Below are 212,476 nucleotides of genomic sequence, written 5' to 3' on the forward strand. Positions count from 1 at the left end.
TTCATAGTAGATAACAGTTGATGTCAGATGTTGCTTAATGGCTCGGTAATTGCAGATTGCATGTATGCAAGAACTGCCCCATGTTAAAGGGACAGATGGAATCAGGTTGGAGAAGACGGCAGCTATCCAGCGAGTCCGGGTGGTTACTTATGCTGTAGTATGGGGGTGCTAGCGTAACCCACCTTTGTCTTGAGTGTGAATGCAGAGGGGACGCACTCTTCATGTTCTTGCCATGCTTACCCTCTTCTTGCTCTGCAGGGATGCGGCAAGAAATTGTTCCTGAGCCTTCTCATTCCTTCGACCCGTCAAGATCTGCTAGCCCTAAAAATAAAGGCGACTAAAGGGATCGGGTGGTCAGGCAAATGACATGGTTGATGCAATGTCATCATATCCCAATTGCGTAGATTGGTGCTCACGATGTCAATCACTGGATTGTCTGGTACAGACTGATTATTTGCAGACCGCCGTCGTGTAGCTGGAGTATTGCTTTAAACAACAAACAAACAAAACAACATTTGTATCAAAATAGATAACAATAAAAAGTAGGGCTGGGATGGGTACTCGGGTCGGGTGGGTACTGAGTAGGACCCGGTACCCGCAGGACTACCCGTGGTTAGTCTTGTGATTAAATTGTTTTTAATGGCAAAAAATATTTAGAACTCTATGGTTACACTATAAGTGACAAATTTCTTTCTGACTATACACACATTCCTTCTGACTTTATATGTTTGCATAATGATATAACGTCAGTGTATGCATGACCTTGTTTTTCTATCCGATTGTTTGAAGGTAATGGCTTCTCATTTTGACAATATCCACTCCCTTGTAACCTTATAGGTTTCCCCATCATAAGCAGACCCAGAGAAGGGGGCCAGGGGGACACCACAACCCTGTGACAACCAAATGTATGTTGTTGGTAGTAAAATTATCTGAGAGGACTTTGATATTTTGACCTATACGAATCACTTTGAAATTATTTTTGCAATATTCTTTAAGATAAAAACTTGTTGTTTAAGTAGGACTTCCTTGTCTCATTATGTATGAGATTTCTTTGAAAGTTTTGTGACTTTTAGTGATTTTCATTTGATCCCGACCCTTCCTTGCTGCTCATTCTTTGCCCTGTTTCACACATTTAATCACTGATTGGTCTCTGTTGAATGAAATGGTCTACCTCCATCACATTCTGCAACTATCATACACCTTGTACATGAGCACTTTCACGTCAGCTGTGTACTTGAATTGCCAGGGACAATGCAGGGTACTGACTTTGGTTCAACATCACTAAATACTAGTACCGGTATATCAATTTGTTTACTGTGCAGATCATATAAGAGTTCTGACCTGCTTCTGTACACCTCATTCTGCACTGTATATATACCCTGTGTGTGTGTGTGTGTGTGTGTGTGTGTGTGTGTGAGAGAGTGAGTGAAGGAGAAGGAAGATGGACAGACAGATGATGGGCAACTTACATACAGCAAGGTCCAGAACAATGCATAAAGTAAACAGCAACGACATGGACATTGGTTGAAGAGTGCATTTATTGAGATTCAGTGAATTATCACAGTACTTGCTGTAAACATATAACAATATTACAATTTGAGATATATAGATCTCTTGAAGTAGAAATATAACAATATGTGTATCTACAGAAATATAGTTTCATAAACAAGTAAATAAAATTGACAGATCAACAACTCATATAGTTTCTTATACAAAATTATTGTAAATAGCATAAAAATAAATATTTCAAATGTCATCAACAACAAAGACTGGCACAGGTAATATCACAGAAAAACACATCTAAAATTAATACTATATAAATGTATGAGAGGAATCCCATAGGGACTACAAGAAGTAGCTGCCATCAATCTCAAGGGATGTTCCAATCAGGACGAGGTTGTGTCTCAGTTTGTACAGGCAGCCATGGCAAAGAGAACCTTGGCAACATAATGCATATATCATGTATATATGTGGCCACCGAGATGTTCAAATCAGGTGGAGGTTGTGTCTCACAGTTTGTACAGACAGCCATGGCAAGGAGAACCTTGGCAACATAATGCCTATATCATGTATATATGTGGCCACCAAGATGTTCCAATCTGGAGGAGGTTGTTTCTCACAGTTTGTACAGGCAGCCATTCTCTTCATCTGTTCCCAAACTTGACGAAATCTCTACCTGGAACCCACATTTTGACTCGAACGATGATGTCTCAGCAGCTGTGGAGAATTTTTTGAACAGCAAATAGAAGAACTTCTATGACACTGGGACAAAATCCTTCCAACACCATTGGAAAAAGTGTATCAGTGTGGAGTTTAATTATGTTGAAAAAAGACAACATTTTATTTAAATGTGTAAGGTAAAGTCTTTCTATGTGAAGCTCAGAATATGTGAATCCACCTCATATGTATAACATGTACAATCTATCACACATGACTACTTTGGTACAGCCAATGAAATATTTATCAAATTAGAAACCACAAAAGCCTGGGGTGTTTACAAATATTAACACAGCGTGTCATTCAACCAGGCAAATTGACTACAGAGTATTTATTTACAAATACTTCAGGTGTTTTATGATAGCAAAAACATCTTGTCCATATACACTGTACATTGCCTGAAAGTGTATTGTTGTTTCCAGGCACTGACTTTGCATAAGCTGAGAATGGACAGTTGTAAATGTTAATAGTGATCATATTGACCACTGTCTACTAGTGTGCTCTGTGCCGGGTTATATATTGTAAATCTTGAAATTAACGCGAATGTGAAATAAATGCGAAAATTGCGAGTGGTCTTTGTTCATATTAATGAACTTCGCATTTATGTCTCTAAATGACCGGACAGCGGACATACCAAGTTGAATATAAACGCATACACGGTTTATTGAGCAGCAGTTGTAACAAGTATATGCCAATGTCATTCAAAGAATAGGAATTACCTACAATAGGAATCGGGAGAGTTATCACTGCTGGGATCAAAAGATCTACGCACTCGTGTCAAGCTTGTTGACGCCTACTCCTCATACCAATCAGTGAACTGTTGTTGGTTGAATTATTATATTGCCTATGAACTTAATGCCAGTCAACAGATTAACATATAAACTGTGTGTTGTTTTTAAGAATACACTGTTTATAGTTTTTATGGATGTGCTCTACTCTGCGCTAAAAAGCGGTGCTATTTGCTGTTTGATTAGATTACACTAAGGATATGGGGGGGGGGGGGGGGGGGGGTATGAGTATGTACAAGGCAATGGGGTACATATTGGGGTAGCCCTCAACAGTGTGAGGTGAAGGTGTTTAAGATGTCCCTAGATACATAACAGTGGGACTTGTACACCATTTGTATTGTGCCATACATGAACAAAACAATTCATCTCACTGATGCAGAGCAAATGCAATATACATGCATCTCCAAAAGCAGAATGTATCTTTCATTTTCAAATTTGCAAAACACCTCGAAAGACCAAATCCTCCCTGAATTTCAACCATGATGGGCAGACATAAACAGTCTACTCTTGTTCAGGTCAAGAAGACAAGAATATCCAATAAACAGGATCCTAATGTTAACAATCTGTAGAAAAAAGTCAAGCAAGTAAACATAACTTTCGCATGTCTTTGCTTACAGTCATGAAATAGACTTAAAGTTGAGAGGCAATGGACAACATGAACATTCCGCTTTACCCGCAACTGTATCACACAGTGACTACCGATACTCAAAGAAACACAAAACTGTTCAGATCATTCTAAACTCCACCCATGACCTCCCCATTATAAAGGCACAAAATATATATATCCACATAAATATGTCATTATGATACTGACAGAAGAATAGAGTTACTAGGTTCTACAGCTCTACAGCACACCTAATTTTGTCTTGAATATTATTAGATGTAAGGAGTCTTACAAAGAAAGAAACGGGTTCTTACACGACAGATATCCTCCCTGTATATTGCCTATAATTAGATTTCACATTGATATCTGAGGCCTCACTTTTTTATTTTTATGTTTATCAGATTTATTCTATAAAATAAAAATAAAAATAGCTGGCTATGTGGTTAAGTTAGTTAGTATTTATTTATATGAAAATTATTCTGCTGTGGATTAAAAACTGCAGCTGTCTTCTTGAATCACTGAAAGTGATGAAGACATGGAATTAATATATAACTGATTTTATTGTCTATATGACTAGCGGGTGACATCATAAAAATAATTTTTTGTATGTCTAATTTATTTCTTGGATCGGCAGCTTTTCAGTAGGGAGGGTGTGAAACAAAATATATATAATGTGTGGCCTGAGTAATTGGCTGAGCAGTGGGCCAAAATGTGGTCGGAGTTTGAAGATGGCCAGATATTACAATGCACAAAAGCTGAAAGCCACAGCAGGGTAAACACTCAGCATAAGGCAGTATCATATTGTGTTATTTCCAATACCATATTATTCATTGGATATCATTTTTTAATAATTACATACCGTATGCAGACATGGGCAAAATATAACAGATATGGAGGTCAGGTTAAAATATGATACAAGTTATATGACCATAGCTCAGGTCATCCATGCAAAGTTTCAGTTTTCAAGATCATGGAGATGTAAGACAATTAACAGTAGTGCAATTACCTTCACATCTTCCCAAGACAAAAAATAAATCAGTTGTCACCTGAAGAATATTTTTGATTATCACAAAATAAAAAATAACACAAGCATTAGAAGTCACCCCCAAAGTCACCACCACCAAAATCATCCCCACCAAAATCACCTCCACCAAAATCATCTCCGCCCCCATAGTCGTCATATCCCCCATCATATCCTCCATCATCATACCCACCCTGATCATACCCACCCTGATCATAACCCCCTTGATCATAACCCCCCTGATCATAACCACCCTGGTCATAACCCCCCTGGTCATAACCCCCTTCTTGCCCTTGTTCACCATAGTTATTCTCAGTGTTATTCTCCGTGATGTTGGTGTTTTCAATGTTTGTATTGTCAATATCATAATGGTTGTTAATGTTGATATTGTCACCTCCATGGTAGCCCCCATACCCACCCCAGCCTCCATACCCTCCATATCCTCCATACCCCCACCCATAGCCAAAGCCCATAGGTCGACTCAAGCCATAGCCAAGAGCAGCACCCATCAGCATGCCTGCAACAGAGCAAAAGCATTCATGAGCAAATGAGGCATAGGATTGCATATGAATGTGATCCTGAAAATCAGGACCCTTTTATGCAAGCTTGAGTGCTATGAGTGTACAAGTTTTTGAAAACATAATTTTACCCACAATTTAACCTTCATCGAAAAAAGATAAGAAACAAAGGTGTGGAAAAGCCACTATGGGGACACCTCCTTCAACATACCTGTAGCAAGCCCATCCCCTGACCCCCTCCTCCCTCGGTCCTGCACAACAACAGTTGTGTTCCCGCCACTGTTTCCTCCACGCTGCTGGGGGTAGTGTCCCCCTCGCTGCTGAGGGTAGGACACGTTACCTTGCCTTGGCTGCTGACCCTGATAGTAAGGGGGTGGGGCTTGACTGCCCTGGGGTGGTGGGTAATGAGGAGGAGCACCTGTATTAATCAAATGTCGTCACACAATTTACTCATGCTAAACCTGAACCATGTGCATTACGAGGATAAAGAAAGCATGACACACTGAGGATAAAGAAAGCATGACACACTGAAGATAAAGAAAGCATGACACACTGGTGACAAAGAAAGCATGACACACTGGAGATAAAGAAAGCATGACACACTGGTGACAAAGAGAGCATGGCACACTGAGGATAAAGAAAGCATGACACACTGGAGATAAAGAAAGCATGACACACCGGTGACAAAGAAAGCATGACACACCGGTGACAAAGAAAGCATGACACACCGGTGACAAAGAAAGCATGACACACTGGAGATAAAGAAAGCATGACATACCGGTGACAAAGAAAGCATGACATACCGGTGACAAAGAAAGCATGACACACTGGTGACAAAGAAAGCATGTCACACCGGTGACAAAGAAAGCATGACATACTGGTGACAAAGAAAGCATGACACACTGGAGATAAAGAAAGCATGACACACTGGTGATAAAGAAAGCATGACATACCGGTGACAAAGAAAGCATGACACACTGGTGACAAAGAAAGCATGTCACACTGGTGACAAAGAAAGCATGACAAACCGGTGACAAAGAAAGCATGACACACCGGTGACAAAGAAACCATGTCACACTGGTGACAAAGAAAGCATGACACACTGGAGATAAAGAAAGCATGACACACTGGTGACAAGGAAAGCATGACACACTGGTGACAAAGAAAGCATGACACACTGGTGACAAAGAAAGCATGACACACCGGTGACAAAGAAAGCATGACACACTGGAGATAAAGAAAGCATGACATACCGGTGACAAAGAAAGCATGACATACCGGTGACAAAGAAAGCATGACATACCGGTGACAAAGAAAGCATGACATACCGGTGACAAAGAAAGCATGACACACTGGTGACAAAGAAAGCATGACACACTGGAGATAAAGAAAGCATGACACACTGGTGACAAAGAAAGCATGACACACTGGTGATAAAGAAAGCATGACACACTTGTGACAAAGAAAGCATGACACACTGGAGATAAAGAAAGCATGACACACCGGTGACAAAGAAAGCATGACACACTGGAGATAAAGAAAGCATGACACACTGGTGACAAAGAAAGCATGACATACCGGTGACAAAGAAAGCATGACACACCGGTGACAAAGAAAGCATGACACACTGGTGATAAAGAAAGCATGACATACCGGTGACAAAGAAAGCATGACACACTGGAGATAAAGAAAGCATGACATACCAGTGACAAAGAAAGCATGACATACCGGTGACAAAGAAAGCATGACACACCGGTGACAAAGAAAGCATGACACACCGGTGACAAAGAAAGCATGACACACCGGTGACAAAGCATGACACACTGGTGACAAAGAAAGCATGACACACTGGAGATAAAGAAAGCATGACACACTGGAGATAAAGAAAGCATGACACACTGGTGACAAAGAAAGCATGACACACTGGAGATAAAGAAAGCATGACACACTGGTGACAAAGAAAGCATGACACACTGGAGATAAAGAAAGCATGACACACTGGTGATAAAGAAAGCATGACATACCGGTGACAAAGAAAGCATGACACACTGGTGACAAAGAAAGCATGACAAACCGGTGACAAAGAAAGCATGACACACCGGTGACAAAGAAAGCATGTCACACTGGTGACAAAGAAAGCATGACACACTGGAGATAAAGAAAGCATGACACACTGGTGACAAGGAAAGCATGACACACTGGTGACAAAGAAAGCATGACACACTGGTGACAAAGAAAGCATGACACACCGGTGACAAAGAAAGCATGACACACTGGAGATAAAGAAAGCATGACATACCGGTGACAAAGAAAGCATGACATACCGGTGACAAAGAAAGCATGACATACCGGTGACAAAGAAAGCATGACACACTGGTGACAAAGAAAGCATGACACACTGGAGATAAAGAAAGCATGACACACTGGTGACAAAGAAAGCATGACACACTGGAGATAAAGAAAGCATGACATACCGGTGACAAAGAAAGCATGACATACCGGTGACAAAGAAAGCATGACACACCGGTGACAAAGAAAGCATGACACACTGGTGATAAAGAAAGCATGACATACCGGTGACAAAGAAAGCATGACACACTGGAGATAAAGAAAGCATGACATACCAGTGACAAAGAAAGCATGACATACCGGTGACAAAGAAAGCATGACACACCGGTGACAAAGAAAGCATGACACACCGGTGACAAAGAAAGCATGACACACCGGTGACAAAGAAAGCATGACACACCGGTGACAAAGCATGACACACTGGTGACAAAGAAAGCATGACACACTGGAGATAAAGAAAGCATGACACACTGGAGATAAAGAAAGCATGACACACTGGAGATAAACAAAGCATGACACACTGAGGACAAGAGAAGAATGGCACACCCTAGGACAAAGAAATCACGACACATTGTAGGTAAAGAATAATGGCACACTGACATATAATCATTTTGTATGGCTGCATGTAATCAACAGCTAATCTTATGAAAAGGTCAATGTAAACAAGATACAATTTTACAACAGTTACAATTTGTAGGAGGCAAATCCTATTTTAAACACATTTTTCGACAGACTGCAACACATATTTGTTCTACAAAGAAACAATGTGTAGGTAAGGGCATACCTGTTACTCCAGGGTTGAAGCCTGGGGGTGGGGGCCCTCCTGGAGGAGGGGCACTCGGTGTACCCTGGGGAGGACCTTGAGCCTGGGGTGGCTGTGGGGGTGGGGGTAGCTGAAAGATATAGTGCTTTCATATTGAACTGCCTCAATAGAATAATATTCAAATAATTGATTACTCTTGTTGCGGTCAATATGCGAAAACAAGGACCTGAGATCGAGGTCCTTGATTTTGCATATTGACCTTGTCACGTGTAGTCATTTGTTTCGTTAAACTGAAATTCAGCCTATAAACTGTCCTCTGTTTCACTACAGTGCCGTAGCTGTGAACTGTGAAATGTTGGTACCAGAGGCCATCTTGTTTTACAGCAGACCAGTCAATATTCATCAAAACAGGTCAATATTGATGACTGGAAGAGACAATATTCATCACAACAGGTCAATATTGATCATTGGAAGAGACAACATTCATCAAAACAGGTCAATATTGATGATTGGAAGAGACAATATTCATCACAACAGGTCAATATTGATCATTGGAAGAGACAACATTCATCAAAACAGGTCAATATTGATGATTGGAAGAGACAACATTCATCAAAACAGGTCAATATTGATGATTGGAAGAGACAACATTCATCAAAACAGGTCAATATTGATGATTGGAAGAGACAATATTCATCAAAACAGGTCAATATTGATCATTGGAAGAGACAATATTCATCACAACAGGTCAATACTGATCATTGGAAGAGACAATATTCATCACAATAGGTCAATATTGATCATTGGAAGGGACAATTTTCATCACAACAGGTCAATACTGATCATTGGAAGAGACAATATTCGAGGTTAGAGTCAGTCATGTGACTTGGGGGTGTACATTGAAATGTATTGTTTTGTCATGGGGTAGAGGTAGAGGTAAATCAATAATAAATGGTTGTACTAGATCATACGCTACTATTACATGACTGAATAAATGAATGTTGTTAAGGCTACAGTCAGCAATATTCCATCTATATCATTGCCACTTGTAAACAATCAAATCTGTATCAGGCAAACCAGTGACTGAATGCATAAGCATTTGGGATGCGAGTCTCCAAGTGAGATTCCCCAATCCTGGTGAGTCAGCTCAGACATTTGGTGAAAAAATACTATCATATAGGTCAACCATACGCAGTTATTGTCAAATGTTATGAAAAAAGGTAATTATAAGGATATGAATAATGAACCTTAAAATACAAAACAAACCTCAAAGAACAACCCTGACATCGTATAAGTAGCAAAGAAAAGAATAAAAACTGTGGGTACAAAAGGACATCAGTGTACACCAAACACTAAAGGGCAACATTCACAACAAACAGCACCAGAGGGCACTGCAATTTGTACAACATTCCGAGTGATATCGGCTTGTTCTGCTGTGTAGGATATGTGCGTGCATTGGGCAACACAACACCATGGAGCACAACACAGTTGGCGTTGCTTATTGTGAATCCTTATTGTGTTCAGTGTCTTTTCGTGTGCACTGACATTCTTTTGCACATATTGTTCTTTGTTTCATATGGCATCTTATGTTTGTCAGGGTTGTTCATTGGTATTTGTTTAGTATTTTGAGTTTCAATATATTCATATGCAAATGACCTTTCATTATATTAACATTTAACCTATTTGTCGCTCATACCATTTGACCACAGACTCTCCCATGGGATGTAATAATAGTTATATCAAGTATATGTAAGTATTCAAAGATCAATGTAAACTCTCGATAGTTGCGTATGGTACATACCGTTTTCACAATTTCCGTCATCCAAGAACTAGAACGAAAAGTATTATATAAATTAAACCAGCATGTGAGAGGTTGAGTGGAGGGGATGTATTTACCTAATTTATCCTAAAAACACACTAAAAACTTGTGATAGATTACAATGAGTTTTCGTTGATATTTTTCAAGTACAACGATGATCCTGAAAAGTGGGTACCCGGTAGCCTAGGACGAAGGGGTCAAACAGGCTAAATGAGCCTGAATAGTGAAGATCTGCCAGTTCTGATACAGACACTTCCACCAGAGGCCCTGTTTTGATGGAAAACTAGCATGTATAGGACAAGCGGCTTCCAACATGTGCGCTCCTTCAGCCTCATCCAAGGAGTGAACCTGCAGGTCATCTCTCCTAAAGCATGGAGCTTTAAACGAGGGGGCTAAGGAGAACATCACAAAACAAAACGTCATCCAGATAACCAGTGGCCAAGATGAATCAGACCAAGGCGTAGTTTCACCTCGTATCTCTGTTGTGATGATCTATGAGAGTCAGTAATAGAAGGTGATGCCAGTGAAACAATCGCCGACTGGGTATATAAAACTGTCACAACATAATGCACAATGACTGATGTGGTAGTAGAAGTTGTATTTCTTCCAAGCTCCAGGGACACCAGATATGCATACCATGGAGGTTGTAAATACACCGTAAACAACAAGAAACATGAACATCTCTACTGGAGAGAGAGATATAGACCCGTGTGTGGGACTAAACTCTATGTATGAAGTCTATGAACTTTTAGGTGCTAAACTATTCACTTGCCATGAATAAAACAGTACTGACATCCAAACACTATCTGGTTTTACACCCCTACTTGATAAATATTGGAATGCTCTGTTTTGAGATGGTTAGTCTCAGGTACTGATCCCTTGAATAAGCCTGAATATTTACCTCAATTATTTACCCGGTACTTATTCTTAACTACATATTTGACCAATCAGGATGACACCACAGACGCAGAGGATGACAGACACTTCAGAAGCAGGTCATGACATAAGCCCACTTAACCTTCAGTCAGGTGAGGTAAATACATGCATACATCAATCAGTGTAGCTTGGTAAAAAAAAATAAATATGTTAAAAACAAGTTGTATGTTATTCCAAATACATTCCACTGAGAAATACATGAGTAATGGGCAAACATGACATAGTCAATATGGCTGCCATTAAAATAGCATACTGTGAGCACTTTCTCCAGAGACTATACATGCCATAGCTGGAATCATGTCTGCAAAGTTTCAGCTTCATAGACCCTCTGCTTTTAGAAGTGTCAAAAAGGTAAAAGCTTACAATGGATGGATGGATGGGCCATGGACAATGTGCCACAACATTTTACAGTCAGGTATAACAAAAAGGCATTTAATGGTCATTCAACAAATTAACTTTTTTTGCCTGCAAAATGAAAGCAGTAATTAAAAACTGTATTTTTTTGGTTGGTGGCCATGAATTTATGTTTGTCAAGTATGTTTTACAATTGGATTCCTTCAAGCATTCAGAAGAAAAGCAGATTATTTCCTTCTAATTTTAGCATAAGTATTGATATAAAAATGATGTTTTTGCCCTCACTTTACAAAAGCTGGAGCTCTGTTGTTGTACCATTTAATTTTGTAAGCTCTGTTATCAAACTCACTTCAGTTCATTCTGATCAGAGAATAGAATCCACACCATGTCAGCCTGTTTGCTGTTTTTTCTGGGTATGGCCATCATGTCGGAAACTTTTCCACCAGGAGGCGGGTCTGGCCTGTTGGGGACCTGTTGACATACTGGCCCAACTGCCAGATACTGACATGTGTCCTGGAGATCAACATAAGAAACTGACATGTATCCTGGAGAACAACATAGAAACTGAAATGTGTCCTGGAGAACATATATACTGACATGTGTCCTGGAGAACATATATACTGACATGTGTTCTGCAGAACAACACAGATACTGACATGTGTCCTGGAGAACAACATAGAAACTGAAATGTGTCCTGGAGAACATATATACTGACATGTGTCCTGGAGAACATATATACTGACATGTGTCGTGCAAAACACACATACTGGCATATGTCCTGCAGAACACAGATACTGACATGTGTCCTTAGAGAACAACATAGGTACCAGAGGCTTGTACTTTGTAATGTCCTTCTAGAGGCTAGTACTTTGTAATGTCCCTGTAGTGGCTAGTACTTTGTAATGTCCCTGTCTGCCTGTAGTGGCTAGTACTTTGTAATGTCCCTGTAGAGGCTAGTACTTTGTAATGTCCCTGTCTGCCTGTAGTGGCTAGTACTTTGTAATGTCCCTGTAGTGGCTAGTACTTTGTAATGTCCCTGTAGTGGCTAGTACTTTGTAATGTCCCTGTAGTGGCTAGTACTTTGTAATGTCCCTGTAGTGGCTAGTACTTTGTAATGTCCCTGTAGTGTTTGTACTTTGTAATGTCCCTGTAGTGTTTGTACTTTGTAATGTACCTGTAGTGGCTAGTACTTTGTAATGTCCCTGTAGTGGCTAGTACTTTGTAATGTCCCTGTAGTGGCTAGTACTTTGTAATGTCCCTGTAGTGTTTGTACTTTGTAATGTCCCTGTAGTGTTTGTACTTTGTAATGTACCTGTAGTGGCTAGTACTTTGTAATGTCCCTGTCTGCCTGTAGTGGCTAGTACTTTGTAATGTCCCTGTCTGCCTGTAGTGGCTAGTACTTTGTAATGTCCCTGTCTGCCTGTAGTGTTTGTACTTTGTAATGTCCCTGTAGAGGCTAGTACTTTGTAATGTCCCTGTCTGCCTGTAGAGGCTAGTACTTTGTAATGTCCCTGTCTGCCTGTAGAGGCTAGTACTTTGTAATGTCCCTGTCTGCCTGTAGAGGCTAGTACTTTGTAATGTCCCTGTCTGCCTGTAGTGGCTAGTACTTTGTAATGTCCCTGTAGAGGCTAGTACTTTGAAATGTCCCTGTCTGCCTGTAGTGGCTAGTACTTTGTAATTTTCCTGTAGTGGCTAGTACTTTGTAATGTCCCTGTAGTGGCTAGTACTTTGTAATGTCCCTGTAGTGGCTAGTACTTTGTAATGTCCCTGTAGTGGCTAGTACTTTGTAATGTCCCTGTAGTGGCTAGTACTTTGTAATGTCCCTGTAGTGTTTGTACTTTGTAATGTCCCTGTAGTGTTTGTACTTTGTAATGTACCTGTAGTGGCTAGTACTTTGTAATGTCCCTGTAGTGGCTAGTGCTTTGTAATGTCCCTGTAGTGGCTAGTACTTTGTAATGTCCCTGTAGTGTTTGTACTTTGTAATGTCCCTGTAGTGTTTGTACTTTGTAATGTCCCTGTAGTGGCTAGTACTTTGTAATGTCCCTGTAGTGGCTAGTACTTTGTAATGTCCCTGTAGTGGCTAGTACTTTGTAATGTCCCTGTAGTGTTTGTACTTTGTAATGTCCCTGTAGTGTTTGTACTTTGTAATGTCCCTGTAGTGGCTAGTACTTTGTAATGTCCCTGTAGTGGCTAGTACTTTGTAATGTCCCTGTAGGGGCTAGTACTTTGTAATGTCCCTGTCTGCCTGTAGTGGCTAGTACTTTGTAATGTCCCTGTCTGCCTGTAGAGGCTAGTACTTTGTAATGTCCCTGTCTGCCTGTAGTGGCTAGTACTTTGTAATGTCCCTGTAGAGGCTAGTACTTTGTAATGTCCCTGTCTGCCTGTAGTGGCTAGTACTTTGTAATGTCCCTGTAGTGGCTAGTTCTTTGTAATGTCCCTGTAGTGGCTAGTACTTTGTAATGTCCCTGTAGTGGCTAGTACTTTGTAATGTCCCTGTAGTGGCTAGTACTTTGTAATGTCCCTGTAGTGGCTAGTACTTTGTAATGTCCCTGTAGTGTTTGTACTTTGTAATGTCCCTGTAGTGTTTGTACTTTGTAATGTACCTGTAGTGGCTAGTACTTTGTAATGTCCCTGTAGTGGCTAGTACTTTATAATGTCCCTGTAGTGGCTAGTACTTTGTAATGTCCCTGTAGTGTTTGTACTTTGAAATGTCCCTGTAGTGTTTGTACTTTGTAATGTACCTGTAGTGGCTAGTACTTTGTAATGTCCCTGTCTGCCTGTAGTGGCTAGTACTTTGTAATGTCCCTGTCTGCCTGTAGTGGCTAGTACTTTGTAATGTCCCTGTCTGCCTGTAGTGTTTGTACTTTGTAATGTCCCTGTAGAGGCTAGTACTTTGTAATGTCCCTGTCTGCCTGTAGAGGCTAGTACTTTGTAATGTCCCTGTCTGCCTGTAGAGGCTAGTACTTTGTAATGTCCCTGTCTGCCTGTAGAGGCTAGTACTTTGTAATGTCCCTGTCTGCCTGTAGTGGCTAGTACTTTGTAATGTCCCTGTAGAGGCTAGTACTTTGTAATGTCCCTGTCTGCCTGTAGTGGCTAGTACTTTGTAATGTTCCTGTAGTGGCTAGTACTTTGTAATGTCCCTGTAGTGGCTAGTACTTTGTAATGTCCCTGTAGTGGCTAGTACTTTGTAATGTCCCTGTAGTGTTTGTACTTTGTAATGTCCCTGTAGTGTTTGTACTTTGTAATGTACCTGTAGTGGCTAGTACTTTGTAATGTCCCTGTAGTGGCTAGTGCTTTGTAATGTCCCTGTAGTGGCTAGTACTTTGTAATGTCCCTGTAGTGTTTGTACTTTGTAATGTCCCTGTAGTGTTTGTACTTTGTAATGTCCCTGTAGTGGCTAGTACTTTGTAATGTCCCTGTAGTGGCTAGTACTTTGTAATGTCCCTGTAGTGGCTAGTACTTTGTAATGTCCCTGTAGTGTTTGTACTTTGTAATGTCCCTGTAGTGTTTGTACTTTGTAATGTCCCTGTAGTGGCTAGTACTTTGTAATGTCCCTGTAGTGGCTAGTACTTTGTAATGTCCCTGTAGGGGCTAGTACTTTGTAATGTCCCTGTCTGCCTGTAGTGGCTAGTACTTTGTAATGTCCCTGTCTGCCTGTAGAGGCTAGTACTTTGTAATGTCCCTGTCTGCCTGTAGTGGCTAGTACTTTGTAATGTCCCTGTAGAGACTAGTACTTTGTAATGTCCCTGTCTGCCTGTAGTGGCTAGTACTTTGTAATGTCCCTGTAGTGGCTAGTTCTTTGTAATGTCCCTGTAGTGGCTAGTACTTTGTAATGTCCCTGTAGTGGCTAGTACTTTGTAATGTCCCTGTAGTGGCTAGTACTTTGTAATGTCCCTGTAGTGGCTAGTACTTTGTAATGTCCCTGTAGTGTTTGTACTTTGTAATGTCCCTGTAGTGTTTGTACTTTGTAATGTACCTGTAGTGGCTAGTACTTTGTAATGTCCCTGTAGTGGCTAGTACTTTATAATGTCCCTGTAGTGGCTAGTACTTTGTAATGTCCCTGTAGTGTTTGTACTTTGAAATGTCCCTGTAGTGTTTGTACTTTGTAATGTACCTGTAGTGGCTAGTACTTTGTAATGTCCCTGTCTGCCTGTAGTGGCTAGTACTTTGTAATGTCCCTGTCTGCCTGTAGTGGCTAGTACTTTGTAATGTCCCTGTCTGCCTGTAGTGTTTGTACTTTGTAATGTCCCTGTAGAGGCTAGTACTTTGTAATGTCCCTGTCTGCCTGTAGAGGCTAGTACTTTGTAATGTCCCTGTCTGCCTGTAGAGGCTAGTACTTTGTAATGTCCCTGTCTGCCTGTAGAGGCTAGTACTTTGTAATGTCCCTGTCTGCCTGTAGTGGCTAGTACTTTGTAATGTCCCTGTAGAGGCTAGTACTTTGTAATGTCCCTGTCTGCCTGTAGTGGCTAGTACTTTGTAATGTTCCTGTAGTGGCTAGTACTTTGTAATGTCCCTGTAGTGGCTAGTACTTTGTAATGTCCCTGTAGTGGCTAGTACTTTGTAATGTCCCTGTAGTGGCTAGTACTTTGTAATGTCCCTGTAGTGTTTGTACTTTGTAATGTCCCTGTAGTGTTTGTACTTTGTAATGTACCTGTAGTGGCTAGTACTTTGTAATGTCCCTGTAGTGGCTAGTGCTTTGTAATGTCCCTGTAGTGGCTAGTACTTTGTAATGTCCCTGTAGTGTTTGTACTTTGTAATGTCCCTGTAGTGTTTGTACTTTGTAATGTCCCTGTAGTGGCTAGTACTTTGTAATGTCCCTGTAGTGGCTAGTACTTTGTAATGTCCCTGTAGTGGCTAGTACTTTGTAATGTCCCTGTAGTGTTTGTACTTTGTAATGTCCCTGTGTGCCTGTAGTGTTTGTACTTTGTAATGTCCCTGTGGTGTTTGTACTTTGTAATGTCCCTGTAGTGGCTAGTACTTTGTAATGTCCCTGTAGTGGTTAGTACTTTGTAATGTCCCTGTAGTGGATAGTACTTTGTAATGTACCTGTAGTGGCTAGTACTTTGTAATGTCCCTGTAGTGGCTAGTACTTTGTAATGTCCCTGTAGTGTTTGTACTTTGTAATGTCCCTGTAGTGTTTGTACTTTGTAATGTCCCTGTAGTGTTTGTACTTTGTAATGTCCCTGTAGTGGCTAGTACTTTGTAATGTCCCTGTAGTGGCTAGTACTTTGTAATGTCCCTGTAGTGTTTGTACTTTGTAATGTCCCTGTAGTGGCTAGTACTTTGTAATGTCCCTGTAGTGGCTTGTACTTTGTAATGTCCCTGTAGTGGCTAGTACTTTGTAATGTCCCTGTAGTGGCTAGTACTTTGTAATGTCCCTGTAGTGGCTAGTACTTTGTAATGTCCCTGTAGTGTTTGTACTTTGTAATGTCCCTGTGTGCCTGTAGTGTTTGTACTTTGTAATGTCCCTGTGGTGTTTGTACTTTGTAATGTCCCTGTAGTGGCTAGTACTTTGTAATGTCCCTGTAGTGGTTAGTACTTTGTAATGTCCCTGTAGTGGCTAGTACTTTGTAATGTACCTGTAGTGGCTAGTACTTTGTAATGTCCCTGTAGTGGCTAGTACTTTGTAATGTCCCTGTAGTGGCTAGTACTTTGTAATGTCCCTGTAGTGTTTGTACTTTGTAATGTCCCTGTAGTGTTTGTACTTTGTAATGTCCCTGTAGTGGCTAGTACTTTGTAATGTCCCTGTAGTGGCTAGTACTTTGTAATGTCCCTGTAGTGTTTGTACTTTGTAATGTCCCTGTAGTGGCTAGTACTTTGTAATGTCCCTGTAGTGGCTTGTACTTTGTAATGTCCCTGTAGTGGATAGTACTTTGTAATGTCCCTGTAGTGGCTAGTACTTTGTAATGTCCCTGTAGTGGCTAGTACTTTGTAATGTACCTGTAGTGGCTAGTACTTTGTAATGTCCCTGTAGTGGCTAGTACTTTGTAATGTACCTGTAGTGGCTAGTACTTTGTAATGTCCCTGTAGTGTTTGTACTTTGTAATGTCCCTGTAGTGTTTGTACTTTGTAATGTCCCTGTAGTGTTTGTACTTTGTAATGTCCCTGTAGTGGCTAGTACTTTGTAATGTCCCTGTAGTGGCTAGTACTTTGTAATGTCCCTGTAGTGTTTGTACTTTGTAATGTCCCTGTAGTGGCTAGTACTTTGTAATGTCCCTGTAGTGGCTAGTACTTTGTAATGTCCCTGTAGTGGCTAGTACTTTGTAATGTCCCTGTAGTGGCTAGTACTTTGTAATGTACCTGTAGTGGCTAGTACTTTGTAATGTCCCTGTAGTGGCTAGTACTTTGTAATGTCCCTGTAGTGTTTGTACTTTGTAATGTCCCTGTAGTGGCTAGTACTTTGTAATGTCCCTGTAGTGGCTAGTACTTTGTAATGTCCCTGTAGTGGCTAGTACTTTGTAATGTCCCTGTAGTGTTTGTACTTTGTAATGTCCCTGTAGTGGCTTGTACTTTGTAATGTCCCTGTAGTGGCTAGTACTTTGTAATGTCCCCTGTAGTGGCTAGTACTTTGGAATGTCCCTGTAGTGGCTAGTACTTTGTAATGTCCCTGTAGTGGCTAGTACTTTGTAATGTCCCTGTAGTGGCTAGTACTTTGTAATGTCCCTGTAGTGGCTAGTACTGTACCTCCCTCAAGAGGCTTGCAACAATTACCTGCTGTTGACTATACACAGTACCTTCATTCTCACGGCTCCCTTGGCTTCGTAGCTGCCCTGACTGTCGTACCATGCAAGGGTACTGTCTGCGTGCAGTTTGAAAAAGTTTTGTTTCCATCCATTTGATAGGAACCCCTCTGAAAAGTTAAAACCTTCAATAAGACATGACCTTTATGAAGTGAGATTGGATCCAAACAATGTAATAAACTTGTCTGTGTGTGTGAATGTCACTTTTATCATGTTGAGAGACGCCTGAAACATGACATAGACTTGACAGATGCTTTTCATATTGGTAATATCAATAAACTCAGGGTCATAGTCAGGAAGAATCTGTGATTACATGACATCGATAAGGGTTGAAACTCTGCACCTAAATTTTCCAAATAGAGAGAAAGGTAATCCAACATAAACTTGAAGAGACATGGTAGTGATTGGGTTAATAACTAAACTAACAAGATCCATTTTCAATTTATTTTCTTTCTTTTTGCAACAGATCTACAACAAACAGTTCAAAATATGAATTGCTGGTCTTGACTCATGAAGACTTACTGTTATATCTACGCAAAAATCCTGTTTTTGTGATCGGTGTGTTGGCTGAAACAAAGATGATAAAAAAAATACATACATGTAATACATCAGGAAAATTCTACCTCACTAAACAGGTCACAAAACTGTAGCATGTTCAGGCCGCTAGTTCGTCAACATTTACAGAAAAAAATGAATTAACACCTACTCCTCAAGAAATGCTTAATTAGTATTCAAAAGTTAATGCAAATAAGGGTGTTTATTTGTAAGATTATCATCAATGATTTTCAGGATTATATCTTGGAAATATGCAGCCATTCACCTGAAACCATGTGTCGCCAAATGTTCTTATAGCCTTCAATGTATTCAAGCAATGTAAAACTGTTCTATTTCAGCTGTTGTTTGTGCCATGCCATACAGATGTTATCATATGATATACCAAAGCTCTAGACACTCTCAGGAGCCAAGCTGCCGAACACACTCACCCATCCAAGTACTCTCCGCAACCACCTGATTTGTGACTTGTGTGCTGTACACAGGATTGTGAGCCACCACCTCACACATCTAACAGCTTGAAATACTAGAAGCAATAACTATTGCTCTGACTTCTGGCAGTTTGTAATCAGACATCTATCATTACATGACTGTAGTTTTAATTGATCTTGGTGATACTACATATGACTGCAGTACCCGATGTGGTTACCAGCTCCTTCTAAGGACAAATGCTACATAATAGATCCAACATTTTGTTTGTTACTTTTCTGTTTAACGCTACACTCGGCAATATTTCAGCTATATAAAGACAGTCTGTAAATAATCGAGTCTGGACTAGACAATCCGGTGATTGACATCATGAGCACTGATTTAGGCAAATACGATGACATGCATCAACCAAGTCAGCAAGCTAATCACCCAATCCCATTAGTCGCCTCCTAAGGCAAGGATGGGTTGTTTAAGGCCTTTTCTCTATACAGATCTTCACAGGTCTGATCCAACATTCAGCCTGGAACTGAACACATATATATGTATACATGCTGTCGATCATTAAATTGTGCAAGAATGCATGTGTTATTTGCCTACTTTATAAAGTGACATTTTTGTATCCTGAAATTTATTGTCATGTCAGGCTTACTACACATGCAGGTAACAATGTCATTTATCACACAACAAAGGTGCCCTAAACAATGTCATTTATAATATAAGATAGCTAAGAAATATATTGTGAAGAACAATGAAGAACAAAGCATTGTTCTATAATTATGTCATTTCTGGAAATTCAAACATGTGCTCACAATTTGATGATGTTGTAAATTGGACAAAGTTATTTTTGAGAGGGAAGTGTCTTGTGAATTATTCCCCATAAATGTAGCTGGGCAATGTAGATAAATGCAGTGGCCCAACCATTGCACCCAAAATTAGGACGTCCAAAATGAACACACTTCAGAAACTTGTAAGCATGGCAGGGAGAGCCTGGAGGACAACCCCATCTTTGAATGCCTGTCACATCAGCAACATCAGAAATTATCCTGAGAATCCATAATATGGTGATGACCGGCAGTCGATTGACTGAGCATCATATTGCTAGTGCAGAATGCATTCCCTTGTCACAAAAACTTTGGCAATGAAAAATGTATCAGCTCGTTGGATTCCAAAGCTTCTTACATTTGATAAAAAATGTACGAGGCACAACAATGTCTCTTGATAATCTGGCTTTGTTTGAAGCTGATCCAGAAAGATTCTTGCAACAATTTGTGACTATGGATGAAACCAGGATTCACCACTTCCAGTCCAAACAACAATCAAAACAGTGGAAGCAATTGACAGCACCACCACCAAAGGAGGCAACAACTGTCCCATCAGCTGGAAAGGATTTGGCCTCCGTGTTCTGGGATATCAAGGATGTCATGGTGGACCATCTTCCAAAAAGACAGACAATAAACAGAGCATGTTATACTGTACTACTGAGGCAACTACGGGATGAAAGTAAGACTAATGGGTGATAGAGGCTGAGAAAAGGTGTGCTCTTCCATCAGGATAATACACCAGTGCAATAATCAGTCATTGCCATGGCTACAATCCATGAGTGTGGCTTTCGACTCCAATGATGATGTCATAGGAGACCTCTTTTAAAATCCCTCCAACATTGTTGGCAAAGGTGTTTCATTAATTTTGCTGAAGGTTCATGAACTTGCCATATTCACATACCAATCAGCTCAACTAGAACACAGACAGTATTTGGTTTCACCTTCAGAACAGGTACAGGGTGCAATAGGGTGAAACAGTGAGTGAGTGAGTATGGTTTTATGCCGCTTTTAGCAATATTCCAGCAATACCATGGTGGGGGAAACCAGAAATGGGCTTCACACATTGTACCTATGCCGGGAATCGAACCCGGGTCTTCGGAGTGATGAGCGAATGCTTTAACCACAAGGGTACCCGACCGCCCCAGTGTGAAACAGTTTAAGCTATGTCATGTATAAAAGAGATGACCCAAAAACTAGTCCATATTCTTAACAAGAGTCATCCGAAGATAACATATCCCCCCGACGTGGCATGTCGGTAAACTGTGTGTACCTTCAAATGTATTTAGATAGATGGCAAGGAAATCTTTTTCCTTTATGCCAAAACCAGAAATATAATGAAGGTTATTAAATATTGGTTCATGAAGCTCACTTTCTGATGATCTCATGAAATTGTAATAACAATAGCTTCGCAGATTCACATATGAATAGCTCTGTAGTAGCCTCATGACACAAAGGCATAAAGAGAATGTACTAGTTTATGAAGCTCACATCATATTTAGTATATGATATCAGTAAATAGCACACCTTAGAATTATATGTCAGGGGCTACAAATTAAAAAGATTAAAATCTATAAATAACAAACTGCACTACTAGTGAACGTGATTGAAATGTGCATAAAGTTTGGTGAATCTCTGTCGCATGGTTTAGAAGATATGCTCCATCAATTTTTAATTTAAATTGAAAAAAAAGAAAAGAAAAATCAGTTAATATCAAAGGCAGTACTACATAACCTGCTTGATAGGTGTAAAAACTTTTGAGAAGCTAAGTTGTATGGTTCAGGAGATATGGTCCAGACAAGAGCACTACCCTCAAATTTCCAAAGTTCATCATATTTCCATGGAAACGACAAAAATATGAAATTCTAAAAATCCCTTAATAGCAAAAAGCACTTCTACTGAGCCTGATTGGTAAGTGTACCAAGTTTTGTGAAGCTAGGTTGTACGGTTTAGAAAATATGCTCCGGACAAAAGCAGTACCCTCAAATTTCCTATGTTCATCATATTTCCATGGAAACGACAAAAGAAAAAAATTCTAAAAATCTCTAAATAGCAAAAGGCACTACTACTGAGTCTGATTGGTAAGTGTACCAAGTTTTGTGAAGCTAGGTTGTATGGTTTAGGAAATATGCTCCGGACAAACAATGATTACAGACGGACAGACAGACGGACGGACAGACAGACAGACATACTGATGGCTATATCCCCCCGTCATTATATGTCGGGGGAATAATAAATCATCTAGATTTCAAATGAAAGGGTTACAGTTGGATACCCTAGCTAGCAGAGGGCACAGACATTACCACTTTTTATTCTGATCTTAGGTTTCTTGATCACGTTGATAACTGTTTTGAAGATCTGAAATGTGTGTATTGTGACCACAGTTAATAATATTATTTCTATATGTGTTGATATGCTCATTTAAATGAGGTGATGAAAAGTGGAACATTTACATTTGTTATTAAGACTTAAATTAAAATCTTGTAGTGTTTTAAAATACTACAAAAATAGTATTCCCACAAAGGCAGGTGACAGAATTGAAGAGGCCCGCCCCCACTGGGATTCCAGGTTAGAATTGAAATCCAGAGGCAGAATAAAAAATGTTCCAATTCCAAAATGTAGGCCCAGAGGAAAAACTGTAGGCCCAAACATTTTCATTGAAGCAGAGAGACATACTCTCGCAAATTAAATTCCAAAACACTACTCATCAACCAGAAGCTTTTACTCCTATCACACTGAGTTCCCAGGGACTCTGTGGTGATAGATGAAGCCAACATTTAAAGAAATTATCAGCTTGTAAAACATCTTTGCTACTTCATGTCATACGCCATGTGAAAGGTCAACATGGTCAAATCCTACTGTTTATAAATATGAGTTATGTTTTCACAATATTTAAATAATGTATTTATAACTTAATTAACAATTAGCTATGCACTAAGTTATTTCTTTTTAATTGTTTTTAATTTTAATTGTTCAAGTAATCACCAAATGAGGATAAAAGAATTTTAAGTATGATCTATCATCACATATTTTCCAATATTAGTGGCTTTCTGCTGAGTGACATGAAAAAATACTGGAAAATACCTCTTTTTTTGAAGCTTTGTATAAATAACATGTGCGAAGATTCATTGGATGTTTTTGTATCATCAGAAAAATCTGACTATAAATATTATTACAGTAACCTCGCCAGGAGTATTTTCGTAATTAGATTTAGATTTCAGATTTAGACTAAAGTGTTTGGCTTTATCTTGTTATTTTAAATGCTTTAAGCAAGAAATCATCTGTGTGGAGCGTTGGAATCATGTTGTCAACCAGTGAAACCCAAAATTTAATAAAAAGTGTACAGATTTTCCTCAAAATACACAGGATTAATCTGTTAAAAGAGATAGCAAACCCATACCCTACCTCACAACTAACCCTGAGGATCGTAAAGGGATGCTTGAATGGCATGTGGTATCCAACCCAAAGAGAATTATAGACAATATGGGTAATGTCTCACCTAGGCCCTGTAAATGCTTCAATGTAGGTCAAGTTTAACCAAATATGTGATGTTGATCATTGAATTGTCACCGCACAAAATTATATCATGATGCAATTATGAGCAGTTGCTAAAAAGTGGAGGTGACATTGCATGCAGGGTTGATGAGAAACACACAAAGGGACGAAGACATTGGACACACTGGAGATGACATTGGAGACAGAGAAGAAGACATTGGACACAGAGAAGAAGACATTGGACACAGGGATGAAGACATTGGACACAGAGAAGAAGACACTAAACACAGGGAAGAAGACATTGGACACAGAGATGAAGACACTAGACACAGAGAAGAAGACATTGGACACAGAGAAGAAGACACTGGACACAGAGGACATGACATTGGACACAGGGAAGAAGACTTTGCACACAGGGAAGAAGACATTGGACACAGGGAAGAAGACATTGGACACAGGAGAAGAATACATTGGACACAGTGGACATGACATTGGACACAGGGAAGAAGACTTTGCACACAGGGGAGATGACACTGGACACAGGGAAGAAGACATTGGACACAGTGGAGATGACAGTGGACATGGGGGAAATGACATTGGACATAGAGAAGATGACATTGGACAAAGGGATGAAGACATTGGACACAGAGGACATGACATTTGCACACAGGGAAGAAGACTTTGCACACAGGGAAGAAGACATTGGACACAGGGAAGAAGACATTGGACACAGGAGAAGAATACATTGGACACAGTGGACATGACATTGGACACAGGGAAGAAGACATTGGACACAGGGAGGAAGACATTGGACACAGGGGAGATGACAGTGGACACGGGGTAAATGACACTGGACATAGAGAAGATGACTTTGCACACAGGGAAGAAGACTTTGCACACAGAGGACATGAGATTTGCACACAGGGAAGAAGACTTTGCACACAGGAAAGAAGACATTGGACACAGGGGAGATGACATTGGACACATTGAAGAATACATTGGACACAGGGAAGAAGACATTTGACACAGGGAAGAAGACCTTGCACACAGGGAAGAAGACATTGGACACAGTGGAGAAGACAGTTGACACGGGGAAGAAGACAGTTGACACGGGGAAGAAGACTTTGCACACAGGGAAGAAGACATTGGACACAGGGAAGAAGACATTGGACACAGAGGACATGACATTGGACACAGAGGACATGACATTGGACACAGAGAAGAAGACTTTGCACACAGTGGAGATGACATTGCACACATTGAAGAAAACATTGGACACAGGGAAGAAGACAGTTGACACGGGGAAGAAGACTTTGCACACAGGGAAGAAGACATTGGACACAGGGGAGAAGACATCGGACACAGGGAAGAAGACATTGGACACAGAGGACATGACATTGGACACGACATTGGACACGACATTGGACGCAGGGAAGAAGACTTTGCAAACAGGGAAGAAGACTTTGCACACAGGGAAGAAGACACTGGACACAGGGAAGGAGACATTGGACACAGGAGAAGAAGACATTGGACACAGTGAACATGACATTGGACAAAGGGAAGAAGACTTTGCGGACAGGGGAGATGACATTGGACACATTGAAGAGAACATTGGACACAGGGAAGAAGACAGTTGACACAGGGAAGAAGACTTTGCACACAGGGAAGAACACATTGGACACAGAGGAGAAGACAGCTGACATGGGGAAGAAGACTTTGCACACAGGGAAGAAGACAGAGGACATGACATTGGACACGACATTGGACACAGGGAAGAAGACTTTGCACACAGTGGAGATGACATTGGACACAGAGAAGAAGACATTGGACACAGGGAAGAAGACTTTGCACACAGTGGAGATGACATTGGACACATTGAAGAAAACATTGGACACAGGGAAGGAGACAGTTGACATGTGGAAGAAGACTTTGCACACAGGGAAGAAGACATTGGACACAGGGGAGAAGACTTTGCAGACAGGGGAGATGACATTGGACACATTGAAGAAAACATTGGACACAGGGAAGAAGACAGTTGACACAGGGAAGAAGACTTTGCACACAGGGAAGAAGACATTGGACACAGGGAAGAAGACTTTGCACACAGGGAAGAAGACACTGGACACAGGGAAAAAGACATTTGACACAGAGGACATGACATTCGACACAGGGAAGAAGACTTTGCACACAGGGAAGAAGACATTGGACACAGGGAAGAAGACATTGGACACAGGGAAGAAGACATTGGACACAGTGGACATGACATTGGACACAGGGAAGAAGACTTTGCACACAGGGGAGATGACATTGGACACAGGGAAGAAGACATTGGACACAGGGAGGAAGACATTGGACACAGGGGAGTTGACAGTGGACATGGGGGAAATGACATTGGACATAGAGAAGATGACATTGGACACAGGGAAAAAGACATTGGACACAGAGGACATGACATTTGCACACAGGGAAGAAGACTTTGCACACAGGGAAGAAGACATGGGACACAGGAGAAGAATACATTGGACACAGTGGACATGACACAGGGAGGAAGACATTGGACACGGGGGAAATGACATTGGACACAGAGAAGATGACATTAGACACAGGGAAGAAGACATTGGACACAGCATGCACAGGGGAGATGACATTGGACACAGAGGATATAACATTGGACACAGCGAAGATGACACTGGACACAGTGGTGATGACATTGGACACAGTGAAGAAGACATTGGACACAGGGGAAATGACATTGGACATAGGGGAGATGACATCAATGACTTGACATGGGCATCATTGATTATCAATGACTACACATTGACAACACCGACTAAACATGGACATCACTGTCTACACATGGGCACCAATGGCTCCACATAGACTTCAAGGACTGCACATGCACATCAATGACTACTCAGTGACACCAATGACTACACATGGACATCAATGACTGATGGAAGCATTTTCAGGATCTCTAAGGATCATGAAGTGGTGTTCAATCTGAAAAGGGTACATAACACTTATGATCCTATAGGAGGGTTTGATCAGAAGGGGGCTAGAATGCCGTAGATTTCTATACCAGATTCATTCATCCGTTTTGTAAATGTCTTTTTTGAAAAATAGGGAGATATAGCTGAAAATAAGCAGAAAACAATGACCCTGCAGTGAACAAAGGCTGCGTGCAATTACATGATCACACCACGAAATTTAACGCCAAAGCAATTCATAAACATCGAAAATCAGGCAACATCGAAAATCGGAAAGGAGATCCAGGGGCTAAGGAGGACAGAGTTGGGGTAAGCTACCCTAACCGCAAGGATCGAAATAGCACCCAAGATCTGTGAAACGAGAGCCGCTATGTAAGCTACATCTGCATATCGTTGCTCTATTAGGCTATATGCCATTCGTGATACAAAATGTGCCACAGAATACTTCGTTCGCTTGTTTCACTATTTCATATTAATTTCACTGAACGAATTTATGGTGAAGAAACATACGAGACACATCTACCGACTCCGTTCCGCCACACGACATCGTTATTGCAGATCTGGAAGCGTCTTAATCTTTTTAAGATGACAGGAATGAAACATTATTTACACTGACATCATTCCATTACAACGGAAGTAAACAACTTATAATTGTCAGTAATACGCATGCGCAGAAAATATTGATTAGTTCAAAACAAAACACTTACGGCGGATTAGGAATATCTTGTATGATTTCTTTCTGCATTATTAACATCAACGAAACAATATTTATTGTTTTTATATGTATATAGCGTATGTATCTATGGAATTAGTATTTTTTATTTAATTTATTGTATGATTGATTGCTAGTTAATATTCTCCTGAATTCGCTTTGTGACGACTTCCTTCTTTTATTTTATTTGATGTGTACCAAACTACGGAAATATTGCAAAGTTAACAACATTAAGATTCAAAGTATCGGTCACATTTTACTGTACATTATGTTTTAAAAACATGACAGTGTCTTTATCAAATGAGTTAAGATCAAAAGCGAAACTAAAGCGGGCACCTGCTAAAAATAACTCTGTAACATGGCGAAGTCTAAGTCGGCATTATCGTAAGTATATTACACACGCTGTTTTATGTGTTGATTTTGAGGTGATGGGTAAAAGTTATTATCAACGTGTGCTTGACATGTGAATAATATCACCCTTTCGTTGAGTCAGTTCTATTTGACTTGTTTATAAGGCAATATGAAGCACGTGGCGTTACGATTCAGAGAGCTTCATAATCGAAGTTCGAACAAGTGAGCGTGGTCATTTCTGGTTGGCTGGTAAGATGAGGCAACTTTGCAAGATACATTGTACATGGGTCAGCAAATGAACTAACAAGAATCTGATAATTTGAAAATGATTCTCACTGTGAAATGAATATAAAATATTTTATTGATTGTGTTACCATAGTGAATACGTATCTCTAGCATTTTGCCAAGACTGTACAATTTTCTAAAGTTAGTTTATGGGCCTATGTCATAATAAGCGATGGATTCGCATAAATTGATTGTACATTCCCTCTAAAGTGGATTTTGATCTCACGTGTAGCTTTTGTGTAGACACCATCTTGTACTGAAGGAATTGGTAAATACCATATACTCAGCCATAGAAACTAACATTTTTCGTGCACTAGCCTTGACCTTATAATGATAACGTATATAGCAAAACCCTTATATGACAACTTTCTACTACTCCTTTTGATACCTTAAATATTGGGCAGTTTTGCAATGACTACAGGACAAGTGCTAATTTCTACGCTGCATACTCCCAGGATGTAATAATTAGCTTTATAGGAGCTTTTGTTTTAAGTTTCAGTTATGGCAAAAATAATTTGCCAAGTTAATGTCTGTCAGCAAATGCTTGTAGGTTTCGCTAAATTGGTAAATGTCTTCCACCTGTGTCAGTTACATGACACATTGTGATATAATTAAAGTACAGTAGAACACGGATATAACGAACACGGATACAACGAACTGTTAAAAAATACCCGATTTATCTCCTATGTAATATCATATAAAATTTATGTATATAACGAACTCTCTACAGCGAACTAACGGATACAGCGAACTGATATCTGATCACCAACGAGCCCATCTATCAATAATTAGTGATGTGTATAGCGAACGGAGATATCTCACTCAGTGTCAAGTGTCACTGACAATTGGCTGTACGCAATCAGTGGCGAATCAATACAATCAGTGGTGACGGATCAACCTTGTTAAATTTGCATTGTGTTAATCTTACCTGTACATGTAATCTTGTCTGTAAAACAAACATTAAACATATACATTTTACGAGATGTGTCCAAGTGTCAGTTCACTTGCATATGCTATCATCAATAATAAGAGGAAAGCTATCAGTTTAGACACGAAATTGAGAATTATTATTGCTGTTGATGCTGGCATAAAAGCCAAGAAAGACCAAAGCGGACAAACTTGCAGTGAAATTAGGCCATGAAGATTTCACATGTAACACTGCAATTGTGTTTTGTCTTATCCAAGATGGCAGACATTTCCGAGTAAAAACGTGTATAACGAACAACGGATATAACAAACTGATTTCTCTGGTCCCTTGTAGTTCGTTATATTCGTGTTCTACTGTACTCTTTATAGTAGCATTAAATTCAACTTTCACTCTCTCCATGGTACGTCTGACCAGCTAACAATTTCATGTTGTCATAACTTTGTGTTTACGTTGTGGTAACCTTAGGGATATTACGTTGTGGTAATGTTGTATTTTACGTTGTGGCAATGTGTTATAATATTACGTCCCTACAACGTTTATCTGTGGATTACCATGGACATTGTAACAACGACGTGAAGTAACTTTCTGTTAGAAGGATGAAATACGCTGCGACAACGTTAGCTCATGACCATTTCCCGCAAAAATGTTGAAAATCCCTCCCAAAAACATGTTCCGGAAAAGTTTTAGGATATGCTTTAGTCAGGTAAATATGTATGATTCGAGATACCCTTCACAAATGTTTTGAAACCAGGGCATCGAACAGCCCAGTTAACAGTTAGGTCGTGTTTTGCTGACAATGCTGACAAAACGGAAAAACACCACTGAGCTGTTAACTAGATACATATGAGTATAACAAATAGTCAGACACCATCACCCTTTAGGCTTGTACTGCAGGAAACAAAATAAGAATGGCAGACTTGGTAATGGGTGGACCATTTGATATTCTGGGGAGGTCGGGGCCTGGAATTTTATCAAAAAAATCTATTACCTCCAAAAATTCTTGACAAAAATATTTATGCTTCAGACTGGTGAAAAAAACTTGCCTGCCACAAGAATGCCATAGATCTAGTTGCAAGGTGCTTATCTTCAGGCTCATCGTGTTAAATATAAATATATATCTGGTTTTGTAACTGTGACCCATAAAATATCTAATCTCCATAGAAGATTTCCAAGCCCCTCCCCCCCCCCCCCTAAATAGTAAATGGTCGGTCCCTAATCAAGTCTATATAGTAAATCTTCAACTTTTAGTCATGCGACGTCACCATTGAACAAAGAACTTCCAGACACATTTATTTGTGTTGACATTTTAATATTTTTAGATAACTGAAAATTTGTACACTTTTTGAAAGAAACTTTCAATTGGAGATAAATCTTTATCGATATTCCAACAAAAATGTATAATATGCAAGTGTTTGATGGAATCATATTTTAACATTCATTCAGAGACATCAAAAATCATGTTGAATACAAAACGTGGTAGGAGCGTAGAACACAATTTCTTTATACAAATACATTCTTTGCATTCATTTGGTGTATTCCTCAATGATCCAACATTCCTGATTTTATTTCCTTGAATACTTGTGTCCCATTTTCACCTTGCTGCAGCGAAAACAGCAATGTTCCACATTAATTATAACATGTATAACAAAGTCAAAACTAGAACTCTATTCAATAAGCATGTATTTATAGTCGATCCCATAAGATAACATATTTTGTATAATTGTCTAAAATTTGGGAAAAACTGTAAATAACCACATGTAATACGTCGGATCGGAAATATCTCAGGCTACAGATATAAGTAACAAAATTATTAAGTGAGTACCATCATAAAAAAACACCTAACATAATTTTGTTTCCATACTCCGGTCTGAAAATAGTGGAATATTAGCCAGACAAACCAGTGATTGGTTTTATGAGCCACGTCCCAAAACCTTGGTCGGAGTACAATGACACACAATCAACCCTCATTTTGTCGCCCCTAAGGCAGCTGTTAGTACAAACATGGATTATTGGAGATTTATTCTAAACTGAAACCCAAACGGGAGTAGATATTTTAAACAGGCATTGTAACTAATTACGACTCACATCTTCATCGCTGCGCTGTTTTTAGCTCCGGTACGATTTCGTAGCGAGCATTGTAACCAGACTCGTCCAGTTTTTGATCACCATATTATTCTCTCATTTTCAAAAAGTTTCAGAGAACCAAGTATCATATGAAATGTATTTGTTACTACAATTATTGAACATATTATAGTTCAATATCTTTAAATATAATTCTGTAGTATGGTAGCCTACATGGCAACATATGGAGATTACCGAAGGAATATGGATGCTATCAGTTTCATTGTATTTTCATTGGCGCACATTGGCCACACCTATCTCACCTTAATAATCAACAAATGATGACCAACTCACTGACAATATATTGTAATATTCAACTTTTGACTATCGACTTGTTACCACTACCGAGGACCATACTGCAAACACCCTGTTATAGCGCGCGACGAGAGACTCGTTTTACTTTTGCTCATTTTCATTAGAATGAGTCGGCCATATTTATTGGAAAAAGATAATTGATTCTTTTGTATTAGTAATACACATTGTAAGCGCCTTGCTACAATATAATTTTAGATGACACCAACAACCAGATGATCCACATTTAGGCTAGTTCAGTCAGAGCTTTGGAAACAAAATGTTTCTGTCTCTTCCCGAAAATACAATTTAATAACATCATTGAGCGCTTGAGACTAAGGCGAAAACTAGCAGCCTGCAGTTTGTTGATTTGAAAATACTTCCATTGTTTTCATTCCCTCTCCTCGCTGTATAACAGAAATCTACTCAACCTTTCCCCTGACTGAAATAAGCAAAATTGTTTCATGAAAATGAAAGTCAGTAGATTAGTACATGTACAGTAAACTTTTAATAGTAATGATTTCAGAAATAACATCATGAACATGGAAGAAATGGCAATGACTGTTCATGGTCAGTAGGCTATGCATATGTTATATATAGGCCTAGATCCATACGCTTACGATCGAAACCCGAACGTAATATGACAGCCATAAAACGCCGCCAGACTGAAAGCTGGTCAAACATATACTGTTTGCCCTTGATAACTACCCTTTGTATCCTTAAAATAAAAATATGGAAAAAAAACCCTTGGGCCTCCTACGTCTATATACATCATGGTCTGTGTATCAAATATCAATATCAAAACTGGAGCTCAGTTAAAGTGACCAGCAACTGCCCCGCCAATTCTGAATAATATGACATTAATCATTTGACTATTGCATGTACAGAAACATAACAACTAGCGGAGACTGCTTTTGAAAAATTAACTTATCTAATCCGAATTCCCAGATAAACTATCCAGTTCCAGTTGCTGCACAATCACTTGGTTGTAATATGTCCAGAGTGAGCTTGAACTGAGTTGGCTGGTGACAACATATCTTCCGCAACAACGTGACGACATCATGGCGTCACTTCACAAGGCAGCAAGGCTTTACTTTTCTGCAGTCACTCTCACGCAGCAAAAATGACTAATATTGCTTGTGACACTATGACAAAACGGTTACTCACAAAACGTGGAGTTTTATCTTACTCATGTAAGCTTAATTTTCATTAAACATTTAGTATACCATGGTATACAGGTTACTTCGTAAATAGATCTGTATGTTTAAACAAAATAAACCTATGAGATAGTACATCTGCAAGTTGTTTCCTAAACATTATTTACAAAACCCTTTGTGATTGCAACAGTGTTGTTACGTTGTGGAATAACGTTACAATGTAAGGTAATACTAACATTGTCATAGAGAGACTCAATTACGTTCTGGAGATTTTAGTGTTAAGAGATGAAAATTCAAATGCCGAATATATAGAAAAGTAATGCTACTCAGTACTGCCTTGGTATTCTGAACATATCAAGTTGATTTTGATGAAGCAGTTCTATTTCTATAAGACTATCAACATGATTAAGAGTCAACGGTATAACGTTTCACCGACGTTTCAGAAATGTAGTTACAAATCGTTGTATGATGTCCTATGCACAAGGTTTTCAAGACACAAATGTGTAACATTGTTATAACGTGAAATAATAAAGTTGTGACAACAAAACATGTTTCAGCATGTTTAGGTTCGAAATTATCTTGCATATTTTATTGAAAACGATTAGAGATGAATTGATACGATTGAAATATATGTACTGGCCCAATAGGACCAGTGTGTCTTCACTCCTTTCTCACCCTGCACATGCTGCCACTCGTCAATACTTTTTCTAGCCCTGATTATACTCGCATAATATAATTGTTATTCCTAATATATATTTACACAAAATGTTCGCATAATAATTTTGTTTTCCCCAACAGATGATTTATTTACCATGTTTACAATACGGAAACAGACGAGAGGAATAATTTCCATTTATCAGTGCTGGAAATTGGTTGATTAATTTTGTTTGATGATTATATGATCCCAACCAATCGATCATCAAAATTTCGGTCTTGGCTCTCTCTTTTTTCATTTTACATTTAATTTTTAGTACAAGAGGGATTATCCTGGAATGTTTTACCTATGCGTGAAAATCTCCGCTGGTCCAAAAGCAATGCGATTTTTTGGCTTTGATGATAATTTGCTATATTTCAGAGATATTTCATCTTCTCACAGTGGAAACTGTATTTGATTTTCAGTAGTTGTGCCTCAAATAATGTTGCAAGTAATATTACCAGATTATATAGACATGATAGATATATCCTTGGAAATCCTATTTTCGAACATAAATTATTCCACTGCAAATACATGTATTTAAAAAATTTAGCATTAGTAGTAACAAAAAGTTACATTCGACTCATATCTATGTTCATTGTCTACTTTAGGAGAAATTACACTAGTATTTATGTATTTCTGTTCATTGTCGACTTGATGGGGAATTATTCGAGGGAACAATTATAGATCGTTTAGGAGGCATGTTTACCACCATCAGCGGTTCATTTCGTTGGCATGCAGGGGACATAGCGACTGTTGTAAATGGTATTGCAGTTTGTTGGCAAAAAATATATTATTTACACATTCCAGTGCTTTCGTCAATTTCGCCGTCTTATGTCCGTCTGAAGTGTGTACCATATCAGGGGGCGGGTCTCTGACTGTATCAAATGAAATCTTATCATTATGGACTGTTCAATTAATTAGAAGTGACAGTTCATTATACAATGACTATTGCTCCAGGTTTAGCTTCTTGTTTAATTAGCAACAATTAAGTCATTTATTTTCCACAGAAGGCAGCGTGTTTGCCATGTGCAGCAGACGGAAAATATTTACGAGTAACTGGAAGTTGAAAAGACTGTTGACATTCATGATGTTTAAGAGTTACATCTGAATGATTAAGTCACACTTTTCAATTTTTATGGACAAATTTGGAAGCAAACATATCGTAGCATATTCTGAAAAATCTAAATCAAACTATTGTTTAGCCACTAGAAATAGTTCAAAATTTGCAATTCACGCCCGGTGGCCATTCTTGCAGTACATGAAATCTCTTCGGCCGGTGTCGTTGCTGGCTAGGCAAATCTCTTAAAAAATTACGATCGTTTCTGATCTAAAATTTGTAGATTTTTAGGAGAAAGAGTTATGTATATTCATTTAGTTTTTGTTTTGCTGTCATTCCAAAATCGAAATTTGCTCGTGTTTTAAAACTTTACCCGTGATTGCCTTTTTTTTCTCTTGATTTCTGCATGGATGCACATACATGTAGATCAGCGTCTTTGGTTTCCGCCAGGATTTAAGTCATAAAAAAAATAACTTGGAGCTCTAGATTACGGAATAAGATTTTCATGTGTTACCAAAGTGTTTAGTTGTTAAAACAAAGACTCGTTTTGCCAATCGGGGATAAAATTTTTTTTACACACTCCACCATTGTCAGCTGATGCAAAGCTCTATGCAACAAAGATGCGCGAATATCGCGGAATCGAGACCTAAGTCAATCCCTGGTACTGAAACTAGATAACAGTGATACTATCTACCATCTACGCCTTCCACGTCAACCAGTATGTCGTCAGTGAGTGGGTATATTCTCATGGTTCGGTTTCACCAGGCATTTCGTCCAAGCACTCATCTAGCTCCTCATGTGTCGCCAATCTGCCTATCAAAACATCCGTGACCAAGAGCGGCTGTTCAAAATGGCAAGAAACAATTGAAGGCAACTGATTTACTCTTAACATTGCTTAAGTACTGACACCTTGTCCTCAAATTACACTCTCAATTAACAATAGTAATACAGTGATTGAAGTGGATATATTCTGTACATGTACAGTGCACACTTTTTCATTTGTCAAGTAACAAGATGTCGCAAGACTTGATAAAAGATGTCCGATGTCAAAATGCATATAACGAATGATGGATATAATGAACTAAAATTAGTGGTCCCTTTGAGTTTGTTATAACCGTAGTTTACTGTATGTAGTAATCATCTCCCAAGTCGGCTTGAAAGGATAAGGGTGAAAACTAGACTTTGATATTAGCTAGTAGACACTGTTACCTTGGGAAGATGTGAAACATCGGACCAACCCAGTTCTACTCCCCTACCAGAGTTGGGGGATACAAGGATGGGGGCAAGGGACAGCAGGACAAGAGAAAGCTAATATGAGGGTAACGCTATTTTTCAGGGCATTATCATTTGCAGAAGCCCAAACGCTATTTTTCAGGGATTTATCATTTGCAGAAGCCCAAGGGCAGGATAAAATCTAACGTGAATGTTGAGGTACTAGACCCGTGTACATGGTGTTAGTCCATGAAGAAATACACATCAGATTATATCTCAGCTGTGGCTTTTGATTTCTGAAATCTTGACTCCAGCATTTCTTATTAAGGTAACAAAAAGTACAGGACTTTCAATATGTTTAAAGCTATCCTGCAGAAGAGATGTGTTTTACCTGACGAGAAGTAATGTCATTAGCATGATTAGACTGGGAATCAATGTAACTTGAAGCAAGCATGTTCAGGTATAAGCCATGCATGTCATACTAAAGTTGTGACTGTCCTCACTGTCATTACAACACAAGCATATTGAGCTCCCTTATCAGGTTAGCTTAATGCATGGAGCTTTCTTGGCTGTGGTTGGATTGTAATCGGTATATATATGCCCAGACATGATGTAATGTCATTAGGCTCAAAGTACATATGATTTCTTGGGGTCTTGAGGAATGTCAGAGCAGTTGATGCTGCCAGTTTTGAAAGTTCATTACATTACACTTGAAGTGCATTGTTTTGCCAGTTTTTCATCAAACAGATCAGTGACAATTCAAATTATAAATTGTTGATGACGGAAACGGATTCATTTTGAAAGTTTATGATTAATATTGTAATTGTTTTTTTCTGAGGATGTACATTCATTAAGGTTTCTAGAAAAAACAGAACTGTTTTATTCAATACAATCATCAAACTGCTCGCAGGAGATGTAAGCGTGATTGTTTGTCCCTGTTGTTTCTAAGGATGTAAATATGTCATGACCTGCAGTGGTGGTTTCAGCCAAGGAACCTGTTTGTGAATAAATACAGTGGTATCTCTTGCACACAAGAGTCCAGTTTAAACCTGAACAACTTACACGAGTAATATGATTAATCATCCACAACGTGGCCAGCACTCAATCTCCATCCTCTAGAATCATGATAACTGTCCTAACTCACTAATTACTTTGTCTACCTGTGTTCTGCCATTTTATCATCATTTGTTTATTTTACCATGATGTAATGTGTTAATTGCCAAAAAGCAGTCAGTGAACCTGTAGCGCGCATTGTCATTCTGCAGATTGATTGACTGGTAGCTAGTGACGTGGTACAGCCAGGGAAGACTATGTGCTGTTTATGCAAACACAGGCCTGAAAGGAAACACAAGTAGGGCAAAGCGGATTGTTTATCCTCTTTATTGACCTGGAGTGGGAGAGGGACTACCTCAACGTAATTGAACACGAGCATTACGTAGATCGTGACCTGGAGTGAGAGAAAGGACTAACTGAACATTATTGAACAATAGAATTATGTAGATCCCGACCTGGAGTGAAGGAACGGACTAACTGAACATCATTTAACAATAGCATTATGTAGATCCCGACCTGGAGTGGGAGAGGGACTAACTGAACATTATTTACTAACTGAACATTATTGAACAATAGCATTATGTAGATCCCGACCTGGAGTTGGAGAGGGACTAACTGAACATTATTGAACAATAGCATTATGTAGATCTTGACCTGGAGTGAGAGAGGTACTAACTGAACATTATTGAACAATAGCATTATGTAGATCCCGACCTGGAGGGGAGAGGGACTAACTGAACATTATTGAACAATAGCATTATGTAGATCCAGACCTGGAGTTGGAGAGGGACTAACTGAACATTATTGAACAGTAGCATTATGTAGATCCCGACCTGGAGTGGGAGCGGGACTAACTGAACATTATTTACTAACTGAACATTATTGAACAATAGCATTATGTAGATCCCGACCTGGAGTGGGAGACGGACTAACTGAACATTATTGAACAATAGAATTACGTAGATCTTGACCTGGAGTGGGAGAGGGACTAACTGAACATTATTGAACAATAGAATTACGTAGATCTTGACCTGGAGTGGGAGAGGGACTAACTGAACATTATTGAACAATAGCATTACGTAGATCTCGACCTGGAGTGGGAGAGGGACTAACTGCACATTATTGAACAATAGCATTACGTAGATCTTGACCTGGAGTGGTAGAGGGACTAACTGAATATCATTGAACAATAGAATTACGTAGATCTTGACCTGGAGTGGGAGAGGGACTAACTGAACATTATTGAACAATAGCATTACGTAGATCTTGACCTGGAGTGGTAGAGGGACTAGCTGAACATTATTGAACAATAGCATTACGTAGATCTTGACCTGGAGTGGGAGAGGGACTAACTGAACATTTTTGAACAATAGCATTATGAAGATCTTGACCTGGAGTGGGAGAGGGACTAACTGAACATTATTGAACAATAGCATTATGTAGATCTCGACCTGGAGTGAGAGAAAGGACTAACTGAACATTATTTACTAACTGAACATTATTGAACAATAGCATTACGTAGATTTCGACCTGGAGTGAGAGAAAGGACTAACTGAATATTATTGAACAATAGCATTATGTAGATCCCGACCTGGAGTGGGAGAGGGACTACCTGAACATTATTGAACAATAGCATTACATATGAGTGCTGGTCAAAAAGTTCTAAGCCTGACTAACTTTCAACTATGAGCCATAACAAAGTAAACTAGTCAATGTAGTACATTGTTTGAGTGGTTCATTGCAAGTGTACTTGGTCTGTTGAGGCCGTTTGTATATTAGTGACAGCCAGTTGAACGTGATAGGGGTCCAAATGGACACAGAAATGGAAAAGAACGAGTACCAAGCAGTCATCATGTGTTATACTTTAGAGAAAAGTACTCCCCAAGAAATTCATGACCACATGTCACAAGTGTATGGGGATAAGTGCCCTAGCTATTCCACTGTTAAACGTTGGGCAGCTATTTTTAAGGCTGGGAGAATAAGCCTTGGTGATGACCCTAGGTCTGGACGTTCCTCAACTTCCATCAATGAAGATTCAATCAAGGAGATAGAAAAACTTATACTGTCAGACATATTATCATTGCTTGACTTGAGGAAGACACAGGTCTAAGCCATGGATCTGTTGAAACTATCATTCATTAACATTAACAGATAAATAAGATATCTCCTCGTAGGGTGCCAAAGTTTCTAAATTCTGGTCTAAGGAAAAACGAACAGACATTGCCAGAGAAAATTTAGAGCTATTTGAGGATTTTGTCAAATTCAAAAAGAGATTGGTAACGGGTGGTGAAACATGGGTCTACCACTATGATCCTAAGTCAATCTATGGAATATCACCATTCCACTTCTCCAGGTCCAAAGAAATTCAAGTCTTCAAGATCAGTGAAGAAAGTTATGGCCACTGTATTCTGTGATGCAAAGGGTGTGATCCTTGTTGATTACTTAGAAAGTCAAAAGACAATGACAGGTGCCAACTGTGCTGATTTGCTTCATCGCCTGAGAGATTTTATCAAAGAAAAGCGTCTAGAAATGCTGACTGCTTCCACTACTTCATGACAATGCCTCTTCTTACACCTCTTGACTTGCAAACGATGCTGTACAATAATGTGGGTTCAAAGAGCTTCCTCGCCCTTCATACTTGCCAGACCTGGCACCAAGTGATTTCCACCTGTTTTCTAAACTTAAAGAACACCTTCGTGGAAAGCTCTATGACGACATCAATGACTTCAAAGCTGCCTTGAATGGGTCTTTCAGGGTGACTTCAGAAAACTTCCTCCTGACTGGAATTGAAAAGATTCACTATCGATATGAGAAGTGTTTTGAAAGGCAGGGAAATTATGTTTCAAAATAAAATTAAATACACTTTCTCGATTGTTGATTTTGTTTGTTAGGCTAAGGACTTTGGACCAGCCTTCGTAGACCTTGACCTGGAGTGGATGAATGGACTAACTAAACATTATTGAACAATAGCATTACGTAGATCTCGACCTGGAGTGGGAGAAAGAAGGAACTGAACATTGTTGAACAATAGGACTAGATAGATCTTGACCTGGAGTGGAGCAATAAATGACCTATTGTACTCGTTAGGTCATACTTCCATCAACTTAAACATTATTGCACTGGTTTAGCTGATTGGTTGACATGATTAATGTGTTGATGTCACTGGACAAATTGTAATAATTTCCTATATGGACACAATGTGTCACTTTGTGAAGCCATTTTCTGGTGTACACTGGCAGGAATATGGTTGGAATGTTGCTGAAAGTTGTTGACCAGTGCTAAATTTAATCATGACAATCAGAAAAGAAAGAAAAAATTGAACGTTTGTGTTTATTTGTCCGACTGAACACTCCCCCTTTAATCAGGTTATTGAATGGAAAATAACAAGATACACATAGAACATGATAAACATCATTCCAGAATTGACTTTCACTTTGTGCGTGTAGGAACCTTCATAGAGTGAGGGTCAATCGCAAGCTCTGACGTTCATACAGATTGGCCCTGACTCTATATCGTGTAAACTTCACGTTACAAAATTAAGTTATAGGAAACAATTTTTGGAATAATAATGGATCAAGTGCATGGTATGTTGTCTCTGCCTGTTGCAGAAACACAGAACAAGTGTTCCCTTAAGTAAAAGCATGTACATGTTACTGAACAGTGATCGGTTTGGCTATGTAAAACATGGACAATTGGATCCTATTGGTGAAAAATGCACCCTAATATTTTTATCTACATGCACCAAGTGCATCTCAAAATATTTCCATTTTGTGTCTGCCTAACCCTTAATTGTCCTTTGAATACACTCAGTACCTCTAAAGTGCACTTGTGCCTATTACATTTTACTTCTGTGACAATGGCAGCAGAATGGCCTATGTTTCAACTTTGTTTGGTGCAACTTGGTTTTCATGTCAACCTGCACCTGGTGCAAGTTCCTCAGTAATCTAGTCTTGTTATAAGCGGTAACTATAAATGAAGAAGGTGGTCAGGATTGACCTCCATGTCAGAATGATGAGATCTGATTGGTTCACATGATTTTGATAAACTACAATACAATACAATATCACGCCTCAGAGGGAAATAAATTTCTCAGCAGGAGAATAAATGCCTTATACCCCGCCATGAAGAAAACAGACTGCGCATGGATTTCTCAGCGGAAAGAATATGTCCCTTATACATTGCTACAAAACAAACAGCTGCACGCCTTTTCCGAGTCAATGAAAGTCACAAGACATAGCACATGTAAACATCAGCTCAATCGAAGAGTTTGTTTCATAGGATTTAGAATTTGGTTTAAATTTTTTACAATGGCAGATTAAAACATGTTGGTAAAATAAATTTGTTGTAGCAGTATCACAAGGGCTACATATGGTCTTTTGTGTCCCTTGTTCGGTTTTATACCACTCGCCTCATAAAAAAAACACCACATAAAAATAATAAAATGCTGCACTTTTAAGTAGTTATTTTCCCCTGAATCCTCACAGTATTGTTCTATTTATGGGAGAAGACTATACAGACTCTGGACGAGAAATGTTGATCAATGCCATCAGCTCCCAGTATGTGTGTATTGATTGTGATGGACAGATTCCATCAAGTTGCTGCAGGTAGTGCCAGGGGCTCCTCCCCACCTACACACCTGGATGAAGTAGCCGTGTAGACAGCTGACAGCATGGTGATGTTGATTCTGCTGTAGACAAGGTACATGCAGTGTTCATGAACAGCCATAACTGACCAAACAGTACACCGTCCAATTTATTGAAGTCATTTCAACATACAAAATGCTACCATGGTTACTTGTTAATGTTTAGCTTTGTTATGTACAAGTAGAGATTGCTGCAGAGCATCAATTGTTCCCTGCAATATAATGTCATATGCAGAGGAGGGAAGTGTAAGCAATGGGAGGAGAGGATTGGTGTAAAGTACAAATTGGTTGTTACTAATGTAGTTATCTTTGGAAAGCACAATAAATGGTCAGCATAAGAAAAAGCAAGCCAAGAAAACACCTTGTACCTATGAGAGAAAATCTCAGTTAATAATACAATAACTATTGCTTCAGGTTCACCCTTTTGTTTAATTAGCAACAATTAAGTCATTTATTTTCTGCAGAAGGCAGCATGTTTACCAGAAAATGTTTATGAGTAACCAGAAGTTGAAAAGACTGTTGACATTCACAATGTTTGAGTTAATTTGAATGATTAAGTCAGTTTTCAATAAATATGGACAAGTCTGTAAGCTTATTCAAAAAAATCTCCAACTTGCTGTTTGGCCACTAGAAATAGTTCAAACCTCTTAATTCATGCACGTTGGCCATTCTTGCAAGAAACAGTGCTGTCACATCTAAAGTCTAGGCGCATCTCATCTAAAATATGATTGTTTGTGATCTGAAATTTGTATATTCTTGTGGAGAAATAGGTAGGTATATTAATTTAGGTTCGGTTTTATCATTCCAAAATCAAAATTTGCTTGTGTTTTGAAACTTTACCTGTGATTGCATTTTTTTCTCTTGATTTCTGCATGGATGCAGTATTCTTGTTTACCGGTAAATACCATTCTTCATCGGTAAAATTGGCCTTGGACCGGTAATTCATGTGACTGCCAGTCCCTGTGGACCGGGAAATAGAGTACCTTATAAATCTTTGTTGTTGAACAAAACATCATTGATATTCATATAAGTATAGTTTTTGAATGAAGACAGCTTGTCTGTTACCTTCAGGGTTTCCCCTTGTCTATATTTAGTGCAAGGAAATAACATTTTGCTTTGGTTTGAGGTTGAATGTATATTTGAAGCGACTTAGTCTTTAAAAAGAAAAAGAAAAAGAGAAATTTGTGACTGAACTTTGTGTGAATGACGTGTAGATCTAACCAAGTTACTTCATGGATGATGTCATGTTGAATGAATTAAAACCAGATAATTTATGTACTTTTTTTATTTGTTGAAAGTTGGGACTGACAAAAATTAGGAGGGGACTGGTAATTTCAAAAGCCAGCAGGAACACTGGGATGCACATACATGTACATCTTTAAGTAACAAAAAAACATGGTTAATGACTTGGTGTTGTAGATCACCGAATACGATTTGACAATAAGGTATAATAAAGGTAGTGCAAAGCTCGACGCAGTGATATAGGAATCAGTTTTGCACAGTAAGAGATGCCATGCAGTGTTGCGAGTATGACAATTGACAATTGAATACTGTAAATCTTGATATTAACGCGAGCATGAATTAAATGCAAAAAATGCGAGTGGTCTTTGCTCGCATTATTAAACATTGCATTTATATCAATAATAAGACATTTTGGATAGCAGAAATATCAACTTAGACATAAGCTGAAAACAAACAACTATGTATTCCACATCACTGTTTATTGAGCAGCACTTGTTACAAGTATATAAACAATGTCATTCAAACACTAATTACAGCCTGTGAATTGTCACTGCTGGGGTCAAGACAAGCATTCTACTCACTCATGTCATCACTGATCACACCTGCAAGTCCAGACAGACGCCACGCAACATGGTGTCTTTGTTCTTTGCAACTGGGTCAAAGACAGACACGAGTCAGCGCGCACGTATTGTTTTAGCTGAAGTACTCTACTCAGCGCTAATAAGCGGTGCTATTTGGTGTGTGATTGGATTAATGTAAGGTTGGATTAAGGTGAGAATTCTCCTGTAAACCTGACAGAGGACATTTTGTTTAGATATAAATCCACTGATGCTTGAGAGGAGGGGGTGGCACTCCCCAGGGCAGCATCCTCAGCCCAACCCTCTTCAATATAATGATAAATGATCTATTCGAGGGCTTATCCCCTAAACTAAACACTTCAAAATTCCCGGATGACAGAGCCCTATGGATCCGCACTAAAAGCATTAAAATGGCAGAAAACCTAATCCAAAAATCTCTAAATAAAATACAACAACGGGCAGACAAATGGGGCTTCTCCCTTAACTCAGATAAAACAACAGGAGTAGTATTCAAACATAAAAACATGAAACCTGCCTACCCAATCCTCCGGCTAAACAACCAAACAATCAAATTCCAAAAACAAACCAAATTCTTAGGACTTATTTTCGATCAACACCTCACCTGGGAGGCTCACGTCCAAAACCTAAAAACTAGATGCAGCAAAGACCTTAACACATTAAGATGTCTCACCGGCTCTAACTGGGGAGCCTCCAAAGATACCCTCCTCTCACTATATACAACACTAATTAGATCAAAACTAGACTACGGCTGTGCCATATACAATACCCTAAACAACTCTCTATCTAAAAAACTTGACTCAATACAATATCAGGCTCTCAAACTAATTCAGGCCCTTACAGGAGAAATGCCACTAAATCTACGCAGGGAACATCTAAGCCTTAATTTCTGGGCCGCGTCCCAAACAAACCCTCTCATCCAAAACCTAATTAACCAAAACATTAGCCCAAGAAACCAAGCTCTAGCTTGCAAACACCCCTTACTCACCCCAATATCCCAAAGAATAACTAACTACCTCAATGAACACCAAACTCAAAATCTTAAACAAAACTGCAAAAAATCAAATATCTTCACCCCTAAACTCAAAATACCCCCAATAGACACAACGCTAGCTAACCAAATAAATAAACAAACCGACCCAAACATAGCTAAAACCACCACACTTGCATACATACACGAAAATTGGCCAAATGGGTGTCACATATACACTGACGGATCTCCAGATCTTCAGACCTGATCTCCAACCACACAGGCTTCGGAGTCCATACCACACAACCAGTTATATCCACACAATCTTACCGACTCCCTAACAACCAATCTATATTCACAGCCGAACTTATGGGCATGGCCTCAGCCCTGCATAACCAACAATCTAAAAACAACAAAAAAATCCTAATTCTCACTGACTCCCTTAGTGGACTACAAGCCCTCCAAAACAAAAATACCAAAAAAACGACCTAAATTAATAAACCAAATACTTAAAAGCTCAAACGACCTAACAAAAGCAGGCAAACAAATAACCTTCTTGTGGATCCCCGCCCACGTAGGAATTTAAGCAGCTAAATTATCTCTCAAAATACCAGAAATAAGCCTAAACCTACCCATCTCAAAATCAGAAATTAAAAGTGTAAACAAACAAAAAATAACCAAAAAATGGCATAATCAATATCAAAACTCAAATAGCCAAATCAAAAAAGTGCTCAGAAAACCACTAGCCAAACCTAAAATCCTACATCCCCCTAAAAAAATTGACAGATTAATTACAAAACTCCAAACAGGACACACAAACCTAAATAACCACCTAAAACAACTTAAAAGACACACCACAGGCAACTGCCCCCACTGCAAACAACCCGAAACCACAGAACACACACTCATCCACTGCACCAACTACCAAACACACAGAACCACACAACAAACCACCCTCAATCTAAATAAGGTTCCTACTCTAGATGAAATACTAAACCCTCAAAATAAACTAGAAAACTTCAAGGCCCTAGGCGTATTCCTAATCAAAACAGACCTAATTAAGCTCATCTAAAAACTAATTAATCTACCAATCCAAAATCCAGTAAACATACAAACACCCACCTCACCCGGCTCCCTTAGTTCCCTCCTCCACCCACCTCGGCATTTATTCCAGATTTAAAAATTTCAAAAAATCAATAAAAGCAACCCCTAAAAGCCCCCTCTTGGGTTGCACACACCACTTTCACCCTTCTCGGAATACACTAAATGGTCCGGTCAGGCCCGTGTGCGAAATACGCTGCAGTCGGAAAGCACACGTTAAATCTTCTATATCAGTCAGAGGAGGGGGTGACGCATTTTTGGCTTGGGGCCAGCGGTCACATTCTTTTGGAGACGCATTAATTTCACGTTTTACAGTAAACTATCGTGTAAGTTTTTTATTGACATTTTTAGGTACGTTAGATCAGGGTTAACTCTAGGAATTTCCTGACATTGGCCCTTTATATGAAAATTTCAAATATTCCTAAGGTACGCCCATACAGCACAATGTTAAAATGCCTCAAATGTGGGCCTAGAATTATCCCTGGTAGATAATTTTATTCAAGCAATACAACATTTCGATGTTTGTTGGTGTCAATGCAGATAAAACTATTGAAACTATTTTCAATAGCGCTGAATGAATGTTGATGTGATATCTATGACAACTGTGCAAGAATATCGGGGAATCGCAGCCTAAGTCAAACCTTGACCTGTCTGGGCCTGTCAGGCAGAACTTGCTATATACCGACTATTAGTACCAATAATATATAAAATAATTGATTACAAGTCCTATATACATGATATAGATAACTCAACAAATATTATTCCTAAACATGCTTTGGCAGCAAATATCAATCTTTATGATAAAAATGTTGGCTTGGTTAAATAAAACAAATTTTTGAAATAGTAAACACAAACAAATGTAATGAATCCACTGTAAATAAACTTCAGTCCAAATGTATGCATTCTTGAGGGATTCTCATTTATTCAACAGCAAGTTAAAAACATACAGGTTGGTCAAGTCATCTATAACTATTGAGAATTATGTTACATATTGTAAAAACAAAGCTCATAGGTCACATTTCTCAAAACTTTGTCTAAGTAATCACAAACTAAAATTTGAAACTGGTAGATATACAAAAAAAACAACCCCATTAGAACCACGTCTCTGGAAACGTGATGTCTTAGAAGATGAGCAACATTATGCACTGTATTGTATAAAATACAACCAAGAAAGGGACAATCCACAATCATGATAAAGAATTTTTTACACTCTGTTAAAAGGAACAATTCTTAATACTTTTGGCCAACAGTTATCCAGATACAATTTCCAAGATCAATTACCATATCTACAATTATAAACAAATTCCTTGTATGTTCAACATTACCATAGTTTTGCTCAATTCTCATAGTGTTTCCATATCATTATAATACACTTGTTTTAAAATATAATTGTTATAATGTACCTTCTTTGTATTTTGAATATACGTGTGTGTTTTGCACTAACTGTGCATATTTATTTGTAGTTTGTGATAGTGTAATACAGCCACTGTTTCTTCATGGAATGTTACGCAAAACATATCTCGTCTGAAAAATCTGTTTTTGATAGTTTGTTACAGTTGTGCACGGGAACATGGTTAGCCCCATCACCTAAGGCGCTGCAATTCGCTATGCAAAGTTGTGTGCCTTTGGCATTCAGAAACCTATGAAAGTGTGTTCGAATCCCGGTTTGCCCCGATTATGTTGTCAGCACCATACCCGTGCTCGTGGGTTTCACCAAAGTGGTGAACGTCTAAGACCTGCATCACTCCAGGCTTTCCTCACACGTCAAGCTGACACGCCGTGATATAAGTGGAATACTATTCAAAGTGGTGTTAAACCCCTCTCACTCACTCACTCAGTTTGGTTAACTGGGTTTGTGTTGTGATTACTTCTAGTTTAGATTTGAAGTATGTTTAGAACAATGTCACTATGTTCAACCCAAACATCATGAATATATCATGCAACCATATTATTTTTTTGGAAAATAATTGCAAACTACTGTCCAACCTGTTGATTTCCTATGTATCCAGAAGCAAAGAACATATACATATACATGTCATTATGAAGACAACTAATTACAAATTTCTCATGTCAAACCTGTTGTTTTACATGTGTTGTTTATCAAACAAAGTCATCCTGTATAGAAGCTTTTTATTTAAATGTGTTGAACAATAAGTTGCAATAGCAGTGTGAAGGGAGAAGATTGAGTGTGTGTTACATGCTTGACCTGATTTCCTCCCTGGAACGTTTCTTGCTGGCTGCCTGAATAACATACGATATACATTGCAAAGGTAGAGCTATTCGGGTAAGGGAGATAATCGCTTACTCTCATTGATACAGCTTGAATAAGATACAATGTACAGCTTTGCATGGTCAGTGCATGATAAAGCTTTATACTACACCTAAAGCCAAAGGAGATAATCGCTCAATGCGCAATTGTTTATCCTTACAAAATATAAACTGGTTAACTTTAGCGAAAGAAGATATATTTCCCTTAAACATTTTTACCTCTTGAACAAATTGCATGGATTATCTACATTACAAAACATGACTAAGTCACAGAATGTGACAGGCGATTGGTTAAAACTTTTTCGGATTAAGTCAATCTCATTTCATTTTAAAAACGCCAATTTTTTTTAGAAAAAACCAAAGTGGCACACTCCTTCAGTCAAAAACAAACTAACCCTTATACTTCATGTTGTTTCAGGTGGACAGTATGTGTCCATTCCAGCTGTAATGTGTCTCCATGTTGTTTTAACTGGACAATGTGTCTCCTACATGTTTCATGTTGTTTCAGGTGGACAATGCATTTCCTTCATTCCAGCTGTAATGTGCCTCCATGTTGTTTCAGGTGGACAATGTGTCTCCTACATGTTTCATGTTGTTTCAGGTGGACAACGTGTGTCCTGCATTCCAGCTGTAATGTGTATCCATGTTGTTTCAGGTGGGCAATGTGTGTCCTGCATGTTTTATGTTGTTTCAGCTGAACAATGTGTCTCCTACATGTTTCATGTTGTTTCAGGTGGACAACGTGTGTCCTGCATTCCAGCTGTAATGTGCGTCCATGTTGTTTCAGGTGGACAATGTGTCTCCTACATGTTCCATGTTGTTTCAGGTGGACAATGCATTTCCTTCATTCCAGCTGTAATGTGCGTCCATGTTGTTTCAGGTGGACAATGTGTCTCCTACATGTTTCATGTTGTTTCAGGTGGACAATGTGTGTCCTGCATTCCAGCTGTAATGTGTATCTATGTTGTTTCAGGTGGACAATGTGTGTCCATTCCAGCTGTAATGTGTATCCATTTTGTTTCAGGTGAACAATGTGTCTCCTACATGTTCCATGTTGTTTCAGGTGGACAATGTGTCTCCTACATGTTTCATGTTGTTTCAGGTGGACAATGTGTGTCCTGCATTCCAGCTGTAATGTGTATCTATGTTGTTTCAGGTGGACAATGTGTGTCCTGCATTCCAGCTGTAATGTGTATCCATTTTGTTTCAGGTGAACAATGTGTCTCCTACATGTTCCATGTTGTTTCAGGTGGACAATGTGTCTCCTACATGTTCCATGTTGTTTCAGGTGAACAATGTGTCTCCTACATGTTCCATGTTGTTTCAGGTGAACAATGTGTATCCATGTTGTTTCAGGTGGACAACGTGTGTCCTGCATTCCAGCTGTAATGTGCGTCCATGTTGTTTCAGGTGGACAATGTGTCTCCTACATGTTTCATGTTGTTTCAGGTGGACAATGTGTGTCCTGCATTCCAGCTGTAATGTGTATCTATGTTGTTTCAGGTGGACAATGTGTGTCCTACATGTTTCATGTTGTTTCAGGTGGACAATGTGTGTCTTGCATTCCAGCTGTAATGTGTATCTATGCTGTTTCAGGTGGACAATGTGTGTCCTTCGTTCCCTACTAGCTGTCACAGTGCTGGTAGCACAAGTCCTGTCTGTCAACAGGGACAACTTTAAAACATGTAGTCAAAGTGGATTCTGCAAGTAAGTGCCTTTTAGCGATGCCAGATTTGATAACCAAAGTGAAAAATTTATTATGGAAATTTGACTTTATGACCTGTTTTCCATGTTAACTAGTACTAGAATTAGTAGTACAAGGGCTGGTCAAAAAGTTCTAAGGCTGACTAACTTTCAACTATGAGCCATTACAAAGTAAACTAGTCAATGAAGTACATTGTTTGAGTGGTTCATTGCAAGTGTACTTGGTCTGTTGAGGCCGTTTGTATATTAGTGACAGCCAGTTGAACGTGATAGGGGTCCAAATGGACACAGAAATGGAAAAGAACGAGTACCAAGCAGTCATCATGTGTTTTACTTTAGAGAAAAGTACTCCCCAAGAAATTCATGACCGCATGTCACAAGTGAATGGGGATAAGTGCCCTAGCTATTCCACTGTTAAACGTTGGGCAGCTATTTTTAAGGCTGGGAAAATAAGCCTTGATGATGACCCTAGGTCTGGACATTCCTCAACTTCCATCAATGAAGATTCAATCAAGGAGATAGAAAAACTTATACTGTCAGACATATTATCATTGCTTAACTTGAGGAAGAAACAGGTTACCTGTGGGTAAGCTGTGGGGTCACTCGACCTGTGAGTAAGCTGTGGGGTCACCCTGACCTGTGGGTAAGCTGTGGGGTTACCTTGGCCTGTGGGTAAGCTGTGGGGTCACTCGACCTGTGGGTAAGCTGTGGGGTCACCCTGACCTGTGTGTAAGCTGTGGGGTCACTCGACCTGTGAGTAAGCTGTGGGGTCACCCTGACCTGTGGGTAAGCTGTGTGGTCACCCTGACCTGTGTGTAAGCTGTGGGGTCACTCGACCTGTGAGTAAGCTGTGGGGTCACTCGACCTGTGGGTAAGCTGTGTGGTCACCCTGACCTGTGGGTAAGCTGTGGGGTCACTCGACCTGTGTGTAAGCTGTGGGGTCACTCGACCTGTGAGTAAGCTGTGGGGTCACCCTGACCTGTGTGTAAGCTGTGTGGTCACCCTGACCTGTGTGTAAGCTGTGGGGTCACTCGACCTGTGAGTAAGCTGTGGGGTCACTCGACCTGTGGGTAAGCTGTGTGGTCACCCTGACCTGTGGGTAAGCTGTGTGGTCACCCTGACCTGTGTGTAAGCTGTGGGGTCACTCGACCTGTGAGTAAGCTGTGGGGTCACCCTGACCTGTGGGTAAGCTGTGGGGTTACCTTGGCCTGTGGGTAAGCTGTGGGGTCACCTTGACCTGTGGGTAAGCTGTGGGGTTACCTTGGCCTGTGGGTAAGCTGTGGGGTTACCTTGGCCTGTGGGTAAGCTGTGTGGTCACCCTGACCTGTGTGTAAGCTGTGTGGTTACCTTGGCCTGTGGGTAAGCTGTGGGGTCACCTTGACCTGTGGGTAAGCTTTGTGGTCACCCTGACCTGTGGGTAAGCTGTGTGGTCACCTTGACCTGTGGGTAAGCTGTGTGGTCACCCTGACCTGTGTGTAAGCTGTGTGGTTACCTTGGCCTGTGGGTAAGCTGTGGGGTCACCTTGACCTGTGGGTAAGCTGTGTGGTCACCCTGACCTGTGTGTAAGCTGTGTGGTTACCTTGGCCTGTGGGTAAGCTGTGGGGTCACCTTGACCTGTGGGTAAGCTTTGTGGTCACCCTGACCTGTGGGTAAGCCGTGTGGTCACCTTGACCTGTCGGTAAGCTGTGTGGTCACCTTGACCTGTAGGTAAGCTCTGTGGTCACCCTGACCTGTGGGTAAGGTGTGTGGTCACCCTGACTTGTGGGTAAGCTCAGTGGTCACCCTGACCTGTGGGTAAGCTTTGTGGTCACCCTGACCTGTTGGTAAGCTGTGTGGTCACCTTGACCTGTGGGTAAGCTGTGTGGTCACCTTGACTTGTGGGTAAGCTTTGTGGTCATCTTGACCTGTGGGTAAGCTGTGTGGTCACCCTGACCTGTGGGTAAGCCGTGTAGTCACCCTGACCTGTGGGTAAGCTTTGTGGTCACCTTGACCTGTGGGTAAGGTGTGTGGTCACCCTGACCTGTGGGTAAGCCGTGTGGTCACCTTGACCTGTGGGTAAGCTGTGTGGTCACCCTGACCTGTGGGTAAGGTGTGTGGTCACCCTGACCTGTGGGTAAGCTGTGTGGTCACCTTGACCTGTGGGTAAGCTGTGTGGTCACCCTGACCTGTGGGTAAGCTGTGTGGTCACCCTGACCTGTGGGTAAGCTGTTTGGTTACCTTGACCTGTTGGTAAGCTGTGTGGTCACCCTGACCTGTGTGTAAGCTGTGTGGTTACTGTTTCAGGCGCCAACGTGCAATGCAGCCCGGCCAGTCACCCTATGTAGCTCTGCTGGACTCCATACAGAAAACATCTACATCTATACAGCTACAGTTATTAAATAAAGACAACAATATTCGATTTCTTTTACAAGTATTTGGACTAAAGCATAATACTGTACGGTTCAAACTAAATGAGTTGGAGCCATTAAGAGCAAGATATGAAATCCCAGTGGGAGATGCTTTAAAGTCTCAGCCTGAGACGGAACAGTGAGTACATTTGCATTACTTTGTATATATCAAATCACTGCTATCAGACTCTAGATATCAATGAAGATTTGTCATAAAATAAACTGAGAAACATAGGTTATTAATAGCGTGAGAGTGGGGATAATTAGATTTATACATAGCACACTATTTCTGTGCATACAAACATGAATACATATACAACATAATGATCCTCACCCAGTGTATGGCACTGTGCCCTATGACGTCACAACGTCATAAACAGTCAAGTCCCGTTAATCCGACATGGTTGGTTGCATATGATGTTGGATTAACGAGTATGTCAGATAAAGGAAATTAAGTAGTATGAACGTTCTTGATCGAAAATCAGACAGCAACACAATAGTTAACGATACAAACACGTAATAAAAAAATGAAAAATTCATATTGTTATTACATTGTTAGCGAAATATGTTTTCTAATCATGCAACCTCTAAAGCTTAACACAAAACAAGTGTTACTGACTGCATGACTTATGCAAAATACTTTAAAAGCATAGTCTGGAATTGAAGTTGCCGGTTTGAAACTGGTACCACAAAGCTCAAGAAAGTTGCTTTCTTAGTGGCTAACATTGACTTCCTGTTAGACATTTCATTGGTTGGTCATAGTTCGTGAAAGGTTGTTCTGACATGACCTGTAATGGGATGTCCACAGGGATGTCCACAGGGATAGCAAGAACTTGTATCTGATTTTAATGTGATTGAGGTAATCTAAGCATTTGATTAATCCTGTATTCTTTATTTAAAGCATTAATTATTTATTGCTAAGCAAGTTTATCTTTGCAGCCGTTGTAATATACAGCTACTAGCCGACTCGTCTTGCATTAAATCACAGTCTGTGTACTCGCGGGCAGATGACTACGGAGTATGCTGTTCACTGCGTCAGATTAATGAGACTGATTAATGAGTGATTTCGGTAATTCGTTGCAAATTAGGTGTGTCAGAGTGTGAGACTATCGTATAGCACTGATTTAATCGGTTCCCATCATTAGTGTCGGATAAAGACGATTGTCAGATTAATGAGACTTGACTGTATATAATTTGACTTACCAAGGGGTCACACCTGAACCTCACACTCACACTCTCACACACTCACACTCTCACACAACCGCCTCCATGGTCTGGTGGTAGAGCGTCCGCCCGGAGAGCGGAAGGTCCAGGGTTCGATCCCTGACCGCGTCATACCAAAAGAGGTTAAAAGGTGGTACTTGTTGTTACCCTGTCTGGCGCTCGGCATTAAGGGGCTAAAACAAGGACTGGTCTGCTCGGAGTCAGTATACTGTGTCTGAGTGTGGTATTCATGTTAAACTGCAGCATGGTATCTCAGTGAGCTAGCACTATAAATCGGCATCAGTCCGGACTAGCCACACAAACACACACACACGTACATGCACGTTGCTATATAAGTGCAATAATCTTGGACGCGACGTTAAACCCCAATTCACCTCACCTTCACACTCTCACTCACACACACACACACACGCACGTACGCACGCACGCACACACACTAACACACACACACACACTCTCTCTCTCTCTCTCTCTCTCTCTCTCTCTCTCTCTCTCAGCAGTGGAGTGAAGGATAAATAGCTCCAATATATGTACACATTATACTTAGTTACACAATAAGTGGAATAACATCTACGTGAGAATGCTATTTAACATTAGCTATAATAAATGTGATGTATATTTACCACACCTAACATTATAAATACTATTAAAAGAAGTTAAGAAATCTTTAGGGCTGCAACGAATACACTATGCGGCGAATACTATTCGTATCAGGAATATGGGTAACGAATACGAATATTAATTCATGAATACAATAACAAGTCAGCAGTTTATGTATTATTTGTCATATTCAGTGAAACAATAACAAACATAAATTATTTGACATCGTTTGTTAATTATTAATATATTATACATTTATATACTGCTCTTATCCAGGTGACCCGTGAAGATTCCGGGGTAGAATAGGTCTTCAGCAACCCATGCTTGCCGTAAAAGGTGACTATGCTTGTCGAAAAAGGCGACTAACATGATCGGGTGGTCAGGCTAGCTGACTTTGTTGATGCATGTCATCGATCCCAATTGCTTGGATAGATGCTCATGATATTAATCACTGGATTGTCTGGTCCAGACTCGATTATTTACAGACCGCCGTCACATAGCTGGAATATTGCTGAGTGCGGCGTTAAACAACAAACCAGCCAACCAGTCTTATCCATGTACTTGTATCTGCTCAAATGCGACAATGACCAGTGACCACAATACTGTTAAATTGAATATCATAAGAGTGTTGTTTTGGAAGAAATCTATGCATATAATAATTAATATGTTCTTAATGATATTTTTAGGTACAGAGTATGTAAATGCACTTGACTGTATATTCATAAATATTCGATTCTTGTGGCCACGAATAATGAATTCAATTCATGAATGGATATGGTTCGATTCACCGAATACACAAGTGAATCGTATCAGTCCTAGAAATCATACATTTGCACCTTAGAAAACATAATACCAAAACACTAAATAACGACTTATAAATAAACAATTCACACTTAAACTAACCAGTGAGAAATGACGATTTCATCCAGCAGTGAAAAGTGAACTACAAAACAGATCAAATGCAAGTGTAAATTGCAAGCTGACCGGTCCCATGAGGCCCCCTGTCACTGAATTTAAGGGGCTGGGGCTAGACAATAGGGGCCCAGGAAAACAATAGAGAAGACAAGCATAATGGTGACTGTGCTATTGTAATAGTGATGCAGGTTAGATTGGGTGGTTGAGGACTAAGGCTTAGGGATTAAACGAAAAGCTGACATTAAGGTACACTAACTTGATGATATGTACATAAAATAAATTTTACATACTACTACATGTGACATGTCGACAGGTTATGTTGAAAAGGCAGCCATGGGTATCAGTATGGTTCGTAGCAGGTAGTCACACTGAGCACATGGATTGGTCACAGTGACATTTGTACATCTTTAGTCTATAGAACTGATATATAGGGGTCACATGCCAGGCATTGGGAAGCCCAAAAATCTTTTAGAGACTTGGGGGCCAAAATGATCCAGGGTATTCATTGAACTTATATGACTAGGAATGTATGTGAAAGAGCAGCATATCCATCAGTGCATGCTTTCTTGCGTTGATCATGTCAGTACAGTTGTAGCCTTCTCTGTCTGACAGGATCACAGTGCAGGAGACTTCCAGAGGCAGAGTCACCTTCTCGCTGGGCACCAGTAAAGTGGTCATCCTGTCAGACCCCTTCCGGATGGACTTCTTCTCAGGAGGAGAGCCTGTCGTCAGCATCAATTCACAAGGATTGCTCAAATTTGAACATTTGCGTAAAAAAGAGTAAGTTCTTATGCTTCTTTGTTGCCAAGGAAAAATGTCAGAGCATATAGAGAAGTGTGGTGGTGTGTTAGGGCGTAGAGAAGGTGGTGGTGTATGAGGGTGTAGAGAAGGTGGTGGTGTGTGAGGGTGTAGAGAAGGTGGTGGTGTGTTAGGGGTGGTGGTGTGAGGGTGTAGAGATGGTGTGTGAGGGTGTAGAGAAGGTGGTGGTGTGTGAGGGTGTAGAGAAGGTGTGTGAGGGTGTAGAGATGGTGTGTGAGGGTGTAGAGAAGGTGGTGGTGTGTTAGGAGCGGTGGTGTGAGGGTGTAGAGATGGTGTGTGAGGGTGTAGAGAAGGTGGTGGTGTGTGAGGATGTAGAGAAGGTGTGTGAGGGTGTAGAGATGGTGTGTGAGGGTGTAGAGAAGGTGGTGGTGTGTTAGGGTGTAGAGAAGGTAAGGGTGTAGAGAAGGTAAGGGTGTGTGAGGGTGTAGAGAAGGTAAGGGTGTAGAGAAGGTGGTGGTGTGTTAGGGGTGGTGGTGTGAGGGTGTAGAGAAGGTGTGTGAGGGTGTAGAGAAGGTGGAGGTGTGTGAGGGTGTAGAGAAGGTAAGGGTGTAGAGAAGGTAAGGGTGTGTGAGGGTGTAGAGAAGGTGCTGGTGTGTGAGGGTGTAGAGAAGGTAAGGGTGTAGAGAAGGTAAGGGTGTGTGAGGGTGTAGAGAAGGTGGTGGTGTGTGAGGGTGTAGAGAAGGTAAGGGTGTAGAGAAGGTAAGGGTGTAGAGAAGGTAAGGGTGTAGAGAAGGTGCTGGTGTGTAAGGGTGTAGAGAAGGTGGTGGTGTGTGAGGGTGTAGAGAAGGTGGTGGTGTATGAGGGTGTAGAGAAGGTAAGGGTGTGTGAGGGTGTAGACTAGAGCATGTAGAGAAGTGTGCTAGAACTCATGCACTCACCATTTTGGGATGAGGACAACATGAAACTCATCTGATAATCTGACTTGTTAATTGGAACAAATTGGAACATATCTTATAGCAAGTATTACGTATTGGCTATTAACAGATTGAGGTTATGGGTTGTCTGTAATTTAGTTTGGCATGCACCTGTTGTGTTCAAGGAATGTTTTCACCAATGTTTTGATGCTGATAGTAAAAGTATTTGCCTTTGGCAGAATTGTATTAGAAGTAGCTTCATGACATGTTTTGTGAGGAGTCAGTGTTGTGATAATGTTGTGTGTAGCTGCATGCACCTCCGCTTTTTGCTATACATGTTTCTAATCTAGATCTCTGGGAACACAATGTTTCTATCCACTTTGTAGGGGCTGGTTGAGTAGAATGGGCTCGGGATTATATTCTTGGTTTTCCGCCCCTTTCAGAGCGGAGCAACAGCCAGACTCTCCTGCAGAAGATAAGGGTGAGGAGGAAAAGAAGGTGAGTTACTTTGTTTACGTTCATGTGTCAGTTGCATAGTTTGTATCTTTGCAAATCTAAAAAAAAAATTAGATCTTAGATCTGGACATCGTGAAACAAAGATCTGAAAACATCCCATTACAGGTAACGTCAGATCAACATTTCATCCAACCAATCAGAACGTTGATTACTAGATCAGTGAAAGTCTGAATATGTTTTCTTATCATGCAACCTTCAGAATGAGGCATTCTAAATGACAGTTACAGCCAGTACGTCAAAATCAATCATCTCTCACTTCACTAGAATAAACATTTGAAATGGAAAAGATTTTCAATAGCCCATGTGAAGTACTGCCTATGTCTGTTGGACATTCCAGGATATGTTTTTGTTCAGATTTAAAAGTTTGAATTGAGAACTTTGTCAAATATTTTTCCAAGTGCATTCTGGAATGGAAGTCACCAAGTTTGAAGCTGCAGTTGAGCTGGAGAACGATGCTCTCTGATTGGCTTATGTTGACTTCTTGTTGTCATTTTGTTCATCGGTCAAAGATCATGAAATTGTCTTTCATGATGTGACCTGTAATGGGAGCATTCCTTTTGTCCTTAATCACTGTTAGATTTGTGAGTAAATGCTTATGTTATATTGTTCACCAGGTGAGGCCATTGTTACAGGTAGTATAGTTTGCTCGCACATTTCTGAAGTGGATGGGTTGGTAACTCAATTGGTATAATCAACAAACATTACATACTAGATTGAAGGGGGCCATTATGCATTGATACTCATCAAATTTCTATTGATCAAGTTTTGCAAGAGATAATTGTAGTTGATCACTTCCACTTTTTGAATGAAACCTAGGTTATGTGGTTGACTGAGTTTCAGCATAACATGCATGAGAGGGTCTGTGTGTGGTTATAACTATGTCATGTGAACCTTAGGGATTTTTGTACTTGCTCTGTCTCATTAAGCAGTGGCAAATGATTACATAAGTCATAGCTAGACAAATGTGAAGCTTTGAGTTTTTAACAAGGGTTGATTGTAGTTGGATATATATGTACCTTGTACCATGTTCTTGGCTATGTATAAGTGAAGTGATGCCAGCCTTGTAGTGTGTGTTCTCTGTAGGAGGGAGAAGAGGATGAGGAGAAGCAGGTGCCTCCGGAAAAGACAGATGAGGAGGCCGACATGTGGGAAGAGACCTTCAAGTCCTTCACAGACTCCAAGCCTCACGGTGAGTGCATGCTCGCACATCTCTCACTGAAAGCCTCACGGTGAGTGCATGCTCGCACATCTCTCACTGAAAGCCTCACGGTGAGTGCATGCTCGCACATCTCTCACTGAAAGCCTCACGGTGAGTGCATGCTCGCACATCTCTCACTGAAAGCCTCACGGTGAGTGCATGCTCGCACATCTCTCACTGAAAGCCTCACGGTGAGTGCATGCTCGCACATCTCTCACTGAAAGCCTCACGGTGAGTGCATGCTCGCACATCTCTCACTGAAAGCCTCTCGGTGAGTGCATGCTCGCACATCTCTCACTGAAAGCCTCACGGTGAGTGCATGCTCGCACATCTCTCACATCTCTCACTGAAAGCCTCACGGTGAGTGCATGCTCGCACATCTCTCACTGAAAGCCTCACGGTGAGTGCATGCTCGCACATCTCTCACTGAAAGCCTCACGGTGAGTGCATGCTCGCACATCTCTCACATCTCTCACTGAAAGCCTCACGGTGAGTGCATGCTCGCACATCTCTCACATCTCTCACTGAAAGCCTCACGGTGAGTGCATGCTCGCACATCTCTCACATCTCTCACTGAAAGCCTCACGGTGAGTGCATGCTCGCACATCTCTCACATCTCTCACTGAAAGCCTCACGGTGAGTGCATGCTCGCACATCTCTCACTGAAAGCCTCACGGTGAGTGCATGCTCGCACATCTCTCACTGAAAGCCTCACGGTGAGTGCATGCTCGCACATCTCTCACTGAAAGCCTCACGGTGAGTGCATGCTCGCACATCTCTCACTGAAAGCCTCTCGGTGAGTGCATGCTCGCACATCTCTCACTGAAAGCCTCACGGTGAGTGCATGCTCGCACATCTCTCACATCTCTCACTGAAAGCCTCACGGTGAGTGCATGCTCGCACATCTCTCACATCTCTCACTGAAAGCCTCACGGTGAGTGCATGCTCGCACATCTCTCACATCTCTCACTGAAAGCCTCACGGTGAGTGCATGCTCGCACATCTCTCACATCTCTCACTGAAAGCCTCACTGTGAATCACTTTGAAACAAATGACTGATTGGAAGGAGAGACAGGCCAGAAGTTCTTTGCAGGTGTGGTACACTGTTATAAATGTTGTCACCTAGAGCATGAGTTGATAGCCCGGTGAAACCCTTGTCCTGCTTGTAGCACTGAACTCGTCCCACTGCCCCACTGACAGATGCCCGGTCTGTTGCAGGTCCAACATCTGTGGGGATAGACATCTCATTCCCGGGGTTCGACTTTGTTTATGGAATTCCAGAACATGCAGAAAGCCTAGCTCTCAAATCAACAAAGTAAGTGCCTTTAGTTACGTGAGTTTCGACAATTGTGCTGTTGCTTCCGTGTTACTGCTCTGCTTGGTCATATGGAATGACGGGATTGTTTGATTTCAGAAACACTGAGCCCTATCGGCTGTTCAACCTGGATGTGTTTGAGTATGACCTGTATAATCCCATGGCTCTCTACGGCGCAGTTCCCCTCATGCTAGCACACAAGTGAGTACCACCACCACCACCACCACTACCACCACTCTATGACACACACTCAGGCTAATGCTAGTGTCTATCTATTCCTCAAGAGAGACATTTTCATTCATTGTGCTATGTCAGATCAGCCTCACCTTTTTTGAAAATATTACTGACACTCGCATATCTTCTTCACTGCAGTGGTGATTTGAACATGACCAAGTTCATGTTACATTTGTTTCCCCTGATGGTCAGCCTGATAAACACTAAATATTTGTTGACTATACTGTGTGAGTTGCCATGTTTTCAGCAAAAAGAACACAGCCGGCATATTCTGGCACAATGCTGCAGAGACGTGGATTGACATCAGCTCCACTGTGGCAGACAAGGTACACAGCATGGCTCAGCAGCATCATTAGGTGTTACATTGTCATGTGTCTTAGTGTGTTGTATAGCCTTAGCATAACAGGTCAGCATGATAATAAAGGTGTGTTAGAATTCAAATATATTATACTGAAAATGAGGGTAGTGCTCGTTTCCGGAGCAGAACTCCCAACACCATTAAATATGTTTAGATGAGTCTTGCTATCCAGATCAGTCTAGTGGTGAACTGGTGCCTTTGTTCAGTATTTTTCAAAATCCCAAATCATGAAAGAGTCATGTACTGAAGTAACCACAAACACAGATTAAGTTTTTGAAGATTTTATTCCCTCCCTAACGTTATTTTGACATTTTACTAAAAAAACAAACTTTGCCAAATATAGAAAGCTGACCATTCTGTGTAGTTGAATGTACATGGTTAGCAGCAGTGTATTGGCTCTAGGTTTTATTCATACCTGATAATCTGGGATTGTGTTTCACCTCAGTTTATTATCTGTTGCAGACATTTTTCTCCAAAGTGGCTGACATGGTACAAGGTAATACAGAACTGCCCAGGACAGACACACACTGGTTTTCTGAGAGTGGGGTCATTGATGTGTTTGTGTTGCTGGGACCGCGTCCCAAGGATGTGTTTCAACAATATGGAGCGCTCACTGGGACCACAGAACTACCGCCGGTCAGTACCTTCTGTCTGTTCCTGAGACAATTAAAACTCCTTGCAATACCTCTATCTCTTTCCCCTTCCCCCCCCCTCCTCTGTCAGGGGGTCAATATCACCTCTGGTCAATACCACCTCTGGTCAATACCCCCCGTCAAGGGGACAATATTACCTCTGGTCAATACCCGCCGTCAGGGGGTCAATAGTACCTCTGGTCAGTACTGCCCCCCCGTCAAGGGGACAATATTACCTCTGGTCAATACCCGCTGTCAAGGGGTCAATAGTACCTCTGGTCAGTACTGCCCCCCGTCAAGGGGACAATATTACCTCTGGTCAATACCCGCCGTCAAGGGGTCAATAGTACCTCTGGTCAGTACTGCCCCCCCATCAAGGGGAAAATATTACCTCTGGTCAATACCCGCCGTCAAGGGGTCAATAGTACCTCTGGTCAGTACTGCCCCCCGTCAAGGGGACAATATTACCTCTGGTCAATATAAGGGTCAATATTACCTCTGGTCAATCTCTCTCTCTCTCTCTCTCTCTCTCTCTCTCTCTCTCTCTCTCTCTCTCTCTCCCCCTCTCTCTCTCACACACACACACACACACACACATACACACACAGAGAGAGAGTCAAGGTATCACCTACAGTCAGGGGGACAGTATTCTCACTTGCTCGTGTCTGCGTCTGGTGGGTACATGTCTCTTCTTCTGTTCCAGCTCTTCTCCATTGCCTACCACCAGTGCAGATGGAACTACAACGATGAAGATGATGTCAAATCGTAAGAACTTCTTTCTATTCAAAATAGAAATATCATTAGAATTATTTATTTTTTAACTTATACTTCATTATTCCTTTATACATTTACTGCTGTTTTTTTTTACAGAAAGATGAAGCTGTGAGAGGTTCAGCTGCAGAAGATGTAGTGGTGACGTTACATAAGAGCACATTACTGCTTTGTCAGTCAACACGGACAGACGTGTTGTTGAGAAATAAAGCCTCTGCAGTTTTCCAGCATCCTTCGCTTCTTATTCATACTTCGTTTTCACTTGTTTATGGTTTGTGCCTTTTTGCCCCTATCAAAGCGTAATTTATTTTCAATTCGTTTGTGTCATTTAGTCTTGGTAATTACGAATGTATGATTGTTCCATTCTGCCATTTTGAATTCACCCCATGGCCACGTTTTGTGCATAGTTATTTTGTATTGGTTATTCATTCTACTTAATTACCTATTAGCTGGTGGGAGGTAGAGTCGAAAATCTTAGGTGTTGTCTTCTTAACAGAATTATCCCCAAAGTCCCTCCTGTTTCTAGATGCTTCTTTACAGGTTTGGGACCAGACGACCTCAGGGCCAAGAGCTGACCTCAAAGCACACTTGGCACACCAACAAACTCGATTTGGAGGCACTCATTTTGGCGATATCACACTGGCAGGAGCAACTCCAGTACTCTCAACTCACTTTTATCCACCGACAACATTACAGTGGTTTGGTTTCTACGCAATCAGGGGACGACACACTCTCACTCCCTCCTTCAACAGACATTCCAGTTCTTCCATCTGGTGGATCAGCTGGGCCTATGCTGTTTGGTCCAGCACATGCCCGGATGTAGGAATGTTCTGGCAAACACTCTATCTAGGTCAGGAAGGGCAGCTCCTTCCCGAGGTATTTCTTCTCCTATATCATCCTAACATCAACCTCTTCGCCACTTGCCAAAACAACCAGATCTCAACTTATGTCACCCCGATCCCTGAGACCTGCAGTCTTGGAGCCGGACGCATTCAGCATCACTTGAGAAGCGTATACTTTTCTGCCACCAGTACTTCTTCCCAAGGAGATGCAGAAGATCAAGCAACCAAGAGCCTTGCTCTGACTTTGATCACGCCTTGGTGGCCAGCGATGGGCTGGCTTGTGGATTGCAAAGACATGGCCACAGACGACCTCCTCGAACTACCAGGTTGGCCAAGCAGACAGGTTTTTCATCTCAGTCCTGGTATATCTGCAAAGGGCCTTAGGCGCAAAGGATAATCGGGCCAATGCAACAGCTATAAATTTGGCTCACAGACCTTCTACGAGGTACATTTATGACGACAAGTGGCACTCCTTTGAGAGTTTCTGTAGGGAAACATCAGGACCCCACTACTGCATCTCCCCCATTCTTGGCGGAATTTCTTATGTTCCTGCACAGCAAAAGACACCTTAAGGGCATGGGGGATTTGAATATGGCTCTCTAGTTGCTGTGTGATGCCCCATTTGAGCCACTTCACTCAGCTTCATTATACAACCTCGCCAAGAAGTTGGTCTTCTTCTTGGCTCTGGCTACTGTGGCAAGGGTAAAAGAGCTAAATGCATTTAACACCACCCTTGTCCACTGGGCGCACAGTGCCGATGAGATTTCATAGCAAGAATCACCTCCCAGGGCAGCCAGACCGATCTTTCACCATCCCACCTCCAACTTCAAAAGTGGATGAGCAGGAACTCCACCTATGCCCAGTTCATGCACGTGGTGCCAGGAGATGACTATACCGTTATTCATGACCTCGCAGACAAGATTCGCAGTTAACAGCCCAGCAAGTCACCAACCCAAAGTGCCAGTGACGCTTCCCTATGCCCAGAGCTGACCTTTCAACCTCTCTGGTGCAGACTAGACGGTTTACATGCTACTAGCATCAGCTCAGTACGCAGTTCCAGACCTTAGTTCTCGCATTTTTCTACTACTGTACTGTTACCTGGACTTCCGGCATCCCTCACACCCTTGTTTTCCTTCTGACAGGAATGGTCATTGATTTCCGGTCATCATGCAGGATGCCGTACTGGTTACTTGGACCTTGACGGTTATTTATTTTGGGTCATATCTGAAGCTATGCCCACCTGCCGTACTGTCTGATAAAGACGCATTGAAGAGTAATGCAGGATAAGTTAAAAAAAATTAGTAAAATATATATATTTTCTAACATTTGTATACTTATCCTGCATTACTTCATCTAAGTGCCCACCTGATGCAGTGATTCCTCCCAAGAAAGTTTTCAGATGTTACGTTCTAAGCAGTAATGTGCACTTATGTGCTGCCACCACATCCAGGTCACGTGGCAGCTGTTTGAGGGTGTTGAAATGGCTGGAACAATTTCTTCTACAGCTGAACCTCTCACATCTTTGTCTTTCTGTCAAGGAGGAATGCAGGATAAGTATACAAATGTAAAATGTAAAAAAAATATTTAAGTTTTACTAAATTTTTCTGAAAAGAATACACTTGAAAAAATTATATATCAATATTTAATAATATCACCCTTATTCACATTTCAGAGTTGCTGAGAACTTTGATAAACATGATATTCCATTTGATGTAATCTGGCTGGATATTGAACACACAGATGGAAAACGGTTAGTACCAACAGTAGTGTTTGTGCACACTCAGTCTACTAGGGGTCACTGCTGTTGTAGGTATTGCCACTACTGTAGTCAGATTCCAGTATGTCCTGTTCATACATTTTGCCCCGAATCCAAGTTTTGTGTTTTAATTTGCTTGCTGGCAAATAAGTACTATGTTAAACTTGCTAGCCATACTGAAAACATATTGAGACAGATACAGAAATCTCTTCCAGGTGGGAGGGTACTAAAAGTCTTCTGCCCCTAAGAAAATATGTTATAGTTTCTGTCAACCCGGATCTCCTCAGTGTGTGTGCATTGATTTACCCCATGCTCCTGGTTGCAGTTATTTCACGTGGGCCGGGGACAAGTTCCCCCACCCCCAGGAGATGGTGGGCAACCTCGTCTCCAGAGGCAGGAAGCTGGTCACCATCGTCGACCCTCACTTGAAGAAGGATGACAACTACAAGGTGTATGCCGATCTTAAAGCCCAAGATTACTATGTGAAGAACAAGGATAGTGGGGAATATGAAGGCTGGTGCTGGCCAGGTAAGCTGCAATGTCAGTGTCGGCCAAGTCAGTACTGGCACTCGTCATGTGGATACTTTATTCATGTCACATTATTAGTATGACGTCAACGGCTGAAAGGAAACTGTCTTTGTCTCCAGATGTATCATTTGTCTGTCTACAGGTGTGTCTGACATATGTCTGTTGGACCTACATCTGCCTCTGGTTACGTCTGTCTGATAATGTGTTTCCTCTTTCTCAGGGTCCTCAGCCTGGCCAGACTTCTTCAACCCTGCAGTACAGGAATGGTGGGCTGGCAAGTTTGCCTACACAGAATACCCTGGCTCATCCAAAGATGTTTTTGTGTGGAACGATATGAACGAACCATCGGTCTTCAATGGCCCTGAGATTACATTCCAGAAGGATGTGAGACACCATGGTGACTGGGAAAACCGTGATGTCCACAACCTGTATGGCTTCCTCGTGGTGAGTCTCTCAAGTGTACGCACAGATGTTTTGGCAGTGTAGCACCTGTGGGAGAGGTTGTATCAGAACTTGCTTCAGATATCTTAATTAAGTTGTTATATTTTTTAGCACAAAGCTACATGGGATGGACTGTTAAAGAGATCTGATGGCCACCTCCGACCCTTCCTGTTGACCAGGGCTTTCTTCTCAGGATCGCAGAGATATGGTGAGGACTTGCTACGCATTGATGCTACACATATCAGTAATGACTTGTCTCCTTATTGACCTCTGGGTCTCTACTGTTGTGCATGTTGTATCAGCGACCTGTGAATGTATAATGTCTGTGTGTGTCTCCAGGTGCTGTATGGACGGGTGACAACATTGGTGAGTGGTCTCATCTGAAGGCTGCCAACCCTATGATCATGTCTCTCAACATAGCGGGTATCACATTCTCAGGAGCTGATGTTGGTGGCTTCTTCCGAAACCCAGACGTGGAGCTTATCACAAGATGGTACCAGGTATGCCACCAGTTATAAGGACCCTTACTCAACATGGGAGTGTTGAAGTACATGCATTTTATTGTGACAAATACCATTACATTTCATATTTGGAAATTGGTAATTATTCCTTGCTGGATAATTGGTACCATATATGCCAGATCATTTATTGTTAAAAGAATGACTGAACTACTTCTCCAGGCAGGAGCATTCTACCCATTCTTCCGAGCTCATGCTCACCTGGATACCAAGCGCCGAGAGCCCTACCTCCTGCCTGAAGACAACATGAAGGTGATCCGTGATGCTGTCAGGACCCGCTACACTCTGCTTTCCTACATGTACACACAGTTCTACAAGTCCGTGGAGAGTGGCAGCCCCATCTTTCAACCCATGTGGGTGGAATTCCCGGAGGAAACTGCCATCTTTGCCATAGATGATCAGTTCATGCTTGGTAAGAGGATTGATTAGGGCCTTAGGGCTTTGTAACCCAGCTCCAACAGCTGCATCTTGGTGCTCCGCTGGCTTAATGTGGCTAAATAATACCCATGTGTTGTCTGAGATAAAGAAACAATTTGAAAAAAGAAAGTCAAGCAAACCATCTTAATTCATTAAATCAGATATTATTTCATATCCTGACACAACATATAGCAATTTCCTTGTCCACACTGATAATATAACACAGAAAACATGTGCCTCTTCTACATCTGGGGTGCCTGTTGCCCTTGGTTACCAATCAGAGTAAACTGTCCTTGATCCCTCACTTTCCTTCTCATCATGCAAGAAGATACACATGAACTTGCATTTGGGGGAATTTAATCATTTAACATAGGTCTTATTACACAGAGGATGGCAAGAATAACCATGAGGACATGTACTTCTCCTGTCTAGCTGCTCAGATTCCAGATGTGCGCAGTGTAATAAATTGTATCTTCAGAGCATGGTGAGGCCTATTTTAGAGCACATCAAATTTATGAGGATTTAACAGATACTGAGTGAGAGAGGTAGCCGGCAACTGTCATAATGACCTCCAGGAGTGCCGGCCATGACTACATCGCTGGCTGAGGCAGTTTCCTTTCCTGGACAGGTGGTCTTCACCCTCCTTGCCAATGTTTAGCGCTCTTTAACTGTGACCAGCCTTCCTCTGTGATGGCGCTCCATTTGGGATCGGTGTGCTTCCCGGGACTATGTCAGTGTAGTATCCAATATCATGAAGACTTCCACGATCACTCTGACTATTTTTGGCCATGACGTCGATATTGCCAACTGACCTTGTTCCTGCTAGGAACCTTGACCCTCCATGGCTAGGATGAATACATTGTCACCAGGACTATCCTCCACCAGAGCATCTCTTCATCTTGGATTGTCAGCCGTTGTGTCGGTGCCAGTTTCTGGAGTCAGACTAAAGTTTTTACTAGAGATTGGTACTTCACCCTGGATTGGCATTCTTCTGTAACCTTAGGTTCCGGGTACCTTACCCTTCTACCTTTGGTCACTTGTACTTATCAACCACTCCTTGGTTCTAGGGATGGTGTAGCTCTATCAAAATCACAAGTCAGATGGTTTGCTCCAGTCCTTTTTATTTATGATATAATTAATCATAAATATACACACATAGTCCTCAGATAAGTTCTTGTTGTTGCCTGAATTACTTAAGTACAACACATACCTAGATGATGCGTTGAGGAGCCTGATGGTTTTTCTGATGAATGTTTAACGCTACTTCTTTTCTGACTCGGGATCCCAAAACTATAGAGAACCGTTCTGTTCCTGTCTATGCTCCCGACTCCCCGCACCACTCTCGGACAACTCGGAAGGCGCCGAAAAGATACTTAATCCTGTTATTTAGACATTCCAATCAAGCAGTAGTATTCAGAAATTTTTTTAACTTATCCTGCATTACTCCGTATTGCATTTACTGCTGTCTTTGACAGAGTGACGAACTGTGTGAGATCCAGCTGCTGAAGAAAGTTGTCCCAACCAGCTCAGGAGGCAGCGCCCTCTCACAGTCGGCACGTGACCCGGAAGTCATGACGTCACACAAAAACACATAACTGCTTTGTCACCTCCACGGACGGACGTACTGTGTATCCCTTGTGGAAATTAAAGCTTATTATTTGTTTTTTATATTTTGCGTGTTTCTACATTCATTATATGCTGCTACATTGTTACCTGTTATGGGCCGTGACCTTAGGGTCTTCCCATTCGTAAATTGTAACGTTTATCGCTCGTCTGTGGCTCACGTCACAGTAATTTACGGGCGCAATGTTGTTCCCGCCATTTTGTTTTCTTTCCCGCCATTTTGGCCATTCACCACGTGGCCACGTAATGTCGTGTTCTGCGTTTTGAATTCTCTCTTTGGCTTGGGTAATACATTACATTTATGTATGTTGTTTTGGTGTGCTTAAAGCCTTGCCTTTTCGCTACCTCTCAGCGTAATTGTTTCTTCTCATAAACTTCAATATAATACGAAGTTTTTGAGTTACATTATGTCTCCCGTACTCTGTGGTTTTGCCACATGGTTACGTGTTTGCACATGGTTATGTGTTTGCTTAAAGCTATGCTTTTTCGCTACCTTTTAGCGTCATTGTTTGATCTCATAAACTTCATTGAAATACAAAGTTTCTGAATCACATTATGCTTCCCATACTTTGTGATTGGCCACATGGTTATGTGTTTGCTTAAAGCTATGCTTTTTCGCTACCTTTTAGCGTCATTGTTTGATCTCATAAACTTCATTGAAATACAAAGTTTCTGAATCACATTATGCTTCCCGCACTTTGTGGCTTTGCCACATAGTTATGTTTTGCTTAAATTCCAGATTTTCTGCCTCGCTGCACTTGTTGCCGCGGGAACAAATCTGGTCGGGGCCGCCCCTTTCTGCCGTGATTGTACGACGCCCTGTACTTTCACAAGGCAGTGCCGATGTTGCAGTCATTCGTCGCTGTGATCCTTCAGCTCATGCGAGTATCCAGGACACACCTCGCTCAACGTGCTCGTCGACCCCCACCTACGTTGACGGCAGCAGCGCTCAGCGGAGCTTCGCAGTGCTCCCAGCACCAACGGCGGCTCCCAACGTAGAGTCTGCCTCCCATGGCACGACATACGACCGTTCACGGTCTCCTACTCCACCGGCGGCTCCAGCGCTCCCAACGTAGAGTCTGCCTCCCCTGGCACGACATACGACCGTTCACGGTCTCCAACACCACCACATCAACGCTGATGTCTCCGGCGCCCCCGGCGCCTCTGATGTCCCGGCGCTCCCGGCGCTCCCGGCGCCTCCGATGTCTCGGCGCCTCGTGCGCTCCCGGCGCCTCCGGCGCCTCTGATGTCTCGGCGCCTCGTGCGCTCCCGGCGCCTCCGATGTCTCGGCGCTCCCGGCGCTCCCGGCGCTCCCGGCGCCTCTGATGTCTCGGCGCCTCGTGCGCTCCCGGCGCCTCCGGCGCTCCCGGCGCTCCCGGCGCCTCTGATGTCTCGGCGCCTCGTGCGCTCCCGGCGCCTCCGATGTCTCGGCGCTCCCGGCGCTCCCGGCGCTCCCGGCGCCTCTGATGTCTCGGCGCCTCGTGCGCTCCCGGCGCTCCCGGCGCTCCCGGCGCCTCTGATGTCCCGGCGCTCCCGGCGCCTCCGGCGCCTCAGATGTCTCGGCGCCTCGTGCGCTCCCGGCGCTCCCGGCGCCTCTGATGTCTCGGCGCCTCGTGCGCTCCCGGCGCCTCTGATGTCCCGGCGCCTCGTGCGCTCCCGGCGCCTCTGATGTCTCGGCGCCTCGTGCGCTCCCGGCGCCTCGTGAATTCCCGGCGCCTCTGATGTCTCCGCGCTCCGGCGCCTCCGCATCCTCTGATGTCTTCGGCGCTCCCGGCGCCTCTAAGGTCTTTGATCTCATGATCTTCGACGCCTCTAATGTCTCTGGCGCCTCTGACTACTCCGGCGCCTCAAGAGTTACGGAAGAAGCGCCTATGATATATCCGGCGCCTAAGATGACCTCCGGCGCCCAGATCAACAAGCTTTATCAAGCTCAGATCAACGAGCCGACTATCCGATCTTCTACTGCGGCTTAAGGGGCACCATCGGCAATCGCCTCCCCGGCGCCACTGCCCTCTTCTCTTGCTGCCCTCTTCTCTTGCTGCCGTCTCATAACTCGTCACACGGAGAAGCATGGTGAAACAACTGTCGCCGCTCCTGTCGCTACTCTCCCGTCGGTCTTCGGGATCGTGACTATCGTTCTACTTCCTGGGTGGAATCTTTTCAACCAATAGACAGTTGGTCCGATTCAACTTGCCCACTGAGACGTTATCCATAATCCCGTCGTTTAAAGCGCTATGATTCCGGAGAGATGACCTGCGGGTTTCCATCGAAACAGCGCGTCATGTGAACAGCGTCTGTATCAGATTCGACGACGACATCCACTTACAAAGAGTTTACTTCGTCGACATCGCGGACACCAACGCTGTTCTACCCTACCCTAGCGCCAGCGCTCCTGAAAGAGACTCTTCCTCGGCGCTCACCGGGTTTTCCACGACGCCCATGGGGTTCCGTGTTTTATCGCAAAACTCGGGTACACCACTTGATCGCCTCTCACGCAGTTCATTGAGGATTGTCTGTGTGTGGAGTTTGCACCTCAGTTCCGACTCCAAGGCGGTTTTCTCGGCTACTGCGCAGTGTGATTTACATGTCACGTGTCAAGTACTCGGACTGTCAACAACTCCGACCGGAATTAGGTCAACTTACCATGGCAAGGGGTGCCATGTATTTCTACAGATTGGTTTCCATGTCTAACTGTACGCTTGGTGCTACCACTCAACCAGGCGCCTGTCGCAGTCCATCCATGTACGGATGTTGGAAACAATAGACCTCCTCTACCAACACGGCTGTCACGAGGAACCTTGTTTCATCAACCCTTCGCTGTAAGAACGATAGCGCCTATAGGCGTTCAAGGGATGGAAAAGATCGCCTTCCTTCGTCCGGTTTGATCTTTTCGACTACGACACCTTCCTATCTTCCGCCTTGACTACCGGACACAGTGTCGATTTGATAATTAAAGTCCCTCGGCCGTCCCACTGACCCCTGTTGCATACCTGCCTCGTATCGTGTTGTCGTCCTCCATTGTCACCTCGATATAAGAACAGGAGTACTTATACGCCGCTTCAGGGATGAAAACGATCTCATTACTTCGTGCAATGGCCATATTGCCTCGACTTCCTACTACCCGGTTACGTCGATGCCCCGGCGGTCGATTGTGAAGCTGGTTTACTTCGTCTACTTGAGGTTGGCTCGCAGGCTATCACACCTTTTTCCGAATCGTACCGACGGTACGCAATCGCAGACCCCTGTTGCTGACTACCTCCCCTGCCACCTTGTCAGTGGCTAGTGGCCCACACCAGCCCACATTGTGACCACCTGTGATCCAGAGATCAACACCATTGGCACAACAACAGCCTCGAGATAAAGGCTTATCCAGGACGTCGCTTGCTGACAGTGCTTTCTCGGTCACGCCCTGTTGATCGTGTCCACTGACGACGTCACCGTAGTGTGGTGTTTGCGGACCCAGAGTACTCGCCCCTCTCCCGGCGCTACAAACTCGACCGGCGCCCCCGAGAATCACCATCTTCGGCGTTCCAGGCGCCTCAAGCTCTCCGACGCCTCACGCTCTCCGGCGCCTCGGGCCAGAATATGTCAAACGGTCGACACCCCAACCCTAGATCTGTTTGCCTCATATCTGAATGTGGCCAGCTGTCGTCTTCCATTCCACCTGTGCCGGATACGACCGCTGTGGCAGTCGAAGCCTTCCATCGTTCCTGAGAAGGATTACGCGTGTACGCTTTTCCGACTCCGGTTCTCCCTCCCATGGTTCTTCAGAGATCCAGGCCACTCGACCCCTGCCATTGACTTTGGTCTCGCCTTATTGGTCAGCCAGAAGTTGGGTTATCGACCTCCGAAACATACCCAGAGACAACCCCTGGAACTTCCGGTGTGGTCCAACCTTCTGCTCCATCCACACGGTCTGTTGCCACACCCTCATACCCGCATGTTATCGTCTGCACGCCTGACACACCTGCAGAAAGCCAAGGGCTATTCGGCTATAGCGACCAAGGCTATTGCTTCAGCCCACCGTCCATCTACAGGGGGACTGTATGCTGATAAATGATGCTTGTTCCAGGCATTTTGTTCTGACAAACACCAGGATCCGATGACAGCGTCACCGCAGATCCTGGATCAGTTCCTTCTGTACTTGCGTAGCACCCGTCGGTTGAAGGGCTTACCACCCCCACACACCTGGTCGCCATCTACTCCGTTCTGGCCATCTCGGACGATCGGAGAAAGACGAAAATTCCCGACCTACGGGCCTGGCTGCGCTCGTTCAGTCTTGAAGACCTGAAGGCCAAGTTCGGACCGCCTGCGTTGGATCTGAATGTGGTCTTCAACGCCCTTCGAACCACTCCCCTCGTCTTCCTTCTACGACCTTAAGTAGAAGACGGGTATTTCTACTGGTTTTGACTACTGCCGCTCGAGTCCATGTACAGCACGCCCTCGACGTCTCCCGTGCCCGGTTCGAATGCGGTACCCAGGGCGCCGTTCATCATGGACCGTACTGGGACGTCAGCGTAAAGACTCAACTCCCAGGACAGCCTGATAGATCATTCCTTGTCCCCTCCCCCCTCGTCCAGTGTGGGTGCCGAGGATGAGGATGAGCGTCATTATGCTCAGTAAGGGCACTGAAGGTTATTCTACGATCTAAAGACTGCCGCAAGTCTAGGAAACACCTTTTTCTGCCGGTCTCCCCTTCGTCGCAGTCGTTGGTCAGCCGGAATACTTTTCCCTGTGGCTCCGGACGGTCATCCTTAAAGCTTATGAGCCGCTGGATTGGACCCTCCCCCCAAAGGCTATCACCTGAAATAAAATGAGATCAGGGCGATCGTATTTACACTGGTTCTTCACGGTATACTGTTCCATCCAGTCGTTCAGGGAAGCCTGTTCGTGGCGATCGGACACCGCCTTCACCAACCACTACTTCCGTGATGTAGCCTTGAAAGTTGTCGCCGGCGTTCACAGTTTTGGTCCCTGGTTGTAGCCCAACAGGTCATCTATCTCCGACGCCACTGATTCTCCGATACCCTGAGCGGGGCCCGTCGACCTCTCTGGTGTTTATCACCCCAGACGAGACGGATCTCTTGCGTTCCGCATTCGCTCTTAGGTCAGTTTTAGTTTTGGGTTACCCGACTCATTCTATTGCTGTCACCTCTCCGGGTTTTACTTTTTGCATCAACTCTCGTTTCCTGACGACAGGAATGGTAGTAGATGTGGACACCGGCGCCGACGCCAACGCTTCTCTGATACCTGAGCGGTGCCCGTCGACCTCACCGGTGTTCCTTGCCTCCAGCCTAGAGGGCTCTCCTGCGTTTCGCATTCGCTCTTGGGATTGGTCGTAAATTTTGCCGCCGACGCCGCTGATTCTTCGATTCCCCGAGCGGGGCCCGTCGAACTCTCTGGTGTTTATCGCCTCAGATTAGAGGGCTCTACTGCGTTTCGCTTTCGCTCTTCGGTAAGTTATATATTTTGGCAACACGCCTCATTGTATTTCGGTTACCTATTCGGGCGTTTCGTTTTTGCATCGACTCTTGTTTCCTGAAGACAGGAATGGTCGTAGATGTTCCGGTCATCACTTGTATGCGGTGCGGATTCATCGGACCTAGACGAGGGTTTAATATGGTTCACATCTGCAGGTATGCCCACCGGCCATGCCGTCTGATAAAGATGCAATACGGAGTAATGCAGGATAAGTTAAAAAATTTAGTAAAATCTAAATATTTTTTACATTTGTATACTTATCCTGCATTACGAAGTCTAAGTGCCCTCCCTTTCGCTACGCTACCTCCCCACGAAGTTTCAGATGTTATGTTTAAAGCAGTTATGTGTTTTTGTGTGACGTCATGACTTCCGGGTCACGTGCCGACTGTGAGAGGGCGCTGCCTCCTGAGCTGGTTGGGACAACTTTCTTCAGCAGCTGGATCTCACACAGTTCGTCACTCTGTCAAAGACAGCAGTAAATGCAATACGGAGTAATGCAGGATAAGTATACAAATGTAAAAAATATTTAGATTTTACTAATATTTGATCACCACAAGTCTAACAATTTTGTTCCATCCATCTATCTCTCTTCTGACATTTTTATTGCAAGACCAATTCTACCAATTCTTTGTACTAATGTAAAGTTATACTCTATCACTTAAGAGAAGCAAAACCAATAATCATTTGCCCTGGGGTGATGCCCTCACCCTGCACAGTCACTTCTCTCATATGCGTCTATATTTTACTCAAAAGCTTAATTTAGTAAACTACATTTTAAGTAAATACCAAAAACCCTTTTTCTAAAATACCCTGGTTATACTTCCTTGGATGACCCTAACTACCCTGGCTCTGGCATCTAATTAGGTGCCGATGCCTACCCTTTTATACAGTCCTCAGCATCCCACTACCTTTTGGTGTTGTATCCAATGTTAGCAGAGACAACACCATCCTTGGATAAGTGCTATGGTGTATGGCTATCAGCATAAACATCCTTCTCCATCTTACTGCTGACCAAGGCTGCTATAGTTTTTAACCTGTCACCACAGGTTCCTCCACATTGTGAATGTGCGAGTTTCTTCCAGTGACTACTTCACCTCTCCTGGCTATCTGGATATGTGATGCCATCAGCATCACTACATGCGCTTTTCGTCTGAAATTAGAGGATATGCCCTCTCAACAGCAATAGCAACTTTCATGTGTTTGTGTCTCTTACAACTTTATGATTTGGCCCAGAAGACTGCGGTTCATGGAACTAAACAGATTGCTGGAAACCCAGCCATGTGACTTCACCATGGGAAAGCACCTCGTCATTCATGCACAAAACAGGCACTTTCAGCCCAAGATAAGGCTCTGCACATGTGGAAGGCATTCATGGTTATTGGGTGCTCTATCAGAAAAGCACAGGCCATTGTGTGATGATAGATATGAATTGAGACTGCAACCATAACACTCAACGTTGACACAACAAAACATTTGTTGGATTATCAAACTGTTGTTGATGTACGATACAACGTGAGGCTGCAGCCAAATCACTCGATAATGGTTTGTATTAGGCGTTCAGATCAACTTTACAAGCTACCACTAAGAGATATTTTCCTACTGCCACATAGCGTCATAATAAATATTCTGAGGGATTACTGGGCTCTTGAAGCTGTGCACTACTGTTGGAAGTTCCGATCCTCCTGGTGTCATGTATCGGAAGCCTCGGAGATACTAGGTAGCATAGCTTTGCATGATAGGAAAGGATGTGACGGGTTACATTGGAATAGTGAAGAGGGTGCACTCTGAGCACAGCTAGCCTTGCCAACATGTCCTCCTGTCAGACCCTACATGCCTCCAGCTGTGGCCTAAGTACTGCCTTGTGTTGTGTCGGGATAAGAAATAATCTACATCAATCTGCATATTCATGATGTTAGTATACATACTAATGAGAAACTAATGAGGGCTCAAGGACAGATAACTCTGAATGGTACGCAAGGACAACAGGGGCACCCCAGATGCAGAAGAGGCACATTTTGGGTTCTGTTTTATATGATTGAAGTGAAAAAGGAAGTTGCAATCTGTTGTGTCAGAATGATTATATATTAATATCATACATATTCTCACTCATGTGAAAAATAGAATTATCTTTGGCATGTCTCTGATATACAGTAGATTCAAACTTCAACTGTTTTAAAAAGTATACAGTTTTAGCTGACTATCTTTCTCCAAAATGAAAAATTAGTCTGATCTGCAGAACCAGCATAACTGAAGTCTCATGGCATTTGAAGGAATAATTCAAGACTTTCAATTAGCATCCAACTAAAGATGGGGACTGACATGGTTCACATGATGATATAATAAACCTGACAGTTCCCCTCTTTCCCTCCAGGACCCGCATTGTTGGTGAAGCCTGTGACGGAACAGGGGGCTTCGACAACCACTGTGTACTTCCCCGGGACAGGAGAGGTAGGTCTTGTACATTATCCACCTGTGTTTCTGTCAATAAGGTCACGGCCACATTCCATTGATCATTGATTTGAAAAAGGAATTCATGGTCCATTCAATATCAAAGATGAATGATAAAACAGAATGCATTTCAGAATTTCAGTTGGTTCCTTAGCACCTTCTTTCTCTTTTGATATCATGTAGCTTCTGTAAATCATGATATTAATGTCAGTGACTCAATGTTTGGAATGTAAATAGACAATGTTATTTATTCATAAAGCATCAAGACACCTACCTATTGTTGCTGTACTGGACATGTGCACAGTGTTTTGCCTGTAGTTTTAAGGTTGCTTGACAACCATGCTTTCTATGGTTATCGTATATCGTATATGAATACATTTTTGATTATGGTAAGATTCACCATTGGTTGGATCTTATGCAGTTGTAGCTTTAACCCCGCTTTATTCATTTTGTTTATAAACGGGGGTGGTCGGGTTGCCTATTGGGTAAAGCGTTTGCTCGTCATGCTGAAGGCTCGTGTTCCATTCCCCACATGGGTACAATGTATGAAGCCTCATGCTGGTGTTCCCCGCTGTGATATTGCTGGAATATTGCCAAAAGCATTGTAAAATCATCACTCACTCATTCTTTTCAAATGAGCATGTTTTCATTATCAAAACAGAATGGGACAGTTTGTGTCACAAGAAATTGAAGATGTCGTGTTGTTACTGTTTGTTGTACATGTTATTGTTTATTATACTGTTCATGGTTTATGGAAGTTACTGTATGTATTGGAAGCCTTCCCTTATAACTGGGGTCTCACTGTTGATTTAGACAAGTCATTTAGACATTGGTGAATGAAGTATTGCCACATTGAAAGGTGCATAAGCCCTATTAAACAATGTTTTGTGGTATAGGTAAATATGCTTCAAATAAGGATGTTCTGGGTGAAATGGCTAGGTATCCAATGTTTGTTTTCAGTCAAGTTAGAGCATTAAAATATTGGTTAAAACTACTGAAAATGCAGCAGACATGGAGATCTCCTTATTAATGTTATAAAATGTTAAAGCAATTCTGTGACAGTGGTAAATATATGTGGGCTTCACAAGATATAGGTTATTTTTATGAGGGTTTGGTCATGTGTGGGTTGCTCAATATGTTGGAGATGAAAAGGTATTTTTGTGTTTTCTTAGGCAGATAATTAAAGACATATATTTACAAAGTTAGCACGATTCAGGATTCAATATTCAGTATGTATCTCCAAACATCTTAGCAATTACCTTTGTTTAACATCTTCTTGTGGGCTGAAATATACTTCACTCATTTAGTTACATCAATTATTCAGGTTTTTTTTCTTAAATTTAGGATGTCACTAATAATGTAATATTCTCCTTTAGTCAAAAGATGTTAATCCCAGTACTGCTACTTGTATCCTTTGTACATCTGGTGAAATTGAAGATGAATTCCATGTATTTTATTTTTGTTAAATGTAGACAATCAATGGTAAATATGTTAGATTCTGATTATATTGATTTCTGCAACGGTTAGCCTATGTCTTAACCTAAAGTGACTGAGCATACAATATCAATCAGTTGTACTTTACGCCATTAAGCCTCTTATATACTGTACTGAATAAACTAGCCATCTATGAATCCATCTATCTAATCTTTGATCTTTTTGTGAAAGCAAACTGTGAGAAACACAAAGTCTATCATGAAATTGCTATTTCTTGGTGTTGGTTAACATACATGTGAAGGTAACTGTTGACAGATTGGTGTTCTTGTAAGCAGTTATCTGCATGTTTTATTTGGTTTAACATTGTTGTTATTCAACCCTTCAACAAGATGTGTATATGCAAGTGATTTGTAAGTCATTTAGGCATCTAGAAACTGGCTGCTTGACGCATTTTTCATGACAGTGAATAGTTTGACTTTCTCGGTTCAGTTTCCAATAAAATGTGGGTTGCATGAGTAAGGCATACCAAAGGCATACAGCTCGTCATCATTCGTCAAGAAATTGGTCATGGGCATGTTATCTACAGACTGTATCTATGACAGTCAACTTCAAATTCGATACCATCCATCAGTAACCATCCGGTGACCTTTAATAGCAATTTGGCAACACTGTGTCACTCCCCTTTTATCTATTATAACATCTCCAAATGAATCTAAAGGAATCTATGTTCTGTTGTTTGTAGGATCACCAGTTCATGTGAACCAGTGAAAAACATCCCATTTCCAGTTATCTAATTTGCATACTTATGTCATTAGGGTATGACTTACATTATGTCAAGGATAAATGCTTTTGTTAAATGGTAAATTGTATAGGCCTTGCAAATGTCAAAACAAATTAAGAGTTGTTACTGCTAGAGAATACTGGTAGAGCTCAGGTGGTAGTTGAACTGCAGTGTTCTGCTTGTTTCAGCTGTGGTATGACCTGTTCACGTATGACATCCACCACGGGGAGCAGGAGAAGAGCGTGGCAGCAGCACTCGACAAGGTAGGCCAGTTCACTTGTTTCATAGTGTGTTGTCAATCCCAGTCATGTTTGCCAGCTTGATCTCTTAAACAAATTGATGTTTTTAATACCAGCATGCATGTGATTATCTTCCTCAGATCCCAGCTTATCAGAGAGGAGGCACTATTGTTCCCCGGAAAATGCGAATCAGGAGATCGTCCACCCTCATGTATGATGATCCATTTACTCTGGTTGTCTGTCTTGACAAGCAGGTAAGTACTGGAGGCCGGCTGCATGCAGCCATCAGCAACCAGTGAACATCAATTAGAGGCATGTGAATATGGCTGTTGAATCGGGGAGTTAGCTTATGACAATCACCAGTTAGCTCAGCAGCCATGTGCAATGGTGTTGCATTAAGGTTTTGTTGGAATACATTGTAGGGTCATATGATCCTGTACCAGACATTTTAAAACTGAACCTCTCTTAATCCTTTTTGCGCTTTGGGAAGTTTTCTAAACTTTTGACCAATAAATGACCTAAGTTTGACCCTTTTTAAGAGTTGATGTCATTGCCATAATATGAGCCTTGTGCACTTAGACCTTTGAAAGGCGTCACTAATCAAAACCATGCACAACTAGTTAAATTTTGTAGTAAACATATTTTGTCACATTTCTTTATACACAAAATATGAACTATGATGTAAATTTTCAGTCTTAGTTGGGGGCACTTAAAAAGATTATTAACAGATTGGTAAAGAAGTTTGTCCAGGGGTGGGTTATTATGGCAAATACAATATTGTTCTACTAGATTTTTCCTTCTTGTTGATGGTATAGTTTTTATATGAATGAGTTTGTATTTTATTCCACAAACAGGGCGAGGCTCAGGGAGAATTATATGCAGATGACTACCACACATTCCAGTTTAAAAATGGCCACTATGTTAATAGAGGCTTTACCTACAAGGGCAACACTCTTGAGAGCAAGTAAGTATGAACGTGGTAGTGTAGTGTATAGTACTGTGTGTCCTTTCATGGTTGGAATCTACCTGCAGCTGTAAACACAAATTACCAGTCTCAACTTAGGAATAAGGAAACAAAGGGAATTGGAGATATTTTAAGATCTAAATATGAATTGTGCTGTTGTCATAGATGTTTTGTCATTAACCAGTTTTGATTTGTCTCATTCAAGAGATTTTCAGAGAATTACTACCACCATGCATTAGTTGGAAGTGTGATAATGATCACCTGACAAGGTTTGATATTTCTTCTTTCAGAAATTTAGATCCAAAGGGAAGTTACCCAACAAAAGAGTGGTTGGAAAAAGTTATAATAGTCGGAGTGATGCAGGCTCCCAAAACAGTTGTTCTGCAATCAGGTAGGTACACTGCAGTTCTTGACTTTCCCCACTCCGGAATACTTTGCAGCTCAGCTACCTGAGGCCTGTTGTAGGAGGTGGCTAGATGGAGATTCTCAGCCAGTAGGTTACTGCTACCTCAGGCCTGTTGTAGGAGGTGGCTAGATTGGGGTTCTCAGACAGTAGGTTACTGCTACCTCAGGCCTGTTGTAGGATGTGTCTAGATGGGGGTTCTCAGACAGTAGGTTACTGCTACCTCAGGCCTGTTGTAGGATGTGGCTAGATGGGGGTTCTCAGACAGTAGGTTACAGCACAGCTGTATCACATCTGAGTTATCCAAGAAATTGCTAGTGAAAGTATTAGAATACTTCCTCCACATATACAAGTAACCTACTGTTCAGCTGCGTTAAGCGCATTCCTTATGGCACTGAAGGACTTGTCAGCACCAGCATGTAAACATGACGCTTATGGTGTTCATTGGAATTTCCGGTATCGTCAGTGCCTGATATATCTCTTACGTATACATTTTCTCTTTGCAGGTGGAAGTACCAAGAATCTAGGCTTCAACTTTGATTCAGCCAAACATGTCCTTTCAATTCGCAAGCCAGGAGTTAATATAGCACAAGATTTCATGATCTCTGTCAATTAATACATAACTTTCATTTAGTTGATTCAATGAAACCTTTTGATAATTTTCATGTTAATTGATTTTCTAATCATGAACCCAGCAATGAAAGGTTTGTTCCTCCTATTTTATGTACTTTAATGAAAATTCCTCCTCACCTATTCTAGTGTTCTATGAATGATTAAGTAGTGCTATTTGAAAATAATTAAGTGCTTTACTTGTAACTTTATGAAGAATACAAAGATTTATTTTGAATTAATATTGCACTACATATTGGTATCCAATTTACAACACCGGAAATCCCTTGGTGATGAAAGTGCAGTGAAATCAGTCTGATATTACCCGTCTGCATGATATAGTGGTTACTTGGCCTCCTGCAGTGTCTCATCGAAGTACTGGCACGACTTAGCATTATAGAAGGCACTTTTTGAAACCTAGTCTTCTGCATAGGGATATACAAAAGTCTAAAAATTACAGACAGTTCATTTGGTTCATGGGCCTTTGTTATGAAATACTGTATATTGAAATTGTCCCCCTTTCTCCAGCCCAGTATCAGAAAAACAACTTTTTCCCAATTTGTGTTGTTAGTTGCTGGGTGCCTTTGATGTCCGACATTGAATGTATGGTATTATTGCCTGTGCTTGTGGTGCATTGATTGTGCCTGTATATAGAGCCATTGTCTTTTGTTAGTCCATTTCTGTGAGCAAGGTTAAAGCAGTGTGTTAAGCTCAACTGACCCTAGCCTCTTTGGTTTAGATGTCCTCACATTGTGTTCATCCATGTATGTTTGAGTAGAACATTCATTTCATCCAAGTCTCATGCTGACTGACCAATAGTGCTATGTTTTAATGGATTATTTATTGAAAATGATGTTCAGAAATTGTGCTGTGGGGAGTAATCATGGACAAAATCCCATGTTTATTTACAAAAAGTTGGAGGTTGTTTCTTGTATGCATGTATGAAAGATGAGACAATGTGGTGAATGTTTTGAGGAAAAGAAAAAGAAATAAACATTTTCATGAATATGTCTTTGAAGATCCTTGAAGTTATTCTGATGTGAAATTATTGTAATTACAATGACGCTAGCCAGGTGAGAAGAATTATGCTGGATGGGAAGTAGGGTAAACAACTCAATAATTCCCAAAGGAGAATACTATATTTATGGCTGGGATTAATTACAAATAGCCACCAAACAGGAAATATATTTTAACCAAATTTATTCAGAATATATTTTGTATGAGCTACCACTACTGCAAACTGATGAATGTGGTTCAGTAAATTGGCAAGACATACAGTTCTGTAGACACCTGTTGGGTAGTATAAGAAAGGAGTTTGTAAAATGTCTGTTCTTTTACCACTGAGCCAGTATTTCATACAGTGTTGTTTGCCATATACATATTGGGCAAAGCTGAGAAGACTCCCTACACTATAGTCTGGAAGGTTTACTGCAATATCTGAAAAACTATCGACCTACTCCAGTCAAAGTTGGTATGAGATTATTGAGATTATGAGATTATTAAACAGTCATACATAACTGGATATTACATTTAAAGACAATCGGTGCATGAATAAAAAATCTGTCTATTTAGCTATCACTATATTTCATCAACAACCAGACCTGTTCGTCACGGGGGGAACGAGCATGCATTGAAACAGCCATCTGCATAATGCTACCCCTGCATCACAGGGCCATATGACACAGTTGAACCAATCAACTCAACTCGAAAGGGTGCACTGGAATCACGCACGCACGAATACGGTGTTAGCGTTGGGCGTCTCAACCTTCACCCTGTCACCCTCGTTCCCCCCGTGACGAACAGGTCTGGTTCCGATTGTCTTTAAATGTAATATCCAGTTATGTATGACTGTTTAATAATCTCATACCAACTTTGACTGGAGTAGGTCCGATAGTTTTTCAGATATTGTAGTAAACGTCGGTACCTTAAATTACCTTCCAGACTATACATGAGACCAGGGCATCCATTTCGTGTTTTACCTGATGAATATGTAATGTATAGCATTGACAGACAATCTCTCCTCCTTCCCTGGTGTTTTCAGAAGACCAGATGATGTGACAGTTAATCAAGCAGGACTGTAACACGGTTTACTTTATCATCAATCAACAATATTATTATCATTATCATTTTTAAGAACTTAAGAGAACTACTTAAGAGGAAATTGTGACATAACATGACTGTTGTACAGATTTCAGTAAAACACTTGATTTCACTGTCATTTTGTCTTATTATTATTTTGATTGACTTGAGGATTGGGTGGTTTACCCCAGTGACAGGAGGTGGAGGCGCTGAATGTGGTTTGCTTCAAACACGGGTCTAGAGATCCATTTGAGACATCCAATTTATTTTTTTATAATATTTCTTGTCTCTGTTTGAGATACTGTTTGACACCCAGTGGCCTTGCTGATCTAGTTGTTCACCCTGGGGCCTTGCTGATCTAGCTGTTCACCCTGTGGCTTTGCTGATCTAGGGAGTCACCCAGTGGCCTTGTTGATTTAGCTGTTCATCTTGTGGCCTTGTTGATCTAGCTGTTCACCCTGTGCGCCTTGCTGATCTAGTGAGTCACCCTGTGGCCATGCTGATCTAGCTGTTCAACCTGTGGCCTTGCTGATCCAGTGGGTCACCCTGTGGGCCTTGCTGATCTGGTGAGTCACCCTGTGGCCTTGCTGATATAGTGGGTCACCCTGTGGGCCTTGCTGATCTAGTGGGTCATCCTGTGATCCTTGCTGATCTAGTGAGTCACCCTGTAGCCTTGATGATCTAGTGAGTCACCTTGTGGCCTTGCTGATCTAGTGGGTCACCCTGTGGTCTTGCTGATCAAGTGAGTCACCCTGTGGCTTTGCTGATCTAATGAGTCACCCTACGGCCTTGCTGATCTAGCTGTTCACCCTGTGGGCCTTGCTGATTTAGTTGTTCCCCCGGTGGCCTTGCTGATCTAGTTGTTCAGCCTGTGGCCTTGCTCATCTAGTGTGTCACCCTGTGGCCTTGCTGACCTTTTTGGCCATCCTGCAGTGAGCAGTTCAGCACTACTGCCACTCCTTACAACGCCACTTCCTCTACTATCTGATTGATAGTCACTGGCTTGAGTTTCCACTGAACAAAATATTTCTTTTAAAATCATCTTCTCTGAGCATATTTTCTCTATATGTTTAGACAAATAACGTGGTATCTAAACGAGACTGTAAACTTCACACGGACATGACATGAAATAATTTCTTTTCTTAAACCATTGAAATGATAAAACAAATGGAGACTTATATTCTCACATTTTATTCTTGTGTACTTATAAATTCATATACAAATACACTTGCATAGAGATTTACTTGCTTCCAGCCCATATGATGTCGCAAGCACTGGCAGGTGGGCGGGTGGGCAACATATTAATGTGTTAGTAACTGTAGCAAACAAGTGGCAAATCAAACTTAATATAACAATCATTATTCTTTTCAAATAAACTGAACTATGGGCGGCCATCCTGTCTAAAAATGCAAAGTTTAAATAAAGGACAAATGTATGCACAAATTGTCAAATGTAACAAATAAAGAATAAATGGTAAACAAAATTTAATTGTTAACATGTGTATGATGAACTCAAAATACAAAACGATACCAATGAACAACTCGCAAACAAAAAACAAGGTGTACTAAAGAATGTTGGTGCACAAAGAGGACACTGAATTGCTGAAGGACTGTTAATAAAAAAAAACGGCAGATGGCAGTGCAATTTATTAAACATTCCAAGTTTAATCAGCTTGTTACACCGTGTATATGATAAATGCACGCCAAAGTGCTCAGTGTATGAAGCATATAACAAAAGTGTTACATGATTACAAGATATATTTCTGACACACATTTTCATAAGATCGGAAAAGTGAATGTTGTGCAAGAATGCGGCACTTGGTCAACCTCAGACTATCAACAATGATATAACTGACAAATGTAAAATGTTTAATTTTTTGTCATGGTGTAAATGTAACTGATTTGAAAGAGTTGATGTTATGCGTTAAATGAGTGTTGATTGAAGGTTGTGTACTAAAATACATGTACTAATTAGGCAGATTACAAGAGTATACTTTTTATCAAACTGTGCCTCTTTTCCTGTGACAATGAATGACTGCTCGATACAAAAAAGTAACGTATAGATATTGTTGGACACAATGAGTGCAAAAGGAATGATGTAATACATTGAGCACTTTAACTGCATTATCATACACAGCTGTATCATTGGTATCGCTTCCTATTTTGAGTTCATTATTCGTATGTTGATAATGACCTTTATTTGTAACATTCATTCTTTATTCGGAACATTTGACTGTTATTGCATATGTTTATCCTGTATTTCAACTTTGTATTTTTTATCAAATGGCCAACCATACTAAACACCACCACGCCAATAGACAACATGAACAGTATGACAAGCACAACATGGTGGACAGCTGACTGCTTATTATATGTGGCATAAAAGCATTCTACAATAACACAAACTTGCAGAAACACTTTACCATTTCTTCTCCATTTTAGAAGTTTTTAGAAGTTTTCATGCAGTCAACATTAGCAAACATTTTGTAAAACTATGATCAAAGATTCTCAATTTTATTTTTGTATGTCGTCTTTGGTCTATTACAGGAGCTGCACTGATGGCCATTCCTCGTGAATCCTACGAGCCAAGTCTTGAGATGTCCCTTATCCAAGTTAACTACACATTAGCACAACCATCACATACTTATCATTTTCCATCAAATATGGAGATTCAATTCCTGATGGAAAATCCACTACGCTAAGTTGATATATACAAATAACTATAAGCACCATATTTGCAGATGATAGCAATATACAAGCATCATGTAAACACAAGCACCTCTGTGTGATACTTATATTAACCAGGAGATAATGTGTGTCTACATGTGTCGGGTGAGTACAATAGATAACACTCCTTCCTTCACATCTCTAAGGTACTGAAATCAGTGAAGAACATTAGCAAACAGAAACTTATCATATAAAGCATTGTGTTACTGATGTGACAAACCAATCATAAAAACTTGGTTTTATGATCCAATAAATATGCAATGAGTTCACTGAGGAGGAACTACTTCTAAGCTCCATACATCAATGCAATGTCTGCCTGCTGAATGAACTATTGCCTAACGTTCCCAATATGTTTAATTAGTGATTTCCAAATGTGTGGGTAATTCTGTAGAAAAACACAGCTGCAAATCATTTGGCACTATATGATATATAGTACAGTTCACTCCAACATGTATTTATACATGGTTTCTTAAGTTACATATTAAACATCAATTATTTTATGAATGACAAGCTATGATAAGAGATTATTACCCTCATGTGTTTCAATATCATATATATATATATATATATATATATATATATATATATATATATATATAATAGGAATGAAAAATATGTATTATGCTTGCTATTCTTATTCCTAACATGTAATTATGACATAGAAACATTCGGGCAATAATTTCTATATATTTGTTGACTAGACATGCACAAACAGTGTTGTGACAGAGCATGAAGAACCTGTACACAGCTACAGATGTAAACAGCTGTAGACAGTCAGATGTAAACAGTTGTAGACAGCCACAGATGTCAACAGAGCGATAGACAGCCACAGATGTAAACAGCTGTAGACAGTCAGATGTAAACAGTTGTAGACAGCCACAGATGTCAACAGAGCGGTAGACAGTCACAGATATGGTCACCGATATGGACACAGCTGTAGACAGTCACAGATATGGACACAGCTGTAGACAGTCACAGATATGGACACAGCTGTAGACAGTCACAGATATGGACACATCTGTAGACAGTCCCAGATATGGACACAGCTGTAGACAGTCACATATATGGCCACAGCTGCAGACAGTCACAGATATGGTCACAGATATGGACACAGCTGTAGACAGTCACAGATATGGACACATCTGTAGACAGTCACAGATATGGACACAGCTGTAGACAGTCACATATATGGCCACAGCTGCAGACAGTCACAGATATGGCCACAGCTGTAGACAGTCACAGATATGGACACATCTGTAGACAGTCACAGATATGGACACAGCTGTAGACAGTCACATATATGGCCACAGCTGCAGACAGTCACAGATATGGACACAGCTGTAGACAGTCACAGATATGGACACAGCTGTAGACAGTCACATATATGGACACAGCGGAAGAACCAAAGTCACAGATATGGACACAGCGGAAGAACCAAAGTCACAGATATGGACACAGCGGAAGAACCAATAGACATAAGGAATCAGAACTGAAGGCATGCAGCAAGTAGTGAATTGCAAACACGAATCCTGCAACTTCGAACAAATATAAATTGAATACACCTTATGGTTGAATCATCAATTGTAACAATAATATGTGTGTATGTGTGTGTGCGTGCGTGTGCGTGCGTTAGCAAAAGCCATGTACTTCTAGAATATATTAGTTTATCAAATGTGTCCATCACACTAGATATGAAACCACTGTTTTGAAGACTAGTGTGCTACAATGAGTCACTTGTATCTTCATAATTCATAAACTTTCCAGAAAGGATTACATACAGCTCAACATCAGTCCAAACCACTGGTATCAAATTGGTCAGCTGATGATTTAATCTCCAACATAACTCAGGCACGAACATCGGTAATATTTCTCTGTGGGAATATATCCCTCAACATAATTTCCCAATAATGGTGTCTTTTTGTGAAATACCTACTGTTGGACTCGGTAATCTATGTAGCGTCAATTCAATGGAAACTTGGTAATATTGTCCAAATATTAGACCACTGCTTCCGATATATAAAACATATCGTTTAACATTTCAATTTCAAAATTCAATATTAGGAAAAGTTATTACTTCACACTACAATATTGAAAGTATTCACACTGACATGCATGCACAGTCACTCCTTGTCACTCTGGAACTTGTTAATGAGTGACCTCACCCATCCTTTCATGATGACAAGGTTCTCAATGTCTGTGCTCAACTGGTCGAGCCTGCCTAGTGAGCGTGCTGACCTGAGACCACAAAGTTCCGGTGAGCTCTCTCTGCCGTGTTCAGATTCAGCCCGTACATGATGGTGCATGAATTGATTGCCACCATAGGAGTGACTGCTACTGCCACCAACCACAGCAAAGTGTGGCCCAGAGATGCCAGATGAGCAGCTGGAGCTGATGGATGTGTTCGAGCTGCTGTTGATGGAGCCAATGTTGCTGCTGGAACTAGGGTGCCAGCTCTTGGACTGGCCAGATCGTGAATCCGTAACCAGGGACTGCTGAATATCTTTCACAGATTTGGGTTGCACCAATTCCCTTTCTTCACTGGTGTTTCTACTGCTGTGTCTGGAATATTGTGATGCCTGTTGTAGAGTCTGGAGTCGCTGACGAATCACAGAGCCTGGTCCCCTACGCTTGACCTCAACAGTATGTGGAGTCTTTGGTTTATTCCTTTCCTCCAAAATCTGAACAAAGTCTTTGATTGACCGTCTTGGTTTCTTTGGGGTCTCCTTCACAACCTTCTGTTTAGGATCAATATTGATGTCACAAAACACTGCCGAATCCTGAAAAACTTCTGTGTCAAAAGCTATAGACAAACGACGTTCATAAAAACTATCAACAGAATCAGCAGACGATTCTGACTGAGTACGCCCCCTAGACACCATTGACTCTTTCTGTCTAGTATCCAAGGTAGGAGCCTCATCTTTTTCCTGTTCAGTTTCTTCTACATCCATTTGCTTGACAGGAGGTGGGGTCATGTTAATGACAGCGGCAGTGGTCTCAATGGAATTACTATCAGTCACGTCACTTTGCATAGAAAAGCCAGAGTCTGACTGCTGAATTTCCATCTTGTTGAGTAAAGGACTATGATTTTCAGCAGCCGGGGGCAAAATTGGTAATGACAACCGAGCCTGAGGTTCAGGAGTAGTCTCCTTGCTGGAAAGTTCATAGGAAGAAAGAGAATCACTGTCCCTGAGAACACAGGCACTGTGAGGTCTTAGTTTATCAGTTATCAAGGCCTCGACATTAGGTGGAAGAGAATTTGCCATCCTGGACCCAATAGAGTCTCCACCAAGTCCTCTCTGCCTCAGGAATATCCTCAGTTCCTCATCTTCCTCCAGAAGATGGTGCTGCCTCTTCAGCCTCTCTGTTCCTCTCTTTTGTGCATGTGGCGAGTCCAGGGTCTCACAAGAAGAGTTTTTACTCTTTGCATCTTCCATCTTCTCATCATCTGAAATGAGCAAAGATGATGGACGGACATCTGACACACTTGACAATGTCGAGTGGCCATCGCTGTCTTCCATACGTTTTGAAATTTTGGATGTCCAGCTGTGAATCTTGTGTTTCAGAGTATCCATGATCCCTTCACTGGAGCTGCTGGAATGGCTTTCGTAAGATGATGTAGAAATATTTGAATGTCTGTTCCCTTTCTCAAACTCATTGTAATGGAAAACAGGTAGATTGGTTGGAAACTTACATGATGATGAAGAATTATTGTCCCTGGACTTTCTCATATAATCCTCCATCTCAGCTACCATTCTCTCACTATCTGTGTATCCCTCACAGTCGAAAGATGATGGCCTGTTATTGGAAGCTTGAGCAATGGTCTTTGATTTGGTCAAGGGTGTGGAATTGGATCTGTTGAGGTTATGACGTGAGAGATGGTCAGGATGGGGAAACTTTGGAGACGTTGATGAAACAATGATTGAGGGAACGCTTGAGGCAACCGTAACCTTGGGGATATCTGGAACAGTGTCATAGGTTGAGACTGGTCTGGATGCCAGGTTGCAGGGAGAGTCATTTGTGTTCTGCTTCATCGGGTTTGGCGAGTTATGTTCCTGCTTCATTACTACAGGGCTTTTTGGCGGCGTCATAGTCCCTCTCGGTTGGGTACAATATTTGGAAAAATACTTCTGATTTTCAGTATCATTTAAAGAATTTCGGTTCACATATACCCTCCAGTCCATATTTTCGCGGCTACCACTTTTAGGATCTCTAGGTTCAGAAGTTTTCTTCTGTTGATTCACCTGAGGTTTGACCGAGACATTTGACACACTGACAGATCCAGAGAGCTTCTTAACTGCTGGGTTCTTCACCCATGGATCTTCTGATAAGTGTGACACATCGGTCATTGATCCCTTAGTCAGCTTCTCAGTGCTGCCCCAGTTTGTGAGCTTGGCTTTGATTCCCTTCATGGAAGAAGCATCACAGTCCACCGAAAGGTGCTTCACAGTATAAACTGGGTGACGCAATGCTTTTATTGTCAGGTTGTCACGGGACCTTTTGGCAAAAGTGTCATGGAAAGCAGGAATGCTTTTACCCTGCTCTTTGTGACCATTTTTTGTCCACTGCTTTGTCTGAAGATTCACAAGACTTCCTTGTTTGTTCTTTGTCCAGGAGTTAGAATTCACTGTGCCACTTTCCTTGGGACTGTTTCTTGAATCCTTGGATGGAGGTGTGATATTCAAAATAGGCATACTGGTGTACCTACTCTGCTTGTTGGTTTTCTTGGGTTTATCTCCATCAGACAATTCATCCAAATCTGACCGACTATTAAACACAACATCATTATAGTCTTTCAAACCATCTTGTGTAAGATCTGGATCATCCACATCACTCTCTGAATCAGAATCAATGCTGGGTATAACATCACCAAAATCTAGTGAGTTGATTGGTCTCATTCTGGTTGCAATACGGAAACTCTTGGCTCGACGGACATTGTCACTGGAAGCCTCTTTGGGAGAAGTGTTTTTCTGGCCAGCCAACGTGTCTACAGACCTGCTGAAGCCCACAGATGTGTCTTCAATGACTGCAGACTGAGAGGAGATATCACTGTGAGTTGTGGCTCTGGAGATTGAGGTGCCTTCACTGGATGTGTCAGTCACACTTTGTTTACTCTGGAAGAAAAAATACACTGATAGCAGAAGCACTGATAAAGTATTCAGAATATTCTTATGAATCTGAAATTACATTCTTCTAAAAACTTCTCAAGCTTAATTAATAAAAATGGAAACTGCATCATAGAGTATAATCGAATAATGAACAAATCGGACTACCTTTTTGTGGTCCGGGGTTGTCTCCCTTGCTCCACTTGTCTCCAGAGAAGAATGTGTCTGCCTTCTCTCCAGGAGTGGCGACTGTAACAAATCAACACATTGTAGATGTCAAATACTGCAACGCCATTTTAATGTTAATTTGAATCTTCCATTTGACATAATTAATCGCAAAGGATGTCATGATATGTCTACCTAAAACTACAAAACATTATTTCACTATTTGAGTCTTCATGAGATGCATATAGTAATACTTAATATGTGCTGTTTGCATGATCTTCATGTTCCTTGGGGACCAGCTGACAGTCGGTTCTTTTAATTAACAAGTTTGTGTTTACCTTCCATAATTATTTAATTGAAGTAAATTGTATTAGCATTACACCATAACATTTAGCAATATGTGTTATGATATACGGTAAAGTAGAGCTAGCCTAAGTAGTCATCAGGCTGTTTTCTTGGTCAACGTTACTTTTAGTAACATAAAAAAAGAAATTAAAATGCAGGAACTAATACATGGGTATGATATTGTCCAATGCCAATTCACGGTGCTATACCAGGTAAAGATACAGAGTTGTGAGTCAGATTAAACGGAAGGATATGATACTTACTGTTCTAGGACTGATGTCACCCTGAAAGAAGATACACTTACCATTAATTCAGAGGAACTTTCAGTCTTAATCTAAGGAAACCTTTGCCATTGCTTAAGTAATATTTGATTTTTTTTCGATATGTTTTTTTTTTTCTCACATATTTTATGTTCAATATGATATTCCGAAAGGTAGTTTGTTTAACAATGTTCTCTAGAGTGAAGAGACTGTCCTGGAAACTGCAGACTGTAAAGTGTACATATATAAGTACTAAAATATATACTTACTTTCCTGTTTCCAGCTGTAGAAAGAACAGAAAGGGAAACAAATGAAACATATATTTTTCATTTTTGATTCAATGATTTCATTGTATCTCATTAGGATACTCTTAACATAAGGTACTACAAGTAGGAAAGACTGTGGGCAACAATGTGTGACCTCCATCATAACACAGTGAAGCTGTGTTTGTTACATAAGTTACAAGTAGGAAGGAGACTGTGGGCAACAATGTGTGACCTCCATCATAACATAGCGATGGCTGTGTTTGTTACATAAGTTACAAGAAGAAACGACTAGGCAACAATGTTTGGCCTACAACATAACATAGCGAAGGCTGTGTTTGTTACATAAGTTACAAGTAGGAAAGACTGTGGGCAACAATGTGTGACCTCCAACATAACATAGCGATGGCCGTGTTTGTTACATAAGTTACAAGTAGGAAAGACTGTGGGCAACAATGTTTGACCTCCAACATAACATAGTGATGGCTGTGTTTGTTACATAAGTTACAAGTAGGAAAGACTGTGGGCAACAATGTGTGACCCTCAACATAACATAGTGATGGCTGTGTTTGTTACATAAGTTACAAGAAGAAACGACTAGGCAACAATGTTTGGCCTACAACATAACATAGCGAAGGCTGTGTTTGTTACATAAGTTACAAGTAGGAAAGACTGTGGGCAACAATGTGTGACCTCCAACATAACATAGCGATGGCCGTGTTTGTTACATAAGTTACAAGTAGGAAAGACTGTGGGCAACAATGTTTGACCTCCAACATAACATAGTGATGGCTGTGTTTGTTACATAAGTTACAAGTAGGAAAGACTGTGGGCAACAATGTGTGACCTCCATCATAACATAGCGAAGGCTGTGTTTGTTACATAAGTTACAAGTAGGAAAGACTGTGGGCAACAATGTGTGACCTCCATCATAACACAGTGAAGGCTGTGTTTGTTACATAAGTTACAAGTAGGAAAGACTGTGGGCAACAATGTGTGACCTCCAACATAACATAGCGAAGGCTGTGTTTGTTACTTAAGTTACAAGTAGGAAAGACTGTGGGCAACAATGTTTGGCCTACAACATAACATAGCGATGGCTGTGTTTGTTACATAAGTTACAAGAAGAAACGACTAGGCAACAATGTGTGACCTCCATCATAACAAAGCGAAGGCTGTGTTTGTTACATAAGTTACAAGTAGGAAAGACTGTGGGCAACAATGTGTGACCTCCAACATAACATAGTGATGGCTGTGTTTGTTACATAAGTTACAAGAAGAAACCACTAGGCAACAATGTGTGACCTCCATCATAACATAGCGAAGGCCGTGTTTGTTACATAAGTTACAAGAAGAAACGACTAGGCAACAATGTGTGACCTCCATCATAACATAGCGATGGCCGTGTTTGTTACATAAGTTACAAGTAGGAAAGACTGTGGGCAACAATGTGTGACCTCCATCATAACATAGCGAAGGCTGTGTTTGTTACATAAGTTACAAGTAGGAAAGACTGTGGGCAACAATGTGTGACCTCCAACATAACATAGCGATGGCTGTGTTTGTTACATAAGTTACAAGAAGAAACGACTAGGCAACAATGTGTGACCTCCATCATAACATAGCGATGGCCGTGTTTGTTACATAAGTTACAAGAAGAAACGACTAGGCAACAATGTGTGACCTCCATCATAACATAGCGAAGGCTGTGTTTGTTACATAAGTTACAAGTAGGAAAGACTGTGGGCAACAATGTGTGACCTCCAACATAACATAGCGAAGGCTGTGTTTGTTACATAAGTTACAAGTAGGAAAGACTGTGGGCAACAATGTGTGACCTCCAACATAACATAGCGAAGGCTGTGTTTGTTACATAAGTTACAAGTAGGAAAGACTGTGGGCAACAATGTGTGACCTCCAACATAACATAGCGAAGGCTGTGTTTGTTACATAAGTTACAAGTAGGAAAGACTGTGGGCAACAATGTGTGACCTCCAACATAACACAGTGAAGGCCGTGTTTGTTACATAAGTTACAAGTAGGAAAGACTGTGGGCAACAATGTGTGACCTCCATCATAACATAGCGATGGCCGTGTTTGTTACATAAGTTACAAGTAGGAAAGACTGTGGGCAACAATGTGTGACCTCCATCATAACACAGTGAAGGCTGTGTTTGTTACAGAAGTTACAAGTAGGAAGGAGACTGTGGGCAACAATGTGTGACCTCCAACATAACATAGCGATGGCTGTGTTTGTTACATAAGTTACAAGTAGGAAAGACTGTGGGCAACAATGTGTGACCTCCAACATAACACAGTGAAGGCCGTGTTTGTTACATAAGTTACAAGTAGGAAAGACTGTGGGCAACAATGTGTGACCTCCATCATAACATAGCGAAGGCTGTGTTTGTTACATAAGTTACAAGTAGGAAAGACTGTTGGCAACAATGTGTGACCTCCATCATAACATAGCGATGGCCGTGTTTGTTACATAAGTTACAAGTAGGAAAGACTGTGGGCAACAATGTGTGACCTCCATCATAACACAGTGAAGGCTGTGTTTGTTACATAAGTTACAAGTAGGAAAGACTGTGGGCAACAATGTGTGACCTCCATCATAACACAGTGAAGGCTGTGTTTGTTACATAAGTTACAAGAAGAAACGACTAGGCAACAATGTGTGACCTCCAACATAACATAGTGATGGCTGTGTTTGTTACATAAGTTACAAGTAGGAAAGACTGTGGGCAACAATGTGTGACCTCCATCATAACACAGTGAAGGCTGTGTTTGTTACATAAGTTACAAGTAGGAAAGACTGTGGGCAACAATGTGTGACCTCCAACATAACATAGCGAAGGTCGTGTTTGTTACATAAGTTACAAGTAGGAAAGACTGTGGGCAACAATGTGTGACCTCCATCATAACACAGTGAAGGCTGTGTTTGTTACATAAGTTACAAGAAGAAACGACTAGGCAACAATGTGTGACCTCCAACATAACATAGTGATGGCTGTGTTTGTTACATAAGTTACAAGTAGGAAAGACTGTGGGCAACAATGTGTGACCTCCAACATAACATAGCGATGGCTGTGTTTGTTACATAAGTTACAAGAAGAAACGACTAGGCAACAATGTGTGACCTCCATCATAACATAGCGATGGCCGTGTTTGTTACATAAGTTACAAGTAGGAAAGACTGTGGGCAACAATGTGTGACCTCCATCATAACACAGTGAAGGCTGTGTTTGTTACATAAGTTACAAGTAGGAAAGACTGTGGGCAACAATGTGTGACCTCCAACATAACATAGCGATGGCTGTGTTTGTTACATAAGTTACAAGAAGAAACGACTAGGCAACAATGTGTGACCTCCAACATAACATAGTGATGGCTGTGTTTGTTACATAAGTTACAAGTAGGAAAGACTGTGGGCAACAATGTTTGACCTCCAACATAACATAGCGATGGCCGTGTTTGTTACATAAGTTACAAGTAGGAAAGACTGTGGGCAACAATGTGTGACCCTCAACATAACATAGTGATGGCTGTGTTTGTTACATAAGTTACAAGTAGGAAAGACTGTGGGCAACAATGTTTGACCTCCAACATAACATAGCGAAGGCTGTGTTTGTTACATAAGTTACAAGTAGGAAAGACTGTGGGCAACAATGTGTGACCTCCAACATAACATAGCGATGGCTGTGTTTGTTACATAAGTTACAAGAAGAAACGACTAGGCAACAATGTGTGACCTCCAACATAACATAGCGATGGCTGTGTTTGTTACATAAGTTACAAGTAGGAAAGACTGTGGGCAACAATGTGTGACCTCCAACATAACATAGCGATGGCCGTGTTTGTTACATAAGTTACAAGTAGGAAAGACTGTGGGCAACAATGTTTGGCCTACAACATAACATAGCGAAGGCTGTGTTTGTTACATAAGTTACAAGTAGGAAAGACTGTGGGCAACAATGTGTGACCTCCAACATAACATAGCGATGGCTGTGTTTGTTACATAGGTTACAAGAAGAAACGACTAGGCAACAATGTGTGACCTCCATCATAACAAAGCGAAGGCTGTGTTTGTTACATAAGTTACAAGTAGGAAGGAGACTGTGGGCAACAATGTGTGACCTCCAACATAACATAGCGATGGCTGTGTTTGTTACATAAGTTACAAGTAGGAAAGACTGTGGGCAACAATGTGTGACCTCCAACATAACATAGCGATGGCCGTGTTTGTTACATAAGTTACAAGTAGGAAAGACTGTGGGCAACAATGTTTGGCCTACAACATAACATAGCGAAGGCTGTGTTTGTTACATAAGTTACAAGTAGGAAAGACTGTGGGCAACAATGTGTGACCCTCAACATAACATAGCGAAGGCCGTGTTTGTTACATAAGTTACAAGTAGGAAAGACTGTGGGCAACAATGTGTGACCTCCAACATAACATAGTGATGGCCGTGTTTGTTAAATAAGTTACAAGTAGGAAAGACTGTGGGCAACAATGTTTGGCCTACAACATAACATAGCGAAGGCTGTGTTTGTTACATAAGTTACAAGTAGGAAAGACTGTGGGCAACAATGTGTGACCTCCAACATAACATAGCGAAGGCTGTGTTTGTTACATAAGTTACAAGTAGGAAAGACTGTGGGCAACAATGTTTGGCCTACAACATAACATAGCGAAGGCTGTGTTTGTTACATAAGTTACAAGTAGGAAAGACTGTGGGCAACAATGTGTGACCCTCAACATAACATAGCGAAGGCTGTGTTTGTTACATAAGTTACAAGTAGGAAAGACTGTGGGCAACAATGTTTGGCCTACAACATAACATAGCGAAGGCTGTGTTTGTTACATAAGTTACAAGAAGAAACGACTAGGCAACAATGTGTGACCTCCATCATAACATAGCGATGGCTGTGTTTGTTACATAAGTTACAAGTAGGAAAGACTGGGCAACAATGTGTGACCTCCATCATAACATAGCGATGGCCGTGTTTGTTACATAAGTTACAAGAAGAAACGACTAGGGAACAATGTGTGACCTCCAACATAACATAGCGATGGCTGTGTTTGTTACATAAGTTACAAGTAGGAAAGACTGTGGGCAACAATGTGTGACCTCCATCATAACATAGCGATGGCTGTGTTTGTTACATAAGTTACAAGTAGGAAAGACTGTGGGCAACAATGTGTGACCTCCAACATAACATAGCGATGGCCGTGTTTGTTACATAAGTTACAAGAAGAAACGACTAGGCAACAATGTGTGACCTCCATCATAACAAAGCGAAGGCTGTGTTTGTTACATAAGTTACAAGTAGGAAAGACTGTGGGCAACAATGTGTGACCTCCAACATAACATAGCGATGGCTGTGTTTGTTACATAAGTTACAAGAAGAAACGACTAGGCAACAATGTGTGACCTCCAACATAACATAGTGATGGCTGTGTTTGTTACATAAGTTACAAGAAGAAACGACTAGGCAACAATGTGTGACCTCCAACATAACATAGCGATGGCTGTGTTTGTTACATAAGTTACAAGAAGAAACGACTAGGCAACAAAGTGTGTCCTCCAACATCAACTTACATGATCCTCTTTTTCCCTTCTGGGGCTTCAACAGATCTGAAATGAAAAGATCAATCTTTAGATTCTACTGACTCATGGCAAGGAAATAGAGGCTCATTCATGGTTTACTGAGTACCTCACTGACCGTGCACCAACATCTGCCCATAGAGGACAAGCAGCTCTATCAGACGCAGATACAGGATTTTGAAAAAGAGGTGCGCACTATCCAAGTTACAATGTAAACAAAAAAGAAATCAAGGGACCGAAATAAGCTGACAAAAAGGCCATGTCTAAGATAGGGTAGAACCCATCTCTGGTGACTTATGCTGGTCACATGCCTTATAATCAAGAGCTAGGAGTATGACAGAGCCATTTAGCTGTAAATTTAATATATCCACAATGCCCTTGCCATGTATTGAGAAGAAGTATGGGTGGGTTGCCTCCCCTTACCTGGCAGTCTTCCACCAGACTTCCGCCGCCCTCGCCGACGTTCCAGGTACTCTGGGGCCGTATGGTGACTCCGCCTTGGGTCAAGGTTCTCACTGTTCACATAGTCTGAAACATCACCATCAGTCAAATAGCTACAAACCACAACAAAACCATAGCCCAATTATACTTAGAGGATTGCTATACAGTAAACTATGATTATTACACACTCAAAGGGACCACTATTTTTTGTTTATAATAAGCATATATACAGCATATATAGCAAATGTCAAGAACCAAAAAATAAGTTTGTTTTTAATCCGTCAGTTAATTATAAACATAGTTTACTGTATTTCTATTATTGATATACTGTTATGTACATTGTCACTATTAAGACAATTTGTCCAGTGACAAGTTGGTGTGTATACCAATATGAGGACATCCCAACCTAGGCAGCTCCCCTCACCATCATCATGGTTCCTGCCCAGCTCCATCACCAGGCTCTTCACCTTGTCCGGGATCTTCCCCTTGTAGGTCTCCAGAATGAGGCGCTTGATCTCCTGGCACCACCGCCGCTTCTGTTCCATGTTCCGCGCCTGCACAGGGAACAAGTCAGCATAAGGTCATACCTACACCATATACATTCAGGTATCCTTAAATGACCAACATTCAAACAGTTTTGACTGACTAGTGTGTGGACCTACCTGCAGGGTGAACTGGGCCCGGGGGTTGTCGAAGGGTATGAGGTGGAAACTGAGAGGTTCATTGGGGATCACTTCCACCAGCATCAGGTTGGCCAGCTGGGAACACACAGATCAGTATGTGTACAAAGGGACATTACAAGAATGTGTGAAATAGGTATGTTACAGACCCGAGCTTGAATGGGATGCACTGCATCCATTAAGAACGAAGGGAACACACATAGCAATTGTCTCTGTCTGTAGATATTTGAGGACAATAACATTATGTGAGATGGGGCATTTGCTAGTGAGGTGGGAGGGGATGACAATATACTAATTCATTTATTTAGGCTCAACTGTTGTGTTGGAAGAGTTACCTGTATGGATGCCTTGCAGCCCAGCATCCCACCCTCCTTCTTCTTGCTGATGAGGATCTCCCGCTCAAACAGGAAGACCTGGCGGGATGCCTTGGCACCATACACACGGAACGGCCCCTGCAACACACCGCTCACTTGTAGACACACACTGTAGATCACTCCAACAGGGAACAGCATTAAAGCAGCATCTACATTTATTCAGTGTTGAGTTTTGAGCTCTCTTGTGTACTTACCTCCAGGACGAGTTCCCCTAGTCGGATGAGGTCCTCACCCCCATACTCCTCCAGCTGGCTCTGTATCTCTTGGATGCGCACAGCATGCTCATGTTTCCGCTTCATCTCATTGATGTGGTGAGCCATTTCTGTCATGTGTTTGAATGCTTTGTTCAATGTCTCGTATCCTGTTTTGTCCTTGTCAAAAAACTTCAAAATGTTCTGAAACATAAATACCAGTGTAAGTACCTTTGACAAGTGAGAGCAGCAAAAGCCTGAAATATTAATTCCTAATGAAAGCCAAGGCATTGCCTTAAATTAACTTCAGGCATTTACTGGAGAACATAGAAAAGGTGCAGAGGCCAAGTCAAACATGGTCCATCAAGAAAAACCATGATACACACATCCTTAGATAAAGGCTGCTTCTACAACAGGCTGACTAATGGCCACAATAGGATTCCTCAATATGGTATATCGACTACCCATGCACCAAGTTCTACTTAAGTATCCTGCGTGGAGCCCCACTATACTGACTACCCATACATAAAGTTCTACTTAAGTATATCGTACGTGGAGCCAAACAATACAGACTACCCATGCACCAAGTTCTACTTAAGTATCTTATGTGGAACCCAACTATACTGACTACCCCTACACCAAGTTCTACTTAAATATCCTATGTGGAATCCAACTATACTGACTACCCATACACCAAGTTCTACTTAAATATCCTATGTGGAACCCAACTATACTGACTACCCATACACCAAGTTCTACTTAAGTATCCTATGTGGAGCCCCACTATACCGACTACCCATACACCAAGTTCTAGTGAGTGAGTGAGTGAGTATGGTTTTACGCCGCTTTTAGCAATATTCTAGCAATATCACGGCGGGGGACACCAGAAATGGGCTTCACACATTGTACCCATGTTAGGAATTGAGCCCGGGTCTTTGTCGTGACGAGCGAAAACTTTAACCACTAGGCTACCCAACCGCCCGCACCAAGTTCTACTTAAGTTTCCTATGTGGAGCCCCACTATACTGACTACCCATACACCAAGTTCTACTTAAGTATCCTATGTGGAGCCAAACAATACAGACTACCCATACACCAAGTTCTACTTAAGTATCCTATGTGGAGCCCCACTAAACTGACTACCCATACACCAAGTTCTACTTAAGTATCCTATGTGGAACCCAACTATATTGACTACCCATGCACCAAGTTCTACTTAAGTATCCTATGTGGAACCCAACTATATCGACTACCCATGCACCAAGTTCTACTTAAGTATCCTATGTGGAACCCAACTATACTGACTACCCATGCACCAAGTTCTACTTAAGTATCCTATGTGGAACCCAACTATATCGACTACCCATGCACCAAGTTCTACTTAAGTATCCTATGTGGAACCAAATTATATCGACTACCCATGCACCAAGTTCTACTTTAATATCCTATGTGGATTCCAACTATACTGACTACCCATGCACCAAGTTCTACTTAAGTATCCTATGTGGAACCCAACTATACCGACTACCCATACACCAAGTTCTACTTAAGTATCCTATGTGGAACCCAACTATATCAACTACCCATACACCAAGTTCTACTTAAGTATCCTATGGGGAACCCAACTATATCGACTACCCATGCACCAAGTTCTACTTAATTATTACCCCTGTGGTGAAGATAGATGTGGTAAGTTACTAAGGTTGACCTCATTTTATTCGTTTTGATTGGATAACCATGACCTCTGCCACACAAGGACTTTTTCATTCATAAAAAAATTGCGAGACATAATTTACTTTCGCAACGATAGAACTGAAAGATCTCATGAAAACGACAGACATTTACAATGCCAACAATGCCCATATTTGGGCATATATCAATATTCGTGCACCACCAGATTTTTAACCGGTTTCAATTTGGTCTGTTGATGAACGAAAGTTGTTATGTATTTACATATTTAACGTGGGTAATAAATAAAATACCACACTCATTTCTTGTTGGATACCATTTTTACGAAACTCGCTATTGCTCGGTCAGATACCATAGAAAGACCACTCGTTTCGTAAAAATGGTATCTAACAAGCAGATCTTACACGTCTATTACACATCATAGAAAAACGCAATACAAATGTGATCTTGCACTTCAAACCCAAACACGATTAACTCTCCCACCTCTGTTACCCATGTCGATCCATGGTACCCATCCTATCGGCTACCCGCCACATTTCCCCATCCCATGCTATTGCCTGCCAACAGCAGCCACCACACCCAACCCCAATCCCTCCCTACAAACCTCCAACCCCCAACATACCTGTAACAGCAGGTGATACTTGAGTATCCTCTGCACAGGGCGAAGTAAGTACGCCCCCAGTTGCAGTCCATGCCCCAGGACCACTTGACGCTGTTTGAACAACTCGGACATATGTGGATCCATCATGTAGCGAGTCAGTACTTCCACGGCACTGTATAAAATGCAAGTCAAATATAGATAAGTACACATATTATAGATACAAACTTTCAGTTAATTTCAGTGACACTTCATTGTTCTACTATTCCCATTGAATTCATGGAGGTTTATAAACATGGGATTACTCCACCATTGTAAAAGGTAAATACTCAATATACTAAACAGAATCGGGTGTAAAGGGACTGGATTGGAAATATCACATACTGATATACACACAGTTATCATAAAATCTGGTACCTTATTGTAGTGGAGTGTTTCTAATACCTACACAATATTTTTTTTTATTAATTCATGAGTAACAAAATCTCTTTAATGCATAATCTTTTCTCTAAGCGGTAATTTCTGATACCACTAATTTAAATAACTTTCCTGTGACTGTACACAGAGGAGAGACAATTACCGCATCCCAGAACAAACAGAGGGATTGGCAGTCAGGTGAACAATGACACCATAAACATCTGCAAATACAGCAACTCAACACACTGCCTTGTCAAGAAATTATTACAAGACACCCATTGAGAAAAAGAAAAATGTTTATTTGTAAAGTTAACGCCTTTGAATGTTTTTCATCAACAGTTCAGAGACTGTTACCATCGGAAGTGAAGGTTTCCTAAAACCTGACACCGTATTCGCCATAATAAAAACCTCAGATGCTTAGAAAATGCCAAAGGGGGATGTTTTATTAAAACCATGCACAGCGAGTTAAAGGGCCAATATATCAAACATTCTGAAGCAATAGCCGATAACCCTGAGCTTGTCATATTCTGCAAGAAAAGTTTCAACTCCAATGACCACAATGAGGATGAAGGCTTATCATGTGACCAAACCTTTCTCTTGTTTGTAGCAAATGGAGCATAAATAAGCAAATTGAAATATTTTTTTCATGTTTTATTATATTTTCTCAATGAAATTAAACATTTCGTCACATATGTTTATCTAAATGTGTAGACTTAAGATGAACAACATGTGCTATATCTTGAATGGACTGTAAGATGTGACCATGTGACAGAGGTACTATCTATAGGCAGGCCACAAGGAACTCTGGATAGGAGGGTGTTTGGATTCATATGCCCAGCATTTATATTGTAATCTAGACTTTGATAAACACAGGCTTCTTGTCAAATCAAGTTGGCGATTAGTATTTTGTAAATCATCAGTTTTTAATTTTTTAATCTAGTACATGTCCAAATATGTTTCGAAGCGTAGTCACCAGTTTGAAACTTGTGCCGTAAAGCTCAATTAAGCTGCCTTCTGATTGGCTGTTGTCGACCTCTTGTTAGTCATTCCATTGGTTGGTCAAAGTAAGCAAAGGTCGGTCTGACGTGACCTGTAATGGGATGTCCTCAGATCTTTGTTTAGTGGTAGCGAGAACTAAGATCTGATTTTAATGAGATTGGAAAAAACAAAGCTTTCTCTCCAATTGCCTCTAATAAAAACATGACTGAAGCCAGTTATTCTGCGCAGCGCATGGGCTGTCAGCTTTGCTGTGCGGAGTCTATTGTCTTGGTTTGAGAATTGAATCAAGCATGAGATAAAGGTGTGACGTCACACTTGGAAATTATTTTATGCATGATTTAAAAACACCCAGAAGCATCAACATACTAAGTTGTCATCAGATATCAAGTACTAAAGAACAAACTTAGTTCAAACATCGATGAAACAAAATACTTTCGATAATAGTTACTAATACTAATAAACATAATTTTCATTGTGGGGGTGTTCATAAAGAATACTTACATATTGGCACACCATTCAGTCAGGAGGGGCCTTCTGGTCAAGGGATGCTTATTGGTGCTTATTGGTCAGGGGATGCTAATTGGAGCGGGGCACTTATTAGAACAGGGTGCTAACACGGCAAATACTGTACTCTTTGTGAAAACACTAACCTAATGTATAGTTCAACAATGTTCCTTTAAATTTTCTTCAATACATTGCTAACTGGTAGAAATCTCAATCTCAAACTGTTATTAAATAGTAAGTCTGCAGTATAATAGCTTTAGTTTGATGGGCCGTGGACATGCCAGGTGTGTTATGCCGACAAACACACACTGTCTTGCCTTTGTCCTTCTGAACCAGCTAGCAGTGAAGGGCAACACATGATAAAGCAAACACAATGAGACGTGGCAATTCTCTTGTGTAATCGCTATGGAGCAAAGATAATTTTGTGTTTTTGTGGGAAGGGTGTGGCTGCTCCAAGATGAGAAAGTGTATTATCATGTGAATAAGATTTGAGAGAAAGTGTGTGGGTGAGAAAGTGTGACATTGTTGTCAGTTGCCAGAGACAAATTTGTGAGTTTTCAGGAGGTACTTGTTCCAATGTTTAGTTTCATTAAGTCAATATTTCTCATCCTGACAAAGTCAATTTCCCACTTGCTGTTAGATGGCAACTACCTTGACACGGATGGTCTTATTCCAAGAGAGCATTTCTAGAGTGTAGCTGATACTTGCAACAGCTCACTTTTATCCTCTACAAATGACAGCCTAGTATATTATTTAACAAAAAATCAGCAAGTACAACATATCATTAGTTTTTTCAAGAAAACAAATAAAACTTATATGATAATCTAAAAATCAATGCTATTCAATAGTTTTGCTTGGTGTACATGTGTTTAATTTGAGTTTTTCACAGGAAGTGACATTCTATGTAATAATCATAAGAATATGTTTGGATTTGGGTGAGGAGCCCGGGAACCCACCTAGGATAGTTGGTGCAGTAGTCAGTGTAGATGACAAAGCCCTCGTTGTTCTTGACAAAGCACTCGGCCACCTGGACGGGGTCCCCATCACACTTCTCCAGCTCCCACAGAAACAACCTGCAACCAACACATGACACGTAACTCAGACACCACATCACGCCTTGTGTAATACATTGCTACACACCATGCATTATTTCACTTTCCTTCATATCGAGGCAAATGTTACACCCAAAAAACATATGTATCCTACACAACATTTCTCTTATTCATAACGTGTCAATATGTTAAACATTTGCAATCTGCTGCTCCGACATGTAAACCACAGAATTAAAATATTGACAATTGACATCCTCACATATATACTTTCATCGTCATGTGACACAGATATTTCAGCGTTGCTGGGGCAGTTGCAGCAGGGTGCCTGGTACAGCAGCTGTTGGTCTGTACATGTTTTGTGGCTTATAACCTCATATAATGCTCTTTCACTTTGATGTTTATCAGGCTGTGGAACATCTTTCAGCAGGCAAGATAAACAAATGAATATACCACCATTCCTGCAGAAACTTAACACCATGTATGGATTTCCCAGTACCTATACTTCTGTGTTACTATACATAAATGTAGCCTCCTGCCCTGTATTTTCTGGACACACTCACCCATTCCTGTCAGTACTCACCCCGTCCCATCCCTGTGTCAGTATTCCCCCCCACCCCATCCCTGTGTCAGTATTCCCCCCACCCCATCCTTGTGTCAGTACTCCCTCCACCCCATCCTTGTGTCAGTATTCCCCCCCACCCCATCCCTGTGTCAGTATTCCCCCCACCCCATCCTTGTGTCAGTATTCCCTCCACCCCATCCTTGTGTCAGTATTCCCCCCCCACCCCATCCCTGTGTCAGTATTCCCCCACCCCATCCCTGTGTCAGTATTCCCCCCACCCCATCTATGTGTCAGTATTCCCCCCACCCCATCCTTGTGTCAGTATTCCCTCCACCCCATCCTTGTGTCAGTATTCCCCCCCACCCCATCCCTGTGTCAGTATTCCCCCACCCCATCCCTGTGTCAGTATTCCCCCCACCCCATCTATGTGTCAGCACTCCCCCCCACCCCATCCCTGTGTCAGTATTCCCCCACCCCATCCCTGTGTCAGTATTCCCCCCCACCCCATCCCTGTGTCAGTACTCCTCCACCCCATCCCTGTGTCAGCACTCCCCCCACCCCATCTTTGTGTCAGTATTCCCTCCACCCCATCCCTGTGTCAGTACTCCTCCACCCCATCCCTGTGTCAGTACTCCCCCACCCCATCCTTGTGTCAGTATTCCCTCCACCCCATCCCTGGGTCAGCACTCCCCCCCACCCCCTCCATATGTCAGCACTAACTCCACCCCCTCCATATGTCAGCACTAACCACACCCCCTCCATATGTCAGCACTAACCACACCCCATCCATATGTCAGCACTAACTCCACCCCCTCCATATGTCAGCACTAACCACACCCCATCCATATGTCAGCACTAACTCCACCCCCTCCATATGTCAGCACTAACCACACCCCATCCATATGTCAGCACCAACTCCACCCCCTCCATATGTCAGCACTAACCACACCCCCTCCATATGTCAGCACTAACCACACCCCCTCCATATGTCAGCACTAACCACACCCCCTCCATATGTCAGCACTAACCACACCCCATCCATATGTCAGCACTAACTCCACCCCCTCCATATGTCAGCACTAACCACACCCCATCCATAGGTCAGCACTAACCACACCCCCTCCATATGTCAGCACTAACCACACCCCCTCCATATGTCAGCACTAACCACACCCCATCCATATGTCAGCACTAACTCCACCCCCTCCATATGTCAGCACTAACTCCACCCCCTCCATATGTCAGCACTAACTCCACCCCCTCCATATGTCAGCACTAACCACACACCATCCATATGTCAGCACTAACCACACCCCATCCATATGTCAGCACTAACCACACCCCCTCCATATGTCAGCACTAACCACACCCCCTCCATATGTCAGCACTAACCACACCCCATCCATATGTCAGCACTAACTCCACCCCCTCCATATGTCAGCACTAACCACACCCCATCCATATGTCAGCACTAACCACACCCCATCCATATGTCAGCACTAACCACACCCCCTCCATATGTCAGCACTAACCACACCCCATCCATATGTCAGCACTAACCCCAGCCCCTCCATATGTCAGCACTAACCACACCCCATCCATATGTCAGCACTAACTCCACCCCATCCCTTCTGATATATTGGTTTGTTGTTAACTTTTAGAACATATTCTTGAAAATCATGTCGTATGTTACGATGTCAATCCCCTTGTGAATATTGTTTCATTACAAAAATATATCCATTTTTCCAAAAATGCTTTTGTCCTATTTCGTTTTTAAGCCCTGGGCTTACATGTTGATAAAATGTTACTCAACCAAAATAGGCAAAATTCATAATTAGGCCTTGAAATGTGCAGTCCCAGTATAATATAGTCATGTTGCAATAAACTTAATAGGTTCCAAGTAAGACAGTGTGGTCATTTTGATTTCTTTACATACATGTATACAGATAATGTGCTACCTGAAGTGATGGACAGTGCTACTTGTCCTATCCTGATAACGTCTGCAACAGACAGTTTCGGGTGACTGGGACCGCTGGTCTAGATTCTAGGAGGGTGGGTGTAAAATGTATACGCACCTCCCGAAGTTGTAAATATCCCGTATATTGCTGAACAGACATTTGAGGTCTTCTTCTTTCACATAATTGAGTGACAGTTTCTCCAGGTACTCCAAGTAGCCCTGAAAGATATGAAACACAACAGTCAATACTGATTCTACAATGTCTACTTCATGAAACACAACAGTCAATACTGATTCTACAATGTCTACTTCATGAAACACAACAGTCAATACTGATTCTACAATGTCTACTTCATGAAACACAACAGTCAATACTGATTCTACAATGTCTACTTCATGAAACACAACAGTCAATACTGATTCTACAATGTCTACTTCATGAAACACAACAGTCAATACTGCTTCTACAATGTCTACTTCATGAAACAACAGTCAATACTGATTCTACAATGTCTACTTCATGAATCACAACAGTCAATACTGTTCTACAATGTCTACTTCATGAAACACAACAGTCAATACTGCTTCTACAATGTCTACTTCATGAAACAACAGTCAATACTGATTCTACAATGTCTGGCTTAATCCTGGCATAGATGTATACTATAATCTTGCTGATACAGATATTGGAGGATCTAGATTGGCATCAGAAGCTGTGATACATGATCAATTTATTATGTTAGCGCCATGTACCCATGGTTCTGACACTCATGCTGAGTCAGCCGACACTGCCAGGTCTCAAGGTAACAGGTGCAGAACACCTCTGTATCACCCTGAGCAAGGGCCCCGAGTCAGACAGCTCACCAGGAGTAATCTACATGTGTATATCTCTATCTTGACAGTATCTGTCAGCCTGCATCATCAGTTAGTGTCAGCTGAATGTCCCACATATCCCCATAATGTCGGCTGTGTATCAGTGAGGTGGACTGATAACAAGTAAATCACAATATTCACATTTAAATTACATATTCACAGTTTTAACATGATTTTCAAAATATCATCCTCATACTAAGCATGAGCTTTATACGTTAAACATGGCCTGCTGTACTGTCTGCCATACGATGATAGTCTCAACCACACACTCACCATCTCATTCAGGGTCAGGAAACTTGGACAAAACTTGATTACACCAATATTTTGCTAGCAGGCTATATCTTGGAAGGGTCACATGGATTGACAGTCATACTAGTGAATGACTGAATTGGGTTTCATTTGTATCTGTCAATATTGCAGTTATCTTAAGGGGGGATTCACCACAATTTGTGCCCATGTCAGGTTTCAAACTGAGCTTTCATCAATGACATGAGGTTCACATGGAAGTGCAATTATCAAGAAAGTGTCTTCCTCTTGTTTGTGACAAATGTCCCACTAAAGTCAAGTGCTGAAGGATGATCCTGTTTGAGACATTCAAAGGATCCGACAGGAGCCGGGTCATCTTTTTGAGATATTCCAAGGCTCTGAGAGGAGCCAGGTGATCCTGTTTGAGATATTCCAAGGCTCCAGCAGGAGCTGGGTGATCCTGTTTGAGACATTCCAAGGCTCCAGCAGGAGCCTGGTGATCCTGTTTGAGATATTCAAAGGCTCCGGCAGGAGCTGGGTGATCCTGTTTGAGACATTCCAAGGCTCCAGCGGGAGCTGGGTGATCCTGTTTGTGACATTCCAAGGCTCCGGCGGGAGCTGGGTGACCCTGTTTGAGACATTCCAAGGCTCCAGCGGGAGCTGGGTGATCCTGTTTGAGACATTCCAAGGCTCCGGCGGGAGCTGGGTGATCCTGTTTGTGACATTCCAAGGCTCCGAGAGGAGCTGGGTGATCCTGTTTGAGACATTCCAAGGCTCCGGCGGGAGCTGGGTGATCCTGTTTGAGACATTCCAAGGCTCCGACAGGAGCTGGGTGATCCTGTTTGAGACATTCCAAGGCTCCAGCGGGAGCCGGTGATGGAGACCAGGTGGCCATGCCTGCCTACACCTGGTTCACAATTCCGGCTGAAAACTGCACAGCCACTGCCATGCTTAGAATTCCTTAATATCAGTGTTTATTTACTGGAACATCAATGTTTACACAAGACATTGTGATATCAAGCCTATACGACACAACAGAAAATACTTATCAGAACATTGCATTACACATACATTTCTGAAACTTATACATAAATACTTCCACACGAATAGTAATTCATCACACTGAGATCTCAGTCCATCTATTCTTGGACCAGCCATTGAATTAGGTCAGTAAAAAAACAGGCACTATCAGTTCCCACCTACATAATGTCAGTACAAACATACATCTTATCACAAACTACAGGAAGTGCTAATCATGTACCTGGGGCTTTCCTGATAGTGGTAAATTAACAACATAGGCGAATTATGGCAGTTTCCACCTATCCATCTTTTGATGTATTTTCCAAATGTTTAGCTGTATATATGTGTAATTATGTTCTTCAGATGTCCATGAATTTCAACTTCATTATTAGGTGGAGAGAGTAATTACATAAATGTACCATAGAGATAAAATCGGTTGAAAGTAGAGGAGAAAGAATCTAAACAGGAATCAGTGGTATAATTAATTCATGATATACAAAAAAGTACTTCCTACTGCAAAATATAATAAGATAATGGTCAGTATTTGGGGCAATATTTTTAAAATATACTTGGCAGTATTTCACCATACAGAAATATACAAGGTTTTTGAAAAAAACCAGTCAATAATAATATGCAACTTGTAAACTAATCACAAATTAATGTTTAGATATCTTAATCACAAACAGTGTAATTTTGTGATATCAAAAATTCTATTTTTTTATGTCATTATTTTTTATTCATCATTTATTTGATATAATACCTTGAAATACAGAACCAATAGTGAATGGTGGCTTTTAGTCCTTGGCCTGTGTGGTGTAGTACCGAACTATATTGATGACTAAAGGAGTGAAGGAAATCAGATCTCTTCTCCAGGTGTAAAAATATTTGCAATGTGTTCCTTTTGATTGTGTGTGAGTCAATGACCAGTGATACACACATGAACTGAAGAACCAGCAAGTCAATAGTAGCTTCCTGAAGTCACACAATGCAACAACATTCCCAGCTGGAGAAATATTTCTATATCCCACAAATGATATCATCTCAGGAACATTTGACATTATCTGTTCCATGGCTTTCCTTTCCAGAAGTCTTGGTGGAAACTGTTGTGTCAGGTTCACTATGACAGGGCTACATGTGAACACCTTTATCAACAATTATTAATGGCTGCATGTGTTGTGTGAGTGAGTGAGTGAGTATGGTTTTACGCCGCTTTTAGCAATATTCCAGCAATATCACGGCGGGGGACACCACAAATGGGCTTCACACATTGTACCCATGTCGGGAATCGAACCCGGGTCTACGGCGTGACGAGCGAACGCTTTAACCACTAGGCTACCGGACCGCCCCCTTGTGTTCTGTGACCATCGCTGAAACATTACACAGTACATCAGCACCATTAGGTACAAGTGTTCTGTGACCATCGCTGAAACATTACACAGTACATCAGCACCATTAGGTACAAGTGTTCTGTGACCATCGCTGAAACATTACACACTCTGTCTGCGACATTAGGTACAAGTGTTCTGTGACCATCGCTGAAACATTACACAGTCTGTCTGCGACATTAGGTACAAGTGTTCTGTGACCATCGCTGAAACATTACACAGTAGATCAGCACCATTAGGTACATGTGTTCTGTGACCATCGCTGAAACATTACACAGTCTGTCTGCACCATTAGGTACAAGTGTTCTGTGACCATCGCTGAAACATTACACAGTCTGTCTGTGACATTAGGTACAAGTGTTTGGTGACCCTGACATTCAAGAGGACATGAAACCATGCTAGTGTATTGAGGCCCTCCAGACCTATGAAATACCTTTTGCTATTTCTGTTTTGATGTAAAAGTCAACAAGGTGAACAGTATAGTGTTTTGAAACATGATATGGCTTTGATGATGTATAAACTAAAGGACACAGACTGAACCACGGTAAATACTGACAAATGAGATGTTTCACTTGAGACCCAGTGGAGTGTATTACAATATATAAGATTGCTGTGCAATAAATCGCAAAGAACACTGAAGAACAAAGCATGCTTTTTTTTCAAGATAAAATTCTATCATGATGTCATTTCTTGAGATTCGAAATGCGCTCAGAACTTGATGATGTTGTGTATTGGACAACGTTATTTTTTAGAGGAAAGTGTCTTGTGAGCTGCTTCCCATAGATTCAGCTTGGCAAAACAGGGGTCGCACGATTGCATCCAAAAGTGGGAGAAATATGACAATCAGTATTGGAAGAAAAGGTACAGACAAATCTACACAAGGATTGTAAGAATATGCAGGAAATACCAAATTTAACCTGATGTTCATAAAATGAACTTGTCCAACATTGCTGAGGTTGGAATGTGATCAGGGAGTCATCATTATTTAAATATAAGTAAATATTTTAAAACTTGTACATTTTATCATCCTAAAAGAGGCTATTCATTGATATCTCAGATAAGTATTAAAATGACTTGTGGTTGTTGTTTATCATACAATAAAAATAATGCCCCCTTGTCGTTTACTTCGTAAATAGAATTCAGTCATTGTTTCTGTTTGCGGAATGGTTAATTGCATACTGATGAAAATGTGGCTGGCATATAACAGATGTATGGAGAACCAGAAGGTAACCACAAAATGCTTGTCTCTGCAGTGAACAAAACATGCAGATACTTTGCAGATCATTTCACGGGATCCTACGTTGTTAACATGAATCATATAAAGTTATTGAACACTGTAAAGAACATGAGGAATTACTGCTATGACAGATTTCCTTTTTTGCACAGTACCAGACCTATTCCCATGCTAGGACTGTAGACAGTCATCTAGTCATGACTGATAACTTCAACATGCTATATGTAGAATGATACACATCACATCAACAGGAACATTCTCTCAATGCCCTTACATCAAAGCGCCATACAGATATTGGGTTTGTCCTTCACAGGAATGCCAGTATCAGCATGCTAACATGGGTCATGTGTCCCTCACTGGAAGCCTCCATTCAGCCAACAGAGAACGGGTGTACCTCCACACTCTCTAACCCACTGTTGGAAACAGATTATCAATTTGGTAACCCTTCAAACATGTTATAGAGCTTGGCCTGTTGTGGAAGTGTTGAGATAGTTCTGATAATAATAAAGCCATCCCAGTTCTGCAGGGCACAGTGCTGAGATACCTACTCTCTACTAGGCTTCATCACTACGTGCTGTACACACCACATCTACAATACACAGACAAATGTGAGGCTACATATCAAGCATCCTCATGTTAACATGACTCATATACAGGTCTTTGTAAAGATCTATTACAGGAAATATTCTCTTCACGGCCAGAAGCTTGAGGTGGTGTCATTAAACAGATATTTAGGTATAGTATTTACACCCAGACTAGTTTGGACTAAGGCACAGTCCTTCCTTTCATCACAAGCAAATAAAGCCATAATGGCAATATACAGGTATCAAAAGAGAGTAGGTAATATTAATTGTACTGATATTTTCAGGATTTTTGATGCAATGGTTACACCAATATTGTGCTATGGGTCAGAAATCTGGGGAACAACATATTGTAAAACTACTGAAAATGTTCTGATAAGAATGTGCACATATTTCCTGAAAGTTGGTAAAAGTACATGCAATAGTATGGTACTGGGTGAAGGGTGAATGTGGTAGAGCTCCACTTCAGCTTACATACATCATGTACATTAAACACTTTTGTAGATTAATCACTCCAGATAGAAATAGGCTACCTCATTAATGTTATTTAATGTTAAAGTCTCTTGATGATGCTTGCAGAGTCACATGGGCTACACACATCAAACATATTCTATTTCAATTTGGGTTTGGGTTTGTATGGATTTGCCAGGTTGTTGGGAATATTAACATTTTTATCACATTATTCAAAATAAGACTTCTTAATCTGAAACAGTACTGGTATTCTACATTACACTCTTCTCATAAATGTGTTAACTATGTGTTATATAAGACACTTTTACAGGTGGAAACATATTCATGCATTGTTATCCCTTTACATTTGAGAATCTGTTTCACAAGATCTAAATGTGGCAATTTTAGACTTATGACAGAAACAGGAATATACACTGATACACATAACCATTTAAGACTATGTCCTCATTGTAGGCTAAATGACAAAATGTACTTAGAAGACGAGATTCATGTTTTACTTGTATGTGATGCATATACCTATATTAGAAAAAAGTATATTAGTAAATACATCAGAAATGACAGTGCAGTAAACATATTCATAAATATTATGAACACTCAAAATACACAAACAATAAGTGATCTCCGTAATACCTATTCAATGTGCAAAAAATAAGAAATATGTTCACTACCACTTAATATACCTATTTTCCAAGAATGCTACATATGATGTGTGTCTGTGCTATATGTGTGTGTATGTTTATGCATGTAATTGACAACCCCGTAAAATTGGGTATAACCCAATACTAATTGCACCTCTAAGTACTTCTCCTATATACATGTGTGTAAATGTGTTTGTGTAGACATATATGTATATATGTATGTGTATCTGTTTGCATATGTGTGTGGTTATGTGTGTGTGTGGTTGTGTGTGTGTGTGTGGTTGTGTGTGTGTGGTTGTATAATAGTGCTAAGAAATTAAACCTTTATATGTCCGTATTTTGGGCCACTGTCCTGTATAGTGAATAAACTGTCTTGTCTTGTCTTGTCTATTATAGGAAATTTAGTGAATCTTTCATTTTCAGTTCTATGTGAATCTCCATTAGCTACAATAATTTAGATTTTTTGACTTGAGTCTGTCTTTATCCAAAGATAAAGTGAAGCATTAATTATTTACCAGTACGCTGTCCCCCTCTAGTTTTATCCTCCCAAGATATCTGACTGATGTCAAGGCTCCATGGAGACAACCAGCAGCATGTCTCTCTGGCGTCTATGTACAACACACTTCAGCCCTTGGACTGTGAATGTGGTAAATATTTATATGAAAACACTTCCCAAATGGGTGCAGTATTTTGAACTTTGTTTGCAAATAGCCATGTAGATAACATGCTTTTTTGAGAGAAGACTTTATTTTGGGAGACCTTTGTAAAATTGATGATCTCTACTGACAGAACCATGTCTCATTCATACCTCCTGAGAAAAAACTCCCGTGTATCATGTTGTAGAGGCTGTTCTCACACTATGTGAATCCAAACAAGCAAACTGGTTCTTTGTTTCACTGACACATCCCTTGTATTCAGTGCAGAGGAGGGATTTGTTCACTATGTGGTTGACGGGATCCAACACTGTTGACACTAATGTAAACCCACATGCTTTTTATGACTCCTGTGCTTTTAAACCTGGTGTAAAGATACAGTGGGATTGTTCAACCCACTGATGACACATTTCAATGGGTTTCCTGTGGATATCTTCATGGATAAACAATTACAGTATAAAAGAGTGTTTTTAAACTATACAGTGATCATCCATTGTGAATGGTAGGATTTTGATGAATGAAAGTATTGGGGTTTTAACAAAGCACATGTGTTCCATATACAAAAGAATCATTTCCATCAACAGTAAAGCAAGTAATGTCTTTTTCCTTACATTCATGACTTAATACAGATAAAGATGGCTAAAAACATCTATATAAACAGGTAAATTCATTACTTAGGCTAGACTAACTTATTGTTTTGTTTTACAGATGTCATGATCAATATGTATAAAGGCATGTGATGAAAGGGGGAAAATAAATACATAACATCACCAGGGCTGATTTAAGGCTAATTTTCGTCATTTTTATCATATTGATATTTTTAACCAAAATACAAAATGAGACATTAAAAAACATCTTACACAAAGATTTTTTTTCTATCATTCAACATTATGGGTAGGTACATCCATCTAACAAGATAAAAGAACAAGACCATATACCATATATATATACATATATATAAATGGACTACGATTGTGCTATACATTTTCACTGGGCCCTCACTAACATACATTCAGAAAAACATCTTTTCTATACATTATTTGAGTAGTACGCCTGAGCTACAAGTGGTTTCCTAACACATCAGTCACTGGTCAGTTTGAGCCTGGAAGTCTCCCTTTCTAGGCAAGTAATCAGAGTGGCAGTATTTACATGTTTATATAAACAACTGAGCAGTTGCTCTATGACCCCCCACTGACAGGAAGCACTGTTTATCCCATCATACACTTTAGAGATCATATAACTCATCAGATGACCAATCAAAGCTTTTAGTACATCGGACCGTTGTAGGGGGCTCTTTTCGCATCCACCCATATAATGGGTACCGTATTTGACGTAATAAGAGCCCCGCTCTAATAAGCGCCCACGGCGATATTTGCTAATATATTTGCTCGTGAACAATCCCAATTGGCACCCTTTCCGATTGATCAATGAACAATGAACAATCTCTCGTATATAAACATTTCAGGCTGTCAGCATAAACCATGAAATTTATCTTTCAACTCTGTCTTTTTCCTGACAAAATAATATTCTAATAAGAGCCCCCTATTTCTAATTTTGAGAGCGCCCTGGGCGCTTAATATGTTGAATACGGTATATTTGTTGTTATGTTTCTAGGGGCTTTTTACTGAGGGGAGTGACCATTAAAATTGGTGCCCACACCCCTCCCTTTGTACATCCTCCATGTTGTACATATCATCAGCTGGTAGGTAACTATACTCTGTATTGATGAATGTTGTACATATTATCAGCTGGTAGGTAACTATACTCCGTATTGATGAATGGTGTACATATGATCAGCTGGTAGGTAACTATATTCCGTATTGATGAATGTTGTACATATCATCAGCTGGTAGGTAACTATACTCCGTATTGATGAATGTTGTACATATTATCAGCTGGTAGGTAACTATGCTCCGTATTGATGAATGTTGTACATATTATCAGCTGGTAGGTAACTATACTCCGTATTGATGAATGTTGTACATATTATCAGCTGGTAGGTAACTATGCTCCGTATTGATGAATGTTGTACATATTATCAGCTGGTAGGTAACTATACTCCGTATTGATGAATGTTGTACATATGATCAGCTGGTAGGTAACTATACTCCGTATTGATGAAAGGTGTACATATGATCAGCTGGTAGGTAACTGTATTCCGTATTGATGAATGTTGTACATATCATCAGCTGGTAGGTAACTATACTCCGTATTGATGAATGTTGTACATATCATCAGCTGGTAGGTAACTATGCTCCGTATTGATGAATGTTGTACATATTATCAGCTGGTAGGTAACTATACTCCGTATTGATGAATGTTGTACATATTATCAGCTGGTAGGTAACTATGCTCCGTATTGATGAATGTTGTACATATTATCAGCTGGTAGGTAACTATACTCCGTATTGATGAATGGTGTACATATCATCAGCTGGTAGGTAACTATACTCCGTATTGATGAATGTTGTACATATCATCAGCTGGTAGGTAACTATGCTCCGTATTGATGAATGTTGTACATATTATCAGCTGGTAGGTAACTATACTCCGTATTGATTAATGAAAATCAACTTTGATTTTAGTGTATCAAATTTACTTTTGTATACATGGTAAACTTCAGTTTTAGCACTGACATATACTGTCTGCTGTTTATTGGCAGATGCAAGGTTCATTTCACCAATTACCCCTCCTCACCTACTGCTGTGTTCAGTGGAGTGGGGGGGTTGGTGGGGGTGGGGGTGTGAATGTATAAATTTGAAAATTATTTATTGACTGGTAATTTATTATACAATGAGGGGCTGTCAGGAAATAATGTTACTTATGAGGGGAGGGGCATCAAAATGTGGTACAGTCCTAAGTCCAATCTTATCACACTTTTGTGGGTCAGATATGGTTTTCATTTTTATAGGCTATTTCCAGAAAGCAGTTAGAATAAAGGTCATGACAAAAACAGCAAGAAGTCAATCTGACCTAATACTGTAGTAAAAAGTGTACAATAAATCACAGTTCACGATTTGCCATGACATGAGGTATCACCACAGTAGACTCACCTGGATGATGTCCTCCAGACTCTTCACATAGGCCCTCTCCGTGTCCACAATCTCAGCCACCACCCTCTGGACATAGGTTACGTACAGAGACCCCTTGTTGCTATCAGGTGAACCAGTATCCTTGGCTCCACTGGGAGACTTGGGTGATGCTGGTGATGACCTGGATCTGCCAGAAGGAGAGCTGCTCAGCTGGGCCCCTAAAGAAGGAGGTGGGGATTTTGTCCGAGTTTGTCCTGAATATTTTCCAGCACTTTTCTCAGACCCAGCAGTGGATACACTCCTATGACCAGTGTCTGACCTGACTGGACTATCAGATGGACTACTAGAAGCCGACAAGGTGAGCTTCTCTGGTGAAGACTCAGGGCTTATGGAGGGTAGAGGGATTGACACAGAAGAGGAAAGGGGGCCTATCACAGGGGAGGTACAGCGGCTCAGTTCTAGCTTGTCCACTACTGCAGTCTTGATGCTGTAGTTGGTACCACTGGCACCACACCTTTCACCTTCTGGAGATGGAGTCTCATCAATGCCATCCATCTTTTCCACATTTTGAACACTGGATGTATTATAGTCCATTCCGGAATCTGGACAATTTCCATTTATGTCTTCATGTTTGGAATTTGTGTTATCCACATTACTTGATGAAAGTAAATGTTCATATTCCGCAAGGTTTGGGCGCTTGTGTTGAGGACGTGACAGTGATGAAGAAGAAGCAGAGGAAGAAGAGCTTATACTCAGTGGTCGTTTCTTTCTGGTATCCCCATCAAGCAGATCCTCTTTTCTGACTTTAATGTCAGTCATTTTGGATCCTGAGTCAGTGATTTTAGGGTCACTATCTGTTCTAACCACAACCCCTCTGCTCTGCCTCACTGTGGCTGAGGCAGGCAGAGACATGGACTTGGACTTGACATCTGGATGGTCAACAGAGCTCTGCTCTGTGCTTCCAGTGGCAGCTGCTTTGGTGTCATAGATGGTCAGAAGTGTTGGCGCCAAATCCAAAGATGACCCTGCAAGAAAATAGGAACTCTTTAGTAGGCAAAACACATGAAAATATTGATGTAGGTCTGAATAAAGAATAAAGCTACATATGATGTTTTTTTGTAAAAATATGATGAGAAATGACAACATTTTTGTTACATGATAAATATGAAGTAATTTTCCCAAAATGTTTTTTATCTTAATCCACAAATACTTAAATCCATCATTCAAGGCTGCCATTTCACCTGTCCACTTTCATAGTTGAACCTGACCTGAATATTTTCTCTGTTCCTGCATACTAAATATTAATAAGAACTCATGCCAAGAACATCCAAGTGAGACGAAAGATATAATAAAGATATCTGTGATGATCAGATGACTTGATGAAAAGTAAATTCTCGATGAAAAAGTAATCTCTATCTGCTGCCTGAAATAAGTTTTTTTTAAAAAAAGATTGAGAAAAGGACTAAGATGAATTATGGAATCCAGTAGTTACATACGTGAAAGTCAAGTACATATCATAGCGATGGTCTTTGATCTGAGTTAATGATGATACTTTATTCCAAGCAGAGGACGGTATTTATAACTTGCCAGTGCACACTGTGATACTTCAGATTGATTCTAGGAGAGCGATACAGGAGATTGCAACACTGATACTGTTTCAGATCATAACTAATACCGCAAGACTATTCTGTGTCAGCCAAACTACAAATGTCGGAATACAAAATGCATATCATGACGGCTCAAGAGAGGGATATACTGCTGTACATATGCATTCTCCTGTTTAATTTTAGTACACACCTCTAGATACTTCAACAAATGTACATTGATTGATAAATATCCTCAGCTTACGCACTCATGTACGTAGGACATTCTTTAACATAAACTCTGCAAGTATGCAAATAAGAGCTGAAATATTTAATTCTCCTTAGTCTGAAATTTACAACTTCAGAAAGAATTGCACCCCTCATAATCTTAAAAGTATTATTGGGGATCGGTCTCCTCTGCTGTACCTGATCTATTGCCTCCTGAATGAACACAGGTATCTTATAATTGACTGCCAATGGGTGGCTGAATGAAGGCCTCATATGGGGTGCTACTGGGGTACAGTTGTAGTAACATGCTTGAATGTTGATAGCTGTGTAGCAATTCATACTAAAGTATTATATAACCAGCTGAACATGCATTGTTCATTGTCAGTTTCTAGTGGTGTCACCCATCCAATGGTTACTGGCACAAAGTCACCACTGTGACCACCAAATCTTTATTTGGGACCGTCATCATTTGTTTTTGAACTCCTAGGTGCAGGAGAAGTCACATTCTGGCCTGGTACATGTGGTACACTGGTCTTCCTTGTAAACGTGCAGTAGAGAAGGGTGCTGGTGTAAGATGTATAATGTAATGAGGCAAATCCTGATTCCACGAAACTCTATCCTATCCTTCCCTTCTCTCTATCTGACAACAACACTTATCATGTCAAGAGGTCATAGCAACATCAGTATTTATAAATACTTGCCACCATGAGAGACAATCAATTCCTACTCTTATCATACCTTCCCTCCATGAAAGGTGTATAGGGCATGAAGCTGCATAAATCAACTTGAATTTTATGTCACGAAGAATCCTACCTTAGATTTTTTAACAGTAATAAAATCCAGAAAGCGTGATCATTTCAAACTACTACTTTATAGTAGTTTCATTTTAACTTTGATTTAAGACCTTTACAAAATGATATTCTTATGTTACTAATCTTGTTTTTTATTCTTAGTTTACAATAAACATCAGGTGAATTGTTATTCGTATTCTGATGTTATATTTTGTTTCAACATCTTGTCATGAAGGACAAGAACATCAGTAAAACTAGGAATTAAATTGCATGAAAAAAAATCCACACAGTCACTGGTGCCCTACTGACAGACATCCTGATCCACACAGACACTAGGACCCTACTGGAGGACACCCTGCTCCACACAGACACTGGGACCCTACTGATGGACACCCTGCTCCACACAGACACTGGGACCCTACTGGCAGACACCCTGCTCCACACAGTCACTGGGACCCTACTGGCAGACACCCTGCTCCACACAGACACTGGGACCCTACTGATGGACACCCTGCTCCACACAGACACTGGGACCCTACTGGCAGACACCCTGTTCCACACTGATACTGGGACCCTACTGGCAGTCACCCTGATCCACACAGACACTGGGACCCTACTGGCAGACACCCTGCTCCACACTGACACTGGGACCCTACTGGCAGACACCCTGATCCACACAGACACTGGGACCCTACTGGCAGACACCCTGCTCTACTGGAATCATTCACATCATATTCACAAAGCCACAGTAAATCCTGTGAATCCTGTGGATGAAGCACAGACAGAGCATGTGCTTTTTCCACATTTATCTCACACTGACCTTGGAGGTCATCACAGCCCTGGGGGTCCTGAATGCAGGTCATCCCAGGGAAATAACAGACATGTGCAAAGGTCAGAGTTCATGTATCTCAACAAATTGAAGGTCAGCAAAGTAATTGTCACCTCTGGGACTGCGTGACATGAGTATCAGAGGATCCCTGGAAAGCCAGCAATATGGCTCCCACCCATGTTGGCAGGGAGGTGCGGTACACAGAGAAGACATTACCAAGATAAGCAGCCCTTATAGCCATGGTGATGAATGTCCCACACAGGCAGAAAGCCATTAACACTTCCCAGATATATCTGACCACTGGTCAGTTCCTAGTCTGTCATATAGACCCTGAAACAAATATATCCAATACAGCCCATGCAAGATTATAATATTTCGCAAGACTAGATTACTGCAGTATCAGGAAATGAAGAAAGTCTCTTGCCTCCTTCTTTTTATATTATTATAACAATAATTCTACAACTTTTTTTTCCGTGAAATACCTTGTTTCAGAGACTAGATGTTAGTCTAGTCAGTTCCATCACAGTTATATAACTCCTCCACTCCCTCCCTCCATTTTATTGGAACTACATGTGCAGATCTCCTCAAAGATAAACAAAACTGCAGTCTATATGATGTTTTAAAACACTGGAGTATTGTACAGGTAATAAGCTATGGCTTTTTTCACAGTGGTACATTTAACCTGATAATTACTATTTGTAATACCAACAGGACCATTTCTTCAGATACCAAGCATCCCATAGCATCTCTATTGTCTTTGACAAAGGTGTAGCCAAAGACAATAGACAATAACAACCTCTCTTCTAGAGACTGTGGTATGTTACATGCCAGACACAGCCAGTCCCTACTCCATCTGTCAGTGCGCCACACATCTGATTCATGCTATATGCATGGGGATGTGTGTCAGGCAGTATTACTGAATGGTTTTTGTTGCAGAGCCAGATGGCAGGGAGAGGAATGTCTGGCTATCATGTTCAGTGTAGAGTATCATTGGCTCCAGTCCCCCTTGCCTGACTTCATAGTGCACATCTAGGTACTGCATACATGGTACTTCATTCGACCATGGTTATTCACTTATCACTTAACAGTCAAGATTACTGCCTTGATGTGTCAAACAGCTGACACCATAGACATGATCTTCTTTATGCAGTGCCATCTACTACATAGAAGCAATATTTAAACATTTCTATGTTTGGAATATATTAAAAATATTGGACAAATCATTCACTACCTCAAATCACTGACTACTGTGCGCAGAAATGTCAGTCAAACTGATCAGATCAGATCAGAACTCCCTAAACACCCACAGCAGCCGGCCAAGGCAGCGTGTACTGTATGGGTCACACTAATAGCATGGCCTGTGAGTGTCTGTTTGTGGCTGCAGCATGGCCTGTGAGTGTCTGTTAGGCTGCAGCATGGCCTGTGAGTGACTGTGTGGCTGTAGCATGGCCTGTGAGTGTCTGTTTGTGGCTGCAGCATGGCCTGTGAGTGACTGTGTGGCTGTAGCATGGCCTGTGAGTGACTGTGTGGCTGTAGCATGGCCTGTGAGTGTCTGTTTGTGGCTGCAGCATGGCCTGTGAGTGACTGTGTGGCTGTAGCATGGCCTGTGAGTGTCTGTTTGTGGCTGCAGCATGGCGTGTGAGTGACTGTGTGGCTGCAGCACGGCCTGTGAGTGACTGTGTGGCTGCAGCACAGCCTTGAGTGTCTGTGTGTGGCTGCAGCACGGCCTGTGTACCTGGGCATGATTCTTACTGCAGCATTATGAGTCCCAGCAGGAGGAGGTGTCAGCCTTGTGTCATCATGAATGTGTCATTATCCTGCAGGCAAGGGAAGGGCATCCACATTCTCAGTTGAGTGTACATCAAATGAAAACCAGGGGTAATAATGCGGGCAATTTTCAAAATAACCCCAATGTGTCAGTGGCATGCTCATCTGGTGACATTCAGAGGCAAAACTGACTGCTAAAAATATGGACTGTTACAGGAAATATGATAATGTTCATTATATAATGACTCCGAGTAAAACATCCAATGAAACAGTTTGTATGTACACTTTTCCACAGAAATGACACCTTTTTTAGTTATTGTTCTCTTGCAACAGAAGCTGCTAGGTGCATATCTTTAGGTATATATACACATTATATACTGGTTGACTACAAAAGTACAATTCCCACACTATTCAGCTAGTTGCAAGTGTGACAGATGACTCTGGTACATATTGGAATGTATGGAATGGATGATGTGAACAACTGATCTACATGCACCATATATGCAAACAACTTGTGAGCAAAGTGCATGCAAATGTGACATCAGCACAGTCTCCTCATTCTGTCCACATTAACCTATTCACTAGTCTGTCATACAGACCCTGACACAAATGTATCCAATACAGCCCATGGAAGTCTATAATAGTAGGCAAGACTAGATACAGCAGTTTCAGGAAGAGAATCTCTGGACTTCATTTTATTATTTTTATATGTTTTTTTTCTGTAAAATATGTTCATTCCAGAGACTAGAAGTTTGTCTACCTATACACAAATGTAAGTGGGTGTAGCACAGGAGTCCAAATGGTATCATGCAATCCGACTGTTCAACACAGGAAATAGAGTCTGCTGAGTCAAATAGTTAGGAGAAAACTGCAAATGTCAGAGTTGAAACAAGGTGTCCATAGCCTGTGGCACAGTAAGACACAGCCCATCTGGGTGATGGTTAAAATGGTACATCACCTATATCTTGTTGGCAGAAAGGTCAAATAGGCTGCAGGTTCCCACTGAAACTGTGATCCTGTTACTATAACTAATACATGTATAGCATCTTTAACTTAACAAATATACTTCAGCTATATATTCCAGCTGTATGAAGACAAATCATGATGTAAATCATCACATCTTGACCAGACAATCCAGTGATTGATACTGTGAGCGATGATCCACATTGTTGGCGTACACCATGCCTTACAACTGGCTCCATTTGGTCACCTCTCACAACCAGCATAGCTTGCTGGGGACATCACGGATATCACAGATCCATTTGGTCACCTCTCACAACCAGCATAGCTAGCTGGGGACATCACGGATATCACAGATCCATTTGGTCACCTCTCACAACCAGCATAGCTAGCTGGGGACATCACGGATATCACAGATCCATTTGGTCACCTCTCACAACCAGCATAGCTAGCTGGGGACATCACGGATATCACAGATCCATTTGGTCACCTCTCACAACCAGCATAGCTAGCTGGGGACATCACGGATATCACAGATCCATTTGGTCACCTCTCACAACCAGCATAGCTTGCTGGGGACATCACGGATATCACAGATCCATTTGGTCACCTCTCACAACCAGCATAGCTAGCTGGGGACATCACGGATATCACAGATCCATTTGGTCACCTCTCACAACCAGCATAGCTAGCTGGGGACATCACGGATATCACAGATCCATTTGGTCACCTCTCACAACCAGCATAGCTAGCTGGGGACATCACGGATATCACAGATCCATTTGGTCACCTCTCACAACCAGCATAGCTTGCTGGGGACATCACGGATATCACAGATCCATTTGGTCACCTCTCACAACCAGCATAGCTAGCTGGGGACATCACGGATATCACAGATCCATTTGGTCACCTCTCACAACCAGCAGAGCTAGCTGGGGACATCACGGATATGACAGATCCATTTGGTCACCTCTCACAACCAACATAGCTAGCTGGGGACATCACGGATATCACAGATCCATTTGGTCACCTCTCACAACCAGCATAGCTAGCTGGGGACATCACGGATATGACAGATCCATTTGGTCACCTCTCACAACCAGCATAGCTAGCTGGGGACATCACGGATATGACAGATCCATTTGGTCACCTCTCACAACCAACATAGCTAGCTGGGGACATCACGGATATGACAGATCCATTTGGTCACCTCTCACAACCAACATAGCTAGCTGGGGACATCACGGATATCACAGATCCATTTGGTCACCTCTCACAACCAGCATAGCTTGCTGGGGACATCACGGATATCACAGATCCATTTGGTCACCTCTCACAACCAGCATAGCTAGCTGGGGACATCACGGATATCACAGATCCATTTGGTCACCTCTCACAACCAGCATAGCTAGCTGGGGACATCACGGATATGACAGATCCATTTGGTCACCTCTCACAACCAACATAGCTAGCTGGGGACATCACGGATATCACAGATCCATTTGGTCACCTCTCACAACCAGCATAGCTTGCTGGGGACATCACGGATATCACAGATCCATTTGGTCACCTCTCACAACCAGCATAGCTAGCTGGGGACATCACGGATATCACAGATCCATTTGGTCACCTCTCACAACCAACATAGCTAGCTGGGGACATCACGGATATCACAGATCCATTTGGTCACCTCTCACAACCAGCATTGCTAGCTAGGGACATCACGGATATCACAGATCCATTTGGTCACCTCTCACAACCAGCATAGCTAGCTATTGGCTTGCCACTATTGGCCTTGACTATATACAGCTCGATGCCGGTGTATGACACCACCGGCCTTGACTGTATACAGTTTGATGCTGGTATATGCCACTACCGGCCTTGACTGAATACAACTTGATGCTGGTATATGACACCACCGGCCTTGACTGTATACAGCTCGATGCTGGTATATGACACCACTGGCCTTGACTTTACACAGCTTGATGCTGGTATATGCCAATACTGGCCTTGACTGTATACAGCTTGATGATAGTATATGCCACTACCGGCCTTGATTGTACACAGCTCGATGCCGGTATATGCCACTACCGGCCTTGACTGTATACAGCTTGATGCAGATATATGACACCACTGGCTTTGACTGTATACAGCTCGATGCCGGTATATGACACCACTGGCCTTGACTGTATACAGCTCGATGCCGGTATATGACACCACTGGCCTTGACTGTATACAGCTTGATGCTGGTTATATGCAACTACCGGCCTTGACTGTATACAGCTTGATGCTGGTTATATGCAACTACCGGCCTTGACTGTATACAGCTTGATGCTGGTTATATGCAACTACCGGCCTTGACTGTATACAGCTTGATGCTGGTTATATGCAACTACCGGCCTTGACTGTATACAGCTTGATGCCGGTATATGCCACTACCGGCCTTGACTGTATACAGCTTGATGCAGATATATGACACCACTGGCTTTGACTGTATACAGCTTGATGCCGGTATATGACACCACTGGCCTTGACTGTATACAGCTTGATGCTGGTTATATGCAACTACCGGCCTTGACTGTATACAGCTTGATGCTGGTTATATGCAACTACCGGCCTTGACTGTATACAGCTTGATGCAGATATATGACACCACTGGCCTTGACTGTATGCAATAGAATTTTACACTGGAATAATATCAGCCTGTGAAATACATTCTGGAATTTGTTTATCTCACACTTGATCAGTGTTGAGTAACTGGAAGTGAAATTCCTGGATTTGTGCTGCGGCCTTCCGCCCCTGTACTTGTTCTCAAATGCATTTATCATCAGGGGAAAATCAGCTTAATCATAACGTGGTTAGTTATTAATTGCAAACAATCCAAGTGTTTATGAAATGCATCACAATTACACAATGAAAACAATCAGTTTGACCCCATTGCCCTAAACATTCCACATATTTTAAAACATGTATTGTTGGTCTTTAAGAAAGTTCAAGATCTCTCTGCCATTCAGCTTGCACATTTGGTGATGCCAACATCCTCCAGGGTGAGACCAGCTAGTGTAATCTGTCTCCCAGACCAGGGAGTTAATAAAACTTGAATGCAACTTATGTCTAGAGATTGCTGCAGCTCTAGGCAAAAATTAAGCATTGTTCTAGGCTCCATTTTGATTTTATTTAATATTTTATTGATACATATTTTTGAACAAGATAACTATATTTCCTGGCTATTTAATGTTACTCTACATCTAGCCATCCACAACCAGCAGACATGGTGAGGAGGGACATCAGATTAATCTCTGGACCGTTACCTGTAGTAAATGCTAATGGTTAAATGTGTAGCTCCTATTCACTTGTTTACACATAAATGTTATGTGTGTATACTGGCTGATAGCTTTCTCATTCCATGATGAATACATAACGCATGATACAATCAAACTGTAATCACAGCCAACTCAGATCAACTAGCTCTTTAACTTCTAGTCAACAAAAAACATTGAAATCTATTACAAGCTTTATAACCACAAAGGTTGTTTGAGTGAGACATCATTGCATTACACCCCAACAAAAGAGCTGGTGTCTAAGTTATTGAAAGAATGTTCACTCAACTGAACCACGGTTTAACCCTGCTAGATTTCTGTGTTGTAATGCTGCCTGTGCAAGCGTTGAGTGACACACCAGTGGTGTTGGCCAACCAGGTGTGGTTTGAAATCGATGGAGATTCCCTGTATAACAAGAGCTTAATGATGATCACTACCTGCTTCAGGGTCAAAGGAATAACTGTGGCAGGAAAACCATGAGTCATTTACTCAAAAACTTTCTTTTTTCACAATGAATCAACACAAACCCCTTGTTGTCTGTAACTGGTCCATGTTCTGGTTTCACCTAGACGTACCACTAACTCGCCACACTGAAAGAGTTATCACCATAATAAACACTAAGTTTGGGAAGTGATTGACATTGATCATAAAGTGAGCTCCTGTATCATCAGCAGGGTGAGACAAGTGGACAGCCTGTGAAACAACAGTGTGGTATGTACAGGCTGGTAGGACTGCACATTGACTACTGCATCTGCTGACAACCACTACATAGCTTCACCTCATCAGTGGTATTGGGGAGCTGTCTCCTTAGTTATGGCAAATCTCTCTAGAATACATGTTAGTACATAAATGTATAACAATTTCCAACTGCACAAAACATCTTGAATATGAAATAATGATCAAATAAAAAATGCCTACCAAAAAACTCATCCCAGCAAAGAGAGTTTCGATCAGTAGGTTGCAGATGACTTAGTCGCATGAGTAGTTTCTTACGATCCTTTCTTGGACCAGCATTCCGAACACCATGATCCTCATCTGAACTGTCGGTGCAGTTCTCCAACTCCAAGTAATCTCCTCGCTTTACTTTCCAAGCCATCATTTTAGAAACTTTTCACCACTTCATTACCACCATGTGTCAAATAGAGAGAGATATCAACTCTATTCCTCTCATCATATGTTGTCAATGTGAGCAAATCAACCCAAACAAGGTAACACAGATATATCCATTCCGTATTGTAAGTTCCATTTCGTGTATAAGATTCATTCTCCATGAAACAAAATATTCTCCATGAAACAAAATCAGTTTAAGTTTACCATACAAATAGTTTGTATGGTCAGTACCGTTGACTGTATGATGCCATGTTGAGGCCCTCCAGTTTGTATGACAGAGAAACACATACATATGTTTGATGTGGGACCGTGTCGGACAGTCCTGGTGACCAGTGAGTGGCTACCTGCCCACACCCTCATGGGCCATTGGTGTTCAAACTGACTACTCCACTGAGGTAACAACTTAGGACGACTGTTCAGTAACCATAGAAGATGCAAGTATCCTGGGGCAATATTGCCGCACACGACCAGTACCTTGTTAACAGCATAGCCATAGGGGAGAACACAAGCCTGGCTCTAGTCAAGTCGTGTCCTACAATAACTTATACATAGGTTTACCTCTCTCCCCCTCAGGGTATCAATGAATGGGGAGCTTTGTCTCACAGAAGATCTCACAGATTTGTGCTAAATAAAATTGGGACAAAATGTCAATGAGATAAGATACCGTGTGTGAGATGGAATGATCCCTGACAAACGTGATCCTCCAGGCGGATGGGGATAGCCTTCAGTTGGAGCCTATTTACTGACTTGTCTGGCACTGACAGCCAGAAACATGGAGCAAGTCTGCCCTCACCAAAGTTCAATGTGGCAGGTATGACAAGGGATAACACTGAAGTCTGGAAAGTCTGATAACTGATCTCCTTAATTAAGGATCTGCAAATGTTTGGCCTGTGACCTGCTGGTGGGAGGATAGGCGAGGTAGTGTACTTCACCAGTAACAATGGTCATATTGTTCTCCCACAAACTCCATGAAACATAAGAATTGTGAGCTTAGGAAGAAACTGTTGTTTTGGTAATCTTACTTGTGTTAAATCAATGTAGTTTCATGGAATCTCAGGTATAATTCCACTGAAGGAATGTTGCCAGTATCCTGCAAGACCTGAAGCCTGGAGGACACAGATAACACAATCATAGGTTGGGATGGCAAATCCCACGTATGTAGGTATGTCCTAAAATCCACACATATTGCATTCCCTTGGTGATTATTATCTGGAAGTAAAAGGCAGTTTTATACTGAAAACACCACTACTTTGTAGAGGAAGATATTCCACTACGTTCAGTAGCAGAGCAATGATAGATCAGCACACTATGAGTGAAGTTCCTTGGAAGCACAGTGAAACAAACTGTATATCAGTAGCAGGTACTATATCCCAGCAATCCAGAGGGAATGAACATATATCACTCACAAGTTATTACTTGGTCTTGGAATTTATTGGCTTTGTGTGCAGGTTGTTGGTGAGATCCAGGAAACAGCCTGCATGGCCTGTGATCACTTCATATACAAGCCGATGCTCATTACTGGAGCTTTCCCCATGTCAATGTGGCGATCCAGGCTTCATGTCAGTATAAGAGAGGGACTGCTGCACATGGCTGGCTCAAACTAAGGTGAGTAGCTCACACCACTGTTAAAATACTACACTGGTCCAAAAGGGCCTAGTCCAACAATTTGCAGTAGTAAAAAATCTTTGCTGATAAAGTTGGAATAGAATACTATACTGGTGTGGATTATTAGGACTAGTGCTGATAAAGCATGGCAAAAGAAAACGTTTGGTTTTGTCAGCTCTTTACGTGATCGTCAGCATATTCATTATCACTGTTCCTCTACAAAAATCAAGCAGACGTGAAAAAATGGACTGAAACGTATAGCAATAACGTCCTTTGCTTGTTTGGAGAGATTTTAAGTGAAATCTGTTTGTAAAACGTTCACCAAGCACGTATCCCAGTCTCTAGCGACGAGCAGACGGCAAATTGGGGAAGTGGACTCTTCTGCTTCGTTTGACTTTGTTGGATAGATTTGGCCAGGGCATCTGCTGTGCATGTGGACAGGGACTGGGCTGGAGGTATTGTAATCCTTTCCCACAGTAGTATTTCCTCATCAGCGGGTCTACATCACAAACACCTCTGCACCCAGGCTCAGTGCAGCTAACTGTCTGAGCCTTTTGCACACTGTGCAGTAAAAACGTATGAACTCATTCAAAGTTTCAGATAAGTTTGGCCCAATTACTGGCACCTTCTTAATTTAAATATCAGTCAAGCATGTGGAAATAATGCTGGCTACGGATTAAAAGGATATGAAGTTGTCTTACTGAGTCATGTTGAATATATATTTTCCACACTAACGTTTTCAACTTTTCCACTGAATTCATATAACAGTCACAATCCCTGACCACTTAAAAATAATCTCAAGATTTGTAGTTGGCTGCTTCCAATATTCCTCTGTCACAAGCAAGATGCACAAAGTTGCTTGTGTGATGAAAAACAGACAAGTATGTTTCCAAACCAAAAACACTTCTACATTCCCTCTTTCCTTCTCCTGGCTACACTGCCGGCTGCCTCTCCATCACCCTCTGATGGGCTACAGCCCTATTCCCTGGATGTGTTGATACACTGATTATTCTTATTATCCTGTGTCCTGCCCTCAGCAGACAGTCAGCCAATCACTGAGCTGTGAGCAGAGACAACTTTTTATTCACCCTTGAATCATTTACACTAGAGTTCTTGAGAGGACGAGTGCACAAACATGGGGGCGTAACACAAACTAAGCCTGTCGTGTCATCAGGTATTCACCTATCTCATTACAAAGTAAAATCCACCTCCAAATTAATTAATCTTGTAAGATAAACCACGCGGCCATTTTTTTAAACCAGAGAAGAATTCCATTAACATGCCTCCTAAATTGTGAGGACAATATTGTGTTGTGTAGCCAGGTGTGATTGAGACAGAGACACTTCATCACCACAGGGCTCTACTGTGTAGCCAGCCCTCACCTCAGGGGGAAAGGTGGACTGCTGGGGGGTCAGTCATAGCAGTTATACATGCTACACTGATTGGAGGCAGTGCAACAAAAACTGATAATCTCAAAACAGGATAACAAATACCTGACAAGGAGGATAAATCTCCATCTTGTTCAATAAGGTATCACATGTGTAAGTGTCAAAGGAGATACATTACTCAAGTGGATTAAGATGGATCTGTAGACCCTTGCCCCTACCCAGGAACTTACACAAATAGTATCTATACAGTGTCACTTTCCACAAATGGCAGGTCCAGTTTATGATCCTCATAAATAAACCCAATAAATTCCCACTCCCTGAGATTCAAGTATGACTGACCATCTCCATGCGTTATGCAACTCTAGCTGTATGTATACAAGCCTTTGGGCAGACAACACAGTGACTTCCTGGCAGGGACAGTAGGTGTCCCCACATCAAGGAGCTGCAATCCTACTGACAATCGCCCCAAACCAGTCCTTAATACTAAGCATTAAATCCAATGGCAGACATATCCATTCCCATGAATACACAATGCCCTTCCACTATTATTAATAATTCAATTTCTCCTCAATGGAATATAGAAACATATTCATTTCCATGACAACAGGTTCTCAGACATGGAAAGCGAAGTAGTTGAATAAGTTCCCACAAAACTTCTTAAGAAGCTGAGACTTTAATGTTGACAAGGCAGGCTCCATTGTAAGGATTCGGGAATGTTTTCCTTCACCTAGTTTAGGTAATCTGATGAAAGAGAACACATCAATTAAATCCCTTTATATGACACAACACAACAGAATGACAGTTGACCTTCCAACTATTAAAGGGATTCAGTGTAAGAATAACAAATCCTCTTCACTAACTATCCTCAAGACTTACATATACTCTCATATCAGTATCAGCCTAACATAGCTCTGTATTGTCACATTCAAGTCAAAATACCTAAACAAAACTTCTGTTACCCACTTCCCTACTGCCATGCAACGGACAAACTGTTGACTATCAAAGTGATGCAACATTTTGCAGCATTACATGTCAGTATTGGAAATTATTAGAAAGTGCTATGAGAGGCCTGTAAGCCAACCTGCACATAGGATAGCTGACTGTCCGATGCATGGACAGTGCTATTAGAGGCCTGTAAGCCAACCAGCACATAGGATAGCTGACTGTCCGATGCGTGGACAGTGCTATTAGAGGCCTGTAAGCCAACCTGCACATAGGATAGCTGACTGTCCGATGCGTGGACAGTGCTATTAGAGGCCTGTAAGCCAACCAGCACATAGGATAGCTGACTGTCCGATGCGTGGACAGTGCTATTAGAGGCCTGTAAGCCAACCTGCACATAGGATAGCTGACTGTCCGATGCGTGGACAGTGCTATTAGAGGCCTGTAAGCCAACCTGCACATAGGATAGCTGACTGTCCGATGCGTGGACAGTGCTATTAGAGGCCTGTAAGCCAACCTGCACATAGGATAGCTGACTGTCCGATGCGTGGACAGTGCTATTAGAGGCCTGTAAGCCAACCAGCACATAGGATAGCTGACTGTCCGATGCGTGGATATCACTATTTCTCACAATAGTGACTAAAGAACGCCTGGTTACTCCCTAAATCTGCCTACATTAACCTGTAAATGTAAATTTCACAGAGGCTACAGCTATCATAAAACATCTGCCTCTAAAAATGTACCCTTTGTTATTTTCAAACCATGTATGAATTTCCGAATTGAGAATGAAATGTCATATTCTCCATTCATGCATCAGTATCACCTTTCTCTACTTTGTGTAAGCAGGGTTAGATACTGATCCTACTTACTCAGCATCATGCAACATGGAAAATTGATGTTCAAATTATTTGTGAAAAGGAATATTCTAACAAAACATGAAAAAAAAACCATTGTGTAAGGGTTGATAAAGAAATAGAAAAAAATCACTTAATTTACAACATTTTCTACTGAAATTCATAAAGATCTATAAATATTTTATGTTACAGATATTTGATGCTGATCCACATATAAAACTGAGAGTAATCAAGAGTAGAATAGAAGGACATTATTTAACCCTATTTTAGGGACTATATGTCAGTCTAAGGGAGACAAATACTGAAACATAACCTTTTCTGATATGCCACAGGGACCTTAATGTTAAAAACTACCTATGGCGTGAGCTTTATGATGATGAGAGGAGCATATGAGGCGTGTGCCTGGGCAGCCCCCATGCACCTCGTCGTCATCGGGGAAGCCACCCCTCCCAGGGGAGGAGGTGCCTGGGGGCTGCCCAGGGGAGGAGGTGCATGGGGGCTGCCCAGGGGAGGAGGTGCATGGGGGCTGCCCAGGGGAGGAGGTGCATGGGGGCTGCCCAGGGGAGGAGGTGCATGGGGGCTGCCCAGGGGAGGAGGTGCATGGGGGCTGCCCAGGGGAGGAGGTGCCTACTGAAATGGAGATACTGACAGTGAGGATACTTTTAGCAGGGTAACATTTGCCTGGCCCTGGAGAGGAGGGCCCACCAATAAACACATATGGTGCTAATTGTTGTGTCAAAGAGAAGTGCTTGTGCTGTCTCTGTATAAATAGACAAGTGTTATGAAACTGAGTCATATCTTTAATGAAAGAAGAAAGGCTGGTCTATTGACAGAATTACTGGATATGTGATATCATGAAATACTTTTAGAAGGGTATCACATTCTCGGAAAAGGAGAGCATGTTCCTCTATGTATTGGAAGATACACTATGAACAGATGTCAGGAAGTTCATATGGCTTACAGATAGGTGCCCAATATGTCAAACTAATCATATCTGAAAGTATTTTTGTTTGATACTTCTAATGCTGTCGTGATATATGTAAATATTCATATTTGCCTGGGTATATGCATGTTTATGTAAACTTTTAGCATATTTAGCTTAATTTTAGTACTTTCTGAAAACGTCTGAGACCTGCATCACCTCGAGCTCACCACCCACATTAAGCTGACACGCTGTGATATAACTGGAATACTGTTAAAAGCAGCGTTAAACCCAACTCACTCACACATCTCCTCTGTACAAGACCCACACATACAGAACTATGGATGTGATCACACATCTCCTCTGTACAAGACCCAGACATACGGCACAATGGATGTGATCACACATCTCCTCTGTACAAGACCCAGACATACGGCACTATGGATGTGATCACACATCTCCTCTGTACAAGACCCAGACATACGGCACTATGGATGTGATCACACATCTCCTCTGTACAGGACCCAGACATACGGCACTATGGATGTGATCACACATCTCTGTACAAGACACAGACATACGGCACTATGGATGTGATCACACATCTCCTGTGTACAGGGCCCAGACATACAGCACTATGGATGTGATCACATGTCTCCTCTTCCCAGGACCATTTGAATGATACATTGAATCATAAACTTCAGCATTTTTCAGCAAATATGTATCTGAGTGTTAAGTCACAAAATGATACAAATCACAATACACCAGTCACGACTCACCCAATGCAGATTTAATCAGATGTATTCAGGTTGGTTTTAAGTAATTTTAATGTTTTGTATTGCCCATGAAAACATCTGAAGTATTTAACAGTTGAATAACAGAATGCATCCCATCCACAGAATACGTGTGGTGATGTAACACAGTATTGCTGCATAGTTAACATGTTTCGGGCCACTATGGACAAATCCATCCCTGATAATGGGAGGACACATTTGCATGATTAAACAAAATTGTCACAAATAGGCCAGCCTCTCATTTCATGTGTTGATGGATCTAGACCTTCAGGCCAATGAAATAACCAGGAAATTGTTATTATAACCTTCTGATCTGTGATCACACTTGAAGGGCCCCTCCTGCAGGCAAACCTTTGGAAGTCCAGATGCACCCTGCCTCCTGACATCATGTTATTCATACAACAAGGAGGAATATTGTGAGCCCTTAGCCTTGCTATGGGGGAATAACATTGTTTTAATTAATGCGACCCATCTTATTCAATAGTTATTGTTTGGTGAATATGTAGACATGCTGAAGAAACATAGAGGCAGACATGTGCCCAGCTAAAGGGTAAATGGAGGTGGACAGGGGGCCCAGCTAAAGGGTACATAGAGATGGACATGTGCCCAGCTGAAGGGTACATAGAGATGGACAGGGGGCCCAGCTGGAGGGTACATAGAGATGGACATGTGCCCAGCTGAAGGGTACATAGAGGTGGACAGGGGCACAGCTGAAGGGTACGTAGAGATGGACAGGGGCCCAGCTGGAGGGTACATAGAGGCTGACAGGGGCCCAGCTGAAGGGTACATAGAGGTGGACATGTGCCCAGCTGAAGGGTACATAGAGGTGGACATGTGCCCAGCTGGAGTGTACATATAGGTGGACATGTGCCCAGCTGAAGGGTACATAGAGGTGGACATGTGCCCAGCTGGAGGGTACATAGAGGGAGACACGTGCCCAGCTGGAGTGTACATATAGGTGGACATGTGCCCAGCTGAAGGGTACATAGAGGTGGACATGTGCCCAGCTGGAGGGTACATATAGGTGGACATGGGCCCAGCTGAAGGGTACATAGAGGTGGACATGTGCCCAGCTGAAGGGTACATAGAGGTGGACATGGGCCCAGCTGAAGGGTACATAGAGGGAGACACGTGCCCAGCTGGAGTGTACATATAGGTGGACATGTGCCCAGCTGAAGGGTACATAGAGGTGGACATGTGCCCAGCTGGAGGGTACATAGAGGGAGACATGTGCCCAGCTGGAGGGTACATAGAGGTGGACAGGGGCACAGCTGAAGGGTACATAGAGGTGGACATGAGCCCAGCTGAAGGGTACATAGAGGTGGACATGTGCCCAGCTGAAGGGTACATAGAGGGAGACACGTGCCCAGCTGAAGGGTACATAGAGGTGGACAGGGGCACAGCTGAAGGGTACATAGAGGTGGACATTTGCCCAGCTGAAGGGTACATAGAGGCTGACAGGGGCACAGCTGAAGGGTACATAGAGGTGGACATGTGCCCAGCTGAAGGGTACATAGAGGCTGACAGGGGCACAGCTGAAGGGTACATAGAGATGGACATGTGCCCAGCTGAAGGGTACATAGAGGCTGACAGGGGCACAGCTGAAGGGTACATAGAGGTGGACAGGGGCACAGCTGAAGGGTACATAGAGGTGGACAGGGGCCCAGCTGGAGGGTACATAGAGGTGGACAGGGGCCCAGCTGAAGGGTACATAGAGGGAGACATGTGCCCAGCTGAAGGGTACATAGAGGTGGACATGTGCCCAGCTGAAGGGTACATAGAGGTGGACATGTGACCAGCTGAAGGGTACATAGAGGTGGACATGTGCACAGCTGAAGGGTACATAGAGGGAGACAGGGGCACAGCTGAAGGGTACATAGAGGTGGACAGGGGCCCAGCTGGAGGGTACATAGAGGTGGACAGGGGCCCAGCTGAAGGGTACATAGAGGTGGACAGGGGCCCAGCTGAAGGGTACATAGAGGTGGACATGTGCCCAGCTGAAGGGTACATAGAGTTGGACATGTGCACAGCTGAAGGGTACATAGAGGGAGACAGGGGCACAGCTGAAGGGTACATAGAGGGAGACAGGGGCACAGCTGAAGGGTACATAGAGGTGGACAGGGGCCCAGCTGGAGGGTACATAGAGGTGGACAGGGGCACAGCTGAAGGGTACATAGAGGTGGACAGGGGCCCAGCTGAAGGGTACATAGAGGGAGACACATGCCCAGCTGAAGGGTACATAGAGATGGACAGGGGGCCCAGCTGAAGGGTACATAGAGATGGACATGTGCCCAGCTGAAGGGTACATAGAGGTGGACAGGGGCACAGCTGAAGGGTACATAGAGGTGGACAGGGGCACAGCTGAAGGGTACATAGAGGCTGACAGGGGCACAGCTGAAGGGTACATAGAGATGGACATGTGCCCAGCTGAAGGGTACATAGAGGTGGACAGGGGCACAGCTGAAGGGTACATAGAGGTGGACAGGGGCACAGCTGGAGGGTACATAGAGGTGGACATGTGCCCAGCTGAAGGGTACATAGAGGCTGACAGGGGCACAGCTGAAGGGTACATAGAGGGAGAACTGCACTAGTTCTGGGTTACTTTCTGTCCAATTTGTCTATGTCCATTCAACAGTCTGCAATGGTCCACTTTGTCCACTAACCACTTCCCTGACCCCTCACTGACCACCAGATCTCCACAAGTAAACAAGCTACACCACAAAAGCCACAAACAAACAAATATTAACTCTGTGTCATCGGTGGATTGACTTGGAGTCCCCGTCCTTACAAGTTAACATTCCAGACTATTAGCTCTTGATAGAACCAAACACATCCAAACAAACACATGATGTAAACAATTGTCCTCCATTTCCACGACAAATACTGGAATAAATATTTACAACACTATCTATAATTATCTGTATTTTCTATTTCAAAAATACTTTTACACTTCATTTGAATGTATGGGTTTGTTTTTTATTGTTACAACAACTCTTAGCAAACTGTGAGATGCCCATTTCATAATCTTTAGGGCACAGTTCAAAACAGATGTATGTGCAAAAATGGTCAAATGTTGTCAAATGATGGCAGTATGAGCTACATGGAGGATTAAGGCCAAGATAAGATCAATACATTCTGCACATTTTCCATTCCCCAGTATGAACCCAAACAACTCTGAACCGAATATTCCTGCCTTGAACCGAATATTCCTGCCTTGAAACTCTGCTGGGTTATTTGACACATGTTCCAGTGACTGTCAGAATGACTGCACTCTGGTCATGGTGCCTCTCCATACCCATTTCTTCCTGTTTGTATATCAGTGACCTGTCATAAACACAACCTGACATGTGCTTCCCTTGTAGTAAGTGAGCACTGTAAAGTGGAAAGAGTCTCAGAGAGCTGCAATACATACAAGTATATATACCAGATGTGTTTTCCTGTATAAACCTGCATGTTTTATTATTGCAAGCTGGCAAGTCATGTCTAACAGCACCCTTGACGAATGGCCATCATCAAGGCCTCATATCAGGCTGGAAAGGAAGGCAAGGTCTGAAAGACTCATGATAAATTTATTCAGTCCTCCTGTATTTGTGTAACTGAGGCGTCTTTTCTCAGTATCCTAATATAGTTTCATGGAATGATGTCATCAACAGTTATGTCCTATCTAGACAATGAGCACCAGCTGCTATGGGCAACACAGCATACAACATGTCAGTCCCTGCTGCAATGAGCCTCACCCATAGGAAAGCATGCACTGGGCTAGCCCGTCTGACCAACTTAAACTGGAGTGTTGATGACCATCCTGCCATGTCGCCATCAGATAACCCATACAAACAGACCTGTTTATCTGATTGAGCATGTAGTGAACATGGTGAGGTACTTCAGTGCAGCATTATGAGTCTGTAGACTGGCAGTACGGTGTTATCTTGCAATGAATGTCAGAACACCCTTGTTCTTAACAGTTCAACTTGACATATTCTTTGCTGCTGACATTTTATGGATGCCCCCCTTCCCATCTGTACAAGCAATCTTCAACACTATCTTCTCTAGGACTGAAACGCCAACCACATACAGGGCCCACACAAATCCACATCAACTCACACAATTTACAAACAATTTTTAGCATTTGTACTCCAGGAATGTTTTAGGAAAGTCACAGAAATAATGGGCAATATTTTCTTGTATAACGATGACTAACATGGGACATTTTACCATGTGTTGTTGTGGCTGGTATGGTCTGCTACATGTTTACTTTCGAGCATGGTGAAATGTCAACACTGCAGGGGCATGTGTGCACTCTTCCTCTGTCCATGCACACAAAGACTACAGCACACCATCCTCACCGCCAAGCCACTATCCTCACCTCCATGTCTCCATCCACACCACTGTATACCCATCCACACCACTGTATCCCCATCCACGCCACTGTATCCCCATCCACACCACTGTATCCCCATCCACGCCACTGTATCCCCATCCACGCCACTGTATCCCCATCCACGCCACTGTATCCCCATACACACCACTATATCCCCTATGTCACACCACTATAGCCCTATCCACACCACTATATCCCCCATATGTCACACCACTATATCCCTATCCACACCACTATATCCCCCATATGTCACACCACTATATCCCTATCCACACCACTATATCCCCTATATGTCACACCCCTATATCTCTATCCACACCACTATATCCTCTATATGTCACACCACTATATCCTCTATATGTCACACCACTATATCCCCTATATGTCACACCACTATATCCTCTATATGTCACACCACTATATCCCCTATGTCACACCACTATATCCTCTATATGTCACACCCCTATATCCTCTATATGTCACACCACTATATCCCCTATGTCACACCACTATATCCTCTATATGTCACACCCCTATATCCTCTATATGTCATACCACTATATCCCCTATATGTCACACCACTATATCCTCTATGTCACACCATTATATCCTCTATGTCACACCACTAGATCCCCATCTAGCCATTAGTGTACCTGTCATGAAACAAAAAAAACCATACACATAAACAGTTGGGTATATTCACACACACACAACCTATTGGTATAATGTTCCCTTCAGTCCTGAATATCGAAATGTTTCAATCGGACCTCACTATAGGAACCATGTCAGTCAGAATGAATCGTAACATTGAGGTTATGTAAGTCACAAAGAAAGGTTCTGAATATACACATGGACTGCACTTCCAGTACCTATGGACAAAACACCTGGCATTGAAATATCACTTTATGTCAACTTCATCTTCGTTCATTCTGAATTGTTCCTAACCATTATTCTTCACCAAGACTGATGAAGTGTATAGACATCTGCTTATTGACCTATGATAAAGAAGGCTGGCAGAAGAAAACAAAATGATAAATAATTTAGAAAACTGTTGACCCCCTTGGTAAAACCTGGTGTATTAGGAGAAAATGATGATCCACTAGTTCATAGATTTCCATTGTTGTAAGAACAGTGATGAGAAAAAATAATTCCCTGAAATTTGATATTCATGTTGAAGGATTCCAAATGTAAGGTTGTACCTGATACATGGGTAACTAATGTGTTTTCAAACCAAGTAATTATTAATGTTTATTGATAGATTACTCAACACCATTATTTGCCAAGGTTCAAAATTACAGGAGTACTTGTAAATCTTGCAGCATTACTAGAGGTGCCCCAGTAACCCTAGCTGCCTGCTTTTGGTCCCCTTTATTCTCCCACAGCTGTGTAGCGAGGGTCTTCACTCCCCTCCTTCCTACTCCCCTGCCAGGTGTACATTGCAGCATTAACTACTCACGTGTCACAACAATCAGAACACTTCCTACACAGTCAAGTGAAGAAATAAAAATGTCATCAGCCTTCTGATTCTTTGCCTTGAGATGTTATTAGCCCTGTGTACATATGAGTCCATGTACATTTCATGTGTCCAAGTGGTTAATTGGTTAACAAGGCCATGATGTGAATGGAATCAGATGTCAATGGCAATGTCCATTTCAGGGTAATTGGATCTCTTGCTCGTGTTAATTGAAGCTGTCAGACAAACCAGATTTCTTCTATTTTCGTAATCGCTGAAATTTTGGTAGTTATATACAAATACAATGCATTAAACAAGCCTGTTTCTTTTGTTTTGATACAACTATTTATTTCAATTTCATTTGTGGGGAATTAACAATAGATTAACCGTGACAATTGTTTTTAGTTATTTTATCACTTGCCTCTATGGATATTGTTACAGACCTTAAAACGACCTAGGGCATGGATGAATGACCCTCAAGTCCTCCAGGGCTTGCATGGATTATAATACAATGAGTGTGTGTCGCTGACAGAAAGAACAGAAGACAAACCTGTTGTGGAAACCTGTACTTATTTACATACTGCAAACAACAGACAGTTAACATCTTTACTTAAATATATAACAAAATCTTAAGTTACTGAACTTTATTACTCAGCTCTAAGGATGAAAATATACACAGAAACTCTGCTGCACTGCAATGCATGGCCTCCAATACCTACAAACCTGCATCACAATACATGGCGATACCAATACTTATAGTTTACTTTTTTAATGAAAGAATAACCCTACCCAAAGAGATATGAGCTTGAAAAGTTCTAGAAATCAACTGTTTGGGATCCTTTTGGCTTCCCTCCACTGAAATACACAAGTGTTTGTTGTGTTACTCTGGCGTATCAAGATACCCATCATATCATGACCAGTGTATCAGGATATTTTGTAATGTTAAAACAAATTGGTCCTCTGGATTATTCTAAATTTCCAAAGCAAGTCATGTACAAAATGAAGATTTCATATTCAATTTACATTCTATACAAAGTTATTCTATTTGGTGTTTTGGCCAGGTGAATTATCTCATCAGCCACAACACCTGAGAGGACGGTACTGGACCACTCGGGGGAAACTTGACTTACATAGTCAGTTAACTCCCTTGCCTTGGGAAGATGACTTTGCACTGCACCTCTTCTATTAGTATGGAAACTGTCCCCTAAATTTGAAAAGAATCCATGCAGTAGTTTTCAAGTAATAGGTCGCACAAATGTGTAAGTAAAAACATTCTAAGTGGAAAAATAAGAAAAGTTGCATTTCTTTTGAAAATCCTAATATTGAAATCAAACTTCGCACTGCACCTCTCTTATAGGTGTAGAAATTGTTCACCCAGTGTGAAAAGAATGTATGTAGTAGTTTTCAAGTCATAGGTTGCACAAAAAATATGTCCTTGGAAAGATGGATGGAATTCCTGGGTATAACTATAGTTGGGGGCACAACGAGAAATACACACTATACACCTACCTATGAACACTGTGTATTCTCTCAAAAACTCTTTTTCTGATTAAACATTACCCGGGAACTACACAATTTAGTCCACACACAACATACATGGTTATGTAGCTCCTGATACATACGTATGAAATCCTGCCATTCCAGCTCCCTGGCCCACCAGGGAAACACCGACACTGAACACACTGTCTAGATGCCAAGGAATTCCAGCCTTTGTCTGATAGAAACCACCATACCCTTTGACATGTATCAAGGATCGCCATAAACATGTAAATTTTAGGTAGGTTTACACAGCAGGGTGAGGAGTTAGCTGATACGAACTTCACAGACATCAGGGCACGGAGGTCATCCACAACTTGTGCTTTTAATGTTCTTAAAGAAGCAAAGGTTTACTATTATCTGACTCGATTAGTTAGATTAAGAATATTAGCACAAAGATGTATATATTTATCAATCATGCCTACCATGTGGCTAGATAATCAGCACAACAAATGTCTATTTGCCAGTAGGCATGAAATTTCAGTGGATCATGTACAAACTAACTTATTTTTAATAATAACTTCCTACATTTAAGAATTACATTTCACTGCTGCCACATGAGCCAGCATGTCGTTGCTCTAGGACAGTGTAACACTGCACTCATGACATAGGCATGAACACACCGAGCCAGTACTCTTGTGTACTACAATACTCACAGAGTTGCCCTCCTGCTGCCTATCCTGCTGTGAGTGTACCTTCATTTTAACATCCCCACTCTAACACAAGGTGCTTGATGTGTTGCTTTGGGAAAGGGGTGAACTATGCATCCTGTGTCCAGGTCTGCCTGGCAGTGACACAGAGAAGGGCATGGCAGTGACACAGGGAAGGGCATGGCAGTGACACAGAGAGGGGCATGGCAGTGACACAGGGAGGGGCATGGCAGTGACACAGAGAGGGGCATGGCAGTGACACAGAGAGGGGCATGGCAGTGACACAGAGAAGGGCATGGCAGTGACACAGGGAGGTGCATAGCAGTGACACAGAGAGGGGCGTGGCAGTGACACAGAGAGGGGCATGGCAGTGACACAGGGAGGGGCGTGGCAGTGACACAGAGAGGGGCGTGGCAGTGACAGAGAGGGGCATGGCAGTGACACAGAGAGGGGCATGGCAGTGACACAGAGAGGGGCATGGCAGTGACACAGAGAGGGGCGTGGCAGTGACACAGAGAGGGGCATGGCAGTGACACAGGGAGGGGCGTGGCAGTGACACAGAGAGGGGCGTGGCAGTGACAGAGAGGGGCATGGCAGTGACACAGAGAGGGGCATGGCAGTGACACAGGGAGGGGCATGGCAGTGACACAGTGAGGGGCGTGGCAGTGACACAGAGAGGGGCATGTCAGTGACACAGAGAGGGGCATGTCAGTGACACAGGGAGGGGCGTGGTAGTGACACAGGGAGGGGCGTGGCAGTGACACAGGGAGGGGCATGGCAGTGACACAGGGAGGGGCATGGCAGTGACACAGAGAGGGGCATGGCAGTGACACAGAGAGGGGCATGTCAGTGACACAGAGAGGGGCGTGGCAGTGACACAGGGAGGGGCGTGGCAGTGACACAGAGAGGAGCATGGCTGTGACACAGGGAGGGGCATGGCAGTGACACAGAGAGGGGCATGGCAGTGACACAGAGAGGGGCATGGCAGTGACACAGGGAGGGGCGTGGCAGTGACACAGAGAGGGGCATGGCAGTGACACAGAGAGGGGCATGTCAGTGACACAGGGAGAGGCGTGGCAGTGACACAGGGAGGGGCGTGGCAGTGACACAGAGAGGAGCATGGCAGTGACACAGGGAGGGGCATGGCAGTGACACAGAGAGGGGCATGGCAGTGACACAGAGAGGGGCATGGCAGTGACACAGGGAGGGGCGTGGCAGTGACACAGGGAGGGGCGTGGCAGTGACACAGGGAGGGGCATGGCAGTGACACAGAGAGGGGCATGGCAGTGACACAGAGAGGGGCATGGCAGTGACACAGGGAGGGGCGTGGCAGTGACTTAGAGAGGGGCATGGCAGTGACACAGGGAGGGGCATGGCAGTGACACAGGGAGGGGCATGGCAGTGACACAGAGAGGGGCATGGCAGTGACACAGAGAGGGGCATGGCAGTGACACAGGGAGGGGCATGGCAGTGACACAGAGATGGGCGTGGCAGTGACACAGAGAGGGGCGTGGCAGCACATGCACTTGCAGATGGGTAACAGGGCAGAAACTGTACACACCACATGAAAGTTTTGTAACTGAAAGAATTATAACATCAGACTTGTATGTAGCATTTGAATAAAATATTATGTAACCTTATGATAATCATGAACACATATTTTCAACCATCAATGTGTCAAATGGTTAAATCTTTCAAGAATTTAGGACAATATATGGCAACTTGATATAAGCTAATAGAAAGAACTTGAAAGTGTCAAGAAAGTAAATAAACAAGATATTTTTTAATATATACCAGGAAATTATCAAAACTAAAACTATTCCAAACATGCACATTTTTCAAATGTTTCAGTGGGTCTTTACAATCATGCAGTGATGCAATTTTGAACTGTGTGATCTCCAAATATCAATAAGATCATTTTGACATTGCTGCTAGATAACAACTGACTTGAGTGCTACCCGTTGTGCTTCACTGGAACAGACCACAACCCATTGTCATACTGGTACAAACAATAAGTGAAACCGACAACCAACACCACAATATACGCCCTGACTGATGTATTTTTCTGAAGGCAATATAAATAACAGCTGTGCAAAGACATGCCCACGTTTTAAGGATATACTGCTGAGACAAACAGACAAATACATGTGTCAGATGATATAAGTGTGTTGGTGGAGAGTGCTGGCACGGAGATCTAGAGATGGCCAGTCATGCTGGAGGGGCCTGTGGGTAACTTGACACAGTCTACAGGGAGGCACAGAGATCTAGAGATGGCCAGTCATGCTGGAGGGGCCTGTGGGTAACTTGACACAGTCTACAGGGAGGCACAGAGATCTAGAGATGGCCAGTCATGCTGGAGGGGCCTGTGGGTAACTTGAAACAGTCTACAGGGAGGCACAGAGATCTAGAGATGGCCAGTCATGCTGGAGGGGCCTGTGGGTAACTTGACACAGTCTACAGGGAGGCACAGAGATCTAGAGATGGCCAGTCATGCTGGAGGGGCCTGTGGGTAACTTGACACAGTCTACAGGGAGGCACAGAGATCTAGAGATGGCCAGTCATGCTGGAGGGGCCTGTGGGTAACTTGACACAGTCTACAGGGAGGCACAGAGATCTAGAGATGGCCAGTCATGCTGGAGGGGCCTGTGGGTAACTTGACACAGTCTACAGGGAGGCACAGAGAAACAAGGCCTATAGTGACTGAGTGAGTGAGTAGAGTTTTATGGTGGCTTCTACAATATTCCATCGGAGAGTCATTTGACTAGAAGGGTGTTCATGGATCTTGAGATGGTGAAATAGGTTTAACATCAAGTTCCAAGTAATTGCACTTATAGGGCAACATGCCTCCATTGTGACATGTTTTGAAAACAGAAGTCAGGGGTCCATAGTTTGAGCACTGATCGCTGCCATCAGTGACAACTAGGTTGCAGGTGAGACTTGGTCCTCCAAGGTGACCACCGACCTTAGCACCGATCTTACACATTGTGGTTGGGGTGTGCATGCTCTCTCTCTGCGGGATCTTGCCTGGAGCCTGTTTAACAAGAATCCCAGCGGCTGTCATCAGATGGGAAAGGTTTAATTATTTCTCTCAATCTAATAAAAAGAATTCACAAACAAGCACAATCCTGACTATAGAATGATGGGCCCAACTGTATTTGTTGCTGATGTAACCAAGAGGATATGATAGCTATCTTGGTATCCATTTTCCCCACAAAATCTGAAAACTGCTCCAATGCCTTGGACATTCCTTGATGTTTGACTCACAGAATAAACTAAAAGTCATCATCACACACAAACCACTGTGCACAACAATCTTACCTGTCTGTATATTCTGATGAACCACTACCAATTGATGCACTGACAATCACATTACCAGGCATTTGGTCTTACTTGCCCAGCAATGTAAAGAGTTTGTCATATAGTCAAACACATGTGGACATCGTATGTTGAGTCTGATTACTGTGAAGTAGCTCTTCATAACCTTCAGGTTTAAATATATGAAAAGGGTTTTGTCACAACACTTAGTGAGTAAAACCGTCAATAGTACAGTGCACTGCACTTCTTAATATCACATGCTGCCGAATGATCCTAATCATGGTGCACAGACATACAATTTGTACTGCTCAAATGAAATACCGGTAGTCAAAACAGTCATGATGTTGATTGGAAAATCAAGAAATATGCAAAATACCCAAACATTCCAAATCTAAGTGTCACTTACAGATGAAATGATGAGAGTTCCAAGTGCATCCATGTTGTGGCTGTGTAAAGTATAATGACCACAAACTCCTCATCTGGTTGCATGGTCATGAGGAAGGAAGCTGGTACATCTACATTGTTGCTGTGAAGCATCCCTCATCAATGCAGTCCTGTATTCCAAGACACACCTACTCTGTTAGAACTGTCGGCCTGCCATACAGCTAGCCTGATAATATCCCAGGATACTGAGACGCACCAGACCAACATAAACAATGCTATCTGCGACCCTCACACAACTAGGTTTAATTACCATTATAGCCTGTGTTGTAATGCAGTTCAACATCCATGCCCATAGATTCTGGGCTATGTTTCTACAGAGAGTGTCGATGTCAGGCTAAGGTAATGATATCCCAGTTGAGATGTGTATTCATATTTGAGAGTGTTTACTTAGCCCTAAAGTAGAAGGGGAGATATCATGTCATGCCTTGTCAGCTGGGGTCATGCACACTACAGGACAAACACACTGAGATATTACTGGGGGTCTGCAGATATTACCACACAGATTAACACTGACATGAAGCACTTATCCAAATGGTAAATACTTACAGGACAACAGTATTTGACCTTAATGTGCCAAACTTCATGAAACAGAATTTCTAAAATAATGTGATGATGTTGTCGGCGGTGTACACAGCCCCCGCCCTGTTCTAGTCTGATCTGATGTCACTTCTTCCACCTGTACAGTCCTTCCTCCACCCCGACCCCATCCCTCCCCTGTAATGGAGGACCTTCTGTTCAGTTGTGGCACTGTCATGTTTGAATTAATGACCACTGCCTGACAAACCCTTTATGTTCAGGGACCTGAAGGTCTTGGCAAGTCTTGGCTTCCCAGAGACTAAATAATCCCTATACAAATCTCAGGAAGGGACAATACTCACCTGACCCAGCAAGTCACCAGCAATAGCTGTGATTCATCAACATTTGAGCAGACGTCATGTGAGGGGGTGAGATTCAACTGAAAGAGGGTAGTCGTGATGACGAGGGCCATGATCCCTGTACTTACAATGCCGACAAAACAGTGAACACAGACAGTAGGTCAATAAGTCTACACCCTTAGAAGGGGGCTTCACAACAAAGGCAACTTCAAATTCAGGCTGTCTAAATATTAATGTTCAAGGAATGTCTACATGATGGATAACAATGGTTTGATGGGACACTCACAAGAGATGTTTTGATGATAAATTATAGTTGATGATTGATTGATTACCTCTTAATGATATACTGATCTATCAATAGCATCCATAATCAGGTTTTGAGAACAAGTAATTAAATTTCAGCATGTAACTATATATTTGAAGCTACACAGACACTTATAGGTAACACAATCTTCCAATAATATTTTCATAGTAAATCATGTAATCACTTTGACAACTAAATGTCAGAAACACAAACCATGACTAACTTATAATAACTGATGACCTGTGTGGACAAATCAGTCTTAACCAATAATAAGCATAGTTAATTATGTCCTTTGAACCATATAAGTTGTCACAACATTGCAAGTGTTTATGGATTTCACAAAAACAAAGATCTTTCAAAAGAAGTTGACTTGTAGTTACACTGTGCTACTCATGTTAGCCAACAGGTAAATACACTTCAACTATATTGGAGGTGGGCCGTGGAATGATCCGACTTCCACAGCATAAATCGTGAACTTTCAGCATAAGGAGTACACATTTGATGGTTTACCTACCTTTCAGTTTAAATACATATCTCCTTTACTCTCTGGAAAACCTTAACCTTATTAAATATCCATATTCTGAATGAAATTGACAGTGAACATCATGGCAGTATAAGGACATTGTTCACTCCAACTTGTCGGAGGACCATGCAGGACTGGGACACTCAGCCGTGTCACTGAGTCCTAAACAACAATGTGATAACCTGCGTAACATTGTGAGTCAGTCAGATGAAATGTCTAGCAATCTTACAACACGTGCCGCCGACAGAGTTGTCATCTCACATCCAGCACAGGTGAAAATAGTGATTTGTTTACCTGGGGGCTCAGGTGTTCCGTAATCAGTGCTACATGTGGGAATCTAGTCTCTCGTATGCATTATCTCCATACTGCTGTACATGTGTAGAGGGCGCCCTGGTGCTGACCCCACACAACTCATGGGATAAATCAACAGGGCAATACAAAGGATAAGCTTATGATTTTTGAAAGGGCAAACTGAAGATCAATATTGTGAAATCTAATTCCTGTCCTCTATGTTAGTGTCTACGAGACTCTCACTACTGATGAGCTCCCACACAGGGACTGAATGATAACATACAGATTTCCTTCTTAACTAAAGCTGACCCAAGTACAAGCTGGGGTGGCAGAGTGGGGGGTGTATATGTTTCTTTTAAACTTTCAGTCAAACTCACTTCATAATTTTTAATTCCTCTAAAATTGTTGATGTGACTTTACATGTTTCAACTAAATTGCCTCTGTAATCAACTGTACCAATGAATATACTATATAGTTTCATAGTCTGTAATCAGTTTTATAACCATATGGTGAAATAACAGTGATATAAATTACTAATTCACACAGGTTGGTTAATACCATACCCCCACAGCCTGCACTTATTTACAACTTTACTGCTGCCAGTACTGTGACTTCAGTCTTCAAACTTCTTATAACAATAATGCAATCATTTTGACAGATTGATACCATGCCTTATAGTGAAATGAGGATTATAGCATTAGTATTACACAGACAAGCATTCTATTTGGGCAATAGCTTGATCTGTCAGCTCCTAGTCTGACAATAAGGCTTCTTCTCCAGATGACTGATAGGGCGTATCTCATCACGCATGTATCTGACAGCAAGTATCTTTATCAACAAGCATCCCACCACAAACCTGTGTGGTATCAGCTGACCAATCTGTGACCAGTTAGAGATTGTGCATGGTACAATGTACAACTGTTACCTCACACAGAGTGCAGTTACATAGAATCCATGTCCCCAGCAGAACTGACACTAGTTATCCACTGTCACAAGGGACAGGAGATACTAATAGATATGCTTGTCCGCCTTAGGACTGACACATTCAACCTACATGTGCACAAATTTGTCTACAACAAATGCCACAACTGAGGTAGTCATCAGTGTTGAGTGGGGCAAATGCATTGTCACTGCAAGTACAACATATTACCCAGCTTCATTTACAGAATACTTTAACAAGTCCATTTGATGTCAAGCCTTGAAGCCAGGTTGTTGAGTTTGTCAGTAGTTGATAGGAAACATCTAGGCTTGCCATATTAGGTAATAGGGCCTGAGTACGCACCCTGGTGGCTGATAGTGTAAGACAGAGATAGAAGATTACATCAAGTCAACCAATGGCTGATGGTGTATTAAGATGGCAGACAATGATGTTCACATCAAGTCCTCCAATGGCTGATGGTGTATTGAGATGGCAGACAATGATGTTCACATCAAGTCAACCAATGGCTGATGGTGTATTAAGATGGCAGACAATGATGTTTACATCAAGTCAACCAATGGCTGATGGTGTATTAAGATGGCAGACAATGATTTTCACATCAAGTCAACCAATGGCTGATGGTGTATTAAGATGGCAGACAATGATGTTCACATCAAGTCCTCCAATGGCTGATGGTGTATTGAGATGGCAGACAATGATGTTCACATCAAGTCAACCAATGGCTGATGGTGTATTAAGATGGCAGACAATGATGTTCACATCAAGTCAACCAATGGCTGATGGTGTATTAAGATGGCAGACAATGATGTTCACATCAAGTCAACCAATGGCTGATGGTGTATTAAGATGGCAGACAATGATGTTCACATCAAATAAACCAATGATGTTGTATCAAGATGGCAGACAATGATGTTCACATCAAATAAACCAATGATGGTGTATCAAAGATGGCAGACAATGATGTTCACATCAAATAAACCAATGATGGTGTATCAAGATGGCAGACAATGATGTTCACTTACAAACCACAGAGTTTGGAAAAAGGTGATTTCTATAACTACTTTTAAAACACAAATTCAAAATTCACTTTCACAAAGAAAAAGTTAAAAGAACAAGCAACGAAAGGTATGTTCTATGTTTTAAGCCAAGAACGGAAATTAAATTTATGACTTAAATGTCAACTGCTGCTTTTTGACAGAATGGTTGTACATGTACCAGATCTTCCCTACGGAAGCAAAGTATGGGCATTTGAAAACATCTCCACACTAGAAGGTGTCCATTTACCTTTTCTAAATTATCTTTTATCATTAAGAAAAGGTATTCCAAACTTCTTTGTGCACAGGGAACTTGGAAGAATACATCTATCAAACATTGCTAAAATGAGAATGATATGTTTGGGGGCAAAATTACTCTCCGGGAAATCATCTAAATTATCCTTTCTTTCATACAAGTTATTATTTAATGACGTCGTATTTTGAAATGTGTCAACCAAATGGATTACATATATCAAACAAACTATTGAGCAACTTGGACTCAGCTACATCTGGTTTTCACAAAGTTTCACAAATTTGACTTACCTAAAACATTTAATCCATGAAAAATTAAATGACATTAATCTACAGTGTTGGACAAGTGCAAGAGATAAATCTTCAAAAGGCACACTGTATATAGTATCATAAAAAATTATTGCCTTAATTATGAATAATGCTTAAACATACTGCAGAAAAACATTTGGGGAGTCTTACTTAATTCACACATTTACACATGTAACCATAATCTACATTTTGAAACTGGGAGATGGAGAAAAATAGCTTTAACCGAAAGAAAATGTGCACTTTGTAAACTATCTGACATGTTAAAACTTCAAATATGAACATTTTTATAATATCTTCACTGTACATCTGACCTAATCAAGTGCTACAAATTTAACTTTGTTTACATGTAAACTGACTTTCCAATTTAACAAAACTGCTAGTAAGGTCAGAATATTTGTGATTTGCTCGTTTTAATTCCTGAAAGTATTTTGATCTTAGCACTCATAAGAAGAGTTTTGTGAGCGATGTGAGAGGGCTAGCTGCTTCATGTCATGACGGGGGCTTGTCATGTGTTCATGGGCGTGGTGAAGCACAAACTTCATCATGTTACAACTGGCTAGCTTACAGCATTCTTCAACTTGCTCTTTCATTAAAAACAAATACAACCAGAGCAGGTGGTTTTCATCACATAACACAGAGATCCACTGGTAAAGAGAGTCGTCTCAATAATATACAAGGCAGGAAATTAACATGTTTGTCATGTGATGACTGTTTACCTCTCCATATGCAGGCTTCACTTACAGTCATATAGGTGGATGTCATAATGTCTGACCTCCAGCCAAAAATACACATCAACTGATCCTTGATGTGCAAAACGTCAGTGGCTGAAGGCCATTACCTGCAGAGGTAAGCATGGTAAGAGGACTTTAAGTCAGACATTACTCCTCCATACTTGACCTTGCAGCAAGCAACAATAACACGCTAACACCTGGATGCCTGATGCTGATTGCCGCAATTTGACAACAATGGCCATTATAGCTGAGAGGATAAAACTCGCACAGTGGGTATGGATATCTGTCAATCACACCAAACATATTTTGCAGCACCAGTCTATGTCAACATGTGTGTTTACATTTCCTGACAATAGACTCAAAGCTGGGAGTCTACATGGGAGGTGAGGTGCTGGTGTGGTCAAGTAATGTGTAGTGTAAGATATCAAGCCTGTCAGTGACCCCCCAGCTCACCTGCGACTCAGGCATGGCAGGTACATTTCTTTGATCTCCATCATAGGTCGTTATAAGGACTCATCTACCTGTGATTGACAGTTATTCATTTCAGTGGTTTGTCTATTTTAACAAAAGAGGACCACTATCTAAATGAGTATGTGACTTGTTTGTAAAGTTGGGTCATGTGGAGGGCTTGTCTTGAACGTGATCTGACCAGCAATTAAACCTGCACCCGAGACAGCCGGGCAGACAGGACATACAATGGGTGTTAAACTGACTCCCAGCGAGTGGCAGCTCAGTCTGCCTACAGGAGATAAGACATGAGCGTGGAGATGGACATCAACATTACGTGATGGACAGAGCTGGGCTATAGACAACAAACACAGCCAACAACAAATATTGTGGGTGGCCACTCTGGCTACTGCCTATATCCTACTCGCCCAATCATCAGTGTTGCTGCCCCTGTAAGACTGACAGTCTACCTTTCACTTTCTGTTATTGAAATCTAGAGTATACATTCACCTGATGAAGGAGTAAGTATGTACTCTGAAACGTTGTGTTCCTCTTAATAAAGAAGTCGACATCCATAAATTCTCTTCCTTATGTGCATCCCTTCTAAATGCCATTCAAAGACCTAAAGGAGTATACAGTTGTGCAATTGATTTGTAACAAATTCCTGTAAATAAGGGAACTATCATTCAAGTGATGTGCTAACATATAGTTGTTTCCAAGCAAGACAAGTATTTCCAATATAAAAACAAACAAGACAAAGAGTAAGCAGGCCTCACTAATATCCAACATAATTCTATGTTCAAAACATGAAAAAAAACAATAGTTTCTCAGGAAATCCAAATATTGAAAACAAAATCTGCACAGCATCTCTCCTATTGGTATAGAAACTGTACCCCAAATTAGAAAAGAATCCATGAAGTAGTTTTCAAGTTATAGGTTGCACAAATGTGTAAGTAAAAATATTAAAGTAAATTAATGAAAAATAGCTATATATTTCCAGAAAATCCAAATATTGAAAACACAATTGGCACTGCACCTCTCCTATTAGTAGAGAAACTGTACCCCCAACTGGAAAGGAATCCATGAAGTAGTTTTCAAGTTATAGGTCACACCAATGTAAAGTAAAAAAGTGTAAGCAACATCAAAACCATCATCTTTTTTAAGAAAAGACACATATCAAAATTAAACTTTGCACTGCACCTCTTCTATTAGTATGGAAACTGGTCCCTAAATTTGAAAATAATCCATTCTGTAGTGTTCTAGGTAACACAAATGTTTCAGTAAAAACATTTCTAAGTAAACAAAATGAAAAAAGCTGGGTTTTTTTCAGAAAATCTAAACACTGAAATCAAACTTTGCACCACACAATGGTTATATATGCATGATGAAGAGCGCCATGGATGGTTATATATACATGGCAGAGAGGTTCTATATGCATTTTGTAACATTCAAATAGAACAAACTTGTATGGTGGTAGGTATAAAAAGTGTTCACCAAATTTGAAAAGAATCTATGAAGTAGTTTTCAAGTTATAGGTCACACAAAAGACTGACCTCGAAAGGACGGACTGTTGGAATCCCTTGGTATAACCATACACCCCCGCCCATGTGTCTGTGTACAAATCAAATGGATGCTCCCTAAGAGTGCAAATTCAGGTTGAGTATGATGCTTACACTGTTAATCTGGCTCTCTCTATGACATCAACAGGTCACACCTCTCCTTGTCATTTTACAGTGCACCCATTTATATGTTATCATCATTGTGGTTAGGAATAGTAATACTTGGCAGGATTATTCGTTTATATGTGGGTTTTCATGTGGACTTGTTTATAGTAAAAGGATAAAAGCAACATGCATTATTTTTACTTGTTATTTTTGTATGAAAGTTTTAGGAAGTATTTCTAACACCTGTTTGTATGCCTGTACACTGAGGCTACACAACACACAATGCAGTTGGCTGCAGCAAGCATGGATGGAGACTAAACTCAAATTCATCATTGCAAGCCTGCCAAGGAAAATACAGACGGGAAGATGTACATCCAGACATAGGAAAACCTTACTCTTGAATACAACACGTGTACTGTGTACCTGTGACCTTCAGCCTCTAGACATGACAGTGACGGCCCAGGTATATGACAGTTTCATGCCTCTCATCTCAACACTGTGCACTATAGCTGGCTTCTGCAGATAGAGTGATAAATGTGGTTACCATGTCTCTCATCTCAACACTGTAAACTAGCTGGCTTCTGCAGATAGAGTGATAAATGTGGTTACCATGTCTCTCATCTCAACACTGTAAACTAGCTGGCTTCTGCAGATAGAGTGATAAATGTGGTTACCATGTCTCTCATCTCACACCTGTGCACTGGCTTCTGCAGATAGAGTGATAAATGTGGTTACCATGTCTCTCATCTCTCACCTATGCACTGGCTTCTGCAGATAGAGTGATAAATGTGATTACCATGTCTCTCATCTCTCACCTAAGCACTGACTTCTGCAGATAGAGTGATAAATGTGGTTAGCATGTCTCTCATCTCTCACCTATGCACTGGCTTCTGCAGATAGAGTGATAAATGTGATTACCATGTCTCTCATCTCTCACCTATGCACTGGCTTCTGCAGATAGAGTGATAAATGTGATTACCATGTCTCTCATCTCAACACTGTGCACTAGCTGGCTTCTGCAGATAGAGTGATAAATGTGATTACCATGTCTCTCATCTCTCACCTGTGCACTGGCTTCTGCAGATAGAGTGATAAATGTGATTACCATGTCTCTCATCTCACACCTGTGCACTGGCTTCTGCAGATAGAGTGATAAATGTGATTACCATGTCTCTCATCTCACACCTGTGCACTGGCTTCTGCAGATAGAGTGATAAATGTGATTACCATGTCTCTCATCTCAACACTGTAAACTAGCTGGCTTCTGCAGATAGAGTGATAAATGTGATTACCATGTCTCTCATCTCACACCTGTGCATTGGCTTCTGCAGATAGAGTGATAAATGTGATTACCATGTCTCTCATCTCACACCTGTGCACTGGCTTCTGCAGATAGAGTGATAAATGTGATTACCATGTCTCTCATCTCACACCTGTGCATTGGCTTCTGCAGATAGAGTGATAAATGTGGTCACCATGTCTCTCATCTCACACCTGTGCACTGGCTTCTGCAGATAGAGTGATAAATGTGGTCACCATGTCTCTCATCTCACACCTGTGCACTGGCTTCTGCAGATAGAGTGATAAATGTGATTACCATGTCTCTCATCTCTCACCTGTGCACTGGCTTCTGCAGACAGAGTGATAAATGTGGTTAGCATGTCTCTCATCTCAACACTGTAAACTAGCTGGCTTCTGCAGATAGAGTGATAAATGTGGTTACCATGTCTCTCATCTCACACCTGTGCACTGGCTTCTGCAGATAGAGTGATAAATGTGGTTAGCATGTCTCTCATCTGTCACCTATGCACTGGCTTCTGCAGATAGAGTGATAAATGTGGTCACCATGTCTCTCATCTCTCACCTATGCACTGGCTTCTGCAGATAGAGTGATAAATGTGGTTACCATGTCTCTCATCTCACACCTGTGCACTGGCTTCTGCAGATAGAGTGATAAATGTGATTACCATGTCTCTCATCTCACACCTGTGCATTGGCTTCTGCAGATAGAGTGATAAATGTGGTCACCATGTCTCTCATCTCACACCTGTGCACTGGCTTCTGCAGATAGAGTGATAAATGTGATTACCATGTCTCTCATCTCACACCTGTGCATTGGCTTCTGCAGATAGAGTGATAAATGTGATTACCATGTCTCTCATCTCACACCTGTGCACTGGCTTCTGCAGATAGAGTGATAAATGTGATTACCATGTCTCTCATCTCACACCTGTGCATTGGCTTCTGCAGATAGAGTGATAAATGTGGTCACCATGTCTCTCATCTCACACCTGTGCACTGGCTTCTGCAGATAGAGTGATAAATGTGGTCACCATGTCTCTCATCTCACACCTGTGCACTGGCTTCTGCAGATAGAGTGATAAATGTGGTCACCATGTCTCTCATCTCACACCTGTGCACTGGCTTCTGCAGATAGAGTGATAAATGTGATTACCATGTCTCTCATCTCTCACCTGTGCACTGGCTTCTGCAGACAGAGTGATAAATGTGGTTACCATGTCTCTCATCTCAACACCTATGCACTGGCTTCTGCAGATAGAGTGATAAATGTGGTTACCATGTCTCTCATCTCACACCTGTGCACTGGCTTCTGCAGATAGAGTGATAAATGTGATTACCATGTCTCTCATCTCTCACCTATGCACTGGCTTCTGCAGATAGAGTGATAAATGTGGTTACCATGTCTCTCATCTCACACCTGTGCACTGGCTTCTGCAGGTAGAGTGAATGCCCATGTATGAATATGGCTGCATCATGCCTCTCATCTAACACTTGTTCAATGGCATCTGCAGGCATCAGAATCATTATTATCTTGTCAAGGTTTTTGTATCTTTCCTACATGTCAGAATGTTAAGATCTGATTGGTTCACGTGATCTTGGTAGTTGATTGTTGTTTGCGCATCATTGAAAGTTACGAGACACAGCACAAGCTAACCTCAGTCTAATCGAACAGCTGTTTAATATCAATTTTCAGTTTGTTCTATTTTTTTTACAATGTCAGATTAAAACATGTCGCCAAGATAAATTCGCCGTAGAAGTATCATTCGGGGTATATGTGCCCTTATGCCTCCGGCTCCGGGTAAATGGCTGCACATTCTATGGCACTACATGATTCACTCAAAAATTGCATTCCTACACAATTTCTAAAGCATTTTCAGTGTGTGAAATTACATCTTAAACAAACATTATTTTAACAATGACATTATGTGATGCATAGATACAAGGCTCACATTTTTAATATATGATATTTACAATAGGGAAACAAATGAGCGCAATAATCGCTGTTCATACTGGCAACTCATTACATAAAATAGCGTCTTTTTAGAATTGAACAGTTCTTAACATATGTATCCTATAGATCAGTCAGCGAGTTTTTAGCTTGGCAGAAACAAATAAATATTGAATGTTGCATCAACATGAAGGGTTTAGAAGGTGAGTTGGACTGGGGAGATGGTGAGTTAGAGTTGTGAGGTCGTAAATTCCACTGCTACAAAATGTCAGCTACTCATGACAGTTTCATACACAAGACACAAATAAAATATAAGGTTTTGAAACAAGTCCAGAACCCAGCAATGAATCTTTGCTGTATATTTAGCTTGTTTCCCATGTCCTTATCACACAGAAATCCCGGGAGAGGGGAACATTAGCAGACTATCAGTGAGCAATGGGAAGGCTTATCACGTCGTTGACGGGGTTGCAGGTATCTGCAGGTGATAATTACATGATAACACGATGGTAGTACACCGGAAATTATTCACAGTGGAAACATGTTTACCACTTGTGGCACTGTTAAGCAATGTGTTTCCAAACATGATGGTATTGATGTCTTGCAAACTGAAGTGTCTCAGTGTGTGTGTGGTACTGTTTGTATAGTATTGGTACTTGGCAATACTTTCACAGTTACCCCTATGTCCTTCACAGATGTTAGTCCTACAGATGTGTTACCTACAGTGAGACCTTCTCTTGGTGTAGAGATGCCGCTCTCTGGAGTACTCATAGAACGTCTGGTATTTGGTAATGTGTATATGCTAGTTAAAAGATTCCTTTGATTGATTAAAATATCAATAAAGTTGTAGAGTATTATTCAGAAATGATCCTTTTGTAATCTAAATCCAATGTAAGATTACCTGATGGTACACACATCAGTCAGTATCATAACGGTTGTCAGTACTGTCTGCACTGCACCAGCTCACATGTTAACTAGTGACATGGTCAACAGACTTTAAGGCAACTTAGTTTTTATTCCTTAGATTACGATTCGAAAGACATTGAAAATGCCTTAGTAAAAATAAAAATAAATTGACTTTTTCAGGGTTTTTTATATTGCAGATGACTTAAGTTGTGGATACAAAATAAAATGTCACTCGATTTCTACAAACACACTGCAGAAGATTCAGAACATATATATTGTACCACCGATGCACAAATACAGTCTTGCAACATTTGTTTTGCCAGTACCTGGTGAAATCGCCCCCTTAGAATATTTGCGAATGCTCTCTCTTGTTTGCGCATGCGTAAATCCATCACAAGGAATGGGGTCATGGCGACTTATATGTGTCTCCAAATGTTCTGTGATGGAGGAGAGACAAGCAAACACTTTAAAAGAGTGATTATCCAGTTGACAGTTGGTGAGATCCTTTTCAAATGCATTGTATGTCAAAGACAATTCAGAACAACATTTTGGGGGTGGGGATTGTGTCTTATTTTTCAAAACTCTACATTAAATCTGGAGTCCAAAGTTTTGTAAACCAACTAATATCAAATACATGGCCTAACTTAATCGATGTTTTAAGCAACGTGTCAAAAATAAAAAGTTATGCTTTCATAGTGAAAGAAATTTGTTATATCTTAACTTTGACCTAAAAGTTATTCATGAAGTATTTACCATATGCAAAATCATGCATAAAAATTTAAATTGGTTGCATGCACTCTGGTGTAAATAATTCATAATTTGGTACCACTTAAAATTAAATTCCATACAAAATTGTTTAATAATCCATACACATTCAATTTTGTCATGATCTTCTTGTGTAACTACATATCTATTTTTAATCAATGGCCTCTGAGTACGTGGTATATTACATAACCTGTGGTAGAGTTCAATATTCAACTAGGTCAGTTCACACTGAACACACAATACTTCAAATAGGAAGGTACCCACTGTCTTTAATCTTAAAACAGCATCTTTTACTCAGCAATTTGCAGTCTAAGCTTCATGTAGTGGTTTTTACCTGATCTTTATTGTATCAAATTAAACAGACAATGAATAAAGTATAATGTCAACACCTGTTCCATCCTGAAGCAGTTTCATTACTGCCACTTGCTCCGTTGACATCTACACCACACAGACACATCAAACATCTACGTTGGCTTCACAAACAACCCATGCCAAGTCATGCAGTGTACTCTCAGGTGTCAGGCAGAACAAGTCCTCAAAGTAGGAAGTGCAGTGAGCACAAGTCATGCTCCCTGTAGCATCGTTGTAAAATCCACAATGAGAGGATATCATCAAATGTCAGAGATTACACATATTCTGAATACAAACTGTCTATCTTATCAGTGAGACAGTTTCATATTATTTTATGTTTACAAAACAAGCAGACTTGAAATTGTGCAAAGTTTGTATTCAAGTGTGTTTACAGAATTAGCGTTCACCATATTGGTGCCATTCTATGATTGTGATAAGGACCTACCTGTGTGTTGCAGGTACAGTTGGGACAGGTGCCTTAGTAATTCAAATGTGTGTTTGGGGTTACACCTAGAGCTCTTCCCCAGCTCCCACGTTGTAATCGTTGGCTCATTATCCTTCTCACACAAATACATCCAATTCCTTAACAGATGGCTGTCGACTTTGATAAAATTCAGGTATACAGATAAGTTCAATCTATTTTCGTGACAACAATCTTTGCACTTCTTGTGATATAAAATATTTTCCCTGCCTTTACCAAAATACATTATTTTGTCCTAAAACAGCCAATCACTCCAATGTCTTTGAATGAATTTCAATATCCAGTATTTAACTCCATACAAGACATGTAACAGACAATAGTGGACACAATGTAGCACCTTAAATTTGTAGGTCTTGAAAATGGATCCAAGTCATCTTTGCAAACATAGATTGAATAAACTGAACTGCTTTGAACACCAGGAACACTTATACAGGTGGAACATCCCTCCCTTCAATTACTCTCATCAAGGGCCACCACACCAACACCCTTGATGACATCCAGCTTAAAGGGGCACCACACCCACTCCCTTCATGACATCCAGCTTATAGGGGCAACACACCCACTCCCTTCATGACATCCAGCTTATAGGGGCAACACACCCACTCCCTTCATGACATCCAGATATAGGGTAACACCCACTGCCTTCATGACATCCAGCTTATAGGGGCAACACACCCACTCCCTTCATGACATCCAGCTATAGGCGCACACCTACAACCTTCATGACATCCAGCTTATAGGGGCACCACACCCAATCCCTTCATGACATCCAGCTATAGGGTCACCACACCTACTCCCTTCTTGACATCCAGCTTATAGGGGCACACCTACACCCTTCATGACATCCAGCTTATAGGGCCACACCCACTCACTTCATGACATCCAGCTATAGGGTAACACCCACTCCCTTCATGACATCCAGCTTATAGGGGCACCACACCCACTCCCTTCATGACATCCAGCTTACAGGGGCACCACACCCACTCCCTTCATGACATCCAGCTTATAGGGCCACCACACCTACACCCTTCATGACATCCAGCTTATAGGGGCACACCTACACCCTTCATGACATCCAGCTTATAGGGGCACCACACCCACTCCCTTGATGACATCCAGCTTATAGGGGCACCATACCCACTCCCTTCATGACATCCAGCTTATAGGGGCACCACACCCACTCCCTTCATGACATCCAGCTTATAGGGCCACCACACCCACTCCCTTCATGACATCCAGCTTATAGTGGCACCATACCCACTCCCTTCATGACATCCAGCTTACAGGGGCAACACACCTACACCCTTCATGACATCCAGCTTATAGGGGCACCATACCTACACCCTTCATGACATCCAGCTTATAGGGCCACCACACCCACTCCCTTCATGACATCCAGCTTATAGGGCCACCACACCAACTCCCTCCATGACATCCAGCTTATAGGGGCACCACACCTACACCCTTCATGACATCCAGCTTATAGGGGCACCACACCCACTCCCTTCATGACATCCAGCTTAAAGGGCCACCACACCCACTCCCTTCATGACATCCAGCTTATAGGGGCACCACACCCACTCCCTTCATGACATCCAGCTTATAGGGGCACCACACCTACACCCTTCATGACATCCAGCTTAAAGGGGCACCACACCTACACCCTTCATGACATCCAGCTTATAGGGGCACCACACCCACTCCCTTCATGACATCCAGCTTAAAGGGCCTCCACACCCACTCCCTTCATGACATCCAGCTTATAGGGACAACACACCCACTGCCTTCATGACATCCAGCTTATAGGGGCAACACACCCACTCCCTTCATGACATCCAGCTTATAGGGCCACACCCACTCCCTTCATGACATCCAGCTTATAGGGCCACCACACCCACTCCCTTCATGACATCCAGCTTATAGGGGCACCACACCCACTCCCTTCATGACATCCAGCTTATAGGGGCAACACACCCACTCCCTTCATGACATCCAGCTTATAGGGCCACACCCACTCCCTTCATGACATCCAGCTTATAGGGCCACCACACCCACTCCCTTCATGACATCCAGCTTATAGGGCCACCACACCCACTCCCTTCATTACATCCAGCTTATAAGGCCACACCTACACCCTTCATGACATCAAGCTTATAGGGGCACACCTACACCCTTCATGACATCCAGCTTATAGGGGCACCACACCCACTCCCTTCATGACATCCAGCATATAGGGGCACCACACCTACACCCTTGATGACATCCAGCTTAAAGGGCCACACCTACACCCTTCATGACATCCAGCTTATAGGGGCACCATACCCACTCCCTTCATGACATCCAGCTTATAGGGCCACCATACCTACACCCTTCATGACATCCAGCTTATAGGGCCACCACACCCACTCCCTTCATGACATCCAGCTTATAGGGGCACCACACCCACTCCCTTCATGACATCCAGCTTATAGGGGCACCACACCCACTCCCTTCATGATGTCCAGCTTATAGGGCCACCAAAACCTGACAGTTAAACTCTCCTGGATACCAAGGTGAACTTAGTTGCATTTGAACCTTTGACAACAAGATGATGTTCACAAAATGTCAAGATCCATGTCATTATTTATGAGGGGCAACTTATGATATGGAATGTTTGGCAGGAGAGCATCACGAACTGGATGGGTGTACAGTCATGAAGAACTGATGTGAAGAACAGGACACACAATTTTGTTACTGATCCCTCCAGTAGGGCTGGGAACTGGGATGCTATGTACCTTACATGCCTGATGTCGCTGATATATCTCACTATGTCCCTGACTGTCCAAGGTCTGTCCGACCTATCCTGGACTTTAACCTCATAAACCAGAGGCAACCTACACTACTCCATCCGGGGGACTTTATACCCCACTGCCACAAAACCCAGGATTAGCAAGTGAGTGGCCTCCCCTTGGTTACATGTAGAAGATACAGGCCAAGATCCTGCCGGTCAATCAACTTCACAAAGTTCACCATGACATGGCTGCATTTCAGGAACATACATTTGTAGGGTGAAATGTAGCACTGCTCGGGTGCCTACATACAGGCTAGAACGTAGCACTGTTCGGGTGCCTACATACAGTCTAGAATGTAGCTATGTTTGGGTGCCTACATACAGGCTAGAATGAAGCACTGTTTGGGTGCCAACATACAGTCTAGAATGTAGCACTGTTCGGGTGCCTACATACAGGCTAGAACGTAGCACTGTTCAGGTGTTTACATACAGGCTAGAATGTAGCACTGTCTGGGTGCCTACATACAGGCTAGAATGTAGCACTGTCCGGGTGCCTACATACAGGCTAGAATGTAGCACTGTCCGGGTGCCTACATACAGGCTAGAATGTAGCACTGTCCGGGTGCCTACATACAGTCTAGAACGTAGCACTGTTCGGGTGCCTACATACAGGCTAGAATGTAGCACTGTCTGGGTGACTACATACAGGCTAGAATGTAGCACTGTTCGGGTGCCTACATACAGGCTAGAACGTAGCACTGTTCGGGTGCCTACATACAGGCTAGAATGTAGCACTGTTCGGGTGCCTACATACAGGCTAGAACGTAGCACTGTCTGGGTGACTACATACAGGCTAGAATGTAGCACTGTCTGGGTGACTACATACAGGCTAGAATGTAGCACTGTCTGGGTGACTACATACAGGCTAGAACGTAGCACTGTCTGGGTGCCTACATACAGGCTAGAACGTAGCACTGTTCAGGTGCATACATACAGGCTAAAATGTAGCACTGTTCGGGTGCCTACATACAGTCTAGAACGTAGCACTGTCTGGGTGCCTACATACAGGCTGGAATGTAGCACTGTCTGGGTGCCTACATACAGGCTAGAATGTAGCACTGTCTGGGTGACTACATACAGGCTAGAACGTAGCACTGTCTGGGTGACTACATACAGGCTAGAATGTAGCACTGTCTGGGTGCCTACATACAGGCTAGAATGTAGCACTGTCTGGGTGACTACATACAGGCTAGAATGTAGCACTGTCTGGGTGACTACATACAGGCTAGAACGTAGCACTGTCTGGGTGACTACATACAGGCTAGAATGTAGCACTGTCTGGGTGCCTACATACAGTCTAGAATGTAGCACTGTCTGGGTGCCTACATACAGGCTAGAATGTAGCACTGTTCAGGTGCATACATACAGGCTAAAATGTAGCACTGTTCGGGTGCCTACATACAGTCTAGAACGTAGCACTGTCTGGGTGCCTACATACAGGCTGGAATGTAGCACTGTCTGGGTGCCTACATACAGGCTAGAATGTAGCACTGTCTGGGTGACTACATACAGGCTAGAATGTAGCACTGTTCGGGTGCCTACATACAGGCTAGAATGTAGCACTGTTCGGGTGCCTACATACAGGCTAGAACATAGCACTGTCCGGGTGACTACATACAGGCTAGAATGTAGCACTGTTCAGGTGTAGGCTTGAATTTGGCACCAAACTACTACTTGTAAGTATATTCAGTTACGTGTGAACACCTATTTATCAAATCGTTACAGGAACAATATTATCCTACAATGAAATATTTTACTTGTACTACAGACACAAGAAAAAAGAGAATATATTCACAGAATTCCATTAAAGGAGTACTTTCATATTTTATCTTCACCAAGGACCCTGGCACACAACGGAATTGATCAGTAGCAAGAAAGATGTTTTAAGATAATGGAAGTCGTACAGAAACATTGAGCAGACACGTTAGTAGCTCCTCACCTAGACTTCTTCATACGCACCATCCATGACCACCTAGGCCTCCATTAGGAAGACTCACAGTGCAACACCACACGTACAAAAATGAATCAGACACAATAACTCTGAAAAGCTATTGACAGTCATGATATGAGAGGAATGCTGTTAAATGACCCTGAAGGACCACCTGAACTCTATTCATTCCCCTGTCACAGATGCCATGCAGACAAAGTCACACATGGTGCAGTCAACTTAAATGAATACACTTGGACTCAGAAAAACCTGCACTGAAGAAGCAGCTTGTGCTTCTAAAGCAGCTTGCTCCTTCATATCTGCATAATGTTTATTGACCAAAAATCTGGGAATTGTGACTGTTCATCAAATCCAATTTATAACCGGTTTTATTTACTGACATTTGCAAATGAATTGTGCTGGCTACATAAGGAGACATAAACTAATAGTATCATTCTTGACAGTGTTGAATGTCATATATTCTATGGCTGTATGTACTTCTTCCTTGAAAGATGCTGAGAAAAGAGACTAATGACCTACCAGATGATGCTACAGAATATAAGGAGAGTCATCAGAAAGATGACATATCCCCCCGGCAGCTGTCTGTAAAGTAACCATTAGTAAATGTGCAATTCTGTATGTAATGAGTCAACAGTTGAATGTTCTTTAAAAGCATACATTGTTTACCCACTGAATGGTTTTCGAATTCTGCCCCGGAAACGAACCCGTTCCCCAATGGAGTCTAGGTCCAACTTCTTTCCATAAAAATTGTAAAAAATAAAAATTCGTAAAAAAATAAATATCAAAAGGCACCATTTCGGTATGTGCCTGATAGATTTGCCAAGTTTCGATCAAATACACTGAATTGTTTTCGATTTCTGCCCTGGAAAGGAACCCCATCCCCAATTGAGTCTATGTCCAACTTCTTTCCATAAAAATTGTAAAAAATAAAAATTCGTAAAAAAATAAATATCAAAAGGCACCACTTCGGTATGTGCCTGATAGATTTGCCAAGTTTCGATCAAATACACTGAATGGTTTTCGATTTCTGCCCTGGAAAGGAACCCCATCCCCAATTGAGTCTATGTCCAACTTCATTCCATAAAAATTTAAAAAAATATAAATTAGAAAAATCCCAAAATATCAAAAGGCACCACTTCAGTATGTGCCTGATAGATTTGCCAAGTTTCGATCAAATACACTGAATGGTTTTCGTATTCTGCCTGGGAAACGAACCCCATCCCCAATTGAGTCTATGTCCAACTTCATTCCATAAAAATTAAAAAAAATATAAATTAGAAAAATCCCAAAATATCAAAAGGCACCACTTCAGTATGTGCCTGATAGATTTGCCATGTTTCCATCAAATACACTGAATGGTTTTCGAATTCTGCCCCGGAAACAAACCCCATCCCCAATTGTGTCTATGTCCAACTTCATTCCATAAAAATTAAAAAAAATATAAATTAGAAAAATCCCAAAATATCAAAAGGCACCACTTCAGTATGTGCCTGATAGATTTGCCAAGTTTCGATCAAATACACTGAATGGTTTTGGAATTCTGCCCTGGAAAAGGAATTGATTATGGACGGACAGACGGACAGACAGACAGACGGACAGACGGACAGACGGACGGACAGACAGACTGGCTGATGGCTATATCCCCCCGCATTATATGCCAGGGGGATAAAAATGCACACATGAAACAAATCATACAAATTGTATGGCGATATGATGTCTTCTCAGCTGACATCTAACAATTGCAAAAGAAGAAACGATTACAGAAAAATTTTTTCAAAAATACTGAGAAGTTTATAACTCCTGCCTATGTCTATATGCTGGTGTCACCTCTTACTACAAGCAATAGAGTGCTGTGGACCTTCTCCTATATCTGGGGTGGACCCACTAGGGTTTTCCTTATCAGGTAGACAACAGCAACATTCTACAGGTTATTGGTGGATGATAACACATCCTCCAGCATGTGTCTGTAAGATTGGTTGACCATACTGTACTAATAGATGGAGACACTTCAGCAAACATCTTGGGGAACTAATATATAGGACAAAGAATATTTCCTGAAGACACAAGTGTCCTGATAAAGTCTCTATGAGTCTTATATATACTACATTGCTCCTGAAATAACGACCACATCATATAGGCTTATCGGATGTTGCCTGACTAATGGAGTGACTGTTGAATTATGTATCCGCTCATGCCGCAGAGCTCTACTGCAGGTTAACCTCTGCTGTCATAAACCAGTCTCTGAAGAGACATGTGCAGCTTTCATCTGCCAGAAAACACCATATAATTCACAGCAGTGACCAGAAAATCAATTCTCCTCCATGACACACAAAAATAAGTATTGGTCTGAGAAGTATAACCTGCTGCAATATGATAGACATGTGATAGACATGTGATAATCATGTGACATTACTCTCTTGCCTATCTAGATGACCACAACAATCACGTCACTCATATCATAATCTCACATCTTAGTTTGGTTTTATTGAATATTTTTTTCATGAAAAATGTATGTAAGACACTGAGCCAAAACCTTTTAAGAGATAAATAATTTATAAAGTAACAACTTAAAGGCAAACGAATCCATGTACATACAGGTGTACATGAACAAAATGTTCATGTTCATATTTACTGAACCTTGTATACCTTGCACTGGAAGGCTCAACAACATTGAATGATCGAGTGGTCCTTTACGGTTTTTATCATTTACCTTTTTTATCAGTATATGTCCAAGGCTAGTACTATGAAATCATTGCTGAGTGCAAGCATTCCCCATGTCAGTATCCTATTTATTGGACAACTCACCACTGGCTCTCCTGCGCTCCTCTTCCACACCCTGTTCCCCAGGACTCTCGCCATGTTTTGTGTCCGTCTTCTCCCCACTGCCGGAACGAGACACTGTCTGAAATACAGGGCATCAGATAGGAGTTGATTCTCATTTTTCTAGATAGGTGTTGAATGTCCTGTGTATAATAGCGATGTCATTTCTGGGTTAGTCAGGGAATATTTATACACCTGAGTGCTCCCATTATCCCTGTGTTCAACATACATTAGTGTGGCAAGCAGGTATGAAACTACATCATTTGTATTTACCCTAAAAATACACTGACAATGAATGGCAAAGAAACATTACAATTTCAACCTCTTTCCCAGTTAGTAAATCACATCCATGACTTATGGAAGGGATAGAGAGACTTTTCCCCAAATTGCTGTGACACCGACATCTCATACATGACCAGTCTGCAGCAGGAAATACCTTGTTTTTAACTAAGTAATCACCTTCATAGTTTGGCCCGAACCCTGTCACTTAACTGGTCTCCTATGGGTGTACTGAGCACAAGCATCACAGCAGATTTTACAGCATAATGGAGTGACTATTGTGAGTTATTCTATAATTATAATGAAACAAAAGGGTGTGACAGTAGGTTATGTGTAATATCCTGTGAACTCATTCTCTTCCTTGTTTCATATGGCAGTAACTAAGAGAGAGAGAGAGAGAAAGAGAGAGAGAGAGAGAGAGAGAGAGAGAGAGAGAGAGAGAGAGAGAGAGAGAGAGAGAGTTAATTGTGGTGTACAATTAACAAATATGTGATAGACGTAGCTTAAAGAGGAGATTATCCTCATCAGTCTGTATTTGGATCGGGAACTTTTCATGAGAGGGCCTGATTACAAAGTACTGGGGTAAATCATTAAGATGTAATATTTGACTTCTGTAAAATGGTTGCATTGTAAGCATGTAGTATTTTCTGTTTCAGGAGTTTGGGAAAATCGGGCAGCTCTGATATTCAAATCATGATAATTACATCAAAATTTTGTAAGGGTTTGGTGCAAGTTTAATGTATTTATAGCTACCAGATATCTATTTCACTGGCGTGATTTGAAGCTTGAAATCTGAACAGTAAGTTAAGGATTTTGATGTTGATATTGTCATAACACTCTTGTTGGTACATGTCCTTACATCTCTGGTTAAGCAGACAAATTAAAAGAATTGATCTTATTTCAGACTTTGTGGGAAATGCACAGTAAAATCTTTAGATATTATTTCTTTTAACAGACTATTCTAAAAGAATCTTTCTTTAGCTGATACCTGTTTTGGAAATACACATTTCTTTAACAACCAATATCTTTCACACATTGAAGGGCAATACAAATTATAATATTCAAATTCTGCTACTACTAAGTACCAAGATGTCATGTTTACTTTACAAACTATACCAACACAGGGGTGACATCCCCGACACATGAAGGTGTTTACCTGTCACTGTAAGCGACATATGTAGTACGTGACACACATCTGGCCTATTATAAATGTCCTGATGCTGACACACTGACCCATGTGACAAGCTGATGTCACGACTGTTGTATACATCCTGTACAGTAGTCAGCAGTATATAGGCTTATATCTCATACATACTGATATAGCCTTATAATGATGAGGCCAGACATATATATGTTATACCTCATGTTTGTTAGTACTCAGCAATACTCCAGCTATATGACAGTGGTCCGTAAATAAATAATCTGGACCAGACAATAAAGTGATTGACATCATGAGCACCGATCCACACAGTTGGGATACAATGAAATGCAGTCAACCATCTCACCAAGCCAGACTGCCAATTCATTTTGTAACTTCTCACAACAAGCATAGCCCAGCTAACACACTACGCTTTCACATTGTGTTGAGGTAATGGATTGGTAACATTGTGATTTTCACAATTTTATTATTATGTCGCTGTGGAACATTATTTCACAATGTAATTACAACGTTGCATGTTTACGTTGTGAAAACCTTTTGCATCAAACATCCCACAATATTTTTGTATCAACGTTTCTGAAACGTTGTTGCGATGTCAAACAGTTTGCTTCACGTTAGTCATACGAATAGAAGTGTTTAATCAAACTCAACTTGACTTTCGTTGTAAAACCAAGGCAGTAATGCATTAATTTCCTTTTCATTCAGCATTAGGATTTTCATCCTTTAAAAATACTAAAAACACCAGAACGTTATTCCTCTGTCTCTAAAAAAAACATTGGTATAACATTATTTCACAACATAATTACATTGTTGCAAAAATATTTTGACTAGACTACCCCATTGCAACGTTTGTTGAGGGAATTATGTATGATGCGTTATTTTACTATGTTTTCATAGTGTCAATGGCTGTCCACACAATAATGTTGTATGGACAAATGACATAGGTAGTCCACAGAATAATGTTGCATGGACGTAATAATATGACGTTACCACAAGATAAAAATATGTTACCACAGCATAAAATTCAAAGTTACATTCCCATAACGTTTTGACAACATGAAAGTGACGTAATGAAACATTAGTGCACAACATTGTGACAACTTAAATGGAAGTTCACAGAATAAGGTTGTAGGGACGTAATATCACAACATAATTAACACCAGTATTGGATTATCATGTCTCTCATTCAAGGCATATTCAAGGCATAACTTCAATGGAAGTGCCCCATGTAGAAACTTTGTTTTAGCCTTTAGAACCATGCAAAAGAATTACACCTATAAGTCCTTTGTTGTGAAATGTTGTGTACACAAAATATACAAGTTATATACTGTTGTAAGCACACCCATGTGTGTTGCCAATACACATGTTCACTATTTGCAAACAGGAAATAGTGACATTTGTATAGCATACCGGTCAGTTAACACTGGACACCTGATGGGGAATAACTCTCCATACCAAAGACATACTGTATACGTTCTTGTTCATGATACTACTGTGTTCAATGTGTGCATCAAAACAAGAGTGTCTGTCAGGACATACACTATAACCTGCCTACTAGGGAATAAAAACTTAATTACTCTCATATATCTACAAGAGCATATAAAGTGGAATTTCTTGTTCAAACACTTTTATATATGAAACAGGCAGGATTGCAGTATACCGGACACCTTCTGCCATTTTGGTAAGAGATGCTTGTAAGCTCCTCCCTTAGTAACAGTTTCTAAGTTTTTCAAATGCCTTTTTTTGCCGCACCACTAAAATAACAGGGGATTTGGGAGGGTAATTTTTTATAAGAAATTCAACATGTTTGTTGAAATGTGGCCCTGATGTATTTCACTGATAAGGATCGATGTAGCCGTCATATAGCTGGAATATTGCTGAGGGCAGCGTTAAACAATAAACCAACCAAGATAAGGTTGTACCACACCATTATGGAATGTCTATTTTCGAGAACTTTTTTATGTTGATGTCCAATTTTCAACATTTATTGCTTTGATGTACAATTTTGAGGATTAATCATCTTAAACTATACTAATGGCAGCAGAGTCCTCTTACTACTTATTTTGAGTTTTATCACTCTATTTTTCAAATAGTGATGCTAGCTGTCTCTGTGGCTAAACACATGTGTACCTATGAAACAAGATGAAAGATCAATAAGCCATCATGATTAAAGGCCTCAATTTTCTTAATTTAAGGATCCACCAACCCTTACCATTTGAGATCAAACCAAAAATTAACTTTCTTTAGAAAGTTGCATGAAATGATCCGTTACAGAAAAAGATACCAAATAACCAACTTTGTAGCCAATAAACAACTGTGCAGGTAAACATCAAATGGTGTTAAATTGTCAGCTGGTGATAAAGTACTTTCATGTGACCTACTGAACCTTTCTCTGGAAAAGTGTTACAAAGAAACTAAAAGTGATGCCCAACTCACAGCAGCAGCTTTCATCAGCCATGTTGATGAATATGTGAACATGTGTAACCCTATAAGCCTGGCACAGAACTAGCCCACAAGGACTAACACATAAGTAGCTAACACAGGGAGGTATTATTGAATAACGTCCCCACACCCCTGCAGGCTCTGTTGATGCCTTGAGGCAGAGTTAATGTGTAGATGCAGTGGGGACATCAACAGATACACCTTGTACCTGTCAATCACACACACTTTGATGTCAAGGTCAGCAGCCTGAAACTTTCTAATAAGATTACATCTATAAATTCAAACATCCATCATGTGAGGCAAATGACATTTGAATGACTCGAATCAGTTTGGTTTTAAGTTTAGTTTTATGATAAATTGAAGATTCTAATAAAAGTGATAAACTGAAATATTTACCACCATTTGAATAAATCCACTAATCCACCGCCAGACCAGCCCCATGGTAGGATGATGGAGGGTCCACACACTACACCTACATTCACTCACAACGTGACAAACATGGGACACTTGAACACTGCCGATCACGTCAGTCGCCACCTGTGCCTGACCTAGACATTGGATAGTCTACTGGCACTCCATGAAACATATTAGTATTCTGCTATAACGTTAGCACAAACACAATGGGAATGTTTAATCCAGGTACACAATCTCAAGTAACAGCATGTAGATCACACATATCAAGATGTATGTACAGTGATCGCTCGCTATAACGCTACCAATGGGGTCCAAATTATTGGTGGGCGTTATAGACGATGAGCCGTTTAACCGAGGCCGAGGCGCGCGCTCGGAAAATCTCAAATCATCAATATGTGTTTATCTCACGTCACATCAAAATGGTATATATTTTTATGGACCTAGATCTACCTGTAATATCATTCATTTATTAAATCTGTCACATTTCACAATGTCTGAAATACGTATTCCATTTCAATTTATCATTTTTAATCGATAAATTAAAAAATTATTCACTATTTCCCGCGATGTTATTGAAAATAAAATTCTCGGACACACATTTCGACAAAGGGTCCACATCAAAGAGCAAAATAAAGACGTTTTAAACAAATCTTTAAATATATTATACAAAGTGATAAATAAAATCAACAAAAATATATCTAAAAGTAATCAAACTTACATCTAAGTTATTATTTCCATCGTTTCGTGCGATCGCGTGTAATGTAAGTCAAATGACATCTCGGCTTTCGTCGCCTTGAATTCTCGGCTCGGACACAATGTTTAATGCAAAAATATATGCATGAAAAATCTTTGTCACAGCTCGTAATCTAGCACGATACATTCGCGAAGTTCCATATTTTTAATATATATCGTGATTTCCTGCTTAAAACGTTCAGATTAACACGATTTAACAAAACATCTTTCGCCAACTTCTGAAATTTATCAAACACGAACTTGGTATCACAGCTATAATTTGATTGGCTGCCTGAGGTCACGTGCTCAAAATTGACCAATCACGAAACTTGTAGTAGATTTCGGCAAGAAAGCGTCATTAGAAACAAATTTTGATCCAATGAAATCGCTTGTTATAACTACGGAAAAAAACAGGCGATGTTACGAAAGCGCGATTACGAAATGAATGACCGCCGTGTTGTGACAGCAACTACATGTGTGTGACAGTGTCGCCTCAAATTGGATTGCCCACTAATTAAGAATATAAACTTCGCTTGTGGTTCTCTTTTATTGCATGCATGCGCTTCTAAGATCAAAGGTCGATAGTGTGAAAAGTTAACTAGTTGAACAATCGTATTTCCGGGACTTGCCGCGGATGTTTTCAAACAGATTATTAGAACTCCATTCAGCGATAAACGGTTGATTATGCAATGAGAAGCGTTATGTGCAAATGAACAACGAACAACAATACAATTATGTCTGTGTAAAACTATCAGTAATAAAAGTGTACATAAATTTTGGGAGCCATGCGTTACCGCGCGTAGTAACCGAAGTAGCGCTTTATCGAAGAGCGCAATAGCGAGCGATCACTGTATATTGGAAAATACAGAAATAGGTAAATCCACCTATCAAGCAACAAAACCAATGATGATGGAATTGAATCAATGCAGGGAATGTCATCAGGTTGGCCATGTAGATTTCAGGTGTGCACCAATCAAATGCTATTTCCGAGCTACTCCTGAGTTGTGACTGCTGACATTTAGATGAGTACGTGCATGTTGTACAACTCATGGCCCGCAGATGGAGGTTCAATGGACAACCAGCCAAAGGGATCCTGCTACTAATAATAGCTGATATCCTACATTCTGACCAAGAGGGAAATAAGTGGGATGTCTTCTTCCCTGCAGCAAGGTGTGGCCATGTCGTAGTTCCTGTCTGTCTAGTGAAGACATTGTTGTGCTGGAGACAAACTGCCCTACCTGCAGGCAGTGCCACAGTTCCAGGATATACACACCTGCATCAGGCTTTAGGTCAGACAAACTTCATTCTAATGCATTCCTAAATCACAGTAACGTTGCCATTTAATTGTGTTGTTACATATTGGTATTTAAGTAAGCTTTGCTATCTTATAATGTTTTCAGAGAGTTTGTAATTTGACATCTATATAGGCAGAGGTTTAGATGGGTACCCAGCACAGGCAGATAAATGACAAAATGTTTTGAAGACATATTTCCTGAGTGGTACATGTTCAGCCAAGCACTAGCATCTCCTACTTTATATACTGGTATACAAAGGCCATGTGAACATACTTTGTTATGACTCTGCTGTGCCAACCCTGTGATGCCACTATAGAGATTCAAAGAGTACTGAGGTTTAATGTGACCTAACATATCATGAGTGAGTTGAGCCAGTTTAATGTGGACAGAAAGTCCACAGTGAAGCAACACTAGACTTTCTTGAGACCACTGAACAGGAGTATGGAGGTGACAAACCAACTATCATAATCTAGATGAATCTGGTATTCAAATCTGTAATGATCAGATTCTGGCATGCCAAAGTGAGGAATGTTTTGAACAGTGAATCATACAATATAGAATTGATGATATAGAGCAACAACTATTCAAATAGAACAGATGAACATTAAGTTTGTGAAAAGAAAATAGTTTACAATTATGTTGATTATGTCATCTTCTAATGTATAAAAGAAAGGAGCCTTGAGAATCTCATAATTTTTCCTGGAATCTGTAGAAATCTCAATTTGCCAAAGTATTGTAGACAGGCTCTGGATTTTTTTCGGAGATGTTGGTTCCAAGTTCAGTATGAGAGCATATCAAGCAGAATTCAACTGTGTGAAAAAGAGGTCATTATTGTCGAAGGTTTGGGGGGTTGGGGGTAGATTGTCATAAAAAAATGAAAGCAAAAGAGGGGGGTTGCCAATATCTATCACAACTGGGGGGTCATTATACATGCCACAGTACTATTTTTTTTTAAATGTAAAAAATGTAAAAAATGTACAAATGACAAAATGACCAGTCACACCATTGTTCCTGATACATGGACACTTCAGTGTTTCTGTTATATCGACACTTCTTTGACCATGTTACAGGGACACTCCACTGTTGGCAATACTGTATTCCCTATATTGATCAAGTTAAAGCCCATGCAGTACTGAAAATATAAATTGCGCAAACATGACCTAATACTGCATAAAGACAGACTTGTTCTCATCACTCCATCCTATGGAAGATGCCAGTGCCACCAAGTGCATCAGAAGAAGCACAGTCTCACCTTTCTAATGAACAGCAAGAATTGGCAGTCACTGAAAAGACTACGTCCTCGGAACATCCTGTATCCTGATGTCAACACTAGTCACTGATAAATAACAACTTTCCCATGTAAATTGTGTATCTCTCTGTGGTGAACTGAGCATGATGTGTAGACATACAAAATCACACTTGGTCACTCTCACTGAGTCCCCACAGAACAGATATTATCTAGCATTTTGTGTGTTGTGTGATATCACCAGCTCTTACCAGGACTGAGTGCTTATGTGATCCATCAAGAACCACACACATGAAAATGTGAATGTCATCAATCTAGGCCACCTACTTCCTTATGTTGGGATATTCAAACCTCTCACATTCTTCAGTCCTCAAATATGTATTCAAACAGCAGTTTTTACAATATTATATGTAATTTTTGTTGATGATTTCCAATGTCAGATATTGAAAGTTTGAGACATTTCTGGAGATTACATGGGACCAACCCTTGTCAGTTACCAGGACTCTACAGCTGTCGTTAAACCCCGTCCTGGTCCCTTCTGTGTCAGCACTTCTGTTCAGTACCATGCCCGCCTATGTCAGTTACCCAGACTCTGCAGCTGTCGTTAGACCCCATCCTGGTCCCTTCTGTGCCAACCCTTCAGTTCAGTACCATGCCCGCCTATGTCAGTTACTCAGACTCTACAGCTGTCATTAAACCCTGTCCTGGTCCCTTCTGTGCCAACCCTTCAGTTCAGTACTATGCCAGCCTATGTCAGTTACTCAGACTCTACAGCTGTCATTAAACCCTGTCCTGGTCCCTTCTGTGCCAACCCTTCAGTTCAGTACCATGCCCGCCTATTTCAGTTACCAGGACTCTGCAACTGTCGTTAAACCCCGTCCTGGTCCCTTCTGTGTCAGCCCTTCTGTTCAGTACCATGCCCGCCTATGTCAGTTACCCAGACTCTACAGTTGTCATTAAACCCTGTCCTGGTCCCTTCTGTGTCAGCCCTTCAGTTCAGTACCATGCCCGCCTATGTCAGTTACCAGGACTCTGCAACTGTCGTTAAACCCCATCCTGGTCCCTTCTGTGTCAGCCCTTATTACAGGAGTTCACGAGAGTAACATATAATGATGAAAACAATGGTACTATACATGACAGCCCTTTGTGCAGATGAAAAGTACTTATCATTCTCAATCCTCAAACTCGTTTTGCATTCAATAAGTTGGTCTCAGAAAAATGTGTAAACATTGTTACTGTTAGCAGTGAATTTTTAAGTAACACAGCAACCCATCATTCTATAATTCTACATCAACATTCTTTCAAAGTTACAAATCGACAAATCGTCTGAGTGACTTTCGTAGTCCCCATACTTCTCCTACCTTATTGGTAAAGGAAGTAATGATGGCAGATACCCTCAACATCGTTGAGACTTATGCACCACCCAATAGCAGCACACACCTGGGACTTCCTGTATACTTCCAGTTGTTATCCAAACTGAAACAATCAGAGCGGCAGCTAGCTACACACTGTGCTCTGCTCTTGGGCCAATCAACGTTATCTATCTCAAACTTTGTTGGCAGCCTGTGTATATATTTTCTGTAATTTTATGGGTCATCTCAAGATCTTGATAGGTAGTTATTTTTAACAGTTGCAGATCACCAACCTGAGATGGTTGCAGCTTGCAGATTTCTTTAACTAGCTTTACCTGTTTGAAGAAGGAAGATTAAGTATGGAGACATTATCAGGAATCATAATCCATTATTGTTGTCAGTGAAAGTGAAATATAGGATATGTCATAAATATATATTACAATGAACAAACAGAAAGAGAGTCAATGTTTCAGACAGCCTACTCGTGAGCTCCTTCAACCTGACTTCCACCAACACCTGACTGGAACAGACCCCATTCATGTCTGTACAGCTGCCACAAGGTCAGAACGGCTGTCTGTACATAAACTGTGGGTATCAAAGAACCTGTACATTGGCTGTATTACATAACATCTTCGTAAAACCAATAAGGAAATTATCTTTTTTTGCATTAGAGAAGCACCTCTAAATATGTAAAAAGAAATGTTAAAACAGTGACTGAACAATCATTATCTTTATGAGATACAAACTATAAACAGAAGGAGACACATTGGATTCCTGGCTTATCAAGCAGACTGAAGATAGACTAGTCCTGTCTGTAGACAAAATTCAAGCCAGACTTTCTTTTGACATAGTCTGATAAGCATGGCTGTTGGGTCCCAACCTAGACATGTACACAGCAGGGTAGTGGGCCACTGCCCAGACGTGTACACAGCAGGGTAGATGGGCCACTGCCTAGACATGTACCCAGCAGGGTAGGTGGGCCACTGCCTAGATATGTACACAGCAGGGTAGATGGGCCACTGCCTAGACATGTACACAGCAGGGTAGATGGGCCACTGCCTAGATATGTACACAGCAGGGTAGATGGGCCACTGCCTAGATATGTACACAGCAGGGTAGGTGGGCCACTGCCTAGACATGTACACAGCAGGGTAGATGGGTCACTGCCTAGACATGTACACAGCAGGGTAGATGGGCCACTGCCTAGACATGTACACAGCAGGGTAGATGGGTCACTGCCTAGACATGTACACAGCAGGGTAGATGGGCCACTGCCTAGACATGTACACAGCAGGGTAGATGGGTCACTGCCTAGACATGTACACAGCAGGGTAGATGTGTCACTGCCCAGACGTGTACACAGCAGGGTAGATGGGTCACTGCCTAGACATGTACACAGCAGGGTAGATGTGTCACTGCCTAGACATGTACACAGCAGGGTAGATGGGACACTGCCTAGACATGTACACAGCAGGGTAGATGTGTCACTGCCTAGACATGTACACAGCAGGGTAGATGGGCACTGCCTAGACATGTACACAGCAGGGTAGATGGGCCACTGCCTAGATATTTACACAGCAGGGTAGATGGGCCACTGCCTAGATATGTACACAGCAGGGTAGATGGGCCACTGCCTAGACATTTACAGCGCAGGCTACATGGGCCACTGCCAAAACGTGTACACAGCAGGGTAGATGGGCCACTGCCTAGATATGTACACAGCAGGGTAGATGGGACACTGCCTAGACATGTACACAGCAGGGTAGATGGGTCACTGCCTAGACATGTACACAGCAGGGTAGATGTGTCACTGCCCAGACGTGTACACAGCAGGGTAGATGGGTCACTGCCTAGACATGTACACAGCAGGGTAGATGTGTCACTGCCTAGACGTGTACACAGCAGGGTAGTGGGTAACTGCCTAGACATGTACACAGCAAGGTAGATGTGTCACTGCCTAGACATGTACACAGCAGGGTAGATGGGTCACTGCCTAGACATGTACACAGCAGGGTAGATGGGTCACTGCCTAGACATGTACACAGCAGGGTAGATGGGCCACTGCCTAGATATGTACCCAGCAGGGTAGATGGGCCACTGCCTAGACATGTACACAGCAGGGTAGATGGGTCACTGCCTAGACATGTACACAGCAGGGTAGATGGGTCACTGCCTAGACATGTACACAGCAGGGTAGATGGGCCACTGCCTAGATATGTACACAGCAGGGTAGATGGGCCACTGCCTAGACATGTACACAGCAGGGTAGATGGGTCACTGCCTAGACATGTACACAGCAGGGTAGATGGGCCACTGCCTAGACATGTACACAGCAGGGTAGATGGGTCACTGCCTAGACATGTACACACCAGGGTAGTGGGTAACTGCCTACACATGTACACAGCAGGGTAGTGGGTCACTGCCTAGACATTTACACCGCAGGGTAGATGGGCCACTGCCTAGACATTTACACCGCAGGGTAGGTGGGCCACTGCCTAGACATGTACACAGTAGGGTAGATGGGTCACTGCCTAGACATGTACACACCAGGGTAGTGGGTAACTGCCTACACATGTACACAGCAGGGTAGTGGGCCACTGCCTAGATATGTACACAGCAGGGTAGTGGGCCACTGCCTAGATATGTACACAGCAGGGTAGTGGGACACTGCCTAGACATGTACACAGCAGGGTAGTGGGCCACTGCCTACACATGTACACAGTAGGGTAGTGGGACACTGCCTAGACATGTACACAGTAGGGTAGCTGGGTCACTGCCTAGACATGTACACAGCAGGGTAGTGGGCCACTGCCTAGACATGTACACCACAGTGTAGTGGGTAAATGCCTAGACATTTACAGCGCAGGGTAGGTGGGCCACTGCCTAGACATGGATACAGCAGTGTAGTGGGTAACTGCCTAGACATTTACACAGCAGGGTAGGTGGGTCACTGCCTAGACATGGACACAGCAGGGTAGGTGGGCCACTGCCTAGACATGGACACAGCAGGGTAGTGTGTAACTGCCTAGACATTCACAGCGCAGGGTAGGTGGGCCACTGCCTAGACATGTACACAGTAGGGTAGGTGGGCCACTGCCTAGACATGTTCACCACATGGTAGATGGGTCACTGCCTAGACATGTACACCGCAGGGTAGCTGGGCCACTGCCTAGACATGTTCACCACATGGTAGATGGGCCACTACCTAGACATGTACACAGCAGGGTAGTGGGTAACTGCCTAGATATGTACACAGCAGGGTATTGGGTAAATGCCTAGACATGTACACAGCAGGGTAGTGGGTAACTGCCTACACATGTACACAGCAGGGTAGGTGGGTAACTGCCCAGACATGTACACAGCAGGTAGGTGGGTCACTGCCTAGACATTTACACAGCAGGGTAGGTGGGCCACTGCCTAGATATGTACACAGCAGGGTAGGTGGGCCAATGCCCAGACATGTACACAGCAGGGTAGGTAGGTCACTGCCTAGACATTTACACAGCAGGGTAGGACGGCCACTGCCTAGACATGTACACAGCAGGGTAGGTGGGCCACTGCCAAGACATGTACACAGCAGGGGAGTGGGTCACTGCCTAGACATGTACACAGCAGGGTAGGTGGGTCACTGCCTAGACATGTACACAGCAGGGTAGGTGGGTCACTGCCTAGACATGTACACCACAGGGTAGGTGGGTCACTGCCTAGACATGTGCACAGCAGGGTAGTGGGTCACTGCCTAGATGCAGAAGGGTAGGAAGAGACTGACAGGCCATTGGACTGGACACAGGTGCACAGTCTAGTTACTTTAAGACCTTGATCTGAGAACACCAGAGACGAGCTACCTTTTCAAACTGACATCACATGTTTTTTAAAACAAACCCACACTTCATTCCAACACATTTCTTAGGTTTTTGTTATATCTGCCCCACTGGTGGGGTGGGGTTAGTGGAGATTTAAGCTTTTCCTCTCCATTGACTTTAGATAGATTTCAGAAGTTAACACCAAAGAGCAGACACCAGTGCAGCATGTATATTCTGGTAATGATATGTCAGTTTTATCAATTCACACAGCAGAGAAAGCCTTTGAAGAAGGATTATGCACCCCTACCTGTTGACCATTCCAGTTTAGTTTTTGGCCTTGCAATAAGTGGAACTGAGATATTGAGTCCATGGACCAGTAATTAGGGGAAGCATTAACTGATGGATAGATGTGCATCAAAGAAGTTGAGTTTGAGGTGGGTACTCCAATGTGACATTGACCAAGGGACTGACATTGACAACATAGCCCATACTGACAACAAATGTCAAGGTGGCCATCATGGTCAATGTGTGAGGACCATTGGGTTGTGGACATCCCTGACAACGAAGACATTGAAGAGGAGAATGATGAAAAGATTGTGTACATATTGAGATTTTATATATACAAGTATACATAGAGTTCAGTATATACATAGTTACTGAAGTTTGATTGACCGTGTTGCTGGAGCAGCACAATGTGTTCAAGGGCCAGCAATCTGGCCTACTCTGTGTTCAAGCTCCTCTTGATCAAGGTCTCGACTATCTCTCCACAGACAAACTACCGGTATTATATATAGATGGTAAATCTCACTACACAGTTCTTATTGACAACAAAGCAAGTATTAATACATAGAAAATGGTTGCAATAGACTAATAATACTTCAACAAGGATATGTGACATGTAGCTATGTTTGTGTGGACAAAGATCCAGTATAGATAATGGTTTGGGGATTAGTCAGTTCCTGGTTGAAGGCGGACAACGTGGGGCATACAGCATACCACAGTTATATTCATAACCCCGACATAACAGCAGGCTCACTCTGAACAGCAATCAAGATTAGCTACAACTTTAAAAAATATTTAAAATGATAACGCTGTGCATTTTTAAAAATATTTATAGCTAAGTGACACCATTGTGGCATTGCTATTCATTGATGTCCCATTTTGACTGATATTTTCACCTATTTCCCCAAAGAGTTCAATATGTCAATGGTTATACACTGACACGGTTACAGCTTAAAGAAATTTACAAAAGATTTGTTTTATTAAAGTGAAAGGAAATCTAAAATAAAATCTCTAGGGGTATATTTGAACATTTACACCTCATGGTCATGTTCATGTCAATCAACCAATAAGTGCAATCCCGTACTCAACTCTCCCACTCAACACCAGACTACAGCAAGTGTCATCCCTCCTGTACTCAACTAACCCCCTGCCCCACTCCACTCAGAACCAGTCTACGGCAAGTGTCACCCTGCCCCACTCCACTCAGAACCAGACTACGGCAAGTGTCGCCCTGCCCCTCTCCACTCAGAACCAGTCTACGGCAAGTGTCACCCTGCCCCACTCCACTCAGAACCGGACTACGGCAAGTGTCGCCCTGCCCCACTCCACTCAGAACCGGACTACGGCAAGTGTCACCCCTCCTGTACTCAACTCACCCCCTGCCCCACTCCACTCAGAACCAGTCTACGGCAAGTGTCACCCTGCCCCACTCCACTCAGAACTGGACTACGGCAAGTGTCGCCCTGCCCCACTCCACTCAGAACCGGACTACGTCAAGTGTCACCCCTCCTGTACTCAACTAACCCCCTGCCCCACTCCACTCAGAACCAGTCTACGGCAAGTGTCACCCTGCCCCACTCCACTCAGAACCGGACTACGGCAAGTGTCACCCCTCCTGTACTCAACTCACCCCCTGCCCCACCCCACTCAGAACCAGTCTACGGCAAGTGTCACCCTGCCCCACTCCTCTCAGAACCGGACTACGGCAAGTGTCGCCCCTCCAGTACTCAACTCACCCCCTGCCCCACTCCACTCAGAACCAGTCTACGGCAAGTGTCACCCTGCCCCACTCCACTCAGAACCGGACTATGGCAAGTGTCGCCCCTCCTGTATTCCACTCACCCCCTGCCCCACTCCACTCAGAACCAGACAACGGCAAGTGTCACCCTGCCCCTCTCCACTCAGAACCGGACTACGGCAAGTGTCGCCCTGCCCCTCTCCACTCAGAACCGGACTACGGCAAGTGTCGCCCTGCCCCTCTCCACTCAGAACTGGACTACGGCAAGTGTCGCCCTGCCCCTCTCCACTCAGAACCGGACTACGGCAAGTGTCACCCCTCCTGAACTCAACTCACCCCCTGCCCCACTCCACTCAGAACCAGACTACGGCAAGTGTCTCCCCTCCTGTACTCAATTCACCCCCTGCCCCACTCCACTCAACACAGTCTACGGCAAGTGTCGCCCTGCTGTACTCAACTCACCCCCTTCCCCACTCCACTCAACACAGTCTACGGCAAGTGTCGCCCCTCCTGTACTCAACTCACCCTGCCTCACTCCACTCAACACAGTCTACGGCAAGTGTCGCCCTGCCCCACTCCACTCAACACAGTCTACGGCAAGTGTCGCCCTGCCCCACTCCACTCAACACAGTCTACGGCAAGTGTCGCCCTGCCCCACTCCACTCAACACCAGTCTACGGCAAGTGTCACCCCTCCTGTACTCAATTCACCCCCTGCCTCACTCCACTCAACAGTCTACGGCAAGTGTCGCCCCTCCTGTACTCAACTCCCCCTGCCCAACTTCATTCCTCGATAGCCTACTGCACTAGTTGCCCCTTCCCTCCTTAAGTCTCCCCCATTTCAAGGAACATCATTTATCTTGTCCTTTCAGATGGAGCAGTGAACCAGCTAAAAATCCATCTAAACTACATTACTATTCAAGTGTTATCAGACTCATAGAAACAGATATAAGACAACTTCAGATACCCTCATCTCTGCAGGATGTCAGCAACATAAGATCAGTCACACAGCATCTTGTGTGATACTGATTCTAAACATCCCACAGAACATACAAACACTGAAGTTTCAGTGCCTGTACATTTATAGATCTGGCATCTAAAACAAAGTAAGAATACAAATTTCACTGCATCTACTGAGAAACCTCAAAGTGAAGAGTGTATGGAGTTACCCGCAGTTCAAAACAAGCAAGTTGTTCCCTGATGTTTGTTTGTTTTTTTAACGCCGCACTCAGCAATATTCCAGCTACATGACAACAGTCTGTAAATGATTGAGTGTGGACCAGACAATCCAGTGATTGACATAATGAGCATTGATCCACTCAATAGGGATACGATGATGTGCATCAACCAAGTGAGAGAGCCTGACCACCCGATTCCATTAGTCGCCTCTTACGACAAGCATAGTCGCCTTTTACAGCAAGCATGCTATGTGCTTCAAGTAGTGCATGTACCAATGTCATGTAGGACTACAGTCTAACATACATAATCATGCTATGTGCATCAAGTAGTGCATGTACCAATGTCATGTAGGACTACAGTCTAACATACATAATCATGCTATGTGCATCAAGTAGTGCATGTACCAATGTCATGTAGGACTACAGTCTAACATACATAATCATGCTATGTGCATCAAGTAGTGCACGTACCAATGTCATGTAGGACTACAGTCTAACATACATAATCATGCTATGTGCTTCAAGTAGTGCATGTACCAATGTCATGTAGGACTACAGTCTAACATACATAATCATGCTATGTGCATCAAGTAGTGCACCTACCAATGTCATGTAGGACTACAGTCTAACATACATAATCATGCTAAGTGCATCAAGTAGTGCACGTACCAATGTCATGTAGGACTACAGTCTAACATACATAATCATGCTATGTGCTTCAAGTAGTGCATGTACCAATGTCATGTAGGACTACAGTCTAACATATATAATCATGCTATGTGCTTCAAGTAGTGCATGTACCAATGTCATGTAGGACTACAGTCTAACATACATAATCATGCTATGTGCTTCAAGTAGTGCATGTACCAATGTCATGTAGGACTACAGTCTAACATACATAATCATGCTATGTGCTTCAAGTAGTGCACGTACCAATGTCATGTAGGACTACAGTCTAACATATATAATCATGCTATGTGCTTCAAGTAGTGCATGTACCAATATCATGTAGGACTACATTCTAACATACATAATCATGCTATGTGCTTCAAGTAGTGCATGTACCAATGTCATGTAGGACTACAGTCTAACATACATAATCATGCTATGTGCTTCAAGTAGTGCACATACCAATGTCATGTAGGACTACAGTCTAACATATATAATCATGCTATTTGCATCAAGTAGTGCACGTACCAATGTCATGTAGGACTACAGTCTAACATACATAATCATGCTATGTGCTTCAAGTAGTGCACGTACCAATGTCATGTAGGACTACAGTCTAACATATATAATCATGCTATGTGCTTCAAGTAGTGCATGTACCAATATCATGTAGGACTACAGTCTAACATATATAATCATGCTATGTGCTTCAAGTAGTGCATGTACCAATGTCATGTAGGACTACATTCTAACATACATAATCATGCTATGTGCTTCAAGTAGTACACATACCAATGTCATGTAGGACTACAGTCTAACATACATAATCATGCTATGTGCTTCAAGTAGTGCATGTACCAATGTCATGTAGGACTACAGTCTAACATACATAATCATGCTATGTGCTTCAAGTAGTGCATGTACCAATGTCATGTAGGACTACAGTCTAACATATATAATCATGCTATGTGCTTCAAGTAGTGCATGTACCAATGTCATGTAGGACTACAGTCTAACATACATAATCATGCTATGTGCTTCAAGTAGTGCATGTACCAATGTCATGTAGGACTACAGTCTAACATATATAATCATGCTATGTGCTTCAAGTAGTGCATGTACCAATGTCATGTAGGACTACAGTCTAACATACATAATCATGCTATGTGCTTCAAGTAGTACACATACCAATGTCATGTAGGACTACAGTCTAACATATATAATCATGCTATGTGCTTCAAGTAGTGCATGTACCAATGTCATGTAGGACTACAGTCTAACATACATAATCATGCTATGTGCTTCAAGTAGTGCATGTACCAATATCATGTAGGACTACAGTCTAACATATATAATCATGCTATGTGCTTCAAGTAGTGCACCTACCAATGTCATGTAGGACTACAGTCTAACATACATAATCATGCTATGTGCTTCAAGTAGTGCATGTACCAATGTCATGTAGGACTACAGTCTAACATACATAATCATGCTATGTGCTTCAAGTAGTGCATGTACCAATGTCATTTAGTTAGTATCTGAGTTTACAGTTACGGGTCCTATTGTCACTGCCTAAGGAGTTTCTTTAGATGAGTGTAGGTCCCTTGATTAGTGTTACATGGTTTATCTACACTGTGAAGATCCTGGTGAAGCTGCTGCAGAAAACATAAATGTGGAGAAAATGCACCAACATGCATTTCTGAACAGTGGGTGTCACACATGCTTGAGACGTTCCCAGTATTTCTCACAGGCTGTTTGTCTTTGCACACAGGGGAGTTGTTCAATACACACACCTGGCAGCGAGTGCATGATCCAGTTACAGGTGAGGGTGCCACCCACTCCCATGGGAGTCTGGCTGGCTGGCTGCATACTGTCACGACTCAACCACACCCACTATAAAACAGGGGTTCTTGACACTCACATGGCCACAGAGCAGGTCTCGCTATGTGAGAGTACCAGTAGTGGTGGTGTATTATGTGGCCCCATTACTGCTGTATACACCCATGGCCACTCAGGCCCAAACAGCTTAAATTAATTGGCATTTGGATGTAACCAGAAAAACACACAGCCTTATTATAGGTAGCTATTCAGTCAAAAAATACGTCAACTGAAATAAAGTTCACGAGCAAGCAATAATAGAAAAATGTTACAGATAAAGTATTAAATGTTATCAATAAAGGTCATTTGCATTTGAATATGAAACTCATAATACTAAACAAAAACCATTCTACCATGACATTGATGAATGCTTGCTTCTGATTGGTTAAAAAGAGGTTTCTGTGCGCATGAATACATAGAAAGCATACATATCGATTCATAAAAAATGGCTGACGACTGATTACCCCCATATAAACAGTAAAACAAATCTTTATTTCCTCTAATACACGCTGGGTCTCTAATACCAGCCAGGTCTCTAATACACGCCAAGTCAAGGGCTCTCGCGAAATTAATAGATGGCGTAGCATCAAATAGAGGAAATACAGTAGTTTGATATCGAATGTTTGGAGCTTTCTAGGCCGCAACCCTGACTGTTTCGATAAAGACATCTCTAAAGCGCTCAGTTCAAAATTAAAATAAAGAGGTATCTACCCTACAGTGGGAATACATCAAATTTCAAAACACAGTAGGTTTATCTCCTGAATGAACAACCCTGACATCAGATTGGTAGCAAAGAAAAGAGGCCATATGAAACCAAGAACAATGTCTACAAAAGAGCATCAGTGTACACAAAAGGACACAAAGCACTGAAGGAGAACACTCACATTAAAGAAAACCAGATGGTGCTGCAATTTGTACAACATTCTTAATTAGATCAGTGTGTGTATTAGGGCTGGGACGACTCCAAATTTACTACCCGGGTACCCGACCCCCTATTACCCGACCCTACCCAGGTACCCACTGCAGGTCTCAAGAGTTGGGAACAAAATGTCTGATTGGGAATTGTTCCAGGTATAAATATTCTGGAGAAATAAATATTCATATGTAGAAATTGACTGAGGGGAGGAAATACAGTCCTCATTCTGTGTATATTGTTCCCCAGAAACCAAAACTCCTGGGACATGGATTCCTCCAGGGCCCCGTTCCTCAAAGCGATCTTAGCGCTAAGGTGATCGTAACTCCCCTATTTTAACATAGGCTTACGATCATTGTAGAGCTAAGATCGCTTTAAGGAACAGGGCCCAGGACAAATGCTCCCACACATAAATTCTATAAAGTCATGTGTAAGCTCATTAGTATCCACACGTAATTTAATCATGTAAAATCAGATGCAGCATATTTTTCACCACAGCGCGCCTTCATTACTATTCTGATGTGCATGTCTCATTTTGGCAGAATCTCGGGCCACATTCTGTGTGATGATGAATGACACATCATGACATATTAGTTGATTACAGAACATTACTTTTATTAAGGTCACCAACGTGACAATAATACTCCTGAATATTAAACCTTTGGCACAATATCCTTTCCAAGAGGTGTAAGTTTCTGCCAGGGCTTGTAATACCAAGAAAAGTGATTTTCAGAGGAGATAATGACATGTGAATACAAGCCAGTCAGTATGTGATGACACATACAGTGGACTGCCACACCTGTAGTGTAGTTGTCTCCCTTTACAGTGGCCACACCAGAGGATGACATCACACAATGCACAACACATGACACAATCAACAGTGGCTACACACAAATTTGAGGATGTAGGATTGGAGTTCCTAGCAGTTCAAAGCTATCCTTATTTGTACATTTACTAGATGACCAACACCACACCAACAAAAAGTGATAGGTGTTTTTCGTCAGAGCTATATAAGTAAATGTGTATGTGCGTAGGTGTGAGACCAAGCACGTGACAACCTTGTATTTGTGGGGTTTTACACAGGAAGTAAAAATGAATTGAACAATTGTGGATTCTTGTGATGTGTTGAGGGAAAAGGAGTAGCTATGTAGTGAGCATGTTAATGAGTATCCAGGACCTAGTAAAGGAGATAGAAACAGTGCAGTATGTGGTCCTTTACAATATTTAAATTACTAATACAAATCCATTCTCAGCATCCTTTCTATAATTACAAATCATCATATTCTTTTTCATCATGTCTCCTACTTTTAGGAAAATACCCAAATACTGAGCTTAAATGTAGCTGTCCATAAGAAATTGTAGCATGTCAAGAGTTGTGCCCCTTTGCACCTATCTGTTATTAGCATTTTATGGCCTCTTGTACTTTCCTTATTGCACAGCATATGAGACCATTTCATAGGGGCATGGGGACATAGGGATGAGTAATCGCTGGATAGATGTAACCAAACTTTTAACAGAAAATTTATCTTTGTCACACATATGTATAATGACACGATACATATGATATATATAAATAATACGAACTGTAATTTATTATACTAAACACGTTTACCAGTATGTTGTTTGGCAACAATCATAAAAGGGAGAACAAAAGCAAATTTTTCAGGGAGTCATTCTTGCGAAAACATATTATTGTTTTTTTCATAATATGTTTGTTTTCTTCTTTTATATTACATACCGGTAAGTATTTAAACTGAATTGTGCATGTGCTTATTCCTGATTCTGAAGGTACCACATGCAAATTACATTTTGTTTTTTCTTCCAGGTTTCACATGTGCTTCATGACATCAATAGGTAGGCATGCTACAAAAATCATTTGCGCTGTATTGAGTCTCTGGATCAAAGTTATCTTGATGTTACATTCCTTCACAATTATGTTTTGTATAGTATGTTGATCAAAGTTATCTTGAAGTTACATTCCTTCACAATTATGTTTTCTATAGTATGTTGATCAAAGTTATCTTGATGTTACATTCCTTCACAATTATGTTTTCTATAGTATGTTGATCAAAGTTATCTTGATGTTACATTCCTTCACAATTATGTTTTGTATAGTATGTTGATCAAAGTTATCTTGATGTTACATTCCTTCACAATTATGTTTTGTATAGTATGTTGATCAAAGTTATCTTGATGTTACATTCCTTCACAATTATGTTTTGCATAGTATGTTGATCAAAGTTATCTTGATGTTACATTCCTTAACAATTATGTTTTGCATAGTATGTTGATCAAAAGAAAGTGAGTGTGGGTGAGTGAGTTGAGTTTGGCCCCATTTTAGCAATATTCCAGCCACAAAATTGTCCATGTCATTTCTTCAATTTCCCTGATTTCTGCATCACAAACACACACAATACAAATAACATTAGCAAATAGAAGATTATAGTTTTAGATTAACATCAAAACGCAAATATATTGTTTAAAACATTACAAAGCTGCTATTTTCCAATCTCATTAAAATCAGATCCTAGATGTTGTTATTGGGAAACAAAGATCTGAGGATATCCCATTACGGGTCACGTCAGAACAACCTTTCATCCGACCAATCAAAGCGTCATTTACCAGATCATGAAAGTGACAGTCGGAACGTGTTTTCTAGTCATGCAACCTCGAAAACGTTAACACGGGGTATTCCGAATAACAGTTAAGGCCCGTACGACTGATTCCGTCAAAATTATCTTCTATCTCTCGCTTCCATGGGATAAACATTTGAACGGAGGAGGTGTTGTACACAGTACGTGGGAAGCACTGCCATACAATCTCAACCATATATTAGAAATTCCCAAATTTTCATTTGTTCAGTTTTCAAAATTTTAATCGAGAACTGTGTCAACATATTTTTCAAGCTTAGTCTGAAATGGAAGTCACCAAGTTGAAACGAGTGCTGTAAAGCTCGAGAAAGCTGCTTTCTAATTGGCTGATATTGACTTCTTGTTAGTCGTTTCAGTGGTCAAAGTTCGCAAAAGGTCGTTCTGACCCGTAATTGGGTTTCCTCAGATCTTTGTTTAGCGGCAGTGAGAACTTAGATCTGATTTTAATGAGACTGGCTATTTTGATGATTAGTGCAGATATTATACTACTCCTAAAAGTTAAGGACCACCCAATTCTTTCATATTACTCTAGTTAACATTCACTCAGAAATTCAATAAAACAGTTTTAATTTATCTATAATTGCTTCAAAGCACCACCTTTGATGGATTAGAAAAAAATACAACCACAAAAATCATAGAACATTAAAATCAGAATTACCTTTTGAAAATAATAATGGATTAGATGCTTTGTATGAGTTTCTCTGCCCACTGCCAACCTCTTACAAGAACAAAACCTTCACAGACAAACAAAACATATACAGTGAGGTGAAATGGGGTTTAACGTAGCGTCCAAGATTATTGCACTTATATAGCGACGTGTATGTGTGTGTGTGTGTATGTGTGGCTGCTTGTACTAGTCCGGACTGATGCCGATTTATAGTGCTAGCTCACTGAGATACCATGCCGCAGTTTAACATGAATACCCTACTCAGATACAGTATACTGACTCTGAGCCGACCAGTCCTTGTTTTAGCCCTTAATGCCGAGCGCCAGACGGGGTAACAACAAGTACCATCTTTTAACGTCTTTTGGTATGACGTGGCTGGGGATCGAACCCCGGACCTTCCGCTCTCCGGGCAGACGCTCTACCATTAGACCATGGAGACATTCCAAAAACATATACAAGTTACTGTAGAAACATTAACATTTACAGATTCATTTTTATTTCGACCAACCTTAACTAGTAGTTAAGCATAAATTTGTAAACCCATCCCCCAAACTCATGGCAAAAGCCACTGCTATGTATACAACTTCCAATGAATCTGAAGTACTTATTATAGATAACTCAAGGTCACAACATATTATTTTGTTTTGATACTTTGTGGTGTTATCCTGACTTCTTATATATCTGTTTATATAGCTTATAGAACATTGTCACTGTTTCTACTTGGAATGTTTGCGTAATAAAAATCTTGTATCTTGGGATCGGATCTGAATGAAATGTGAATAATAAATGATTCCTTGATGATGTATTTAGTGAACTAAATATGATCCAGCCACCCATTCCAGAAACAGCAGCCACACACTTCAACAAAGGGCAAAGGGAGTTTAAACTGTCACCTTGACATGAGGATTAGGACAGGGTCACAGCACAGTGAAACAGCAGCAGCTAAGTTGAATGTTATCACTAGGGTTACAGTGTCAGCACATCCTGTTAATACATCCAAATTTTTACCATACACATACTGGCAATGATAATATGAAATATTTCCTGCTGTGGGATATGTAAATATGCACAGCATTATCAGACATGAATAGCATTCACAGTGTGATACAACCGGTGTGCTTTCAACCTGGTTTACTTCTACATCAGTTGAAAGTGTACGCGTGGCTGTATGTTTTGTCCTCACATTCATACAGGAACTTTGTATGTCAGCAGCTTACTCAAAGCTGACTCATGTCCTCAAACTTTCATTTACATGAAACACAGCCTGCTATTTAAATGAATGAAATATGTAAAGCTATTATTTTTTCACCAAGTCCTGTGATGCTGTATGTCTTATCCTCCTGGCATTCTCAACATAATCATAACTTGCACTGAAATATTTCAACATCTTTCAAATCTAAAACTTTAATACTTTTAACATGTATTAAATATGATTTCACGTTCTGAATTTGGATATGGTGTTTCAAGTTCTGGCATGAGATAGTGTCGCATGAGATCCCAACACATGCAAACATTGCTTTGTTGAACCACCTGTGTTTGTGAACAGCATTATTGATAATATCTGTAGTCCATGTACATTCCCCTATGGAACAATAAGAAACATGTGAGAAATTCATCACAAAAGTCAGGCCACAATTGGACACATGTGTTTGAGCAAAAACTGCTCTGAACAAATATTGCATGTATTAAAACAATGACAAGAGGGAAGTGCAATATCCGACTACCTCGGCAGTTGACCCGTGGTCAGTAGGCTGACTGACCAGCCCATTGTGTCAAGAACACACCTGGTGGCAGTGCTCTCAGTAAAAATAACATCACATACATGATTCAGTCAACACTCAGGATCAACATAAACTCCTGGACTAACATTTTTAAGAAGATTTTGGAGTTGAACAAATTGGTCCTCCAGTGTACATATCAATTAAGCTAATAGAAAGTACATGTGGTCTAGTTTGCCTGGTCAAGTCAAACCAGCCAGCAGTCAGCTGTGGTCAGCTTTGTGTGGACATTTAAAGGTGTGGTCACCACCTGAGAGTTGAGGCTGAAGTTGGAGACTCATTTGGAGACTTCCAGAACATGATCCAAACACAGGATATGATTGTCCTAACCTCAATCCATCTATTATATTGCTGTCTTTACTCTATTTGGATTACATGTATGGTAGATTTTTCAGTTTCAAATCATGCCATTCATGGCTTCTATGCTGCAGGTTGCCCCGCTGACATTTTCTTGGTTGCATCATAGCTGTAAAACATTTTCAAATCATTTCTTAATATTATTCAATATCAAAACAAATATTAGTTCATATGTTTTATAGGCATGGAAAACTCAGGCCCATAGGAGAACAGCTTTACAGTGTATTCTCAGATCCCTGGTGTATTTCCTATGCACTATAGCTCTTACTATGGCATGTCCATAAACATAATAAATGATAAGAAGAGTTGTTTTACAATCGTAATCCTAAAACAGAGGCACTTAAGGACACCCACGACATAACACATTGAGGAAGGAAACAGAAACAAGCCACAAGACTAAAACAGACAGCATCCTAACTTGACATCATCATGGGCGACTGAACTGTAAATTGCCATCCCAAATTTGATAATGTACCACTGATTAGAGACCTGCAATATTTCTGCCCCAATTTGATAACATACCATGGATTAGAGACTGCAATATTTCTGCCCTAAATCACATCATGTACCACTGATTAGAGACCTGCAATATTTTTCGCCCCAATTTGATAATGTACCACGGATTAGAGACCTGCAATATTTCTGCCCCAATTTGATAATGTACCACTGATAAGAGACCTGCAATATTTCTGCCCTAAATCACATAATGTACCACTGATTAGAGACCTGCAATATTTCTGCCCCAATTTGATAATGTACCACTGATTAGAGACCTGCAATAGTTTTACAGGCATTATTGGTGAGTGAGTGAGTTAAAGCTTAACGTCACATCGGCAATATTTCAGCCATATCGTGACGATACAGGCATTATTGTAATATTTACCTTCAAAAGGTTCCAGTCTTTTCAACTGATGGTGCTCCTATGTTTTGTGACCTAGTGTAGTGGATATGACGACAGAGTCAGGGGCTAATGTTCATGACCTGACTTCCACAAGATAAACTCAATATGTTTTACAGCGATAACAGTCGAATCCACTTCAACTTCATGCAAAATCAATACATCTCATAAACTTCTAAAAAGTTGCACAAAGTATTTCCTTGTGTGCCAACTGCTGGTCGTGCTGTACGTGTCCAGATTACCTATCTGACTGGAGGAGACATGATTATATTTGTGTATTTCCTGTTTTTTTACCATCCATCATGTGACATTTAAGATGTGTAATATTTCCAGACATCTCAATGTGTGTTGAAGAGACTATTGCAGCATTGAAACAGAAATGGAAGAGTCACCTGCTGCAACGATACAAACTGGTATGCATATGTGCATTTTGCTCCTGATAATTCTTAGCATAATTGAGCTGCATGTTCACCAACTCAAATATATCGGTATATAACATGATATAATGAGCACAGATTTTTCCTTTAATCTTAACATTTAAATCTAACAACTTCCATTTCCTAATATTATATAAGATGACATTGCATACTGTCATTTGTAAAACAATCAACTTAGTGAATATATTTGAGCTTTAACATTGTACAAAGAAATTGTCTGATTTGTTACAAATGTCCTCTGAGGAGCAACCATAGCTTCTGTTTTGTTTGTTTCTTTGTCGTTTAATGCCACACTCACCAATATTCCACCTATATGACGGCGGTCTGTAAAAGATCGAGCCTGGACTAGACAATCCAGTGATTGACACCATGAGCATCGATCCATGCAATTGGGACACGATGACGTGCATCAACCAAGTCACCGAACCTGACCACCCGATCCCGTAAGTCGCCTCCTACGACAAACATAGTCGCCTTTATGGCAAGCATGGGTTGCTGAAGACCTATTCTAGCCCAAATCTTCACGTGTCACCATAGCTTCTAAAATGGTACATTGTGTTGATGAGCATGTCCTCTCAAATCCACACAACCACAACTTAAATGCCAGCCAGAAAGTTGTTAAAGGGCATTTACTATCTCCAGTAATATCTGTGAACAGCTGGGGAGGACATAAACTTGCTCAGTATCACACCTCGTCTAGGAAATTCAATACACTTATCAGTAGTTAATATGGTCAAATGCAAACTCCAGGGGCAGTCACATTCTTGAAAGATGCACTTGAAGCAGGAGTTGCCTCCACCCCATCCCTCCCTGCCCTGCCCTGCCCTGCCCTGCCCTGCCCTGTACATGCCATTTTCAATGATGTATGCACAGAACAACAGACTCTCATTCCATGCAGTTCCATATTCAACAGAAACCTGACATTCAGGGTAGCCACCATTGTTGTGTTGGTTTACAGTAGAATTTGTTCTACAATGGATGTATTAAGCACTATTCAGCAGTCCTTTCACATAGCCTCAGAATAAGCTCATTACAGTTCAATACTGAATAGAATTAATTCACAAGAAAGGTAAATTCCTAAACAGGGGACTACATTCAGTGAAGAAGAAAGACATTTTAATCTATGAATAGATTAGATTGTGCTCAAATTGTAGCTGGAAAGTGTATCCCTGGGACAAATTGTCAGTAATTAAAATCACATAAACACTGGAACATGATTGGTATCCTATTTTTGAAAAGATAACATACCAGTAATCATCAAGTTGTGAGGGAGTATGTTATTTTCTATCACACCACTGTGAGGAGCCTAAATATGCCACTATGGACTGCACTGTAACCACATCCATTCCTTCAACAGGTGAAAGAAAACTTGATTGGTATCTTGCAAATAAACATTAGAGTAGGTACAAGTAATACTTTAACAGAGCCCATCAGTGTGAACATCTTAATAAGTATTGCTGACACTGAAAGAGGATGTAAAACAGTCTCCATGTTGTGTGATGCATATCTGTAAGCACCTATCTATGTCAAGTAAATAAGAATATCATCCCACCTGGTTCCATGTGTTGACCTTCCTCCGTATAGCCTTCTGTCTTGTCAGGGATCCCACCTTGTCCGCGGCTGAGGGCTTATATAACACCCTCTCTTCATCAGGCTCCATTATCACAGTATTCAGACAACCAGATAATTATCACAACCACAGAGCAAACCCACACAGGTAATACGACTGTAATGTCAACTTATCCATCACAAGTTTTATCCGATTTGTGTCAGCATATTAGTAAAGGAAATTATTTAGTTGAATAAAGGACATCTAGTGGAAGTGGGAATCACATTCTCTTCAGCGGGTATCAAATCAGTCAACATCAAACGATTTTCCTCCTTGAGTAGACGAGAATAGTCCCATAAACACAACACAATTGTGACACAATTGAGGCGATTTGGGCAATTATCCACACACGACCTCACATACCGTTTGTCACATTCCGGGTCCCCTCAAACAGGTCAATAAAGTGAGAGAGAAAGGTGTACTGCTCAGGTGTGCTACATAAGGTGATGTTACACTTGTGCCACAAGATCCCTGCACAGCAGACGGCATGTAAACCTATCCCATTCACTGTTCCACTTTAGACGAGGTTGAATAGCGACTGGTCACCAGTCATCATACCTGCACCCACACAATACGAACACAACTGTCAACACACTGTATACAAAAAAGACTGAACCGGATCTCGATATAGATAAGGGGACAGCCCATGCTTGCTCGTTGTATTATGACTTACTTCAAGCTAACACTGGAAAGTTGAGCATATCAGAGAGGCAATGTTCACATTAACTTCTCCAAATGTTTGGTTCCATCAACCGACTGACAGTTTGTCAAGTACACATAAGATGGGAGATTTATGAGTGATCCTTATCAGGGTGAGCCAAATATGTAAGCATCACCTGTTGTTGGTGGATGTAGACAGACTGTAATGATGTGTGATGAAGACAGAGGATTCAGATGACAGCTGACCCCAACTGACCCGGAGGACATTCCACTGTTCAGCTCCTCATGGAAAGGAAACCTGTTGGACACATTTAGGAATTGTGTCCCTTCTGTCAACTAGTGTCTGTGGACAGAAATCACCATATAGGTATATGTGCCTCTGGTCCAGCTGTGTGTTGATGATGTTCCACTGTCAAACACTGAATGGCGTGGACGGTATTCAGGTCATATCATAAAGTGTTTATTTAAATTTTCGGAAACAAAATCGAATCACCAGGTAGATAAGACTGTTTTCACCTTGAAACTTTTCTTTCAGTGAATAATGAATGATATTGAAGATGTGTGCAGCAATCCACCACTTGTCGCTCCGCTGGCTTGTTGCACTCATCCCAGCTGGATTACCTCAGCAGTGTTCACACACCCACAGCAAACAGTGGCCATTGCAGCAAACCTTCAACACTATAATCTGCAACATTAGAAGAGCAATCAATGCATGTAACAAAGCTTTGAGACATCAAGCTTTTGCTTCACTGACAACAGTCGACAATAAGTCAGATTTCGAGTCTAACAATGGCCTGCCTTTTCCCTCCTGCTTGTCATGGGTACACAAACAAGTGTATCTCCTGTGGGACAAAGCTAATCCACACCCACTAGCAAATGGTCCCTGTGTTTTCCTGTGGAATTTGTATTTTCTTGTAGGACATCTCTACTCACTGTCTCACACAAGTAAACAAACACTGACACACGATCTCGTACTTTTCTTAAGTTGTAGTCAGTCTCTCTCTCTCTCTCTCTCTCTCTCTCTCTCTCTCTCTCTCTCTCTCTCTCTCTCTCTCTCTCTCTCTCTCTCTCTCTCTCTCTCTCTCTCTCCAGTTCAAAAGTTTGATGTTGGATAAAAACTTAATTCCTCAGGCTAAAAAAATAATAGTCTTGGTTGTCAGGCACCGTCCGAATCATCATGAAGTTTGCCACACGTTTCGTTTTTATTTCTATTTTTTTACAAAAAAAAAATAAATCCTGAAATATTCCAGGTCCAACAGTCGTCAAATACTGTATTCCAGTATTTTACTCATCAAGGAATACATTTATGTAGGGAGGCCTTTTCCCAGGTTATTTGTACACAATTGTTTATTCGGTTACACAACTGTTTATTTGTTTACATCCCCAGTTTGAACCCATTCCCCCCACCACCATAAAAAAACAAACCACCCGCCTGCACTTTATTTTCAAAAACCATTGCCTGAGAACCAATTCTTTATTTTTTAAGCCTAAAGTCTTGAAACACTCCCCCCCAACCCCCCCCCCCCCCCCCCCCACACACACACACACACACACACACTCACACCGTACCCCCACCCACCCCAAAATATTCTTAAAATGTTGAATTTCCAAGTTTAGTTGTGTCTTTTGTCTTTTGTAACGCATTCTCATGTTTAGCCCTGTTATTGTTGGAACGTTTACTGAATGACATATATTTACTTGGAGTTACTCCTAATAGCATATGAATGAAAATATGATCAGTTTATTTCAATTACTATATAAACATCGATAAATCGGTAAGATGATTTTGCCTGATGGAAAACTTGAACCCCTCCACCACCACTTACCCCCCAACCCCATCCCCTCCCCCCTAATCCCCCAGCTCAATATGGATGTCAACTTTCTCATTAAAGAATAACACAATAATTGAGAAGTGATTCTTTTCCCTACATGTGGTGTTCAGTAGCTGAATGAAGATGTTTTGAGACATTTCACATAAATGTTACTACAATGCTGTACATAAGAAAGGCAATTACTGAACTGTTTGATCGGCATTTCTCAGTAGTTGACTGATGACATTGTGTTTTGCTATAGATACTTATAGTGTTGTCAAGCAGGATCTATACCAAAATATCGCTATTATAGTATACTAAAGAAGTTGTTATCCATAAAGTTTTCATCTACCAATGCAATTAACTTTTGACAAATGTATCTTACCAAGCAAACAAGCCATGTCTTCACCTTTCAGCCAAAAGGGAAATGAACTCCATTGAAATCTCACTTCCTTTACACTTTTTTGAATGAGAATCATTGTGTACTAAATCAAGCTGGATGTTGACGGGCCACTCTCCATATTTGGCATCCCAACAACACAACACAAGCTCTAGTGTATCTGTTCTGTAGCAATGGTGACCACTGCCTCATTTCCAACTTGGCCACTAACTTCAAGTATACCTGATACACAAGGCACATAATTCATCCAAGCTGACACCACCCACCTGAAACAAGGTGAACTAAAACCACATACTCAACTACCAGATTGAGCATCTAAATGAATTAAGGCAATACCAAAAAACATGTTTTCAAGTCTGTTCACTCACACATGATTTAACCTTAAAAGTCAACTATAAAATTCAATTTGAAATTCGGACTTGATGGCATAAGTGTAACAACCTTAATTATGCATTCCTGTGTCGTCCACACATGACAGCAATGAATACCTGTGAGCAACAATCCCATGTGATGAATACAGGAAGCAGGGCTTGTTTATATACAGATACATTACAATGACAACTGACATGCAGAGCAGATATCAGCTGACACAGGGCACACCAAAGTACTGGCCACAACCACTGAACTTTCAACCTGGAAACACCTCCACCTCCAACAACTGGTCCACCATATGGCTTAATTCATAAACCCAATAATCTGGCTTACCAGGCCCCCAGAGGGGGGGAAACAAGTTCACATGCCATACTCTGACAGATGATATCGTTTTTCATAAGTGTCATCTTCAAAGACCTCTGGACAGGATGTAGCCCTGGAGGTTGTAGCAGTGCTTACTGTGGACATAAAACATGGTCAACTGACTAGGTTTCTTCTTCCTTCTGCCAGATTCATTTTGTTATCTGTTTTACAGATGACCATAAGAAATAGCAAACTTTTCTAAAATACTGCATTCCATTGAATGTATACCTTTTCAAAATGTACTTTAATGTAAAATGTAAAATAATTTTAAATTTCATTACAGATGCTCAAATTAAACCCTTATGATCATTTTCATAATATCCTGAATTTGATGTGTTTGTGATTGGCCAGTACATGCTGATCTATTTTCAACTTGCATTTGTAATCTTGCACCCTTGGCCTTGATGGTCTGCAGCAGAATTTGGCCTGGGCTAATCAATTAGGGGATAAACCTAAAGACTTGTATATTAGCACTAGCTTTCAAAATGTATTTTAATGCATAAAATCAATGACCATATACCTCTCACCTTTCAGATGATAGCAGGTTTATCGCCATTCTACCAGAACATGGGTACAAGCAAACCCTATGATGAACAAAGTGAATGAGTGATATGATACTGGCTGAATCACGTTTCAAGAAGATTGCTGATTAGAATTAATGAATGACTGTTATTTCCAAAAGTGTCATTGCGATAATGAATTGTCATCAATACACTTTACTTGAGCTGAGAGACTTTCTAATTTTAAAGCACACCTACCTCAGAAACCAAACTTAAGCAGACATGTCTAAGGAAAATGAAGCAAAGCTTGCAAGTTTTAAAGAAACATCAAATAATAGTTATCATTGTTAATAATTCTAAGAATACTACCTCTATTACATATCTACCATAAATCCTGTATTTTGGCTTCAATCACACTAACTAAAATATTCAGATTTACAACAGACGTCTTCTTCAGTGTCAATTACACACAACTAGTTGGCCTGGTTAGAAGGGCTTAGGTCAGCTATTTCCAGTGCTGCTGTCACTTCTAGTTTCTCTATCACTTCCGGTAATGACATCACTTCCAGTTAATGGTGATAGATGACATTTAAGGTGCTTCCAATCCATCCTGCACTTTATAAGCAGAGTAATCAAGGGTGTACTTACCCTCTGATGCTGCTGGTGCCGGATCCTCGAATTCTGGGAGCGATCTTATCGTTATAGAAGTCCAATGTTGATCATGGATAAGACTAGAATAGTCTAAGGCATGTAACTCCAAAACTCTTGCTGCTGCAGCCATGGCTAGCAGAAACAATATTTTCCTGGCTTTTTGAAGTAAGGTAGCCTTCGCCATGGGTTCGTAAGGTTCCGTTAACAGTGCCGATAATATCACAAATAGATTCCACTTGGGAAAAGAAATGAAGGGTCCTAATATCTTCTTCTAGAAAGGATTCCATTAATCTGTTGTGGATGGGATGGTTTCCGATAGATAATCCATCAAGTTGAAGTAAAGAATGAAGGGCTGATCTGTAACCTTCTATCGTCCCGTGTCTGAATTTATTGTCTTGACGTAGATAAAGAAGGAAGTCTGCTATCATAGGGATTGATACAGCATTATCAATAATCCCTATTCATCTTCTCCACTGGACAAACTTGTCCCATCTGTTGTCATATATAAGGGAGGATGAAGGCCTCCATGATCTTGCCACAGCATCCGAGGCAAGCTCAGAGTAAACGGATGTTTGCATCTTCTGCGCGATAAGCTCCAGATGGTAAGATGTAGGCTGGGCAGATTTTCGTGGAATATGCTGGACCTGGGCATCGTAGCAGATCCCGAGGAAGTGGTAACTTTATGGGTTCCTCCATTAGTCGCTTTAATAGTCTGGGAAACCATGCCCTTCTGGGCCATACTGGGGCTATCCTCCACCATGTGGATGACCTTGTCTAGGAGAGAACATGGTGGGAATGTGCAGCCGAAAAGATTCATCCAATCGATCGAAAGAGCATCAATCTGGAGAGCTCTTGGGTTGGGAACTGGACTGACATAAACTGGGAGTTGGTTGTTCTGGAAGGTAGCAATAGATCTAAGCGTGGCATGTCCCATATCTTGGGATCCCGAATGTGAATAGATGATGTTTTGGTGTCGGATAAGTCAGAGGGATGCCACTCATCACATGTTCTCTGTAATTCCACCAATGGAGGTCTCATAGATATAAATATGGGAGGTAAATGATACTGAAATTCTAGGCCAGTCGATTGTATAGAGTTGATCCATGTCTGTAGAGGACGTAGCCTCAGCCTTCCTCTGAATTTCATATCCTGTAGAGTTGCAGAGACATCCACCACCTCAGTGACTTGCTGGGTTGACTTGAAAGTGATTGGATCATCTTTATAGTCTTGTCGAATCGATCCTCTGGTGGACATAGATATCCTCTTTCTAGCTGGAATCTTGCTCTGATGTATATAATGTCTTGGCCTGGAGTGATCTCTGACTTGGCTGGGTTGACTAGGAAACCTAGGTAAGTCAAAAGTTGGATCAAGAATATCACGTTCTGCTGTAGCTGATATTTCCCTTGGTCTGCCGATAAGAAGTTGTCCAGATAACCATGGATTCGAACTAGCTGGCGATGGGCGAACTATAAGACTGGCGCTGTAATTCTGGCGAACAGCCAAGGTGCTATTGCTAGGACTTGGAATTCGTAGCGTCGGCCATTGATTGCGAAGGCTAAATATTTCCGAGATGATGAGTGTATCAGGACGTGAAGACATGCATCTGTAAGATATAGGCTCATAAGCCAGTCTCCCTTCTTCAACGTTGACCACAACTTCCATATGGATTCCATCTGGAATTTGGGAGGCGTCACCAGATATCTCTTGTTGAGGATCTTTAGATCTATTATCATCCTCATCTCGGTTGTGTTCTTCTTCGGGACTAAAGAGACTGGGGAGTAAAAACCTTTGGTGTTGTTGGACTTCTTTAGTTCCAGGCTGGCTCGCTTCCTGACGGCCAATTCTGCAGCTGCTAACTTGGCACCAGCCAGGAGAAACCTTCAACCCATGGCGTGTATGTTCAGGCTCAGATGTTTCCTGAAGTGTAGCTAGTAACTGTGAGCCAGGATGTCTAGAATCCAGTGGTCGGGCGTAACTTGCTTGCAATTTTCGGGATATGACAGAAGGCACCCTCCCATTGGGCCTGGAGTCAGCATTCTGTTGAAAGACGGTAGGCTTAAATTGTCTGATTCCGGCGACAACCAATTTATATATGCCCCGATATCCATGGAGTATCAAGCAACTGATGCTAAATCCTTGAAACGTGATTTTGATTATGTGACGATAATGTGGGGATTGCGCACTAATTTATAGAAATCCTCATCCAAGTGTTGGAACTCTGGAAGTGTAACATCGTGCGTCTTGTATAACTTCTGTTTCAGAGGTGGAAGAGGTAGATGTTCATCGTACTTGAGTCTATTGATGTTATCCGTCGATGTATTCCGGCTCAGAGTAGCCTTTGGAATCTCCCTCAACTTCTGCCCCGTAGGGCTTGTCATCCTCTGGTGACCATGATTCCAGTATGATATGTCTCCGTGAGGCTTGTAACCCGTAGCCCTGCCATGGCTGTCCTGTCAGACAACGCACAGGAAGTTGAGCCAAATATAGAGTCACAAATTTCAAGCTGCCTTAGTGTTCCTCAGCCTTATAAAAAACTTGTCATGTGTATTTTGTTGTTGGCCAAATTGTATTGCTACGTACACATTCTTGAAATATTCTTGTCAAAACAATTTTGCATTTTGTATAAAGCTTGAGATGAAATGCTCTTGTACTGGTTTTCTTTAACAGGAATGTGGTTTCTGGGATCAGGGGAACCTACTTGCAATTCTAAACTTCTTAAAGACATATAACATGGTGGAATAATTACTTCCAAAGATCCTGATTTTTTAAACTACATGTACATAAAGTATTGCATGACATCCACAATCCTAAACCTGTGATTGTCAATATTTTTATGTATATGACAACATTGATACAGTGTTTTCTTTTAATTCAAGGACTGTAACAATATAATCTCAATTATCAATGCATTTCCATGCTTTGCACCAATGCTACACCGCTAAAAGTAAGCATTTGAGTTCTTAATAGAACTTTTCATATTTAATATGGTTGGTAAGAAACTTAATAACGATAGGAGCTATCATCATAAAGACGCCTGCTTGATATCAAGGTTGAGGAGATCAGGCCATGAAGCTCTGTAGCTCACCTGAATGTTGGGATATTTTGAACTTATACCCCAAAGACAAAATATTTCTGTTTTTTACAAATTAGCCTACCCTTAAAAAACAAAAACAAAAAAACAAGTTTGGTTCCAAGAAAGCTAATATTAAAACAAACCACTTAATCTGTGGGTAGTTTTGAAATAAATTGTACATTAAGGGCTTTGAAGGTAAATAAAACAAGTACATAATATCCTGAAACAGATTCAGCAAATTTCTTTCTTCAAAAACACCCACCTGTAAAAATAATTATGCATAAAACAAGAAATATAACTGATTTGACCTTATTCAAAGCAATAAAAGTGACAAAAAGGTAAAACATTGTAAATATAAATCCACCACTTTATGTTCCACAGACATACTTGGAATTGTAGTGTCATGTGAAGGATTGAACATTCCTCATACGGATCGTAACAGCCTATTTCAACGAAAGTCTTTGATAGGCATTTAGAAGCTGGGGAACATGAAGACAAGACACATTTTATGGATAGCAACTTCTTTTATTGTTTGTCACAATATTTCAGAGCTACTTCTTGCTCCTTCATCAGGATCATGCTTAGTAAGTGCATAGAGTTAATATATCTATATAAATCATGATGTTTACACAACACAATGTGGGATGAACATGAGATAGGATTAATGTACAAAGGTAACAATATAATGACGAGGCCGATGGGATGGGATTAATGTACAAAGATAACAATATAATGACGAAGCCGATGGGATAGGATTAATGTACAAAGATAACAATATAATGACGAAGCCGATGGGATAGGATTAATGTACAAAGATAACAATATAATGACGAGGCCGATGGGATAGGATTAATGTACAAAGATAACAATATAATGACGAGGCCGATGGGATAGGATTAATGTACAAAGATAACAATATAATGACGAAGCCGATGGGATAGGATTAATGTACAAAGATAACAATATAATGACGAGGCCGATGGGATAGGATTAATGTACAAAGATAACAATATAATGATGAGGCCGGTGAGATTTAATAGGAGAGTATTAATTAAGTACACTGAAGGTGTAATGATGACAAGGATCTGGCTATTGTGACACAAGAAGTAATATAAGGCAATCAAGATGTCCATTGTGGTGATGATGTGATATAGCACAGTCAAGGACACAAGGTATCTGCCTACCCTGTGTGTACATTATGATGAGGTCCCGGCGGATACCACAGTTCCTATTTGGGTAGATGAAGTAGGACCTATCCACAGCCTTACAGACGCAATCGTCAAAATGCAGCAGGAAAAACTCACTATGCAAGTATGGACATTTTCTCAATTTATTTGACTACAACGTGAACAGCTCTTACCTCAGATAAAAATTTAAGGCTGTATCTTCACAGACTAAGAAAATGTTGATGAGTCAACCCATTCACGGCCCCTATGATGTTTTACAATCAACTCGGGAAGATTATAGATAATGTTAGACATGATACAGGGGGAGAGGTTTCAAGAATCTACTATCAACCTTGCAACCAGAGCTCATGAAGCATCTAAAAGACTGAGAGATCATTCAAGAGATGCTTCCGACTGTGAATCACCCCGAAAGAGGTATATCCCTTCTGGCAAAGAATCATCTCAACCGTTCAGACAAACAGATCGTTCACAGTACCATCCCGACTCTTTTCGTCAATTAGCCTATAAAAGTCGAGGATCCAACAGAAGGGGCTCCAAGTTGGGAAGTTGCAGGACAGCAGATGACTCCATTCCAGCTCTTCCAACAGTCACAAACCCTATTGATCTCGCTATTATGGTAGAGACGCCATGATATAGTGAGTGAGTTGGGTTTAACGCCGCTTTTAACAGTTTTCCAGTTATATCATGGCGTGTCAGCTTAATGTGTCAGGAAATCTAAGCCCAAAGTGATGCAGGTCTCAGACGTTTACCACTTCGGTGAAACCCATGAGCACGGGTATGCTGCTGACAAACATAGAAACATAATCGGGATGAACCGGAATTTTCATAGGTTTCTGGCATGCCCAGGGGACACAACTGTGCAAAGAGAAATGTGGCGCCTTAGACGACTGGGCCACCCGTGCCACTGTTAAAAGGTGAGTTAAAATCAACTCACTACCTCACTATTATGGTAGAGTATTTGCAAGAATTAAATTTGTTTGGATAAGAGAAGAAAGTTTTCAAATGACGGGATATTTATAAAATATATATTAATAATAATACCCTTTTGAACATCTCTCGACGTCAGATGTCCCATTTTGATAAAGCTGTTCTTTTAAAGTTTTTTCTATCTGAGCAGTTTGCCACTGGCTGGAAACGCTTTTTTTGTCATAAAATACATAGGACAGACCTCAGTAATTAAGTATTTCCCTCACATTTCTTATTTTGGCATTTTGTTCATTATTAGACTCTTGAGATGACAGAACATGGCTTTAGATGCACTCTCCACTCAATATTTTATTGCTTGAAATCTGTGTTACTACTTGATATAACACCTAAGTACAAATACTAGTCCACGATATCAATTTCTGGATTCTCCAAATAAAAAGATAACCTACTGTTTTTGGACGGCCCGCTTCCAAAGATCAAAACTTTTTTTCAGGTTTACATCCAATTCTAAAAGAATCTAATGTATTTTGGAGTTCAGTTGTAGAATCAGCAAAGTTGCCAGTGTAAGCAGTATACAGAAGGGTTAAGAGACATAAAAGCACATCCGTCTTTCATAATAAGCAAGTGAGTATGGTTTTACACCGCTTTAAGCAATATTTCAGCAATAACAAGGCAGGGGACACCAGAAATGGGCTTCACACATAGTACCCATGTCGGGAATTTAACCCAGGTCTTCGGCGTGATGAGCGAACGCTTTAACCACTAGTCCACCCGACCGCCCCCCCATCTTTCATAAGGAATTTTTCAAGATCATTGATCTAGAGAAAATAATAGAAGAGGTGACAAAATTTTTCCTTGCCACACATTTGAGTCACATAGGAAATAATATGATACAACACCATTTACAGACACACATGATCTTATATTTAAATACATATTTTGAACTGGAAGAATTTACCCTTAATACCATATTTTAGTACTTTATGTCGTAACCCAACTCTCCACACATTATCGAGGGCTTTTGAAAACTCAATAAAGGCGCAGTATAATTTTCTCGTACTTTGTTTAAGAGTTTGAATGAGCATATCCAGTACAAAAATGTTAGCATTTGTAGAGTAACCCTTTATAAAACCGACTTGCGCTGGGGTTACAACATTATTTATCTGCAGGAAATTATTTAATCTATTATTGAGAACAGTGGTGAAAAGTTATCGAAAGCAAAGGGTCTGACTTGGTACTTTTCACCTTGAAGAGACGACGTATGGAGACAGAGAGACATTCTGTCCTAAACCAGGGTTTGTTATTTTGACTTTTGGACGGGCCATGGCAAAGTGGACTCCTTTCCTCAAACGTTTCACGTGCTGCATCAGTGAGCAGACCTGCGATCTCCTCGACAAATTCATTAATAGCACGGGCTGGGTTGTCATGATTTCAATAAACGGGTCAGTTTTGGGACATCTTCTGTGTTGATATTATATACAAATGCATATGTTTTATCCTTTTCATAATGTTTTCGTTTTGCATCATGATCTTTTAGGGGGATGTTTATACCGTTGTCATTATATTGTTATCTTTGTACATTCATCCCACCTTGTGTTGTGTAAACATATCAGGACTTATATTGATATATTAACTCTATGCACTAAGCACTGACCTGATGAAGCAACAAGAAGTAGCTCTAAAACATTGTGACAAAGAATAAAAGAAGTTGCTATCCATAAAAAGTGTCATCTAATTTTTCATTTTGTGACTCATAAACCTTTACATCAGATTCAAGTTGAACATTCCATATTCTAACTTAATCCCAACAAAGCAGAATACTTTATCACTTTTTTACTAAAAGTGGGTGTGACTGACATGGCATTGCATGACATGAATGCCTGATGTCAGAAAACCTATTAGCCAGCCTAGAGTTTCCTTTATCATCTATAAACACCAGCTTTGACATACAGTTGTGCCCTAGTGGGATGGCCCTGTCAGCCAGCAGGCAGTGGCCCTTTGACATACAGTTGTGCCCTAGTGGGATGGCCCTGTCAGCCAGCAGGCAGTGGCCCTTTGACATACAGTTGTGCCCTAGTGGGATGGCCCTGTCAGCCAGCAGGCAATGGCCCTTTGACATACAGTTGTGCCCTAGTGGGATAGCCAGCAGGCAGTGGCCCTAGTGGGATAGCCAGCAGGCAGTGGCCCTTTGACATACAGTTGTGCCCTAGTGGGATGGCCCTGTCAGCCAGCAGGCAGTGGCCCTTTGACATACAGTTGTGCCCTAGTGGAATGGCCCTGTCAGCCAGCAGGCAGTGGCCCTTTGACATACAGTTGTGCCCTAGTTGGATGGCCCTGTCAGCCAGCAGGCAGTGGCCCTTTGACATACAGTTGTGCCCTTGTGGGATGGCCCTGTCAGCCAGCAGGCAGTGGCCCTTTGACATACAGTTGTGCCCTAGTGGGATAGCCCTGTCAGCCAGCAGGCAGTGGCCCTTTGACATACAGTTGTGCCCTAGAGGGATAGCCCTGTCAGCCAGCAGGCAGTGGCCCTTTGACATACAGTTGTGCCCTAGTTGGATGGCCCTGTCAGCCAGCAGGCAGTGGCCCACCGGGCTCCCTGTGAAGCGGTTCATGCTTTGTTTTACTGTTATCATGGATCCTGTGCTATAAAGAGGTATGCATGTCTTATGCGCTTCAAGTGTGTACCTCTATGTAGGGTCAGTTTAACCCTTCTAGGTAAATGTACCTTCTCACAATTTATGTTTAACTGTCAATGCATTTAAAATGATTTACATATATGAGAAGTTATATTTGCATGGCAGAGTAAATACATTAAAGATGGGAATAGCAAGTGCATGTCATGGGCGGAAACCAGCAAGAGGGACATTACATATTAGGCAAATAGGACTACTTTTAAATGACACATGAGTAATGGGAAGTAGAGATCCACAGCAAAATGCAGGAGTTCACTCACAGGTGAGGGAAACTTCCATATTTATCATGTGACTGCTTCCATATGCCCCTCATATGGAAAACGTAGTACCACACAGGTATTTCAAAACTATCTCTTACTCTATGATGACATATTATACACCTGGGCAACTACTGCTAAAAACTGCACTTAGAAATCTCTACATATGGCAAATTAAAGCCAAAGATCCACTAGACAATCAATTCTTGAACCAAATTAGTTTGGTCAGTAAAATGTTTTAACCACATGATACATGTATTTCTTCCCGTATTCAATCAAACAAATGATTGATTTATTGATCCCATTGTGTTTAGACTTAAAGTTGAGGAAATGTACTTTTTAACTCTTCAACTTAAAACAACAAGATGACTCATAGTACATCATGCATATCATTATGCGTCTCTCAATTCAAGAGTGATGGGCTATATGTTTGCAGAGAACATAATTCATTCCTTTGCTCAGATTAAAGGTTCAGAGGTGAGGAGTTCCTGTACACCTGTGTGACACTGGAGACAGGTTTTGTAGACAATGTCTTATGAATCCATCACACAAACATACTAACTTAATTTGTTTCATTGAAATCTTTTATTATATACAGATACATGCTAAGTTTTCATCATCTTTCAATATTCAGAGAGGTTGTAGGCAAGGTGGCCCCCTTTTTCTGTTGTGTTGATGGCTTGTATGGTTCACCCAAACAAAAGTATTAATGGTGCAGTTTTAAATACCTCAGAGTATCTTGTGTCTCCATATGCTGATAACACTGACTTTATCTTGGATGGTAGCAAATGAACACTTGAAATTGTTAGAAGTTTTGAATTTATTTCTCAATATGTTGGGTTTAAAGATTAACTACGTTAAATCAGAAGTCCTTTGGATTGGCTCTGTGAAGAATAGTAACATAAGATACTTACATCATTTAAATAATAACTCCACTTGGCAAAATTGCCTTAATAAATCTTTGTTGATCTCAAAACTTAATTATCTTTTTCTGACTCTCCCTAACTCTCCAGGGCCCCGTTCCCCAAAGCGAACTTAGCGCTAAGTCAATCGTAACTCCCATTCTTTAACACTGACTTACGATCATCGTAGCACTAAGATCGCTTTGAGGAACGGGGCCCTGGTGATTTTCTTCAGCAATTAATAAAATACTGTTCAAATTTCTATGGAATGATAAACCTGAGAAAATTAAGATGGAGCTTATCTGTAAACCAATAAAAAGAATGGTTTAGGAATGATTAATGTGTGTGATATCTTAAAGCTTTGAAGATTACATGGAAAAGAAAGTTGCTTTTGAAGAATCTGAACTACAAACTATTTTTTACAACCTAAATATTTTAATTGATAAAAATGGTTTAAAAGGGAATATTTCAAACTTGTGACATAGATAATGGTTCTGGAGACTTTTTACTTACAGAATTTAACAAAATGTATAATTTGAATGTATGATTTAATGGACTTTTATATGATAGCTGCGCAATACATCGCAAAGAACACTGAATAACAAAGCATGGTTTATGTCATAAATAGGACAACATTATTTTTAAGTGGGAAGTGTCGAGTGAGTTGTTCACCATAGATGTAAACTGAATGGCAAAAGAAACTTTGCATCAGATTGAAGTGACTGTAAACTAAAAATAACAAAAATTTGAGGTAAAGTATATTTAATAAACCAACAATTCCACAAAGTATTGAACAACTCAAACTTAACAGTTTGTGGTTTAATATCATACACTAGACAAACAAAATCAGTGGGAGATGAAACTTCAGTAATCCAGATTTTCACTGCAATTCATTCCAAAATTTGTCACTCTAATAACGAATGTGGCCACCCGCCGCCTCCATCCATGCAAAGACAGCGTCGGAAAGAGTCAAATATCTGATGAAGTCACGTGGCAAGCGGTTCCATTAATCTTGTAGAGCTTGTATCAACTCTTGTCTGTTGGTGGGAGGTTGTAGTTGGACTCTAACTCGCCTGTCCAAGAAATCTCAGAGGTGTTCTATGGTCGACAAGTCAGGAGAACGTGCTTCTTGACATTGTTGTTGTCAAGGACGTCCACTATGGTATGAGCTGTCTGGGGCCTGGTGTTGTTGTGTTGGTTCAGAACACCTTGGGGTTGTTGCTGGAGGTAGGGCAGCACTACTGGACGGAGGATGTCATCTCTATAGCGTTGCACACTGAGGTTTCCATTGATGACAATGAGTGGCGTTGTCTGGTCTCCACAAATTCCACCCTCCACCGTAAGGAACAACTTCTTGAACGCAGCAAGCAGCTGTCCGTTCACCTCTGCGATGGTAACTATGCTGTCTGCCATCAAACAGAACCTGCTTTCGTCCGTAAAGACCACATATTGCCAATCCCGAACTGTATTAGCCCATCGTATTTGTCACAGTGAGAAAGTGGTTGCAGAGGTGCAAAGTTCACAGTTACCGGTATTCCTGTGGCATAGTGACTTGTGGTCTCCCTGTCCTGGGCCTGTCCGATGCCCTTCCAGTCTGTCTGAAATGTTGCAACAAGTTTCCAGCAGCAACACCGGAACAGCCAAAGGTTCTTGGGTGTGCGTGGCTCCCATATGGACCATCCCAATTGCTTGCTCACATTGTTTTTATGTTAGTCGTGGCATTTCAAATGTGTTTTTTTTTACAATGTGTATGTTTGACATTGCTCCCGCATTTCTACCAGCAATAACATTAGGTACAACAATGATGCGTTTCTTCTATGTGTTTGGGCCTACAACAAATTTAAAATCACATTATTTTCAAATGTGCAAAGTTTCTTTTGCAGTTCAGTTTAGCTGGGTTAAACAGATGAACACAATTGTAGAATGATTCCATGATATATGACAATCTGTATTGGGAGAAAAGGTGCAGATACATGTGAAAATTGTGAGAATATCCAGGAAATACCAAACGTAACCCCCCTGTTCATAAAATGGACTTGGCCGACATTGCCAAAGGTCAGGCTGTATTCAGGGAGTTATCATTAACTAAAACTGGATAAATATTTTTAAAGCTTGTGCATTTTATTAACATCCTTAAAGTGGCTTTACAAGATGTTGATATCTCCTCATATAAGAAATAATCGACTCATGGTCATTGTTTATTGTACAATAAAACACTACAAGGACAATTAACCACTCAGGGCTGGTTTATTGTCCTTGCAGTGTTTTATTGCATGATAAACAACTGCCACTCATAGTTTATTTCTTAATTATGGTATTATTTAGTCTACAAAGGCTATTTGAAACATCTTAATTTTCCAAAACAAAAGATTGGAGTTGTGGTGACAATTGTCAGCTGTAAATTGTTTATATTTAGTTAAGAAGCGTTAAAAATTATATCATTATACACTACATCCAGTTATACCTCAAAGTGGCAGAAACAGTTTTTATAAGAGATTGACTGGACTCCCATTTTGTCACAAACGTTTTGAAGTACACAGGATACTAAATTAAGAAGATTCCATACAGATTTATTCAACGAATTTCAACCAATAATTCTTTCCAAGTTTAAATTAAAGTTACAATTCTGATCTTGGTGATTTTGGCTATCAAATAAAGAGACAATATCTCATTTTCTTTGGGAATGTGAAATTGCTACATCATTCTGGGAAAGTATCTCAAAATGGAATTCTAAGGAGCGTGACCATGATCACAGCTTTCTTTAGAATTGGATTTATTCAGATGTAGAAACTGAGTCTGTCTTTGATTTATTTCTTTTATTGGGTCAATTGTTAACCTACAAATGTAAATGGAAGAATGACGATCCTCGCATAAATCATTTGAGGAGAGAGTTAAAATAAGATGTTTTATTGAAAATAAATTGAGTCTATTAAAAGCCATGTACCAGAGTTTTATGCCAAGTGGTTGGTTGGTTGTTGTTTAACGCCGCACTCAGCAATATTCCAGCTATATGACGGCGGTCTGTAAATAATCGAGTCTGGACCAGACAATCCAGTGATTGACATCATGAACATCGACCTACGTAATTGGGACACAATGACATGCATCAACCACGTCAGCAAGCCTGACCACTCAATCCCATTAGTCGCCTCTTATGACAAGCATATTCACCTTCAACGGCTAGCATGGGTTGCTGAAGACCTATTCTACACCGGATCTTCACATGGCTTATGCCAAGTGAGTCATGTGTCATTCATTGTTTGAAAATTAACAATAATAGTAAATAATTTTGTTTAATATAAGTTTTACAAATTGTATCATACAAAGCATGAGTGTGTGAGTGAATTCTTTGAACTCAACTTCTTTGTTATGTAGAAAAAACAACAACAAAAACTGTACTGGTATTTACTTCTTTTTATTTTGTAGATGGGACTCCATCTACCCTTGGCAGGAGCCCTTCTCTGTAATGGGAATGTTTGCAATAAAGAATATGAGGTTTTAAAAGAAAATGAATTTGTTTCTGTAGCAAACAAATGAAAGATATTGGAGTTAAAAATATATTCACTGAAAAAATGATACAAGAAAGATGTTATCATCATGTCATAAAAGTGTGCTTTCACTTCTTACTGTCAGAGTGAGTGAGTGAGGGAGCAAGGGAGTCTGTATGCCAGACAATATTCCAGTCATATCACAGCTGATGAGACACCAGAAAAACTACCGTATTAATTTGGACATGAGGTTGACATTGTTTCTTTAAAGCAAAGTCTGTTTAATTACTAAATTAAAATGACAGGAAAGTGACAAGTTTTGATATGCCTTATCGGTTTACAAAACTTAGAAATGAATCACCACATACATTCACAATCTGGAAAGATAATATATTCATAGGAGAGTGTTTCTATTGGTCAAAATAATGAGGCTACACAGCTTGAGAGCAATTGATATCTATTTTCAATATTTACAAAGATCAATCTTTTCAAATACTGCACATGTCAGGACAAATGTACATCTATTTTTGAAATAGTTTAGCAGCCTACATGACTCACGTTGGTGAAGTGGATTTGATCTTGTCTCTGAACATGCATTGAGAGTGGGTGGCATATCTAATGCTAAAACCTGAACAGCTAGCATGATTCATTGGTTAATTCAATGTGTACAGTTCATATTGTTTTATTATATTTACCATCAAAATGTTTAGGTCTCTTGGTAAAGTTCGAAAAACAAAGGCTTATTCTGTTTAAAATACAGGGTGCTTCATATTTTTACAGTAAGATGTACATGTATTTACTTGTCAGGGAAGGCTTGGCCAGTTTGCAGAGGTCAGAGATTATAATGCATTCAAGTAATTTTTAAAAAGTATGCAGTTACTTTTGTTAGATTTATGTAGTTTATGACTTTTTATTATTCTAAGAAGGAGTGGTCGGTCAAATAACAATAAAGTTATACTTTCTCAAATTATGTCCTTACTTTGGGACCTGGTAGGTTGAATCCATAAACAAAACTTTCATACTTTCAAAGTTTTTTTCTTGTATTTTTAATGGCCTTGTGAATTTAAAAGGAACACAAAATCTCTTGATGGAAATGCCATGGAAGGATATCGGTATATATTTAGCAGTCTTGAAAGTCTCAGTATGCACTTGATGTATAAGATGGAAATTACAAATTAGAGTTATTAAAACTTGTTGAGAAGAACTATCAATTATTAGCCTAAATATGACGCAACTATTTCATACAGTACACTATCCTACATTCCCTGTAGTCGTGTGGTCTAAACATTCTGGTCTACTCATCTGTCATTTTGCCCTTGTAAACTGACACAAAAATTACCTGACAGCCTCTACAAACTCACATCAAAGTTAATTTGACATATGGCCCTGGTCACCAGATGGGAATAGGAATGACACGCGTTCAACCCTGGCTGTAACAGGCCACGAGATGGGGGTAGGAATGACACGCCTTCAACCCTGCCTGTAACAGGCCACGAGATAGGGGTAGGAATGACACGCGTTCAACCCTCGCTGTAACAGGCCACGAGATGGGGGTAGGAATGACACGCGTTCAACCCTCGCTGTAACAGGTCACGAGATGGGGGTAGGAATGACACACGTTCAACCCTGGCTGTAACAGGCCACGAGATGGGGGTAGGAATGACACACGTTCAACCCTGGCTGTAACAGGCCACGAGATGGGGGTAGGAATGACTCGTGTTCAACCCTGGCTGTAACAGGCCACGAGATGGGGGTAGGAATGACAAGTGTTCAACCCTGGCTGTAACAGGCCACGAGATGGGGGTAGGAATGACTCGTGTTCAACCCTGGCTGTAACAGGCCACGAGATGGGGGTAGGAATGACACGTGTTCAACCCTGGCTGTAACAGGCCACGAGATGGGGGTAGGAATGACACGCGTTCAACCCTGGCTGTAACAGGCCACGTGATGGGGGTAGGAATGACACGCGTTCAACCCTGGCTGTAACAGGCCACGAGATGGGGGTAGGAATGACACATGTTCAACCCTGGCTGTAACAGGCCACAAGATGGGGGTAGGAATGACACGCGTTCAACCCTCGCTGTAACAGGTCACGAGATGGGGGTAGGAATGACACACGTTCAACCCTGGCTGTAACAGGCCACGAGATGGGGGTAGGAATGACACACGTTCAACCCTGGCTGTAACAGGCCACGAGATGGGGGTAGGAATGACAAGTGTTCAACCCTCGCTGTAACAGGCCACGAGATGGGGGTAGGAATGACTCGTGTTCAACCCTCGCTGTAACAGGCCACGAGATGGGGGTAGGAATGACTCGTGTTCAACCCTGGCTGTAACAGGTCACGAGATGGGGGTAGGAATGACACATGTTCACCCCTGGCTGTAACAGGCCACGAGATGGGGGTAGGAATGACACGTGTTCAACCCTGGCTGTAACAGGCCACGAGATGGGGGTAGGAATAACACACGTTCAACCCTGGCTGTAACAGGTCACGAGATGGGGGTAGGAATGACACGTGTTCAACCCTGGCTGTAACAGGCCACGAGATGGGGGTAGGAATAACACACGTTCAACCCTGGCTGTAACAGGTCACGA

The 212,476-nt window shown here is 41.4% G+C and overlaps 3 protein-coding genes across 6 annotated transcripts; 1 reads left to right on the forward strand and 2 right to left on the reverse strand.

Moving 5' to 3' along the window:
* Window positions 1–1,665: 1,665 nt before the first annotated feature.
* On the reverse strand, window positions 1,666–27,011 carry LOC139442318 (FHA domain-containing protein FhaA-like). The gene is made up of 8 exons (XM_071223109.1): window positions 26,901–27,011; window positions 18,632–18,676; window positions 18,104–18,219; window positions 11,719–11,882; window positions 10,062–10,089; window positions 8,282–8,390; window positions 5,360–5,566; window positions 1,666–5,147 (listed from the first exon to the last, which is right to left on the reverse strand). The coding sequence occupies exons 1-8, from the start codon at window positions 26,935–26,937 to the stop codon at window positions 4,702–4,704; spliced, it is 1,152 nt and encodes a 383-aa protein (XP_071079210.1). The 5' UTR covers window positions 26,938–27,011; the 3' UTR covers window positions 1,666–4,701.
* A 347-nt stretch (window positions 27,012–27,358) lies between these two features.
* LOC139442315 (neutral alpha-glucosidase AB-like) lies at window positions 27,359–81,296 on the forward strand. Its single transcript, XM_071223106.1, has 23 exons — window positions 27,359–27,486; window positions 48,670–48,780; window positions 51,061–51,303; window positions 54,516–54,683; window positions 56,020–56,074; window positions 57,176–57,281; window positions 58,509–58,605; window positions 58,705–58,806; window positions 59,087–59,165; window positions 59,660–59,833; window positions 60,533–60,594; window positions 63,115–63,192; window positions 63,524–63,726; window positions 63,947–64,170; window positions 64,279–64,375; window positions 64,507–64,667; window positions 64,848–65,097; window positions 74,578–74,654; window positions 77,058–77,132; window positions 77,249–77,362; window positions 77,963–78,072; window positions 78,363–78,463; window positions 78,982–81,296. The coding sequence occupies exons 1-23, from the start codon at window positions 27,461–27,463 to the stop codon at window positions 79,089–79,091; spliced, it is 2,823 nt and encodes a 940-aa protein (XP_071079207.1). The 5' UTR covers window positions 27,359–27,460; the 3' UTR covers window positions 79,092–81,296.
* A 1,055-nt stretch (window positions 81,297–82,351) lies between these two features.
* On the reverse strand, window positions 82,352–193,094 carry LOC139444318 (uncharacterized). Of its 4 annotated transcripts, none has more exons than XM_071225252.1 (16): window positions 192,540–193,094; window positions 164,806–164,902; window positions 115,255–116,258; window positions 105,219–105,319; window positions 102,486–102,602; window positions 99,634–99,784; window positions 97,326–97,526; window positions 97,093–97,209; window positions 96,740–96,835; window positions 96,502–96,631; window positions 96,060–96,164; window positions 95,631–95,666; window positions 90,031–90,044; window positions 89,765–89,785; window positions 89,160–89,240; window positions 82,352–89,000 (listed from the first exon to the last, which is right to left on the reverse strand). In XM_071225252.1, exons 1-16 carry the CDS (start codon window positions 192,645–192,647, stop codon window positions 86,010–86,012), a joined length of 5,370 nt encoding a protein of 1,789 aa, XP_071081353.1. In that variant the 5' UTR covers window positions 192,648–193,094; the 3' UTR covers window positions 82,352–86,009. The 4 variants fall into 4 exon arrangements, with proteins under 4 accessions (XP_071081353.1, XP_071081355.1, XP_071081357.1 ...); XM_071225254.1 differs by lacking the exon at window positions 192,540–193,094 and adding an exon at window positions 169,097–169,253; XM_071225256.1 differs by lacking the exons at window positions 164,806–164,902; window positions 192,540–193,094 and adding an exon at window positions 145,796–145,942.
* Window positions 193,095–212,476: the final 19,382 nt, after the last annotated feature.

The sequence above is a fragment of the Haliotis cracherodii genome, unplaced genomic scaffold, assembly GCF_022045235.1.
Source record: "Haliotis cracherodii isolate W230 unplaced genomic scaffold, xgHalCrac1.p SCAF_5, whole genome shotgun sequence".
In the NCBI taxonomy this organism is placed as follows: domain Eukaryota; kingdom Metazoa; phylum Mollusca; class Gastropoda; order Lepetellida; family Haliotidae; genus Haliotis; species Haliotis cracherodii.

Excerpts from the sequence above, each read along its gene's own strand:
- LOC139442318 (XM_071223109.1), bottom strand. The coding sequence starts at position 26,937 with ATGTCGTGTGGCGGAACGGAGTCGGTAGATGTGTCTC. Across the intron at positions 18,677-26,900 it reads GGAGTCGGTAGATGTGTCTC|CCAACACACCGATCACAAAA; the intron begins GTATGTTTCTTC and ends TCTTTGTTTCAG. Across the intron at positions 10,090-11,718 it reads TCTGATCAGAATGAACTGAA|TTCTTGGATGACGGAAATTG; the intron begins GTGAGTTTGATA and ends TTTTCGTTCTAG.
- LOC139442315 (XM_071223106.1), top strand. The coding sequence starts at position 27,461 with ATGGCGAAGTCTAAGTCGGCATTATC. Across the intron at positions 56,075-57,175 it reads AGGGTGAGGAGGAAAAGAAG|GAGGGAGAAGAGGATGAGGA; the intron begins GTGAGTTACTTT and ends TGTTCTCTGTAG. Across the intron at positions 58,606-58,704 it reads CTAGCTCTCAAATCAACAAA|AAACACTGAGCCCTATCGGC; the intron begins GTAAGTGCCTTT and ends GTTTGATTTCAG.
- LOC139444318 (XM_071225252.1), bottom strand. The coding sequence starts at position 192,647 with ATGGAGCCTGATGAAGAGAGGGTGTTATATAAGCCCTCAGCCGCGGAC. Across the intron at positions 99,785-102,485 it reads TACTGCACCAACTATCCTAG|TGCCGTGGAAGTACTGACTC; the intron begins GTGGGTTCCCGG and ends CATTTTATACAG. Across the intron at positions 96,632-96,739 it reads GGGCCCAGTTCACCCTGCAG|GCGCGGAACATGGAACAGAA; the intron begins GTAGGTCCACAC and ends TTCCCTGTGCAG.